At 53.7% G+C, this 277,777-nt stretch overlaps 9 protein-coding genes, 2 long non-coding RNA genes and 2 other non-coding genes across 28 annotated transcripts; 9 read left to right on the top strand and 4 right to left on the bottom strand.

Moving 5' to 3' along the window:
- The first annotated feature begins 28,906 nt into the window (after positions 1 to 28,906).
- On the top strand, positions 28,907 to 33,307 carry RPL38 (ribosomal protein L38). 2 transcript variants are annotated; one of them, XM_004331017.3, is made up of 5 exons: positions 28,907 to 28,992; positions 29,204 to 29,237; positions 29,399 to 29,459; positions 32,367 to 32,489; positions 33,233 to 33,307. In XM_004331017.3, exons 2-5 carry the CDS (start codon positions 29,235 to 29,237, stop codon positions 33,256 to 33,258), a joined length of 213 nt encoding a protein of 70 aa, XP_004331065.1. In that variant the 5' UTR covers positions 28,907 to 28,992; positions 29,204 to 29,234; the 3' UTR covers positions 33,259 to 33,307. The 2 variants fall into 2 exon arrangements, with proteins under 2 accessions (XP_004331065.1, XP_033703018.1); XM_033847127.2 differs by lacking the exon at positions 28,907 to 28,992 and adding an exon at positions 29,063 to 29,086.
- A 4,919-nt stretch (positions 33,308 to 38,226) lies between these two features.
- TTYH2 (tweety family member 2) lies at positions 38,227 to 78,101 on the top strand. 6 transcript variants are annotated; one of them, XM_033847349.2, is made up of 14 exons: positions 38,227 to 38,429; positions 45,718 to 45,890; positions 51,220 to 51,331; positions 56,581 to 56,801; positions 61,665 to 61,760; positions 62,250 to 62,322; positions 66,638 to 66,707; positions 66,977 to 67,032; positions 67,508 to 67,600; positions 67,818 to 67,910; positions 69,709 to 69,851; positions 70,496 to 70,678; positions 71,124 to 71,202; positions 76,295 to 78,101. In XM_033847349.2, the coding sequence occupies exons 1-14, from the start codon at positions 38,301 to 38,303 to the stop codon at positions 76,373 to 76,375; spliced, it is 1,602 nt and encodes a 533-aa protein (XP_033703240.1). In that variant the 5' UTR covers positions 38,227 to 38,300; the 3' UTR covers positions 76,376 to 78,101. The 6 variants fall into 6 exon arrangements, with proteins under 6 accessions (XP_033703240.1, XP_073654247.1, XP_073654250.1 ...); XM_073798146.1 differs by lacking the exon at positions 38,227 to 38,429 and adding an exon at positions 45,368 to 45,528; XM_073798147.1 differs by lacking the exons at positions 38,227 to 38,429; positions 76,295 to 78,101 and adding exons at positions 45,375 to 45,528; positions 74,029 to 76,287.
- On the bottom strand, positions 75,499 to 75,626 carry LOC117309872 (small nucleolar RNA SNORA35). Its single transcript, XR_004524162.1, has one exon. It is a non-coding gene; the product is annotated as a small nucleolar RNA SNORA35 (small nucleolar RNA).
- A 4,367-nt stretch (positions 78,102 to 82,468) lies between the features above and the next one.
- DNAI2 (dynein axonemal intermediate chain 2) lies at positions 82,469 to 108,826 on the top strand. Its single transcript, XM_073797130.1, has 13 exons — positions 82,469 to 82,542; positions 87,894 to 88,087; positions 89,585 to 89,746; positions 90,729 to 90,850; positions 93,030 to 93,172; positions 94,208 to 94,321; positions 98,158 to 98,297; positions 99,422 to 99,544; positions 102,683 to 102,906; positions 104,387 to 104,522; positions 105,195 to 105,341; positions 106,156 to 106,383; positions 108,243 to 108,826. Exons 2-13 carry the CDS (start codon positions 87,905 to 87,907, stop codon positions 108,345 to 108,347), a joined length of 1,827 nt encoding a protein of 608 aa, XP_073653231.1. The 5' UTR covers positions 82,469 to 82,542; positions 87,894 to 87,904; the 3' UTR covers positions 108,348 to 108,826.
- Positions 108,827 to 115,857: 7,031 nt separating this feature from the next.
- Positions 115,858 to 141,421, top strand: KIF19 (kinesin family member 19). Its single transcript, XM_033847746.2, has 20 exons — positions 115,858 to 116,105; positions 117,843 to 117,923; positions 128,200 to 128,310; positions 128,943 to 129,030; positions 129,331 to 129,467; positions 130,523 to 130,648; positions 130,972 to 131,166; positions 132,496 to 132,642; positions 133,995 to 134,117; positions 135,383 to 135,548; positions 136,208 to 136,382; positions 136,489 to 136,687; positions 137,260 to 137,530; positions 137,628 to 137,749; positions 138,220 to 138,353; positions 138,608 to 138,713; positions 138,878 to 138,974; positions 139,644 to 140,041; positions 140,254 to 140,413; positions 140,646 to 141,421. Exons 1-20 carry the CDS (start codon positions 116,067 to 116,069, stop codon positions 140,759 to 140,761), a joined length of 2,991 nt encoding a protein of 996 aa, XP_033703637.1. The 5' UTR covers positions 115,858 to 116,066; the 3' UTR covers positions 140,762 to 141,421.
- An 81-nt stretch (positions 141,422 to 141,502) lies between these two features.
- On the bottom strand, positions 141,503 to 148,290 carry BTBD17 (BTB domain containing 17). Of its 5 annotated transcripts, none has more exons than XM_073798427.1 (5): positions 147,567 to 148,290; positions 147,275 to 147,415; positions 146,653 to 146,858; positions 144,363 to 144,734; positions 141,503 to 143,089 (listed from the first exon to the last, which is right to left on the bottom strand). In XM_073798427.1, the coding sequence occupies exons 1-5, from the start codon at positions 147,603 to 147,605 to the stop codon at positions 142,015 to 142,017; spliced, it is 1,833 nt and encodes a 610-aa protein (XP_073654528.1). In that variant the 5' UTR covers positions 147,606 to 148,290; the 3' UTR covers positions 141,503 to 142,014. The 5 variants fall into 5 exon arrangements, with proteins under 5 accessions (XP_073654528.1, XP_073654529.1, XP_073654530.1 ...); XM_073798428.1 differs by having other exon boundaries at positions 147,329 to 147,415; positions 147,567 to 148,287; XM_073798429.1 differs by lacking the exon at positions 147,275 to 147,415 and having other exon boundaries at positions 147,567 to 148,252.
- A 2,846-nt stretch (positions 148,291 to 151,136) lies between these two features.
- On the top strand, positions 151,137 to 158,681 carry GPR142 (G protein-coupled receptor 142). The gene is given in 4 exon segments (XM_004323413.4): positions 151,137 to 151,178; positions 151,180 to 151,231; positions 152,061 to 152,219; positions 152,863 to 158,681. Coding segments are annotated over 4 exon segments (1,125 nt in total). The 3' UTR covers positions 153,735 to 158,681.
- Positions 158,682 to 195,230: 36,549 nt separating this feature from the next.
- Positions 195,231 to 206,247, bottom strand: LOC117309748 (uncharacterized). Its single transcript, XM_033848431.2, has 4 exons — positions 206,236 to 206,247; positions 204,938 to 205,382; positions 200,525 to 200,632; positions 195,231 to 198,344 (listed from the first exon to the last, which is right to left on the bottom strand). The coding sequence occupies exons 1-4, from the start codon at positions 206,245 to 206,247 to the stop codon at positions 197,989 to 197,991; spliced, it is 921 nt and encodes a 306-aa protein (XP_033704322.1). The 3' UTR covers positions 195,231 to 197,988.
- On the top strand, positions 204,280 to 220,364 carry GPRC5C (G protein-coupled receptor class C group 5 member C). Of its 5 annotated transcripts, none has more exons than XM_033847056.2 (5): positions 204,280 to 204,870; positions 211,276 to 212,361; positions 215,129 to 215,223; positions 217,173 to 217,322; positions 218,949 to 220,364. In XM_033847056.2, the coding sequence occupies exons 2-5, from the start codon at positions 211,308 to 211,310 to the stop codon at positions 218,979 to 218,981; spliced, it is 1,332 nt and encodes a 443-aa protein (XP_033702947.1). In that variant the 5' UTR covers positions 204,280 to 204,870; positions 211,276 to 211,307; the 3' UTR covers positions 218,982 to 220,364. The 5 variants fall into 5 exon arrangements, 4 of the variants coding, with proteins under 4 accessions (XP_033702947.1, XP_033702949.1, XP_033702946.1 ...); XR_004523705.2 differs by lacking the exons at positions 204,280 to 204,870; positions 218,949 to 220,364 and adding exons at positions 205,118 to 205,256; positions 216,003 to 216,259 and having other exon boundaries at positions 217,173 to 217,282; XM_033847058.2 differs by lacking the exon at positions 204,280 to 204,870 and adding an exon at positions 205,118 to 205,256 and having other exon boundaries at positions 217,173 to 217,308.
- LOC109550494 (uncharacterized) lies at positions 218,871 to 233,525 on the bottom strand. The gene is made up of 4 exons (XR_012328716.1): positions 233,167 to 233,525; positions 232,191 to 233,041; positions 224,178 to 224,709; positions 218,871 to 221,230 (listed from the first exon to the last, which is right to left on the bottom strand). It is a non-coding gene; the product is annotated as an uncharacterized lncRNA (long non-coding RNA).
- A 2,396-nt stretch (positions 233,526 to 235,921) lies between these two features.
- On the top strand, positions 235,922 to 254,311 carry LOC101317549 (CMRF35-like molecule 8). 2 transcript variants are annotated; one of them, XM_033847820.2, is made up of 7 exons: positions 235,922 to 236,044; positions 241,089 to 241,418; positions 242,143 to 242,284; positions 244,576 to 244,670; positions 248,528 to 248,565; positions 249,013 to 249,120; positions 249,947 to 254,311. In XM_033847820.2, the coding sequence occupies exons 1-7, from the start codon at positions 235,984 to 235,986 to the stop codon at positions 250,079 to 250,081; spliced, it is 909 nt and encodes a 302-aa protein (XP_033703711.1). In that variant the 5' UTR covers positions 235,922 to 235,983; the 3' UTR covers positions 250,082 to 254,311. The 2 variants fall into 2 exon arrangements, with proteins under 2 accessions (XP_033703711.1, XP_033703710.1); XM_033847819.2 differs by lacking the exon at positions 235,922 to 236,044 and having other exon boundaries at positions 240,962 to 241,418.
- A 10,199-nt stretch (positions 254,312 to 264,510) lies between these two features.
- On the top strand, positions 264,511 to 266,525 carry LOC141277270 (uncharacterized). The gene is made up of 3 exons (XR_012328349.1): positions 264,511 to 264,647; positions 264,769 to 264,812; positions 266,471 to 266,525. It is a non-coding gene; the product is annotated as an uncharacterized lncRNA (long non-coding RNA).
- Positions 266,526 to 274,100: 7,575 nt separating this feature from the next.
- Positions 274,101 to 274,219, top strand: LOC117309928 (U5 spliceosomal RNA). The gene has a single exon (XR_004524211.1). It is a non-coding gene; the product is annotated as a U5 spliceosomal RNA (small nuclear RNA).
- Positions 274,220 to 277,777: the final 3,558 nt, after the last annotated feature.

Raw genomic sequence — 277,777 nt, 5'->3', positions numbered from 1 at the left:
GTAACAGAAACACACACAAACGAGCTGAAAAACACAGAGGGGAATTTATTCTCACAGAACACAAGGAGGGAGATGCAGCCGTTTCCAGAAAGAATAGGACAAGGGCTCCTTTCCCTTTTGCTCCCTCCAGGCCAGCACCATCTTCTTCTTCCCAGCTGCGTTGCGGAAAAGCGAGAACACTGAGGCAGCCCATGGGTTTATAGGTTAAGATCTGGCTTCCTGGGAAAGACTGGTGATGGCTGTCTCCTGCCCCAGTTCCAAAATCGCAGACGGCATCTGGTCCAGAGCAGGTCAGGTGACATCACAGACCAATCATCGTTGGTGAAAGTATCATCCTCTCCAGAAGGGATCTGGGTGACTCAGTTCAACTCAGAGCAGCGAGAACCAAGAAACTCCAGCCGTGAGTGAGTTTCTGATGTGCTGACTTCTCTGTAAGATCCCTACTCTGGAACTGTTGTGTGCACGTGTGTGTGTGTGTGTGTGTGTGTGTGTGTGTGTGTGTGTGTGTGTGTGTTGGGGTGGGGCGGAAGAGGGAGAAGAAACATTCTTCCCAGAAAGGGGGGGTTGGCCACTTAACCAACAGGTGCCCACCATGTAAACCTAATCCCAGAAATGGGATCACTGCTCCAAGTGGGCTGAAACCACACCTCCCAGATGGTGGTCGGCAAAGCTCTTCTGGTTCTCCACATTGCCAAGCTCAGAGGGACTTCTTCTGTACTTGCCCACTTTGCCCTTCTTGAGATCCTGCCTCCATTGGTCTTTGTGATGCTACCCTCTCCTGGTTTTCCTTCCACTCTCCTGCTCTGTATTTCTCTGTCTCCTTTACTGGTTCTCCTTGACCTCTCAAGATTGCTTCAATGGCTTCCTTTAACACTCAGAATAATATGCAAACTCCTAACTTGAACCGGCAGGGCCCCAGATGATCTGGCCACTGCTGACCTCCTGTGCTACCTCACACCATGCTCCCCTCACCTGCTCGGCTCCTGGCCTTCTCTCTGTTTCTCTAAATCATCAAGCTTCTTCCTGCCTTTGCAGCCACTGTTTCCTGTGCGTGGGCTGCTCCCCTCCCACCCCACCCTGTACCACACCCTCCAACCCTGACCTCATGTGACTGGCTCCTCCTGTCTCCCAACTCATGGCTGAAAACCACATCCTCGGGGAGGACTTCCCCGACTGCTCTTTCTAAAGAAGCTGTTCAGTTGCTCCATACCCATCACCTCCTTATTTCTCTGCGGAGAACTTACCAGCATCGGTGCTTTTCACATTTTCAACTGTTTCCTTGTTTATAGTTTAACTCTCACCAAAACTTTACCAACTCCACGCCCAGCCAAACTATGCTTGAAGGAAAAATAACACCTTGGACATCAAAAAACTCAGAACATTTACCTCCCTTTCTACAGAAATTACTAGAGGAGGTACTCTAACGCAATGAACAAGATACTGAGAAAGAGAGAAACTTGGATTCAAGAAAAAACAAAACTCCCAGTGCAAAGGAAATCCCAAGGTTGTGGCTGCTTAGGACAGGAAATCAGTGGACTTCACGCACAAGATCTTTAAGAAAAGCTCAATGTAGTCTAAGCAATAAAGCGACTTAATAAGAAACTGGAAGATATTTGTGAAATCATGAGGAAGATAATTTTTCTTCTCCCCCAAAAGAATTTAAAATATGTACTTAAACACTCCAAGAAAAAAATTGTACCAAACAGTGGTGATCTAAATAGAAGCATAATTTTGAAGAACTGATGGAGAATACAAAAAGATAATCTATCTGATTTTTTTTAATATATAAATTTATTTATTTTTGGCTACGTTGGGTCTTCGTTGCTGTGCACGGGCTTTTCTCTAGTTGCGGCGAGCGAGGGCTACTCTTCATTGCAGTGGCTTCTCTTGTTGCGGAGCACGGGCTCTCGGCACACAGGCTTCAGTAGTTGTGGCACGTGGGCTCAGTAGTTGTGGCTCGCGGGCTCTAGAGCACAGGCTCAGTAGTTTTGGTGCACGGGCTTAGTTGCTCCGCGGCATGTGGAATCTTCCCGGACCAGGGCTCGAACCCGTGTCCCCTGCATTGGCAGGTGGATTCTTAACCACTGCGCCACCAGGGAAGTCCAATCTATTCGATTTTGATGTGAGTCTCCTTTAAATTTTTGTACAAGTGTTGTGTACAAGAGTGAGAGAAAAGAAATCTTAATCCCTCTATATTACCTAGTTCCCTGGGGAGAACAATATTTACATCATTGTCAACATGTAAAGGCTGTTGATTGGATTTCAACTTTTAGGATGAATCTATAGATAAAACAAGGGTGACAGATGTGGTTAAAGAACAGAATGTAAATGTCATCAATTTTGACAATGTAAAAGTAAAGAAAAAGACGGCAGAAGTTGGGAAGTTAAAAGGGGTGGGGAGAAGATGAGACGGGAAGGGTAGGAGATATACTAATATCCTCATCTTACAGAGTAAGCACTTGAGAATTTCTGTCTCATATTAAGGGAATAAGAACTGGATATTTTAAGTGTATTACAGGTTACTAGTTAAGGTAACTAGTATAAGAAATAAATATAGGGCTTCCCTGGTGGGGCAGTGGTTGGGACTCCACCTGCCGATGCAGGGGATGCGGGTTCGTGCCCCGGTCTGGGAAGATCCCACATGCTGCGGAGCGGCTGGGCCCGTGAGCCATGGCCGCTGAGCCTGCGCGATCGGAGCCTGTGCTCCGCAACGGGAGAGGCCACAACAGTGAGAGGCCCGCGTAGTGCAAAAAAATAAATAAATAAATAAATATAATTCCCCCAAATAGGAGGATATGGATGGGGGAAGGAAGCTACATCTTTCACAACAGGAAGTCGATACAGGTTTAAAATTAATAAATCGAAAATAGGAATATTACAATATTAGAGACCAGCAAAGACCACAAAAAGCAAAAGCATGGTGGCTGCCTTTGAAGGATAAAACTACATATGTGGATTCCTAGGAAGTTCTTTATCACCAGTTGACTGAACAGGAAAGAGTAAAGATCTACAGTAAAAAAAGTAGAGATCTACAGTATTCTGCGAGCTGCGGTCCATTGTTTCGCTAAGATGGTCCAGGATTTGGAAAACACAAGATTGGAAGACGGTGACAAGGAAGATGGTGGACGGGCCTCCGGGAGTGGGCACAGGGTGCAAATACCCTTCTGAATGCTCACCGAAGGGGAGTCGCTCTGGAGGAGGTTTTGAGTCATCCCATGGAAAAGAGGACACATTTTGTAGCAGTCCATCTGCTTTTTCCCAGTCGTGGCTCAATACAATTCCGCACCGAGTGGCCATGGTGGTGGAGATGGAGTCTGTGTGTGGCCTTAGCAAGGTGGACCACCTCTCACAAAATCCACCTGGCTACCTCTGCTGCATGCCTAAGCTGACAGCAGAGAACAATGGGGAGCCCTCAATGTAGCGCAATGGCCCGGGAGGATCATGCAGACACCTGATGGAAGGTTGCATCAAAGGAGCAGCAGTTTGCTCTCCCTAGATTTGCCTTCCCTGCCTACAAGTCTTCGCTAGCCCGACCATCCATGAACTCACAGAATGTCTTATCCACCAATCGTGAGATCCTCACAGCCACGCTCCTGATCGAGGAAGTCATGTTGCAGAAGAAAGACAATGGGCTCATGCCCGTGTTAATCAGGGGTCCTCCCAGACCACCCAGAAGCAGATGGTCTGATGGAAAAGGGAAACGGCCCACTGAAAACTCAGTTATGATGCCAGCCAGACAACAGCATCCCAAAATGTTGGTTCTACAGGATGCTGGACATGGTGTGACTCAGCGGCCAATATATGGTGCTGGTTTTTCCTAGGACCAGATTACACAGACCAGGGAAACAAGGATCGGAAGTGGGAGTTCCACCTTCACTATTATAGCTCACAGCTCTCACGGAACTTTTGCTTCTTGTCCCCACAAAGTCTGCTAGTTTCAAGGTCTTAGGAACCAAGAAAGAAATGCTTCCACCAGGACTCAATAATGATTCCTCTGAACTAGAAGTTGAGACTGACATACGGTCATTCTAGGTTCTTTATGCACTGAATAAACAGTCAAAGAAGAGAGTTACTCTCCTACTTACCAAGGAGAAACTAGACTTCTGCTACATGAGGGGGACAGGGACCCCAAGAAATTCTCCAGTTTACTACCTGGTACTTCCATGTCCAAGAGAAGCACCATGGATATGGAACAGGCAGTGGGAGACAGAAGTTACGAATATCAACTATGGCCTCACAGAAACAAGAACTATAGAAATGGGACTTCCCTGGTGGTCCAGTTGTTAAGATTCTGCACTTCCACTGCAGGGGGCATGGGTTCAATCCCTGGCGGGGGAACTAAGATCCCACATGTCACACGGCCAAAAAAAAAAAAAAAAAGAACTGTAGAAACCATGAATCTTTTCTTCCTTGATTGTTACATATGTACCATATATATATTTGTGGATATTAACTAATTTCTTTTCTCTCTCCTTCCTCTTTTTGATTTTCTATAAGGAAGACGGTGATTCACTTTTTATTTGGTCTTTAAGTTACGGAATATTCTGATGGGACTGTGACCAAATCTGAGGGGTAATCAACTTCACTTAGAAATGGATACCATGACTGTCACCCAAAGATGCATGTAATGGCTGTTGGGATTTTGTGTCTCCTTCTTTTGAGAACAAGATGAGAGTCTTTGTACAAAGGTTGCACCTGGTAAGGTAAAAGAGTAAGTCTGGCGTTGTTATAATTAGATGGGGTTCAGATATGTGTGGAAGGGATATACGGAAGCTAATTAGCCAAAGTGGTGTACTGTGTCAGTCCTTACGCTGTTATCGCTCAACTCCAAGTTCATCCTTCTAAACTCGGTTTTGTAATGAGGCTCGGGCTGGGACTTTGCAAATCCTTTGTCAGCTGACTCCCCGTTAGGCTTGCCAACAACAGGACTAGACAGAAGCTGGAAGGCTGGAGGGATGAGAATGGACACACTCTTCCTATTTGCTCGCTCCCTTCGTTCACGTCGCTCCAGCAACAGATCTGTACCCGAGCAGTAGCAGGTCACGCCAATATCCAGTTTTTTATGCCGCAACGTCATCATGGGCCTTCAAACGCATGAGCACTAGTCAGCCGGGGCCCCTCAGCGGAAGTCTGAGCCCAGCTCCGTCCATGCAGCCTCTTCTTCAAGCTTCTAGGGTAAGACAATCCCAACCTCTCCCCTTTGTTCTGCCAGCCCTAGAAGTGATGGCTTCTTACTGCAGTTACTATATCTTTGTTACTTCAGTGTTTTCTTTTTGCCTTTTCAGTCCTCCAATTCATGTTTAGCTAATTCTCTATATTAAATCCTCTCTGTTAAAATAACTGATGTAGTTTCTATTTCCATGACTGTTGCAGGCAGACAACTGTAACTTTTTATTATGAGCCTCTGGAATTGTTGTAACTCTGCACAGGTACTATTTCTTATTAATCTCTTAAAATTCTGTGATATATATCAGAGTGCAGCAGTAGAGAGCTGCAGGATCCTCTAGAGGAAAACCTCCTCTACATTGGGTGGATCGTGGAGGACTTTCCAGAGGAAGTGACATCCAAGCTGAATTTGCATAATTAATTGGGATTAACCAGGTAGAGTGTGAGATAGTGAATCAAGCATAGAGAACAAACAGCGAGTGCAAACGGAAGAGGCAATAAAGGCCTCATTTTACACTCAAGGAAGACTTTGGCTGAAGCTTCTAGAATGTCAGGACCAGAGAAAGACAAACATCGCTTGTATGTGGAATCAAAAAAATGAACTTATTTACAATGAACTTATTTACAAAATGAACGAACTTATTTCATTACGAATGAACTTATTTACAAAACAGAAACAGACTCACAGACACAGAAGACAAACTTATGGTTGGGAGAGGGGGTGGCGAGGGATGTTAGGAGGTTGGGATTAACATATACACACTACTATATATAAGATAGATAAACAACAAGGGTCTACTGTATAGCACAGGGAACTTTATTCAATATCTTGTAATAACCTATAATGGAAAAGAATCTGAAAAAGAATTAAGGAAAATTCCGAACGAAATTTTTGGCCAACACTATATATATATATATATATATATATATATATATATGAATCACTTTGCTGTACAACTGAAAATAATACAACATAGTAAATGAACTATACTTCAATTAAAAAATAAATAAAGGAAAAGAATAGAATACCGAGACCTGAGGCTGGAGAGGTGAGACGAGGCCCAATCAGGAGGCCTCTGTAACCCTGGTGAGAAGTTGGGACATTTTCTTGAGGACCACAGAGATTGTTAAAGATTTGTCAACAGAGGTGGGTCGCGATAACATTTATTGGCTGCAGACACCCGCAATGCCCTTGGTCTGACCTTGAGCCCTCTTGGCCAAGTCCCATCCTCCCCAGGGTGGGAGGCATCCTCCCCAGGCACGTGCCTGAATTCCAAACCTCCTTGTCTCCCCAGGCAGGTCCTCAAAACACATCTGTGCTGTGTCTCTTCCCCTCAGAAACCTTGTGAGGGCACTAGTTAGAGCGTTAAAACTAACACAGCAAAGTGTTAGGAAATGCAAATGGTTTATCCCTCCTCGGGGTATTTCCATTTTAATGGAAGCGCAGTTGACAAATATTTACTGAATGCTCTATTACATGCAAAAAACTATGGGACGCTCCTAGAGGGAGTCATGGCTTGACCTAAATAAATCAGTCTCTGATGATAAAATTTTAGTTCATCGGAAATATACTGTAGGCAGCAGATAACCTTTCTTACCTCTGATTGAACCACAGAAGCACCTAGCTCGGTCTGCCCCAAGATGCTCCAGTCACCCTAACCCCCAACCCTTCCCTCCAATGGAGGGGCACAGAGGCTGTTTAACTATAGCCGCCCTAAGTGGGGCTCAGAATCCAATCTCTGCTCTATATTCTGGGATCCCTAGGTCTCCCCACATACTAGGGAGCTCCAGCCCCCTCCTCTATCGCTCAGTCTCCGAGAACTCCTTCAAGGCACACAGATCGAGGGTCTCCTGGGCTCCCGGCACCGTGCCAGGGCTGCAGGACATAGGAGGAGGGGGCGAGGAAGGGCGAACTCCACACAGGAATGACACACAGCCTGCACTTCAATTCGGTGTCAGACGGGTCCCCTTTGAGGAGCGGAGCCTCTCAGCCTGGCTGATTCTCTTGTCCTGTCTCTCCTGCTGCCTTCTGGGACAGCAGAACCAAAACAGAGGCGGATGAGAGGCGGCGGGAAAGGAAGGAGAGAAACCCCAGGAAGGATGAACAGGGTTTTTCCAGCTGTGGCCCCTCCAAGTCTTCTGTCTCACCCCCCTCATTGTCAGGCCGCCCTCACCCCTCCCAGGGTGGATTCTCCAGTATCCCCCCACCCCCGCCCCACACCTTCGCTCTCACCTGTCTGCAGCTCCCCTCCTGGGCACCCCAGGAGAGGCAGATCCTGAAGAGGCTGAACCAGGGAGTAGGACGTCGGAAACTGGGAGGTCTTTCGACTGATTCACTACGTATTACCCCGTGGAATCCTTACCTAAGCCTTAGCTATGTCCCCTGGACTCACTGTTCCCATCTCTAAAACGGGCACGATCCAGGCACTTTTATCCCCTCTCCATCACCGCGGCTCCAGGCTCCACTTTCCATCCATTAAGAAACACCGACATCTAGTGGTGCCAATAAGGAACGTGCAGCACAGACTCACCCTCTAAGGAGAGGAACCATAGAAGTATCTAGAAACAGAAATCTCCCCCCATTCCATGCTTCCCTCTGCAATTTCCCTCCCTCTCCCCCGAAGTGCCCCCCAAGACTCCCCAGACAGCCTGAGAATCAAGAACCAGTGTTGCAATGGCCATGGGGTGCCTGGTTCTCGCTAAAGATGGCCCGGAAGCATCCTCAGTGGCAAGGGGAGAGAGACCTTGGGTAGAGCACACCATAGGTAACCCACAGAGTGAGCCAGAGGAGCTGGGCACAAGCCCAGATTCCAGGAGTTAGGCAGGGCCACCCCCGCCCAGCACTGCCACATCTGGGAGGGCCCCAGACAGCAAGACTGACGGAGGTAGCCGACTGCCAATCATTCATCCACCAGCCACTCCATCGTGTGGACCACAGGTGCTGACTCAGCTCTCCCAGATGCCCAGCGTCATACCCGGCAGCTGACTGTGTGTGTGTGTGTGGGGGGGGGGGGTGTGCACGCTCACCCACTCACTAGCTGGAGGGCAGGTGTGCAAAGGAAGGAGAGGATGTGCACAGCATGCATCACTGACAGACACAAGCAGGGGAACCATCAAATAATCTAAACTCATTTATTCAACAAATACTTCCTAAACACCTGTGGTGCGCCAAGCATAGGGAGCCCCTCCAGGGCTGCAGGGGGGCCCCATCGACCATCTGGCAGCTGCCTGAGCCTCGCCTCACCCTCACCCCCTCCTCTGATTGACCTACTCTGCACTGATGCAAGACAACTTCGCCATGGTCTTTCATCTCTATACCCCCAGTGGCTAGCGTACAGGAGGTGCCTAACATGTGCTTATCAAAACACTTAATCCAGTCCAGCCCCCTGCCCAAAGCACGACTCCCTCCTAATGGTGTCACTGATGGTTGCTCACCCAGCCCTCCTCGACACCGTCGCCGACAGCTGTTCATCATTTTATATGCTGCTGTGTTAGAGCTCCGTGGCAAGTGGCAGAAACAGAACTCGGACTTACTTGAGCAGAGAAGGGGAGTCGGTGGTCCCCATGACTGTGTAGGGGAAGGGAGCTGGTGTGGGCAGCCTGCATTCCGGGATGTTGGCATCTGGTTTTTCCCGCTTTCATTCAGTCTGTTTTTCTTTATCCTGACCATCACATCCCCATCTCCAGGTTCTGCTTCTTTTTGTCACTGGCCTTGTTCTGTCCTTCAGCAGCCAAGCTTCCTCCATGCAGCAAGAGGGAAAGAGACGGCCAAGGCCCCTCCAGACATGCGTGATCCTAGCTCAGGGGCCCAGAGGGCTCTCTCCCTCTCCCACTGAAGGGATGCTGAGGAATATCTGAATCTCAGGATGACTGACAGCTCAGACCCCTTGCCCCCAGATCCCTTCCCACAGCCTGGGAGAAAGGTATAATTTCCCAGGGGTCTCAGGTCTGCCTCTGTGGCCAGGCAGATGGAAAAGGATATTGTCATTGTCTGCCCACCCGAATTATGGGCAAAGATGGTGGTGGGGGGGAACAGAAGAGTTTTCCAAATAAAGGAGGGTACATTACAAGGGAAAGGAAGGGAGAGAGGCTGGAGGGGTGCAGTTTATTATTTTTTTTAATAAATTTATTTATTTATTTTTGGCTGTGTTGGGTCTTCGTTTCTGCACGAGGGCTTTCTCTAGTTGAGGCGAGCGGGGGGCCACTCTTCATCGCGGTGCGCAGGCCTCACTATCGCGGCCTCTCTTGTTGCAGAGCACAGGCTCCAGACGCGCAGGCTCAGTAGTTGTGGCTCACAGGCCCAGTTGCTCTGCGGCATGTGGGATCTTCCCAGACCAGGGCTCGAACCCGTGTCCCCTGCATTGGCAGGCGGACTCTCAACCACTGCGCCACCAGGGAAGCCCGGGGTGCAGTTTATTGAATGGTGTCTCCCAAAACATTTGGTTCCACCCAGAACCTCAGATGTAACCTTATTTGGAAATAGAGTCTTTGCAGATGTAGTTAAGGCAAGGATTTGAGATGACATCATACTGGATTAGGGTAGGCCCTAAATCCAGTGAGACTGTCCCGTAAGAGACAGAAAAGGACACACACAGACACAGAGGGAGCGAGTCCATGTGAAGACAGAGGCAGAGATTGGAATGATGGGGCCACAAGCCAAGGCATGCCAGAGCCCCCAGGAGCTGGAAGAGGTAAGGAAGGATTCTCCCCTAGAGCTTTCAGAGGGAACAGGGTCTCTGGCCTCCAGATCTGCAAGAGAATCCATTTCTGCTGTTTTAAGCTGCCCAGTTTTTGGTCATTTGTCAGGGCAGCTCTAGGGAACAAATACAGGAAGCAAGGCCAAGAGGTGCCCACCGCCATCTGCTGGGAGGTACATGGGGCTGCAGGTTGGAAAGTGCTCCATGAAGAGCCCAGATCACTTCCCAAAACTACAGCCACTGATTACAGTTCTGCTGCCTGCCGGAGCCACGGGTCAAGGGACCCCTTCCTCAGCCGTGTGTACAGGACGAGGACACAAGTGTGCCATGCAGAAGCTCCTAGAGGTTTTCAAGTTTAATGCCCGCATCACCACCCCCCAACCCCACTACACATAAACAGACCCAGGAGGCTGAGTAAGGGGAGGATCCTTCAGTAAGACTGATAAATGATCTATTTCTTTTTTTTTTCTAATCTGATTAATTAGGAAAAACTGGAGCATTTAGTAGTCATTGCTGAAAACATTGGAACTGTCAGGAAGCTAGATGATTCTGGATACATGTGAAGCGCTGGAGACAGAGCTGCCGGGTTTCTGGTCTAAAATTCTGACAGAGTCAGGAGGATGCAAAACGCCTACAAGGCCTTCATGCTACTCCTCATTTAATGTGATTGTTTGGAAGTTAGAAAATGCAGTTACCCTCTGGTTTTTTCTTCTCCAGCCTGAAATTTCCATTCCTTGAAACAGCGTTCTTTCCTCGCTAAGGTGTCCGGAACCTCCAAACGCTAGTTGGCAATCTGTACACCCTCACCGTGGTGGGCAGGGCAGGACAGCACCCCTAGGCGTGGGGGAGGGGGTGTGCTGAGGTCAGACCCCTCCTCTATCCCCTCCATCAGCCCCCAGCCCCAGGAGCAGATGTCACCATTGCTCATGCAAGCCCAGCCTCGGCCCTCACCCCTGCCAGCGGCATTCAGCATCTCAGCCCTCCTGGCATCCTGCTAGATAGAAATTCGAAACCCCTGGCCCTGCAGGAGTAGTTTGATTCAGGACCTCTGATCCTCACCCAGTCCCCGGTTCCCGGGACTTTGATGTGCTGACTCCTGCCTCCCACCTGGGAAGCTAGGAGGAGGGCAGCCCTGTGGAGCCGGCCTCCCTCCTTGTTCTCAGACACGGCAGAGGCCAGTCTGCTTTTCAGACGACTGGGGAGCCTTCCTGGGAAACACCGTGAAGTCTCTACAAAGCCGGCAGCATTGTGCACAGTCACCCAGCGGCGGAAAGGCTTTGCACCCCTGGGCCACCTCCAATTACCAAGCCCCACGAAGCAACAGCCGCCGCTCACCCCACGCTAACCCAAGCGCGGGGCCCAAGTGCGGGATCAGTCCATCGGGGACAGAGCCGGGGCTGGGAGGCCCCAGTTTCAGAAAAGCACATCCACGGCCGCCTCTGCAGCCAACATCCGCATCATCCCCCACCCCCAGCCGCCATCCCTCCAGAGCAGGAAGAGCGGAGGGGCCCCGTGCAGGGAACCGCTTCCAAATCGCGAGGAGCTGCTCCCAAGGAGCTCCCGTCTGGAGCCACGCTGGAGCGTGGGGCCACGAAAACCCAGGCGGGATCTGATCTTTATTAAGCACCGGCAGTGACCACGCGCTGCTGGAGCCCTGCTTGGCAAGCGATGCAAACGTGCTAGGCACAACCTCCGCTCTCCCAGCTTCTCTTCTGTGCTTCACGCTCCCGGCCGCTGAGCCCCCTCCCGAGGTGGCCTCTGGTTCCGGAAGCCCGGGGGAGGGGCTCACTCAGTGATTCCCCGCCGCAGACCCGCTCAGCTCTCTCCCCGCCCCGCCTCCTGTCTCTGCCTCATTCCCCCAGATCCTTAGTTAAGAAGATGCTAATGCTTCTTCTCCACTAGCAGAATAATTTCAACAGACGCCTGCAGGGCAAGGGCCCCCAGGCCTCCTCTCCTCCCCCGCCTGCAGGTTTTCCTTTGCCCCTCACCCCAGCTGTGATAGCAAAGACTGGTGTGAGGCACTGGGCCAGCGAGGGGACATCCAAGGCAGCCAGGAGCCCTGGAGCGATAGCCCCGCTTAGGAACCCAAGCCCCCTCCCCACCTTCCGGGCTGGTGACTTCAGAGCAGGGGTTGAATCTCATCAACAAGAAACTTGAAGCCATTAAAACACAATAAAAGAGAAATTAAATATAATCGCTCTGTAAATTATAACTAATTGAAACATCAATTGTAATTTTTACGATCTGCATTCAGAGTGAGTGATGCCTGCAGTTACAAAATGAAAGTTAAACGATGGTGGAGGTGTCCTGGAATGCCCCCTGCCCCAGCCTCTACCCCCTCCACCAGCTGGCTTCCTTCCCTTCTCTTCCAGACCCCACCCCAAGGTGCTGTCTTCTAGAAGCTTCGCCCATGGAGCCTCGGCTCAGGCCCTCGGAGGTCTCAGCTTGCTCTCGTCGTCAGTGCTTTCTTTATAAGGCCGCCACGTGCCCTCACGTTTCCCTGAAAACCCCAAGAAGATCTGGGTCTCCTACATCTTTCCTGGTTCACCACGGTTGGACCAAGACACCAGGTCCACCCAACACGTGTCTGGTAGCCAGAACACAAGCATGGAAACGTCAGGAGAGAGCACCTGAGAGCCCAGATTCTGGGATGCTCCCAGAACTTCCCTTGTGTCAGCCACACAACGTTAGACTCAAGGACTGTAGGTCATCCTGTCCATTTCCCTGTCTCCCTCCCAGCCAGGCCCTGCGGTTGTCCAGCACCAGGGCCAGCTTTCCACCCATCCATCTACCCAGGGCTGTGACAGGGAAAATGTGGGCGATCCTCCACCAGCGAGGGAACCCCACCACGTTCAGGTGGCCCCTCCCACCTCCCTCGTCACCTCTGCAGGCTTCACTCCTCTCCGTCAGCTGCTCCATCTACCCGGCATGCGGGCACCGGGAGGGCACGGTGGGTGCAGGGGTGAGGGCAAGCAGATCTACATTCAAGGCTCCTCCACAAAGTAGCTGTGGGGCCCTGGACAAGCCACTTAGCTTCTCTCGAAGATTCCTTTTTTTCGGTAGTAACTTAGAGACAACAACACCCACAGGAGGCTTGGGGACATCTGGTGACAGCATTTGTAAAGCTCTTAGCATCGAGCCAAGCGTTGAGGGGGCGTCCGTTAGACTCTGGCAATGATCACTGCTCTGGTTGTCAGGATCCACCCTGGCTCCAGACGGCTTCTGCTTTGCTCACGGCCCAGCGGGCCAGGTACTGATCGGGCAGGTGGCCCTGGCTGTCAGCTCTGCCCACAATTCATGGCTGCAGGCCCCTCGGATTTAGCAGGAATCAGGGCAAGGAAACAAGGCCCTGGTCTCCGCTTCTGCCGGCAGAGGCAGGCTGGCCCCAGATCCCAGCACACCTGCCTGATGGTGGGGACCGTGTCTCTGCGGTGTGCGGCTCCCAGCTGAAGTGGGAGTAGAGACAAGGTCAGGAAAGCCAGTCCACCCACACTGCCCCAGAAAAAGTCTCTTCTTGTAGAAGTTTTATTTCGAGGTGTTGGGGGACTAACTCTCAGGGCCGTCGGGACGCTCCCAGTGCCCCGTTTCTCATGAGCTGACCGACGCCCGGAGCTGCCCATCACAGAGCGTAAGGGACGCCTGCTTGGTTATCCTAACGCTGAGCTGCTGGCTGGGAGGGGGGGCCCTGGGGTCCCTGCTGTTACACCCACGGGAATGAATCTGGGTCCCTCCTGCCCTTGACTGGAACTCGGCTCCCTCCTCTGAAGTGCTTCTCAGCTCCCTGCGGTGCAGGACCAGTGCTTTATTAGTTTCCAATCAGTAATAGATCAATACTTAAAAAAAAATTTTAGGATGTAATTCACATGCCATAAAGTTCACTCTTCACAAATGTGTGATTCAGTGAGTTTTAGTGTATTTGCAGGGCTGTGCAACCATCATCGCGATCTAATTCCAGAACATTTTCATCACCCCAAAAGGAACCCCTGCATTCATTAGCTGTCACTCCTCCGCCCAGTCCTGGCAACCTGGCAACCACTAATCTACTTTCTGCCTCTGTGGATTTGCTAATCCTGGACACTTTATCAACTTGGAATCATACACCTTCTGAGTCTGACCTCTTTCCCTTGGCATGACATCTTCTAGGTTCACCCATGCTGTAGCATGTGTCCGTACTGTATTCCTCTTCATGGCTGAAGAATATTCCATTGTAGGAATAGATCCCAGTCCTCAGTTGATGGACACTTAGGTTGTTTCCCTTTTTTTTTTTTTTTTTTTGGTTACTGTGAATAATACTGCAATGAACTTTCATGTACGATGTATATTTTCAATTTTCTTGGGGATATATATATATATATACCTAGAATTGCTGGGGCATATGGTAACTTTAAACATAGGGATCATATGTTCTACTTTTTTAGAAACTGCCACACTCTTTTCCCAAATGGCTATACCATTAATATTCTGTAAAAGTAATATAAAAAGGAATTATTAGGGCTTCCCTGGTGGCGCAGTGGTTGAGAGTCCGCCTGCCGATGCAGGGGACATGGGTTCGTGCCCCGGTCTGGGAAGATCCCACATGCCCCATGGCTGGGCCCGTGAGCCAGGGCCGCTGAGTCTGCGCGTCCGGAGCCTGTGCTCCGCAACGGGAGAGGCCACAACAGTGAGAGGCCCGCCTACCGCAAAAAAAAAAAAAAAAGGAATTATTAGAAAAACGAAATTTAAATAACTCACCAAAAGCAGCCTAATTTTTCTTACAATTAAACCATCAGCCGTAACATGTCTTCGTCAGTTGCTATGAAAGTTTCTAAATGCATCCTCTTGAGGCCTGCAGTCACTTGCTTGTGGACAAGTAAGTTACCATTCTCAAACTGGCACCAGCCACAGACCACACCCTCCACCATGGCCTCTCCAGCCTTGTCTCGTGGCCACGCTGTCCCCAGGTGTCCTCATGGCCCCCCTCCCATGTAATTGAAGGTCTGAGCCAGAACATCTTTTCACACGAAAGGGGGAGGCTTTAATTATCATGCCAGGACACTAGGCATAAGCCTGGCCAATGAGGATCTGTGGTCCCTCAATCAAGGGACCTCGGTCACAGGGAGGGTCTACAGAAAGGACGCGGGAAAAGGGAGAGACAGGCACCAGAGAGGGCGAGAGCAATGGGTCCCCTCCCTTGGGGCCCAGCTGTTCCTCTACAGGCCCTTGTTCCAGTCACCCTCCTGGGAAACTGCACTGGTGCCACTTTCTTTAAGGGTGGAAGGTGTTACCCTGCTGAACAGAGTCACCTCCTGGGCAGGTGACCTTCCTCAAGTCTCATCTGCACGGTTCTTTGGCTGGGATGTTGGCCCGGGGTACCAACAGTCTTGGCCAGTTTTCAGGACCGTGGAGAGCACAAGGCGAGCGAAGAGGGGACCCCAGAGACCCCCCATTTCAGATGGGGACAGGATTGGACCACGTACTTAAGAGTCTTGCAGACTGTCTACTAGACCTGAGTTATTCTTTGTACTCCCGGCACCCAACCTGACAAACACTCCATGAGCCAAAGATTCATGGCTTCTCACGGGCTGGGGGGAGTCAGGCAGGCAGCCAGGGAGTCATCTTTCCCTGCTAAAAGCTGGAGAAAGGAGCCGTGAGAAGCAGAAACTGTAAAGCCAGTGGCTCCCCGTGTTCCTGGGTTACAGAGCCGCAGGGTCTCTCTGGGACTGAGATTTGTGATTCCTAGTTAAATGCCAGGTTTAATGGACTTGCTAGGGAAAGATGTTTTTAGTGAGCAGTGTATGTCTCCCTGGTGCCTGCAGTGATAATTACTTCAGTGGGACAATCTCTCCTTTACATACTCCTGGCCAACAGTAGGAGGGGCTCTGGACAGGGGTCGGATAAGTGGATAGACTGTCGCAAGTTATTTTAGCGTAAGGGTCCAATAAGCATCTTGAGTTTCTGGCAGATGGTCTGGGTGGTTTCATCATGGCAAAAGGTCAGACTCTAGCCAGGCTGAGACGTGCCTAAGTCACATCTCCTGGATGGCCTCCCTGCTCCATTTCAGAGAGCTCTCTTAGCAATACTGACTTCATTTTTTTTTTTTTTTTTTTTTTTTGCGGTACGCGGACCTCTCACTGCTGTGGCCTCTCACATTGCGGAGCACAGGCTCCGGATGTGCAGGCTCAGTGGCCATGGCTCACGGGCTCAGCCGCTCTGCGGCATGTGGGATCTTCCCGGACTGGGGCACGAACCCGTGTCCCCTGCATCGGCAGGCGGACTCTCAACCACTGCACCACCAGGGAAGCCCCTGACTTCATTTTGATTTTCCTTTCCCAACCTCCACACTATTTATTCACATTCGGGGTCAGATCATCCTGTGTGCTGGGGCCCATCCTGTGCCCTGGAGGGTGTCGAGCAAAGCCCCTGGCCTCCACTCACTAGATGCCAGTGGAAATTCTCCTCCCGGGTTATAACACCCAAAATGTCTCCTGTCACCACCCAATATTCTTGGGGGAGGGGGACAGATCTGCCCACCCCCTCCTCGAGAACCAGTGGGTTAGCTGATAAAGAGAACCACTCGGTGGCCAACAAGAGCAGAGAATAAAGGATTCAGTGTGTTTGCTCAGGGATCCTGGCAGAGACTGGCCTAAATGATACCTGGAGGCAGGGGGATACATTTAGCTCAGCAGATCCCAGCACCTGTCAGCATCTCCCAGGACTAAAAGGGAACCCAGGAACTCGCAGGGGGTCAGCCCCAGAAAGCAAATGTCCCTGAGCGGCCCCAAGCCAAGGACAGGATTCACCTCCTGCTCTGCCACTCAGAGAAACCTTCCGGCCGCTGCGATTGGATTTCAATTAAAGTGATTAGCGCCGTTTATTTAGACTCCACAGCTGCCTACAATCTACCGTGCATTACTGTGAGTTTAAAGAAATCAAGGAGGGGCGTGGGGGAAAGGGGAGGCAATTCAGCCCAAATTGAAAAAGTCCTCCTGTAATTACGAGATTGGAGAATATCCACTGAGGGGATCAATAATGGGAAATCTAAGTGCCACTGTGTGCTGAGATTACGGTCTTTGAATCGCTCCATCTTGGATTTTAATTTTCTCTCTCATTATCACATCGCCATGAGCAGTGATTGCAGCCACACATCCCAGCTTGAGAGAGGCGGGCGGTGAGGCTGGACCGAAGCAGGGTCAATCCAGACACGCTGGACCCTCTGTATGAAATTTTTATTGCCACATAACAAATTACCCCAAATGTCGTGGCTCAGAGCAAGACACGTTTATGATAGTAAAGCTTCCGTGGGTCCGGTGTCTGATCACGGTCTAGCTGGGGCCTCTGCTGGGGTCTCACCAGGCTGCCCTCAAGGTGTGGCTGGGATTGGGGTCTCCTCGGAGGCTCAGGGTCCCCTTGCAAGCACATGTGGTTCATGGCAGAATTCATTCTTCCTGACAGCAGTAGAACTCCTGGCAGCTTGCTTGTTCAAGGTCAGCAGGAAAGGGAGTCTCTGATTTCCAGTCCCCCACTTAAAGGGCTCACCTGATTAGGTCAGGCCCACCAGGATAATCTCAGTTTTGATGAACTTAAGGTTAACTGTTTTGGGGTTTTTTTTTAAGGTTTTTTTAAAATTTTTTTAAGGTTTTTTTTAAGGTTTTTTTAAAATTTTTTTTAAAATTTTTTTAAGGTTTTTTTAAATTTTTTTAAGGTTTTTTAAAAATTTTTTTAAATTTTTTTTTAAATTAAGGACCTTAATTACATCTGCAAAATCCCCTCACCTTTGCCATATTCTTTGGGCGAGAAGCAAGATACAGGTCCTACCCACACACAAGGGGAGGGAATTTTGAAGGGTGTGGGTCATTGGAGGTCATGTGAGAATCCTGCCCACCACACCCTCCATCGGAGCTCCTCCCCAAATGCACAGAACCAGGCCGTGGGACGGTGTCACAGCCACAGGCCTCCCCTGCCCCAGCCTGATGGACTGTCCCAAAAAACAACCCAGCGGCCAGCCATGAACGAGAGCCTTCCCATTTGGGAGAGGAAATAGCGAAAACAGAGATCTGACACAATCTGGTTCCCTGTCCAGTGGTCTTCCTCTGATCTCTGGTCTTCTCTGTGTCCCGAGCCCCAGCCAGGATTCCTGGCTGCCCTGACCTGGGAGCCTTGACCTTCCTTCTTCCCAGGATGCTGAGCACAGGGACAAATGCAAGCAGCCGCTCCAGGCTGGATGAGGACAGGGGCCCGGGATCTGGGAGCCCAGTCATCATTCTAACAATCCCCCACCCTACTCCTCCTCATGTGCCTCCTCCCTCCTTCCACACCCCGCCCAGATGTCACCCTGGGGGAACCTTGGGCAACCCTGCTCAGTGCCAGCTTCCATGATTTACATACATTGCACTGATTTGCACCTTTATTCTTATGTTTGAGTCTCTCTTTCATGATAGCGCATATATTACTTAGGATTAGTTTCAGTGAGCATTGAAACCTAAAATAGCAGAAGAAAAGGTTAGAGATTCATTTCTCCCTCCAACGGTAATCTAGATGTTAGCAGCCCAGGGCTAGTCTAGAAGCTCTGTTCTGCAGAGTCCTCAAAAGACTCACTCTTCTTCCATCATGTTGCCTCAAACTGGCTGGATTCTGAGTCTAAAATGGCTGCCCCTGCTCCAGCCATCACCCCCACATTTCAGCCAATAGGAAGGAGGAAGGGAAGGAGAAGGCGATGCCCCCTCCCTTTACACCATTTCTCCTTACACCCCATTGGCTATAAATTAGTCACATGGCCACAGATATCTGCATGGAATGCTGAAATGTGTAGTTTTTATTCTAAATAGCCCTATATTATGGAAGAATGGGAGGTGGGGGATAAGGGAATTTCTGGAAGTCTCTGTTCTAACTTCCCCATCCACCTTGTGCAGTCTAAAGGATGGGATATTTCTTTTATATCCAAATCTTTACCCACTCCTTCAATAGCCTGGCTGTGATTCTATATCCATTGATTGTTTCATTGAACACATTGTTCATGCATTCTTTCCCTCACTCCCCTATCTACTCATTTATTCACTGGTTCATTCACTCGCTCATTCATTTCTCAACAAATTCTCTCCCTATGCCTTGCACAGTGCTGGGCATGTGGTCAGGATTCAGGATATGGAGAGGATAATACAGACACTGCATTCAAGCTGCTTACAAATTAGTAGGGAGCACAGCCAAGGAAATGAAGCATTTCAGCACCCTGACGTAGGTGCTAAGAGACTGTGCAAAGGTTGCCATGCTGACACCATCTGGGGCTGCACTCAAGATTTCCAAAGGGAGGTGACGTCCCGTCCGAGGTTTGGAAAAGCAAACGTTATTAGGGAGCAGACGGGGCCTGCATTCCTGACTACTGGGAACACAGAGCAAAACCATCCCCTGTCCGTGGTGCTGACCCCCAGGCCCAGCCAGGGGCGCACGAGGTGTGGGCAAGCCAGTCCCTGCTCCCCACGTCTCACGCATTCTGGGTGGGCAGGTGGGGCAGCAGTGGCGTGCCACATAGCTACATACTTCATTTTCGTAACGACCTTCCCGTCTCCCCTCTCAGTCTCGCTTGTCAGCCTGTGACCATTAAAATCCTCATTAGCAAATGAGATTTGGATGGACTTATTAGGATGAGGGATGGCCCCGCGGCACAGCTGGCTGCGGGTCAGTCCTCTTCTCCCTCTCTCTTTGGAAACAGTGCACCTCGCATTCTGGGCACCCCTCTCCAGGTCCAATACCAGGCTCCAACAGACTCCCTGGGGATGTTCAGGGGACCAGCTGAAGGGGAGGCCAGGCCACAGCAGACCACAAAGAGCCTAGAGCTGCTGATTCACACGCCCACCCAAAGCACCCAATCAAGGCCAGTTCAGACTGAAGCTCAAACTCCCAAACGTGACATTCGAAACCCCTCCCAATCCCATCTCCACCCTCCTCTCCCGCCTCCTGTCCTCCCCACGTGGCCCCTGCATCTAGGCGCTGACCTGCTGGCCTGATGGGTGGTCTCCTGGAATCGGCTCTACCAGCTCATGGGAGCCACTTGTTCCGCATTCAAAAGCTGACATCACATTGGCAACCTGAAATTGACCGTGGTGGGAGGATTTACACCATGGGAATCAGCACATGCTACAGAGGACCTATTTATTTATTTATTTAGGTCAGAAAGCCAGATTTTACGCATTTGCCAGCACACCCCCGTTGAAAGGTCCCCGAGCATGTCACCCACTTGCGTATCTGCCCATCTTTGTGTGGGCGGTTCCTTCTGCCAGGCTCTCCCCCCACTCCCTGGGATGCCCCTTCTGTCTCCCTTCTCTGCCCCGGTCATTTGCTGAGGCCCCGGAAGGAGCCCAGCCCCCTCCTCTGTGCACCCAACCTGGACTTTCACCTTGTCTTCTATGCCAGGGATCATTTGTTTCCCAAATGAAAATCAATTCAAAGCAGCTTCAGGAAAAGGTAGAAATATGCAGGAAGGGAAGGGGGAGGTGAGCTTCACAGGACCGGGGGCAGAAAGCTTAGCTGCCGTCACGGCCACTAGGAAGATGTCCAACAGCTGCTCTTTCTCTGAAGCCCTAGTCCCTGAATCCTGCTTACATGTACCCATCGTGGCTTCCCCCAAAGAGGTGCCCCTGGGCCCCTGGTTTGCATGAAACCCCAGACCGATCAGCCACATAACAAGCCAGAGTCTCTAAGCTCTGGTCCCAGGCCAGTCCAATCATCTGAGGTCATGGGGCAGGGTCACATCATCACGGCACATGGGGGTCACATGGTCATGGGGCAGGGGGTCACACGGCTGCTGTGTCTTCAGCGGGAGCTGTGAGAGGGGTGGACAGAGCTGAGAAACTGGCCCACCTCACAGCTGGAGGACAAGCTCCATGAGGACAGAAAATGTGTTTATTCATGTCGAGACGCCCAGTCCCAGCATAGAGCAGGGGCTCAATACGTATTTGTAAATTCAAGGAATCACCTCAGCTTGGGTCTTCTCTCAGCAACCTGTGACCCAGTTGGTCACTGGAGAGGGAGGCAAAAGGCTTTGAGTATTCCACCAGGGAAACACTCCATGCCCAAGTCACAAGGCATCCTTGGACTTCCCTGGTGGCACAGTGGTTAACAATCCGCCTGCCAAGGCAGGGGACACAGGTTCGAGCCCTGGTCCGGGAAGATCCCACGTGCCAGGGAGCAGCTAAGCCCGTGCGCCACAACTACTGAGCCTGCGCTCTAGAGCCCACGAGCCACAACTACTGAGCCCGCGTGCCACAACTACTGAAGCCCACGCGCCTAGAACCCGTGCTCCGCAACAAGAGAAGCCACCGCAATGAGAAGCCTGCACACCGCAACGAAGAGTAGCCCCCGCTCGCCGCAACTAGAGAAAGCCTGCGGGCAGCAATGAAAACCCAACGCAGCCAAAAATAAATTAATTAAAAAAAAAAGCCAACTACATCTGTCTTGCTCATTAATAGGAGATCAGCCTGCCCCACAAGGGCTGAGGGGGAAATTCTGAACAGGTAAGAAGGAAGCAGAGTAGGGGAGGGGGGACGTTGACCCAACTGCCCCCTCCCTCCCTGCCACTTTCTATCACTCCCCGACCTGCAGCCCCGGAAGCTAACTCTTTCCAGACGCCACAGGCGAACTCTAGGGGAGGGACGACGGCAGAGCACAGGTAAGAGCCCTTGTCACCTCACCAGGTGATCCAGAGAGCAAGTGGAGGGGAGGGTGTGAGGCGGGGAGCAGAGCCAGGCGTTGGAGCTGCAGGCTGTGGGAAGCAGCCCCACCCCACCCCCGTGCACACCCGCCTTTCCCGAGACTCAGCCAAGCAGGAGGCTGCTCGGGGCCACTTCTGTCTCCATCCTTCCGTCTCCAAAGATGCTGCGATTTCCGCCACGTGGGAGGAATCCGACTGCTCGCGAGCCTTTGGGAGGAGGCGGTGGCAAAGGTTTCTCACCACGGAGACCCCGGCCAGTTCGCGCCTCCCCCTTCACAAGCAGGAAACGCGTCTCCCTGTCCCCCTGGGATGGAGTCTAGATTCGCACAAATTGTTTTTCCCTGCTCGTACACACCAGAGAAGGAAACAGGAAGGACAGGGGAACAGAGTCCCAGTTCCCACCCTGAACCCGTGGGGCCGCCGGCCTCCTTCCCCCGAGCTCCGGCTTCCTCCGCGGGACTCTCTCCCTCTCCAAGGGCGCACGTGCTCAGAGGCAGGTAGACGCGCTTCCAGCCGCCGCAGCCTTGAGCGCTCTCCTTAATCTCCTCACCTTGCGAGGCAGTGCAGCACTCCATAATTGCTTCTGGAAATGCGGTCACCAGTTTAATCGGTAGAACTTGTCCTGGTTGACATAACCTAGTGAAGCAACCCCGGGCCTCCCTGTTTCTCGGGAAGCGCGACCAGTGTGTCGCTGTGCGGGGCGCGCGGCTCCCCTGCGCGTAGGATGTGGGCCGGCCGGAGCGCAGAGCTCGTCTGTGCCTGTTGCCAGCACGTGAGCCTGTAGACGTGGCCGGGGTTCCGGGGATCAGGGAGTGTGGGGTACGCTTGGATGATGGACAGGACGGAAGGGAGCCCTCTGAGCCCTGGGGACTCCTCTGCCTCGGGACCGCGAAGGAGCCAGGCGGTGACACGGCCACATTAGGTCATGAGGCCACCCCGAGGGCTGTTGTCGATGGGCTCCCTGCTCTGTGAATATACGCTGGCTGGCCCCTCCAGGTCGGAGCCTCCAGCCTGCTCCGCGTCCCGCGAAGAAGGAGAGCTGGAGAGAAGGAGGGATGGAGGGAGGAAAGACAATGAGCTGGGGACACTCATCCCAGGTCTCTCCCTGACAGGCTGCAGGAGGGCTGAGCGTGTTCTTGGGGGGAAGGTCTCAGCCCTGGTCAGTGAGGCGGCCCCTCCCCCATACAGCTTTGCTGTCCCGGGTCCAGGTGACGCCCCCGGCCACCCGCAGGCCCAAGGGTAGGTCTCCCTCTTGCTTCCGTGTACCTGCTGCTCGCTCCTGCAAGCCCAGTCCCGTGGTTAAAATTATCCTCCAATCAAAGTGGCGGTGATGGGATGAATGGGGAGATTGGGATTGACATGTATACACCAATATGTGTGAATAGATAACTAATAAGAACCTGCTGTATAAAAAATAAATAAAATAAAATTCAAAAAAAAATTATCCTGCAGTCACTCAGTCTTGCTGTGCTGTTTCCGGTCAGGATCTGGGTGGCTTCAGACGGCGGTGGGCGACGGTGTTGGTGGGCAGTGGCTCTCTCCCGGAGCCAGCACCGTCCTGCCCTTGACACCTTGATGGGGGTGGGGGGGACTGGTTTTCTTCTCTGTTGGCCCACCCTGGGCAGGTGGCCCCTTGGGGGAGGGGGAGGGGCACATGGCTTCCTGCGGGGGAGGGGGGGGAGGGCGAGTGGCGGGGGGGGGGGGACTGGTGGGGGGCAGGCTCTTCACCCTATGCACGGGTCTTTCCCAGCGTTCCTAGGTCTTAAGCCAGGGCCGGCCAGCTCCGGGAAGGACACGTGGGCCATCCAGGCTCCCCCACTCCCTCCAAGGGAGGGGGGATGCAGCCCTGGGGGCCACCGTGAGGGAAGCAGGAGGGCAAAGGCTCTGAGGCTGAGGGAGATGCTGCACCCACTGGCCTGCGCCCTGACCAAAGGACCCACACGGCCCAGGTTATGAGGTTGTTCCACCGCTCACACCCCAGTCTAGCCCGACCCCCAAGGCCCCGGCATTAACACCTTTAATAGGGGCTTCCCTGGCGGTCCAGTGGTTAGTACCCTGCACTTCCATTGCCATGGGCCCGGGTTCGCTCCCTGGTCGGGGAAGGAAGCTCCTGCAGACCCCGCAGCGCGGCAAAAATAAATAAATAAATAATTTAAAACACCATTAATACTAGCGGCCTCTCCACGCTCTCCCCTCCCTCCCTGGGACCCCCACCTGGCAGAGGGGGGTCCAAGACCCGGCACCACTGCTGATGAAGGTCTCCTGTCACTCACACCCAGGATGCTCTCCAAGGCTCATGATTTATGGACTTTAATTTTCCCAGATCCTCAGTCGTGTCCCCTCTTTCCGTCTGGTCTGTCAGGGCGTTTATCTGCCACCCTTGCAGCCCTTCTCCCCCTTCCCTGTTTTTTAATTTGAAGCATCTATCTGGAGCATCCTGAGATGGGACCGTCTGCAATACTGAATGCATTACACTGCTGACAGCTCTATTGATTTTCTCTCTCCTGCTGCATAATGCAAGATATATACAAGCCGATAGGTTGACCCCTGTCCCTTGCTTTGAAGGGACCGTGCCCTTTTTCTTTCTCTCTCTCATGTCCCCCTCACCCTGGAATACGTTGATATATAGGAGGGGTGTTTGTCCCTTACGCTCAAGATGGATTCTCCTCTGCCCCGATATTATTTTCCTCTCTGCTGGTGGATGCTGTCTAATTCATCCTTTTTACGGTAGCAGGTTGGACACCGTGGTAGCCGTTCCTGGTGCAAAGGGGTTGGTGGAAGCAGGGGAGTTGAGGAGGTGGCATCTGTCAAAACTGGCTGTGTCCCCTCTGGGCAAGACCAGGCAGACTTTCCCAGGGGTGCCCTCTGCCTGCCTCACCAAGTCTAGGGCCACCCCAGCCCACCTCCTCTTCTCTGGGTTGTAGTTCTCCAAATCCACTGGCAACTCTTGACTTACATTCAGTTCACAGTCCCAGAGCCAGCTGCTGGGCTAAGCGTTTTCTGTTGTGGTTTCTGCTAAGCAAGGCAGGGAAGTGGCAGACAGTCATGTGGGCTACACCCAATTGGCATAGGGGTCTGAAAGGCTTGGAAGGAGGGATTAATATCCCTCCTCAACAGAGACTGAGGCTCAGAGATGCCAGGAGACTGGTTCAAGTTCTCCCAGCCAGACACAGTACTTGAATCCAAGACTATCTGTCTCCAGGGTCAGTTTTCCATAAATCCTATCACAACGCCTCCTCCAGGAAGACCTCCTGGACTGGGGCCACCTAATCCAATTGCTTCTTTATTCTTGTCCCCCTGGAACATATTTGCTTTGAAGGTTTGCTCTTGCCGGCTGGCTGCTGAGTGTGTTGGGTGGGTTCTCTCTGTTGTGAATCAGCATCATTGTTACTTCCTCCTGGCGGGTTTCCCTGGGCCCAGCCTGTCCCCAGCCCGGATCAATCTCCCACGGTCCCCATCTGGTCCCACAGTGAGAAGCACTTACTGCCTTATCAGTGCCGCTCCTGCTAGTCTGTGATTCTCTGGAGATGGGGACAGAGATGCAGACCGGATTTTATTTCTGCATCTTCACCGCCTGGCCGACAGAAGGAACTCTCTAAAAATGGGTTGAATCCGTTTAATCAGTCAATGGGCCGTCTGGGCGGGTGGGTGTTTGCTCTCTTAGAGGTCCCTTAAAGGCAGGCTCTGCAGGAGCTTTTTCTGCCTTCTCCCCTCCACCCCCCATCACCCAACCCCCAGCCCCACACAAGGCCTCCCACTGGAAACGGTCCTCCAGCTGCCAAGGAGGAGAACACCATTCCTAAGGTTCAGGGCTTCTGGCCGATGGGGCCGCACGTGCTCCTGGTGACTGACTACCTGGCCACATCCATCTTGCCAGCCAGCCAGAGACCCACAGAGAAGCAGCAGAAAAGGATGCTGAACCTTCGAGCATCCCAGAGCAAGGGCTGGGTACCAATATGAGCAATGGCCATGGGGTGCAAAGACAGAGGCCTGGGCTCATGAGTACCTGGCCACAGGTGCAGGACAGACGTCATTATAATAAAGAACATCCTCTTGGTTTTGTCTTTCCGGTCCAGTGGCTCTCAACGTGGAGTGATTTTGTCCCCCAGGGACGCGTGGCAATGTCTGGAGATGTGTTTGTCTGTCACAGTTGTGAGGGTCCAGCATCCGGTGGGTAAAGGCCAGGGAGAGCTGAACATCCTACAAGTTTCAGAACACCCCTCCCCCCCAAAAACAGAACGATCCCAAAAGCCAGCAGTGCCGAGTTTGAGAAACCCTGTTCCAGCCCGACCAGCCATGCCTTGTGGCTTTAAGCACAGCAGCTGGGAGAATATCGAACCTGCATCCCTCAGGAGCACCTGAGATTCTCCTGGACTCCTTGGGGGCTGGAGGAGGGAAGAAACCTGCGTTCCTTTAGTCCTCTTGGGTCCCCCCAAAAAGCACCAGCCTCCGTGCCCGCACCCTGCCTCCTTCCCTCCCTCATCAACCTTTTCCCAAGTCAGCAGATTCAAAATAACCCCCTTCCAAGATGGTTTAAAGGACAGCCCTGCCGCCAGACAAAGGCGTGGGCCTCTTGGGGGCCTCTTGGAAATTTTATAAGGTGGTAGATATGAGAGCACCCCGTCAGGTATGAAATACCATACAAATATTACCTCTAATTATGTAAGTGCTCTCAGCCGGGGGTTTTAGGATGCAAGGCAGAAAGGGGCCAGAATCTTCGCTTTCCATTTCCAGTCACGGCCTCAGCGCCCTCGTGTGGCCACTGATGGAAACTACACCCAGGGCCGGCGGGGATTTTCAGACCCGGGGCGGGGCAGGCAGGATGGCTCTGACTCTGGCTTTTCTCGTTGTCCCATTTGGGCTTCACAGCAGCACCCGAGGGAGGAGAGAGAGAGGTAGTATGACCTCCCCCGGAAAACCCCTGGAGCCAGCCATGGGTTTTTGCAGGATGACGCCTGCCGTGGACAAGCCCAGCCCTGCAGCGCAGCATAAAGTGGGAAAGGCAATTCGGGGAGCCGCTCCTCTCCCGCTGCCTCCTGGCTCTTATAGAAACCTTGAGCTCCCCCACTGGCACCCCCAGGAGGTTGGTCTCTGTGTTTTGTTACTAGACATCTATGTTCTCTTCTTATGCAGTTCAAGAGGCAAACATCTGTCTCTGGGATCACTGCCAAAAGGAAGGGGCAGCCCCCCTCCCTGTCCCTGTCCTGTAGGTCCCAGTGGGGAGAAGCAGCAGGCATTCACTCAACAAATATTTTTGTGGACCTATTATGTGCCAGGCACTGCTTTGTCCGAATTAATCACTTCCTCCCTCCCTCCCTCCCTCTCTTCATCCCTTCGTTCATTCATCCAACCATCCCTCCATCAATCTATCCACCCTTCATATGGTGAGTGATCTCGGATGCTGCGAACATCTCGAGGATCCTGCATGTCAGCACTGAGCACCTCTGTATATGCATGAGCAGTGCATTTTGGGAGTTATCAACAGAATGCAGAACCTCGACCTCACCTCTATAAAAAAGTCGGTGCAAACGTATGGGAAGTTTAACATTGCCGCACAGCCTATGGAAAGGCAGGTGGGAGTAACTGCTGCATGAGTGACGGGTGACAGGAGGCAGAGGTGCAGGGTCCTGCCCAGAGGAGAGGGCGGAGCTGAGCGCTGAGGATAAACAGGACTTAGGGTCAGAGGGGAGGGCACAGGCCGATGCCTGGGGTCAGGAAGTGCCCTTAAGACACCGGTTGGCTGGGCTGAAAATGTCGTTGCTTTTGGCGGTGCAGTGGGGGAGAAAAGACCAGAAAGGCATCAGCCTGAGATGGAGGGGGGCTGTCAGGTCAGGCTGGGGGATTTGAGAGTGTCTTTCTCAGGTCAGAGCTGAGGCATCCTGACCTTCAGATAATCTCACATTAAGGCCCTACCAATTAACTTTTCTCTTTGTTAACACCCAGAAGCATCTGTAGTCACAGAAACATAGTTTGCCTTCTTTTAAAAGGCTGTCTAGCACCATTAGAGGATTTCGTGATCTCCCAGGGGCAAGGACTGTGGGTTTATCCTTCCCTGTATCTCCAGCATCTCTAGGAAAATGCTCAGCCTGGGCTTGTCTAATGGGAGGGAAGTGGGGAGGGGAGTGGGTTCAAAGCGAAGTTCATGGTAAAGGACTCTTTTCTCTTCAGATGAGCTGCTCTGTAATAATGCGCACAGGGCAATTACATTCTGTTGTGCAGTTATTAAATTGGGGAGGAAACAAATATAATAAAATGTAGACATTTGTAAGGAGGTTAAAAATAAAGTGGAGGATGAAAATTAAATCGATAACCTCAGGTTTCCTGGAGCCTGCCTGAAAAGACGTTCTAGAAGAGCTGAGGGTAAATTTGTGCTGAGAAAATAATACCAGGGATGGGGTGAAGGCTGCGAGGAACCAAAGGGGCAAAGGGAACGCTGCCTTCCCAGAGCTGCCAGCCCGTTTCAGGTGGGCAGCCTAGTGAGAAGGTGGTCAAGAGTCTGGGAGCGTGGTTCCGAGTCCTGACTTCACCTCTCCCAGCAACTGACACGCCTTCATTCTCTGCGGTAAGACTGGAGTAAACGACCCGAGGATCACAGAGGCCCTATGGGTAAAGTGCTTAGTACAGGAGATGCCCGGTGTGAGTGTTCCATAAAACGTTAGCTATTCCATGTTTGGGTTTTTTTGGGGTTTTTTTTTTTTGCGGTACGCGGGCCTCATTGTTGCGGCCTCTCCCGTTGCGGAGCACAGGCTCCGGACGCGCAGGCCCAGCGGGCCTGGCTCACGCGCCCAGCCGCTTTGCGGCATGTGGGATCTTCCCGGACCGGGGCACGAACCCGTGTGTCCTGCATCGGCAGGCGGACTCTCTACCACTGCGCCACCAGGGAAGCCCCTATTCCAAGTTTTAACTTGCTTTTATGGTACCAGTTCTTAAAGGAATTGGAAGCAGCCAGTGGAAAAGCTCCGTTCAATAAGAAGAGGCGAGCAAGAGGGCCCTGCCCATGACACATTAGATGTCCGTGGCAAAGGAGACCAGAAGGAAAAGGGAGGAACCCCTAGAAAGAGGTTATAAAATGTACGTAGGAGGGTCCCTCCATTTAAAAGAAAAAAAAATCTCTACGTAGATGCCCAATACACAGGTCTAATGAAAGTAGTAGATAGTAAGTCCTAACACAGGTCTTCAAACCGAATCTGAAATAAAACCTAGCAAAGCCAAGGTGGGGTTTGGACCGGAGGATAGAGGAGGTAGGGAGTGGTGGAGGGAAGCGGCCCATTGCTTTCGGGGAGCCGCGCTGTTAATCCAGGAAGAGACGCAGCGATGGGAAAGGCGAACGCCTGTGTTATTCTTGACCCGTTGCGGACACCGTACCCAGCTTCCTCTGGGGGAGGGCTTAACTGCCCGGAAACGGAAGTCTTTCTTTTCCGTTCTCCTCGCTTCTGGCTGTTCACGGTGAGTGTTTCTCGGGCCCTACGTTGGGAGTGGGGGGTTATCCGTGGTAATCCACGGCTGGGTGATGTCTGGGGACCCAGGGCCTGGATCACAGGTGCGGGGGGAGGAGGATGGAGTGCGATGGGGCCGGTATTTCGGGGGTGTGGGGAGGGGAAGCGGGGTAGCTGTTGGTCCCCGCATCCCATGGTCACTGACGCTTGTTTTCCCGTAGGTTCTGCCCGTGCTTTCCGCGCCTCGTCGCCATGGTGAGTACGACCCCTGCCTGGGGCCTTTCCGGGGTTGGGGGGCGAGGGGCGAGGGAGGGGCGCCTGTGCGAGGGTCTTCCGAGCCCCGAGAGGGGCTGGTGGGCCCGACCATCCTAGAAAAGCGTGTCTCTACAGTTGCTTCTTTTTGCTTTGTGTTGCAGCCTCGCAAAATTGAGGAAATTAAGGACTTTCTGCTCACAGCCAGGCGAAAGGACGCCAAATGTAAGTGAGGGTCTAGACGAGCGAGTGGAAAGGGTCGCGTTGGCGCGGAGCCGCTCCTGCACGGGCGCTGGGCCGGGCGGCTGCTTAAGCCTGTGCGTGCTGTCGGGAAGCAGTGGTTTTAGCAGGTCTCGCGTAAGAAAAGGTGGTTGGCCAGTGTGTTCTCTTCCTTAGCTAAATGTGAACGTTTAAGAAAAGTCCTAAGGTGTTTTGTTCGTGTGTGTCCTCCTGTGTATGGTAGGTGCTCAGAACGGAACCCTTACTGGGTGAAAATCTGGAAACGCGCGTTTCATAAACCCCGACTTAGTGCTGCATGTTAGGCTCTGGGCTGAGCACAGGTCCTGCTCACAAGGAACTAAGTCATTTCCCTTCTACGTGTGTTAGCGTCCTAGCCTGTAAACGAAGGGAAAAGTAATTGATGCATCAGAAACATAAAACAGCGAGTTTTTGGTGGACGTGTGCCAGCCGCAGCTGCCAGTGTGTTCTCTCTACACGGGGAGGGAATTCTGCTGGTGTGCCTGTGTTGTAGTTGAAGGAGGTGTGGGGAGCTTGTGCTCTATACTAGATCTTGAACTGCTTTAACCCGGAGTCATCTTTCTTGTGCTGCTCCTTATAGCGTTCTTTCCCTCCCAGATTTGTGCTAAAGAGAAAATCGGATAACGCGTGAAGGTGGAGTACTCTCGGGCTGACTTACTTTAAGGTGGGCTAAGGCGCCAGCCGTCTCTGACGCCCTGTGTCAGTGGTAGGGTGAAGCAGTGGCGTGCAGGAGAGCCTTTCAGGGAGTTCACGGGGCTTCAGGGAGAGTCATGTCTGTGTCCCCTTTACCTGAAACAGGTTGTTGCCTTTGATGCCCTGGTGCTGTGTGAACTGGTGACCACCTGTGAGAACAAGTAGCATCTGGTGGGAATGTCTGTCCTGACGGGTGGTGGGGACCCCGGGTGACAGTGCGCTTGTGTTTTTGTATGTACTGTGGTGCACAAAGGAAATGTATCAGGTCAGCCTTAGTCCGGGCCACGGAATTTGCTGTCACTGCCTGGGCAGATCCCAGCTCTACCAGCAGGTAGCTGTCCTTAGCGAGGTAAACACAACCCCACTGTTTTCTTTCTGTTGAAGAGGGGGTGATGACATCTGTCTCCTAGGATTGGTGCAAGGATCAGATCAGATGATCTCTTAGAGACTTCAGCACGTTGAGCAAGTGACACCAAATCCATCAGATGGCTTTGCATTTTAATTCTGTTGGGGAGCTTGAGTTTAGACAGTGACCTGTGAGAGTAGGGGTCACGTTCCCCTGGATGTGATAGGGTGCTCAGTGAGTGTTTTGTGAATACACTTTTGAATATTTCTTTATAGTTTTAATTGTAAAATATAAAATTTTTTGGTGTGCAGTTTACTGGCTTTGAGTATGTTCACACTGTGGTGCAACCATCCTTTTCCAGAAATTTTCATCTTGCAAAACTGAAACTCTGTAACCCATTAAACAGTAGGTCTCCATTCTCCCTCCAAGCCCTGGCCACCACCATTCTACTTCGTCCCTATCAGTTTGGCTCTTCTCGGTGTATGTCGTGTAAGTGGATCCTCTGGTATTGGTCCTTTCATGACTGGCTTGCTTCATTTGGCATGAGATCTTCAGAATTCATCCATGTTGGAGAATTTGTCAGGATTTCCTCCTTAAGACTAAATGGTCCATTGTGTGCACACGCCACATTTTGTTTCTCCGTATCCGTCCATGGACATTTGGGTGGTTTCTGCCTTTGGCTGTTGTGAATAATGTTGCTGTGAACGTTGTACAAACATCTCTTGTTGCTGCTGTCTGTGCTTTTGAGTATATTCCTATAAGTAGAATTGCTGCATCACATGACGTTGAATAAACACTTTTAAGAGATGCGTCTGCCTTATCTTGTGAGTGTTCAGTTAGTTTATAGATGTACAGCAGCTACTAGGGACGACGCAGTATGCTTAGCTTTGGGAGGAATGTTAAGGTAGCAAAATAGGTTGGTTTGAGTAAATATCCACGTGCCTGATGTATTAAAACATGAGCCAAGGCAGCCCGTGCCTTCGGCAGGGCCACGGAGCTTCTGCTTCCTGTGACGTGTCCCACCCCTTTAGCGGTTTATTGGCAGAGATGGAGCTGTGGGTTGTGAGTCCAAGTTAACTGTGCTGTAGAAGTCGGAATGGGGAACTTGACAGGTGCCTGACATGAGTAACCTGGGAAGTGGATGTCTTCCTGCCGCCAGAATAGGTGGCGGCCTCATGAAGGTTCATCGACGCTTGTACATAACCACGCTGTTTGCTACATTTCAAACCTTGCGCTGTTGGACTTTGAGCACGCTTGGGGCTCTTTGTTGTCTGAGCTGTGTTCCCGAGATGGAATTTTAAAGCAATAAAGAGCCCAGAACATGTGTTCTGCTCACATTTGAGGAAAAGCTTCAGCACATGCTCATTATGTCGGGGGGCGGACCTGAAGGAAGAGCCTTAGCATCGCCCCCGATGGCATCTCATATGCAGTTATTTCTAGAAGGGTGGTGGAAAGTTCTTGATCTCAGCAGATAATCCATCTCCTTACTTTATGAACTACTTTCATCCCTTAAAAAATAATAATAATGAGATGGACACAGGATGGTCTAGGATGTGTTCAGTGTACCAAGATACTACCTGTGTTTTAAATATAAACATTAAGCTCCAGGTTCTTGAGTAGTAACGTAAGGGAAATGAAGATTTCTGACATTATTTTTAAATACTGAGCTCAGAGGAGGGCGGGGGTATCTTGTTTTCTGTTTCAACAGAGGGACAGTGGAGGGAGGCAAGCACAGCTGTCACACGTGCCACGTCCTGCAGACCTACAAAGCCGTTGGACTGTGCGCCCTCTCTTTTCTGTGATACAGTTTAATTGTTAATTCTGGTCTCTGATAGCGGTCAAGATCAAGAAAAATAAGGATAATGTGAAGTTTAAGGTTCGATGTAGCAGGTACCTTTACACCTTGGTCATCACAGACAAAGAGAAGGCGGAGAAGCTGAAGCAGTCCCTGCCCCCAGGTGAGTGAGGCGGGAACCCCGGCGGGGGGGAGCAGCCCGGAGTGTGGGGGTCCCTGTGTCACCACCTTGTTTCTTCACTTGTCCCCAGAATGAGGAAAGTCCATTCTGTACTTTGTCTAAGTATCTGCTCTTGCTGTGGCTGTAGTGCAGGGAATATGTGTGGTTCTCAGAGGTTAGATCCCATAGCAGAAATCGCTTCCGTGGCCACAGGAAAGTTTGTTTCAGCCCCTTCAGTGCTTTCCTAATGCAGCAGCATAACGGCCGATGCTCATTCTGTCACTCATCTCATCCTCACCACGGCCCTACAAGGTAGGTAGGTGCTGGTATATTGATGACCCCCATGTTTATAGGTTGAGGGACTTATTAAATACAACAGGCCATGAGCGTAGGTTAGTTAAGCATAGGGGCCTGTCCTGGTGGTGGAAGGCTCAAAAGGGCACCTGGGAGGAAACTGCCCCAGGAGCCCAGAGGGGGTTCCAAAGGCTGCTGCTTCACAGTGAGAAGTCAGCCAGCACCACTTGCCCTTGTAAGACTAACTGGAACGTCTTTAGAAAGGCTGAGAGAGGGAACGTTTTTATCATCAAACGCTAACTGTTATGTTTTAAGCGAAACCGTCCTGGTGGGCTTAACTTCTGAGCTTTGCGAACCCTCTGTAGCTTAAGTGCAAAATCCAGACAAGCAGTAGCTCAGATAAAATGAATAATCTTCTGAGTGGCTTATTTCTGGTGTCTCTTTTCCTCTAGGTTTGGCAGTGAAGGAGCTGAAATGAATCACGCACACTGATTTGAACTGTATTAAAAAATTTGTAATTCTCAAAATGGCCTTTTTCTTTGAGGATGGGGGGTGTGGGTGTTACTTGGAATGGCTTCTGGTGGGAACAGGATGGGGGTCCTGGTTGCTACCTTGTTGCATCCCTAATCTTGGGCTGTGATCCCAGTGGACAAATAAAGCCATCTTTTTTTTTTTTCTTAAGCCTAAGTTTGAAAATAAGTAGATGGAAATAGGCAGTTAAAAGAGCCAATTATTGGTGGAAGTGAAGCCAGTCTGCACTCGTGGGATGTAAAAGTCATTTAGGTAAAATGAGCTCCCTTGTCATGAAAATGATAGTTAAAAGGAGGAGTTGATCAGCCTTCTTGGAAACGGCAGTAAATGCAGCCGTCTCTTCCTCAGGAGGTGGTGGCGCTTTTGTGTCTGCCATGTTGAAATGTTTCTTGATGCGGAGGTGGATGTGTGATTCCCTCCCCTCCCTCGACTAAGACACTTGTGTTCTCAGGCACAGGAGTGAAAATTCACTCTTGTGTGTTTCCTAAGTGCTACTCAAGATCAAGTGGAGCTCGGGAGTGGTACTTGGTGCCGTGAGATCATCTCACGCAGATGAGAGGACCGTTTAGATGAGGGGCTCTGAGAAGGAGCCTGTGAGTTAAGCATGGAGATGAGTGGATGTTAGCCCAGCGAAAGGAGCCCCTGGAACCCAAAGACCGGTCTGAACATTTAAATGGAGGAGCCAGAGATCTGACCCCGGACCTTGAGGCAGTGCAGTGGTGGGTGTGGGGATAGGACACGCTGCTCAGACAGGTGCGTGAAGGCCCGAATCCCACCTCCCAGCCAGGCCTGGCTCCTTGGGGATTCAGTCCTGCTTCCACTACGTGCTGACATGAATGATCTTGAGAAACTACCGCAGCTCCCCCTGCGCCAGTTACCAATCCCGGGGAGGACTCCAGACGCAGATAGGGCAATACTTGGAAGGCAAAATCGCCTTCAGTAGTGGGCGTTGGTCCCCTGTGGCCAGCGAGTGTCTGCACGGTGGCAGGGCAGTTCGCTTACATGCACCCCTCCTCCCTCATGGAAGGACCCCCATCCCTTCCCCACAGAGCAGTATGGAGGGCCAAGTGTTTTAGGAGGCACGCATTTTTAAGCAGGGAAAGTGATTCATTGAGCTTGAAATAAGGAAATTTCCCACCCTGGTGACAACGACGAGCCCGGCACAGGTCCTGTGGGCTCATTACCTTTTGGCCAGGAAGTCTTCCCCAGCCCGAGGACCAGTCTCAGGCAGCTGAGTGGGGGTCGCCAGGGCGCTTTTCCCAGCACTAAGTTCCCAGGTTATGGCAAGTACCCATTGCAGTGGTTTCAGAGTCCAGTGAGCTACACCATCGAGGTTAGGGTCTTGGCACGGATGTGTGGGTGCACCACGAGGTGGCGCCAAACTACGGCAAATGAGCGCCGGCGGCCCGGGAAGGTCTGGCCGTGGTTTACACTGAGATCTACGCCCAAGTAGCCAAGTGGCTGAGATCGTTTGTAGGCTTTTTTCTATAAGAATTCGAGGCATGTGAGGTCCTTTTTAATCTAGTCCTGAGGAGTTCGGGTTTTGTTTCCTCCGGCACGAGGGTCCTCGGCGCTCAGTGGTTGTCGACAGACCCAGATGGGGCGCCTTCAGCGGCTTCCAGTCCTGCCCGCCCTTTCATTGGTCCAGCTTCCCAGGAAGAGGGCGGGCTTACCACTTGGGCTCCCTTTGTCCCAGCACATTTTGCAGAGACCAGCCCCAGTTCCTAGGATACAAACCCCGCAGGCATTTGTCTAGAGAAGGCATCCTTTCGTGCTGTGGTTCTCAGCCCCGGCCTGTGCCTGCCGGTCATTTAGGGCACTTTTTGAAAGTTCGCTGAGGCCAGGTCTGGTTCCAGAGACTCTGCGTAAGTTGGCTTGATGCATCGGTATGTGTTCAAGCCCTCTGGTGCGCAGGGCCGACACTGCCTCTCTGAGGTCAGCCGGTCAGCTTGGGTGAAGTGGTTCCCGCCACGCCAGATGAATGGGGAGCTGCGTAGGCAAGAGGGCTGTTCGGCCCCCTTAACGAGGCCCTGGGAGGTCTCACGTTTCTCTTCTGCTTCACTGGCGTCCTGTCTAGGTCAGCAGGCCTCCGGGGAAGCAGCTAGAAAGGTCACTGTCCAGCTGGGTGCAGACCGGCCCAGCAGGTTTGTGTGTTCAGGCTGCACCCCGTGGCTGTGGCTGCGGTGATGGCCCTGAGGGTGGGCTTGTGCAGTCAGCGTCTTCAGGTGTGGGCTGCGGGCCCACCCTTCCCCAACCCGTTCTGTCTCTGGGCCCAGCCCCAGCTCCAGCAGAGTCGATGCTCAGGGTGCACTCCATGCCCTCGCCCTCCCTTCTCCCCTAAGACACTTGCAGTTTGCTGTAGTGATGCTAATCTTCCTAGAGGAATGCCAAATCCTCCTAACTTCCGGGTCATTGTGGCAGGGATCAGCAGCTGCAGCCAGAGCTGTTGACAACGGGCAGGGGGAGGGGAACGTGTATGTGGCACCAGGCGGTGCCTATCCCGGAGGTCCCGGGGCTGCCTGGGGGCTGCGTGACGATGCAGGTTTTCAGCGCCGCCGAGGGCCCTACGAAACCGCTTCAGGTCCGTCTTCCTGAGCTACCAGCACGGCCGGTTCAAGACCAAGACCCTGACCAGGGCCTCTGGGGCCATGTGTGGTCTGGCCCGGGCCTACCTTGACAACTTGTTTCTCTCTCTTTTTAAAAATACCTTTATTTTGGGAAATTCCCTGGCAGTCCAGTGGTTAGGACTCAGAGCTTTCACTGCCAGGGGCCGGGTTCGATCCCTGGTTGGAGAACTAAATATATATATATATATATTTTTTTTATATATATATATATTTTTTTAAGTAAGGCTGAGGTATAATTTACAGTGAAATTCACCCTTCTTGGTATGCAGTTCTCTGTACTTTGACAAACGTGTACAGTTGTGTAACCAACCCTGCAATCCAGAGAGAATATTCCCACCACCCCAAAGTTCCCTCTTGCACCCCAGCCCCTGGCAGCCTGCCACCGGTCTGTTTCTGTCGGTGCAGCGTGCCAGCCTCTCCTTCTTGTCGCTCCCCTCACTGCGGGCTTTGCATGTACTGATTCCACTCCGTCCCCTGCGGACCTTGGTCCCTGATCTCACAGTGTACTGTCCCCCTGCTCCGAATCCACCCTCCCCCAGGACTTGGGGGTTAACTTCAGCTCTCACCTCACGTGTCATTTTTCAGGAAATGTCCCCCCCCCCCAAGACTGTGCCGATTCACACACCGACACCGGGCTCTTGAAAGCACTTTGCCGGCGGGGGTGGGGGGGGGGTTGCTGGGCGGGGCTGGGGTTGTAGTTAATCGCTGAGTGGGATAGAGGCTGCCTCCCCTCACCTATTAAACTTCCCATGCCGGCAGGAACGTGTGTCTTTCTCATCACTGTATTCCCTAGAACAGAGAACGTGCTCAATCAAAATTTGTTGAATTAATGAAAGGAAACCCCAGTGACAGGAACAGTGCTCTCCAGCTTCTGTGCCTCAGCTTTGGGCCTGCGCAGATGGACGGCTGCAGTCAGGCTCAGGGAACCTTGACCCGGACCGCGACCTCCCGGAGGAGAGAGAGGTCTCGACCACAGCACAGGACTCCATCTCTCAGCCCTGGATCTCTGATAGGGGAAGGGGCGTGTGTGGTCTCTCCCCCTCTAGCAGCCACGCGTGTTTGGTGGAGTTTCACCCGCATCCACCCCGTTCCCCAAGCCAGAAACCTAGAAGCCTCTCCCGGGTCTCTGATCTCACCCGTGTCTCTACCCCCCTCGCTACCACCTCTCAGACTGTCTGTAACACAAGCCTGATCCCTTCAGGACCCCTTAACCGCCCCACACCCACCTCACCGACCTCAGGCGGCCCTTTACCCTGCCCTGGACCTTGTCCCAAGCCTTCCCCCTCCTTCCCACCCCGCGAGGCTCTGTCGGATCCGGGGCTGCCCCCACTGCATCCCCCGCATCCTGACGCGCCGACCCTGCTCTGCTTTTCTCCAGAACATCGCTAACCTAGCACGCTGTCCGTCTTCACGTGGGTACTGCTACCACCTCCCGCTAAACTGCGATCCCCTCCCAGCCAGAGCTTCCATCCGCTTTTGTTCACGGACAGAACAGTGCCTGGCACGTAGTAGGCGCTCAGTAAACTTGTGTTCTCGACGGTTCTGGCGTCTCCCTGGGATGTCCGGCCCTTCCCGGCGCTCCCGGTTTTCCCTCCCCTCCCCTCTCCTCCCTCCCCTCCCCTCCGGACAATTCCAGGGTCTCTCCCCAGGGGGCCCGCCCCGTCGGCTGGTAAGAATCGGCTGCTTCTCTTAATCCCCGCCCGGGGCTTTCCAGGCGGCACCCGTTAGTTGTTTGGGCAGATGCGCTGGGCGCTTCCGGGGCAGGACCGTGTCTTTGAACCCACGTGGCTTACAGAGTGAATGCTCAATCACGGTTGAGAGTGAGTACGGAATTAGTGACCCAGGACTGGGTCCCTTCCTTCCCCAGTCTGTCAGTTCGCTACCCTCTAAGAGCGCTAGGAACGGCCGGCCTCGCCTCTCACGCCATGACTGCCCGCGGCACTCATAGACCCTCTACATGCTGGCTTTGATGATAAGTGACCAGAAGCCCGGGGACCTAGAGAGTGCTGTTCAGAGACAGGTTCAGAAGCCTTCTGGGGGCTGTTTCCACTTCTCCTTCCACCTCTTTCGCCCGTGGGGCCAGGACAGATTCCAGGCCAAAAACACGCTTCAGGCTTTTCGGTGTGACCCCGTGCAGCCGGAGGGTGAGCACAGGGCGAGGAGCGCCCCCCCCGGAGGGGGCGGGGAGGGCGCGCGCGCTCAGCGGGCGGGGCCTAGTCCAGGGCAAGGCGGGGTCGGGGTGGGCCCGAGGCGGGGCCCGGGGCGGGGCCGGGCCTGGGGCGGGGCGGGCGGGCGCGCGTCCCGGGCCGGGCGGTGGGCTGCGGTCGGCGGTCGCAGCGGGCGGGCGCACTCCGGCAGAGCCATGCTGGCGGCGCGCGTGGAGTATATCGCGCCCTGGTGGGTGGTGTGGCTGCACAGCGTCCCGCACGTCGGCTTGCGCCTGCAGCCGGTGGACAGCACCTTCAGGCCCCGCGATGAGAGTTACCAGGAGGTGAGTCCGCGCCGCCCCCCGACCCGGCGCCCCAAGTCCCCGCGCCACCCCTTCCGCCCTCCCAGCCCGCCGCTCTCCACAGGCGTCCAGACCCCGTCCCCCACTCTCCCCGCAGCCTCTTCGCCCCTTCTCCCCTTTCCCCGCGAGTCCTTGGCCTACGGCCCTCCGGTCTGGGAACCTCATGGGCCGGGACAACTGGAAAGATGGGAGTTAAGCCGGCCGAGGGACACGGGGGGGAAGGGCGCAGAGGCTGCCTGTGGCGGGGCGGGGAGGCTGAGCGCCGAGGGGGAGGGCAGCGCCGCGCGGCGTAGGGGCATTTGTGCCCGTACCCGGTGATTCCGCCGCACCAGCTGCGGAGATGCTGAGGAGGGCCCCGCCGTTTTCCTCCTTCTGCGGTTACAAGACGCGCTCTCTCTGGGAGAAGTTTGGGCAGAAACTCCCGGTCTCCCGGTTCGTCTCCGCAGCAACTCTCCTCCCCAGCCCCTGCTTGCAGCGTGGAAGCCGCTGCCAGCACCTCTACTTGGGCCCCTCCTGGAAGGCGACAGAGCTGGGGGAGAGGGGTGTGGACCCTCAGCTACGTGTGGATATTTGGGGGAGGGAAGGTGGCCCCCATCAGCCCCATCTCACACCAGCGCACCCTCCTTCTCTGTACAGACACACCTTCTAGGCCCTGGATTTCTGGGATCTTAGCGGCTTGGCCAGCCACTCGCCTCATCCCTGCAATTCTCTCCTTGCCCTGCTCTGCTGGCCTCCGCGGTTTCTGCACCCCTGGGGAGAAGGGGTGCTCCCCAGGCTTCCCCGCCCAGACAATTGCAGAATCTCCCAGCCTTCTCAGGTGTGGCCCAGCCCTCTCTAGCCCCTGTAGCCAGGCTGAGTAGTTTTCTGTTGGGTCAAAGATTCCGGGACTGGGAAGTCCAAGATGGGGCCCATTTGTTCAGGACTTTGACCCCCGGCAGCCTCTGCCTGCGTGTCAGGCTCTCTGCAGTCTCCTGGTGTGAGGCCAGTCAGGGCAGAGTGGGGCCTCCAGGGAGGCTGAGCAGGGGTCGGCTGTTCACCTCTCCCCTGCCAGGACTCTCTCCTGCAGGGCGCCGGGGATCCTGGTCCAGTAGGGTGTGCAGGGTGCCAGTGACAGGGAGTCTAATAATAACCCCTAGTGTCCCCGTCACCCTCGGGCCCCAGGCAGATGGTGCCTGCCCTTCCAGAAGGAGGAGAGAATCAGGACCCCTTCCTGCTCTTAGGCAGGGATCCGTCGCCGGGTTTGGCTTGCCGAGTTCGCTTCCTTCCCTGTCTGTCTGGCCTCCCTCTCCCCAGCCCTGCCTGGGGAAGGCAGTTCCCTGAGAATGTAGCCACCTGGGGAGAGCTCCAGGGAATCTTCCTCTCCCAATGAATGCATGAAAAGAGGCGGATATGATTTCAGAGACAGCTGTGTTGCTTGCGTACTGTGTGTGTGTGTGTGTGTGTGTGTGTGTGTGTGTGTGTGTGTGTCTGACCCCACGTCCTTGTGTCCCAAACCCTGCGCCCCAGATCCTGCCCCTGGGGCCTCCAACCACAGCTTTCTCCTCTCCCCTGGAGGAAAAGTAAACTCTTGGCCTGGGTGGAGAAGACCTTGGTGTGTGGGGAGGGGCGGTAGGGCACTCCCCCCGCCAGAGACAGCTCCCGTCTGGCCAGCAGCTGTGGTTGGCAGGGCCTGAGCCTGGGCCACCCCCCTCGGTCCCCTGGAGAGGTGGCAGATGAGCCAGAGGGACCCACTCACAGCCCCTGCCCCTCTCCTCCCCGGGGTTTCAGACCCTGACACACTGTGCTGGCATCCCCAGGGCCGCCGCTCCCTGCTGCCAAACACCCGGCCCCACCCCTACCCTCCATGTACTGCTTAGGCCGCCTGAGGGCTCTGAGTGGGAGATGAGTCTGGTGAGCCTGGATGGGAAGTCTGGCTCTGGGTGTTTATTTAAGGCGGCTCCTGTTTTGGTAAGTTCCCCTGTTGTCTGACCGTGGGTCTCTCCTGGACGTCCCCACCTTCGTCCCCTTCCTCCTGAGCGGCGGTCACCGCCCAAGTCAGGGCACCACGTCAGTTAACACCCTGGATTGGGCACCTTCTGCTGTCAGTCATCTCAGTACTCAAACTGTGACCATGGCAGGTGTCTGTACCTCCCTGAGCCTCACTTTCCTCCTCTGCAAGTATTAAATGAGATGTCCCTTGAAACATGTTTAGTACGTAGAGGGTCCCATAGCACGTGCTAGGACCCAGTGATGCAAATCATTACGCAGACTGGCCTTGAGGTTCAGAAACGTGTCCAAGTACCATAACCCATGGAGAACAGACGGAAGATCTGTGTCTACAGTCACTGATCAGGAAGGACTGAAAGACTCATGCAGAGGGGGCTTCAGCTCATGCCCCAAACGTCCAAGTGAACAGTACCGTCCTGTGGTAGTGTGTGTGTGTGTGTGTGTGTGTGTGTGTGTGTGTGTGTGTGTGTGTACACAAAGATTAAATGGAACTGGAAACAGGCAGTGCGTCCTGGAAAGCTCCGTGGCGGGGACGAGCCGTGCGGGGGATCTGGAAGGCAAGGAGATCTAGGAGTGAAAAGCAGGTCGCCTGGTGACTGGGACATCCTGAGCAAAGTCAGTTCCCAGAACTTCCTTGAGGAAGCAGAGCTCCCAGTCACTTTCAGGGGTCTTGGGGAGCCATGGAAGCCCCCTGATGGCTGTCCTTCCATCCCTCCCTGCCAGTGGACTTGACCCTGAGTCCTCGCTCAGGCTACCTGGGCTCCATCCACCAGGCTCTTGGGGAGGTCGTGCCCAGTCTGTCTGCAGGGGCAGGTGAGGCGAGCCCCAGGTGGAGGAGGACGCCCCGGCCCCGCTGGGCCCCCAGCCCCATCCGAGGAAGCAGCCCAGACCTCTCAGCCTGAGTCTGCTGACCTCTGCCCGGAGAGAAGGAGTGGAGATGGAGCAGATCCCTGCTTCGAAGGGCTACTGAAGGGACCCGATCAGTTAGTGGGTGTAAAGCATGTGGCCAGCGCCCGGCGCTCCCTAAGTTGCCACAAGCCCTGCTTGGCAAGGAGGAAGCCCCAGCTGGCCAGGTGCCCATTGGACAGAGTTGGGGACAACAGAAAGGGCCCCTGGCACTGCCCCCGGCAGTGACTCCCAGAACAAGCCACTTCAGTTTCCTCCTTCAGTTGCCACCGTCAGCATGCGGCCGCCTCCCCGGAGAGGTGGGAGACCAGACACCGAGGAGGTGCTGTCCCCGAGAGGCCCGGCGGCTCCCGAGTGCCGCGCCAAGCTTCACTGCTGCTCCTGCCTGCGCATGTGCAGGAGCCCCCTGTGTGCGCCCTGCGCCGTCGGTCCTTGCCCCGCGTCCAGGGCCCAGCCGCGTCCAGAGCCCAGCCGCGTCCGTAGCCCAGCCGTTCTCTTGGGACGCGCGTGAGGAAGTAGAGGAGACACTCTTAATATTTTACACGGAGGCACGGATTTCCGTGTGTTGACGTTAGGTGGTTCCGCTCCTAGACTCCCCAGAGAGTCCCAAGTGTGTGTCCTTAGGCCGGGGGAGGGGCTAGACCCAGAACTACAGGGCTCCCCCAACTCGGGGGGCAGTCCTCAGGAGGAAAGGCCAGGCGGGGAGGCCCGCCGGCAGGATTTGAGGGGAGCCGAGCTTGGGAAGAGGAAGCCCCCTTCACTCAGTCTGAGCCCTGAGTCACGGTCAGCTGGACAGTCACGCTGCGCCCTGCCCCCTGCCCCCGGGGGGGAGGGGCTGCACCCAATCGAGTCACTGCCTCTCCCTCCGGCTCCTCTCGCCCTGGTCTCGCCCCTCGGCTGGCTCACTCTCTGTCTCCTGGGGTCTCGGGGCGAGGGGCGCTCGGGCTGTTGCCCACTCCCCCGCCCCAGTGCAGGAGCCCCTCGCGGTGCAGCCGCAGCCTCGGCGTTCCCAGAATGCCAGTCGGTCAGTGCTGCCCCCAGCTTGGGTCCTGGGTTCGTGCTCTGGTTTCTCATCGCAAAGTGACAAACCAGAACTAATGGAAGTCACTGCCACGAGGGAGAGGCCCGAGCCCTGACGCGGGGGCGGGGAGGCGTGGCCGCAGGAGCTGCCCTGGAGCGCTCCCTTCTCGGCGCTGTCAGAGCAGGAGGCCGTGTGAGCAGAGCTCCTGGCTTCCTCTGGACGGGAGGTCCTCCCTGTAACGCCCTCCCCGCACCCAGACACACGGGGACCCGCAGTGTTAATTAGCAGCCGGAAAATAATAGCCCGTTGGCCGCTGGCCGGTGACACCAAGGTGGCCGGTGACACCCAGGTGGCCGTGGGAGGTGGCTCTTCAGGCTCCTCTTCCCTCCCCCCTCCAACTCCTCCTTCCCTAACCCTAACCTCTGCCCCTGCCCTCGTGCTCCCAGCGCCCGAGGAAAGTTCCGGAGGGGAACTGCTAACAAAAGGGCCTCCACATTTGGGTTTCCCAGACGGGGCCTCCCCGGGGATGGGCTGCACCAAGGGTAATCGAATGAGACCAGATGCCCAGCTTGGGGAGCCCCACCCCTGCCCCCCGGCCTTGGAATCCCAGGGCCCTGCGCACGAGACGAGGCTTGCAGGAGGTCAGGAGGCCGGAGTGGGCTGTGAGGCGTGAAACAGGGGAGCCAGGGCAGGGGCTCGGGGGTGGGGACGGGCTGTGGTTTGGAGAGATTGAAACGGCACCAACCCAAGTCGAGATTACTCCTTGGAGGTCCTTCCTTGGTGGATGGGGACCCATGATAGAGTCAGTGGGTTTTCCTGTTTGGGGGGAGATTGAGGATGAGGCTCTCCAGGGTAGCTGGGAAGAAATATGGCTGTTAACCAGTCTCTAATCTATACAAAAGGTTTATCCAGGTTTTTGTTACTTTCTTTTTAATTAGGATTAACTTACAGGGAAGTGCACATCCCTAAGTGTACACCTCAATACGTGTGTGTGTGTGTGTGTGTGACACCATCCCAGTCAAAGTGTATTCCTGACCCCCCAGGAGGCTCCGTCCCACTTGATTCCCTCCCAAAGGTAGTTCCTATTCGGACCTCTGTCACTACAGATGAGTTTCTCTGACTTTGCATCTTACGTCAGTTAAACCACACAGTCTCTGCTGTGTCATCTGGCTTGTTTCCTCCACCGTGACATCTGTGAGATTCTCCCACATCACTGGCTGTCGCCGCAGTTGACTTTTCATAACTGCGTCATATTCCATCGTGTGGCTCCAATCCCTGTTATCTATCCGATCTCTTGTTGGTGGACATTTCGCTTGTTTCTGGTGTTTGGCTATTACCGCAGTGTTAGGCTGCTGTGAACATTCTTGCATGTATCTTGTGGGGGACATGAGCCCTCCTTTCTGCCAGGTGAACATGCAGGAGTGGGGTTGCTGGCTCTTGGGGTATATGCACAGTGGTTTGCAACTTGTGACGGGGGTCCTGGGCTTTAGCAGAGGGGCCTCAGGCCTGCGAGGGGGTGGCCAGGACAAAGCTTGGCATTTACATCCACCCCTCAGTCAGAGGCTCTCTGTACGTCAGCGCTCTGCTAAGCGAGTCTGAAGAAAAGGTTAAGCTGCTATAAACAGTTTGAGAAAGTCTGTTGACACTAATCAGGGTTTCCCCAACTTCAATGAGATACAGATCTCTTGGGATAGCTCTTGGTGCAGTTCTGATTCACTGGGTCCAGGGTGGGGCTTGAGAAGGTGAACTTCGCTTTGAATAGCGAGGCTCTAAACCCCCATCCTTGGCTTCTTCCCCTTGGCCTGGGGCTACAGGGCCTCCAGTGAGGGGCATGGGCTGGGGGCCGGCTAGTGGCAGCTTCTTCCACTGTCTCACCAGGCCAGCCTCCTGGCACAGTCCATGGGACAGGCCCAGTGGCCCTGGCCCGGGAGCCCCAGCGCCTGCCACCCAGGAGGACTTCCGGAGGGGGGTGTGGTCAGGTCCACTGGGCCTTCCCAGCTACCTGGAGGAGGAGGGCTTACCACCCATGCTGCTGAGTCGGGGGTCGGGGAGCAAGTTCCTGGCAGTACCTAAGACATATTTATCCCAGGTGGAGGCGAAAGCCACACTTCGTCACATCCACCCTGAGCCATCTCTCCTGTCCTCTTCTGGGCTGTCCCCACTGCTTTGGCCATTTGTCCGTGAGGCTCAGAAACCCGTCGGTCCAGGTGGCCAGCTGAGCAGGTCAGGCCAGGGGTCTGCAGGCCGGCCCAAGCCCTCACGGGCCCGAGCGGCTGCATGGGCTCAGCAGACACCCTCTCCCCTGTGAGGCTCTGCCCACCCCCGTCCAAGACGACCCCGGGCCTCGGGACTGCAGACCCCAGCCTCTGTGTTCAGGGTTGTCTCCTGGTGTGCGCATGCTCCTGCCTGAGTCTTGTCTCCCTCTTAGCCCAGAAGGGCCCCAGTGTCCCCCCGACTCTGCTCATCACCCTGCCCCGACAGCCCAGACTGGAGCGCTGGGGGTTCTGGGCTGGGAACGACCCGGGGCACGTGGGCAGCAAGGCGAGGCTGTCAGCTCGGGAGCCTGACTTAGAGCCAGGTCCAGCCCTGGCTGGCGGCCACCAGTCCTGCTGCCATCTGGCGTCCATCTGGCTGAATCAAGAGATTGGAAGGCAAGGAGTGGGGGGGCTCTGGGCCTCCTGACGGGTAGCGGCTCCTTCTGTAGGACCCTGATTGCTCGGCGGGCCTGAGACGGCATTTCCTCCCCCCTTCAGAATTCTGGGCTTTGCTGCCGCAATTGGCATCTAGGGGTCGCCGTCCCTTTCAAGATGTGATGAGAGGGACGCCCCAGGTGCATCTCCTGACGTCTCCCCCCTCCCCCAGCGCAGAGTGGGCCTCTGGTTGAGGATGTACCCCAATACCTGGAACAAGGCTCCGTGGGGCACATCCGCCAGGGCATCCCTTCCCCGCCCTGCGACAGGCCCCACGCAGCTTCTGAGACACCCCGCCCAGCCCCGTGTCCTCCAGGAGGCCTTGGATGCTCTGATCCCACAGACATCCATCTCCTTGTCTCCCTCAGTCACACGGAGCACTGCCCACAGACCTCACTGTCTGGGGATGATTCCTGCCTTGTGTCTTGAGCAGCTCAGAGCACCCATCAGACAATGCCTGGTCCGCACCTGCATCCAGGTGTGTAAGCCCCGGACCTGGGGGCCAGGCTCGAGCCGTCCCTCCTTCCACCACTTGTCTCGTGTCCTCCCCCACCCACACCTGAGCTCCTCTGCCCCCCACTCCCCACCCAGCCCGAGGGCAGGGCGCTTCCCGACACCCCTGCCACCCACGGGACCGAGTGCTGACCCCAGGCCTCTCCCTCCTCAGTCGCTGCTGTTCCTGGGGCTGGTGGCCGCCATCGGGCTGGGCCTGAACCTCGTCTTCCTCGCGGCTTACCTGGTGTGTGTGTGCTGCTCCCTGCAGAGCAGTGCGGTGCAGACCAAGCATCGCCACCCCTGCTGCATCACCTGGACGGCCGTGGCGGCTGGGCTCGTCTGCTGGTGAGTGTCCCTCTGCGCCGGGCCCGGCGTGCGCGCTCGGGCGGGGGGTGGCGGGGGTCTCCGTGTGAGGCTGCAAGGCGGACACAGCGGAAGAAAAGTGGGCCTGACCATCTGGGTCTTGCCTCACCCTCCACTTCCCGCACCACCCCACCCCGCCGCCAGCAAACCCCAAGTGGCTCCTCAGCTGTCTGGCCACGTTCTCCTGTCTGAGCTCCGGGTACCTGGGTGGGAGGGCCTGTCTCCAGGGTGAAAGCTGTGCCTTTTCTCGCCCAACAGTGGGAATCAGATGCCTGGGTGGCGAGGGGAGGCTCCCGTGCATCCCTAGCCCCTGCCCCGGGGGGACCTCTCCAGCCTGGCAGCGAGCTCCCTGAACAGTTGACCGGCGACATCGCTGCTCTCTCTCTGCGTCCTGTCCCCTCCCAGCGGCCGCCCGGGGTCTGCGATCAAAGTCTGACTCCAGTCCAGATCAGTGCCATCTTCTCACAAGATCAATAGCTCTTAGCGCCATCAGCTGGGTCTTCTTTGCTTCGGATGGTGAAGTGAGGCTTTCTGACTGTGTGTCAGAGCCACGCTGCCCAGGCGGTGTACACACACACGCGGGTCTTGTGTTCACCAGTTGTATTTTTCTTGTCTTTTTATCTGCAGAGGTTTTTCCAAAAGCCTCAGTTCCTCCTGAAATGCTCCGGGGGGTGGTTCGGCCCAAGGGGTGGAATGCCTCATGGCTAATTGTCCATTGTATCCAAGAACCCACGGCACTGTCTCGGCAGCGGGACAAGAGGCAGATGGGGCTCATCCCTAGCGGCTCACCTCATCCCCAGGGCTTTCCTCTCCATTAGATCACGTTCAAGGTCCCGTCCTGCCTGCAGTGTCAGGGCATCTAAGCCAAAAGATAGGCAAGGACTCAAAGCAGCTTTGCAGGGGTGACAAAGCAGCAAACACGTGGAAGGGAACCAGGGCTGGGTGAGACACGTGGCCGGGGCTTAAATCATAAACTTAAAGGAGAGAGGTTGAGCCATGGTCGCAAGTTCAAAGACAAACACGACTCCCAGCAGAAAGGAGCCTCCTGCAAAGTACCTAGTATTAAACAGCCTCCTCCTGAGAGAAGGTGTGCAGGGCGGGCAGGGAGAGACAGGGTGGAGACGGCCAAAGAGACCAGCAGTGCTTGCTACGCAGGCAGCCCTCTCTCCTATGAACTCAGATTTTTCTGCAAAAAATACTGCAAGTGACAGAAGAATACTTTGGAACAGTAAGAATGACTTGGGAGGGTCAATTCCAATAAGTAATCATTACCTGCCGCTTAAGGAAAACTCAAAACGGGAGTGTATGTGGCACGGCTCCTCCTTCAGAATTCTCCGGGTCGCCTGGGCCGGGCACGAGGGAGCCGGCGATCAGAAAAACAGCCACCAGTTCTGCCTTCTTGTAGCTCTCGGTCTGTTGGGAGAGACAGAGGATCATGTGCTTGTTTGATCTGAGTACTTACGAATTAAAGGGTAATTCTGGAGACAAGGCATAGGCGTGAAGTTGGATGGCCCACTCAGGTCGGGTGTGAACTGGGTGACAAGGGCACCAAGACCAACAGGATGAGAAGGTGTGAACTAGGCAAAGGTGGGGGCAAGCTGGAAGGAGATACTTCCATGCAGAGGGAATTAGAGTGTGTGCAAAGGCCCTGTGGTGGGCGGGGGGAGAGGGGGAGCAAAGCTTTTTTTTTTAATTTATGTTATCGAAGTATAGTTGATTTTCAATGTTGTATTAATTTCTGCCGTACAACAAAGTGATTCAGTTATTCTTTTTCCTATTCTTTTCCATTATGGTTTATCCCAGGACATTGAATAGAGTTCCCTGTGCTACACAGTTGGACCTTGTTGTTTACCCATTCTGTATATAATACTTTGCATCTGCTAACCCCAAGCCCCCAGTCCATCCCTCCCCCACCCCGCCTCCCCCTTGGCAACCACAAGTCTGTTCTTTGTGAGTCTATTTCTGTTTCGTAGATAAGTTCATTTGTGTCATATTTTAGATTATTCCACATATTAGCGATATCGTATGGCATTTGTCTTTCTCTGTCTGACTTACCTTCACTTAGTATGATCATCTCTAGGTCCATCCATGTTGCTGCAGGTGGCATTATTTCGTTCTTTTTTATGGCTGAGTAGTATTCCATTGTGTACATGGACCACATCTTCTTTATCCATTCGTCTGTCGATGGACATTTAGGTTGTTTCCGTGTCTTGGCTATTGTGACTAGTGCAGCTGTGAGCATAGGGGTGCGTGTATCTTTTTGAATTATAGTTTCGTCCGGGTATATGCCCAGGAGTGGGATGCACAAAACTTTTAAGGCACTGAGAGAAGCCAGTGTGGCTGGAGCAGAGGGGCGGGCGAGGGGGCTGGGGTAGGGGTGCAGCAGGGTGGGGGATAGGCAGTAAGTGCGGTGGAGGCCCACAGTTACCTTCACTGGAGTCGTGCTCAGATTGGAGCCCAGCTGGAGTGAGTTGAGGGAGAGAAGCGGGGAGGGGGGGCCAACAAAAGCAGAAGGAGAAGGGATACGAGGTGAGGCCGGGGGGATTAGGAGGCGGGGGTCTTGCTGAGCTCTGACAGCAAGGATCCCGGAGAAGAGGGGAGATTGAATCCGTAGAAGAAAGAATGAACAAGGCAAAAGGGACATGAGGAGAATTCGCAGTGCACCTGTCTTTGGGAGTGATTTAACATTTGATTAAGGGAGCGGTGCTGTTACACCAGAGAGGGACAGCACCACAGACTTGTCTCCGAAGACTGGGTGCAATTACACAGCCCCTCCTGAACCATCATCTCCGATAAATCCATAGACCATGAGAAGACGCAAAAGTAGAATCCTCCGTTGTTGAAAAGAGGGAAAGGGAGAGTTAAAAGGATGGGAGAGCATTGGCTTGAGGCCGAGTCCCCAGAAAACACTGGCTCATGACACAGAGAACTAGCAGAGAAAGTTAGAAACACAAGGAGCAACCGAAAGGTATTTTTCAGAGCAGACTGAAATTTAAAAGATGAAGTGACTAAAGAGAAGCTCATAGAAATACAATACATTTAATGTATGAATATTTCTGCATTTGACCAAGGTCCTCCCAGTATCCCTGCGGATGCTGTATTTACGGATTGTGTGGTGGTGCGGTTAAGTGGATTCGAAGCTGGTTGAACAATTCTGGTTGAATGCAAAGAATACTGATTTACTCATGGGTTCACCAAACTGTAGCTGGTGCGTGCATGCGTGCGTGCGTCAGACACGTGAAGCAGATAGGAACCTTGTTTTAAAATGCACATTCTCAGACCATACTGGTAACAAATGGGTGCGGTGTGCCCCCCGCCCCCGCCCCCCCCCCCACCTACGCTTTTAACAGGTGATTCTGTCCTGTGGTCCATGGACCGCTTTCTGAGAAACACTGAATTGGGGGTCAAGGGCACCCTGGAAGGAGGTTTCTAGAACAGTCTCCCAGGGGATTCCATCCCAGGTTCTGCCCTGTTTAAAGAAAAAGGGTACAAAGCGTTTGCACATGTGTCTTCATCTTTCCCCCGCAAAATCAGCGTTTTGGATGAAAACTCAAGGAGGCTGTTTAATGAATCTTGAGAGGACCCCCCGGGGTTATGAGTCAGAGAAAGTATGATCAGTGACAGAGGCAAGACTTCGCATGATTTGTTCAGGCTGGAATGTTGGACTAAAACCAACTAGATGAAATTTCACAGGCATGGATTTAAAGTTCCTCTTTTAGTTAAAACAAAACAAAAAGCAATACGGCACTAGAGGAAGAAGGAACGCCTGCGCTTAGCGGCAGTTCCTGGGGAGAAATCCAGGGATATTCATGGACCACAAGGTCAGTGACAGGGAGGGAGGACCCCAGGGCATTAGCCCCCTGTGCTCGGAGCTGGAGGGACCAGCTGGGCTTGGGTGCTTCACTCAGAGGCCACGTTTAAGGGTGACATGACATGAGTAGAGAGAGTTGAACCAGAGGGTGACGTAGACCGGGGCCTGGAGGACACATCTGACTCGTAGAGCAGAGAAAGGGTGACGCGGAGCCCCATTCAGATGTCTGACAGGGTGCCTTGCAGAATCGGAAGCTTATTCCAGTCTGGCCCCGAGGACAGCCAGGAGCCAGCAGGTACGTGATTTAAGGTGGTAGGCTTCAGCTCAACCTAACTCAAACTAAGAAGGGACTTTCTAGAAGCCCAAACATTTCAGCAGGACAGATGCCTCGTGTGTGGTGTGGGGAAGTGGAGGTGAAAGGATAGAGAATGGAGGGGGCATCCGCAACCCTTGGAGGGTTTGGGAGAGGTGAGTGTGATTTCATGAGACCTCAGTGGTCCCCAAGCCCACGTGTGTCAGAGTCACCTGGGGAGCTGGCAAAGGTACGAGTTCCTGAGCCCCTCCCGGACCTACTGTAGCATCAAAACCCCTAGGGCCCGGCCAGCAATCTTCCACCCTTCAGAGCCCCGGGACTGGAGAACAGGAGTATTTTCTTGTTGGCTGAATGAAATGTGCTGCAGAGCTAGTTGGCCAGGCCAGAGACCGCTGCCCCAGAACCTTCCTCCCTCCCCCGGCCAGCCCATCTGCCAGAACTCTAGACCACCCCCTCTCCCCTACCCAGGAAAGAGTTCCTCAGCTAAAGTCAAAAACGCGCTCTCATGGATGCTTAAAGGCGCTTTCATCGTAATTGCCAAAACCTAGAAGCAACTGAGAAGCCCTTCAGTAGGTGAATGGCTAAATTGTGTTCATCCAAACAATGGAATATTATTCAGCGCTTAAAAAAAGAAAAACGAGCTGTCAAGCCATGAAAAAACATGGAGGAATCTTAAATACATATTACTAAGTGAAAGAAGCCCGTCTGAAAAGGCTACGTACTGTAGGATTCCAACCATATGACGCTCTGGAAAAGGCAAAACCATGGAGACAGTAAAAAGATCAGTGGTTGGCAGGGGTTAGGAGTGAGGGAGGGATGGACGGGCAGAGCACAGAGGACTTTAAGGGCAGTGATATTACCCTGTATGAAACTATAATGGCGGATACATTTGTCCAAACCCAGAAGATTGTTCTACGACACCAAGAGTGACCCTAATGTAAACTGTGGACTTTGGGCGATAACGACGTGTCCACGTAGGTTCATCAGTTGTAACGATTGTCCCATTCTGGCGGGGACTGTTGACGGCTGGGGAGGCTGTCTGGGCGTCTGAGGCGCCACAGGGTATATGGGAAATTGCTGTACTTTCCATTCAGTTTCGTTGTGAAGTCTAAACGGCGCTAAAAAATAGTATACTAACAAAATTTCTCCTCTGGGTGTCACCTCTAACTTTGGGGTCTTGCCTCTAGTGCTGCGGTGGGCGTTGGTTTCTATGGAAACAGCGAGGCCAACGACGGGGTGTACCAGCTGATCTACTCCCTGGACAATGCCAACCACACCTTCTCTGGGATCGACGTGCTGGTAAGGTCGCGGGCAGCCGGTGAGGTCAGCGTGGTGGGAACGAGAGCCCCAGTCAGAGCCCAGCCAGCTCGGCTCCAAGGGGGCCGGACTCCCTTGGGGCTGCCAGTTGGTCCCGCCAGGAGCCAACCGGCGATTTCTGCTCCCCAGGCTGGGGGGCGGGGGGCACAGGGGGCAGGGGTAGGAGTGAGGACCGAAGGAGAAAGGCTGCGGGGTCCTGGGGGCCAGGAAGGCTGTGGGATCAGAGCCCGTCCATCTTCAGCAGAGCTGAGCACTGTGCCATTTGTTCGAGAGGCCCCTGAATGTGGACAGTCGGCCCCACGGTGTTTTCTGTGTTCACTTTCAGTGCTGGGTGTAGAGTATGGTGGGTGGCGTCCAGGAGATGTCAACACTCTTCAAAAACAAGTGAAGAGCCCCAAACCCCGCAAGGTGTCCTCCGGGCTCTGGTTTCCAGGCGCCGTGACTCCAGCTGGGGGCTAAGGGTGAAGGATGTGCTGGGCTGGCCAGAGGAGAGGAAGGAGTTTTCGCCCAAGGAAGAGGTCCACTTGCTGAGCCTCGAGGGCGGGGAGAGTCAGGGTCTCAAAAAAAGGTAGCCCATGGCCCCCAGCGCTTGTCACTTTCTCTCTGGAAGCACTGGCTCTTTCCAGCTGATTTCCCAGCAGCCCCTGGTGCCCTGGGAGCCAAGCTCCGGGGCAGTTTTCAGAAATGCCAGTCCTGTCCGCCATCACCTCTGGGCCAGTTCCCCAGTAGAGGGGTGACCTCAGCAAATGAGCAGTTGTGTCAGGCGGCCTCAGCCGTGCAAGCCAGCCCCAACCGGAGCCTGTGGACCTCACTTCCTCCTGCTGCGGCTTCAGGAGGATTCGACCTCAGTGCCCCTCCTCTCCCTTAAGCTCCTCTCAGGCCTTAATCCCCCAGCCCGGCTCCTCCCAGGAGGGACTCCCTTAAAGAGACAGCTGTGCTGCTCCTCGGGGGTACGGCTGGGTGCTGGGTGCCGTGGCTCTGGCCGCAGAGAGGGTCCTTGTGGGGAGCCGAGGGTCACACACCAGAGCAGGGGCCCAGCTCTCCTGCTGAGCTCATCCAACCACCCCCTGTGTCCACTGGGACCCATCCCTGGGGACTGAGAGCTGCCTGGACACTGGGCTGGAGCAGCTCTAATGGGGTGAGGATGGGGCGGCTGGAATGGGGGAGCTGAGGGGCCGAACGCCGCCTGACCAGCACCGGGTGGGGCCTGGGGGGAGCTCACTCCCTGGGGACCCCCGCCTTCCCCTCTGCCCTGGTGGGGAAGGGGCTCCACCCACCAGCACAGAACCACTGGAGGAAGAACCAGCCCCTGAAGGAGAATCCCTTCCCCGGGAAGCCCCAGAGCCATGACCTTCACTGGCTGACTTGTGACCATTGTAAGGAATGACCCGTGGCTCCGCAGGGCTGAGGAAGAAAGTCCCAGAGCCGCCCTGATGGGAAGATTCAAGCTTTTCATGTCCTTATCCGCCGTAGATGAGCTGGACCCGAGGCCCCCAGGTTGGGTCCATCCACCCCAGCTGAGCGCTCCCCAGGGTCAGGGGTGGACATTGTGCATCAGACCCCAGGTCTCTAAATGCCCCCGTGTTCCTGAAGGGAAGGGTTCCGTGTGTCTCTGGCGGTCAGCCCCTCATCCTCTCTCCACCATTTCTGAAAAGTGAAGGCAGGCGTCCCAGGCTCTGGTGATGGTCCAGCCGGCCAGGAGCTGCTTGGGTCCTGATGGCCACCTCCTGTGTTGACCTGCGTCCTTGGCTGGGCCTATGGGGCTGGTTTGGGCCTCGGGTGGGCACCCAACACTCCCAGTCCCAAGGGCTCCAGGGGAGGCAGCAGATCTTAGAGGGCTCCCCAGATTGGAGGGGGGTGAAGGCCGAATATCACATAAATGACGTTAGATGAGATAATGTCCATGAAAGTGCCTGGTAATCTACAAAAAGCGCTCCACATTGGGAGGGGGGACCCTATGCTAATGGTGCCGTTATTATAATTACTGTAATTGTGTGTGTTACCGTAATCACCACGAAAGAGAGAGGAGGCTTGGACTGGGGGGCGGCGGCACTCAGGAGACAAGTCAGGCGACTAAGACCTGGGCCAGAGCGAGGTGGGCCCTCCCAGGCTCCGCTTCCCAGACCAGAAGCCCCAGGCCTGCGCCCTTCCTCCCTGAGGGAGCCCTGGGCCTCGGTGGGCGGCGGGAGGGTCCTGGATCAGCTGCACACTCTGATTTGGGGGGTCACAAAGGGTCCTTTGGGAGGGCCAGGTGGGTCCTTTCTCTGGATCCAGCGCCCCCGATCTGGGCCCAGTGACTCACTCAGGGCACCTTGCACACCTCTCACCCCCTGGGGTCTCGGCTTAAAACCAGGGCCTTGGGCTCTACGGCCCCTGGGAGCTCAGCTGGCTCGAGTTTGAGCCCCATGTTCTGGTGGTCACTGAGGCTCCTCTGGGTTCCCCTTTGCATTGGCATCAGGCCTGTGGGCAGCGCTGGGGAAGGAACTGGGCACAGAGAGGTCGTGTTGCTGCTGCAGGGTAGGGAGCTAGTTTGTGTTAGAGCGAGTACTGGAACCCAGGGGTCTGGTCTTAGCCTTTCCCTTCAAGGCTCTGAGATGGGGGTCCCGCCCCCGGCCTGCCAAGCCTCCACCCTTCATCTCCGGGCACTTCATCCCCTGCCTGTCTAGAAAACCTCATCAACTCCCTCTCCAGGAGGGAGCTTCCTCCGTCTCAGAGATTTTCAAACTTGAGCTTGCAACAGAATCCCCTGGAGGGCTTGATAAACACAGATGGCGGGGGCCCACCCCAGACTTTCCAATTCTGTAGGTCTGGGACCAGACTGAGAATCTGCATTTATAACGAGTTCCCAGCTGATAACAGGTCCAGGGGCCACAGCTGGAGAACCACAGCTCCATCCTCTGGGGCAGCAGCTTCCTCTACCACCTGCTAGCTCGCCCCTAACCCCACCCCAGCCTGGGGAGCTGAGCCGGCCCTCCCGATTCCCCGTGGGAGTGCCTGGTCCACCTCTGAGTGTGCCCATCGCCATCTCCCTGTGGGGAGCTCTGTGCTGAACCTCCAAGGACTGGAGGTGCAGTGGGGAAGCCGGGGGTGTAAGTAGGTCAACACTGTGATTTTAATTTTTTCTATTTTGTTTCGTTTCCTATGGGAAGACATCAGGAGGAAAAAGAGGGCCTGGCTTTCGGGGGTTTTTTCCAAGGAGGAATTTAAGAAATAGAGAAGTTAAACATATAGAGCTATGGAAGGGGGAAAAAAGTCGTCTTACAGGAAAAGTTTACAGAGCACTTTTTTTTTGGCTGTGTTGGGTCTTCGTTTCTGTGCGGGCTTCCTCTAGTTATGGCGAGCGGGGGCCACTCTTCATAGCGGTGCGCTGGCCTCTCACTATCGCAGCCTGTCTCGTTGCGGAGCACAGGCTCCAGACGCGCAGGCTCAGTAGTTGTGGCTTACGGGCCCAGTTGCTCCGCGGCATGTGGGATCTTCCCGGACCGGGGCACGAACCCGCGTCCCCTGCATGGGCAGACGGACTCCCAACCACTGCGCCACCAGGGAAGCCCCCTACAGAGCATTTTTAATGGCCCTGTGATCTACAGTGTGCTGGGTATCATATAGGAATATGAAAATATCACACAGTACAGGTCTTGCTCCCAATGTTAACATTTATTGAGTGCCTTTGGATCAATGGCTGCAAAGCACTTGTCCGTTGATCTTATTGAATTGAAAAGGAACGTTTATTAGGGTGAGGTTTAGTTATTGAATTCATTTGTACATGCCCAGCATCTCTGCACTTTGGTATCTCTCAGTCCTTAGCCAGCTTGTAAGAACCAGCAACAAGCCGGGAAAAGGAACAAGCCGCTGACACTGAAAAACATAAAATGCAACAAAGGGGGCCATTCTCTTTTCTGGAACCAGGAACTCCTAGCCTAGCGCAGATGTGAAAGGCCACAAAGTTGCTGTCAAGTCCCCCCTGATGCGGAGAAACAGCGTTTGCTGCCAGGAGTGGGGTCTGATCACCTCTCTGCAGAGCTCTCCCCATTGGACACTCCTAAACCTTCTTCTGGGTCTTTTTTTTTTTTTTTTGGCAGTACCACAAGGCTTGTGGAATCTTAGTTCCCCGACCAGGGATTGAACCCACGGCCCTCGGCAGTGAAAGCGCAGAGTCCTAACCACTGGACCGCCAGGGAACTCCCATTCTAGGTCATTTTTCTCTTCCTTCCAGACCAGGGGGAGCTGACCTCTGCCTGGAGGAATAGCGCACACCCCCCGCTTCCAACCAGTTGTGCTTGTTGGTATAGCATTACAGTTTCAGAGCAACGAAGCCCTTCTTCCCCTCGTGCTGACACCTAGGCTCAGAACGGGCTTGGCAGGGAGGTGCTTGGGGTTCCCAGGCTGGGTCTCCAGCCCCTGCCGGGACCCTGCATCTGGGCTATCGAGAGGCACCTTTCTAATTCTTGTGGTCCTTGTTTGCAGGCCCAGGAGAGTCACTTCCACTGACCTTCCCTCTCTACCTCTGAGCAGAAAGATGCTTCCTTCAGGCTCTGCTCAGCTCCAGGCAGGACAAACGTTGCGGGGGGGGGGGGGGGGGGGGGGGGGGGGGCGGGTGGACAAGCACAGAGAAGGCGCCGATTTCCTCCTCCTGTCACGTGTCCCGGCTGCTCGGAGGCAGGATCCCGTCTGCCTGTATTATTTCAAAGTTCCATTGTTCTGCCCTCACTCGGGGGGGGTTCAGGACGCTGTGGGCTGTCCTTTGCTCTACAACAAAGCCTTTCTCTTGTGAGACGCTGAGAAAGCCTATTGTGGGAACAAAAGGTCAGGTAGCAACAGAGGGACTCTTCAGTTTAAACGTTTTATTCCTCACCCCCCAAAAGAATTCATCACCCAAGGTGTTTAAACTTTGAAGAGAATCTTCAAGGAAGAAAGATGGCTTCTCTTGTTTGTTTCCCCATCTGGGTCTGTCTTTCTAGGAAAGCACTGTGTCTTGGAGCCCAGGTCCTGGTTAGGGCCAGATCGAGCCTGTCCCCTGGGTGGAGGGACCCATGGGCTGGGCGGGTAGTGGGAGCCTCTGTTGTCCATCCTCCGTCTGGACCACAGCCTCATGACTCTTCAGGGCTGGGGGTGGCGCCCGTGGGGCACTCATTCAAGGCCAAGCTCTTCTCCTCCAGAGTTTGAGGCAGAGTGTTTACCTCTCTGGCTTCCTCCCACCCGAGGCCAGACTCAGAAGCCCCGCCCCTCCCCAGGTGTCTGGAACCACCCAGAAGATGAAGGTCGACCTCGAGCAGCACCTGGCCCGGCTCAGTGAGATCTTTGCCACCCGGGGCGATTACCTCCAGACGCTGAAGTTCATGCAGCAGATGGCAGGCAACATCATCGTGCAGTTGGCAGGGGTGCCCGTGTGGACAGAGGTCACCGAGGAACTGACCGAACTGGTCAACCAGACTGGCTACGTGGAGTACTACCGGTGAGGGGCCCCGGGGAGGGGTGATGGGGCTGCCCCAGCTTCCTTCATCCAAGCCAGCGTCTTGGGGCTTGGGCTGGGAAGTGGCACCAGAAGGTCTTAAGCCTTAATGACTGAAATCCCTAGGACATGAGAGCTGGTGGGGGCCGAGCGGTGGGCGTGTGGTACAGCCTGCTTGTACAGGCAGGCGCTGAGCCCCAGGGAGAGGCAGTGATGTGCCGAGATCTCAGCACAGGAGGCTGGACCTGGCCTCCCACCCCGCACACAGCAAGGGGCTCCTCCGGGACCAGCATCCTCTGTGGCTGGCGCTGGGTGAAGTGCTGGTGGCTTATGGGTTCCTCACCTGCCCGGGTTTCTGGGACAGGGTTCCCTGCACCTGCATTCTCAGCCCCAGAGGTGCAGGGCGTAGGGGAGACGGCAGCCTCTTTGCCTCTCCCCAGGGGCAGCTGCTTAGCAAGCTCAGAGATGCCTCCAGCCTGAGTGATGTGGGCTGCGGGGCGCCACCCCACCTTTGCCATGTCAGGTATGCAGGTTCATACCTGTGTCATCGAGCCTTTGGGGTTTCATTTACGTCTCCCCTGCCTCCCCATCACCCAAACCCCATCCCAGGTGAAGGCACTGGACACAGGCCAGCTGACCAGGGACCGGCTGCCCTCCCTCCACGCACAGGGTCTGGTGAAGGTCACTCTGGGGACAACCAAGAAAGGAGGAGGCAGTCCCGGCTTTGGGGGGCTCCCAGCCGAAGGGTGACACCCACTCATGGCGTACACGTCCTTGCGCACCCAGGGCAGGGCGCCTGGCACGGAGGCAGTGCTGGGGAGCAATGGACACAGGAGCCCTGAAGAGCAGGTGTCCGCTCTTTGGATGCCCCTCCCGCCACCCCCCCCTCCGCCCCCCTTTGTTGCCTCCCCTTCAAGCCATTAGCAAAGGTCAGAGTCTTTACCACAACGCTGCACAGTTTACTCTGGGCTCATTTCCCCTTTATGAGAAAGCCTCATCCCAGGCTGAACTGACCCAGAGAAAATGCTTCTGGTGGCCTCTGGCCAGAGACCTCCCCATCCAGGGCTCTCCCTTCCCCGGGGTAGGAGATGGCCGGGCCCCGACCAGGGGGAGCTCATGAGGCCCCCCAGCCCTGGACAGCGCTCCTTGTTCCTCCCCTTCCACCCATCCAGCCCCTGCCTTTCCAGATGTCACCAATGCAGCTTCCCACCAGATTTTTTTTCGCTCACGTGCAAAAGCACCTTTCTCCCAAGTGACCACAAAGAAACTGCCAACTCTAAGGACTGGTTGTGACTTGTGACCCAGTACAGGGGCATCTGATTATCCTGTGACGTGAGGGACAGTCATTGCCTGAGCCTCCTAGATCTTTCTGTCGTGGAAAGTTAGGTATCCGTTTTGACCCTGCCATTCTCTCTGAGTGGAACTGACCTGGGGCCATGTACGCCGAAGGGCCTAATGGGGCACTTTGAGAATGACTGTGGTGAAATAAGTCAGAATGTATGTATCAACCGGGACTTACGTTTAAGATGATTTTATGGAAAACTGGGGTAAGCGTGGTGACCGCTGCACAGTATCTATTTCAATGTGGGCGACTGAGAGCGTCCTCTGGAGCCCCCATCCCCAGCTTCCACCCCTGTTCAGGTCTAGTTCAAGGTTAGCACCTGTGGCTTCTGAACATTAGTGATGCTCTGTCCCTTCCCCTCATCTGCTGTTTGCTCCCGCCTCTTGCCTGAGCTGCCCTAAAACAAAAGCCTTATTTTATTCTTCATGACCTAACCAGCCTTAGGGGCTGGGTCTCCTTTGGACAGCCTCCACATCTTTGCTTTCCAAATGGTTCTAGAGCACAGCCATCCAGCTAAGCAAATTCTTTTTAGTACTTTTACACAAGGCCTGGCTAAGTATTGGAGGCAATTAAAAAGCTAAGAGATTCCTCTCCGGAGATTTACAAAGGGTGTAACAGCAATCGCATCAACACCGGATATGGGAGGAGCTGAGAGAGCAGGGGCCTGAGCTGCTCCTGCGAGAGCCAAGTTCTTGGTTAGAAACACATCCCCAGGTCATCACCAGGCTCCTCTGGGAAAATGCATCCGCCTCGCAGAGCTGTTTCCAGGAACCCTTTACTACACAAGGAGGCGTGGATGCCTTGAAACACAGTCCTCGTGGAGAGTCGGTTAGAAGCAGTCCTAACTGATTTCCTGCTAATGTGCAGAGTAGAGGAGAGAGAGGTAACAAGAAACCTTTATGTTGGAAACATGAAACCAGGACTTTGAGAGGCGCCTGGTGGCTGGCTGTGTCTCTTGTAGGAAGGCTCCGAGACATGGAGAGTCTGGAATTCCTGGTCCAGGCTCTTCTCCCACGGGCCTCAGTTTAACAATCGTAGAACGAGGTTCTTTTTTTAAAAATTTATTTTTTGCTGCATTGGGTCTTCGTTGCTGCGTGCGGGCTTTCTCTAATTGCGGCAAGAGGGGGCTACTCTTCCTTGCAGCGTGCGGGCTTCTCATTGCAGTGGCTTCTCTTGTTGCGGAGCACGGGCTCTAGGCAGGTGGACTTCAGTAGCTGTGGCGCACAGACTCAGGAGTTGTGACGCACGGGCTTAGTTGCTCCGCGGCATGTGGGATCTTCCCGGACCAGGGCTCGAACACGTGTCCCCTGCATTGGCAGGCGGATTCTTAACCACTGCGTCACCAGGGAAGCCCTGTAGAATGAGATTCTAATGCTAGATGTTCCTGAGGTTCTTTCAAGCTCCGACTCTGATTCTAGGAAGACTGGCTCTTGGTGGCCTCGTCCTAGTGGTGGGCGGGGCGGGCTCTGCACTTCCCCAGAGCCGCTAGATCCATTCCTGGGAGCTCCAGAGACTACAGTGGCTGCCCGGCTCCGCTCCAGGCAGGGAATCGAGGATTTTGATTTGCCCCCTTTTTGAGGCGTTTAGCCTCCATTCGTAAAGGGGGAAGGAACCTGGTTTGGCTGCCAGGCGGCCTCCAGCGTGCTCTCCCCGACTTGGAGCTTCTTTGTCACTTTCTTCCAGCTCCACCCCACTCCCTCCCCACACTCCAAGCTCTTTCTTACCCTCCTTGTGGTATTAGTGAAGCCGAAAACATTTGCTGGAGAGAAGTCAATGAATTTGCTTGGCTTTTGCATCAAGAGACATAATGATCAGAAGACTTCCCTCTTCTGGGACTAGGAGAAGCCCCTTCTCTCTGCTCCCTGCCGTCTCCGTCCACCAGTCCCCAGCGCTCAGACTGGTCCCCCCGCGCAGGGCCGATGGAAGTGGCTGCTCAGCGAGGCTGGAGCTGAGGTGTGAGGGCACCTTGGGATCCTGTTTGGAAGGGAACGAACCAGGGTGCTTTGCTTGGGGTCTTGTCAGCACCCTTGGACTTGGGCACCCTGGGCTCTGCAGCCCGTGCTTTGGAGAAGCAGAAAAGCAGGGACCCCGGAATCCCTCTGCCTTTCTTTGTTTCCCTTTTCATTTAGCGAGCACTTAATCCTCACAGAGTTCCGGCCTCCTTCACAGGTTTGCAAACTGAGGCTCAAGGGGGAAGGGGGATGCAACTTGCCAAGTTCTCCAGCTTGTGTGACTGCCTTTCCCCATCACCTCAGCCCTGGGTGGGCAGCAAAAGGCCAGAGGAGTGAGGGGCTGGGAGGCCTGGAGGTTCTTGGTGCCCTGGGATGACCTGGCCTGGGCTCCCTTGCCCCACCCCGAGCTCCTGATGGTCTGGGGATGAACCCACGCATCCGAGAATCCCCTGGCCCTAAGCTCGGTGCCTGGCACAAAAGGTGGTTGAAATCAAAACCTAATCAAGGGCTTCCCTGGTGGCACAGTGGTTGAGAGTCCACTTGCCAATGCAGGGGACACGGGTTCGTGCCCCGGTCCGGGAAGATCCCACGTGCCGCGGAGCGGCTGGGCCCGTGAGCCATGGCCGCTGAGCCTGCGCGTACAGAGCCTGTGCTCCGCAGCGGGAGAGGCCGCAACAGTGAGAGGCCCGCGTACCGCAGAAAAAAAAAAAAAAAACACTAATCAAAAGGATATATGTATATGTATAACTGAATCATTTTGCTGTACACCTGAAACCAACACAACATTGTAAGTCAACTACGTACACTCCAGGACTTCCCTGGCAGTCCAGTGGTTAAGACTCCGCGCTTCCACTGCAGGGGGCGTGGGTTCGATCCCTGGTCGGGGAGCTAAGAGCCCACATGCCGCCGGGTGTGGCCAAAAAAGAAAGAAAAAAACTATACTCCAATATAAAATAAAAATTAAATTTTAAAAAATAAAATAAGCTACAAGGATATATTGTACAATGTAGCCAATATTTTATAATAACTATAAATGGAGTATCACCTTCAAAACTTGTGAGACACTATATTGTACACCTGAAACTTATGTAATATTGTACAGCAACTATACTTCAATTTTTTTAAAAAAGTTAAAAAAAAAAGGAAAAAAAAAGTAAATGAAAGGAGAAATTTATTTCCTCCGTTGCACCAGCCATGTTTCCCACTCCTGGCCACACGTGGGTAGTGGCAGAGAGAGTGGACAGCGCAGAGGTGGTCCACTTGCATCACTGCAGAAAGTTCAGGGGACCGCGCTGGTTCAGACATTCAGCTGGGGCAGGGGAAGGTGACTCCTTTGTCCGGGCAGAAGCGGGGTGCAGCTCCCAGAGCCCAGAGGAGCTGTCCACCATGCACGCTGGGTTCTTCCTGTCCGGGGCAGGGGCGCCCCCTGGTCTAGTTTGCTTAGCCACTGGCTGTGGGCTGTTTGATCACGAAGGGTCCAGCGGGCCTGGGGCAGTGGTCCAGGCCTCCCTGGTGGACCCCAGGTGGGCAGTTCTGCCCTGCTCCCCTGACCATCCCTTCCGGTCTGCTCAGGTGGCTCTCCTACCTCCTGCTCTTCGTCCTGGACCTGGTCCTTTGCCTCCTCGCCTGCCTGGGACTGGCCAAGAGCTCCAGGTGCCTCCTGGCCTCGTGAGTAGCCCCGCCTCTGGGCCTGGGACAGGAGCTGGCCAAGGGTGTGGGGTGACAGTGCCACCAGCAGAGAGATGAGGGCCTGGCAGGGCTGGGAGGATGTGGGGGCAGCAGCCACTGGCTCACCATCTGGACACCAAGCCACACCAGACTTTGTTCACGTGTCCCCTCCCTCCTGGGCCTGACTGTTGAGCAGCTGAGGCGCTAGAGACACTCACTTCCTCAGCTTGCGCCCTCACTGCCGTGTCTCTTCGGCTCAGGGACCTGTACCCCAGGCATCGGTCCATATCCCTCCGCCAGCGATCAGCGGGGCGATGTCAGGGCAGGGGCTGAGGCTGCCCTCAGGGCCACTGCAAGAGTCTGGGGGTCGGGGGGACAAGATCGTAGCCGAGAGGGAGGGCGTTGAAGGTTGGCGGGGTGACAGCCATCACGGGGTCCCCCGCCTGCCGGCCTCGGCCTGGATCCCACCAGCAGCTGCCTCTCTCCTAGGGTGCTGTGCTGTGGGGTGGTGGCCCTGCTTCTCAGCTGGACGTCCCTGGCTGCTGACACTGCTGCGGCGGTGGTGAGTTGGGTGGCCTGGGGGTGCTGGGTGGTCTGACCAGGTGGACCGTCTGTCCAGCGTTCCCAGGGTAGGGCCAGCTGCCAGTCTCAGTCCCCAATAGAATCGCAGAGTCTCAGGACTAAAGGGGCCGGGCTCATCTGTGCCAGCCCCTCCCCCTTCAGATGGGGACACGGGCCCAGGGAAAGGAAGGGGCTTGCCCAGGGTCACGAGGCATTTCGGGGCAGAGCCAAGATAAGACCCGTGGAGCCTGATCCCTTTCCCACCCCGCTGGCCCATTCCCAGCCACGGCTTGTGAGGACGGGCACAGATGACCAGGTGCCTTCTCTCTGGGTATAAAGAACTAACCAGGTCTGGTGGGTGTGGGCGGGGTTTGAACCTCAGGCTGGAGGAGCCCTCCAGCTTCAGAAGCACACTCCTGGGCCGGCTTCCCCGGTGTCAGGAGCGTGGAAGGTGGCGTTTCACCTGCTTCCCGTCCCCTTGCCCTTGGACTCGCACACACCGCCTAAAACGCAGTGGTGTATGTTTCCTGGTGTGGTGCCTTGAGATGTGAAAAAAACAAAACCAAGCGTGCACACACACACACACACACACACACACAAGGTGGGTCAGGAGTGTAAGGGGGGAAGCTTCCTGTGCAGGTATGTTTGGTCTTTAATAGACCTAATGCTCGAGAGAAGCTGTGTGCGTGTCAGTCATTCGTTCGTTCGTTCGTTCAGCTGATGCTTGGCTGTGTGGCACTCGATGGTGCAGGTGCCTGGAGATGCAGAAACAGGAGGACGTGATGTTTGCTCTTGACCAAGTCACAGCCCGCAGAAGAAAGACCTGTAGGCAGATCATTGCAATCCCATGTGAATCGATACATGGTGGTGCACAGTGTGTGGGGGGGGGGCACAGGGGGCAGGATGTACCAAGGGATTTCAGGGAACCCCTAGCTGACTTAAGGGCCACAAAGTAGCCCCATGACCTGCATCCGTTCTGCCCTTTCAACCTGGGGAGAAAAGAAAAGGGCTCACTGGAACCCCTCTACCCAAATACGTGCCTGGCCCAGTGACTTGGGGGCTGGCTGGTGGCTCTGGCCTTGACCACTTTGCATCCATGATGCCCCCAAAATGAGTAGACCCTGGTGCAGCTTGGCTCAGAGTAGCTTTGGGCAAAGCTTGTCCAGCAGGGGGAGGAGGTGGGCATCTCCTGTTTTGTCTCCCCTCTGCCCATGGCTTTGGGCAGGAGGGAACACTGGACAGGCGGAACCTACATCCCCGGGGCTGAGGCCCCTCCAGATACAGGGAAGAGCAGAGGAGGAGAGCGCAGGCCATACTCAAGCGCATCCTGCCTTCATCTGGAGCTGGGTGGGCTGTACATGGTCTGGGGGGAGCGGCTGCTGGCCAGAGCCCCACGCACGACTGCCTGGTGACAGCCTCTCCTCCAGGGACAAGAGTGGGCGCAGGGAAGCTTGCATATGGTGGGCCCTTCCCCCATCTGCCTTCTCAAAGCAGCGATGGCCTCCAGCTGGCCACCACGGGCTGCCTTTTGGGAGACAGCTCCTTCCCAGCGGGGACTTCAGCTCCCAGCTGAGGGCCCCGGGATGCCAGGGAGCTGGAGAGAAAGGCCATTTCCCTAATTCGATTAGTCAGGCCCTTGTGTGTGAGAGAGAGAGAGGGTGAGGGAGTGAATGGGCCTTTGATGGGGCTATGGATCCTGCTGCATTTTAATAGGAAGTTGGGGGTGAAGGAGCCAGGCCCTCAAAGGCTATTGTGGGGAGCTTTTGTGTGGCCACTGCCCCTGCTCTCTGAGCCTGTTTTTCGGGGGTGGGGGGTGTTTTTGTTTTTGAGATCTGTGGGACCAGAGCTCCAACACTGCCTTCCTGCTGCAGGGGTGGCCTCACCCCCTGCCTTCCCCGTCCCCCCCCCCCCCCACCAAAGGGCCTCCGTGAGGCAGGAGTGGAGCTGTTGCCCGTAAGAATGTGATGGGGAGGGAGCTGGGAGCCGGGTAGCTGAGCCTTATCTGCCCGACCACCCCCTGTGCAGTCAGGAGTGTAAGGCAGAGGTGAAGGATGAGGGGCAGAGAGGAGAGAGAGCGCCCAAGGAGAAGGAAGGGGGAGAAGTGGATTCCCGGGAGAGGAAGGAGGAAAGGGTCACCCAGGTGCTTCGGCCGCAGAGCACCACTGACTGAGCGGAGGTCTCCCTGAGAATCGGCCACGGAGGGACGGCGGGCCCACCTCACTGGACCCTGACCCAGTGAGGGTTTTTTTTTTTAATATTTCATATAATAAGCTTATTTTAATAGTGCAAAAAATAATCTGCTTCCAATCAATAAAGGAAAAACTTCCAAAGAATTTTATAAAAATAGCCCATACTTTGAACAAATACAAAAGCAAATAATAGGTAAATATTACAATTATATACTCCAAGCCCAAGGAGCCTGGCCGCTGGAACCCCCCTGGCTGGGTCCTCATCCCCTCCCCCCTCCCCAGCAGGGGGCCCCGGGGACATAACTGAAGTTCCCCAGACCTCCCTCTCCTTGTCTCCTCTTGTGTAAAATGGGGAGAACAGCAGTCGCCTGGAAGGGTTGTTGTCGGGAAGAGATGGGTTGGTTGACCCCTGGGAGGCACATAGTAAGGGTCCATTGGTTTCCTGCACATTTACTACCTGTCTAGGAGGGTCACAGGGTGACTCCAGCTGTGCTCAGCGCACCCTCCCCCGCCCCCCATCCCCATCCCCGTTGCATGAAGAAAGCACACGTGTGCACACGCACATACGGCCCTTGTCTTCACCGATAGGAAGGTTGAATCCTCACTGAGGGTCTGAAGAGCAGACCTGGCCTGAGGAGGGGGGGTGAGGGGCACATCCCTGGTGGAGCCTCTGCCAGTGGCCTCCTGTCCTTCTTTGGATCCCAAATTTGTTGGGGGTGACCCAGACGAAGATGGCGGCCTCGCTCATCATGTTTCCCAAGGCCTCTCCATGGCCCTGCCTGGCTCTGGCTCCCCTCTCTCTGCCACTCCTTAACGAGGGTGAGGGTGCACCCTGGGCCCGCTGGTGCGGCAGCTCTGACTTATATTAATAAACCAGTCTGATGATGGACCCTAGTGATTTGAGTATAAAACGGTTCTCCCAGGGTCCTGAGGCACGTGGTTGTGTGAGCGTGTATATGTGCGTGTGTACAGATGTGGCTCTGTGGAAGCTCTGTATCTGGAGGGGCGTTTTATTCCCCATTCCCACCCAGACACACACTTTCTAGACCATAAGTGCCGTGGTACAGCTTGCCACTGTCTCATGCCTAGAACATCGTGTGGCACCTGGTAGGTGCTCAATAAATATTTGTCAATTCGGTGAATGAATGAGTGATGCTCCAGCATTGCCCCCTGAGGCAGCCCTTCCTGAAGGAGGACAGGGCACTGGCAGGAAAGGGCCATGGAGAGGAGTCCCCGGCTTGGAGAGCATGCACTGGAGCAGGGGTGCCCCTTGGAACAGGCCAGAGGACCAGAGCTTCCCCTGGCTGCTCTGAAATGTGGAAGTCCCCCTCTACCCAGTGTCCCACTGCACCCCCCAGGCCAGATCTGGGGAGGGCCTGGCTCAGAGGATGGCATCCTCGCTGCTGCCTCTTCCAGGGCCCAGACGTGCTTGCACTCAGCCCTGTGGGCCCTTGGTGGTCACCTAGCCAGGCTGCGCTGCGGTGTCCCAGTCCCCCAACGCAGCAGTGGCAGAGCCCGGAACCCGTGTCCTCTCAGCCCGTGCGCTTCCTGGTCCCCCATCTCATCATGACAGGACCCGCACCCAAAAGCTCAAAGATGGATTCAGCACCAATGTAGTTCTTTAGAAAGAGATTCTGAGGGAGGCTTCATAGATGGACAGCCCCAGAGCGGGGATGGACTTGGTAACTGCAAGACAAAAAATAAAACAGAGATGAGCGAACGAGGTCATGGTGCAAATAACTCTCCAAGACACGTCCCGCAGCTTACCCTTGACCCAGGTCCATCCCAGAAGAGGCATTTGGAAATAAGAGTTAACGGATCGTAGTGCCTGCTGTTGGCCACTTTTCTGAGTACTTTATGTAGATTAATTCATTAGGTGAATAGCGTTTTTCTCTCCATGTGACTGAGGAGGCCGCTGAGACACGGGGTAAGGCATTTGTCTGTAAAGTTACAGAGCTGGGCAGGGGCAGAGCCAGGATTCGAGCGCAGGGAGGATGGCTGTTGACTGTTTTTGCCCACCTGGGTCTGAGCTGCGGGGTCCCCGTGCCTGGGGCCAAGGGCACCCGGTTCCTCCCAGGGCCCCGGTGTGTGACTTTCCTCCACCCCTCCCGTCTCTCCCCGGCTCAGGGCACCGGCGACTTCTGCGCGGCTCCCGACGCCTTCATCCTCAACATCACGGAGGGCCAGCTCCGCACAGGTAACAAGCTCTCGGGCCTCTGTGGTCAGAGCCACTCAGGATGCTCAGTCCAGGCCCGTGGTCAGCCAGGCTGTGCCTCTACTTACCCCTTTCAGTACGGTAGTCACCCATCGCCTCCCCACCCCTGTACTTCAGGTCCAGCTGGACCACTGGGTCATTTCTTCGAAGTTACCTCCTTTGGGAGCTTGGGTACTGGCTTGGCCGCTGAGGGTGAATGAGCACCTGGTCACGTGTGAGCTCCTGCCTGACCCAGTGTCTTTGCCTTGCAGAGGTGACCCGTTACTACCTGTATTGCAGTCAGAGTGCAAGCAGCCCCTTCCAGCAGGTACGGCCCGCCCAGCCCAGCCCTCACGCTGCCCCCAGCCCCCTTGGTGGTCACCTCGCTCCGCCTTGTCCCCAAGCCCCAGCACTGACCAATAGGGTGGCAGTGGCTGGGTGTTCTTTGGGGTCCTCTGCAGGGGACAGTGCTCTCGGTCAGCGTGCACGCCCATCCACCACCCTGGATGCTGGTTACCATGCAGAGGCTGTGCAGTAGGTCTGGGTTGGGGCCCAAGATTCTGCATTTCTCACAAGCCCCACCCCCGGCAAGGCTGTCCCAGCAGGACATTTAGAGTAGCAGGAAGCAAGAGAATGGGGCAGCTCTCAAGAAGCCTGAGGGCTGAGGGGAAGACCTCCTGTAAGCAGGAAGGGCCATGATCAGGGAAGCCACTGCAGCTGCACACGGGGGAGGGGACTCAGGCAGCTGCGGGGGTCTCCTGGGAATCGAAGCTCATGCGGGACCTCGGTCTCTCCTGGCCCAGGCACTGACCATCTTCCAGCGCTCGCTGACCACCATGCACATCCAGGTGACGGGACTGCTGCAGTTTGCTGTCCCGCTCTTCCCCACAGCAGAGGTAAGGTGGCCGACCACCTCCCACAGGGCCGGGCTTCGGAGACCGGGCTGTGGAAAGAAAGTGTTCCCTCCCGGCAGCCTAGCCGCTTCCTTTGGCTTTAAAGGCTTCTCTGCACAAGCTGCGGTTTGCGGTTTTATCCACAAGCCCTCCTCCCAGCGCTCATTCTCTGCCTCTCTGTCTGTCTGCATGTTTGTCTCTTTCTTTCTTCCTGCTTCAGAAAGATCTGCTCAGAATCCAGCTCCTGTTGAATTCATCTGAGTCCAGCCTCCACCAGCTGATGGCCATGTTGGATTGCCGGGGGCTGCACAAGGTGCCGGGGTGGCCCTGGGGGCGCGGGTGGAAGGCGGGGGGGGGGGCACCCCAGCAGGCCACATCTTCCCAGAGACAAGGCTGCAGAGGCTGGGAGAGTGATTACCTGGGCTCCCTTCAGGCCAGGGAATGGGGTGGAAGAGGTGCCTGGTTTCTGGATTCTCTCCAGTAGCTGAGCCGGGGAGCCTCAGTGAAAGGTACCCGGGGGTGCAGGTAGGAGAGTTGGATCCGTTTACCTCTAGAACGCTGGGGGGCCCTGAGCTATATGAGGGTGGCTGTTCCCCATTGCCCAGACTCCCAGCCATCTGGTCTACCTGACCAATTCCTGAATTGCAAGTGGACATCCCATTCTCATTGCCAGGGTCATCTCTAGGAGTTTGGAATATCGGACAATCGTGCAGGGAACACACTGGGAGTATGTGAGGCCCTCTCTCCCCCAGAGCAGAAAGCCAGTGCGTGTCGATGTTTCACATCCCATGTGGAATTCGAGCAAATATTCGTAATAATGTTCACAGCTGCGGTTTACTGAGTCCTTGGTTCTGTGTTCAGCCTTGTTCTGTGCAGTTTATATCCAACATGTCATTGAGTCCTCACAGTTTTACTGTGAGATACATGTTATTTTATGGGAAATTTTATAGATAAGCAATGTGTGTGTGTGTCTATGTATGTGGATGGATAGACATAGATAGGTAGATAGACAGATGTATCTATCTACCTACCTAACTATCTATATGTATATCTAAAAAGTAGCTTACTGAAGATCCCAGAGCTATCAATGCAAGTGCTTGGGTTTCCGACCCCAGCAGTCTGACTTCAGAGCTGAGAACATGGGAGTCGCCCCAGTACCCTTCCTCCCCTTCCACATCCAATCCCTCAGCAAGTCCTCACAGCTATACTCTCAAATATATCCTGCTCCGTCCACTTCTCTCTCCCTCCACAGCTCCCGCCTTGGTCCGAGCACCATCCCGCTCCCCTGGGTGACAACCATGACCTCCTAGCCGGTCCCCACTTTCTCCTGTCTCCTTACCTTTCATATATGGCAGCCAGGCAGCCAGAGCGGTCTTTTAAAAATGAATAGGATTGGGCTTCCCTGGTGGCGCAGTGGTTGAGAGTCCGCCTGCCGATGCAGGGGACACAGGTTCGTGCCCCGGTCCGGGAAGATCCCACATGCCGCGGAGCGGCTGGGCCCGTGAGCCATGGCCGCTGAGCCTGCGCGTCCGGAGCCTGTGCTCCACAACGGGAGAGGCCACAACAGTGAGAGGCCTGCGTACCGCAAAAAAAAAAAAAAAAAAAAAAAAAAAATGAATCGGATCACATCCCTTCCATCCCCAAACCTGCCCGTGTCTTCCCATCACCTTGTGTAAAATTCAAACTCCTCGCCTGTCCGGCGAGGCCCAGCATGACCTGGTGCCCTCTCACCTGTCCCCTGCTGGCCTTCTTCCTCTTTCCTGAACACACCGAGCTTGTCTGCTCTGCCTCAGCTGCTCAAGGCACACTCCACTCCTTGCCGTCCTGGCCTCAGATTGAATGCCCCCTGTCCCCTGGCTCCCCCACCCTGCAAGCTCATCTGCCCTGTTCAGAGCCCAGCACACAGTAGGTATTCAGCAAAGGCTTGTAGAGAGAACCCGAGACGCCCCATCGTGTCGTGGTCCCGAGCGTGGACTGTTCAAGGTGCTTGGGATGGGGGAGGGGCAGAGATCCCGAGTCCAGGCTGGGGGAGAGGGGCTTTCAGAGACCAGCTCAAACCCCAGGCTGTGTCCCACTCCCCCTCCAACTGTGTGTCCCTCTTCCTCTGCCAGGACTACCTGGACGCCCTCACTGGCATCTGCTACGACGGCCTCGAGGGCCTGCTGTACCTCGGCCTCTTCTCCCTCCTGGCTGCCCTCACCTTCTCTACCATGATCTGCATGGGGCCAGGGGCCTGGAAGCACTGTGCCACCAGGTGGGCTGCCTGGGCGGCTTCCTGGGGGAGGAGGCAGGAGGCTCAGCTCTGTGACTGAACCGAGAGCTGATAACCTGAGATGGAGAAGGGCAGCAGGGGGACCAGGCATTCAGCCCCAACAGGCTGGCTGGATTTCTGCCCAAGCGTCCCTGAAAGTCCAGACAGAACCCCAAAAGGAGGTTGGAGGGGGCCAGGGCAGGAGCAGGGCCAAGAATGGTGACAACGTCATGCCACAGCCTGGCATCCTTTGCTTATCCCCTCTTCCTCTGCAGGACTTTGTGGTGTGATGCTGCTGCTGGGAGGGGTGCCTCAGAATACCAGAAGGACATATTGTAGCACCAGGGCACCTATAGTCTCATTGAGGAGATAGACAGAGACAAGATGGTATTTCAGTGTCTTCAGAGTAGATCAGAAAAGGAAGCAGGGTAGGGAGGGTCCGTGTGCCTGTGGTCAGCATGGTGGACTGCCTGGAGGAGGTGGATGTGCAGTTGGGAATGGAGCAGAGTGATATCAAAGAACCTCAAGGAAGCACCTGTGGCCAGAGGGAGAGTCCTGGGAGGAAAGATAGGGAAGCGGGCCGGGGCCGCACTGCCTGGAGCCTCCCTCGCCCCTCACAGCTGGCCATATCCTACGTGTCATTCTAGGGACAGAGACTACGACGACATCGACGATGACCCCTTCAACCCCCAGGCCCGGCGCATCGCTGCCCACAACCCCCCTCGCGGGCAGCTTCGCAGCTTCTGCAGCTACAGCAGCGGCCTGGGCAGCCAGACCAGCCTGCAGCCCCCGGCCCAGACTATCTCCAATGCCCCCGTCTCGGAGTACATGTACGGCAGGGCTCCCAGGGCCTCCCCGGTACCTCCCCCGACACATCGGGCTGGATCTGCGGGCAGCACGTTTGGGTCCAGAGAGCCGGGTGGGGAGGAGGCATCCGAGGCCAGCGCCAGGATGCCAGGTGGGAAGGCCCCCGGGGAGCATCTAGTGCTGGAGGAAGAGCCCCTGCAGGCGTCAGGTCTTTTGCCTCAAGCTTGCAGGGCAGGTTGAAGGCCCAAGAAGCTGCATTTCTCCAGGCCACACTGCTCCCGGCGCCATCACCCCATCTGCTCCTCCCCAGGCCTCCCTGTCTTCCTGCCCTCACTCCCTCCCGTCTATCCGTGGTCCTTTTCCATCTCCCATCTGCACGCCTCCGGGACCCTCCTGTAGAAATCTGAGCAGACACCCCCCACCCGGCCTCCCCAGCCTGAGCACTCCCCGCTCCTTTCGGCCCTGCAGGAACCAAGCTCTGCTCTTCGGTGGGAACCCACGCTACGAGAATGTGCCGCTCATTGGAAGAGGCTCCCCTCCGCCCACGGTAACCTGGTCTCCCGGGGCAAGGGCACTGCCCTTGTGGGGAGGGGGGAATAATTGAAGAGAAAACCTCCTGCGGACCCAGTGACTCCCCGCCACAGAGGTAGAAAAGAATGAAACAGTTTTGTTACCAGATAAGCATTAAACCAGACTGCCATGCACATCGCAGGCTGTCTGCTAAGGGGATTGTAGAGACAGAGCTCATCCTACACAGCCAGGCAGATAGAGGCACCGCATTCCGTACCCGTCCTCAAGATGAGCGATTCCTGTCCGCCAGCAAGAGGACTCGGCAGCACCATTTGTCACACTGGTTCATCCTAAATCCACCTGCTAATTGTGTGGCCATCAGGGCTCCCTAAGTGCCAGGGAGATGGGGGACAGTCTCCCTGATGCTACCATTTCAGAGATGGCTCCCAGCCCCGGAAGAAAACGTTCCTGGATTGTAAAACTGCTGAGAGCCTTCGCTGGCCTTTAAAAAGCTTTACACACCTCTCAGAGGGACAGAGGAGTAATTTATGATGATCAGCTTTCTAAAGGAAATGCTGCTCAAAGAAGCATTTCTTTCCCTTTTTGCACCAGGGAAATTTTTTCTTTTTGGATTTACGTTTACCTTGACACCCTAGGCTAGAGGGTCAGGGGCCCCTGTGGTGGCAGGTCTGGGAGGGCTAATACCAGACCTGCCTGCTCCAAAACCCCCCACCGCCGCAGCTCCTGACGTCCTCAGGCTGTGCCCAAGTGGGGTCTGTGCTTCCCACCCACCCTCCACCCCGGCCAGGGGACCTAGACGCAACATCAGGGTGTGAGGGGTGTGCCAGCTGTCTGCCCCTGGAGAAGTATGAGGGTCACCTCATACTACTGGCTGGGACAGAGCTGCGAATAGAGACAGCTGAGGTTCAGAAACACAGGCTCAACTCTTTCACTGCCGCGGCCCAGGCTGCATCCCTGGTCGGGGAGCTAAGATCCTGCAAGCATCGTGGCATGGCCAAAAGAGAAAAAAAAAAACAGACTCCAGTACCAAATGCCTGGGCTCCAATGCCAGCTCATTGCCTATGACCTCTGTGGCCTTGGGCGAGTACCTTTCTGTGCCTCAGTGTCCCCATCTGTAGAATGGGGATGTAATCGCACAGCACATAGGTGGTTGGAGCATTGGAGAAACTGATCCTTACAGAAGCGTGTTTGTGGGACGCAGTAAGTGCTGTGAGACTGAGCCACCTGTTTATTTCACCCTCTCCTGCTGTCACTCAAGCTTCCTCCCACCCCACCTCCTCCACGGAGGCGTGGCCTATGTAAGAAAGCGGGGGGGGGGGGGCTCTAAGACCAGGTTGAAGTCTGCATTCTTGAGCCAGGGGTCTGTCTGGGAAGGAGCCCCTGCCTTCACTGGGCTGGGCGAGGTGTTTCACCTGCCCCATCCAGGTAGTTTGGAAGGAGCCGTCTAGTTGGTGAAATAGCAGCCCTGGAGCCCCAAGGACGGGGGACTAATGAAATAGACCTTGGCCCCGAGAACCGCAACGTTCACGTGCGCTCAGGGAATCCAGCAAGTGTGCCTGGGGAAAACCACAGTGCCGGACCCCAGAAAGAGAGATGGGGACCCAGGCCCATCTTCAGGACATGGATAGCCTGCAGGGGCGGGGGGGGGGAGTGGGGGGGAGACTCAGAAAGCTGTTGTAATAAGTGCCGTGTGGTGCTTTAGGACTAGAGGGAGGAGCTGCTTCGGGGTCTAAGGAGGTGACATTTGAGCCTTACCTTGGAGCACTGGGTCTCACCCAGGAGGGAGCTTGCTCCCCCGGGGGACATTTGGCCACGTCTGGAGGCATCTTTGGTTGTCACACCTGGGGGGTCGCTGGTACTGGCATCTAGTGGGTGGAGGCCAGGGGTGCTGCTGCGCACAGGGCACCGCCCACCACGCAGGATGACCGGCCCCAAATGTGTGCAGTGTCGTGCCCAGACCGACCCTCTGGCTCTCCCCACCTTGCTGCTTTTTGCCCAGAGCGCCTCCCTGCTGTCCTTTTACAAACAGCACTAGACCCAGGCCTTACTCGCTCCCTGGGGGCCTGAGGCAGGGAGAGCGGCTGGTCCAAGCCTGCTTCCAGAGTTGGCACCTTTGAAATCCCAAGTTGGCTTCTCTCTAAACCAGAAGCCTCTGGGGTTCCTTTTTTCCTCCCGCCAGCTGCTGTGGCCCCAGGAATGCAGACTGATTGTAATATTAATCTCAGTACAACATAATTAGGGGAGATCCGCTGCTGTGAAAAATAAATTACTCGAGGCACTGGGATGCCAAATAAAAATGAATTTCGGATTACCTTCTGTTCTGAAAGATCCAGGCCACTCTCCCTGACATTAGCAGAGATAATAAAGAACTGACCTTATTTGCAAGGACAAGGACGGACTAAACCTTCCCCCGCTATAACTGAGACCAGCCCAGAAACTCCAGTTGCTTTGGCAGAGTTGACTGCCCTGCCCTACGCAGCTCAACCTGCTCCAGAGATGACCCCCCTCCCCTCCTAACATGCAAGAGGCATGAAGAGACGGCTGAGCCTGCTGACCAAGGAAGCCACAGCGTGGAGGATACGACGTGAGCCCCAGTAAAGGGGACACAGCTGACCGCTCCCCACTCTCCCCCTGCACCTGCTCTAAATATTATCCATCGGTACCCAGTGCATTTGGTGTACGGAAAATCCCTCCCCCTGCCAGCCCCGTCTCTGGGACACTGGGGATTTCACTAAGGTGGGTGATATCAAGCCAGGCCATCGGAACCTACAGCCTCTTCCCTCGGCTAGAAATGTGTTTTCCCTTAGCTCTGCTTTCTAGGAATCACCTCCTGTCTTTCCAGGCACCGTATCCTGGGCCCGATGGACAAAAATGACCCAGGCACTTGTTTAAAAATACCAGTCCAGGGACTTCACTGAAGACGTAGCCCGGGTGAACCTCATCGTCAAGCAAGTTTGGAAAATACTGCTTCAAGGAGGGGGGTCTCACTCTTGAACATCCATCACCTGGGGGACTCATTGCAGCACAGGCCGCTGGGCCCACGCTGCTTCTGATTCAGAGTATCTGGGGTGGGGCTCGGGGATTTGCATTTCTAACCTGTTCCCAGGTGAAGCCTGCAGCCTGCTCAGGGGCAGGCTTCCTCACTCGGCGTACCAGCACTTTGAGCCAGAGCGTTGTGGGGAGCCGTCCTGTGCACTGTCAGAGGTTTAGCTGCATCCCTGGCCTCCACCCACGCGATGCCAGTAGCATCCCCACTCCATAGCCCCCAGCCATGACAACTGAAAACGCCTCCAGACATTACCAGATGTCCCTGGGCAGGGGCAAAATTGCCCCTGGTTGAGACCCACTGGGTTAAGGGGGTCTCAGGCCCCTACTCCCTGCCCCCCAGCAGGAAGCCTTCGTCCATCTCTGGTGTGAACGGCCTAGACCTGGACCCCGGAAACATCCCTGGCGCTAGGAGACAGTCAGGGTCCTGTGGACCATTGCTACTTGGAGTTAGCTGCCCAGCAGCACCTGGAGCTTGTTAGAAATGCAGAATCTCAGGTCCTACGTGTGATGTGAGATGTGCTAACCTAAGAAGCCGCATCTCTACTTCCGAGCAGAGGCCGGCTGACATCTGTGAATGAATGCTTAAACTTTGTGTTTCTCCGACTTGGCTGCACTTGGAAGAACTTACAGAAAAATATTCGTGGCATTTTTTTTTTTTCTGTAAGATAATTATAGTCTTATTTTTCTCACATCAAAAGGAGAAAACAACTTATCCCTCCTGTCGTAACCCTTAATGAGCAATTTGCCAGCGAATTTAAATGAATTTATCTTGTGATATAATCACCATGACGATCTTAGATCATTCCAGTAGTTGTCAAGCTTGTTTTACGAACTAGGACACTGAGTCTAAGAGGATTAATGTGAATTGCTAAGAGCTACACAGCCAGTAATAATGATGATAATAAGCAATAATAGTGAGAACATTTATTGAGCACCTGCTATTAAGCTGATTCAGACATAGTCACTTTTGTGGGTTTTTTTGCGGTACGCGGGCCTCTCACTGCCGTGGCCTCTCCCGTTGCGGAGCACAGGCTCCGGACGCGCAGGCTCAGCGGCCATGGCTCACGGGCCCAGCCGCTCCGCGGCCTGTGGGATCTTCCCGGACCGGGGCACGAACCCGCGTCCCCTGCATCGGCAGGCGGGCTCTCAACCACTGCGCCACCAGGGAAGCCCCAAGTCACTTTTATCTAGTAGCAGATACTGAGCTGCTTGACTTGCTCTCCACCTCCTCGCTTTCCTTAGGCAGCGTCCCAGGACCCAGGAGATGTGTACCCAGCTGCATGCAGGTGTAGCCCACAGCGTGACTCTCCCAGCTTTATGGAGGGATTTGCTTTTGCACTACTCGATGCCAGTTGGTCAGGGGGGAGCCTCGTGGGTCACCGGCCAGTGCTGCTGGTGGCACTTCAAGAGGCTTAACTTTACGTTATGTGTGTGTTATCACATAAAAAACAATACTGGTGGGTGTGGCCTAGGTTTCAGGCTGCTTTTAGACCCACCCCTGTGCCCCCGCAGTGTCTCAGATACACAGCCACGTTTGAGAACCCCCGTGTCAGGGGTCTTGCCTGCTTTATGTCACTCCATCCTTTCAGCGGAAGAGCTGAGTGTTCGTAGGGCCATCGTGCAGGTGGGGAAACGGAGGCTTGGAGCGACTGGAGAGCCTCCGCCGAGGTCAGGGATGAGTAAGGTGCACAGCTGGGATTTGAGCCTGGCTGTCTGAGTCAGTGGGCTTGTGCCCCCGGCCCGCTCACTAGGCGGGCTTCTAGGCACACTGCCGCATTAGGGTGGCTGGTCGGTGTGTGCATCTTGAGTTCGAGGCTGGGACCCAGACGTCCTGATGGCCCCCGGGTTGGAAGCATCAGCAAACATGAAGCCTGCCCAGGCCACTCGACGATCCTCTGATAATCGCCACGAGGCCTTGACATTGAAACTTGGTGCCCAGCCACTGTGGCTGGCCCAGCTCGCGCTTCCTCAGAAGTTCCAGCATTTTTGCTAGTACGGTGTCTGGTTTAACGGGTGATGTGTGACCCTGTTCTGACTGTCCCCTCCCCTCTCTCCCACAGTACTCTCCCAGCATGAGGGCCACCTACCTGTCCGTGGCAGATGAACACCTGAGGCACTATGGGAATGAGTTTCCAGCCTAACACGCTTTCGGGAGTTCCTGCCTCCTTGGTCCATTTTGGTTTTTAACTAAGGCAAATGCAAGCGTGTTTCTTTCATAGAAACCAAAGGCATCTAGAGACTGTGCGTGGACCTGCAGGATTGGAAGGCTCCTGCTGGCGCAAGGGAGTGGCTGAGATTCAGGGAGAATTGGCCTGGGGTTGGCTGAGATTCCCAGGCAGACAGAAGACCCATGACTCGGACCAGCCTCTCCCTCCTTTGACCTCCTCTCCACACCGGAAATGCCCTCCAGGGGCTTGGCCGTCCCTAAGCTGGGAGAGCCTGGTTCAGTTTGCGCCTGCGCCCCACCCTCACCAGGTGGGGAATGACAGTGAGGAGGACCGGGTCAGGCTTGAGGGTCCCCTTGCCTGGACTGTGCCTCCTCCTGGCTGCTCGGATGGGTGCCATTTCCCCACAGGTAAAGGTGGAAGGGCGGATCAGGAGATGACATCCCTGATGAGACCAGACACTGTCCAAATCCGTCTCCCGGGGCCAGGTGGACTCTTTCTGTGCCACCAGGGGAAGGCACTGGCAGGCTCTGCATAGGAGGCTGGGGGACCAGAGCCTCGTGCCTGGTGGGCTTCCAGGTGGCAGGGGTGGGCCTGTCTTTCTGCAACCCTCTGTCGCCTCACCTCCATTCCAGAATCGCTGCTGTGAGTTTGCTCACCGCGGATAGGGACAGTCTCAGGTATTCACAGACACTTGGAAAGCAGTTCTCTTTTTTGCCAGTGTTTTAAAGAGTTTTGATTATCCAAAGAATTGAAACTCACAGCACAGCCGGTTTTTACTATAGATGTGGGGTTCATCCCTCCCACCTGATTTGTCTACCAAAATAAAGATCAGTGAGACATCCTGTCCCAAGATGCTGATTGATGGGGTTGTGGGTTCATCCCACCCCAAGGGAGGCATTTTGAGAGAACAAAGTCTCTAAGAGGCAAGTCTGAACAGGAACAGAGTCTGGTCCAGGAGACTGGCTCAATGCCCAGGTCAGCTCTCCCCACCCCCACCCCCCCACCCCCCCGCTTTTGTCTTCAGGAAAGTTTGTCATAAAAGGTTTTAGCAGAATGGGCTGACTGTGTCCTGATGTGAAGATAGGTGTTTTCCCTACCTCTCCCACCATCCCGTCCCCACCCCATTGTCCCCCAGCCCCTGACCTACACCTGCTGGGTGAGAAGGAGCTTGTGGACCAGGAGAAAATAATGACCCACCATCCTTCCCGCTGAGGATCCAGGGTTAGGGTCTTTGGTGCTTCCAACCTCCTGCCGCCGAAGAGTGCGCGGCCCGGGAGCCTCCGCAGCCCGGCACACCGCAGCAGGGCCGCAGGGTAGTGTGGCTGTGGACAGGGGCTCCATTTCCATTTTGGAAGCACCACCTCCTGGTCAGAACACTGTCAGCAGAGTGGTTCTCAGCCCCCAGCCAAGCCCCCACGACAGCGGGGCCACGGGGCCTCTGGGACTCCGTCTCCCCCATTCACCTGTACATACGTGCACCGTGAAGCCACCTTCGTGAGGCCCGTCACGTGCAGACAGGACTTGGCGACATCAAGGTGGTGCTTCTTAACACTCGTTGGCGACTAGAGTTGTTTTTAATGCATGTAAACTAAACTAGAATCCCTTGGGTGGTTCCTGAAGGGGCCGTGTGGGCACACCTCTGCTTGATACACGTGTGCCCTCACCTGGGGGAGAAATAAACCACTGGTACTAAAATGCACACCGTGTCCAGCTTCCTCAACTTTGGGAATGACGAGGGCACCTAACAGCGCCTTCTGGCTGGGTTATGCGCGGGGAGTGCTCCAGAGCGGGCCTCAGTATCAAGGATTGAAAGACAGGGCTATTGAATGAATGTCCCAGGGCCTCTCCAGCGGCGGTGACCTTGCTGCTCTTCAGGACCAAGGACAGGCCTTCCTGTTCGAGTCTCCAAAGTTCCCTTTAAAGGTCATTGCTTCTAAGGTTGCTGATAACGAGTGGCGTTTATTGAGTATCTCCAGTGTACCAAGGACTGTCCCAAGTATTCACATTAATTGTTAAACCTCATAATAACCTTATGAGGTCGTTTTGTAAATAAAAGAACAGAGGTGCAGAGAGAGAGTAAGGACTTAGTTGGAGCTGAGACAGGCTGGGACCTGGGGCCCTTTGCTGCAGTGCTTACACCTGGACACACATCTCCTCAAGCAACAAAATACAAAGAAACCAGAAGGGACTAAAAATAACTGCATGCCTGTGCAGTTGGGGCAAACTCTGGACAAAAAGACCCCCAAAACCCAACCGCCACTTCTGTAGAGCTGGGAGCAAAAGCAGGGCACTGCGCATGCCCCCTGCGCACAGCACCACCAGTGGGGTGGGCGGAGACCACCTAAGCCACCCTTCCAGCTGGACCCCCGGACACACCCCCACCCTCACCCCATATAAGGAAACAGCTCAGCTCCCCCCTTTTCGGGGAGCAAGCAAGGGAACCTGTTACTTGTTTTCGCTCTCTCCTGCTGCAGCAGGGGCCCCAGTAAAACCTGGCCTGAATTTCTTGTCTGACCTCTAATCAATTTCTATTGGTCGGGTAAGTCCAAGAACCCTGGCTGAGAACAGAGTGTCAGGGCCGGGAGTGTGTAACCCAAAGCCCCGGCTGGGCACCTCTGTGCCATTCCATGGGCTTGGGGCGGGTGTCGTGCGGCGGGCCACCTCTCCCAGCTTTGCAGCGGGTCCTTGCTGTCTTCTCCTCCTAAACTCTTCACCTCCACGGGGTGCTGCTATGGGCCTGGGCGCCGGGGATGCACAGCGTCTTTCCAGCTTTCTTTGCAGCATCTCATTTGTCCGCTGAACACCTGGGCCAGCCTGGGAGGGCTGGGCAGGCCGACCCCAGCTTCCCGCCCATGGTCCTCAGCTACTGTTGACTTCCATGCAGCAGCTGTGCTCCCAGAATCGACCGTGTTTCAAGCCTTTGCCGGGAACAGGCGTGTGTTTGAGGCTGTCGTTCACACTTATCCCTATGGAGCGGCAGACGGAGTGGTCCCTGTGCACTGTTGGCAGGAATGTGGAATGGTACAGCTGCTGTGGATAACAGTATGAAGGTTCTCCAGAAATATTAAAGCTTGGGACTTCCCTGGTGGCGCAGTTGTTAAGAATCCGCCTGCCAAGGCAGGGGACACGGGTTCGAGCCCTGGTCCGGGAAGATCCCACATGCTGCGGAGTAGCAGCTAAGCCCGTGCGCCACCACTACTGAGCCTGCGCTCTAGAGCCTGCGAGCCACAACTACTGAGCCCACGTACCACAACTACTGAAGCCCACGCACCTAGAGCCCGTGCTCCGCAACAAGAGAAGCCACCGCAATGAGAAGCCCGCGCACCACAACGAAGAGTAGCCCCCGCTCGCCGCAACTAGAGAAAGCCCGCACGCAGCAGCAATGAGGACCCAACGCAGCCAAAAATATAAATAAATAAATAATATATTTTTTTAAATTAAAAATAGATAAATTCTATTAAGTAAATAGAATTACCATATGATCCAGCAATTCCATTTCCCAAAAGAATTGAAAGCATGGTCTCAATATTTATACCCCCACGTTCATAGCACCATTAGTCATAATAGTAAAAAGTGGAAGCAACCTTAGGGTCAATAGACGAATGGGCAAGCAAAATGTGCTCTATCCGTACAACGGAATATCACTCAGTCTCAAAAAGGAAGGAAATCCTGACACTTGCTACAACGTGAATGAACCTTGAAGACATTAAGCCCAAGTGAAATAAGCCAATTACAAAAAAGGAACAAATACTGTGTGATTCCACTTAGACCAGTCGAAATCATAGAGACAGAAAGTAGGATTGTGCTTGCCTGGGGCTGGAGGGGGGCCGTGGGGTCTTATTGTTTAACGGGAGTAGAGTCTCAGATTTGCATGATAAAAACAGCTCTGGAGATGGACGGTGGTGACAGCTGCATAACAATATGAATGTACTTAATAACACTGAACTGTGCACTTAAAAATGGTTAAGGTGGTAGATTTTATGAGTACTTGACCACAATAAAAACTTGGAAAAAGAGGTTGAGGGGACAGCAGTGCAGTGGATTGCAGACTGGCCTTGGGGATGTCCAGGGCCAGGGGCCGCTCTCAGCAAAGAATTTCAGTTGCCAGTTCTGCTGTGATTGAGCAGAGATCTGAGAGACCATGCATTTTTTAAACTGGATCCTTGTGCCTACTTCTAATTATATGCTCTATTGCTGGCTTCCCAGGGTGGCTGAGACGGGCTTGCACGTGGGTGCCACCTGTCTTCCCAGTGAACACAGCCGCGTGTTGGTGGTTGGCAGCATGCAGGCTTTCTGCCTGGTGGCGGGGGCGGGGGGGGGGGGCGCGGATCGGGAGCCTGTAATAAATCATTGCAATAATAGGAGAAAGGAGGGGGCAGTTTTCCTTTCAACTTTTCCCATTTCCCCCTTTTCCACCTCTGCCTCACTTCCCTGCCCAGGGCATAACGTGTGTGTAGGGAGCCTCAGCTTCCCAAGGCTGGGGGTGGGGTGAGGAGGGCACCTGGGACCACAGTCCCAACCAGCCAGGGCTCCAAGGTGGAGCCAATCTTCTTGACGTTTTGTCCGGGTCTGATTCACATCTGACCACACAAAGCCGGTTCAGTGGGGCTTTCAGATGCTCCTTTACCCAGCCCCCATCACCCCCCTCGGCATCCACCCTGAGGGACTCCTTGACTCAGAGAAACTGGTGGCGGGAGTCGAGGGGTGGGGCGGTTGATGTCAGCAGTCACTTCTGGGCTCGCCTTTGGTTAGTGCGGTTGGGCAAAGTGCCGTCTCAGTGGCCATTTTGTTGCACCTGCCCGGTAGTGGTGAGAGCACATTTATGGAGGAGCTGGGGAGCCTGAGGGAGGGAATGTTTGCTTTTCTTCCTGTACTTTCACAAAACCCCCGGGAAGCTGGCCAGGCGCCTTAGACTGCCTCTTGGATCTCCCACAAACTGGCCCCAGCTGACCTTTGCAAATTCATCTCTCATTGTCCCCCTGCAGGGACTCCAGCCCCCCAGATGCCTTTCTTTCATGACAACAGCCCCTCCTTTGCTCACACCAGCCCCGCCCTCCCCCCAATCTGGAATCCTCTCCCCACTCTTTCCCCCCTGCAGCTCATAACCGTTTTTTCAAGGCTTGGCTCCAACCTCAAATGCTACTTCTTGGATGACACATGGTCCACCCCACTCCAAATCTCCAGCGCCCATCCCTGAACTCCGATTAGATTCCTTGCCGTCGGAGGTACAGAGCTGGCCTCCCTTCAGATGCCGGCTCTGCGGTCAGCTCCAGCCTGGGCACCCTGCCGTGTCAGCTCAGCTGGCCCTCCCAATTATCCTAAGTACTGCCACTGTCCCCTCCCTTTGCCAACGAGGATGGCTGAGTCAGAAAAGGAAAGCAACTAGCCCAAGGTCATGTGATTAGTAAATGGCCAAACTGGGATTTAAACCCATGTTTTCTAGCCCCAAATCCCCTTCTTTTAGTTTACATTATTTCCCCTCATTGCCTTAACCCATGAGAAATTCATTTTATTCATTCATTCATCCATTCAATAAACAGTACATGTTTACAACGTGGCAACCGAGAGCTAAGCTGTGGAAACACCCAGTCCCTACTTTCCAGGAGTTTCCATTCTGGTGCTGTAGTCAGACTTAAGATTATTATACAATGTGCAGGGAATATGGTAGCAGAAAGGAGGCTGGGGATTATAATTCCCATTTAGCAGACGAGGAACTGAAGGAAGGGGTAGTAAAACGACCCGCCGGATTACGAGCAAATAAATAGCAGAGCCCCAACCAGGGCGCAGGACCCGGAGGCGCGCTGAGAACAATTTGCATTTTCTCAGGATCTTGCCAAATGCATATTTGTAGACTCGGATAAGCGCCTTGGCAAAGACTCTACACACGTTTATCATTACCGGTGCTTGACTAACTTGGGAGGGACCGCTTGGCGCTTCCAACATAGCGGGATGGCGGGGGTCACGTGCTCCGGCTCGCCTTCCGCGCAGCGCTGCGCAGCACCGCCCCGCGCCCGGGGCCAGCCAGGGTTGCTAGGCAACGGGTAAACTCCAAGGCTCCGAGCCGTTTGAGAAGCCGGGAAGCCGGCACCGCCGCTCGGGTGCTTCCCCAGCGGCCCAGAGGCAACAGGAACGGACCGAGGGTAAGGGCGGGTGCGAGGAGGACGTCCGCGGCTGAACAGGACAGTGGAGAGTGAATGGGAGGGGGAGTCCCCAAGTGTGAGAACCACCGCTAGTGCAAGAAACTCCTCGTGGGGCGTCCTTCGGGACTAGCTCTGCCGGATGGTGGATTCCTGGACTAGCTCTCCTAGGGTCTCCCGCCCCATCAGTCCTCGCTGCCCTCGATGCTTCCCGAGTCACGGGACCCAGCAAGTTCTAAGCACCCTGCCTCCTGCGCCCCTAGCTGCCAGTCGGGTCCTGATGTGATCTGTCTCCTGGAGGGGACGGGAGACCTCTGAAGGGTTTACAGCTGAATGGATAGAAAATACAGCCTGGGGCTGGGGTGCCGGGAGGCTAAGCCCGTGAAGAGGAGAGCTTTCTGATAAGAACAGAAGACAGGGAATTATAGTGACTGAGCCCCTACTAGGGGACAGGCCCTCTGCATCAGTTTATTCCTCAACCCGGGAGTGGGCATACTTATGCCCCTTAGGGTATCACGCTCAAGGTCACACCGTTAGTTCCTTCTTCCTGCAACAAGTTCAAACTTCATCGTGGTCCCTTGAACCGCAGAAGCGCACTCTTCTCGCAGCTTTCAGAACCAGTGCTTTCGTCTCTTAAACTGTTACCTTTGCTGTGCTTTGCTTTTCAGGCCACAAGAGGAGTGGAGGGAGAAGAGCTCTAGGGGAGAGGCCTGGGGGATCGGGGTCACATCACACATTCAGCATGTGACAAACGGAGTAGGGAGCCCCTCTCTGCACCAGGCACTGGGGATGAATAAAAGACCTCCGTCTTCATTCAAGGGGCCAACACTGTGGTGGGCAGAGGATGTAGACAGGGTCCCGCATCACCCTCCGGTTCTGGGGACCTCCTCCCACCTCTGGCTATCCTCATCCTCCACCTCTTTTTTTTTTTTTTTTGTAATAAATGTATTTATTTATTTGTTTTTATTTTTGGCTGTGTTCAGTCTTCGTTGCCGTGCGCGAGCTTTCTCTAGTTGCAGCGAGCGGGGGCTACTCTACATTGCGGTGGGCGGGCTTCTCATTGTCGTGGCTTCTCTTGTTGCAGAGCACGGGCTCTAGGCACGTGGGCTTCAATAGTTGTGGCACGTGGGCTCAGTAGTTGTGGCTCGCAGGCTCTAAAGCGCAGGCTCAGTAGTTGTGGTGCACGGGCTTAGTTGCTCCGCAGCATGTATGTGAGATCTTCCCGGACCCGGGCTCGAACCCGTGTCCCTGCATTGGCAGACAGATTCTTAACCACTGCGCCACCAGGGAAGCCCTATCCTCCACTTCTTGGAGCTCACTGCTGGTCGACCCAGTGTGAAACAGAGGAAGGGATTCAGGGAGATCAGCCTCTTTTGAAGGCGAGTGAGTCCCTTAGGACCGCAAATTCCAGAAGGAGAACAGACAGAAGAAAGAGGGCAGGAAGCCCCTCCCCCTGCAGTCCTTTGTCCAGCCAGACACAGCACAAAGACTGGGGGCTGCCCCAGGGACACGAGGAAGAGGAGACCTTGTTTCCTTTGTACCACCAGTGAGTCCCGTGGTGAGGGAAGTTGCCGCCCCCCCACCCGCCTGCCTGTGAAAACCCTGCACTGAACTTCTGAGCCACCCTCCACTCCCTCGTCTCCTTGCTTGGGAAACACACGTTCTCTTAAGCCAAAGGAAGTTCTTTTCCAGGAATTACTTTGCTCGCTATCACTGCACAAGACTAGTTTTGTTTCTGTGTTTGGTTAAGGTTCTGATCTGACTGCCCCAGGATGCATATTTGACATTCAGATCCGCACGTCTCCGATTCTGCGCGTTCTTGTGTTTGAGATGCCTGTGGGTCTGAGGTTCCCACGGGTGGGCGATCTCCTCCCCTGAACTCTCAGAGGGCAGCGCTGCTGCTCCCGCCTTCCTTGGAAGCCCCCTCTGCAGACACCCCCGTTCAGGCGCTGCTTGGGGCCGCCCAGCCCCTGAGACTTGTCTCACCAGGGCGGGAAGAGACCTCCTGAGACCCCCAGCTCTGACCTCACCATTCATGTTCGCGCTCCACCAGCTTGCAAGAAAAAGCCCGCTCTGGGTCCTTGAATGAGCTGTCTTCCCATCACCCAGCCAGCCTTTAAATGTCCCCTCTGTCTGCCTCCAGATAGAAAACAATGCCTCTGTTCTCGCTCCTAGCTTGGCCTTAGGAAGCACCAAGAAGGAAATAAAGCTGTTAAGATATGACCTGGGCTGAAAGGATATTTTTGTCTTCCCGGGATTTCCTCATGCTCTTAAGACCCCTCGTGTCCCCTAGGAGCTAGCTGCCTCGTAGCAATTATCTTTTAACAGAGGGAGAGACAGGCAGCCTGTAATTGCCCAAGTCTGGCAGTCCTTGGGGGAGGGGGCGGGGGGGAGGGAGGGGGCGCAGGTGCAGCCCTGTCGTACTGCAGCAGTGTGCTGGCGGACAGGAAGAAGCTAATTGGATGTGCATCCTTTTCCACGAGGCTCTATCTTGTCCATGTCAAATAACCCACGAGGGCAGTGATTTGTGCTTCCGTCCCCACCCTCTGTTCTCCAAGCCATTGTTTTTACCCTTCCCTGGGCAGAAGAGTTTCCAAACCACAAGAAAGAGCGAGAAATACCGCTCTCTGTGAGTCTGGTGCAGTTTGAGTTGTTCTGGGGCTGGGACTGGGCGGTTCGGAGGGTGGTATTGTCTTCAAGGAACAACATAGGTGGATGCAAAGGGACCTAGGGGTTAACCTCCCACCCTCGTCGCCCTGAGGCCTGGTCCCAGGCACGTGCTTCTAGGCTGTCACACAGCTCTTGGCCCTGCATCTCAGGGGGCAGCCGGGACCCACCTGTCTGGTCCTTTGAGGCCCTGGAGGTGGAGTCAGACACATACCTGGCCCTAACAGTCCTCTGGGGTGACTGTGTAAAACACGCGTCGCTAGGCCTCCTCCCACACATGTAAATCAGTGTTTGCAGGAGGGGGTCTGGGAATCTCTTATGTTTTGAATGGACATCCCAGAGGCGAAAAACGTTGGTTGAGAGATTAAGAGCCCTCACTTTATTTATTTATTTTTTTAATTTTTTTTTTAATTTTTTTTTGGATGTTGGGAGTAGGAGTTTATTAATTAATTAATTTATTTTTGCTGTGTTGGGTCTTCGTTTCCGTGCGAGGGCCTTCTCTAGTTGCGGCGAGCGGGGGCCACTCTTCATCGCGGTGCGCGGGCCTCTCACTGTCACGGCCTCTCCTGTTGCGGAGCACAGGCTCCAGATGCACAGGCTCAGTAGTTGTGGCTCACGGGCCCAGTTGCTCCACGGCATGTGGGATCCTCCCAGACCAGGGCTCGAACCGGTGTCCCCTGCATTAGCAGGCAGACTCTCAATCACCGCGCCACCAGGGAAGGCCCTATTTTTTTTTTATTTTTTAAATTAATTTATTTGCTTATTTTTGGCTGCGTTGGGTCTTTGCTGCTGCACGCGGGCTTTCTCTACTTGCGGCGAGCGGGGGCTACTCTTGCGTGGTGCGCGGGCTTCTCACTGCGGTAAGAGCCCTCACTTTACATCGGTGGTTCTCACCCTTGGCTGCAGGCTGGAGTGACGTGGGGCGTTTGTAAAAATACTGCTGAGAGATGATGATTTAGTTAATCTGCAGTTCAACCGAAGCACTGTGATGTTTACAGAGCCCTCCCGGTGTTTCTAAGTGGGTAGCCAGGGTTGAGAATCATTGCTTCGGAGCCAGATGTGTGTGGGTCCTGGCTCTGTTTAGACTTAAGAACTTTGACCTTTGACCAGGTACTTTCTGAACATCATTTTCCTTACCTGTAGAATGAGAATTGTGATACCTATTCGGGGTGTTGTAGTGGGCATGCAATGAGAGTGCCTGTAAGTGCTGTTCACAGCACCTGGGAACTGGTAGGTCTTTAGATATTCTGGACACAGTCCTTCCTCAGATATATGATTTGCAAATATTTTCTCCAAGTCTATAGCTTATCTCTTTATTTTCTTTTTTTAAAAAAATTAATTTATTTATTTTATTTTATTATTACTTTTTTATTTTTGGCTGCACTGGGTCTTCATTGCCGCACGCGGGCTTTCTCTAGTTGCGGCGAGCGGGGGCTACTGTTCGTTGCAGTGCGTGGGTTTCTCATTGCAGTGGCTTCTCTTTGTTGTGGAGCACGGGCTCTAGGCGCACGGGCTTCAGTAGTTGTGGCACGCGGGCTCAGTAGTTGTGGCACACGGGCTTAATTGCTCCACGGCATGTGGGATCTTCCCGGACCAGGGCTCGAACCCGTGTCCCCTGCATGGGCAGGCGGATTTCTAACCACTGTACCACCAGGGAAGCCCTCTCTTTATTTTCTTAATCTTGTCTTTTGGGGCAAGTCGAGAGCAATTCGTGGGAAGGGCCCACGGCCTGTCTGAGACTTCCAGTTAGCAGAGTGAGAAAGCATTTCCTAGCGTTGCATGTGAACCCTGGCTCTGCTGCTGCCCGAGATCTTGCATTTCACCTTCTCAGCATCCTAAGTGTGTCAAGTCTTGGAATGACTGGGTGGCCCAGCCAAGGTCAAGCAGCTGGTGAGTGGCAGGGCCAGAACTTGAAGTCAGGGTCCAACCCAGCCTGCTTTTCAATTTCCCACTGTGCTTTTCACGACCAGTAGCACAAGTCAGAAGGTTTCCCAAAGGTCTAACTCTTCTGCCTGCTTGGGAAGGGGTCTGACCCTCCGTCCTTCTCAGCTGGACTCCCAGCCCTGTCCCCGTTGGAGTGACGTGGAGGGGGAAGAGGTTTCAGTGGGGCTCCCACAGGGTGATGGAGGGTAGAATCCAGTAACCTAGTGGGTGAGCCTTTCTGGCAATCACGTGGTTGGATGGGAGGGTTTCCAGAGAGGCCTGGGGCTCAAATCTATATGCTGTATGATCAGGTCCAGTGTGTGGCAGGGAATTAAGTTCAACATAATCGCCATTAGTATTTCTTCCTGCCTCGCCATAAGCATACTAGCTCAGCAGAAACTGTATCATTTGGTGAGTAAGAGCTCTGGAGTCAGGTAGACCAGCTGTACCACATGTGAGCTATGTGATCCTGGGCAAGGCATTCTGGGTATCTCCAAATATCGGATTCCTCCAAAGTAAAACGGTGATTTTATTGTCCACTTCAGAGGGCAACAGTAAGAACTGAACAAGATGATGCTTAGCCTGTAGTCATCACTCCATAAATTATTTTTTCAAATGCAGATGCAGCATCTGGATAAATCCGTTAGGAACCCTCCCCGCAACCAGATTGGGAACCTGGAGCTGCCCCCGGTGGTAGGGTCCGTGGGGACCGGGAAGCAGCCAGCTGGGACCCCTCACCACACGCCCTCCCTCTGTTCCTGCAGCAGCTGGTACCATGGAGATTGTGTACGTATATGTCAAGAAGCGCAGCGAGTTCGGGAAGCATTGCAACTTCTCCGACCGCCAGGCAGAGCTGAACATCGACATACCGCCCAACCCTGAGCTGGCCAAGCAATTCATGGAGCGGAACCCCGTGGACACAGGCATCCAGTGCTCTATTAGCATGTCGGAACACGAGGTGGGTCCCTGCCCCAGGGGCCGGGCCAGTGGAGGTGTGGTCCGGCAGGGTGGCTGGCCAAGGTAGGCAAGTGGGACTGGGTGGCTCCATCCCCCTGGAAGCCAGTTAGAGTGGACCAGTGAAGATGCTGGAAGTACGAGGGCAGAATCGCTCCCAGACCCACCTGGGTGCCCAGGGTCAGGACAAGGCCCGGTACCAACCACTCCCTGGGCCGGGTGGATGTAAATCAAGATGTTCTCTCTCCCAGGGAATCTGGCCTCACCTCTAAGACTCTTACTAGAGTTGTTTTAGGCATTGGGTGCATCTGGGAGAGATATCTGAGGGAGCCAGGGATTCACACCTATAGGACCTGCTTAGCTTGGGAAAAGGAAAGGGTCCCATAGAAAGTGCCGGTCAGAGTGCCTCCAGGATAAAGGAACTGAGGGTCATGTCACTGTCCAAGCTCCCAGATTTCTCCTGGTCTGTCTGAACCAAGTGATCCGCTCCTGATTATGTCAAGAACTGCTGGGAGAAGATTAGACCGAAGGGGTTAACACAACTGTCATGTCCCCGAGTCAACGGAGTGAAAGTCACACCGCTTTGGCCATCCACTTTGTGGACGGCTCCACTAGCTCACAGTTCAAACAGACTGAGTTTCTTGCTTTCCCAGGGCAAGCTACTGTCATGGGGACCAGGGTGGTTTTGTTCATGGTGTAGCCACCTAAACAAGATGGCGGCCATGAAGACCACACCACGTCGGGGTCTCCTCTGTCAGCAGCTCCACCCTGTTGAAACTTTTAGCTTTTGTGAGAACTGGCTTAAAAAGGAAAAGGAGAAGGGGAGTGACCGCTCAGTGGGTATGCAGTCTCCATCTGGGGTGATGAGAAAGTCCTGGAATTAGATAGTGATCATGATTGTGCAACATTGTGACCCTTCTTAATGCTACTAACTTGTACATTTCAGTCAAAATGGTAGATTTTATGTCATGTGTATTTTACCACAATTTAAAAGATGGGGGAAAACTGGGAAGGAGGAAAAGAGGCACGTTTAAGGGGTCAAACTACACCTATGCCAACCTCCCTACAACAGAGAATGGGCAAAGCAAGTCCACACTCTTAATCGTTTTTGTGTTTCGATCCCTGTGACATTGTGAATGGTAGGGTGGAGAAAGCTTAGTCACGGTTTCCTTTGGGATCTCACAGAACCGATGGGTGGGCTCCTCCGGACCTTTAGGGGTGAGATCAGGTCAGAACTGGATTTTCCATAGCCACTGGCAGCATCTGCAAAGCTGCTAACTCCACAGGGGTGACGCTTTTGTGGCTGCCTGTGACCGCCTGAGGACCAGAAAGTTCCTTGCTGGACCTGAAAATATAGTGGCTTTGGCCAGTGGCACCTCACGGGTCTATCCCTGAGCACTCAGAGCCCAGGGACCCGGGAGCCCTGGGACACTGGTTTGCAGAAGTGGTCAGATGCTTCCACCAGGGCCAGGCGTCTTCTCACCTGTGGCTCTCTGTTTAGGCCAACACAGAGCGGTTTGAAATGGAGACCCGGGGGGTTAATCACATCGAGGGGGGCTGGCCCAAGGATGTGAACCCCCTGGAACTGGAGCAGACGATCCGCTTCCGGAAGAAGGTGGAGAAAGATGAGAACTACGTCAACACCATCATGCAGCTGGGCTCGGTAAGGCTTCCTTTAGCGCCAGTGGTCAGGGCCTCGGCCATCACTCTGCTTCCCCAGCTGCGTGTCAAGCTCAGCAACTGTGGCTCCTCGGGGAAGGACACCAGCTACGTTATGGAACCTTCTGTCTGGGAGCAGGCAGGCAGGTCCACACAGCAGACCAGAAGGTCCAAGGACTGAACGGGCTTTAAGAGGAATCTGAAAAGTGGGAAATCCTCTGGGCAAAGAGACCCCCAAGGAAGCCCACCCAGCAGCTACCTGCCAGTAGGGATCATTCATTCATTCGACACATTTGCATGGAGCTTCTAGTCTCTGCCAGGTGCAGTAGAGATTGCAAAAATGAAATTCACATATATTCTGCCCCAAAGAGTTTATAATCCATTGGAGGCCAAAAACAAATACAGAGGTATCACTGTATAATGTAGAAAGAAAGGCTGTAAGAGAAAAGATGCTCTGCCATTTGCCCCATAAGGAGGGAGAGTTGATTTCCTGCTGAAGGAATCAGGGGAGTCTTCCTGGAAGAGGTGGCACTTGATCTTGAGCTTTTCCTTGTTGGAAATCTGGAATAATGGGGAATGGCCTTCTGGGTGGAGGAAACAGGAGATGGATGCCATATATGGGGTAGTTACTAATTCTGTTTGCCTGGAGCAGTGGTGTTTCTTCACCTTTTTTTCATTGTTGTCCCCCAAGAAGCCTTTTTAGACATCGCCCCACCCCAATGAAAATGTAATACCGTAGGTGTACTATATATTTATGTACTGGATGTATATCTGTACTTTGTATAAAAAAGTAATAATATTTTACCCCCAAGAACCAATTTCCACCCTTTTGGGGGGTAGATGTTGCCCCCATTGAAAATGCATGGGCTGGAAGGATGGGAAAAGACTACTAGATATTTCTCGCCCCTCCCAGACTCCATCTCAGCCCTGGTCAGGCTGAAAGGACCTCCCTTTACTGCTAAGAACTCCCGCTGTATCCTCCTCAGGTCGTGGAGCACTGCATCAAGCAGAATAATGCCATTGACATCTACCAGGAGTATTTTGATGACGAGGATGCGGTGGAGGTGATGGAAGAGGCCCCTTCAGCTAAAACCGTCAGTGTTTTCAGGTACCTCTATAGCCAGGCAGGTGTCTGGCCAATTTCTCTCAGCCCTACGCGTGGGTGCTTCCAAAGGTGACCCCTTGCCAGTCACTCCATGCCATGGGTACAATGCCATCTGTGATCCGAGCTTAATAAGGGACAGAGCAAAATAAAACGCCCAGCAGACAAGTGGTACCTACCCTGAGGGCAGGCCTTGTTGGTAGAAAAGGAGGACAGAGTCTGGGGAAAGACTAAAGCAAATTTGCAAAGCTGTGTACAAGTGTGGTTGATTCATACGCTGTAGAGAATGTATCAAGTACCAAACGTCAGTGATCCGGCTGCACTGTGAGTAAACAAGACCCTTGTCCCAAACTCTCAGGAGTGTGCCTGGAATAACCTCCAAGGACAGCAGAAATTTGACAAAAGAAATCTATCCCACAGACACATGTGTGAAGTCACTGCGTATTCACTGCAGCAGGGTGTGTGCCAGCCAAAGACTGGGAGGAAGCTAAACCCATCGGTAGGGGGCTGGTTCCAGCAGTTCTGGTATGCCCACACTGTTGAATACCACGCAGCCATCAGAATGAATGAGGCAGCTCCTTATGTGCCTGTAGAGAGTTTCCAAGATTTACTATGTGAAACCAAAGCAAAACAAGGGGCAGAACAGTGTGCAGAGAGCACCACTTTTTGTTTAAAATACACCTATATGAAAAAAATAAATAAATAAATAAAATAAAATAAAATAAAATACACCTATATGCATGTGTGCATGTGTGTATGCATACGTGTATACGTGTGTATGTATATATGTGCATGTGTGTGCACGTATACATGTATATGTGTGTATATATGTGCGCGTGTGTGTGTGTGTGTGTACGCTCATAGATGCAGAGAATGCCTGTGATTTCAGACGTGACTAGCCTCAAATGCCAACTCTGGAGGATTCATTTTGCTACCGTGACCCACTGAGGGTCCTGGGAAGTGTTTCACCCAGCCCCAGCATGACCAGTAAGGACTCGTTTCAAGTCGCATAGCTTATAAACAACAGAAATTTATCCCTTAGCCATCTGGAGGCTGAAAGTCTGAGATCAGCGTGCCAGCAATGTCAAGTTCTGTGTCTGGTGAGGACTCACCAGACCCCCTGCAGTGAAAGTGCTGAGTCCTAACCCCTGGACCTCCAGGGAATTCCCAGGACTCACTTTCTAACTCAGAGACAGCCGTCTGCTTGCTGTGAGCTCACAAGGCAGAAGGGGTGAGGGATCTCTGTTGGACCCTCTTTTATAAGGGCACTAATCCCATTCATTAGGGCTCTGCCCTCATGACCTAATCACCTCCCAAAGGCCCCACCTCCTAATACCAGCCCATTGGAGATGAGGCTTCCACATATGAAGTTTGGGGGGATGCCTACAGCACACCCAAAGTTTATAGTTTACATTAGGTTTCACTCTTGGTGTCATACGTTCCAAATGTATTATACAGAATACTTTCACTGTCCAAAAATCCCCTATACTTTACCTATGTATCCCTCCCTGCCCCCAAACCCTTGCCAACGACTGATCTTTGTACTGTCTCCATGGTTTTGCCTTTCCCAGAACGTCATATAGTTGGAATCGTACAACATGTAGCCTTTTTAGATTGGTTTCTTTCACTTAGCAAAATGTGCATTAAGTTTCCACCATGTCTCTTCATGGCCTGATAGCTCATTTCTTTTTCATGCTGAATAATAATGATGTCTGGATGTACCACAGTTTATCCATTTATCTACCGAAGGGCGTCTTGGTTGGTTCCAAGTTTTGGGAATTATGAATAAGACTGCCGTAAACCTCTGTGTTCAGGTTTTTGTGTGGACATGCGTTTTCAACTCAATTGGGCAAATACCAAGGAGCATAATGGCTGAATTCTCCACCCTCCCTCATGGTTTAATATTAATGAGAAATCAAGCCTCAGGCTCGGAACTTTCAGCAAACGAAGACATCAGGCTGAAATTTAATATTTTATTTCCATTGTCTTAATTTTTATTAGCTTTTATTTATGGCTGGTGAGATCAGTTTTCCAATTAAGGGAGTCCTGTCAGCTTTGTTTTTAAAATAAATTTATCTGAGCGAATGTTTAAATATGTATGAATTCTTTTAAGAAAAACTTTAGCAAATACGAAATTTAGGGAGCCCGGGATTTCAGTCTTCTGCCCTCTCTCCCTCCCCTAAAGGGATCCCCAGGAAATTAAGCGGACAGCCACACACATCTCCTTGCACCCCGATGGCAACAGGAAGTTGGCAGTGGCGTACTCTTGCTTGAATTTTCAACGGGCACCTGAGGGCATGAGCAACGAATCGTACATCTGGGACCTGGGTGAGAAGCAGAGGGGTCTGGTAGCCACAGGGAAGGATGAGGGAGTGCGGCAGAGACCTGTGAAAACCCGGGGGGAGGAAGGTAGAAGCAGCGGGACTCTCGTGGGGCTGGTCCCTCACTGGGATGTCCAGGGACCCAGGAGGAAGCCACTGTCTCATCCCTTTGCTGTCTGGGTTCAGGTGCGGCCACGCGGAGCCAGACCAGAAGCAGGAACTCCCTTCACTTCCAGATCCCAGGGCATTCGAGACTAGACCACATGGAGACCCAACTCTGGGTCCCTGAAGAGCATATCAGAAAGAGTCCCCAGCAGACTGAGAAGTGACCCAAGGGGTCCTCACAGGGACGCAGGGACTCACCTCTGTCCCACCCGTCCTAGCACTTTCCCCTGATTCATGGCCAGTAGGGGCAGTGTGTCCACTCGGGAGCACGGTCCGCTGTTGACAGAAGGGCTCACTCCAAGGGCAGAGTCCGGCAGGTAGCAGGTGATTGTGGTCCCCATCCATGCTCTCAGACGTCCCTCGTTGCTGTCGTTGTGAAAATAAACGTTAGCCTTTATTAGCAGGTGTAGGTGCCACGCACAGGACTGAGCACTTAACACTCCTGAGGAGCTCAGTGAGCTCTTAGCGCCGCCCCGTGGGCTGGACTCCATCATTACCCCTGCTGTACAGACAGGGCAGCTGGTTCACACAAGTCAGGGGAGAGTTGACTTTTTGTAAAAGCCTTAAACCTCATTTAATACCGAACCTGGAAAATGGACTAGAATGACAATCACACACACACAATCCTGATTCCCAAAAATAAAACCAGTAGAAGAGCCTCCAGGGCTAGATGCTGGCCACTGAGGACCAGAGCTTGCAGCCTGGAGAGGGGCTTCCAGGCTTCCCCCTGCCACCCCCCACCTGTAAAAGGGGTTAAAGTGTTTGACCCTGTCCTTTTTTTTCCAGGTCTGGTAGAATATATATATATATATATATATATATATATATATATATATATATATATATATATAGTTGTTGTTGTTGTTTTGCTTTGTAGAAAACCCCAACAGGCCAGAAATTGTCCTAAAGCCGTCTTCTCCTCTTGTCACCTTGGAATACAACCCCAAAGATTCCCACGTGCTCCTGGCAGGCTGCTACAATGGGCAGATCGGTAAGGAGGGACCCCCCCCGCCGCAGCCCGGCACTTAACCAGGAGTCAGCCCGAGTCCCCTGCAGGCTCTCAGGCAGCTTGGCCCCTGCTGCTGTCTGGCCAGGGCCCACCTGCCGGGCCAGGCTTGCCATGGAGGACAAAGTGGGGTGGGGACTCCCTGCAGCTTCCAGACGTCAAGGTGAGACAGGTTTTGCTGGTACCTCAGCCGTGTCTTCAGTTGTAGAAGTTCAAGTGAGGCTAAAATGAGTTCACAATAAAAAGTTAAGAAAATTATGGGCCACGTAAAGTCAAGAAACATTTACTGTATGCCTACCCTGAGCTAGGCTAGGTTAGCTAGAGGCAAAGGGGTTATGAGACGACTGGGGAGCTCCATCTCAGGAGATGCAGTCAGGACAACCTACACGGTAATGGGTGTAAGTAATACCAGCTATATAGAGTGAGTCGGGGGGGGAAAGAAAAAAAGAAAAGAATTATAGAACTGGCTAAAACAAGAGGTATGAAGACCATTTACAGGGGCATTCATTCAGTTTAGAAACTGATTCTATCAAAACTTGTTTAAAACCAGTTTACCATCTTGCTTGTTCTTTCATTAATAAGTTAAATAAACCTTCATACATTAAAAAAAAAAAAAAGAATGAATGGGGAAGTGTTACTCCTCTTCTGGTTTTTTTTGGAAGAGTTTGTGGACAGTTGATAGCCATTCTTCTTTAAATATTTGGTAGAATTCACCAATGAAGCCATCTGGTCTGGGGATTTTTCTTATTGGTAGTTTTAAAGTTGAAAATTCAACCTCTTTAATTGTTACAGGTCTTCTCATGTTTTCTATTTCTTCTTGAATCAGTTTTGATAGTTTGTGTTTTTCTAGAATTTTTCCTTTTCGTCTAGGTAATCTAATTTGTTGACACAGTTGTTCATTCTCTTACAATCATTTCATTTCTGTAAGGTTGGTAGTAACATCTCCCATGTCTTTCCTGGTTTTAGTAATTTGAGTGTTCTCTCATTTTCACTTGGTCAGTCTAGCTAGAGGTTGGTAAACTTTGTTTTATTTTCAAAGAACCGACTTTTTATTTTATTGATTTTTCTCTGTTTTTAAACTCTCCATTTCATTTATTTCCATTCCAATCCTTATTATGTCCTTTCTTCTGCTTGCTTTGGGTTTATTTTGCTCTTCTTTTTCTAAATTTCTTAAAGTGGAAGGTTTGATTATTGGTTTGAGGTTTTTAAAAATACAGATATTTACAGTTATACATTTACCTCTAAACACGGCTTTAGCCACACCTAAGTTTTAGTATGTTGTCTTCTCATGTTCATTCATTTCAAGGTATTTTCTAATTTCCCTTTGACTTCTTCTTTGACCCATGGATTATTTAGATGTATGTTGTTTAATTTCTCTATGTTTGTGAATTTTCCGGTTTTCCTTCAGTTATTGGTTTCTAGTTTTATTCTGTTATGGTAAGAAAAGATACCTTGCATGATTTCAATCTTTAAAATCTATTGAGACCTGTTTTATGGCCTAACGTGTGGTCTATCTTGGAGAATGTTCCCTGTGCGCTTGAGGTGAATGTTTTCTGCCTGTTGTCATCTGGAACCAGTAAATCTCACAGACTTTGCTGGGAGGCTCTGTGTGCACACCTTCGACACTCAGCCAGGCATAGTTGTCAACTCTGCCTTATCCACCACACCAAGCCTTAAGGTCAGCCAGAGGTGAAAGCTTAGGGCCTTCTCAGTTCTTTCCTAAGTATGTGTGCAGCCCTGGGAATGCACACAGCCATACCCATGCATGTGACCTTCTAGGTTCCAGGAGCTTTTCAAAACTCCTATGGACTTTCTCCAGCTTCTCCTTTCAAGCTTTTTGCTTAGCTTATTGTTTGCTCCACTTGTTATCCACCACTGTGGGACACTGCAGAGTTAATCAGTTGTCTGCAATCATAATTATTTTCAAAATTGCCTTCTTAAACAGACCTTTTTCACTGGCCAAGCTCCAAGTCAAGGTGAATATAGACAACCTTGCAAGTAGCGGGGGGGTCTTCCAGGGAACCATCAGACAGACAGGTCAAATAATGACAATTCTTGCAATAGGAGACTTTGAAAGAGCTCCAGCTCCATTCTGCTCCATCCCTTGGCTGTCAGGCTAGTGGTTTCTTACCAGGAAGGCAGAATGTTATTTTTCAAGGCTACCATAGAACCGGAGAGTATAGGATCCTAACTAGGGCCCGTCAAAATGCAACAGAACTTACTGTTCTTACCAGGATTCAGCCGTTTTTCTCAGATAAACACTCTGATTTGCTGCCAGCCTTTGGCTAATTTCCAGAGTTCTGAAAAAGTTGATTCTGACCATTTTTGCCAAGGTTCTCTTGGCCTTTATGGAGGAGAGAATTCTCAGAGGTCTTTACTCTGCCATTTTTGCTGGTGGGACACCCAGAAAACTGATGTCGGTATCCCTGGTGAGCTCAGAAGAAACCTGCCCACGTGGGCCCTGAAGGTTTCTGCCTGCCCTTCACCTCTGGCCTTGAAGTAACCAAACAATTATTCCTCCTGTCTGCATCCCGGGCCAGACTCAGCTAGACATGACAAGGGCTCCCCTTCCCTCCTGTCTTCACGAGCTCTCCTAATGTTCCCCTCTCGCTCCAGGAGTAGGGGCCGGAATGGCTGGGACTCCTCTCAGCACCTCTCTGTGGCCAGGCTGCCTCCTGGCCTCCTAGCCTCCTGAGGCCTCTCATCTCCCTCTTAGACCTGCCGCCTCCTCTCCAGGGGAGCTCCTGGGTTATGAAATAGACGTGGGCTCCCATAAACCTCCTGCAAATTTATCTGGGTGCCCAGGCTCTAAAAGACTGAAGCAAAGCCACTTGGCCATGATTTATTCAGGAGCCCTGCCTCGCTCATCATTCATAACCCCTTTCAGTGGTTCTTCATGCCAGCTCAGACCAGCCCAGGCTCTGGGGCTCTGCTGTCTGTAAGAAAGACATGGTGGGACCCACCCTGGAGTACTGCTTTGCCCAAGCAGAGCGAGCTTAGCTAAGAAAACCTGGTTCTGGGCCAGACGGGTCCAGGGTCAAATGCCTTGGACTTGGATTCCATAAATCAAGACTTATGGATCGTGGACTTTTGTTGTTGCTTTACAAAACCAGCTTTCCTAGAAACAGCTCTGAGTAATAGGGTGGGTCCTCGCCATACACTCGTGGGAAAATGAAAACAGAATCCACTGGGACAAAATAATAGGTAAGCTTCAAGTCTTTCTTGGTAAAACAGAAGAAGCGACGTACTAATTATGAATCAGCAGAAAGGATAAATCTCCCTCTGTTTCTTTCCGATCAGATGCAGCAAAGGTACAGAGGCGAAAAGGGAATGAGTGGATGCAGCAGGAGCGATTTGCATAGATGTTTTTACTTCCCAGAGCCTTTCCCTGGGGTGGAAGTGCTCTTCTTTCTTTGCCTGGCTCACTCCAACCCGAGGCTCTTCCTCAGTCTTAGTTCCTTCTCACTTCCTCCAGGAAGCCTTCCCTGACTGCCTCCATGTGTCTCCTCCTGGAGCAATCACAGCACGGGCTGTACTTGCAGATTTCCCTTCCTGTCTCCCAGGGACTGTGGCTGTCTGAATCCCAGTGGCTTCCCCAGTGCCCAGTGTGATGCTCAACACGTGTTAGGGGCTGTGTGGAACGGATGAAGCACGCTTTGGGGGCTGGTAGGAAATTCAGGCGGGTTTGAACTTAGCCCCGCTTCTAAAAAACCACATACCTGCCAGACCAAGGCAAGCAGCATCCCTCTATCCCGTGCTCCCTGCACTAAGAAAGGAAGCCTGTGCCCCCATCACAGCCCCTTCATGTTCTTCCCCGCCAGCCTGTTGGGACACCCGGAAGGGCAGCCTGGTGGCAGAGCTGTCCACCATCGAGTTCAGCCACCGAGACCCTGTTTACGGCACCATCTGGCTGCAGTCGAAGACGGGCACCGAGTGCTTCTCAGCGTCCACGGACGGGCAGGTACCCACCAGCCAGGCGCTGTGGGGGGCGAGGGGGTGGGGATCAGAGCAGTTGCCCGGCCTCCCGCTGAATTACCTAAGCATGTTTCCTTTTCGTTCCATTTTTAAATTGAATAATAGGTAATACATGCACGTGGAGCAAGATCCCAAAGGTACAAAAGGGCAGACAGTGAACGCCTTCCTCCCACCTCTACCTTCAAGCCTCCCAGTCCCCCTCCCTGTAGGCGCCCACCGACATCAGCCTCCAGGCTCCGCGTCTGCACACGGAAGCAAGCGTGTCTGTCTTCGCTCTCTTTCTGTGCACCTTGCACGTTCATCTGCACTTGACGTTTTTTTTGTTTGTTTGTTTTTGTTTTTGTTTGCGGTACGCGGGCCTCTCACTGTTGCGGCCTCTCCCGTTGCGGAGCACAGGCTCCGGACGCGCAGGCTCAGCGGCCATGGCTCACGGGCCCAGCCGCTCCGCGGCATGTGGGATCTTCCCGGACCGGGGCACGAACCCGTGTCCCCTGCATCGGCAGGCGGACTCCCAACCACTGCGCCACCAGGGAAGCCCTGACGTTTTTCATTTAGCATGTCTTGAAGATGATTTCATATATCGTAAAGCGCTGCCCCATGCCTGCTAAGGACTTAATAAATTATGGGTATGCTGTAATTTGTTTAAATGGATTTTAATATTTTGTAGTTACCAGAAAAGGTGGCAGAGAGTGTGTTTGTATATAGATTACCGCACACATGTGAAGTATACGTTCCTGGCGGTGGGATTTCTGGGTCAAAGCATGTGTGCATTTTGAATGTGGCTATATATTGCCCTGCTGTGAGGAGACTTTAAGAATACAGACTCCAGGGCCCACATCTGGCAATTCTCCTTCAGGAGGTCTGGGGTGAGGCCCTGGCATCTGGATTTTAGGAAGCTTGCTCATGACGCTGATAATTAACCAGGCTTGGGACTGTGGCCAAAAGGAGTGATTCTCAAAGCATGTTTGTCCCCTCGGGTTGCTGGTAGTCTCTGTCAGAGACCCCTTTGGCCCCAGTGACTGGCCCCAAAAAGGGGGAGGGGGTAGAGAAGGCAAAAGTCAGGAGAATTGCGGGACCTCAGGCCTCAGAGTTGGCCCCTCCTCCCATCAGGTCATGTGGTGGGACGTCCGGAAGATGAGCGAGCCCACCGAGGTCGTCATCATGGACATCACCAAAAAGGAACTGTTGGAGCGTGCCTTGGGGGCCACCTCCCTGGAGTTCGAGGCTACTCTGGTGGGTGTCCCTTCCTCTCCCTTTCCTGACTTCCACTGCCAGGGCAGCCAAAGCCAAGGGCAGACCCGTGGCTACTGTGTCAGATGGACCCTGAGGCTGCTTCTCACCTTGGGCACTGGACCATCCTCCTGTGGTCCTCCTAGACCTGTGTGGTCTTTACAACCACTTTCCAGCAGGGGGCAGCAGAGCAGAGGAAGGAGGCCATTCTAATTCACTCAAGAGTCGCCATTTGGCTAGTGTCCAGGCTGATCTGAAGGCAAGCTTTCTGAAAGGACAGGATTCCAGAGAGGCCCCATTCTATGAGAAGAGCCCTGTCCACAACCAGCATTCACAGGCCAGGCTCCAGCTCTGTCCCTGCCTCACGTGGGACCCTGGGCCGGTGGCTTCACTTCCGTGGGGAAAGAAGAGGTGTTGGAGAGGAAAATGAGATCAGAGGAGGCTCCTTGGCAAACCAGAGCACGGGCCTATGATGGCATTTAGTAACTGAGAAGGAACAGTAAAGAAATATCAAAGTGGTAATGTGTTTGTGTCTGAGGAGGGAAGCTTCTAGAAGCTGCAAATGAAGACTCCCTCCAAAGCAAGAAAACGACCTTTCCAGATGGCTCTTGGCCTGGCTCCCCCTTGGGATTGTCACTGGTTTGCTTCCAGGCCGTGTGACATCATTCCCAGGCCCTTAGGAGGTGGAGGTGTGCTGGCCTCACCCCTGCCCTGGGAGTCCCCCCACCCACCCCCCAGGCTGGGGGATCAATGTGGTGGATGAGGTGGAAGACAGTTTTACTGACCCCCTCAGCCCTGGGCATGGAGTCACAGTGGGGAGGACTCAGAAAAGCATTCTGTCCTCGAATCAGAGATTTAGTCCAAGTGCTAGGTGCAATGACCTCAGTGCCACTAGCCCTCACCTCTCCCACACTGTGTGCTGGACCCTTGTCACTGCCTTACGTGATGAGCTTGTGTGATCACCCATGACCGTCTTGTGAGGTGATGTGATTATCCCTACTTTGCAGATAAACAACTTCATCTTAGGGAGGTAAGTCCCATGCTCTAGAACACGGGGATGCTGGGGCTCAAACCGAGGGCTCTGACCCCAAGGCCCAGGCTCTCCACCCCGTGCCCCGCCAAGGAGTCTGAGGCATGATGGGCCACCGGGACCTGGGCAGTTTATCTCCCTTACTAGCTTGCAGAAGCCCTGGAGTTGACTTTATTCCTTACTTTTCTGGGACTCTCGAGCTGTGTCTCTTTCTTTTCCTTTTTTGTTTTTTTGTTTGTTTGTTTGTTTAATTTTTATTGGAGTATAGTTGATTTGCAATGTTGTGTTAGTTTCTGCTCTACAGCAAAGTGAATCAGTTATACATAATACATATGTCTACTCTTTTTTAGATTCTTTTCCCATGTATGTCATTCCAGAGCATTGAGTGAGCTCCCCGTGCTACACAGAAGGTCCTTGTTATCTATTTTGTATATAGTAGTATGTATACATTAATCCCAAACTCCTAATTTATCACTTCCCCACACCTTTCCTCCTTGGTAACCATAAGTTTCATTTCGATATCTGTGAGTCTGTTTCTGTTTATAAATAGATTCATTTGGGTTTTCTTTGTTTTGTTTTGTCTTTAAATATTTATTTATTTAGGCTACGCCGGGTCTTAGTTGCGGCAGGTGGGATCTTTAGTTGCGGCATGCGAGCTTCTTAGTTGCAGCATGAGGACTTTTAGTTGCGGCATGCACGTGGGATCTAGTTCCTGACCAGGGATCGAACCTGGGCCCCCTGCACTGTGAGCACGCAGTCTCCCTAAATAGGTTCATTCGTATCATTTTTTAATTAGATTCCACATATAAGTGATATCATAGAATATTTGTCCTTGTCTGACTTACTTCACTTAGTATGATCATCTCTGGGTCCATCCATGTTCCTGCAAATGGTATTATTACGTTCTTTTTAACGGCTGAGTAATATTCCATCGTATATATGTATCACATCTTCTTTATCCATTCCTCTGTTGATGGGCATTTAGGTTACTTCCATGTCTTGGCTATTGTAAATAATGCTGTAGTAAACATTGGGGTGCATGTATCTTTTCGAATATATGCCCAGAAGTGGGATTGCTGGATCATATGGTAGTTCTATATTTAGTTTTTTAAGGAACCTCCATACTGTTCCCCACAATGATTGTACCAATTTACATTCCCACCAACAGTGTAGAAGGGTCTTCACTTTCCTTTGACCCTCCAATTTGTAGCCCAGTTGTTCTTTTTAATTGTAGTAAAAACAAAAATAAAATACACGTAATGTAAAATGTACCATCTTAACCATTGTTAAATACACTTACATTGTGGGCTCTCCCGAGCTTTTTCATCTTACAAAACTGACACTCTGTACCTTTTAATCAACACACTCCCCATTTTCCCCTCCCTTCAGCCCCTTCAACTTTCTGTGTCTATGAATTTACCTCCTCCGGGTACCTCATTTCAGTGAACACTTCCTGCGTTTGTCTTTTTGTGATGAGCTTTTTTCACTTAGTACAATGTCCTCGAGGTTTACCAGCATTGTAGCACGTGGCAGAACTTCCTTCCTTTCTGAGGCCAAATAATATTGCATTGTACGGGCAGAGACCACATGCCGCTCACATGTCGATGACACTTGGGTGTTGTGAATAAAGATGCTATGGACACGGGTGTACAATGTAGACCAGCTTTGCCGGGAGTAGTAGTTGGAGGCTGGAGGGAGCTCTTCTCGATCCATGTTTTACGTTATTGATTCAATCATTTACTTTATGTGTAAACATTCAGGATCTTTATGGCAAAATGCTTAGTGGACACAGTGAGGCTCCACGAAGAGGGCTGGTGATGAGATTCTCCAGGGACCAGAAGAGTCGGGGGGGGCTTCATTATTTGTGGGGCCCTTGGGCAGGTTTAAAGAAGTGTGGGATCTGATCCAGCGCAAGAGTGCGCGCAGCTACCTAGAAGGGGGCGGGGCACAGCGCGAGCAGAGGCTTAAACCGAAGGCACGTTCAGCACCTTTGGACCCCCAGCCGTCCTGCCGCTCCACCACCCTGACTCCGGAAAACCGCTCGCCTTGCCAGCTAAACCCTGAGCTGATGTTCCATGGAGCCTTTCGCTCACGTGTCACCCCCTCCACAGCCGACCAAGTTCATGGTGGGCACGGAGCAAGGCATCGTCATCTCCTGCAACCGCAAGGCCAAGACACCGGCTGAGAAGATCGTGTGCACCTTCTCGGGCCACCATGGCCCCATCTATGCCCTGCAGCGAAACCCGTTTTACCCGAAGAACTTTCTGACCGTCGGCGACTGGACCGCCCGCATCTGGTCAGAAGACAGCCGGGAGTCGTCCATCATGTGGACCAAGTAAGGGGGGACGCTGGGGCGGGAGAGGGATGTGGGGGTTGGAGGGGACAGAGGGGGCCCAGCCCAACCCAGGAGTGCTCTGAGCCTCTCTGTGTCCACCCATAAAATGGAGAAAACACTTCTCCACGAACAGCCAAGCTTACGCTGGGAAGTGGCTTGATTCAGCCCCTTCCCAAAGGAAGGTGCTTCAAACTGCACGTTCATCTGTCGATGGACATTTAGGTTGTTTCCATGTTTGGCTATTGTGAATAGTGCTGCAGTGGACATGGGCGGGCAGGTATCTCTTCGAGATCCTGATTTCAATTCCTTCGGCTAAAGACCCAGAAATGGGATTGAGGACCCTCCACACTGTTCTCCATAGCGGCTGCACCAATGTACACTCCCACTAACAGTGCACGAGGGTTCCCTTTTCTCCACACCCTCTCCAGCTCTCATCTTTTGTTTTTCTAATAATTTAACCATCCTCACAGTTGTGAGGTGATATCTCATTGTGGTTTTGATTGCATTCCTCTGGTGATTAGTGATGTTGAGCACCTTTTCGCATACCTGTTGGCCATCTGTATGTCTTCTTTGAAGACCCATATGTCTGGGTCCTTTGCCCATTTTTTTAATCGGGTTATTTGGTTTTCTGCTATTGAATTGTATGAGTTCCTTATATATTTGGGATATTAACCCCTCATCGGATATATGGCTTGCAAATATTTTCCTTAGGTTGCCTCTGCATTTTTTAAATTTATTTTTTAATTAATTAATTTATTTATTTTAAAATGTTTAATGGCGTAGAGTTGATTTACAATGTTGTGTTAGTTGCCTTTTCATTTCGTTGACTGTTTCCTTTGCTGGGCAGAAGCTTTTTAGGTTGATGTAATCCCACGTGTTTGTTTTTGCTTTTGTTGCTCCTGCTTTTGGTGCCATACCCAAAAGGTCATTGCCAAGGTCATTGCCAAGGCCAATGTCAAGGAACTTTTCCACTACATCTTCTTCTAGAAGTTTTATGGTTTCAGGTCATACGTTTTAGCCTTTAATTCATTTCGAGTTGATTTTTGTCCACAGTATAAGATAAGGGTCCAATTTCATTCTTCACTGCAGAAATCGTTGAAAATCTAGGTTAGACCAAGTAGGAAGTATAACACTCTCTTCATCTCAGTAGCATGAACTTTTCTGGGCAACTTTTCTTTCCTCCGACTCCTCTCAAGTGAGTCTCACGGCTGGGGGACTGGGCCCAAGCCTGTGCCCCGGAGTTGGCTGTGGAAAACGCCAGTGACCAGCCCCTGGGAAGGACCCCACCCAAAACCCTTTATAGGGCAAACTGTGAGCTGTGGGTGGCGAGGCTGGCGTGGCTAGAAGTCAGACACAAGAAAGAACTTCCTGCCCAGCAATGAAACCCTGGAGCCGGGGTGGGGCTGGATGAGTAGGGCTGCGGCTCTCCATCCCTCCCAACCACAGAGGTCCCTGACCAGCGGCACCCGGCTCCCAACAGGTACCACATGGCTTATCTCACTGATGGTGCCTGGAGCCCGGTGAGGCCAGCGGTTTTCTTCACCACCAAGATGGACGGGACCTTGGACATCTGGGACTTTGTGTTCAAGCAATGTGACCCCGCCCTCAGCCTGAAGGTCACGTGCACCTGCCTCCCCATGCACCCAGGCCCTCAGACTCTGGTGGCACAGCAGAATCACCTGAGGGGAATTAAAAAAGGAGAAAAGCAGATGCCCGGCCTTTCCTCCCGCCAGGCCTGTTCCTTCAGAAGCCAGGGCGCAGGCTTCTGGCAGCTGACCCCTTCCAGCCTGAGCTAACGTTATCCTATCAGCAAAGCCAGAGCAGAGACCTGCAGGCTAGGGCCGTGGAAAAGCGCGGGGCTGGGGAAACTGCAGAATGAAAGTGGGACTGAAGGGACTTCCCTGGAGGTCCAGTGGTTAAGACTCCATTCTCCCAATGCAGGGGCCACGGGTTCGATCCCTGGTCGGGGAACTAAGATCCCACGTGCCCAACAGTGCAGCAAAGAAAAAAAAAAAGAAAGAAAGTGGGGCTGGACTGAAGGGGTGGGTGAGGGGGGGCAGGCTGAGACAGAAGATGAGGCTGGGGGTGAAGGGTTTTACAGCCAGTCGTAGAGTGTGAACTTCATCCTGTGGGTTGAGGCTGGGGTCCCCCTCAATGGGGGGAGTCACCAAGGGTGTCTGAATGGGGCTGCTTGGCTAAGTCTCCCCAGGAGCCAGATAATCAGACCAACAAAGGGTGACATTGCTCCACTCTCCTCCCTCACCCGGGTCTGCCTGACCCTCCAACAGGTGTGTGACGAGGCCCTCTTCTGCCTCCGGGTACAGGACAATGGATGTTTCATTGCCTGTGGCTCCCAGCTGGGGACAACCACGCTGCTGGAGGTCTCGAATGGGCTGTGCACCCTGCAGAGGAACGAGAAGAACATGGTTTCCTCGGTAGGTGCGGGCCCTGGGTGAGGTGCGCACCAGCTCCTGTTCTGACCTGGCCCCCTGGCCGAGCGGGCCAGTCAGGGAAGAACAGATGCCCTTTTCTGTCACCTCCTGGGAAATGGATGGATATTTGGGGGTGGATCAGGAAATGAGCCCGAGAAATGGATGTTGGGAATGTCTGAATCCACCCTGGCTTCACTACTCAGTAGCCAAGTGGCCCTGGGCAAGTCACTTTACCTCTCCAAGCTTCAGTTTTTTTCAGCTGCGAATCCAAGTGGTTTGACTCGGTCCGTTTGTCTAGTTTCAAACAACATACCTTTGGGGCAGCAGAACCTGTCCAAGGAAGGCTTAGCAGAATGCCTGTAGAGAAGACAGCTGGAAGGGGACCGTCCTGGGGAAGGGGCCCTGGGGGCTGAGATCCATCCACCCTGGAGGTGCCTCCCCAGAACCGTGGGGCACACAGAGAAATTGAAAACCCCTGGTGCCGAGACCCTGGGAGACCCTCCTGGCCCTGCCTGAGATTGTGGTCCCACCCATGAACTCGTCCTCTGTGGGCCCAGGCCGCCATGTTGCGCAGCCCCAGAGGGTGTTCTTCACGCCTGCATCCGTGTTCTTGGAATTCCTTGGAACTGAGTAACTTGGCACCCCTGCTCCTGCCTCCCAAGCCCCATATTTAGCCCCCCTTTCTTGCCATTAGCCCGGAGTACAGGCCTCTGTGTGGGCTGCTTGGAGTCGAGCAAGGAGAACCCACCTGGCGCCCGTGCTGGGAGCCAGCGCCGCCTGCCCGCCCCTCCCACGGCCTCTTTGTCCCTGTGCACAGATATTTGAGCGTGAGACCCGGCGGGAGAAGATCATGGAGACCAGGCACCGTGAGATGCGACTGAAGAAGAAGAGCAAGGCGGAGGGCAGGGAAAGCTACCCGAGCGAAGAGAAGCCTGCCTTGAACCCGGAGCAGCTGGTCACCGAGGCCGAGGAGGAGTTCTTCAATGTTATCTTCACGGAGCTGAAGAGGAGGGAGGCGGAAGCCATGAAGGAGAAGCCCAAGCCTGTAGGGGCCTTGCGCGGGCTCGGGGTGGCGTGGCCGGGAGGGAGCCGCGGCCCCCGGGCTGCCTGCTTGCTGACCTCGGGCGACCGCGAGCAAGTGGCCTCACTGGGTGGACCTTCATTTGTGCATCTGGCGAGTGGGAGGAATTACCCCCTTCCTCCAGAGGAATCCTGAGTCTCCAAACACCCTTCCTCCAGAGGAATCCTGAGTCTCCAAACACCAAACACCCCAAAATCCTGAGTCTCCAAACACCCTCCCTGAGTGCAGGAGCCGTACCCTGGGCTGCTTGAAATCCTCTCCCCACCACGATGGGGACCTTGAACGTGCATGTGACCCGGGCTATGTGAGCCATCAGAGAAGAGGGAGCCTGGAGGCCCCGGGAGGAGGGGGCAGTGAGATCCGTGATGACCCCTCCTGGCATCGGGGGGGGAATTTGTCCTGAGCTCAGCCATCCATGGCCCCGGCTCCAAAGCACCTTCTAGCTGTATCGCCCGGGCCCATCACTTCACTTCCTGGTTCCTTAATTTTCATCTGGAAACTGAGGAGATGGAGTGATAAAGGTAGTGTCACCTTCCAGGCCCTCTTAGGTACCAGGGGACGAAGAAAAAGGCATGGTCTGTCTGGGCCATTGTCTTTAGGGGCCCACAGATAAGACGCTAAGATGTGAACGAGTGAAAGCACAACACAGAAGGGAAAAGAACAAGCGAGCGTGGGCCAGCGTCTGCCCTTGTAAGCAAGATTGGCTGCCTAGTTAGGGAAGGAAGGAAAACATGGGGCCCCCAGTTCAAAAGTATTGAGAAGTTCAAGGGACTTCCCTGGCGGTCCAGTGGTTAAGACTCCGCGCTTCCACTGCAGGGGGGTGCGGGTTCGATCCCTGGTCACGGAACTAAGATCCCTCAGGCCTCCTGGCCAAAAAAAAAAAAAGTGTTGAGAAGTTCAAGACAGTGGCAGCAGACACTAAAGCAAGCGTGGAGCCCTGGTCAGCAAAGGCCGCGTGGCCGCTCAGGGCGCCGGCCCATGAAGCCGGCCCGTGTGTCCAGTTCTCGGGCACCGATGGAGAGACAGGGGGACGGAAGGTGGGTGAGCACAGAGCAGCCCACTGGCTCCATCCCGTGACTACTCACCATTTCTGGCTCTCTCCCGCTGGGTCTAGAGACAGGCTGTGGTTTCTTTGGGCGCATTTTGCATTTGGGAGTACTCGGATCTGAGCGGCTCTATTCTCACACCATCTGGTGGTACAGTGGGGCTGAGGCGAGGCTGGAGTCCTGCCTTTCTGACCCACAGCGCGGGCTCCTCCCACCCATCCCCCCGGGCCCTCCAGCCCTCCAGCAGGTGATGCTGACACCCTGCAATGTGGCCACTGACTCCGTGTCTGCTGCTGGACAGCCCCAGATGTGCTCCGCACAGCAGCGTGCACACTGGATGGAGAAGCTGATCCTCAGGGGTTAAGCTACAGAACCTGGCCCCCTCCTTCTGCCCACCACACGCTTCCTGCCTGTCTCTGCGTCTCCGCAGTTGGCCAGACATTCTGGGGTCAGAGCTAAGAAGGCACTGCTGGGTCCTCACATCCATTATCTCTAATCCCAGCCACAGCCCTGCAGGGAGTCATGTCCCCTTTACAGGGGAGGGGACCAAGGAGACTCAGGAGGAACTAGCTCGAGGTGGCCCAGGCAGCAAGCGGCAGGTGCCCGAGGCCGTGCCCACCATCCGTACCCGCAGGTGTCGAGCGCCCGCTAGGCTCTCACGGCCGTGGTGCTGGCAGCGTGGTCTCCTGGGTGCCCAGCAACCCAGGCTCAGGGGTTAACCTCCCGGGTGCAGGGAGGCCTGCCCTCCACCAACAAGTCTATGCTGTCTTTCCATAGCTGAAACTACCAAGTCTGCAGACAGAAGATGAGGTGGAGGGAGAGGAACAAGGGGAGGAAGAAAGAGACGGTGAAGAGAGTCCAACCTTGGAAGGCCAGCCTTGATCGGAGCCCCGCTCACACACGTACCTGCTTCCCACCTCTCGGCACTGCCCTGGTTTTACAAGTCGGGGTGCTGACGCCCTCCCTTAAAGGGTCTCCGGGGTAAGGGAGGGCTGGAGGAGCAAAGGGGCCCCAACCCAGCCCCCATGCCCCACAGATCCCCGGTCCCCGGTGACTCCCTGAGCCCAGCCCCAAGAGACCCCTCGGAGGGAGGGAAGGGGCAGGGTTCAATCCCGAGCTGGTCCCCTGGTCTCAGCCACACCGCAGCCAACCTCACCCAGGTCCCCCGGCCCTCCCTGTTCCCTTGGATTGAGCTTTGCAAGGGCTTTCCCGACAAGCATCTTCCTTCACAAGCTCGCAAAACCTCCGCTGGGCTTGCCGTGGCCGTGGCCGGGCCTCGGGAAGGCCTGTGGGTGCGGGAAGCGGTCTCTCCTTCTTCCTTACTGACCTTCCGCACCCATACATGACTGGGGAACAGAAAGTCTGTCCACTTCTAAGACGTCTTCCTTCATTCTTGTAAAATTAAATTAATAATAATAGTGCTAATGGTTACTGCTTGTTATGCCTCCCGCACTAAGAGCTTTTCATGTTATCTCGTGTCACTCTTTTGATAAAGTCCCTGGAAGGTTTCCCCTCTGATTATCCTTCCTCGGTAGAGGAAGAAACAGGTTCTGGGAGACATGTGGGGACTTACCCGGGTCACCGGGCTCATGAGGGGCAGCACGGGGACAGGAGCCCAGGCAGCTTACTCCTGACACTGCGCAGGGCCCGAGGGGGCTCCAGCATGGGCAGTGGGACGCCCTGAAACCACAGCAAAGCAGAGCGTTTGGTGACCAGAAACGTTGGTAGGGCAAGAGGGCAATTCAGAGGCAGCTTTGCACCAGGAGAAATCCCTGACCGCTGTTCATTCTGTGGGTGTCAGGTGACCCCCACAGTGACCGAAAGTACTCTTCATTTTTAAATATTTATTTGTGTATTTATTTAGGCTGCTCAGGGTCTTAGTTGCGGCTTGCAGACTTCCTAGCTGTGGCATGTGTACCCTTAGTTGCGGCACACATGCAGGATCTAGTCCCCTGACCAGGGATCAAACCCGGGCCCCCTGCATTGGGAGTGTGGAGTCTTACCCACTGGACCACCAGGGAAGTCCTGAAAGCGCTCTTTAAAAAATAAAAAATGACTGTGTTAAGAATCTTACCGGGGAAGGACACAGGGTCAGCCACCCCTTGTTCCCAAAGGGAAAAAGAATCCAGTGGCCACTGTGGCTAGACCTTGATAAAACAGTCATCGCAGGGCACACTGACTGAGCACTTGATCTTTGCATTAACCCCAGAAGGAGTGATATCACCACCTACAATCCCTGAGTCACAGTGTGCCAAGCAAGACACAGAGAGAGGGAGGGAATTGGCGAAGTCTCATGGGAGCAAGCGGCACAGCTGGGACTTCAGCCCACCGTCTGGCCTTGGAGCTTACGCCCATCTGCACCCCACTCTCAGGTGCCCCAGGAAGGGAAGTGGGCCGGCCCGGCTCCACTCCCCGCCCGGGGTTGCATCCAGGCAGAGGGTGCCGGCACATCCCGCCTCCTGCTTTGTAGGATCTCCTGTGATAAGGCCCCTCACTGTGGGAGGACACAGGGAGCCCCGGTCCTGCCTGAAGAACAGTGGTTTCTACTGGGGGTGGTTGTTGTCTCCAGCGGGACGCTTGGCAATGTCTGGGGACGTTTTGGATTGACGAAACTGGTTGGAGGGTGCAACTGGCATCCCGTGGGTAGAAGCCAAGGATGCTGCTAAAAATCCTATGGTGCACAAGACGGTCCCCCCCATAGTGAATTATCCGGCCCATGACGTCAGCAGTGCAGAGGTGAAGACACCATGACTTAGAGGAAAAACGTCTATTCAATGAAACGTCCTGGAGAAAGTCAGAGCTCCCTGCACTAGCCCCGGGCACACCCATGGACCCCTGGGTGAGATGCCGGGCTGATGAGCCCCAAGGGAGAACATTCTCTTGCTTTACTAGAATTTGGGCCTTTGGCTCCTGCTGGCAGGGGTTGGGCCACCTCTGGGGCCTCAAACCCTTCGCTGTAGTACAGAGGGTGCCACTGTGCCAGATGGCATTTGAGGAATGGGCGTGGGAGAGGCGGGGAGGGCCCCTCGGACATCGCGGGGCAAAGGGCGGCGTGAGCTCTGCGAGTGCGATGCCCATCGCTGCCCATCCTCACCGACGACCGTCCCCTCCTCGTTCACCAGCCTCCTCTGGAGCCTGTTGCCTAGGCTTTCCCAGCAAGGAACAAAACAAAACCATAATGCATCACTGGAGACGCAGACGCTGCTGGAAAGACCCAGCACGTGGGCGTGGAATGTGGAATGTGGATGACAGGGCCTGGATGTGGGGACACATCCAAGCAGGGTCGGAAAGTGGCTGAAGCAGTGGCCGGACCCAAGCCTCCACAGCACAGTTAAGCCCCGCCCCCCCGTCCACGCACACCCAGGGGAGAGTGTGCTGCTCCCCTCGGACCTGTTCCACTCGGCTGCCTTCACTGGCTACGATGCCGCTTACCGATGACGCTTCCGTTGCAGCTGCGACAGCCCCGTGCGCTGCAGGGGAATCACTGTCCCACGTTCCCCCTTCTGTGTGGCAACCAGATACCGTGGGCCCCAGGGCAGGACTCTGAAGAAGGAACCCCCTTTGCCCTTCATTAGAAACAAAAGAAAGTGCTCCCTGGGGTCCAGAGGCCCCTGGGATGCCACTGCCCCCCGGGGGAGGCGAAGGCGGCTCCAGCAGGGTTAGATCAGCACCCCCTTTTGGCTCTTCTCTGTCTCCCAGAACCAGAGGCCCAGCACCAGGGTGCTGAGGGCCTGGTGGTTATACCCTCAGGATAGGAATGAGAATGGCGGACAGGAGCAGGGCTGTATGGGGCTCAGAGGCAGGCGAGACGTCTGGGCTTTGGAGCCTGCCTCCAGCTGAGGTGCTTGCTGTCTGGGTGACGCCGACTTTGCTCCGCATCGTGCCCGGCCCCGGCCACAGGGCAGCAAAAGCAAAGAAGCCAGGTGCAGACCCTGCTCTCCCGGAGCTGGTACAGCAGTGGGAGAAATGGAGCCCTGACAAATACACAGATAAATGTAGGATGACAGCTGTGCAAAGTGACAGGGCCCTATGAGAGGGATAATAGGAGGAACTAACCTAGATTCTGGGGGGTGGGGGGGAAAGGCACTGTCAGCAAGGCCTCCGTGAGAAAGTGACAGTGAAGCCGAGACCCAGGACGCGCGTGAGGCGGCCAGGCAGTGGGTGCGCAGGTGTGGGTGCATCCGTGTGCCCGTAGACACACACGCGTGATGGTGGAGGTGTACGATGGAGGGGGCAGTCGGGCCGAGGAGAGAAGTTGCTGGAGCTGCTGTCTGGCCAGCAGGCAGAAGTCGCTGTTGCGGAAGTGCGGTGAGTAAGGGCTGAAGAGACGGGGAGAGAGCCTGGAGGACGCGCGGGCGGCCAGGACCCTGACGGTCCCGGGAAGGATTCTGACCTTTCTCCTAGTATCTGAGAAGCGGGGGAGTGGTGTGATCGGATTTGGTTTTTTTTGTTTTTGTTTTTGTTTTTTTTGCGGTATGCGGGCCTCTCACTGCTGTGGCCTCTCCCGTTGCGGAGCACAGGCTCCGGACGCGCAGGCTCAGCGGCCATGGCTCACGGGCCCAGCCGCTCCGCGGCATGTGGGATCCTCCCGGACCGGGGCACGAACCCGTATCCCCTGCATCGGCAGGCGGACTCTCAACCACTGCGCCACCAGGGAAGCCCCAGATTTGTATTTTTACAAAATCACTGGGCTGCTCACGGATGATGCCGGGAGGGAGGTGGCCTGGACCCTGGTTGGAGGATATCAAGGTGTCCGGTGAGAGAAGGTCGCACCTTGGAGCGAGGCGACGGCTATAGACTTGCTTACCTCTCTGTATCTCTGTTGCCTACCTGGTTATCTGGGGGAGTCAATGAAATAACACGTCCCCATAACACCACAGCTGGGTTCAACGTGAACGCTCCATTAATGTCTATTACCCCTCCCGTTTAGAAGACTCTGGTGGCAGCCTTCACCTTGGGCAGCAAGTTCTAGGTTAATAAGAGAACCTACTAGGATGACGTGTGGAAATGGTTTGTCGGAATCCCTTCAGCAGCTGAACCCCAAACCTGGAAGGGGATGCTGGGGCTTCTTCCTAAGAGACAAATCCTCAGTGGGTGCTTCCTTTCCCAATGACTCTCCTTCATGTCCCCTCCCAAGCTATAAGTACCCTCGTCCAGCTCACAGGCAGGGGGGACTTTGATCCCTTGGGCCCTCGAGGGTGACAGGGCTTTAGAAAGTGCTCAGGGCTCATTGAAACCAGCGGGTTCCAACGGGGGTGGGTTTGGAGGACAGTGGAGAACGTCACATACCTCTGATTGAAAATACCGTCGTGCGAATTCCCTGGCGGCCCAGTGGTTAGGACTCCGCTCTTTCACTGCCAAGGGCACGGGTTTGATCCCCGGTCGGGGAACTGAGATCTGCAAGCTAAAAAATGAAAAAAGAAAGAAAGAAAGAAAATACCGTTGCTCCGTGCAAATAATAGTCATTGCCAGCGTCAGTACTCAGGAGGGCGGCGACGGCCTTTTATGCGGTGAGGGAGCTTCTGCCCACTGGAAACTTCAGGTGAAGGACTCAAGACCTCAATGAGCTCAGAAAAGCCAGAAAAGGGGGAGGGGCCACGTGAGATGAGTTTTGAAGGCGGAGTTAGCCAGAAAAATATATGGAAGAGGGACAGCCAGGACAGAAAGGCAGGAACAAAGCCCAGGGGTGATTGAAGAGCGCGGCACATCCAGGATACTCCCCGTGATCGAGCACGGCCAGAGCAGGGGCAGGAGGAGGGGACAGGCCAGAGACGGTGCGGGCAAGGCCGGGACTCCAGGCTAACGGGCCGAGTCCGTGTGGAAGGCAATAGGGAACCACGGCGGGATCTCAAGTGAGCTGATGACACTGATCTGTCTCTTAGAACAATGACGGTGGGAGTGGATGGGAAGAGAGCAAAGCTGGAGGTAGAACAGGCAGGTTGCTGCGGCCACCCAGATGGGACACTCTGAGGTCCCAGCCTGCGGGCAGTGGCAGTGGGGATGCAGAGGAGGGGCAGAAGCAGCAGGACTGGATGAGCGATCAGACCCCAGGGTGTATGGATTCCAGTACAGGGAGGGCATGTACTACGCGCTCACCCAGTGCCCGGGCCCCTGCCCTGAGGGAGCCTCCTTTGATGACTCTTTGAGGGCATGGAAAGGAGATTTGTGGAGAAGGAGAGGAGGGCTCGAATATGGAGGACAAACAAATTCAACAGAAGTTGGAAAGGGCGTAGCAGGCAGAGAGACCAGCATGAGCAAGGTAGGACCCAGCACCAGCATGTGTTTGATAGCAAACGAGCAGTCAGGACGGGGGGATGCAGACCAGTGTGTGGGTTGGCGGGGGTTGCGGGGGCTGGGGGCCTGAAAAGGAGGTAGTGGTGAGCGAGGTACCCGCTTCTACGTCCAGGTCAGAGCTGCAGCTTTCAGAAGTGGAGGAGACCGCAGGCAGGGGGCACAAGGGGCCATGATGCTGCCCAGGTGAGAAGAGGTAAAAGCTGGAGCCCGGGGCCAGGTCGGGGCAGGGATGGCCAGGAGACATGGAAGAGGAGATGCACTTGCAGAAGTAGAACCGCCAGGACTGGAACACGGAGGGGGGAAGTCAAAGATGACTTAGAGGTGTGGGGCTCTAAGGACGGGGGTGTCATTGACAGAAACACTGGAGTCAAGTGGGGGACGTTTGAGAATAGAGATGACTTTGTGATGAGTCAGAATCTAAGTAATATGGGCTGGGACCACCCGCTTAGAAGGTCCTCTTATTTTTACCACCATGGGCCATCCTGAGTGGGATTTATGCATGAGGAGGAACAGAAAAGAGAGAGAAAATTAGCTATAGTGTAATTGATTGGAGGCCTCGTGTGTTGATCCAAATGGATCAGCCTCGGGGGTCTGAAATGCAAGCCTGGAGGGTGTTTTCTTTCCTTCTTTTCTTAACAAATTTTGGATTTTCTTTCTCTTTTTTTTTGTCTCACCGCAAGGCTTGTGGGATCTTAGTTCCCCGACCAGGGATCCAACCAGGCGCTCGGCAATGAAAGCACAGGGTCCTAACCACTGGACCTCCAGGGAATTCCCTGGAGGGTGTTTTCAACCCAAATGACACATCTTCAAACTTACCTGCTTCTCCATGCAGCTCGCCCATTTGCAAACTGGCCAGCCTCCGTGCGCAGAGCAGCCTGGGCCACAGAACGGGACAAAACGTTGGGAGCCCATGCTGGAGTGTTGGGTTTCCACCGAGCTTTACTGGGTTTACCTATTTATCAAATCCAAAGCCACCGGCGGCTTTCTGCCACTCTTTATTAATAACTATACCTAACACGAGCTCCTTGGGGTCAGCCGGGGAAGCCAGTCCTAGGACACAGGCTGGCATCATGTTCTGGACGTGCACCAGGCCGTCTGAGATGGCCGCAGGGGATAAGCGGCTCTTCCTGTACCCAGCTCCTTAAAAGGGAAGTGAACCCCACTGGACTCCCCTTGCCCAGTCTTTGCAGGGGGGCTGCCTGGCTCAGCTTCAGGGGGTGCAGGAGGAGACAAGAAAGATGACGGCTTCTTCCATCAGAAGCAGGTGGAGCTCCACCATCACCCAGGAAACTAAGGCCCAGAGAGTACAGGAAACACTGACTCCACGTGGTTCTGCAAGTTGGATTCAGAGCCGGGACCAGAATCCTGTTTTCCTGGGGCCCCTGAGGCCAGGAATCTTTCCACTGTGCTCCCTGAGTGTGTAATTGCTGTTGTTCTCACCAAGAATGGAGGCCGCAGCGTCTGACCTGTACTTTCTTGAACGCTGTCGTGGCTGTTACAGCAGGCAGGGAGCCGGAAGGCACACTGACCCAACCATCTTGACCTAGATTCCGGGTTTACGGATCAGGTCTGGTTTGCTAGCGAGGTACACTGAGAGGCGGGCTCTTCTGTGACACAACCCAAGTGACATAGATGCTCCCCTGCACACTCGGGTGGGCAGCCGGGGCAAAGGGCCAACTCTTTGCCCGCTCTGTCATTGGACACGCGGTGGAGACACCACGCCAGCGACACGAGCCCACAGCCACGATGCACGCAGCGCCCATGGAAACACAAGGCTGCCAGCCGCCGCCCTGGAGACGCTGAGTCAGACAGACAGACAGACAGACAGGCCGGCAGAGGATGCTCGCGGCCCCGGCGGGAGGCAGCGTGTCTGTCTCTCGAGCCACGCGGCCGGACGGGCGCCCCCTGGAGGGCCGTGGAAGAGGAGCCCAGGCCACGAGCCCCGGGGCGCGGGGAAGGGGCGCCGAGAGCTACCAAACGGACGGACGCAGGGCCGCGCCGAAGGCCGGAGGGTCGCACAGGCGGACACCCGCCGGGAAAGCGGAGCAGCCTAGGGCGCCTCCCCGGCGGAGGCGGCCACCCCTCGGCAGCAGCGCGGAGGGGCGGGGGCGCGGGAGGCGGGAGGCGCCGTCGGGGCCCTCCCCCGGCCCCGCCTCCCTGTCGGCGGCCTCGGCCGCGGGCGCGTCGTTGGTTTCGGGTTGTCAGGCAGCAGCAGCGCAGGCGAGGCTGCGAGGGAGCCGGCGGCGGTGGGGCTGCGGCTCGGCCACGACCGCTGTCGCGGCCTGAGCCCTTCCACCCGCCGCCAGCATGAAGGACAGCGGGGACTCCAAGGACCAGCAACTCATGGTGAGAACCCGTCAACCTCCCCCTCCTCGACCCCATCCCTGGTCCCCCGAACCCACACCCTCGGGCGGCCTCCGGACCGTACTGGGTGCCCCCGCTAAGAGGACACTCAGGGTCAGGGGCTGGGAGCGTCCCGAGCAACTTGCCCCGAGTGGTGCATGTCAGGAAGGAGGGCATCATGGCCACCCTGCTAAGGCCTGGAAAGTTAGCCTGGCTTCAGTCCCACTCCCCCTTTACACCTTTCCAGCAGGGCCCCCCCACCCCCAACCTGTGCACATGGGGCTCTGGAACAACACTGCTCTCTGATCCCGAAAAGCCAGGGGCAGGGAGGGCTTGACCTACCTGCCCGGGGAAGGAAGGTGGGAGTTTCCTGGTGAACCAGAGCATGCCAGCCCGGTGGCGTCAGGAGTTTAAAGGGTTTGAGGATCACAGGTAGGTAGACAAGAGCCCCCAGGTACCAGAGGAGCTGGTACAGGGTTGAAGGTAGCTGGTTATTGGGTTGCAACACAGATGCCGCCCAAGTAAGGACTCTATAAACATTTCAGAGAAGTGCTGGAAGCAACCAAGATGGCCCCTCATAGCCCCGGGGACTGGGGCAGAGGAAGAGGTGTGAGTGGGGGGCACGGGAGACAGGTGGAGACAAAGACAGGTTTCTGATTATCAGTGGGGCCAGACTGAGTGATGGGGGGAAGACTCAGTGACCCCAAGGCCACTGCTTTCTCCCAGCCCCCTCCCCACTCCCTAACTTCTGAGATCCGGGAAAGGGCGCCATCGCCAGCAGGTGGGTGGTAACGTAACTGGAGGATAATGAAGCCCCCAGAGACCCCCCGCCTCTGTAGGGTGAGCTCGCGGCTCCAAAGACGAACCTCAGCCCCAGGCCCCCAGGCAAGCCCGGGGGGGCTCTGGAACATCCTCTCTGGCAGTTTAGAATTGTCTCTTGGGAAATGGCTTGTGTGGTGCGCGCCGTGCGCGCCCCTGGGGCAGGGGTGGAGGGGCCTTCCCTGCCACCCGTGGAGTTTGGCCGAGGAGGCCGGTGTGGGCAGCCTGACAGGCAGTGAAGTGCGTCTGAGAGTGAAGCGTTCTTACCTGGCACGAGGGCCCGTTAGTTATACCCACACACCCCCCTTGGTGCCCCACAAGAGCAGCTATTTCCCCTTGATCAGTAGAAGCAGCAGCGCCCCGTCTGGGGGGAGACCCAGGCCCAGGATGAAGACCCACCGTCTCTCTCTGGCGGGAGGATAGAGGGAGGTGGGAGCCTCCGATGGCACTGTCCTCGGGTGGGAATGCAGTCACTGGTTGTCAGCACGAGGAGGGGATGTCCCCTGGGCCCCCGTCCCACCTCCCGCCCACGTCGTCCACAGACTCACAGACAGGCCGCTCCGCTGCCAGGGGCTCCAAGTTCAAAGCCCAGGGGAGATGCAGGTGCTTAGTTTGGGGCGTGACTGATGCAGCCTGGTGGAGCAGACAGCTCTCTCCGCTGGGGCTCTCCCTGGGGCACAGGCTCCTGGGAAGTTCGTAGACTCAGACAGAGCCCACAGTCTGTGGACCTGGTACCCTCGACCTAGAGGCTAGCCTTGAACCACTGAGTTTTCCTTAAGATGAACCAGGCTCGGATGGCTGAACAGAGAGGAACCCATGGGGCTGGTCCAGGGGAGGATTCCTGGGGTCCTCTCATCCTTCTCTCTGCGGCCCGGCACAGCCCTCTGCATCTAATCCCAGGGGTCTGGCCTTCCCTCCCAGGTGGCGCTCCGGGTCCGGCCCATCAGCGTGGCGGAGCTGGAAGAAGGAGCCACCCTCATCGCCCATAAAGTAGACGAGCAGGTACATGGGGCTGTGTGGCTGGGAGCTGTAGGGCAGGGCAGAGGTCTGCTCACACCTAGTCGGGGCAGGAAGGGCCCTTTCTCTACCCTCTGAACTCTTGGCTGTACTATTGACTACATCATCAAGGAAACCATAGTCCTTCTTCCAGGAAGCCTCCCTAGATTGATCCAAGGAGAGCTAAAAGCTTCCCTGGTCTGAGGGGGAGGGGGAGCTTGAGCCCCTCCCTCCAGCCCTGAAAAAATTCACACATCTTCCGTGTACCCATGACTTGACTCCCCCACCTTAGTGGGTCTGCTACCCGTAGAGCACGTGTTCATAGGGTCTAGAGCTAATGCTCACCTCCAGACTGTTCATGTTTTGCAAAGTCTTTGGATGTCTATTTGCGCTCTTGGTTCTCCTGTCAACATGATGAGGTGGGCAGGGCAAGCCCCACCTCCGTCTACACAGGAGACAAGAAATATTTATCAAGTGCCCACAACACACGCTGGGGACAGTGCTAGGAGCCGGGAAACCACGGTGAACAGAAGAGACCCTGTCCTCCCTCCGTTGCCAGTGCAGGGAGATGAGACTTAAATGAAAGAACTGAATCATGAACGTATGAGTTTGTAGCCAACAAGGGCTACAAAGAAATGTGTGGAGATATGAGAATAAGAGGGAACTTGACCTAGACCCAGAGGTCAGGAAGGGCTTCCTTGAGAAAGGGTGCTTGAGCTGAAACAGGAGGGATGAAGAAGAGGTCATTAGGAGTGTGCTGAAGGGAGAAATTTCAACCAGAGGGACTTGCATGTGCAAAGGCCCTGTGGTGAGAGGGATTGTGATACACTTGGGTAACGGAGAAAAGGCCAGTGTGGCTCAAGCCAGAGAGAGAAGGGGCGAGAGGAGTGAGATGAGGTTGGCGGTGTGGGCAGGAGCCAGGCCGCACACTCTGTAGACCACGGCCAGAATGGTTTTTGGGGTAGGCAGTTGACTCAGGTTTGGGGTGGGGATGGGCACAGTGGTGGGGGCAGGCTTGCTGCCTGGGTAGAAGCATCATGGTGATATGGCCTCTGGGGACTCCGAGAGCAACCCCTTGCCTCTGCTCTGTGGCCGCTGCTAGCTTCTCCTGGGTGCCCAGGCTCATCCAGGTGGCTGGATGTGCTAGGAGGTCAGAGGAGTCAGGGCGGCGCAGTGCATTGCAGAGAGAGGCGTAAAGTGGGCACCTGCTGGCCTTGAGCCTGGCGGGCTGGACTCAGGAAGCCCAAGGGCCATGGTAAGAAGACCGTAGGTAGACGAAACCTGCGATGCCTGCCTGCCTCGGGGTCCCTGGGGGCAAGTGCTCACCCCACCCAGCCTCTTCCTTCAGCCCCAGTGAGCTGTGGCCACAGCAGAGCTGGGTAGCACCCGCCTCCTGATTTCTCTTCCTCCGCGCCCTGTTGGAAAAGGGTAGCCTTCCTCAAAGGCCTGAAGGAAGGCAGCGGGGGGCTGGGAAGAACCCATCTAAAGGCCCGGTGGGGGCAGCATGGATGCCCACAACAGCCGTGGAGTGTAGGTTCCATCAGTTACTGGCTGTGTGGCCTGGGCCAGGTTGCTTCCAGAAGCCTCAGCTGCCTCCTCTGTAAGTGGCGACAGTCACCATAATGCCTGCTCTGGAGGGTCCTCAGCCGTAAATACATGCACGGTGCTTCCCCAGGGCGTGGTACCCAGTAGGCATTTAATAGCTGTGAGTTACCATCTATAAGTGACTGAGAGTGCCCAGGGCTGCTGGATTGGCTGATGAGAGGGGCCAGCCATGAACGGCCAGAGAACTCGAGAGGAGAAACCTCCTTCCAGGCAAGGCCACTCCCTGTTTGTCCAACTTGTCCCCAAGGATATCAGGTCCTCAGAGGTGGAACAATGATGCCCTCTCTCTGGGCCGCTCCTGGCTCCCAGCCGGCATGGGGGCTGACAGATATTAACTGATGCTGAGAGAAATGCTCTGGTCCCGGGCACAGCCCATTGTGTGCCCACGCACAGCAAACACTGGCTCCTTTCTGTCCCTGCCAGTGGAGAGGGAGGCCGAGCTGCGCCTCTGAGAAGGTCCCAAGGGCTGGGCAGTCCCAACGGAGCTGCTCCTTTGTCAGCTTAGACATGGAAAGAGTGGTCTGAGCAGTGTGGGCTCCAGGCCCTGCAGGGAGAATGCTAAGCTTCTGGCCCCCAGCATCTTCTCTCCCTGCTGGATTCAAAGATGCACTTGCCTGGGACTTCCTTGGTCCAGTGGTTAAGACTCTGCACTTCCACGGCAGGGGGCCCAGGTTCGATCCCTGGTCGTGGAACTAAGATCCCGCGTGGGATTCTGCATGGTGGGGCCAAAGAAAACAAACAAACAAAAACCCCAAAGATACATTTGCCTGGGCTGCAGTTTGGGAGAAGCCACAGCAAATGGCAGGCTGGGAACCTCCGAAAAACCAGCCGCCGCTCAGGTGCTCCGTCCCTCTGACCAGTAAGGTGACGTCCACAGAGTAAAATGGATAGCCTCGCCCTCTGGCTAGGCCCTGCCCCCTGACCTCCATCCTTCTCCGGTGACCCCCATGGCTTCTCTGTGGCCCATGCCATCCAGGCTTGCGCAGCTGGCCCTGAGGGAGGCTGGGGGCTGCAGGCTTGGCCAGCCTCACTGATGGGCCAGCTGCTCTGGTCCTTCTCCCTGAGGTCTGGAGCCCGGTGGGCTGGCAGGGTGAGCTTGGGAGCATCCCCAGGACAGCAGGGCCTTCGAGTCTTTTCCCAGCAAAGGTGCAGCTGGGCCCAAGCATCCGACACAGCACCCGGCCCCCGCTAAAGAGCCGTGTGCTTGGGAGGCGGATCTGCCCGTGACCCGCTGCTTCCCTTGCTCCCTTGGCTGTGGCCCTCCGTCACGGCCCAGCCCCGCAGAAGGGCTCCCCAACCCCGCCTCTGCTGGCCTGGGGTTCTGGGCTCTGCCTCCTCTGTGATGCAGGGCTTACTTCAGCCCTGCTCCTGCTGTCCCGGGCTAGCGGGTCGGGAGCCGCCGAGCACAGCAGCCCAGAGGTCACTACTGAAGCCCGGCCCCTGGTGGTCAGCAGGGAGGCGATGCTACCAAAGCCCACCAGTCGGTGGGTTCTGAGCGGGCAGAGGTGGACCGAGGCCTCAGCCAGCCACTGGCTTGGGCCACTGTGCGGGGTCCTAGGACTGCCTTGCCTAGAGCTAGGCGTCATCCTCCTGCAGATGAGGGAGACACTGTTCCCCTAGCTTTGCAGAGGTGGACACTCACGTGGCAGAGTGTCCTCTGGGGACAAGAGGCCGGTGTGCCCGGATTCTGGGGAAGCCGGAGTTAGGGTTTGGATTTGTCACGAGGTGGTCCGGGTGCCTGTGGTCTTACCCACCCCCATCGCCCCATCTGATTCGGGATCATTGTCACGGCGCCGTCTTAGAAGTCTTCACGGGCTAACGCATGCCCACTGCTTACCCAGCAGCTGGCGCACAGTCAGCGTTTAATAGAGGTTAGTTTATCTCCAGGGCTGACACACGGGATGGTTTCAGGCCCCAGAGGTAAGTGAAACCCTGGTCCACCTCCTGCCCGCCCCCTTCTGGCTTCAGGGCTCCCTGTCTGGTGGTCTCCAATCTGTCACGGCCACACCTTTGTGTTCACGGAAGGGTCAGGCAGGAGCTTGGTCTCCTAGCATCTGGGCCAGGAATAGACCCTGACGCTAGACCCCTCAGGGATGCCACTGATGGCCACAGGGACAGCCTGAGAGGTCGCTGGGACCCAGAAGTTCCGGAACAGACGGCTCCCTTCCCTCCCCCCCACAGAGCCCGCAGCCTGCGGATCCTCCCCCGAGCCCTGCAGACCATGCTTGTCGACAGGATTTAAGTCACCTGACCATATACATGATCCCGCAGTTAGCCTTTATCTGTTCAAAGCCCAACTGTCACCCCCGCCCCGTGCCCCTGGGGTCCTATCGGAGGAGCCACCAAGGGGCTTCCGGATCCTGGTCTCCGTTTCCTCATCAGAAGACAGTATGTTAAGAACCTGCTCTGCTATTGGACTCCCCTGGTGACACAGTGGTTAAGAATCCGCCTGCCAATGCAGGGGACACGGGTTCAAGCCCTGGTCCAGGAAGATCCCACATGCCGCGGAGCAACTAAGCCTGTGGGCAACAACTACTGAGCCCGCAAGCCACAACTACTGAAGCCCGCGCACCTAGAGCCCGTGCTCCGCAACAAGAGAAGCCACTGCAATAAGAAGCCCGCGCACCGCAACAAAGAGTAGCCCCCGCTCACCGCAACTAGAGAAAGCCCGCGCACAGCAACGAGGACCCAACGCAGCCAAAAATAAATAATTAATTAATTAAAAACGAAAGAAAGAACTTGCTCGACCCAGCCCAAGAGCTGTTGAGAGAGGATTAGAGGCAATCCTGTAAGGGAGAGCTGTGCCACGCAAGTGCAGGCTATTGTGAAAGGTGAATGAAGTATAAGGTGACAGATGCCGAGAGTCAGAGACTGTGAGTGTTGTGGGAGCAGCCCGGGCGCTTTCAGCCCCACTCACCTGCCCGGGGGCGGAGCCCCCCGTGCACACCCACCATCTGGATGCTTCTTGGTTCTGCAGCCCCAAAGGAGGGTGACTGGGAGAGGATTCAAGAAGTCTTTCCCTCCACCCTTAGCCACCACCCCGCCCATCTCCCCAGCCCCCTCCTGGCCCCAGGAAACCACTTTCCGTCTCTATAGATTCGCCCGTTCTGGACAGTTTGTAGAAATGGAATCATACAATACATGGTCCTTCATGTCTGGCTTGTGTCACTGAGCATCATGCTTTCGAGGTTCATCCATGTTGTAAGACCTTCCCTGGCGGTCCAGTGGTTAGGACTCCACGCTTCCAGTGCAGGGGGCGGGGCTTTGATCCCTGGCTGGGGCACTGAGATCCCCCAAGCCACGGGGTGTAGCCAAAAAGTAAAAAAAAGAAAAGGCTGCATCCGCCTTGTAGCCTGGGTTCGAACTTTACTCCTTTCTGTGGCTGGATACTATCCCAGGCTATGGTCACTCTGCATTTAGGTGACCCATTCATCAGTTGATGGGCATTTGGGTTGCTTCCTACCTCTTGGCTATTATGAATAATGCTGCCAGGATGCAAGGATTCTTCTGAGTGCCTGAATGGGTACAAGGCAAGAGTGCAGGTTAAAAAGGCAGATCTGTGGGCCCAGTTCCCCAGAGATTTTCATTCAGTGAATCTGGGTAGTGCCTGGGAATCTGTATTTTACAAGCTCCCAGGGCGACACTGTAGGCCCGTGAGAGATGCAGCCCTAGACGATCTTGGTCACATGTCCTCTCACCCGAGGCCTCAGGGTCCTCAGAGTCCTGTAGGCAGGTGGGGACCTGGCCAGGACATCAGCCAGGTGTGGCTCTGTCCTGAGCAGCCAGCTGGGCCTTGGTGGCTTTATGAGCTCAGCATTCGGGTCTTTTCCATCTAGCCTGAAGGCTGTCAGGGCCCAGGGACGCCCTTCCTGAGATCAAAATCTCCTTTCTTGAGTACCCACAAGGTGGTACTTTTACAACTAGAACTATGACCAGCCATGAATTTTCCTTCTTAAAGAAAAAACAAAAAATCTAGAAACAGCCTTACAGGGGTGATAGCCACCTCGAATCAGGCTTTTGTTTCGCTGTGTCCTGTTTACGCCCTGAGAATACAGGAGCTATGGGCTCAGCTCCCGGGACTGGAAGTGATGTCTCCTAGGCTGGGGCCTCCCCAGAGGCCCGTTCTCTGCTGGGGCTTCCTGAGTAGGCGAGGAGTGCTGGCATGATTTCTTCTCTCAAGGCTACGGCCTTGTTGGTCCTCCCAGACTTCCAACTGGGAAGCACTTGAGGCCCAGAGAGGTGGTGCAGTTTTCCCGAGGTCACACAGCAGTATGGAGCCTGAACCCAATTTGCACATCCCCTTCCCCGGAGATCTTCGCTGCCAGTTTGGAGGCTTGAGGAGGAATAGCCTAGGTCAGAGGTTTTCAGCTGGGGGCGATTTTGCTCCCCAGGGGACATTCGGGAGGAGGCTGCGCCCTGGCCTCTAGCGGGTAGAGGCCCGGGCTGCTGCTAAACATCCTACAACACACCGGACAAGTCCTGATAACAACGATCCAGCCCAAAGTGTCAACAGTGCCAAGACTGTGAAACCCTGGTCTCAGTTTAGCCGTTTGGAGGCCGTTGTGCAGCGGAAGAACTCCCGACACGCTTTGTTCACGGTATTTCTCACCTAGGAGATGCGGGCGAGGAGCCTGGTCCCTAATGGGGACACAGACTATGGATGACACCCTCCCCCGAGCCTGAGGCCCCCTACTTCCCTTGCGGGTCTTGGGTTTCCAGGCCCAAAGCTAGAACCGTGGAAAGGTCACAGTCGGCATTGAATGAAAAACACGTCTGGAGGTGGAGGCAGTGGGGGCAGGGAGAGGTCAAGCCCGGGGGCCTCTGCTGAGCTAGCAGGCCTGGACCAGCGGGGACAGAGCCCTGCCGTGCGCCACCCACCTTCCCCACTCCCGGCCCTGCCTTCCACCATCCCGCCAGCATCGGGAGGGCCCTGTGCATCCTGTGTGGTCAGCGTGGCCCTTGAAACCTCCCAGAGTCAGGTGCCCAGCATGCCACAGGCATGAACATTTAAGATGCAGAGGGGCTTCCCTAGTGGCACAGTGGTTAGGAATCTGCCTGCCAAGGCAGGGACACGGCTTTGAGCCCTGGTCCGGGAAGATCCCACATGCCACGGAGCAACTAAGCCTGCGTGCCACAACTACTGAGCCCACGAGCCACAACTGCTGAAGCCCGTGCGCCTAGAGCCCGTGCTCCGCAACAAGAGAAGCCACCGCAACGAGAGTAGCCCCCCGTCGCCGCAACTAGAGAAGCCCACGCGCAGCAACAAAGACCCAACGCAGCCAAAAAAAATTAATTAATTAATTAAAAAATATATAAGATGCAGGGAATTGTGAAAGAGAGCTCCCAGACTAGCCCACCCCCTCAGAGCTGAGGCAGGAGCCTGCCTCCAGTAGTGTATCAATTTGTAAGGCTGCTGGAACCAAGTACCACACATTGGGCAGCTTAAACAACAGAAATACGTTCATTCGCAGTTCTGTGGCCAGGAGTCTGAAGGGCTGGCTCCTTCTGAGGCTGCAAAGGAGAATTTGTTCCAGGTCTCTGTCCTCGGCGTGCAGATGGCCATCTTCTCCCTGTGTCTCTTCCCGTCATCTTCCCGCCACGTGTGTCTGTGTCCAAATTTCCCTTTTATAAGGACACCACCAGTCCTTATAAAGGGGCCGCACCCTAACTTAACCGATTATAGCTACAACCCTCTTTTTAAATAAGGTCACATTCTGAGGGACTGCGGGATTGGACTTTAATATTTGAATTTGGGGAGGACACAGTTCAACCAGGACAGGCCCCAGGAAGGCAGCTGTTGGTCCAGAGGCAGGGGCGGGAGGTCTGGTGGTTAGGGGCCTGGGTTCTGGAACCCAACAGCTCTGAATCCAACCAGCTCTGTACTTGGCAGTGCAGCTTTTGGGTACCAGTCTGATTCCTCATGATGATGCTGAGATGATACGAGCGCCTATTCTAAGCTGTGGGGGAAAATGAGAAAGTGTGTGCAAAGCACGTAGCACTGCATATGGTGCATTCAGAGCTCCCTCTGTGCAGCCTTATTGAGAAAATGTTCCTCGGGCACATGCTGGGTGCCAGCCTGGGTGACATTTAGGACGGACAGGAGCCTCCCAGAGCGGGGGCAGCATGTGCTCACAGAGGGGCCCCAACGTCTCCTTCTGTGGCCATCTTGGGTCTGTGCTGTCGAGATTCCTGGCAGACGGGACGGGAGGAAAAAATCCCTGCCTTTCTCATAAGAATCGCCAGTGATTCGGAGCTGAGGCCGTCTGCCCACAGCCTGCCTCTCACCTCGTGGCCTTGCTAATGCTTTTCCCTCATCTGCTTTCCTCACCTCACATTCCTCAGCCAACTCTTACTCATCCTTTAAGACTCAGTGCTGGGGACTTCCCTGGTGGCGCAGTGGTTAAGAATCCGCCTGCCAGTGCAGGGGATACGGGTTCGAGCCCTGGTCCTGGAAGATCCCCCATGCTGCGGAGCAACTAAGCCTGTGCGCCACAACTACTGAGCCTGTGCTGTGGAGCCCGTGAGCCACAACTACTGAAGCCTGTGTGCCACAACTACTGAAGCCCGCGCACCTAGAGCCCATGCTCTGCAACAGGAGAAGCCACCGCAATGAGAAGCCCACGCACCACAACGAAGAGTAGCCCCCGATCGCCACAAATAGAGAAAGCCCGCGTGCAGCAACGAAGACCCAACGCAGCCAAAAATAAAAGAAGTTAATAAACTTAAAAAAAAAAAAAGACTCAGTGCTGGTGCCACCTCTTCCAGCAAGCCCTCCTGCAGGGGAAAACCTGCATCACGGATCACATGCCCCTCCTCTGTGCTCTGATTGCCTCCTGGAGCCCGGCGCTTGTTATTACAATGATCTGCTCCCCACTCCACTGTGATGTCAGAGGCAGGAAACCACATTTCATTTGCTCTCTCTCCTCGGGGGCCCCGCTTAATGCCTGGTCCATAGAAGGTGCCCAGCAGTCGTGGTCACCCGGCCTGAACTCCCTGTGCAGCCCACAGCGCCCCACCCCACCCCAGCCCTCCGCGGCTCAGCTCCAATTCACCTGGCTGAGGGGCACAAGGGCTCCATTGTATGCCAGAGTGGACCAGGATGGGGGTGATGCTCTGAAGGGTGGGGCGCAGGCTGGGGCCCAGACAGATGGAGACCCAGACAAAGCCCTCTTTTTTTTTTTTTTTTTTTTTTTTTTTGCATGGGCCTCTCACTGCTGTGGCCTCTCCCGTTGCAGAGCACAGGCTCCGGACGCGCAGGCTCAGCGGCCATGGCTCACGGGCCCAGCCGCTCCGCGGCATGTGGGACCCTCCCGGACCGGGGCACGAACCCGCGTCCCCCGCATCGGCAGGCGGACTCTCAACCACTTCGCCACCAGGGAAGCCCCAATGCCCTCTTTAAGAGGGGATCATAGCAGCTGTGCTGACAATGTCCTGATTCAGGAGCCTGGATGTCAAAAGAACCAAATGCCGACGGTGCCATGAACTTGGCAGTGCCCAGAGGTCACTTGAAGGTGATCAGTGGGCGATGGGCTTCAGTGCACACAGCTCACCCACTCCTGCATCAAAGGTCCCTAGAGGGTGGCCCTCAGGCCGCTGGCGCCGCCGGTATGCACAGGCGTTCTGGCACCGGGGGTGAGAGCTGTACATCTGGTCAAGTTCCATTGCGGTCCACTGGGACCCACACCTGGGGACTTGTGGGCGGGTGTATCTTCATTTGGGTCTGAAACTTGATCAGGGCTCCTGCTGCTGGCGTTAGGACCTGAGCCTGGAACTGGATCCTGGGACAAGCTTACGGGGCACTGGGGCTGAAGCCCTGAGGTGGTGGCTGGGGACAGGTGGGCACGGCAGGTACAGCCGCAGGCCCCGACACCCTGCACTCAGCTCACCATGGCCACCCAGCCTCTGGCAGGCTGTGAGGGGACCTCAGTCAGTGGCCTCATTCTTTCCCTGCACAAAGCCCCAGCCCAGCCTGTCTGGAGCATCCCCTCTAACTGGCTTACCTGGAATCCCATCTGATTGGATAAGACCTCTGGGTGAGGGTCCTGGGTCGGGCCTCCTAGGGAGCTGTCTTACCTCTTCCTTCTTCCCTCCTCCATTGAGAATCCCAGAAGGGGGCCCTGCTGGGACCCCAGGGGTCTTAGGCCAGTTTAGACGCAGTGAGCACAGCTGTGTACCTATTGGGAGGAGTCTGGTGGGAGTTCCAAGGCTGTGGTCCTCCCGGCACTGGGCCTCCTGAATCCTGGTGCTGGACGGGGGTGCACCGACAGGGACCCATGTGGATCTCCCAGGTCCATGGAGCCGGGCCGGGCTCCCAAGTCAGCCTCCTCTGTCAGTCAGCTCCCTCTGCCCCTCCAAGGGGCTGCCCCTCCTGCCTTGTCTGCTCTCAAGTCCTCTTCGGGCTGTCACTGGCCCTGGCTCCCCTGCCGACCCAGGAAAGGGGCTGCATCACTGTCTCTGCGACCTTGGGTGGCTCTAAGACAGCCCATCCCCCTCAGTGCCTTGTCCTTTGTCAGGACTCAGTTTACCTCTTGGCCCCGGCGTTCCCGGACACAGAGCATCGTCCCCACTCCTTCCCATGTCTTGAGTGAGGAGGGGTGAGGTCAGTGGTCAGTGCTGACATTGGTATGGGCCTGGGGCTCCCGGGTGACCACCAGCCTCCCCTCGGGTACCTTTGCAGATGGTGGTTCTCATGGACCCAATGGAAGACCCCGACGACATCCTGCGGGCGCATCGCTCCCGGGAGAAGTCCTACCTATTCGACGTGGCCTTTGACTTCACTGCCACCCAGGTGAGGGGGGCCTGGGCTCAGGGACACACAAGATCCTCTCTCTGCCCTTTGACCCCCTCAGGAGGGAGTCCTTGGGGGACCCTGCCACCGACCTTCAGCCTTCCTTCCATCACTTGCCGTCTCCCCACACGTGCAAGTGTGCGTGTGCCTGCGTGGTGCATTCAGATCCTCCTGCGTGGACACGCCCCGGTCAGCACGCAGAGGCCGCCCTACACGGGGACCCACACAGCACACCCCACAGGTGGCCCCTAGGGGAGCTGGAGGAGAGTGCTTGAAGCCCATCTGGTGCTGGGAGGGGAGCTACGGGAAGCTGACACCCTCCCAGGGACCCCCGTCTTGCCCATCTGCGGGATGCTCCCAGCGGCAGCTGTAATGCGTGCGTCCTCAGGGCTGGGGGCTGGGAGCCGGCTGTGGGGGGAGGCGTCTCAGGTGTCCTGAGCTCTCTTTCAGGCTGGCATCCCCCCATGGGGTGAAAGCAGAGACATCCATTCCCCACTTCCCACCCCCACTTCTCTGGGGCCGAGGGCTCCAGGGACAGAGCTGCTTCTGTTGGGAGCCAGGATGTGCCCGTGGGCCTGTGTGCTCTGCCCTGCCTGTGCCCAGGCCCCTGACGGGTCTCCTCTTTCCTGCAGGAGATGGTGTATCAGGCCACCACCAAGAGCCTCATTGAAGGCGTCATCTCAGGCTACAATGCCACTGTCTTTGCCTATGGCCCCACAGGTGAGGGGGAGCCCAGCCCACGGAGAGGACTGTGTGCCCTGGTTGTCCCCTCTGAGAATCAAGCCCCCTTGCCCTCCACCGCCGAGCTAGTCTGGCCCCAACCGGAGCAGGGTCCGAGGACGTGGCTGATTAAAACCACCCTCCCCCAGGGCGCTTTGGACCCAGAGCCCCATCGCCAGCCAGGGATGCCATCTTCTCCCCTTCCCCCCACCTCCCCGGCCACCTGGGAGGGTCCCGCCTTGAGGACAGACCCAGGTTTGCCAGGAGCCCCTGCTCACCCGCCGCCCTGCTCTGCCCCAGGCTGCGGGAAAACCTACACCATGCTGGGCACAGACCACGAGCCCGGCATCTACGTTCGGACCCTCAATGACCTCTTCTGTGCCATTGAGGAGACCAGCAACGACATGGAATATGAGGTGTCCATGTCCTACCTGGAGGTGGGTCCTCCCTCCACCCCGTCCTGTGGGCTTGGACAAGAGGCCCATAGGACCGGGCTGGCTCACCTCCCTGTCACGGGGCAGTTTCCTGGGGTGCTCATCGCTGCTGCTCTCCCATGTGCACATGGTTGGCCTCACTTTATAAAAACTGAGGCTCAGAGAGGTTAGGCAACTAGATCGAGGTCACACAGTAAGTGAGGGAGCAGGGATTCAAACTCAGGACCCCAGGGCTTCAAAGCCGAGCCGTGCCCGTTGTGCCACACCCCAATGTAGCCTTGTCGCAGAGCACAGACCTCAGCCGTCCTCCCAGACGCCATCCTCCTGGGCACACTCCTGAAAGCCAAGCCTGTCTGCCCTGCCAGGCTACGTGCAGGCACTCAGTGTCTATAGGTGGGAACTGCACGTACACGGACAGGCTGGGACCTGCCAGCCTTCGCTCTCTTGCCACAGCCTCTGATGCCCACCTGTATGAGGGCTACCACCAGGCAGTGAGGGGTCAGCGGGGGTGGCCAGGCGGTGGGGGGGGACACGCAGAGGCCAGAAGAGGCAGGAGAGCCAGCAGGCTAGACGCCATCTGGCTCCTGGCCTCTCCGGCTCCCTCCGGGAGCTGATAATCTCCCGGGTGACAGCTCAGGAAGGGCAGCGAGACAGTGCTGCCAGCAGCTGCTCCAGCCAGCGTGGCGTTGACTCAGCAAGATGCACTCTGGGGGCCTGCGAGGTGGGAGCAGGTGAAGGTCGAGGATGGGTTGCCTAGCAACAAACAAGGCTCGGCCGTGGGTCAGGCCCCATCCCCCGTCCCGGGCCTGGCCAGCCTGTTCCGTGTGGTTCTGATGCCTCTGCACCCTTGCCTCTGGCAGCCCCATGTTTCCCTCCGGGTGCTGAAGCCCCCTACGCCCACCCCATAGGAAGGAAGGGGTCGTCCTCCTTAACCAGGGTTTCCCTGAGAGGAGCCTGGAGCTCTCGGGAGGGACAGAGAACCTGGCCATTGCCTGAACCTCCTGCCCTTGGTCTCCCGTTAACATCTGTCCCCTGCCCCTCCCAACCTGGCCCATCAGATCTACAATGAGATGATCCGGGACCTGCTGAACCCTGCCCTGGGGTACCTGGAGCTGAGGGAGGACTCCAAAGGGGTGATCCAGGTGGCCGGGATCACCGAGGTCTCCACCGTCAATGCCAAAGAGGCGAGTCGCAGTAGGGAGGGACACTAACCTCCGGGGGAGGGTGGGGATGGGTGGGAGGGAGCAGCTTCCCGCGCAGCTGGGCTGGGGCTGGGGCAGACACAGACAATCCTGGATGACACGCCCCCAGCCACGCAGACCCTGGGGGCTGACCAGGCAACCCGCCTCCCAGTTTACAGACAGACCCTGACCTCCCAGGCCCCGCAGCACCCAGGGGGCCGACCCACCCCTGCCTGGGCCCCTTCCCAACCTCTCAGCTGCAGGACGTGGGAGCATCCTCACGGGTCCCCAGGAGTGGCCTCCCTCCCCCGTCCCCACCCACCCAGATCATGCAGCTGCTGTTGAAGGGGAACCGGCAGAGGACCCAAGAGCCCACGGCCGCCAACCAGACGTCCTCCCGCTCCCACGCCGTGCTCCAGGTGGCCGTGCGCCAGCGCAGCCGGGTCAAGAACGTCCTGCAGGAGGTGCGGCAGGGCCGCCTGTTCATGATCGACCTGGCTGGCTCGGAGCGGGCCTCCCAGGTGAGGCTAGCTCCCCGTGGGGCTGGGGAGAAAGCCCGGGGGGCAGGGCAGGGATGCTGGCCACCCAGCTCCCCAAGGGGTGAGGGTGGGGACTTCCCAGGGAGGGTGGAGATGAGGGGGAAGGGACTAAGGAATGTCTCCGATGAGCAAGAAGGATGGGGGGGACCCTGGGGAAGCACACAAGGGCTGTTTGTGGGAAGGGGCCTGGGAGCATGGGGATTTCTCCAGGGAAGGAGACAGTGGCTGCCCCGGAGGAGCGGGGAACAGGCAAGAGAATGAATGGGCCCAATGAGGAGCTGGGGCAGGGGGGAAACAACGTCCCCCGACTGGGGGCACCCTGGGCAGAGCCCGGGAGGGGGCCCTTGCCAACCACATCAGGGAGAGAAAAAGGTCCATCACCCATTTCTCAGCATTTGTCCCCCATCACTAAGCCCTGTCCGCCTGGCCCTGCGCCTGGGCCCGGGCCCCCTCCTGCGGGCAAACTTGGAGGTTTCAGGGTCACGTGAGTGCTGGGGCTGCGTGATGTCACTGTTAGCACTGAAGCAAATGCAAGGGACAGGACAGCGCCAGGGAGATGTAACAGGGCTTGTGTTTGAACGTGTGGGGTTGGTTTGAACGTGTGGGGTTGGTTTAAACAGGGTGGGGTTGGAGAAACACACCCCTCTCTTCCAGTAACGGCCTGAGGGCTTCCTGGAGGAGGAGTACAGGGGAGCAGCCAGCTCCCGGCGGGGGGAGAGGGTGTGCCCCGCGGCCACTGGAGTGAGTGGGTCCCAGCTTCACCAGGCTGGGCAAAGACGTCTCCCGAGGGCGGCTGTAGGCAGAGCCTCCTGGGACTTGACACTGTCCTGCTCTCACACCCACTTACATACACCTCAACCCATTTCCTCACTCACAGACTTTCTTATACACACATACATGCTGTCACATATACACATGCAATTCACACACACTCACTCCCCCCCTCCACACACACACACAAACTTCCCTCTTCCCCCCCTGAAGCCTGGCGCACCCTCTAGAGCCGTGTGCCCATGGCCACACCTGCTGCCATGCCCGTGGCCGGGCCGGCTCTCAGCTGAGCTGCCTGGGAAGCCACGACCCACCTCCATCGCATTCTCGGCGCTGCCTTAGCTGTGCCGCAGGGCAGACGACGTGCCAGGGTCTCAGCCCTCAGAAGCCTCTTGTCCCCCCTCTTGTTCAGAGGACAGAGGGCGGGACCAGGCCCTCAGCATCTCTCCCTTGCAGGGCCCCGGGGGAGAGGGAGGGGTTTACAACTCAGGATGGCCCAGGGCAGGGAGTCACACCCACTGCTCGCCCCCCACCCCCCAGACACAGAACCGTGGGCAGCGCATGAAAGAGGGGGCCCACATCAATCGCTCGCTGCTGGCCCTGGGCAACTGCATCAACGCGCTGAGTGACAAAAGCAGCAACAAGTACATCAACTATCGTGACAGCAAGCTCACCCGGCTCCTGAAGGTACGACCTGCCGCCGGGCCCAGGGCCTGGGCACCCGGGGTGGGGCCGCCAGCGTCACAAGGAAAGATACAGGACACCCGGCTGCATGTGAATTTCAAATAAACAAAATCTGTTTGGGTATAAGTATGTCCCATGCCATCTTTGGGACGTACTTATACTAAAAAACAAAAAACAAAAACCCACTTGTTATTTATCCAAAATTCAGATTTCACTGGGTGTCTTGTATGTTATCTGGTGACTCTCACCAAAGACTGGGCAGCAGGGAGGGAAAACGGCTGCACCTGACCCCCCACCCCAGGGCTGTGGGTCTAGGGGAACTGGGGGGTCGTCTGGATTTGGGGGTTCAGGTGGTCAGTCAGCATCAGGTCTCCCAGAGGCTGCTGTCGGGGAGGCCCCGCTCCTGGCTGGGCTCTGTGTTCGTTGTCTCAGCACCCCCTTCTCGGTCCCTTTCATCTTGTCAGCGAGTCTGAGTTAGGGGATGACTATTTCCATTTGCAGATGAGGAAACCGAGGTACTGGGAGGCTAAGTAACCTTCCCAAGGCTTCACACTAGTAAGTGCTGGACGTAGGGTCCCAGCAGAGGTCTGTCTGGGCCGATAGCAGAGCTGCAGGTGACTTAATCGGCCTGCCAGCATCACTGCACTTACAGCCTGGGAGGTAGGACAGTTAGTTCCTGCCACCCTCGAAACCCAAGGAAGCTGAGGATTAGACAGGTGACGGAGCTTGCGGAGTCGCCCAGCTGGTAACTGCTGCGGCCAAGGGCTTTGTCTCCCCCCAAGCCCGCAGCCCCGCTGTGCACTGTCTGTCCGGGAGGGCACAGCAAGCCCAGGGCAAGGGAGGCGGTGGCCACAGGCCAAATTCAACCTTCATGCAGAGGTCCCCATCACCCCCCTCACTCCAGCCAAGACAACAGCGCCAACAGCAGTCGGATAAAGGGGGACCTGGGAAGCCAGAGGGGATGTGGGAGGGGCCCAGGGCCCCACGGGGCTCTTCCCCCTCTGGTTCCCAGCCAGTCAGGGCCGCTGCCTTTCCTCGTTCTCACGTATGAGGGGAGGAGAAGGGAAGCCGGGTAGACCCTGACCTGGATATGAACTTTGGCGAAGAAGCTGGAAGAGGGAAGAAGGGGGGACAGCAGAGGAGGAGGGGAGAGTCCTGTGATGCTTGGCACCAGCGGCTGTGAGAGTGTGCGCGCGTGTGTGTGTGAGTGTGAGATAGAGGGAAACACACACACACACACACACACACACACACACACACACACACCCCACAAGGGCATCACGAACAGCCTGGCAGGAGCAGCGTGAAGAAAGGCAGGACCCGGCTGACCACAGCCCGCCCTCGGCCCCATCCAGGATTCCCTGGGGGGAAACAGCCGCACGGTGATGATCGCCCACATCAGCCCAGCGAGCAGTGCCTTTGAGGAATCCCGGAACACCCTGACCTACGCTGGCCGGGCCAAGAACATCAAGACCAGGGTGAGGGACCCCTGGTCTGTCCCCCAGGGCCCGCCTTCCTGGGCCAAGATTCGAGCCCCTGGACTGATTCCAGGCCCTGCCACGGCACCGCACATTCTCTGGAACCAGCCACCATTGCACTGGCCCCACTCCCCAGTCCAGTGTCACCCCTGTGCCCTTCCCTGTTGCCTGCCGAGAAGCCCACAGCCCTTGAGAGTCCCCTTCTTCTCGTGCAAGGTCTGTGCGCCCCGAGCCCCGTCATCCCCTTCCATCTTCCCCTTTTCATCTTCAGGTACCCAGTCAGATGTTTACCTTTCCAAAGCCCCTAATCCTAACAGACAGAGGTGACCGTTACTACGCACTTATGTTGGGCCCTTTATCAAATCATCTGTTCCTCAAATGAGGCAGGCTCAGTTGAGGTTATTTCTGTCCCCGTTTCACAGCTGAGGAAAATGAGGCTGAAGGGAGTTCAGTGACCTCCCTGTCCCAGGGCAGTGATGACGCTGAGACTAGAGCTGTGTCTGCCTGGTTTCCAAGCCCACGTTCTCACCCTCTCCGGTGAACGTGTCAGAATCCCCACTACCTGTTAGGACGTTTGTTTCCACCGTGTGGGTAGAGGGGTGGGAATTCTAAGATAGAATTTCGTGAACACTCTCCCGACACTACGATTCGCCAGCCATTGCTCCAGGCACTTTATGCTTTATCCCAGCCCTCAAGGAACTGAATGATGGGAGGAGACAGGTAATAATAATACTCTGAATTGATAGTTCAGAATATTATTAACAGCAGGAAATGATGCCAACGATCGGGGATGGGGGTGCTGGTGGGATCCCCTGTAGCTCTTTGGAGACTGTGAGAGGGAAACAGGATGCGGAGGAAATTTAGGAAGAGAGGCAGCAGTAAGGGTAGAGGTTCCAGAGGCAGGAAGGAGATGGTGTCGGTGGTGGGAGTGGGGCAAGTGGGATGGCTCCTCAGCTGGAGCAGAATGTTCCTGATGGAGCAGTGAGTCAAAAGAAAATCTAGAGAGAGTGGTGGGGGGATTAGCATTCCCCCAAGCATTCCCCCAAGCAGCATTCCCCCAAGCAGAGCCACTGAAGGTTGACCAGGGAAGGCAGCATTTTAGGAGTATGCCTCTGGCGGAGGCACGCAGTGTCGAGAGGTTGTAGGGTCAGAGGCAAGGAGGCCATTACTGTCAGAAAGATTAGGGGTAAGAAAGAGAAAAGAGGAACCCGCAGGCAGGCCCCGGCGTCCAGGTGACCGTACCTGCTCCCCTCCCATCCCCACAGGTGAAGCAGAACCTGCTCAACGTCTCCTACCACATCGCGCAATACACCAGCATCATCGCCGACCTGCGGGGCGAGATCGAGAGGCTCAAGCGCAAGATGGACAAGCAGGGTGGGCGGGGCCAGGCCCACGGCCGGCTGGAGCGGGGCGACATCTGCCACATCCAAGGTGTGCGTGTGGGTCTGTGTTAGTGGGAGCCCGTCTCCCGAAGCCCGTCCAGGCCGTCTCAAATTGCTCAGGGGTCAGGCAGGGCCGGGTTCAAAGCTAGACTCAGATTCTTTCTGGCTGGGTAGCCTTGGGCTAGTCATCAACCACTCTGGGCCTTCAGTCCTTCAATTGTCAAATGGAATCGCGATCTCTGCTTCAGAGACTCGACCTGAGGGTTAGGTGGTATCACACGAGTGAGTGGCACGTGGGCATTTAGCTGCGTGGGGCGTCACTCTCGGGGCTGCAGCGCAGGGCTCCGAGACTGTGCCTGGCATCGCCAGAAGGGATACAGAGCTCATACACTTTCTGTATTTGCTATGATGATTTTCCAAAGTGTCTAAAGGGCACCTTTTATTAGTTGACAGAAAGGTGCTCTAAAGGCTGGCGGAAGCCCAGTTCATACAGAGAAGCTGGGAATCACCTTTGGGTCATAGCCTGAAGACTCAATGCGGAAGTGGGATGTGGGAGGGCTGTGGTAATCTAGGAGGTCTTTCTGGGGAGGTGCTTGCACAGGAAGTCTTTTGGGAAGAAAGAGAGGGGGGGGCCCCAGGTAGCCCAGACTTTCCTGGCCTGACCCTTCCTCCTCCACTGGCCTCCCCCACCTGCCGTTCAATGGCCAGCCAAGGTCCAGCTGCACAGCGAGAAGGGTGAGCAGGCTGAGATGGGACAGCTGCGGGAGCAGCTCATCAGCGCCTTCCAGGAGCAGATGGACGTGCGGAGACACCTGCTGGAGCTGGAGAACCACGCCATGGAGGTGCAGATCGACACCTCCCGCCACCTGCTCACCATTGCAGGGTGAGCACCCCCGGCCTGGGGCAGGGGCTGGGAGCTTGGAGATGCATGCCGTGCCTCCCACCGTGGCCTGAATCCCGGGTCTCCCTCGGGGGTGGGGCTGCGGCAGCTGGGAGCACGAGAAGTCACGCAGGGCACTCAAGTGGAGGGAGGAGCAACGCAAGGAGTCCTACACCAAGGACGACAGTGAGAAGGACTCGGACACAGGCGATGACCAGCCAGACATCCTGGAACCCCCTGAGGTGGCCTGCGCCCGGGAGAGCATCGCTGCCCTGACGGGGGAGCAGAAGAAGCTGCGAAAGCAGAAGGTGCCTGGGGTTTGGGAGAGTGGGTTTGAGAGGCCCCAGCAGGAAGGGGCTGGGGGAGGCCTGGGAGCTGGGAGCTCAGGCCACAAATCCCCTGTGACCTCACTGAACTCCTTCACCTCCTTGTGCCTCTCTTACTCATCTGTAAGATGGGAGTAGTCAGCCCTAGTAGGGTTGTTGGGAAGATTAAACAAATGCCTTTCACATACCAAGGACTCAAAAAATGGTAGCCAATATCATAATTAGGATTTTCCAGATCTCTGCCCTCTGTTCTGGAGCATATCCTGGCCAGGGGGTTTCAGGGTACCGTGAGCCCTGAGGGCATCAGCTGGGCTAGGGCTCAGCAGATCCACGGAGCTGGTTCCAGGGATGGGTTGTGGTCAGGACGGCAAGAAGGTAGGCAGAGACGGGCCCTTCAGGGGCAGCCCCTGGTTGCAAGGCCCGAGAGGCAGCTTCGAGGGTGGGCCTCGGAACGGGGCTTCAGCCGGGAGCCCAGAGTCCGGGGACTGGAGGCGCGGGGACAGGCTCAGCGGTGGGCGAGAGCCCGCCTGGCGCTCACCCCGCTTGGTCCCCAGCTGACGCTGGAGCAGCGCTGCCGAGAGCTGCGCGCGCGCGGCCGGCGCCTAGAGGAGACGCTGCCGCGGCGCATCGGCTCCGAGGAGCAGCGCGAGGTGCTCAGCCTGCTGTGCCGCGTGCACGAGCTCGAGGTGGAGAACACGGAGATGCAGTCGCACGCGCTGCTCCGCGACGGCGCGCTCCGCCACCGCCGCGAGGCCCTGCGCCGCCTGGAGCAGCACCGCAGCCTCTGCGACGAGATCATCCAGGGCCAGCGGCAGATCATCGACGGTAGGGCCCGCGCCCCGCGCGTCCGAGCCGCCCACGGGCCCCATCGACCCGCGGAGGGCCCGAGGGCACGCGCTGAGCCCTGCCCCTCCCCTGGCAGACTACAGCTTGGCCGTCCCGCAGCGCCTGCAGGAGCTGTACGACGTGTACGTGCGAGCGCAGGACGAGGGCAGCCTGGAGCGGGCCGCCATCATGGACCGCGTGGCCTCTGGGGCCCTGCAGGTGGGCGCCTCGGGCCTGAGCACGCGCACACGCGCTAAGGGAGGGGCCGATGGCCAGGGCAGTGCGTGCAGGTCGTTGGCATATGTTGGTGGGACCAGGCTGGCTGGTCCCCAGGGAGCTGACTCCTTCCTTCTTATCCCACCCAAAGGCTCGCCAAGCCTGAGTAAGCTTCCTTTCTCGGCGTATTCTTCTCTGGCACTTGTCCCCACCCAGGGTCTGAAGGTCAGGTTTGGCTATCTGAGATATGACAAATGGCCCCAGACGCCCTCCCAGGAGACCAGGCCACCAGGCAGTGCCACGGGGGATGCCTGGCCTACCACAGCTTGTCCCTGGGGACCGAGAACAAGCCCACTGCCCTCTGGGGCTCCCAGCCCCTATTACAGCCCCAGACACCCTGTGTGCTTTTGTCACCCTGTGCTGTTACCGGCCCAGGACCAAGTCTTCTGACTGCCCCTTCCCCACCTCCCCAGGACAGCTCCTTGCCCAAAATTAGCAGAGCAGGAACCTTGCCGACCCCAGAGTCTGACCCAGAGAGCGTGAAGACGCTGAGCTCCGAAGCCCAGCTCCTGCAGGGCAGCTTCCTGCCTCCGATCAGCACAGAGAGGTGAGGCCAGGGGCCACTTTCTGCCAGTCCTTCCTGCCTGAGCCACCACGGGCTGTGTCCCAGAGATGCCAGCCCAGATTAGGGCTTCCTGGGGGGGATGGAGCAGGAACGAAAGGGGGCAGGTGGCACAGGTCTGGAGCCAGGACTTTTGGGTCCTCTCTCCCTTTACACAACAGCTCCCCCCTAGGGTGGGGGTGGGACCGCAGTGGGACCAGCCTGGTCAACAGATGCCCATCCTCCTCTGCCAACCTCAGTGAAGCCAACCACGTGTCCAAGGCCAGTTCCGGGGCCTGGCAGGTGAAGAGCTCCTCTGTGCCCACCCCACCCCCCATCCAGATTGGCAGCCTGGTGACGCAGGAGGTGAGCACTGAGTGCCGCTGGCCCGATGGGCTCCTCTGCTGCAGGTGGGAGCACCAGGGTGGACACCCAGGGGTTGGGATGGAGCCTTTCCAAAACAGCCCCCTGGGGACATAGGGTCCCTGCTGTGTCCAGTGGCTTCTCTTCCCAACCAATTCGTCTCACAGGCCCCCACTCAGGACAGCCTGGGCAGCCTGAGCGGCCGGATCAACTCCTCCCCTGACAGCAGTGAGAACCTGTCAGAGATCCCTTTGTCCTGCAAAGGTGTGCCCCCTGCCCACCCTGTCAGCCTGAGCCTGGCATCGTCCAAACTGCTCAGATCACCCAGCCCAGAGCCCCTTCCTTCCCTCTGCACTGCTAAGTACACCCATGCGTCGGGTGCTGACCGCTCTAGAAAGAGAGGCACCAGTGCCCAGAGAGGATTAACGACCTGCTCTGTCCACACAAAGCTGGGGGCACAATCAGAAACCGGAATGGGGAACACATGGCGCTTAGGATCACGCCCCACCTTCCCACTCAGAAATAATTGTAAGAGCAAATATAGACGGAACCCCTACGCCCTGGCCATAGGCTATGCCCGTTATCTCAGTTACTCCTCATAACCTGGGACTTCCCTGGCGGTCTAGTGGTTAAGACTCTGTGCTTCCACTGCAGGGGGCATGGGTTCGATCCCTGGTCGGGGAACTAAGGCTCGGCCAAAAAAAAAAAAAAAATCCTCACAAGCCAGTGGGGTTAGTTTACAGATCCCCAGTTTACAGATGAAAGTAAGGCTCCCCAGTTTACAGATGAAAGTAAGGCTCAGAAACTTGCCCAAAGTTTCTTAAACAGCAAGCAAGGGGGGATGCTTTGGCAGAGAAGGGGTGTTGGAGGTGCAGGAGGGGGAGGAATATGTGGCCTTGATCCCCGGTTGGGTGCTCCTTTGTCCCGCCGCAGAGAGGAAGGAGATCCTGACGGACACCAAGTGCATCTCGGTGAAGGCTGCCCGGCGACGCTCTCGGGCCCTGGGCGCCGAGGGGCGCCACCTGCTGGCACCCAGCATGGAGCGCAGCAGCCTGTCCCTGCACTCGCTGAGCGAGGCTGACGATGCGCGGCCCCCCGGCCTGCTGGCCTGCAAGCGGCCACCCAGCCCCATGCTGCAGCACGCTGCCAGTGAGGACAACCTGTCCAGCAGCACGGGTGAGGCCCCATCCCGGGCCGTCGAGCATCATGGCGATGGCCCCGGGCCCTGGCTGCGTGGCCAGAAGAAAAGCCTGGGCAAGAAACGGGAGGAGTTGCTGGAGGCAAAGAGGAGGAAGCGGAGGTCACAGTCCTTTGAGGTCACAGGGCAAGGGGTGAGTCCAGGGACAAGGACTGGGGGGTCTGGGCCCCTGCCTTGCTGGTGGGGCTCTGAGGGCTGGATTGCTCCCGTGGCCCCAGGGTAGCCCTAGCTGTGCACCACCCTCCATGCCGTATCCCCCCAAGCTGGCATAGCTGCCGGGGCAGACCCCTGCATCAGATCCGCATGCGGCTCCCACCTCACGTCACTGCTCTTCAACCAACACAGCTCTCCCGCCCCAAGACACACCTCCTGGGGCCCCATCCCGCGCAGAGCATCTCGGACCACAGGGTGCAAGTGTGTGGGCACCCAGCCTCTGGTACCCGGCATCTGGGAAAGGTCTCCCTGCCTATGGCCAAGGTCAAACTCCCTCCAAGCCAGAACCCAGGTCAGTACCAGCAAAGGAGGGAATGGGAGGGGAGCGCTTGGTCAGCCCAGGGAGGAAGCATGTGGAGCTCCCTGCCCTATGGCTGCCCCTTGCTGGAAACAGGGTTCTTGAAGAATATTTGTGGGGCTGGCACCTTGGGGGTGTGCCCCTAGGGAGTTCAGAGCCACTGGGTGATCAGAGGGGACGGAGGGGCATTCCTCAAGCACTGCTCGTGGCCCTTCCCCTGTTGCAGGCCCTGGGGACTCCTCACCCCTCGCTGTCCCCTCCAACCCAGCTGGTGTTTCCCAGCGGGCTACCCGGGGGCCCCGCCTGCCCCATGGCAAAGATGGACGCTTCCAACATAACTGAGGGGCCCTGCCTGGAACCGGCCCTCCTGCCCCCAAGACTGAATGGGGGGTAGCAGGAAATGGGAGATGGAGGCTGGGCAGACGGGGGTGCCCTGCGAGCAGGAGCTCAGGATCTCAGAAGGCGGGGGCTCCTGAGACCCCGGAACGGTGAGGGTGCCTGCCCAACACTTCCGTGCTTGCGGTGCCACTGGGAAAGGGAGGTGAGCCCAGGAAGCACGGCGGGATGGCAGGGCTCCCTGGCCTCCCAGCCCTGGACAGAAAACCCTGCTGCCAAAACCCCGTTCTGAGACCTGTGGCCCGACTTGGCCTCAGAAATGGGGGGGGAGGGAACTGTTAATGGGACAGGGCTCCTGGGCCCACATCTGGGGCAGGAACATTCCCATGCTGTGCTTGGGGTCGGGGAGGGAATCTGGTTTTGTTACTTAGCAGTGGCTTCCGCCCCCACCAAGCCCCCTTTTTAACAATAAAATCCCGTTTGAGTCTTGATGGTTGTGTTGGAAAGCAGACCTTGTCTGAAATGTGGGGTGACCATGACTGATTAAGATTCAACCCAACTCCCCTCCCACCACCACCACCACCCCCTAGTGCCCTCTGGCTGGTTGTACAGCACCAACCTACAAACACCTGGGGGAAAGCAGTTTTCCTCTAGACCCTGAGGTCTTTCCCCAGGAAGGGCGGGGCTGTAAGGCCCATTCACATCCCCTCCGCCCAGCCTTCCCCCCTCCCCAGACCCCCTCCCAGGAGAGGCCAGAGACTTGGGGTGGTCCACAAGCCAAATGAAGTGGTTACCCCCTGCAAGTCGGGACTCAGAAGTTGCTCAGCTAAGCCCCCCAGCTTCAGGGTGAGGAGCTCCCACAGTGGTACCCAGTGCCGTGACCAGTTGGATGCTTTTAGCTGCCCTGTTCCCTGTGGAGGTGGGGCCCTCAGGGAAAAGCTAAAGAAAGATGGGGAGCCCCTGACCTGTGCAGCCCTCCTTGGACGGCTTTTACCCATGAACTGGGTGGTTTAATCATCCCCTCGCCTCTCTGAGCATTGGTTTATTCTACCGTGTTACCTTCAAGTCAGCATGAAATCAGCTCCTGAAACCAGGCATCTGGTCTACCACCCCTCAGCTGGATTCCACCCAAGGGGCCAGGGTGGGCACCTCCACTGGCCATGCCACTCCTGGTCCCTCTGGCCCATCTCTGCCGGGCCTGTATTTCCCGATCCAGAGGCCTCAGGGACGCCGAGCTTCCCGCCCCGGGCCCCGCTTGGCTACTTGGGGGTCCGGATGAGGGGGTGGTAGACGGGCTTCACGATGAGGTGCAGGTGCAGGGCGTTCTCCACCAGGTACTCGGAGTTGCGCCGCTGCAGGTCGGCGTGCGCCAGGAAGTCGCCGGCCTCCTCGCTGCTCTGGTGAAAGCTGTAGGCGTGGCGGACCAGCAGGCGGCCGTGCTGGCGCGTCCCCACCAGCACGGTCTTCTGGAAGCTCACGCCCGCCGCGTCGCCGCCGCTGCTGGCCGGCGTGACCACGAGCCGCGGCCGGCCGTCCTCGGGGCGCGCGAGGGGCAGCGCGGTGCCCGCGGCATCCGCGTAGACGGGCCGCAGGCTGACGGGCAGCCAGCGCGGCGAGAAGAGCACGTTCCACGTGACCCGGCGGCCCGAGTCGTGGCCGCTGGGGCCCAGCTGCGTCTGGAAGCTGGTGCTGCGATCGTCGCGGGCCGGGTTGTTGATGACCCACGGGGCGCCCCACGCGGGCGCGAGGTAGTTGCGGGGCAGGAAGGAGCTGCCGTTGACGTCGAAGAACTTGGCATAGTGCAGCGGCGAGGCGGCGTGGAACTGGTAGGCCTGCAGCAGGAGGTCGGCCACCGCCGGGCCGTGGCGCGCCAGGGCTGCCGAGCGCGCCTGCAGCTGGAACAGCTGCGCCGGCGGGATCATGGGGTAGCGGATGGAGCGCAGCGCCCGCTCGGCCACGGCGGGGGGCGGCCGCGCGCGGCCCAGCCACGCCTCCAGCGCGTGGAACAGCTCCAGCTCGTCCTGCAGCACCAGGTCCGAGCGCGGCAGCAGCTGCGCCAGCAGCTCGGGGCTCACGGCTCCCCACTCGGCGCTCCCCGCCACGGCCGACAGGTTCCAGGCCAGGAACTGCAGGCAGCTCTGGCGCAGGGCCTCGTCCCCGGTGCTCACCGCGTAGTGGTACCAGCCCACCGCCGGGCCCGCGCCGCCCGCCAGGTGCGCGCGCATGTAGTCGGCCACGCCCCGCTGCAGGGAGGACACGCCGTACTTGGTGGCCAGCCTGTGCAGGGGGATGGCCTGCGCCAGCAGCACGATCAGTTCGCCGCAGTAGAGGTACCTGCCGGAGAGGCGCAGAGATGGGGCGCGGTCAGGGCGGGCGGGCCCACCCCGACCCCACCCAGAGCCGCTTTCTGGGTCCAGAGGGCCCCGGCCTTGGTCAGAGACCATCATGGTCAAGGGCGCCAACAGAAGGGCCCTCCCAGGCCCATCCGACCTCACGGCCTCTTCTTTCCGTTTCTCGTGGGGACATGGAAATAGCATGCATGTATCGAGCACCTACTAGGTGGCGAGCTCTGTGCTAGAAGAAGACAGATGTAGCGCCTGCCATTGCGAGGTTTACTATCTGGACTCCCATGCCGCCAGCTGCTCGCTATGAGGGTGGGCACCATTTCACTGCGCTGTTTGCCTCTGGGACTAAAAGATGTTTCCCAGGCTCCCTTAGAGCGAGTGCGGGCACGTGACTGAATTCTAGCCAATGAGATGTCCGCAGAGGCACAGAGTGGGATTGGGGGAAGGCTGGTTAAATAGAACTGACTGGGGTGGCGGGGAGACCCTTTGGCCCTTCTGTGTTATCCCTGTTCCCGTTGCCCGGAAGTTGGAAGCAATGACCCGAATTCTGCAGCCATCTTATCTAAGCCGTCAAATCAGGGTCACTTTCTCAGGCTAGAGTGTGAATGGTGCCCCACTAGCAGGAGGCAGGAGATGGGGCAGAGAGATGGCTAACGTTTTTAGCTCCCTAGCCCTCTGGTTCAAGACGGGGCCAGACACCAAAGCCACCCGGAGACATTAAAATAAGAAACGACTGCTTGGGGGACTTCTCTGGTGGTCCAGTGGCTAAGACTCTTTGCTCCCAACGCGGGGGGTGGGTTCGATCCCTGGTCAGGGAGCTGGATCCCACATGCCGCAGCTAAAGATCCCACGTGCCACAACTAAGACCCGGCGCAGCCAAATAAATAAATAAATATTTTTTTTTAAGAAAGGAAAGAAACGACTGCTTGGCCCAACCCTAGACGGGAAGCCCAGGATCCAGGGTGGGGCCCGGGAATCTACAGTTTTTAAAAGCTCTCAGGGCCAGATTTGGAAACAGCTCTGAGGGTGACTGGTAAGTGACATCAAAGCACACAGAGCCTCCAGGCAAGGGCAGGGGAGTCACGCTGCATTTTGCAGGAGTGCAGTGGAAGGAGGGAAGAAGGAGTCGGTTGCACGGTCATCCTAATGACATCCAGGGAATGGGCATGATGTCTGCGAGGATCCAGGGCTTCCATCACCCTGTGAGTGGAGAAGCCAGGGGCTTGGAAAGTCCTGGAGTCTTCCCCCTGATCCTTCCCCACCTGATGAACTTGTCAAAGACAGCAGCACCGTCCCGGGGCTCCTGCAGCACCACCTCGCTCTGGTTACTCAACAGCTCCCGGAACAGCTCACTGTGCAGTCCCAGCAGCAGGCGGTGGGCGTGGAAGACTCGGACCTCGTCGGTGCCCGCAGCCTGGACCCGCAGCACCACGTCGCTGGCATTGCCCTGCCGCAGCAGCTCCTGCAGGCGTTGGAGCAGCGTCTGGGAGTGGTTGATGGAGGTGCCCGTTGACTCCCCGCCGACATCGGTTTTCTGGGCTGCAGCAGGAAGGAACACGGCACAGCCTGAGAAGGCACCCGGGCCCCGGGCAGCATGCTGGGGTTGCAGAGGGACCAGCTGAAGATGCATGTGGCTGGATGTGGGCAGAGAGTGGATGAGCCTGGGGAGGCTGTGTGCTCACCTGTTTGTGCCCATGAAGTGCGTGGATGCACGTGTGTGCACCCAGGCACATCCTGGCTGGGGAAGCTTGTAAACCTGACCCTGAGCAGACCCTGAGAGGATGCTCTTGGAAGGTGGGCAGATTCCTGGCGGAGAGAGCTCGTGACCCAGCGTGGGACAAAGTGTCCAGAGCTGGTCTCCATGATGCCAGACCCCTAGGCGGGAGTCGAGAAACCTCTTGGTTCCCCCCCGTCTCACCTCCTGAAGAACTGTGCACCCCACCCCTCGGAAGAGTTGTCCAAAAGAGTGCAGTCACTAACAAACGGAGCACTTACTACGAGCCAGGCACGCTCCTGGGAGCTCAGAATAGCACAGTGAACAAAACAAGCCAGCTTCTTACACTCATCAAAGCACAAGCCCCTTAGACAGGCAATAAATACACAAGTAAGCACTCTAGCTTTCGATTGTGGTAAATAAGGGAGGTGATAGCAGTGGGGTGGCAGCTCCTTTAGGTGCAGGAATCAGAGACAGGCTCCCTGAGGAAGCGCTGAGAAGGAGCCTGCCAGAGGCCCTGGAGGAGGATGGGCTTGGCAAGCTGGGGGGTGGGGGGGGCCGAGGATCCGCCCCAGCGCTGAGTGGGAGGGGAGGGCCTGGCTGTGAGAGGAGGCTGCAGCCTGGAGGGGAAGCTGCTTCCAGGCCCAGCAGCCCTCCTGGGTCCCGTCTCCACTGGCCTGCGGGAGACCAGAGAAAGCACAGAGGGCCAGCTTGTCCTGGACAGGACTCTCGGGGTACCTGTGCCTTGAGGCTGGTGTTCCCGCCTTGCAGGCTGGGCGCGCTGGGCCCTTCTCGCATGTTTCCAGGGATACCGTGAGGGTCAGCTGGGGACATGCCCTCGGTGACAGAAAACTCAATGACAGAAAACACTGCCAGCAGCTTCTCCAAGCGGAGCACAGTGTGAGGAGCTGACAGCAGCAGATGGGCACACCTACCCCCCAGCGCGCGCGCGCACACACACACACACATGCACTCACACACATGCACACACACGCACTCACACTCACACACACACACGAGTCCCGAGGCCCATGTGCGCTCTTGGAGAGGACACTCACAGGAGAGCAGAGCATCTTTGTGTAAAGCAAGAGGGAGACAGAGGGAGGAAGAAAGGGTGAGAGGAGCCCGAGGTTATCGCCCAGCCCCGCCTCTCCAAGCTGTCACACTGAAGGCCCCGAATGCGGATGGCATCCCCACTCGCCTCTAGCTGCGCCCAGCTGCCTGGGACAATGGACAGTGGAAGGGTCTTCTTGTCGTTGAGACTCCTGCCTGCCTGCCCGCCCAGCCCTCGTCCCCTCGGAGGCAGGCTGCCCTCCTCCACGGAGCTGTGTGATCAAATCCACTCTGCGCCCGTCCTGGCTGGCTGGACACCGCGCCCGTCCTGGCTGGCTGGACACCGCCCCCTCCTGGCCGTGTGTGGCTAAAGCCGGAAGGTCCTGCCCCTTCTCCCTGCCCCCTGCCCACTCACCTGCACGAGTGACCAGGCCCACTAGGGTCAGGATGGCCCAGAAGCTGGCCCAGGACCCAGGTTTGGTGTAGCCCAGCCTAAGCATCTTTGTGCCCTGCCCCCAAGCCCACTGGAGGGAGAGCGAAGCCCAGACCTCTCCACTCACATTCCTCCTCCTTATATAGGGTCCCGCCCAAGGGGCTGGTGCCCTCCCTTCCCCGGCTGGCTTCCCGCCCACCACCCAGCCTCTGCCGTGGATTGGTGGAAACGGGCCCCAGCTGTTGCCCAGGCAACGAGTTAAGCCAGAGAGCAGCAGCCCCAGGGGCTATTGTGCTGCCGGTGGGCCCCTGAGGGGGACGGATCCGGCACCCTCCCCCATAGCTCCTACCACCTGGCACAGCGAGTCGTTCCTCTTCTGGGAAGTTTAAGGCTCTCCAAAGGGCAGGCAGAGGGCTCCAGAACCAGTGGCCGCCACCAGCGCAGAGGGTCGCCGGCCCCCTCCCCGGATCCCAGGCTCAGCCTCCACCCTGGCACAGAGCACGAGCTTGCCAGCGTCACGGCTGGGGAGCCGTGGGGAGCCGGCTGCAAAGGAAGGGCCTGGAAGAGAAACACGGCGGCAGCTCAGGCTCCCACCCCTCCCCCTCTCCCATTTTGGGGTGGGCTGGCTCTCCAGAAAGGAGGGCAAGGGTCTCAAATAGGGGCCCACGGGGTAACTGATAGCATTTTCGTGTTCTTTGAAGAATGTTCCTGGGAGGGTGATGAGCCTTTAGGGAGGTGGGGGCTGTGACCAGCACACCCCTCACCCCGGGTCAAGGTGAGCTAAGATGGCAGGGCTGGGCATAGAGGAGCTGCACCCGAGCCTGTGCACCCCTGCACGGAGCACCCCTGCCCAGAGCAGAGCTGGCCGCCTCGCTGGAGGCTGGTCCTCGGCAGGCATCCCACCCCCCGCCCAAGCAGCCCAGATGCAGGCATGGGGACTGGAGGTGCCTGGTCACTTCCTTCCTGTAATTCACCTTCCCAAGAGGTCTCCGGTCTCTTGGTTCACCTTGTTGGAAGGCTTCTTTTACCAGCTTCTGTCCAACCTCCTGGTGTAATTTTTCCCATCTCAGAGTTCCAAGGAGACACACAGCAGACCCAGTACCCCACCCTGACAGCTGGAGAAACAGGCAGAGAGCTAGGTGGCCGTTTCAGCTGGGTTAGTACAGAGGAGAGCTCTTCTGAGGACAAAGGAACAGAGAGAGGAGGGTGGCGTCTAGAGCCCAAGGGGTGTGTGTTATGGGTCGGCAGGTGCTGGGGAGGCCTCACCTTTTCCAGAAGCAAGTAGGGCCTGGCCCCGATCTCCATGGGAGGGAGTCCTTCCAAGTTGATGAATTGAAATGGTGGAGGTGGGGTGCGCTCCTGAGAGATCCAGCTCCGAGTTTCTCCTGAGGCTGGGTCTTTAACTGGGGATGGGTGGGAGCCCACCCTCCTTTGCTCTCTGGATGCCAGGGACCAGCTCCACGTATTGATTTCTGCCCCGGGCTGGCACAGAGAGACCCAACAGCTCCACCCCCCTCTCTGGAGCCACAGAGAGAGCGGGAAGTGGGTCTGGCACCTGCCTCGTCCGGGTTGGCAAACATGTAGCTGTCCAGCCCAGCGGAAACCCCTCCCGGCTGTCCTGACCTTCACGCCTGGTTCCCTTCGTCCAGATCCACCATCCCTTGCCCACTGGCTGCCTGCCTGCCCTTCCCGTGGGCTGCACCGCCTCCCTGGCCCAGCTCAGAAAAACAGAGCCTCAGTGTGACGGGGGTCGTGGCCTCTGAGGGCATCCCGGCTTCCATGTGCAATGCTTTCCGACAGGAATGTTGATGATAAAAAGATGACGCTAAGAGAACCAGCTACTCAGAAAATGGTCTTAACTTCTTAACTCCAGCCTCCTTGCGGCGCTGCATCAGCCCCTAGAGGTGCGGCTGCCTGCGCTGGAATCTCCCACACTCCACCTAGGAGCCAGGGCACCTGTGTCTTCTCAGCATCTCGGCGATTGTCCTGTACACCCCCAAGCTAAGGTCTACCTGCTAGAATTACATGGATGGCATTTCAAGTGTGCAGGGATCGGGGAGGTCCCAGGTTACCAAGAAGACTCAGGAGGGTCACCTCTGACTCCCCATCTCTGAGACGCTCCACCTCTTACTAGCTCTAACTTCTGTTATCCCTGAAACCCCTCTTCTGATTTAGAAACTGGCTTTCCAGGAATACGCCTCCTCCGTTCTCATTTTCTGAGAACGGAGGAGGTTTCTCAGAAAATCTGAGAAAATCTGAGAAAGTCTGAGGTTTTCTGGAGTGTGTGTGTGTGTGTGTGTGTGTGTGTGCGCGCGCTATGTATGTGTGCACACGTGTATGTGTGTGTGGTGTGTAGGTGTGCATGCGTGTGTTTTGTTTTGGCCACACCGCACAGCATGCATGATCTTATTTCCCTGACCAGGGATCGAACCCGTGCCCCCTACAGTGGAAGCGCGGCATCCTAACCACTGAACTGCCAGGGAATTCCCTGCGTGCGTGTGTTTGTGTGTGTGGTGTGCGTGAGAGTCTTGGAGCTGGAGAGAAGAAGGAGGGCGTTCGCCCTGCCCAATCTTGGAGATGGAAGATCTGAGACAATCTGTTTCATTTTGCCCTGTCGATCTGGAAGCTCCATAATTCCTTGAGAGCAACTCTGAGCTAGAACAGAGAGCAGTGTCGCTTCCCGCCCGAGGCAAGGGTATCTATAACTCAAGGGACTTGTCTGAGGTTTCACGGCTCAGAATGGGCAGAGCCAGGATTCAAGTGCTGCGTTGCTGCTTGACTTTTCTTTCCACAGCCCCATACTGTCTTTTCTGGGAAGCTACTGTGTTGGCGAAAAAGTTCATTCGGCCCTTTGGGTAACAGCTTACGGAAGAACCTGAACGAATGTTCAGTAGCCAATGTTTCAGTAGCCATAGATGATCCCCGTGGGGCAAGGGATCTCTAGTGCTGGAGAAGCAAGCTTGGGGCAGATATAGAGTTTCTGGATCTGTGGCGTGAGTAATCAGACACAGGACGGCGGAGGGGTGGGCTCCCAGCCCCAGCCCCACCCCAGCTGCACCTGTGACGTCTCCCTTCCTGAGCTAGGGAGCCCCCAAACGCTTCGATTGGGGAGGAGCGAATCCTGAGCTTAGGTTCCAGGCCACGTGGATTCAGGGGGGCACAGCGATGCTACACAGGAAGGAATTGCGCCCTGAAGTAACTGACATGATACTGAAAGCTTCCCCTGAAGCCGGGCTGTCCCGCGGTGGCACACCTGCCCTCCTGCCTCCATCCTGCTGTCCCCCGACTGGAGGGCCTTCCGCATCCGAGTGCTGTCCGCCTGGCCCACTTCCTCTGCCCGTAAAGCCCGAGCTCACAGTGGCCTCGTGCTGCCTCAGCCCCTGCTCTTCCGGAGAGCAGATGGTGGGAGCGAGTGACCAGCGAACAGCTCTGGGGGAGGGACAAACCCACGTTCAATGTCCAACCTCCGCTTGCTAGCTCTGTGGGCTTAGCGGAGTTGCTGGCCTTCTCTGAGCCTCGGTCCCCTCTTGTGTGAAACGGAGGTAACCTGAGTTAGCTTGAGGGGCTGCTGGGAGGGTGACACGTGTAGGACAGGGTAGGTCCTCAGGAAATGTCAGCAGAGCCCCTCACACCCGGCTGTAGACGGCCCCCTGCTCATCCGCAGCGTCCTGGCGCAGGGAGGTGGTGGCCTGAGGAATTATCTGTGCTCCTCGCATCCTCTGGGGCTGGAGTCCTGGACACTCTGCCTGGGGACCTGAGTGGGTAGTGCCTACTCTGGTCCCACTGTGCCACCCAGGGGACCTGGCCAAAGCCAGAGGGCTCTCGGAGGACTTCAGGGTCAGGCCCCAGCCAGCAGGGGTCAGCAAGGCCTCTGGGAGTTCCAGGGCTGCGCGTGGAGATGAGGCTGGGGGTGGGCGTCCAGGTAGCTCCAGCCCAGGAATTGGGATCTAACGTAGGGAAACCAGCTCTGGGACGTTCCCAGAGGGTGAGCGTGGGAAGCGAGTGCTGGCTGGGCCTCAGCTCTCCTCGAGCCACTCCACACGTTGTCCCGGGTGCCCTCCGTGGGCTGCACCGGTCGCTCTTCCCCACATGGGCCTGGGGAGCCGGCCGGGCACAGGTTCCAGCCTCTCCAGGGCGCAAGCCACGCCGGATGGTGTTGATCTGCCGGTGACTAATTTTCCTTAAAGGATGGTCCATTTCACCAGGGCCAGGAAAACAACGGCTTGCAAGGAGCCGCTGGGTCTGGGTTTCCCAGCGCTGTTGGCAGCCTGGTCAGGCTTCCGCTGGCCTGGTCGTCACAGCCAGCACTGGGCATGGCTTCCTGCCATCCTTCCAGGCCAACAGCCCGCCAGGGTAGTCTCCTTCTCGTCCCACCACCCGCAGCCACCGCGGCACTGACTGCTTCAAACCTGGCCCGTGGGGCTTCGCTCCAGATCTGGGTCCTGCCCAGGGCAGCCTCAGCTCTCCCTCCCCAGCACGGGTTCCCTCCCCCCAGCCCCCTCTGAGTCAGCTCCTGGAATCTGTCTGCCTTTCCCCAAACGCCTCACGCCCGGGGTTTGACTGCCAGACCGAGGCCAGGCCGGTTCCCAGAGTGCCCTGGAGCACGAGGCAGCCCAACCAGAGCCCTGATGCTACCCCCCGCCCCAAGGTCTGCCTCCCAGCCTCGCCCCTCCCCTGCCTGTGCACCCTCCCCATCCTGGTTTGCTCCGGGCCTCTGCCCCGCCCTCCCCTTCCCCCTCCTCCCTCCCCCCCCTCCACCCCACCTCCGTGCACCAACCGTCAGGCTCCGCACCGCTGGAATAATCCTGGGGCAAACAACGGCTCGGAGAGCTGGCGATGATGAGAGCGAGCTGCTGGGACCACCGGAAAAAGCCACGGGGTGACCCAGGACTCAGCACCCAGGAGCATGCGGCTTGCAGGACAAGAGACAGGTAAAGTATCTAGGGCCAGGGTGGGCAGGGACAGTAAGGCGGCAGGGCCAGTGAGGAATCTAGAGTCCGGGAGAGGGGAGCTGGAAGCGGATATGGAAACGTCAAAAGCTGGAAGGTGGAACCTAAACTCCTAAAGTGTGGACTAAGAGGCAGGGACCAGAGCATGAGGAAGGGCCTTATCCCAGACTGGCCACCTGCCAGCTGCGTGTGACGGCAGGCAGGTCACCTTCCCCCCTCTGGACTCAGTTTCCCAGTCTGAAAACCGGGGCCATTCCAGCTCCGATAGCACTAGGAGAGGGTGCTCTCGAGCGTAGAAAGGAGCGGAACTCAGTAACGTCTCTCCTTAAAGAGGGGGGTGGCTGTTGGCAGAGTAGTGCAGCTGCCGTGAGTTACTGTGGGTCAGGATCACCCGGGATGCTTTAAAAACACAGCTGCCCAAGCGCCGGTGCAGACCCTCTGGCTCAGGCCGCCTGGAGCAAGGCCCAGGGCCCCACCCCCAAACCCCCTCCTGACCGTGACTAGCAGCCCGTTTAGGGCCCTGCTTTGCAGGCTGAAGACCCACCAGGAGCAAATATGATCGAGAAATAGTCTCCGTGTCAGCAAGAAACGCCAAGTGCTTCTTCCCGCCAGAGGGGCAGCCGGGCCACTGCGGGGTGGGCTGGGGTGGAGGGTGCTTGGCACGAAGCGTTACCGTTTGGCTGGGCCTGACCACAGGGTCTGCACAGAGTGGGGGTGAGTAAAGCCCTCAGGGGCAGGGGCAGGGTAGGGCTGCTGCCAGGCCAGGCTGGAAAGGAACCAAATGCTCTAACCCACCCTCTGCGCTTCCCAGCGGGCCAGCTACAGGTGACGCCAATGCTCACACCCAATGGCAGTGGGCTGAGCCAGGAGTTTGAAGGCCATTGGCCGGAGATCCCAGAGAGGTCCCCGTGTGTGGCCGGGGTCATCCCTGTCATCTACTACAGCGTCCTGCTGGGCCTGGGGCTGCCTGGTGAGTGGGGAGCTGGGTCTGGGGTCCTGGGGTTGCCCAGAAGTTGGAGTCCTCCTTCAATGGGTGCCAGTCCTCTGGGCTGACCCCTGAAACCCAGGATCATAGACCCCAGGGCTCTCCTTGCCTTTGTGGGGTGATCTGGGTCACTGGAAAGCCAAGCATAGTGGGGAGTAAAAGTGAGGGGCCAGGAGTTGGGGTGCTCTATAGCTAAACCCAAGTTTTCACCACAGCAGACAGCCCTCTTCTACCCCCAGGAATGGGCACTTCCTAGGATGACTAAGTTTGTGCATGACTGCCCCCAGCTCCATCAAAAGCTTCCTGTACCATCCACTGCATTCAGAGAGCAGAGCTGGGGGTCGGGTGGGGTGTGGATGCAGGAAAGTACGGGTGGAATTAGGGAACTGCCCATCCCTGTGCCCGTTGCCAGGGAAGCTAGCGTATAAGGCAGTGGCCTACGGCGCATGACTGGACAAGGCAGGGCTGATCTGATTAACCTTCCGGACAAAGTGAGGTTTAAGAAGGGTCTGGAAAGAGGAAAAGAGAAGCTAGAACCAGCAGGTGGGGAGGGACGATGAGAAAGCAAATCCGAGGAGCCCTTCTAACGCCTCTGACCTCTCCCCTCCCTGACCTCGGTTGCCATCAGTCAACCTCCTGACCACAGTGGCCCTGGCCCGCCTCGCCGCCAGGACCAGGAAGCCCTCCTACTACTACCTTCTGGCGCTCACGGCCTCGGATGTCATCACCCAGGTAGTCATCGTGTTCGTGGGCTTCCTCCTACAGGGAGCAGTGCTGGCCCGAAAGGTGCCCCAGGCTGTGGTGCGCGCGGCTAACATCCTGGAGTTTGCTGCCAACCACGCCTCAGTCTGGATCGCCGTCCTGCTCACGGTCGACCGGTACAGCGCCCTGTGCCACCCCCTGCACCATCGGGCCACCTCATCCCCAGGCCGGACCCGGCGGGCCATCGCTGCTGTCCTTGGTGCTGCCCTGCTGACTGGCATCCCCTTCTACTGGTGGATGGACGTGTGGAGGGACGAGGACCCCCCCAGCACACTGGACAAGGTCCTCAAGTGGGCTCACTGCCTCATCGTCTATTTCATCCCTTGCGGCGTTTTCCTGGTCGCCAACTCGGCCATTGTCTGCCAGCTACAGAGAAGGGGCCAGAGCGGGCCTCGGCCCCGGGTGGGCAAGAGCACCGCCATCCTCCTGGGTGTCACCACGCTCTTCGCCCTCCTTTGGGCACCCCGCATCTTTGTCATGCTCTACCACCTGTACGTGGCCCCCGTCTACCGGGACTGGAGGGTCCACCTGGCCTTGGATGTGGCCAACATGGCGGCCATGCTCAACACAGCAGTCAACTTTGGGCTCTACTCCTTTGTGAGCAAGACCTTCCGGGCCACTGTCCAGGAGGTCATCCATGACGCCCACCTGCCCTGCACCCTGGGGTCACAGCCAGCGGGCGTGGTGGCGGAACCTGTGCTGAAGCCTGCAGGACTCCCCAAAGGGGCAGAACTGTAGAGGAGGAGCCCATGCTGAGAGCTTGGGGCGGCTCACAGGCAGATTACTGGGGTCTTTGTGGTTGCTTCCACAAAACTTTATCAGTACCCTACTTTGCAATCTGGGGATGAAAGGAGAGGCTCCTTCCTTCAGGGATGGCTTCCCAGGAAGCTAAATTAGTGTTGGTTGAATGAATGAATGAATGAGTGAGTGACTGAATAGATGGATGGATGGATGGATGGATGAATATGAGTTGTTTCCAGCCCACCCCTTCCTGGAGCCCACCTCTCATTCCCTGAGTTGATTACTTCTCCGGCTTCTAGTGGCAATGCCAGGGAGAAAGGGAGATGTCCGCCGGATTCCAGGCCTTTCCTGGGCTGCGGGAACCAAATGCAGGGGGCTGAACAATGGGAGACGGGCTGCCTGAGAAAGGGAGTGGTCTTTCTGTTTTTTTTTTTGAAAGGGAGTGGTCTGAAGCAGATTCAATGCCCCAGCCCTGGGGCGACATAACCTCTGGGGTCTCTAGCATCCTGGACTGATTAAATCCCTGCCCTGGAGCCAGAACAGGTTCAGGGCCCCAGAACAGCCCTGGGGAGGCACTTTCCATAGTTGCTGAGGACCAGGACTAAGAAAGAAAATGTCCTCTTAGCTCAGGGGCCAGGAGAGCGGAAGGGGGCTCCCGGCCACACCCCTAAGCTCACTCCTCTTGGAGAAGAAGCCTCTTTCTCCACCAAGGGGAGGAAGGGAGATGGCTCCGCCGATCTGAGACTCTGAGGGGCTCTGCTCGGCCCCTCCCAGCCTCCCTCCTTTCAGCCATGCCAGCCGGGAGAGGCAGCTGGGAGAGATTAGCAGACAAACCTCCCACCTGCTCCAGGCACTGGGTAAACACATTAGCAGTCTGCTCTCTGCTTTTAGACCAGACTGAGCTGACCTTTCCCCTGAAGGTGAGGTCCGGGCGGGCCCCCACAGGCACCCAACCCCTTAATGGGATCACGGAAGGGAAAGAGCCAGTTCTGTGCTGGGCAAACAGTCGGTGCAAAATAAATGCACTTGGCTTTCCCCCTTTCCTCTCTACTTCTCCCCACAGCAGAAATGTCCAGGAAGGGACTTTCAGCCACACCCAGAAGAAGGAAAAGGCAGGTCCCCAATCCTTTATTCACAATTCTAAACTCCAAAAACTCTGAAAACCAAGACCGTTTTCCTGAGTTTGCCACAAACACACCAGAATAGATACAAGACCACATATGTCTCGGTGCTGTCCCACTGCATAGGTTCCGCTGCAGACTCTCAGTGGGCGTGATTTTGCGACCACGCCCTACACCCTGCCGGAATAGAGATCTGTTACTTTATCTAAACCATACATTACCTTCCTCTATTCTGAAAAATTCTGAATCCTGAGACACCTCTGGTCCCAGGAGTTGAGAGAGAGGATTGAGGACCTGGAAGTCCCATCACTTTTGCCACAGCAAGGTCTCAGCTGGCCCTGAGTGGGTCTGGGGCATGGCAGATTCCCCCATGGTCACTGAAGCAAACTTGGGTCCGCTTGCCTGCTCACAGTCAAGCCAATCTACTGACGCCCGGTTGTGGTGAAGGAAAGGGCAGCATTGATCGCAGGGCGCCAAGCAGGGAGTCCAGGCGGCTAATGCTCAGAAGGCTGCAACTCCCCAATGGCTTTTAGGGAACGGTTTTTAGACAGGGTGAGGGAGAAGGTTGCAGGGTGAGTGATCAGCTCGTGGACACTCTTCTGATTGGTGGGTAGTGAGGTAATCAACATCATCAACCTTCTGTTTCCAATTGGTCTGGAGTCTACATGCTTGTGGGCAGCATACAGTTAATTTCTTCCACCTGGTAGGGGTTTCAGTCTCTGCAAAACAGCTCAGAGGACTTGGCACAGAGTATTATCTATAGCCCTTGAGGAGGAACTAAAGGTCCTTGACTTTGCTTAACGATGAAACTATTATTATTTTGTCTTGTTTGACTGTTTTCTTTTTTCCAATAAATGTATTTCCTTGTAATTTAACATACCAGACAAGGAGTTCGGGCCTTTTAAGCCCTAGCTGCCTGGACTCCTTGCTTGGTGCCCTGCAATAAACGTTGCACTTTCCTTCACCACAACCAGTGTCAGTAGATTGGCTTTACTGTGAGCAGGCAAGTGGAATCAAGTTTGGTTTGGTAGCACTATGTGTGCACAGACGTGTCCGTGGGTAGAGCTGATGCACCAGAGCTTCATTCCTTGCTTAAGGGGGGGGGTGCAAGTCCAGGTACCCCAAGAAGGGGCACAAGAAGGTGAGAGGAGGCCTTCCCCAGCCCAGCCCCAGGGGCCAAGTCCACCCTACAGAGGATAGGTGCTTTTGATGCAGAATCAAATGGAATGTCTTGAGGGAGAGACCCCCATCCCCCTCTATACGAAACCTGTGGGGCCCTGCAGGAGAGCTGCCCAGTACCAGGGGGTACCCTTGGCATGGAAGGCAACTGTGGTGGGGCAAGACTGGAAGCCTGGGACTTTCCTGGTGGTCCAGTGGTTGGGACTTTGTGCTGCCACTGCAGGGGGCATGGGTTCAATCCCTGGTCAGGGAACTAGGATCCCGTGTGCTATGTAGCACAGCCAAGAAAAATAAATGAAGATGGGAAGCCTCTTTCAACTGGCAGGTGGGCTGTCTTCAAGGAGACAGAAAGATTCACTCACCTGTCCCCAAACACCAGGGAAACCAGGTAGTTCCAGAAACAGGTAAGGAGGCTCTATTGAGGCAGGTAGCATTCTGCACTGGTGGGGGATTCAAGCCATGGGAATGTGGGTGTCCCTATTGATGTGACCTCACTTGTACCCACAGGCTGAAGCGACATCAGTGTTTTCAAATAACCCAGGATACTGAGTATTGCGACCATTTTACAGACAGAGGAAACGGAGGCACAGAGAGGTTCAGTGATATGCACGTGGCCCTAAGCTGGTCAAGAACACCACTGAGACTCAAATTCATGTCTACTGGTCCCTGTTTCCTTCTCAGTCCACCCGTCACCTTGCAGGTGGTCTCAGGTGCAGAAGATTAGAGGAAGGGCAGCTTCAGGGCTGCTTGCATCACTTGTAACTTTTTGGTTCTGGACTTAACAGATTCAGGAACCAATATCATATTTCTCTAATAAGATGCATTAGGTAGCAGTTCCTTTTTAATATTTTTGTAACTTTTTTTTTTCTTTTGTGGTACGCGGGCCTCTCACTGTTGTGGCCTCTCCCGTTGCGGGGCACAGGCTCCGGACGCGCACGCTCAGCAGCCGTGGCCCACGGGCCCAGCCGCTCCCCGGCACGTGGGATCTTCCCGGACCGGGGCACGAACCTGTGTCCGCTGCATCGGCAGGTGGACTCTCAACCACTGCACCACCAGGGAAGCCCTATTTTCGTAACTTTTAATAAAAGGACGAGATCGTCACTGTGACAAGCATGTCACTGAAATGGGAATGAAAAGTATTCTTAAAACTGCTCTTGATGACTAATAAGAACCTGCAGTATAAACAAACAAACAAACAAAACAACTAATACTAAACTTTCTTTGGCTTATTTGTATAGAAATATGTTAATATAAATGTTTCAGACATGACATGAAATTTCTAAAATTCTTTAAAAAAAAACAAAACTGCTCACGTTTCCTTTATGCATTTCTATTGTCAAACTCTCAATGGCTTCTGGAGAACAAGACAGCAGGGGTGTGGGTTACCCTTCTCGCCTCCATCCCATCTGCTGAAATAGCTTGGCTAACGGAAATCCTTTTTGGAATTCTAAGTTTTTTCCTTACAGGTCGCCCCCCCCAACCCCCACCCCACACACAATTTGTCAGTTGATCTTATGTTCTATTTTTTAACCCTTTGTTAATATTTAAAGACAATGATTTTTCTAGTGTCTTTCACATCTTTCCAAGTCTATATATGATTTTTGCTGTCTTCTGGTCTCTACATCCATGTGTATTTGTCTTCTAGGGCTGCCTTAACAAAAAAAAAAAGCCATAGACTGAGTGGCTTAAACAACAGAAATTCATTTTCTTAAGGTTCTGGACGCTGGAAGTCCAAGAGCAAGGTGTTGGCAGGTTTGGTGTCTTCTGAAACCTTTTCCGTTGGCTGGCAGGTAGCTGTCTCCTATCTATGTCTTAAAAAGCTCTTTCCTCTTTGCGGGCACATGCCTGGTGTCTCTCCTTTTAAGGACACCAGTCATATTGGATGAGTGGCCACCCTATTGGCCTCATTTTAACTTAATCATCTCTTGAAATTCACATTCTGTGGTACAGGGGGTTTAGGACTTCAATCTGTGAATTTAGGGAGACACAATCCGGCCCATACACTAAGGTTATTTTTCTTCTCTTTTCTTTTCTTTCTTTCTTTTTTTTTTTTTTGGTCTGTGTCACACAGCGTGCAGGATCTCAGTTCCCAGACCAGGGGTTGAACCTGGGCCTCCACAGTGAAGGCGCTGAATCCTACCCGCTAGGCCACCAGGGAAGTCCCCACTGTGGTTAATTTAAAGAAAAATGTTAGTTTGGTGCATATCCAGCTCTTGATGAAAGGAATTTTTCTCTTAGCTTTATAGGAAATGTCCCTCCACTTTTCCTTCTGGTTGGCATAGCAGGATTCAGCCTCAGTCTTGTATCTTTCAACACGACCTCTCCTTTCTCCCTGGATTCTTGGAAGATCTTGATTAAACCGTAATGAAGATGTATCTGGGGACAAGTGTCTTCCTTCAAGAAGTTTGCCCGGAGTCTGCTACAGAGCTTTTAAATTCCACACTGAGAGTATCTTTTCGTTCAGAAGAATTTTCTTCACTTTCTTAATCGTGACTGGGTTGCTGGCCCCCTTTTCCCTCTTCCCTCTTATTTGTCCTCAGGCAGGAGAATAAATGCCTTGTTTGCCACATTTCCTGGGTTCCCTTTAGTGCTCTCGCCTCCAATAGCGTTTTTTTTCCATTCTGCGTCCGGCTTCGAGTTTGCACGACCTGCGGGCATCGCCAAAGATTCCGTGTTATCTGCGCTTACTTCCTCTGCTTCCCCACACGCTACCAGTGCTCCCAGGGGCTTCTGAGGTGCAATCTCACTCCCCCAGCGCCACCCCCACCCCGCCCCACTTACATTCCCGTCCAGCCCGCTTCGGGCTAGTTGGGTAAAGCGCGTCACAGCTGTCCACGTCCTCCTGGGATGGGGAAGGGTGGGAGGGGACAAACCGCCAGGCTTCTGGAGGATCTGCTGTTTTCAGCAACCTGGCCCAGGGGAGGCCCCCCCACCCCCACCCCGGCCCAGAGAACAAAACCCTACTTTTCCACCGAATTAAACGTTGAGCGCCTTGGTCGGCCAGGTTATAGATGTGCCGGCAGGGACAATGGGACAGTCTTTGACATGGGGGTGTCTTGGGGATCCTGGCTCCTTTGTCAGTGGGGAAGCTTGGGCTCCTTAGAGGGCCTTACGGCCCGACTTCCCCCTTTGGCCTGTCGCTATGGGCTCAGACAGCAGAGGGCGCTGCAGGACTGGAGGGATGGACAGACTGGCCTGGGAGCCTGGGGGCGGGGCTTTAAGCCAGATTTCTAGGCAGATCCGAGTTACTGCAAAAAAACTGTGTCAGCCCCGCGAGCCACAGCCAACGGGGAGCAGTTGGGTGGGAAGACTCCGCTGTTCCCCTGGTCAGACCCCTCCACCCTGAAGCCACGAAGCCACGTGCTTCCTCCAGCTGGGGTTGGGAGTGGAGGCGGGCGGCAGGTCACTGCAGTTTTCTCAGATCCTTCTGGTGGTTGGAAAGGCTTCCTGCGCGAGGCACTCTATGAAGGGCCCTTTCATCACCCTCGTCCCTCCCCTCTCCAGGGGCAGGGTCCGGCCAGCCCCTCCCCCGGTCTCAGGTTCAGCTGCCTGCCTTCCCCTTTGTGCGGAGCCCAGCCCTCCTGGGTTCAGAGCCCCAGGGCTCCAGTCAGTCCTCTGGGGTCCCAAGTTCCACCAGCGGTTCCTGTCCACGGCAACCACTTGGGCATCCTGCCCCCTGAGGGAGTTTGAGTCTTGCCACCAGCGGCACACGACAAGGATGGAGGGAAAGGGGCTGGGAAGGTGAGGAGGGAGGGACCCTGCCAAAGCCCACAGTGAGTCAGGAGCAGAGCTGGGACCCAGGGCGGAGGGAACCAGGGTGGGGCTCCAACGAGGCTCCCTGCCCTCTAGCCAGGAGGACCTGGGGAGGCTCTGGGAGCATCTTTGGGGGCAGGAAGCCAGGCCTGGGCTGAGGGGCGCCACGCTGAGGGGAAGGACGAAGGGAGGGGGGGCGAATCCAGAGCAACGTCCCCTCTGAGGCCAACTCCCAGGCCTTCACACCTCTACTCCAGGAGCCGGGAAAAGGGACCCACCCTGGGGAGAAGGGGGCCTGCCCGCCTGGCACTCCCTCACCTTCTCCTTGAAAGGAGAGCTCAGGCCATCCTTCAGGTCCTCCTGGAGAAAGTGGCTGAGGGCCTGACTCAGCCTCAGGGCTGCCCTCCTTGAACTCGTTTCCTCCTCTGGGCAGGAGTGGGGAGGGGGCGGTGAGGACACAGCTGGTCTCCTTCCCACAGGTCACCCCTGACCTCTGAGCCCAGGTCCCCATCCCCATGACTGGGTGTGAGGGGCTGGGTCCTCCCCCCGCCCCAGTCTGGCCTTGGGTGCCCCTCCCACCGGATTGCCAGTCCTCCGCCCCCTCCACAGCTGCTGGAGGTGAAAGAGTTAACGAGGTCTGTGGCCGTTTCCTTCCCGGGCTCCTCCTGGATGTATATTTAGCAGACAGGGCAAGGCCCAGGGAGAGGAATGCCCAGATGCCCTGGCACTGTAGCCCCTGATCTGCCACACCACTCCTGGGGGGAGGGGAGGGACGATGGAGGGGGGCAGGGATGTGTGAGTTGGCCTTAAATGGAAGGCTGTGGTCTCAGAGAGGACTTCAAGGCCCCAGTAGGAGAGGGCAGGACCTTGCTCTTTTTCCAGGGAGAAGGACTGAGTGACCAGGTCTCCCAGGGACACGGGAGGATTGTGGAAAGCGGGCTGGGATCAGAGGGCTTACTGTGGCGGGCACTGGGGCAGGGCTCACTGGGAGAGTTCCTTCCACCTACTGACCCCCGTGCTGGCCCCGGCCAGGGGGCCCGTGGGAACTGAGGGTCTCTGGCAGGGTGCCCCTTCTGGTCCAGGCACCCACCCGGCTAGAGCAGAAGAGTTTTTCTAAGTTCTCCACGGAGAGCACTTCCAAGGACCCTGCCCTCGAGAGCATGATGTTGAGAAATAACTGGAGGTGGGCTGATGGCAGAGTATTTTGACTTTGAGAGGGTGGAAACAGTGAAGCAAGTAATCCAATTCCTCCAAGAACCTCTGGGACGTTCTGTTCTTAGGAACTATATTTTGTTTGCATGTTTGTTGTTTTTTAATTGGAGTGTCTGCACCCTTCCCAGAGACCCAGGGAGAATTCTGAAGATCTTTACCTCTCATCCCCAGGGCTTGTCACCAGGGGCCCTCCTTTCTTCCCCGGGTCAATGGAGCCGTCCAGCCAGATCCCAGAGAACCTCCCACTTGTCCTAGAACTCAGTTCCCTGACCCACTGACACCCACTGAGGCCTGGGGTACGCGCATCTCTGGGTGGGGCCCCCTCAGCCAGCAGAGAAATGGGCCCTTCCAGAAAAGATCCAGGGGTCGCCTGCCATCAAGACATGCCAGTGGTTACAGGTCTTAGTCTGTTTGGATTCCCCTGACCAGGGATCACCACCCTTCTAGAACTTTCTGTGTCACGAACCCTCGTGGAGGTAACTAACCCAAACCCCTCCCCCAGAGTGCCCTCTCTACAAACTATGAGGACGCAGTTTGACCTGATAATTCTTTCTGGGGGGGAGACCGTAAAAGTATGGAGATGGATGCAAATGAGCTGGTCTGCTGTTTGATGCAAAGACCACACAAGTGTTGCGGTGGGACATGGTGGGGAAGCCACAGGGCTGGCACCGGAGGACCTGGGTTCCAGGCCCTTCTCTGACACCAATGCACTGTGTGACTTTGGGAAAGTCATTTCCAACCCCGGGGGTCTCAGTTACTTTGTCTGTAAAATGTGGAGGTTGGACCAGATGGGACCAACGGTCAAGTCCATTGGCAAACTCCTGAGTCCTCCATGAACCTTAGTTCAGCGTAGAAGAGCCTGCTGGATGGGCGGCATCTCACAGAATAGGTAGCATCTTCTGAGCACTTTCCATGGACCAGGCACTAGACTTAACTTTTTCTTTTTTTTTTTTTTTGCGGTACGCGGGCCTCTCACTGTTGTGGCCTCTCCCGTTGCGGGGCACAGGCTCCGGACGCGCAGGCTCAGCGGCCATGGCTCACGGGCCCAGCCGCTCCGCGGCATGTGAGATCTTCCCGGACCGGGGCACGAACCCATATCCCCTGCATCGGCAGGCGGACTCTCAACCACTGCGCCACCAGGGAAGCCCTAGACTGAGGGCAACATTTTATTTGCACCATCTCATAGACTACTCACAATAACCTGCAGGAGGTGAAACCGTGTAACTCAGATTAGGACTTGAGCCCACGTTCTTTTCACTGAGATCACCCACCTGGTCTCAGGATTTAATGAAGCTCTCATTCTTGATGTCTCACTACAGAAAGAATTCAGTGAGAGGCAAAGTGATAGGGAAGAAGTTGATTTATTTAGAAAGAAACACACTCCACAGACAGAGTATGGGCCATCTCAGAAGGTGAGAGCGGCCCCAGGGTATGGGGTTGTCAGTTTTTCTAGGGCTGGGTAATTTCATAGGCTAATGAGTGGGCGAAGTATTCCAGCTATTTTGGGGAAGGGGTGGGATTTCCAGGAATTGGGCCACCACTCACTTTTTGACCTTGATGGTAGGCCTTAGAACTGTCATGGTACCTACGGGCGTGTCATTTAGCTGATGTGTTATAATGAGCGTGTACTGAGGCTCAGGGTCTAGTGGAAGCCGGCTCCTCTGCCATCTTGGACCTATTTGGTTCTAATCAGTTTATGTCGTGTCCTCAGACTATGTCATTCTTTCAAAGATTATACCCTGCCCCCTTCCCTCCTGTTTCAGAGGCAGGAATTATTGCATCCATTTTCTAGATGGACATACTGAGGGTCAAAGAGTTAAAGCAATTGGCCTAAAGAACGTACCTGGTTAGTGGGGGAGGCAGGATTCGGATCAAGGCCCCTGTACCTCTGCATTCTGTATATCTAACCACTGTGCAAGGCTCAGGGAGACGCTTGAGTTAGCATGGAGCCCAGGTCCAGAAGGGAGGTACAGCACAGTCTGCACGTCCAGACACACACGAGCACACCTCTCTTTACTCTCACTCTTGGAGTCAGGTAAGAACAGGGGGTATTAATAGTTTGGTGCAGCCGGAGACTGGTGGGTCGGGGAGGGGGCTGCCGGCAGTGAGAGGCGAAGCTGGAAAGGTGGGTTGGTGCCGGCATGGAGGCTGCTCTCTCTATGCAGGCTGAGCTCCTGAAGGTTCTTAGAATCAACTTCTAGAAAGATCCCACCGACGGCATTCTAGACAAGGGATCGATGAGTTAGGAGGCTGGATGCCCCTTAGGAGACCACTGCGATGGTCCAGGCTAGTGTGAGTCCAGGACAGAGGCCCAGATGCTCCTGCAGGATATGCTGAGTTTGGAGGAGACCCGGGGACAGAGGGAGGGAAAGCTCACCCGCTCTGTGGCCCCTGCAACACTTCTGGGGAGAAGGAAGGTTGTGGCAGAGGCTGGATGTGGAGGCAAGGAGGATACTTTGCCTGTGTTGTGACGTAATCCCCCATAAGATGGTCCCTATATTACACCCTGGGTGTCCACCGCTACGTAAGTTGGGGGTTTCAGCTCTCTCCCCTCCCCACTGATCAGCCTGTGACTGTCAGGGCTTAGCCCTGAGTCCAGGCATTCAGAGGTGTCCCTCCAGACTCTGGACAGGTACCTAGAGGTGGTCTGAAGGGAAGGGATGCTTGGGGGTGAGCAGAGATCCACTCCCCCGGCAGCCCTGGCGGCCTGGCCTCCCCCCACTCACCTCCCCTTGCTCACTTTGCCACAGCTGGCATTTCTAGTGCCGGGGGCGCTGGGGTCTGTCCTTACAGGGCTCATGTGATGGCTACACGTAAGGAGCCACAGGCCCGGGGGAGGCTGACCCAAACACCGCCCCCTTCGGAGCTCAGAACAGTGGCCTGGAGCAGGGCCGGCCGCTGCGATCAAGAGGCTGGAGCCTCTTCCCTTCTCTGAGCACCTCTCCTAGCCATGACCCTCTCCACCTTGAATCTTCCTACCTTACGTGCCTAGAATTCTGGGCTCTTCAGAAGCCCAGAATTCCCCAACTCAGCCACATTCCCTAGCTCCTTTGACCTCAATATGGGAAAAAACGAAGGCCACTCAAATGAGAGCAAGCAGAGGCTATTCATCCAGCGTGCTACACAAGAAGTCGGCCACCATCGCGGGACAGGGAGGGGAAAGGCGTCCTAGTGGGGCAAAGAGAAGGTGTCAGGGGTGCCCTGATTGGAGGCCATGGGCACAGGGAAGCTTAGGGGGGCTCACTAGAAGTGGGGTGTCCTTGGGACCTCCCTGGAGGTCCAGTGGTTAGGACTCGGTGCTTTCACTGCTGGGGCTCAGGTTCAATCCCTGATCGGGGAGCTAAGATCCTGCAAGCTGCAGGGCCGGGTGAAAAGAAGAAGAAGAAGAATAGAAATGGGGTGTCCTATGGGACTGGTTAGAGGTGCATACCTGGTTTTCTCTGGTTGGTCCTAAGTTGGAAGCAGGGATGAGAGTCAGGGAAGCTGTCAATCATTAATCAGTTCTGGCCATTTGGGGCGATTGCTACAGGGGTTATCGTTCGGCTTCCTGGACCGGTTGTTCGAGATGGTGGTCTGATTTCCTGCAAGTCTGACTGCAGCTAGCAGGTCGGCTTCCTGGCTTGGTTGCTGTAAATTGTGGGTCAGAGTTCTATTTTTATAGATGCTCTGGCCATTATCCATCTGTACAGTCAGTCTCTCGACAACAACCCGCGAATATTACTCCGGTTTTTCAGGCAAACAAACTAGGAATCGAAAAGGCTAACTGACCCGCCCAAGTCCCAGAGCCGGTAAGTTTCAGAGCTTGGACTGGAGCCCACTGGTTTTGTGCTAATGTTTTCTCCCCTTCAGTCTTCTGAAGGCGAGGGTCCTGCCCCCTTAGCCTCCAGCTCCTATGCCAGTACTTTGAGCACGCTCTCAATAAATATTTATTAAAGGAACTCATACTAACGTTTGAGGCAACCAAGTAGAAATGCAAACAGAGAGTCGGGGGGCGGGGAGTTCCCTGGCGGTCCAGTGGTTAGGATTCCAGGCTTTAACTCTCACGGCCCGGGTTCAGTCCCTGGTTGGGGAACTGAGATTCCCCAGAAAAAGCGTGGCCAGAAAAATAAATAAAATAATAGAATTAAATAGTAAAGAGTAGGGGATCCTGGCTGAAGAGGCACCTGCAGTTAGAACTGCCGAGCTCTGGGTCATCTTCCCCTCTGGCATCCCGCAAGCATCTCTGCACTCCCTGCTTGGAAGCTGAACCCACAGCTGGGCCAGTCGGACTGGGAGGGAACCGGCCTCTGGGAGACAAGAGCTGTCTGCCCACGGGCCTGTCCACCCCCCTGTTATAATCAGCGTACTGGGGGATCTGGTCCAACCTCGCTGAGTGAAAGGGACAGCCAAGAGCTGAGAAGGACACTTCCTCCCAGGAGCTGGCCTGGGGGCATGGCCAGGTGCTGGGGATGGGAGCCTGGGGCCCCGCTGGAGGCAGAATTCTAAGGTGGCCTCGTGATCTCCGTCTCTGTCCTCAAGAGTTATTCCATAATTATATCATGTTACACAGTCAGAGAGATTCCCGGTGTGGAGAGAACCATACTGCGGGGCAAGGGCAGCGGCCTGAGGGCGGGTGGCCTGATGGGTCAGGTGATGGGGGTGGGGGGGTGGGTCAGGTGACCTGGCTGCCAGCAGGTTCTGTACTTGCCCTGAGACTCCACCAGCCCTAGTTTCTGTATCTGTGAAGGGAGGCGCGTTGGCCTGAGTAATCTAACCTTACCAATTATGATCCAGATTCCTTTGAGGCCAGGATTAAGGCCAGCTCCCCTGGGTTACGCGGGTCAGGTGGGTGTAGGGGGCTCCTTGGTCTGGGGAAAGGGACAAGCAGATGAAATCATTTCCGGATGTGGGTGTGGTATCCGCAGGCCCGTGTGATTCCCTCAGGGCCCCTCATCCCCTCACCCCAGCCCCCCACCCCGCCCTCCGCAGCCTCAGTTACTCTACAACCTCAGGGTAGAACGGCAACACCTAGGAAGCAAAAAACTGTGTGGCCATCGATCTTTCCCAGGGCTTAGTTCTGCTTCCTTCCCGGGCCCTGCAGGAGGAGGGGCGTGGTCACAACCGATAAAGACTTTCTTTTTTTGGCCACGCCTTTCGGCATGGGGGATCTTAGTTCCCTGACCAGGGATAGAACCGTTTACCCTGCGTGGAGCCTTAACCACGGGACTGTCAGGGAAGTCCCCTGATAAAGACTTCAGCATCCCACAGCCTGGGGAGCCTCCAGGCACCTGGCTCACTGCACACAGGGTTGTGCATTGGGAGTCTGAGCCCAGGATGGGGAGGTGACTGACCCCTCGCGACCCTCACTCGCGGCCCTTCTGACTTCCAGGTGGACACAACTCACTGCAGGAGAAAGGGAGTGGGCGGGGCCCTCCAAGCAGCTGCCTTTAGACATCTCAGTGGCTCTGCCACCTTCAGCTTTCTCTCTTCTTTCTTGTCTCCAGAAAGGCATCCCACAGAGGGCTTGGTCCCTGAAAAGCTAAGGAAAGAAAAAAGCATGCAACTAGAGATTATCATACTAGGTGAAGTAAGTCAGAAAGAGAAAAACCAATACCATATGATATCACTTATATGTGGAATCTAAGACATGACACAAATGAAAGTATCTATGAAACAGACATAGAGAACAGACTTGTGGTTGCCAAGGGGGGGAAGGGGGAGGGAGGGAAGGATTGGGAGGTTGGGGTTAGTAGATGCAAACGATTACATATAGAATGGATAAACAATAAGGTCCTACTGTGTAGCGCAGGGAAGTATACTCAACATCCTGGGATAAACCATAACGGAAAAGAATATAAAAACGAATGTACGTATACGTATAACTGAGTCACTTTGCCGTATAGCAGAAATTAACATTGTAAATCAACTATACTTCAATAAGAAATTTTTCTTTTTGAAAAAGAAAGAGAAAAAGTGTCATGTAGGCTGGGCAGACGGAGGAGAGACACAGAAAACAAGCTGAGGATGCAGAGGGTGGAGTTCTGGGAGAAAAGGAAGTTGTAACCCGTTTAGCAGCCAGAGAGGCTAAGAGGAGACAGGATGAGAAGATGCACAAAGAAACTGGACTTGGGAGACAAACCTCTCCTTAGGCAGAGGAGCTGCTGCTTGCTGCCAATCAGATTCGGCAAAGGGCACGCAGTCTTCATTACAGACCCAGTTGTGGATTATTGGTGCTGATGGAGAGAAGGGAGCTGTGGTCCACAGGCCTCTGTCACCTCTCCAGGCTTCCAGCAGTGGGTCCCCTGGCCTCTCTCCTCCAGGTGTGTCCCCTCCGCTCTCTGCAGCCAGAGTCACCTATTTAATTTTTTTAAAAAAATTTTTGGCCACGCTGCACAGCTTGTGGGATCTCAGTTCCCCGACCAGGGATCGAACCCGTGCCTCCTGCAGTGGACGCGTGGAGTCCTAACCACTGGACCGCCAGGGAAGTCCCACCAGCGTCATCTTTCTCGATGCAGTCCTGACCCTGCATAGAGTCATGCACAAAGCCCTCTGCTGGCTTCCTGTTGCCTCGGTTGAAGTCCTGCCCTTTCCGGGGCCTGGCACCCAGCCTCTCAGCCCATCTCTCCCCGCATACTCCCTCCCAACCACACCTCCTCAGTGCCTGACAAATGGATGTTACTATCCATTAAATTCGTACCAAGTGCACAAATGATAACAGGAAGTCTGGCCCATTGGAGAGTTTCCTTTTCGTTCTGGAATTCCGGGCAGCGCAGGCGGCACCTGCGAGCGCACCAGCCTGAGCGCCTTTGCCGTGTTCCTCTGTCCGGTGACGCTGCAGAGAGTGTCTGGGCCCCAGGGAACTGGGCGGCCACCTGGGCCTCAACCACCCCCATCCCTTGCTGCCTGTCTGTCGCTGGCTGCCCTCCATGGGATCCCAGAGGAAAGGAAGGGCTGCAGGCCCAACAGATGGCTTTTGATGGGAGCTCTGGATTACATTGTTTGACTACCTGGACAGGGGCCCCTTTGAGTCCTCCAGGCCCTGAAACTCACCAACAGGAGTAGAGAGCAAGGTCGAATCTGAGGTGGGTCTGAGATGCCAGCTCCTGGGCGAAGGAGGAGAAGTCTGCACAAGGCATCCTTCTGCAACGAGGGGCCCCAGCGGGGAGGCCTGCAGCTAAGAAAACATTTCTAGTGGTTTTTGCTGAAGGCACCTACATTCCTGAATAGCTAAAGGGGAGCAGGCCCCAGACGTTGGGGGCAGGGAGAGGCAGCTCACCTGGCCTTGCTACAAGGAACAGGCATTGAAAGGAGCAGAACTTCAGGGAAGCCTGGAGCCTACAGACAGGGCCCAGCTTTCTCTTGGGGGGCAGAGAGCTATGTGCAATGTTGAGCTTCTGCTTGTGGGGGGGTGGGGGGGGGTCCCATCTCCATGAGGCTTTCAGAGAAAGGAATTTGCAGCAGAGGGAGAGGAGTGCCTTTCCTCTCTATTCCTAGATTCCAGAGTGTATCTGGAAAGAGCTGGGGCCAGGCACGTTGGTCGCCCGACCATGGCTGGGTGGAACCAAGTGGGGCAGCTCTTTGGCCAGAAGTCGAGAGTCTCTTTAGCTCCAAAGGACACCACTCTGGATCCCAGACCCAAAGCAACAGGCATTGTGGAAGGGAGAATTCTAAGATTTCCCCTGGGTGTTGCCCTTGAGATTGTTTTTCATTAAATGGCAAAAGAGATTTTCAGTGGAATTAAGATTACTAATCAGTTGACCTTCAAATAGAGTGGTTACCCGGGTAGGTCTGACCTAAATTGGAAGAGCCCTTTATACATACACATATATATATATATATATATATATATATATATATATATATATTTTTTTTTTTGACTGTGTTGCGCCTTCGTTGCTGCGCACGGGCTTTCTCTAGTTGCGGGGAGTGGGGGCCACTCTTCGGTGCGCGGGCTTCTCACTGCGGTGGCTTCTCTTGTTGTGCAGCACGGGCTCTAGGCGAGTGGGCTTCAGTAGTTGTGGCTCGGGGGCTCTAGAGCGCAGGCTCAGTAGTTGTGGCGCATGGGCTTAGTTGTTCTGTGGCATGTGGGATCTTTCCGGACCAGGGATCGAACCTGTGTCCCTTGCATTGGCAGGCGGATTCTTAACCACTGTGCCACCAGGGAAAGAGCCCTTTAAAAGCAGAGAGTTTTGGGACTTCCCTGGTGGTCCAGTGGTTAAGACTCTACTCTTCCACTGCAGGGGGCGCAGGTTCAATCCCTAGTTAGGGAAGTTCCTCATGCCGCGAAGTGCGGCCAAAAAAAAAAAAAAAAGTAGAGTTTGTCTGATGGCAAAGGGAGAGTCAGAGATTCTAAGCAAAAGAAGGATTTGATGCACAGTCAGTGGCTCTGAAGATGGAGGGCTGCAAGGAAAGGACTTGAGAGCCGACGCTAGGAACTGAGGCTCTGTCTCAGCCAGCAAAAGCACAGGGACCTCAGTCCTACAACCACAGGGAACTGGTCCTGCCAATGACCTAAATAAACTTGGGAGCGAATTCTTTCCCAGAACCTCCAGTAAGAGCTCAGCCTGGACAACTCCTTGATTTTGGCCTTAAGTCTTAAGCAGAGACCCAGTCAAGCCCACCCCAGACCTCTGACCTACAAAACTGGGAGCTAATAAATGGGGTTTGTTAAGCCTCTAAGCTTGTGGTGACTTGTTACTTGGCAATATAAGTGCCTACACAGTGAAGGTTCCAGGTCATGCATGTTGACCCAAGTGAGAAGGAAAAGGCAGGATTCTGATTTCACCCACATCCTTGGGGTTGCAGCCTCCTCCTGCACTCTGGCTGTGCCCCTCCTCCGCACAGAGGCATCGACATCTCTGTCCATGTAGCCTCTGCCGGAGGACCAAGCTCCAAGCACTGGGCTAGGAAGTTTGGGAACAAACTATTTATCAATAGACCAATTACAGGTGAAGGGCACAGCTTCTTAGGCCTAATTATCCATGTTTCTTATACGTTTGCTTCTCTGCTAACTTTTCCTATATTTCTGCCCATTTCTGAAACTGTTGGGTCTCTCAGTCTTTAACAAAAGCAAAATCCCTTCCAGCAAGTTATCTAGGACTCCCTGTCAGGACCCAGACTATTCTTCCAGAGAGTCCCTTAAAACTCAGAATGAATTGTTGTCTCTCTCTTGGTCCCATGACCTAAATGACTTGATTCATCCTGTGGCAAAGATGGTTAGCTGTCCATCCAAATCTCTGCTCCCCTTCCATAGTATAGAGTTTTCGCTGAGGAGCTGAGACTACATTTCCCAGCTGCCCTTGCAACTAGGTGTGGTCATGTGACTGGTTCCCACCAATAGAATGTGCGCAGAAGAAATGTACGCCAACCCCATAAGAAGCAGGGTAAGAAGCAGGTGTGCCTCCTCCGTACACCCCTTCCTCTTCTGCCAGCTGGATTGTAGATGACAATGAGACCCTGGAGAACGGCAGAGCCCCGAGATGGAGAGAGCCTGAGTCCCTGGATCACCATATGGAGGAAAGCCACTGGCCAATAAATAATGCCTGCCTCGGACTTGCCTCGTGGCGCAGTGGTTGAGAATCCGCCTGCCAATGCAGGGGACATGGGCTCCAGCCCTGGTCCGGGAAGATCCCACATGCCACGGAGCAACTAAGCCCATGCGCCAGAACTACTGAAGCCTGCGTGCCGCAACAAAGAGTAGCCCCCACTCCCCACAACTAGAGAAAGCCCGCGTGCAGCAACAAAGACCCAACACAGCCAAAATAAATAAAAAAAAAAAAAAAAAAAAGAATGCCTGCCTCAGTGTGTTATATGAGATATATGAGTAAGAAATAAATTTCTAAGATATTTAGACCATTATACATTTCGGGGTCTATTTATTACCGCTTTTTAGCCTACCTTTTACGATACACACCCCTCTACTAGGCCCACGACCTGAAACAAAGTGCACAAGGTGCTGACTAAACTCCTGGGATGAAAACCTCCAAATATCCCTGTATTTCACTGCCTTTGGCTGGCTCCCATGCCTGTCCTGGTTCACACTGTCTGCTCCAAAGTCTGGCTGACTCACCTGGCCTGGGCCACCATCCATCTGCTGTCAGCGAATGCCTGGCTCACAGAAAAATGCACATTTATTCCCCCAAAACATAGGGTTCCTTTTTCAGCAAAGCTGGTGTAGCAATATATTTGGAGAAGCAAGCTACTCTTCAGCACCCGGGCCCCTGGTACTTTGGTACGCAGCCAGGGAGCAGACATCTTCAGACCCAGTTCTCTAAGGAAAAGGTGCCAGAGCTTGGAGGAGAGGTGATGGAGGGAGGGAGGAAACCAGAATGAGGTGACTACTCTCTCAGAAAGCAATTGAGCATTTCTCGGTAGCCTCAGGGACAACCGCAACTTTTTGTACTTTTCCCCCGGGGAGGCAGAGGCGTGGGGGAGGAGAGCCTCTGTAGCCGCAGCTCTTGAAAACTCTGCTTCGTGATGTGGCATTGAGAAGACTCCGAGAAGCTCCCCGCAGAAAGGCAGCCCCACCCTGCCCTCTGCCTGGGGATGCCCGCTCCCGCACCAGCCGCGGTCTCGGGTATAAAGAGCCCATCCTCTGCCTGAAGCAGCAGCAGCGCGGGGAGCCCTGGGAGGGACTGCAGTGGGGACCGAGATGCAAGAGGGCGCCACCCACTGTCCATACCTTGAGTACAGTTCTGGATCCCCAGCCCCAGTAGACAGGACAGGCTTGACTGTGAACAGCCACGCAGCCTAGAACAGGTCCAATAGGACTGGGGCTCTATGGTAGCTCATGGATGCCACAGCCCAGCTCCCGTATGGGATCTAGATGTCCTGGAGGTCATAAACTTACACAGCAGCCCATGCTTCAAAGGGCTTCCGGATGACTCTGCCTCAGCGATATCCAGGGCAAATTTGCTTTTGATGTGAGTCTGGAAATAACAGTGGCAGACTCCCCAGGGCCCAGGAGTCTAGCCACTGGCTCCTCCTGGCTTTTGTGCAACCGGATGCGAAGCCTAGCACAGAGGTTAAATGACAACAACCCGACCTGGGCTGCCCCACAGATGCCCAGAACCCACTCAGAGACGGTCAGCGAGGGTCCCTTGGCCTCCCATACCTCTAGGTGGTCACACAAGAGCCCTGAATCCTCCATGTTCAGCCTAAGGGCAGCTCTTGGCACTAACCCTGAAGTGGTGATGAGCTGAGGAACCAGGGCTGGGCGCACCTCATGCAAGATACATTTAGAGATTTTTTTTTTTTTTTTTTTTTTTTTTTTTTTTTTTTTTGCTGCACTGTGCGGCATGCGGGGTCTTAGTTCCCTGACCAGGGATCAAACCCGCGCCCCCTGCCATGGAAGCGTATGCAATCTTAACCCCTGGACTACCAGGGAAGTCCCCATTTAGAGACTTCAGGTGAGAATCTTTTCCCAACTTCCCCTGATTCCTTCATCGTGGCTCATCACCCTTTCTGCCCAAAGTCCTTTCCAACAATTTAAATCCTGCCTTCTCTGCACCCAGCTTGGTTCCCCTCATTCCGTCACTTATAACTTTGGACTCTGCTCTCATTAGTTTCTTCCAAATGTCCCCTCTCCGAATCTAGCTGGGTCCTTTCCATGCCTAGTTTGCAAACATGTCTGACCTGATCCTAACCTGCAAGCCCCATCTCTCCCAAAGGTACCAGGGGGCCGGGGTTTGACAGGTGCAATGACCCAGTGCACGGGTGCTGGGTGCCCACAGGGAATGCCAGAGACCAAGGTCTTCCCAGGACTGGCAGCTCAGATGGCTCCCGGGGCAGAATAACCTAAGCCGGCTGCCCTTTCCTTCCTGTGAGTGACTCAGCAAGAAGCTGGCAGGTGAAAACAAAGCTAGTCCTGGATCTTGCAGAAGGGGCAGCATGGCCTTAGGCTATGTAGGGAGAGGCACTGAGGCTAGCGGCAGAGCTGGATGCTGAAAAGACGCTCAATCTCACTTAGATTACGAGCAGTCAAATGAAAACTATACCCAGGGCTTCCCCGGTGGCGCAGTGGTTGAGAGTCCGCCTGCCGATGCAAGGGACGCGGGTTCGTGCCCCGGTCCGGGAAGATCCCACATGCTGCGGAGCGGCTGGGCCCGTTAGCCACGGCCGCTGGCCGCTGAGCCTGCGCGTCCGGAGCCTGCGCTCCGCAGTGAGAGAGGCCACAACAGTAAGAGGCCTGCGTATCGCAAAACAAGCAAAAAACTATACCCAGGTCCAACGTTCCACAAAGCAGATTGGCAAATATCAAAGGTTTGATCACGCCCTGAGTTGGCAAGGGCGGGGAAAGGATTTCTCATGCTTTGCTAGCGGGACTGGAAAACCATACAGCCTCCATGGAGGGTAATTTGGCAAACTTTATGTAATGCAAATTCTTTGACCCAGCAATTCCACTTCTAGAAATGTGGCGTCTAGCTGTGCCTGTGCATTGGTGAAATGACAAGTGGCATTGTTTGTAAGAACGACAAGAGGTTGGAGGTATCCTCCATAGGTCCGCACTCACGGTATGCCCAGGTGATGGAAGACAGCAGCCAGAACAAAGAATTAGAACCATGGATGTATGGATTTGGAAACACACCCAGATGCACTGTAATGTGGGAAAACACAAGAAAAGAAAAGCAGGAGAGCAGGTTCTGAGGCTACCTGGCTTCAATTCTCGATGAATGAATGAAATGGCATGCTACAATCTGGGTAAAAAAGGGTAAGAAAAACAGTATATATGCTTGTCTGTTGTATGTACCGAAGAATCTCTCTGGATGGATACCCAAGAAACTGGTTCCATCGGTTTTCTAGAAGCAAACATTTTCATTATATACCTTTTTGTAACTTTAAACTTTTGAACTGTGTGAGTATATGACCTATTGAAAAAGAAAATACAGTTGAAAGTATGTGCTCCCCACCTCCGTAATGGAAAGGAATAACTCCAGTACTTGAGAGGCAGCTACTAGTTCCAGGACAGCATGAGGTGGTGGAGGTCATTCTGTCTTATATTCACATGGTGTGTTATATTCTAATTTTTTTTTTTTTTTTTTTTTTTTTTTTTTTTGCGGTACGCGGGCCTCTCACTGTTGTGGCCTCTCCCGTTGCGGAGCACAGGCTCCGGACGCGCAGGCTCAGTGGCCATGGCTCACGGGCCCAGCCGCTCCGCGGCATGTGGGATCTTCCCGGACCGGGGCACGAACCCGCGTCCCCTGCATCGGCAGGCAGACTCTCAACCACTGCGCCACCAGGGAAGCCCCACATTCTAATTTTGATGAAGTCTAATTTGTGACGTTTTTCTTTCTCTGTATTGTGCAGTTGGCGCCATGTGTGAGAACTCTTTTGCCTATAACTCCAGGTCATGAAGATTTTCTCCTGTTTTCTTCTAAAATTTTATAGTTTTAAGTTTAGATCTATGATCCATTTTGAGTTAATTTGTGCGCAAGGTGTGAATTTTAGGTCTCCCCTTTTTTTGCATACGAATGTCCAATTATTCCAGCACCAAGTGTTGAAAAGACCATCCTCTTCCAAGATATTACTTTTGCCCCCTTGGGTTTTTGTCTGTTTCTGGGTTCTCTGTTCTGTCTCATTGACTGATGATGTCTGCCTGTTTGCTTACACCACATTTTCTTTATAACTGTGGTTTTATAATGTCTTAAATTTGGGTAGGGACTTCCCTGGTGGCGCAGTGGTTAAGAATCGCCTGCCATTGCAGGGGACACGGGTTCTAGCCGTGGGCGGGGAAGATCCCACATGCCGCGGAGCAACTAAGCCCGTGCACCACAACCACTGAGCCTGCGCTCTAGAGCCCGCGAGCCACAACTACTGAGCCCGTGTGCCACAACTACTGAAGCCCACGCACTTAGAGCCCGTGCTCTGCAACAAGAAGGCACCACAATGAGAAGCCCTCACACCGCAATGAAGAGCAGCCCCCGCTCGCCGCAACTACAGAAAGCCCACGCGCTGCAACGAAGACCCAACGCAGCCAAATAAATAAATAAATTTTTAAAAAACTGAATAATCTATTTAAAAAAAAATAAAGTTGGGTAGAATGATTTTAAGTCCTACCACTTTATTCTTCTTTTTCAAAATTGTTTTGGCTATTCCGATTCCTTTGCCGGTCCATGTAAATTTTACAAACATCTTGTCTCTATACAATCTTTCCTTGTTTTTATAGATCTGGAGTGTTTCCAACACACCAAGCAATTCTCCAGTCCCCAGAGGACACCAACAGAGTGTCCTACAACTTTAGCTCAGTTCTGACATTATTCACCGGAAGATACCATCAGATCCCACAGCGTAAGGGTTCAGTCCCACCCCGCCATCCCCACCACCCCCCCTTTAGACACCAATTGCAAGTCCATGTTATCACATGTACTTCTGACCATCCAGCTATGAATCCGAGGTTCCCATGACTCCCTTTTTGGGTTTGATTAATTGGCTAAAGCACTTCACAGAACTCAGGAAAAGTTTACTTAGTAGAATACTGGTTTATTACAAAAGACATTAGGAAGGATACAAATGAACCACTAGGTGAAGAAGTACATAGGGTGAAGCCCCGAAGGGTGCCAAGCTCCGGAGCTTCTGTCCCTGTGGATCTGGGGTGCACCATCCTCCTGGCACGCGAAGGCACCACTCCAGAAGCTCATCAAGTCTGTCGTTCAAGAGTTTTTCTGCAGCTGATCTCCAGCTCTGCTCCCCAGTGGTAGATGGAGCTGAAAGCTGCAACCTTCTATCCGCTTGGTCTTCCTGGTGACCAGCCCCACCCACAGGCTATGTAGGGATCCCACCCTAGGTCACCTCATCAGCACAAACTCAGTTGTGTTCCAAAGGACTTGTTATGAATCACAAAAGATACTCCTATCACTTAGGAAATTAAAAGTGTTTCAGGAGCTCTGTGTCTAGAACAGAAGAAAAAGACCAAATATAGTTCTTATTATACCACTAGGTATAGACTTGTGATACCCCAACTCTCTTTGTTCTAGGTAGGACTTTGGCACCAGACTTTGAGGAGGTTCTAAGGGTGGGAGAAATGCTAAATTTATAGAAAAACTCAAAACCAGACATTCGCCTGCTTCCCGGGAGAACAGATTGTATTCTACCTGAGGGACACAAAGAATGCAAATTTGCTTTCTTTTCTCACTGAGTTGGTAAGTGGTTACAAAAAGATTCACTGAATGCTCCCCTCTAGGCTGCAAGCCCAAGTCTATTCACTCTTTGGCAGCAGAATGATCACAGCACTTCTGACTTCACCTGCTCGATATTACTTATCCATTGGAAACATGTTTTTCATCAAGGTCAAATAACTAAGGTGGAGTGGGAATCTGTGTGGTCTTCTGTGATTGTCAGGTCTGAATATACTGCCCTCCAATTCTCTGGTTTCTAGAATAGACAAGGCTGCAGCTCAACACGGAAGCTAAGAGCAGAGTTGAAGTGGGAGTAGGTCCCACCTGCTCCACTGGTCCCTCTGGAGTCCAGAGTCGGGACCACGCTCTCCCCATGGCCTCCTTCCTGGGACTGGAGGCCTCGCTGTCCTTCAGCCCCTCCACTCCCAGGTCCTCTGCTTTTGCTGCTAGACCTGGGGCCCATGTTGCTCCCCTGTAAACTGTCCACTTTGCTATCGGACCTGCCCGTCTCGTGGAATTGTGGTGAGGTTCAAATGATCAAGCACAGAAAACATCTGGAAAGCTACAGCCCACGCTGGCTTCTGCAGGGAATGGAAGGGGGAAGAGGGATCAGGGACACGCCTCATCTTCAAGCGACTCTGATCTTCTTTCAAATTTTTTTAAACAATTATGAATTCCTTTGTGATTAAAAAAGAGTTTAGAAATGTTTACAGTGACTAACTATGTTACTGTAATAATGTATTTTGTGGTCTTCAAAAAGTTTCCAGCCTTGTTAAGCTGCCAGCTACTCTTCTGTGCCTGTGTGTGGGTCGGTCGGCCCGGCCGCGGATGCCTGTGAGATCAGCTGGGGTGGAACCTGGGTTCCAGAGGAGGCGGGGGATAGAGGTGCGGCTCCATGTGGCTGTGAGGATCCCTCCCTCCCTCTGAGCTCCCAGGTCTGGGACATGTGCTTCTCCCTGGCTGTCTGGCCACACCAGCTTGCAGGCAGGAGCCATGGTGCCAGAGAGAAGGATGATACAGAGCAGAATGGAGTCAGTACAGAACACATTTTAAAAAAATCAATCACCGGGGCACCAGCCCACCGGAGTAAGGGAGCTGCGCGCCAAGGCCATCGTCCCAAGAAGCCAGCTTGCAACTGCGGTTCCGGGCATACTGATGGCTCAGCAGACACTGGGGCCAGCCTTGGCCAACTGTATTCCGTGCCCAAGGGCACAGGCGGGGGCTGGCACACCTTCACCAGGCAGTGAGGAAGAATGGAGCCGTGTGCATTTGTACTTGTTTATTTGCTGTTTGAAGCTCCTCGCACGTGGGTGTGGGTGTGAATTTCCCCATGTGGCTGGAGTCCGCCCAGGACAAAGTACTACCTTGCTCACAGCCCCTCCCAGGTCTGGGAAAGTGGCTGGGGGCACGGTCCATGGAGAACCCCGGAGCCCACAGGAGCAAGAAAGGGACCTGATAGGAGACTACTGCTGTTCCTAACAGGGGCAGTCCCTACCCACCGTCACTCTGCCCATGAAAGGAGGGCAGGTCCCCAGGATGACTCCGAAGAAGTGGGAGAGAGGCAGGGTTGGCAGGGAGCCCAGGCGCCTCCAGCGAGCTGAGTACACCAGGTCACACTGAGCTCAAGTAACAGTGGCTCTCACCCCTCCGGAATTTACCTCCTGCCCCTCAGGCTCCGCAGTCATTTGGGGGCACGGAGGCCGGAAATTCTTCACGTGCTGGGAACAAGTTCTATCCATTCCTCCTGGGCTGCCCAGGACCTGGTGGACAGAGGGAACCAGTGGTTCTCTGCTGGGGACTGCGGCTGCCCAGTGACCAATGGCTCAGGGCAGGAGTAAAAAACAACCCAGGTCCTGAGTCAGCACCACTTAAGACCTCAACCTGCTCTCATTCTGAACAAGTCCAGCCCATCAGGTTGGGAGAAACACCCAAACATCCCCTCCAACAGACTGTCACTTACTCGAAACACAAATCTCCCCTATCAGCTCAAACAGAAATCATCATGCAGCGGGCAGCTTGAGGGCTTCCCTAATTCAGGAGCCAACAGTTTGTTTTTTATGGTTTTTTATAAATTTATTTATTTAATTTTATTTTTTTGGCTGCATTGTTCTTCGTTGCTGCACGTGGGCTTTTCTCTGGTTGCGGAGAGCAGGGGGCCACTCTTCGTTGTGGTGCACAGGCTTCTCACTGCAGTGGCTTCTCTTGTTGCGGAGCACAGGCCCTAGGCACACAGGGTTCAGCAGTTGTGGCACATGGGCTCAGTAGTTGTGGCACACAGACTCAGTAGTTGTGGCTCGCGGGCTCTAGAGTGCAGGCTCAATAGTTGTGGCACTTGGGCTTAGTTGTTCCGTGGCATGTGGGATCTTCCCCGACCAGGGCTCAAACCCGTGTCCTGCATTGGCAGGCGGATTCCTAACCACTGTGCCACCAGGGAAGCCCGCCAACAGTTTTTGTAAAGGGCCAGAGAACAAAGATTTTTGACTTTGTGGCCACGTGGTCTCTGTCACAACTACTCAACTCTGCCATTGCGGCATGAACACAGACAGACAATACATCAGCAAATGGCTGTGGCCGTGTTCCAATAAAACTTTAATTATAAAAACGGGCCAAGGGCAGGATTTGGCCTGTGGAGTATAGTTTGCTGACCCCTGCTGTAATTCACCAGACCCCTGCTCGGGCAGGTCTGAGCAGCCTTTAAGACTGGCATCCTCCCTAAACTCTGGACCTGCAGTATTCCCCGAGAGCCCGGATGTCCATCACTGCAGAGAGGAGAGTTTGTACGGGGAGAGAGGAAGCAGATGTTTGCTGAACTGAGCCCTCCACCGCGACCCCAGAAATCACTTCACCTTTGCCCAATTTAATTAAACCTGATCAGATACCTCCCCAGTGAACAAGTGTTTGTTGCTTGTCACAAAAATCACCAAGGTAGGCCCCTTACTTACAGGGATGAACAAGGAGTGACCCTTCTGCAGGAGGTATGTGAGTACAGAGAAAAAGCTGGAAGCCTGAGGAGGGACCATGGGGCTTCAGATCAGGCTGCTGTGGGAAAAAATGGGTTCAAGTCTCAGAGCTGCTGTCACTTACTAACCAAATGACCTTGGGCAAGTTACTTAATCTCTCTAAGCTTTATACTTTCCTTGATTTATAAAATGGAGATAAAAACAGTCCTTGGTTCCTGGAGCCCTGAGGTTTAGATCAGATAATACATGCAAAGCATTTAACACCTAACATTTGGGGGGCAGGGCCGTACCTGCAGCTATGGCTGTTAACTTACTCAGTGGGCATCTTCCATGTGTCAGACTTGTACTAGGAACTGCTAAGTTAAATCTTATTTAATGCTTATGGCAACCCTATGAGGTAGCTCTTATTATCTCTATGTTACAGGTAAGGAAACTGAGTCTCAGAGAAGTAATAATTTGCCCCAGGGCATACAGCGTTAGTTATAGTCAAAAGGGAAGTGTGAAAAAAGAATCTGAAAAAAAAATAGCTATATATGTATATATAACTGAATCACTTTGCTGTATACCTGAAACGAACACAACACTGTAAATCAACTATAGTTGAAGAAAAAAAAATAAAGGTTTTTTTTTAAAAGGGAAGCATGATATACAAGAAGACATGTACTAGAAGAAAAGGATGGGAGTGGGCAAGGGAGCTGCAGGACGTGTGCAGGCAGTGGGCAGGGAAGCAGCTCCACTGGAATAACTGCGTTTTCACTTTCTGGGGAGGAAGAGGGAGTTGCCTCTGAGCCCGTCTCTTGTACACCTGCCAGTCTTTCCCAGGAAAGGACAGATTCTTTGGGGGTTGTTGGGTGTATATCCCAGTGCCCCCGTGTACTGGGTTGGATGGTGTCTCTCAAAAATTCACATCCACTCACCTGGAAACCCAGGTCATGACCTTATTTGGAAATAGGGTTTTTACAGACAAAATCAAAGTCAGGATTGACGTGGGATCAGACTGGATTAAGATGGGCCCTAAATCAAATGAGAGTGTCCTTGTAAGAACCAGAAAAGGAAACATGGCAGGCGACTTAGGGACCATGGTGATGTGGAGATGGAGGCAGAGACTGGAGTGATGTGCCTACAAGCCAAGGATTGCCGGCAGCCTCCAGAAGCTGGGAGAGGCTGGAAGGATCCTTCTCTAGAGGCTTCAGAAAGAGTGTGGCTCTGACGACACCTGGATTTCAGACTTCTGGCCTCCAGAGCTGTGAGAGATTAAATTTCCGTTCTTTGAAGGCTCCCAGTTTGTGAGAATTTGTTACAGCAGTGCAGGAAATTAACACACCATGTGTGAACTTTTGAGGGTAGTTCCTGGTGTCCAGGTGCCCGGCACACTCTGAGGTCCACAATGATGTTAGTAGGATAAGAGAAGGGACAGGGAAAGGACGCAGGAAGGGGGAAATCCACCGGCGGGCCAGGGTGGGTTTGGAAAGCCAGGGAGTATAATGCAAGTTTAAGGTAAACCACGGCTAGGAGCCAGGAATAGGGGTGAAGTCAGGAAATAAATGGGAGGTGAGGCTGGCTGAGCAAGGATCCATCTCCTCTCTGCCTGAGAACTGCAAATAAATGGGGCTGGTGACAAGTTCTTTATTAAAGAAAGATGGCGCATTCAATGAATGCGTTGTTTGGTCGGCTTCCCTCTTCCACTTCAAGCTGCCCTCACCACCCCCACATCAGGGCCTGTGCCTGTACAGCTGTCCAGCAGACAATCTGAAACCACTCCCACGAAGCCATTCAACTTCTAGGTCAGAGCTGTGGTCAGGATGTGGGAGTAAAACCAGGCTAGATGGTGGCCACGTATTGGCCTCTATGTTGTGACTCTGATCTTGGTGCCCCAGGCCCTGTGCTCTACCAGGATTCCCGTTGTCCAGGGCAAGCCAGCAGCACCTAGGTGACAAGGGAGGGGACTAAGGTTTCCCAGTAGCTTTTCGATTGAGAGGTTTCTTCCTGTCCCCACACTCCACCAAAGGCTGTTGTCATACCAAGAGCCCTTCTAAGCTGGACAGCTCAGGAGCCTGAGTAGTGGGACTGTCCCTTAATCTGAGTGGTAGCTTGTCTCAAAGATGGTGACCAGGGACTTCCCTGGTGGCAGAGTGGTTAAGAATCCGCCTGCCAACGCAGGGGACACATGTTCAAGCCCTGGTCCGGGAAGATCCCACATGCCACAGAGCAACTGAGCCCATGCACCACAACTACTGAGCCTGCGCTCTAGAGCCCTCAAGCCACAGCTACTGAGCCTGCGTGTCACAACAATTGAAGCCCACGAGCCTAGAGCGCATGCTCCACAGCAAGAGAAGCTACCGCATTGAGAAGCCTGTGCACCACAACAAAGAGTAGCCCCCGCTAGATGCAACTAGAGAAATCCCGCGTGCAGCAACAAAGACCCAATGTAGCCAAAAATAAATTAATTAATTAACTAAAAAAAAAGATGGTGGCCGTGAATTCCTGCCCTCCTATGTTCATACCACTGCCCCATTGGGAGGTAGAGTCCATTTCTCCACTCCCTTGTAGCCGCACTGCCTTGTGACTGCTTTGACCAAGAGAATATGGCAGAAGGGATGCTGAGCCATATCCACACCCAGCTCTTGAGAGGACTGGCCATTTCTACCTGCTCCTGGAGTTGTGAGCTGCCACTTAAGAAGCCAGGGACAGGAGATCGGTTCAAGACGGCGGAGTAGAAAGACGTGCGCTCACTCCCTCTTGCAAGAGCACCGGAATCACAACTAACTGCTGAACAATCATCAAAAGGAAGACACTGGAACTCACCAAAAAAGATACCCCACATCCAAAGACAAAGGAGAAGTCACAGTGAGACGGTAGGAGGGGCACAATCACAATAAAATCAAATCCCATAACGGCTGGATGGGTGACTCACAAACTGGAGGACACTTATACCACAGAAGTCCACCCACTGGAGTGAAGGTTCTGAGCCCCACGTAAGGCTTCCCAATCTGGGGGTCTGGCAACGGGAGGAGGAATTCCTAGAAAATCAGACTTTGAAGGCCAGTGGGATTTGATTGCAGGACTTCAAAAGGACTGGGGGAAACAGAGACTCCACTCTTGGAGGGCACACACAAAGTAGTGTGCACATCGGGACCCAGGGGAAGCAGCAGTGACCCCATAGAGGACTGAACCAGACCTACCTGCTAGTGTTGGAGGGTCTCCTGTAGAGGCGGGGGGTGGCTGTGTCTCAGCATGAGGACAAGGACACTGGTAGCAGAAGTTCTGGGAAGTACTCCTTGGCATGAGCCCTCCCAGAGTGTGCCCTTAGCCTCACCAAAGAGCCGGGTAGGCTCCATGGCTGTGTCACCTCAGGCCAAACAACCAACAGAGAGGGAACCCAGCCCCACCCATCAGCAGACAAGTGGATTAAAGTTTTACTGAGCTCTGCCCACCAGAGCAACACCCAGCTCTACCCACCATCGGGAAGCTTGCACAGCCCTCTTAGATAGCCTCATCCACCAAAGGGCAGACAGCAGAAGCAAGAAGAACTACAATTCTGCAACCTGTGGAGGGAAAACCATATTCACTGAAAGACAGACAAAATGAAAAGGCAGAGGACTTTGTACTGGATGAAGGAACAAGATAAAACCCCAGAAAAACAACTAAATGAAGTGGAGATAGGCAACCTTCCAGAAAAAGAATTCAGAATAATGAGAGTGAAGATGATCCAGGACCTCGGAAAAAGAATGGAGGCAAAGATCGAGAAGATGCAAGAAATGTTTAACAAAGACCTAGAAGAATTAAAGAATAAACAAACAGAAATGAACAATACAATAACTGAAATGAAAACTACACTAGAAGGAATCAATAGCAGAATAACTGAGGCAGAAGAACGGATAAGTGACCTGGAAGACAGAATGGTGGAATTCATTGCTGCAGAACAGAATAAAGAAAAAAGAATGAAAAGAAATGAAGACAGCCTAAGAGACCTCTGGGACAACATTAAACTCAACAACATTCGCATTATAGGAGTCCCAGAAGGAGGAGAGAGAGAGAAAGGACCCGAGAAAATATGTGAAGAGATTATAGTTGAAAATTTCCCTAACATGGGAAAGGAAATAGCCACCCAAGTCCAGGAAGTGCAGAGAGTCCCAGGCAGGAGAAACCCAAGGAGAAACACGCCGAGACACATAGTAATCAAACTGGCAAAAATTAAAGACAAAGAAAAATTATTGAAAGCAGCAAGGGAAAAATGACAAATAACATACAAAGGAACTCCCATAAAGTTAACAGCTGATTTCTCAGCAGAAACTCTACAAGCCAGAAGGGAGTGGCATGATATACTTAAAGTGATGACAGGGAAGAACCTACAACCAAGATTACTCTACCTGGCAAGGATCTCATTCAGATACCACAGAGAAATCAAAACCTTTACAGACAGGCAAAAGCTAAGAGGATTCAGCACCACCAAAAAAGCTCTACAACAAATGCTAAAGGAACTTCTCTAAGTGGGAAACACAAGAGAAGAAAAGGACCTACAAAAACAAACCCATAACAATTAAGAAAATGGTAATAAGAACATACATATCGATAATTACCTTAAACGTGATTAAATGCTCCAACCAAAAGATGCAGGCTTGCTGAATAGATACAAAAATAAGACCCATCTATATGCTGTCTACAAGAGACCCACTTCAGACCTAGGGACACATTCATACTGAAAGTGAGGGGATGGAAAAAGATAGTCCATGCAAATGGAAATCAAAAGAAACCTGGAGTAGCAATACTCATATCAGATAAAATAGACTTTAAAATAAAGAATGTTACAAGAGACAAGGAAGGACAGTACATAATGATCAGGGACCAATCCAAGAAGAAGATATAACAATTATAAATATATATGCACCCAACATAGGAGCACCTCAATAATAAGGCAACTGCTAACAGCTATAAAAGAGGAAATCGACAGTAACACAATAAAAGTGGGGAACTTAAAATAAAATAAAATAAGATTTAAAAAAAGACCCAATGCAGCCCAAAATAAATAAATAAAATTTTTTAAAAAAATAGTGGGGAAGTTTACCACCTCACTTACACCAATGGACAGATCATCCAAACAGAAAATTAATAAGGAAACACAAGCTTTAAATGACACAAGAGACCAGATAGATTTAATTGATATTTATAGGACATTCCATCCAAAAACAGCAGATTACACTTTCTTCTCAAGTGTGCACGGAACATTCTCCAGGATACAACACATCTTGGGTCACAAATCAAACCTCAGTAAATTTAAGAAAATTGAAATCATATCAAGCATCTTTTCTGACCACAACGCTATGAGATTAGAAATCAATTACAGGGAAAAAAACGTAAAAAACACAAACACATGGACGCTAAACAATACTTTACTAAATAACCAAGAGGTCACTGAAGAAATCAAAGAGGAAATAAAAAAATACCTAGAGACAAATGATAATGAAAACATGACGATCCAAAACCTATGGGATGCAGCAAAAGCAGTTCTAAGAGGGAAGTTTATAGCTATACAAGCCTACCTCAAGAAACAAGAAAAATCTCACATAAACAATCTAACCTTACACCTAAAGGAACTAGAGAAAGAAGAACAAACAAAACCCAAAGTTAGCAGAAGGAAAGAAATCATAAAGATCAGAGCAGAAATCAATGAAACAGAAACAAAGAAAACAATAGGAAAGATCAATAAAACTAAAAGCTGGTTCTTTGAGAAGATAAACAAAATTGATAAACCATTAACCAGACTCATCAAGAAAAAGAGGGAGGACTTCCCTGGTGGTGCAGTAGTTAAGAATCCGCCTGCCAATTCAGGGGACACAGGTTCGAGCCCTGGACTGGGAAGATCCCACATGCCGCAGAGCAACTAAGTCCATGTGCCACAACTACTGAGCCCACGTGCCGCAACTACTGAAGCCCGCGTGCCTAGAGCTGGTGCTCCACAACAAGAGAAGCCACTGCAATGAGAGCCTGCACACCGCAACGAAGAGTAGCTCCCACTCGCCGCAACTAGAGAAAGCCCTCACGCAGCAATGAAGACCCAACACAGCCAAAAATAAATAAATGAAAGAAAGAAAGAAAGGAAGGAAGGAAGGAAGGAAAGAAGGAAAGAAGAAAGAAAAAGAGGGTGAGGACTGAGATCAATAAAAATAGAAATGAAAAAGGGGAAGTTACAACAGACACCACAGAAATGCAAAGCATCCTAAGAGACTACTACAAGCAACTCTATGCCAATAAAATGAACAACCTGGAAGAAATGGACAAATTCTTAGAAAGGTATAACCTCCAAGACTGAACCAGGAAGAAATAGAAAATATGAACAGACCAATCACAAGTAATGAAATTGAAACTGTGATTAAAAATCTTCCAACAAACAAAACTCCAGGACCAGATGGCTTCACAGGTGAATTCTATAAAATATTTAGGGAAGAGCTAACACCCATCCTTCTCAAACTCTTCCCAAAAATTGCAGCGGGAGGAACACTCCCAAACTCATTCTATGAGGCCACCATCACCCTGATACCAAAACCAGACAAAGATACTACAAAAAAAGAAAATTACAGACCAATGTCACTGATGAATACAGATGCAAAAATCCTCAACAAAATACTAGGAAACAGAATCAACAACACATTAAAAAGATCATACACCATGATCAAGTGGGATTTATCCCAGGGATGAAAGGATTCTTCAATATACACAAATCAATCAATGTGATACACCATATTAACAAACTGAAGAATAAAAACTATATGATCACCTCAATAGATGCAGAAAAAGCTTTTGACGAAATTCAACACCCATTTATGATAAAAACTGTCCAGAAAGTAGGCATAGAGGGAACCTGCCTCAACATAATACAGGCCATATACAACAAGCCCACAGGAAACATTATTCTCAATGGTGAAAAACTGAAAGCATTTCTTCTAAGATCAGGAACAAGACAAGGATGTCCACTCTCATCACTATTATTCAACATAGTTTTGGAAGTCCTAGCCACGGCAATCAGAGAAGAAAAAGAAATAAAAGGAATACAAACTGGAAAAGGAGAAGTAAAACCGTCACTGTTTGCAGATGACATGATACTATACGTAGAGAATCCTAAAGATGCCACCAGAAAACTACTAGGGCTAATCAATGAATTTGGTTAAGTTGCAGGATACAAAATTAATGCACAGAAATCTCTTGCATTCCTCTACACTAATGATGAAAAATCTGAAAGAGAAATTAAGGAAACACTCTCACTTACCATTGCAACAAAAAGAATAAAATACCTAGGAATAAACCTACCTAGGGAGACAAAAGACCTGCATGTCATAAACTATAAGACACTGTTGAATGAAATTAAAGATGATACAAACAGATGGAGAGATATACCATGTTCTTGGATTGGAAGAATCAATATTGTGAAAATGACTATACTACCCAAAGCAATCTACAGATTCAATGCAATCCCTATCAAATTACCAATGGCATTTTTTACAGAACTAGAACAAAAAATCTTAAAATTTGTATGGAGACACAAAAGGCCCCGAAGAGCCAAAGCAGTATTGAGGGGAAAAAACGGAGCTGGAGGAATCAGACTCCCTGACTTCAGACTATACTACAAAGCTACAGTAATCAAGAAAATATGGTAATGACACAAAAACAGAAACATAGATCAATGGAACAGGATAGAAAGCCCAGAGATAAACCCACACACCTATGGTCAACTAATCCATGACAAAGGAGGCAAGGATATACAATGGAGAAAAGACAGTCTCTTCAATAAGTGGTGCTGGGAAAACTGGACAGGTACATGTAAAAGAATGAAATTAGAACACTCCCTAACACCATACACAAAAATAAACTCAAAATGGATTAGAGACATAAATGTAAGACTGGACACTATAAAACTCTTAGAGGAAAACATGGGAAGAACACTCTTTGACATAAACCGCAGAAAGATCTTTTTTGATCCACCTCCTAGAGTAATGGAAATAAAAACAAAAATAAACAAATGGGACCTAATGAAACTTAAAAGATTTTGCAAAGCTTTTAGGCAGAAGACCTAAATAGACATTTCTTCAAAGAGGACATACAGATGGCCAAGAAGCACATGAAAAGCTGCTCAACATCACTAACTATTAAAGAAATGCAAATCAAAACTACAATGAGGTATCACCTCACACCAGTTAGAATGGGCATCATCAGAAAATCTACAAACAACAAATGCTGGAGAGGGTGTGGAGAAAAAGGAACCCTCTTGCACTGTTGGTGAGAATGTAAACTGATACAACCACTATGGAGAACAGTATGGAGGTTCATTAAAAAACTAAAAATAGAATGACCCAACAATCCCACTACTGGACATATACCCAGAGGAAGCCATAATTCAAAAAGACATATGCACCCCAATGTTCATTGCAGCACTATTTACAACAGCCACGTCATGGAAGCAACACAAATGCCCATCAACAGATGAATGGATAAAGAAGATGTGGTACATATATACAATGCAATATTACTCAGCCATAAAAAGGAACAAAACTGGGTCATTTGTAGAGATGTGGATGGATCTAGAGACTGTCATACAGAGTGAAGTAAGTCAGAAAGAGAAAAACAAATATCGTATATTAATGCATATGTGTGGAACCTAGAAAAATGGTTCAGATGAACCGGTTTGCAAGGCAGAAATAGAGACACAGATGTAGAGAACAAATGCATGGACACCAAGGGGGGAAAGTGGCGGGGGGTGGTGGTGGTGGTGGGATGAATTGGGAGATTGGGATTGACATATATACACTAATATGTATAAAATGGATAACTAATGAGAACCTGCTATATAAAAAATAAATTAAATAAAATTCAAAAATTCAAAAAGGAAAAGAAGCCAGGGACATTAAGAATCTGCCTGCCAATGCAGGGGACATGGGTTCGATTCCTGGTCCAGGAAGATCCCACATGCCACGGAGCAACTAAGCCCGTGTGCCACAACTACTGAAGCCTGCACACCTAGAGCCCACATGCCACAACAAGAGAAGCCATCGCAATGAGAAGCCCATACACTGCAGCGAAGTGTAGCCCCTGCTCGCCTCAACTAGAGAAAGCCCGCTCGCAGCAACGAAGACCCAACACAGTCAAAAATTAATTAATTAATTAATTAAAAAAAAAAAAAAGGAAGCCAGGGACATACCACTGGACAGAGAGGCCACGTGGTGGAACCCTGAGCTTCCACTTCGGACATCCAGCCCAGTTGGGCCTTCAGATGACCACAGCCCCAGGTGCTCCCTGATACAGCTGCACAGAGGCCCCACTCCCATGACCGAGGAAGAATGGGCCAACTGAACCCCATCAACCCACACAACCATGAGAGATAAAAATATTGTTTTAAGCCTCTACATTTGGGGGTAGTTTTTTTTGTTTGTTTGTTTTTTGCAGTACGTGGGCCTCTCACCGTTGCCCGTCGCGGAGCACAGGCTCCGGACGCGCAGGCTCAGCGGCCATGGTTCACGGGCCCAGCCGCTCCGCAGCATGTGGGATCTTCCCAGACCAGGGCACGAACTGGCGTCCCCTGCATCGACAGGCGGACTCTCAACCACTGCGCCACCAGGGAAGCCTGGGGGGTAGTTTGTTTACGCAGCTCTCAGAGGTAGGAATACTCTGAAAGAGTTACCCCAGTCTTATTCACTGGCTACTTTGGGGCAACTGAACCCCCCACCCCCACCCCATACTCCAAGTCCATGATCCCTCACTGATGACTTGGCCCAGTGGTCTCCCTGGTAACCGGCCCTGGTTACGAGGCTGAGTTGTTGGCTGGTGTTGCTCCTCCTAGGATTGGTAGAGGAAACCTTTACATTAAAATCAACGAGTAGGGCTTCCCTGGTGGCGCAGTGGTTGAGAGTCCGTCTGCCGATGCATGGGACGCGGGTTCGTGCCCCGGTCCGAGAAGATCCCACATGCCGCGGAACGGCTGGGCCCGTGAGCCATGGCCGCTGAGCCTGCGCGTCCAGAGCCTGTGCTCCGCAGCGGGAGAGGCCACAACAGTGAGAGGCCCGCGTACCGCAAAAAAAAAAAAAAAAATCAACAAATATTTGTAAAGCAACTGGGAGGTCTGTGGCGCTCTGAGGATCTCAAAGAGACATACAACACTTTTTGTTTGAAGAGCATTAAATAGCTTAGCAAGCATGCTAACTTACTGAACATCATCTTTCCCGTGACAACCATGAAAGCGCAAGGCAGACATCATTCCTTTTGTTCCTGAACAGGAAAGTACACAAGACCACACAAATAGAAGCAGCGGAGCCAGGGCTGAGAGCCAAGTCACCTGGCTACCTGTCCACAGCCCTCCTTTGCGCTGTACCATGATTGTCCCCAAACCATCCAGATAGCAGTCTGGGGCTCGGTCAGGCCCTTTTCCCAGGTCAGAGGAACAGAAAACTGGGGGAGAGAAAGTGACCACAGGTGCAACATAGGTGTTATAATTATGGGCCCTAAACTTACTTTCCTGGGTTCTGCCCTTAGTTGTAATAACTTGGCAGTTACTTACCTTGCTGAGCCTGTCTCTGCCCCTATAAAGGGAGATGCACTTCTGCAGAGAGCTGCTGTGAACCCAGCGGGAGGGCGGGCTTTTGCGACTGTCTTCAAGGACAGAGCACGTGGAAGTGGCCCTTGGCGATTCTGGAAGCTAGGTCAGCAAATGCAAGCTCTCCGCCTTGCTCTGCATGAGGAGTGTGACCTCCCCTGGCAGCCATGCTGTAAGGAAGCCCAAATCAGCCCACATGGGGAGAACCGCCCAGCCAAGCCTTTCCCGAATTCCTAACCCAAAGAAACCATGAAAGATAAGAAGATGGCGGCTGTTGCTTGAAGTCACTACGTTTGGGGGTTATTTGCTGCACAGCAATAGATAACTGGAAGAGACTGGGTTGGTGGGGGGGGCAGTTAGTGGGTTGAATGGTGTCTCTACGTCCCCTTCTCCCCAGTCAAAAAAACAACAACAAACAAACAAGAAAAGATACATTCCCCTGGAACCTCAGAATGTGACCCTATTTGGAATAAGGGTCTTTGCAGATATAATTAAGATAAAGATCTTGAGGGAGTTCCCTGGTGGTCTACTGGTTAGGATTCAACGCTTTCACTGCCGTGGCCTGGGTTCAGTCGCTGGTTGGGGAACTGAGATCCCGCAAGCCCCACGGCACAGCCAAGAAAAAGACGAAGATCTTGAAATGAGATCATCCTGGATTGGGATGGGCCCTACATCCAGTGACAAGTGTCCTTATAAGAGACAGAAAAGAAGACACAGAGACACAGGTGCTGTGAAGCCAGAGCAGAGATTGGAATGAGGCTGCCACCAGCCAAGGCATGCCTGGAGTCACCAGAGCTATAAAAAGCAAGGAAAGAAAGAAAAATAAACTTTAAAAAAGGCAAGGAAGGGGGCTTCCCTGGTGGCGCAGTGGTTGCGAGTCCGCCTGCTGATGCAGGGGACACGGGTTCGTGCCCCGATCCGGGAAGATCCCACATGCCACGGAGCGGCTGGGCCCGTGAGCCATGGCCGCTGAGCCTGCGCGTCCGGAGCCTGTGCTCCACAACAGGAGAGGCCACAACAGTGAGAGGCCCGCGTACCGCAAAAAAAAAAAAAAAAAAGGCAAGGAAGGATCCTCTCCCTAGAGCCTTCAAAGGGAGCATGGCCTTGCTGACACCTTGATTTTGGACTTCGAACCTCCAGAACTGTGAGATGATACATTTCTGTTGTTTGAAGCCGCCCACTTTGTGGTACGGCTTCCCTGGCAAACTCATACAGCATGTTTACATCTATTCTTTGATTTGCTCCTCCCAACTGCATGTTACTATCTGTGATGGTCAGCCTGCATGATGGCCCCAGCGGTCCCACCTCCTGGCATTCACTTCTCTGTGTGGTTCTTTTCCACACTGAATAGGGCTGACCTGTGTCACTAAGCAGATAGGGTAGGGGGTCCCTGGAGAAAGAGAACCAGGCATGGCTTTCTTGACAGAAGAGAAGCCATTTAGAAAAAAATTGCTTTTAATTAATTAATTTTTATTTTTGGCTGCGTTGGGTCTTTGTTGCTGTGCACAGGCTTTCTCTAAGTTGCGGTGAGCAGGGGCTGCTCTTCGTTGCTGTGTGTGGGCTTCTCATCGCGGTGGCTTCTCTTGTTGCGGAGCACGGGCTCTAGGCACGCGGGCTTCAGTAGTTGTGGCACACGGGCTCAGTAGTTGTGGTACACGGGCTTAGCTGCTCCACAGCGTGTGGGATATTCCCAGACCAGGGCTCGAACCCGTGAGTCCTGCATTGGTAGGCGGATTCCTAACCACTGCACCACCAAGGAAGTCCGAGAAGCCATTTTTGGTCAAAGCCATTTCGTAATCTAAGCCTGGCCACAGTGCTTGCCCTTGAACAGGTCACAGTAATTAATGGTCTTAAGGGAACAAAAGAATGCAGAGACAAAGAACTGTTATCAGGCAAGAGAATTAACAATAGTAAAGATAATATATCAGTTGTAAAGACTGGCAGTTCTGTTTCAATGGTAAAGATTAGCCTGAGGTGCTCAACCACCAAATCAATGGCACCTAAGGGGTGACGATGACCTTTCGTGACTTCTATCCACTAAAGCTTGGACTCTGTCCGCTGCCCAAGCCCTTCATGAAAATGCATGTACCCTTAGCTTAAACCTTCCATAAATTTGCTGCTCAGAGAGACACTGCTTTGGGAAAGATCCTTGGTGTTCTCTTTACTTGCTGCAGGTAATAAGTCCTTTCTTCTCCTGATCTTTGGCTTGGCCGTGTCTTTCGGCTTGAACCTCCACCAAGAGGCGAACCCGGTTTTTGGGTAACATAACCAATAAGATCTCGTGCCAATAGCAGTGCGTGCCTTCCATGATCCAGTCACTATGTTCAGTTTCTGCCTTGCCCTCTCTCGGAACACTTGCACTGGGATCTTTTGTTGAGGCGCGTGGGCTTCTCTAGCTGTGGTGCGTGGGCTTAGTACCCCAACCAGGGATCAAACCTGGGTTCCCTGCATCAGAAGGCGGATTCTTAACCACTGGACCGCCAGGGAAGTCTCCCAGCAGACATGTTGGCTGCAGCCTCATGAGACACTTCAAACCGGACCTCCCAGATAATCCACTCCCTGATTCCTGACTCCCAGAAACTGTGTCATAATAAATGTTTATTGCTTTTGTGCCAATAAATTTCACGGTAATTTGTTACGGAGCACTAGGTAGCAAATATGTGTTTTCCTATCTCAACCGAGGCAGTGTGCATGGTAAGTTAAGAGTATAAGTTCCGAAAAAACAAAAAAGAGAACAAGTTCTGGAGTCAGCTATCACTTACTAGTTATTGACTCTGAACAAGTTACTTTGGCTTCTTTGAGTTTCCTCATTTTATAAGCATGTAGAACAATTGTATCCACTTTAGAGACTGTTGGGAGGATCAAAGGAGTTAATGCATAACTTATAACAGTCCCTGGCACATAGTAAACATTAGCTATTGTTATTATATGGGTGAGAAAAGAGCTGCTCGGCGGCTGGGCTGAGTCCTGGACCCAGGTCTCCTGACTTCCTGCCCAGTGCTCATAGCTTAACTGAATGCCTGGGGATAGATGCCCCGTGAGTCTATAATTTCTATCATTCTCTCCCCCTGCAGCTGGCCGTTTTAGCTGCAAAGCCCTGTCAACAGCTGGCTGCACACATTGTGCTGGTCGTGGGGAGACAGCCAGTAGGAGTCAGACTGTGATCCAGCCCCCGGAGAGAACGCCTCAGCCTTTGCAGGAGGCGTGTTAAAAAAGCATGCAAGAAGGATCCCTGGTGGTCCGGTGGTTAAGGCTCCACGCTTCCAATGCAGGGGGCACGGGTTCAATCCCTGGTCGGGAAACTAAGATCCCATGTGCCGCGCGGCAAAAAAAATTAATTAATTAATTTTAAAAAAAGAAAGGCATGCAAGAGCAGGCAGCAGCAGGCTGGGCACCATCTCAGGGGGCTGTTCTGGATCACATTTCGTTGCCAGGGTGGGTCCAAGAACAGGAATGAGCCTTGGTTAGGAATGCCCAAGAGAATGGACAACCGGTTTGAAATGCAGTATTAGGACGAAAGTGTTGTCAGGGGTAAATCTCTCTGCACGGCTGCTTTCGTTTAAGCAGATCAAAATGACCTTGGAGGGGCTTCCCTGGTGGCACAGTGGTTGAGAGTCCGCCTGCCAGTGCAGGGGATACGGGTTCGTGCCCCGGTCCGGGAGGATCCCACGTGCCGCGGAGCGGCTGGGCCCGTGAGCCATGGCCGCTGAGCCTGCGCGTCCGGAGCCTGTGCTCCGCAGCGGGAGAGGCCACAACAGTGAGAGGCCCGCGTACCGAAGGAAAAAAGAAAAAAAAATGACCTTGGACAAGCAGAGGCCAAGGAGCCTTAAGTCTGTGGCTCCTGCCCCACATCTGATAATAGGAAACAGTGAATGCCTGCAGTAAATGAGGCAATGGGGAAAAAAATCAGAAATAAGAAAAAGCAGGGGCAGGTGAAGTTTACCTTTGAATGAGCAGTGTCACCTATGAAAATTGGACGCAAAGAATTTCCAGGTGTGCTTGTAGCTTTCCAAAGACTCCTCGTGGCAAGTGTAGCCGTGTGGAAAATATCAAGTGAGGTTACTGGGTGTGGTTTTTCCAAAACTGTCACTGAAGCGTGGTAGAATACGCCGCCCCAAAATATGCCTCTTAGGTGCAAGGATTATCTTGAGAAACAACACACAGAGGAGAAACTCTAGAAGCAGAGCCGCAATTACCCTTTGGTAAGAGAAATTGACATTGATAGGGGGAATCTCCATTTGTAGTGGTGCCGCCCACTCTGTGCCAGGAAAAGAAGGGTGGCTTTAAATCCTGACAGTCTTATCAGTGGGGAAGGTGTTGACAGAAATCTTCATAACCTTACTCACTCTTGTTTATCACAATGCTTTTCCTTTCTCCCTTTTTTTTTTTTTTTTCTTTATCTTTTGGCCATGGCACGTGGCAAGTGGGATCTTAGTTCTCCGATCAGGGACCGAACCCATGACCCCTGCCTTGGCAGCGTGGAGTCTTAACCACTGGACCACCAGGGAAGTCCCCAACACCTCTCTTTTGTCTTAAGCTGAAGATGGTATCTAAGTCTGAATTCTAAGCCACCTCTTTGAGTTACTCGCTTTTCCCCTGGTTATTCCCCATGTATACATGAGGTAAACATGTGAATAAACATGTTTGTTTTTCTCTTGTTAATGTATCTTTTGCTACAGAGTTCCCAGCAGAGAACTTAGAAGAGTAGAGGGAAAATTACTTGCCCATAACAGCACCCAAGGCCCTCACTTCATCTGACCTGCATTTTCTCTGGAGCTCTACCACGTCCACAAAGAGGAGTCTGGGTGAGAAGGGGCAAGAGCAGACATCAACGGAAAATAATTCAAGATAACTGCCTCTGACGTCCAGGGAGAGGAAACCTACAAGGGGTCAGCTCCTGAAAAATGTTTCTGAGGGCTGGTCTTTGAGGGCTGGCACACAACTTTCTTCTTGCGCTCTGGTCCCCCTTCCACCTCCGGGACCCTCATCTTCCAACAGACAAGAGTCTGGGGGCTTCAGATTATGGGTCTGCCCAATGCCTCTCACTGCAGCATTGCGCCCCTGAGGACTCCACATTCTAACGCACTCTCATTACTTCTCTCTCCATGAAAACCCCGCTGCCGGGAGTGTGTTCATTTAATCACGCTGCTCTCCAACCACTCACCCTCCGGTCGGCTACTGTTCCTCGGCCCCAGTTCTTTTCATCACTTTGCGTTCCTGGGAAGCGTCTGCTTGTCTTCAAGATAGATTTGTATTTCGGTGACTCTCAAATTCTATGAGACACAAGCATCGCTTGGAGAACTTGTTAAAATACAGAATCTGGGGCAGATTCAGAAAATCTATAGTCTTTTCTAAATTTTTATTTATTTGGCTGCCTTGGGTCTCAGTTGCGGCACACGGGCTCCAGAACGTGCGGGCTCAGTAGTTGCAGCGCAGGTTTAGTTGCCCCGCGGCATGTGGGATCTTCGTTCCCCGACCAGGGATTGAACCTGTGTCCCCTTCATTGGAAAGCAGATTCTTAACCACTGGACCGCCAGGGAAGTCCATTCATTTTTATTTTATATTGGAATATAGTTGATTAACAATCTTGTGTTAGTTTCAGGTGTACAGCAAAGTGATTCAGTTATACATATACATGTATCTATTCTTTTCCAAATTCTTTTCCCATTTAGGTTATTACAGAATATTGAGCAGAGTTCCCTGTGCTATAGAAAATCTATAGTCTTGATAATAAGCTCTAGGTTATGATGAGACTTGAACTCCGAGGAACCATGCCCTAACTGGGATGATTTCAGACCAGACTGGAAAATATTTGGCAGCCAAATTAATAAAGACAAAGGAAGAGAAGCCTAATAGTGACTTCCTGATCCTTAGTCATGCCTTCAACACAGGAGGGCCAAAGAGTGGATGTGCGAAGGAACAGAAAACTGCAAGGCTCTCATTTCCTGGAACGCATCCCTTGTGGGTCTGTTCTGTGCTTCCCACCCTGGCTCCACCCTTATGTTGCAGGAAGGGGGACCCCTTCCAGGGCCCGAGAGTGGGCTCTTGTCTAACACTTGGAAATGAATTGTCCGAGGAGACACACATGCTGACAAAGCAAGAGACTTTTTTTTTAATCTATTTTTTAAAATAAATTTTTATTTATTTTATTTATTTATTTTTGGCTGTGTTGGGTCTGCATTGCTGCGAGCGGGCTTTCTTTAGTTGCGGCGAGCGGGGGCTACTCTTTGTTGCAGTGTGCGGGCTTCTCATTGCGGTGGCTTCTCTTACTGCGGAGCCTGGGCTCTAGGCGTGCGGGCTTCAGTAGTTGTGGCGTGCGGGCTTCAGTAGTTGTGGCATGCAGGCTCAGTAGTTGTGGCATGCGGGCTCAGTAGTTGTGGCTCACGGGCTCTACAGCACAGGCTCCGTAGTTGCGGTGCACGCGCTTAATTGCTCCGTGGCATGTGGGATCTTCCCGGACCAGGGATCAAACCCATGTCCCCTACACTGGCAGGCAGATTCTTAACCACTGCACCACCAGGGAAGCCCAAAGCAAGAGACTTTAATGGGAAAGGGCGCCCGGGTGGAGAGCCAGCGGGGTAAGGGAACCCGGGAGAACTGCTCTGCCACGTGGCTCGCAGTCTCAGGTTTTATGGTGATGGGGTTAGTCTCCCGGTTGGCTCTGGCCAATCACTCTGACGCAGGGTCCTTCCTGGTGGCTCGCGCATGGCTCGGCCAAGATGAATTACAGCGAGAAGGATTCTGGGAGGTTGGTAGGACATATGCACTGGCGTCTGCTCTCTCCTTTTGACCTTTCCCAAATCCTTCCAGTTGGTGGTAGCTTGTTAGTTCCATGTTCCTTACCAGGACCTCCTGTTATAAGATAACTCATGCAAGTGATTACTATCTTGCCTGGTCAGGGCAGGTGGCTTCGGCCAGTGGTTCCCCCAACACGCTCATCCTCCAATGGCCCTCATTCCCCAAAAAGCAGGGAAGCTGCCCACCTGGCTGTGACGACACAGAATCCTTCACGGGCCATCCGCGCCAGTTGTGTTTTTCCACCTTCCTCTCCTCATAGGTGACTTGAACGATTCTTGGTTTGACCTTGGTTCTCAAGGGCAGTGTGCATCATTAATCATATTTGGCAGTGGGGAGAGGGGATTTTTACAGACAGCCACTTAGGCTTCTTCTTGGCTAGAGACTCAAATTCCATAGCCCAGAATGGAACCGAGAAATCTGCTTTTTAAACAAACACAACAACGGACCCTGAAGCTGTGCGCTGACGTTTGGGAAAGCCTAAGGACAAGCTTGTTTCCATTTTTGTGAGTTGCTTTCTCCCTACACAGACTGGCAGCGGAGGAAGACGAGCCTGGCACCGGAAGGTCCCAAATCACTGGTCCCTCCAGCCAAGGGTTCTCAGATCCGTGGTTTCATGTATGTAATCTCTGCAGCAATCAACAGGGGAAGAGGGGCAGGGATTATCACCTCATTTTACAGATGAGCAAGTTCTGTGCTCTTTGGACAACTCTGTTGCCCTTTCCAGCTCTAAAAGTCTATGATTTCATGGCAGGAGATCAAAACACCGGGCCTAAGCTTTACGTCCATCACTTGTGACCTTAGGTAGGCTCTCTTCCCAAATTGGCCTCCAGTTCCCACATGAGGATAATAAAACCAGGCATCATCTCAGGGGGCTTCTCTGAGGGCTCTCCCAAAACAGGTTAATCACGGGGGCTTAACTTTGTTGTAAATTGGGTTTGATTATGACCCTAGTCTTTTGTCACCCAAACTCAGTCTTCATACTTGATTGTTTGTACTGCAGAATCAGATCTTCCCATCTCAATTTAAGAAGGAAGGAAGGAAGGGAGGGAGGAAGGGAGGGAGGGAGGGAGGGAGGGAGGGAGGGAGGGAGGGAGAAGGCTCTCAGAGGAAATCCATCATTGGATTTAAATTTGAGGGACTGCACCAGAATGCCAGTGGATGGGTTAATGTGGCAGAGTGGGTATGAGGACAAACTATAAAACTAAAGGAAAATGACTACAGGTTGTGTGGTGTGAGTGACAGCAAGAATGAAGGCTGTTGTAGCCGAGGGCTGAAGTATAGATTGTTTATGGCCAGTCCCCACTTTAGCAAAACCACAACTGCTATTAAGACACTCAGATGCACCATCAGTGGTTCTGAACTTTGTATGATGATTTGAACTCTGCCTTATCATCGGAGGGAAAGCAAACAGCACGTCTACCAAAGGGGCTGAAATTTCAGCTGCTGCCAGGCGTCCCGGAGCTCCATCACAGTCCCAGAATAGCGCAGCTCAGTTCCCAGCAGCCTCGGGCTGCACCGCAGCAGCTGGGCTTCCGGCAATGGAGCTGGAGTCGAGCCTCAAGCAGCGGCCGGAACAGCTGGGACCGAACTCCACCCAGATGCCAGCTGGCTGGCACTGCCCTGCTGGAGGCGCCATGTCTGGTGAGTGCAGGCAGTTCTGGCTCTCCTGTGGCACCCTGACTCTCCCCCTGTCCCCTTGGGGTCCTGGCTGAGTTTGAGAGGACCCTCAGGGTGCCCCCAAATCCCAGGCGAAGGGGTGGGGGCAGAGACCGTGTCTTTTGAAGGCTTTGGGTCATCTAGGCTGGTGGCTGGCGAGGCTGATGAAGGGCAGAGCCGTCCTGAAGGTGGGCAGGCTGCGGTGTGCAGAGAGAGGACGTGACCACAGCGGGCTGGCGGCCACCAGGAGAACAGGGCTGAAGAAGGGAGAAAGGGCAGAGAGGGAGACATAGAGCCCAGCCACAGGCCAGGCAGCTGCCCAGTGCAGCGCTGTCGTGAGGCTGGCTTCTGAAGGCGATGGGATTGTTGGGAGAAGGGAGAGGGGCTGAGAAGGAAGGCTGCAGACTAGACAGCTGGTCAGCTCTGTTTCCAAGGTCCTTCTCCTGTACTGGCCCATGCAGAGCCTTCATCTATTTATTCCCTTGCAAATTTTTTTTTTTTTTTTTTTTTTTTTTGGCTGCGCTGCACGCCATGCGAGATCTTCCCCGACCGGGGATAGAAAGTGTGACCCCTGCATGGAAGTGCGGACCGCCAGGGAAGTCCCCCTGGCAAATACTGATCGAGGCCCTGTCACGGGCAAGGATAGACCAGGTACACATCTTTCCCTCAAAGAGCTTACACCCTGGTTGAAGACATGAGACATGTACATAAACAAACATTCGTAGAGCAGAAAATGAGCTACATAAGAGATACGAAAGCGCTTTGGGACATAGAACAGTGAAGTTAAAACCAGTCCAGCAGAGTTAAAACCAGTGGGTTCTAATCCAGGGCTAGTCCCTTAGCCTTTATGAACCTCAGTTTTTTGGGTTTTTTGGGTTTTTTTTTGTGGTGCGCGGGCCTCTCGCTGCTGTGGCCTCTCCCACTGCGGAGCACAGGCTCCGGACGCGCAGGCTCAGCGGCCATGGCTCACGGGCCCAGCCGCTCCGCGGCATGTGGGATCTTCCCGGACCGGGGCACGAACCCACGTCCCCTGCATCAGCAGGCGGACTCTCAACCACTGTGCCACCAGGGAAGCCCAAACCTCAGTTTGAAATTGAACTCCTAGGGTTGTCAAGATCAAATATATATAAAAGACACGGAAAGTTGGACAGTGCTACACAGAGGTATAAACTATCATGGGTGTTGTTGCATTATTTGATCAGCCAGTGTTTGTGTGTCTCTGAGCTTCTTGGCCTGGGATTCTGGGAGGCGGGGATCTGAGTGTGGAGCTCAGGACAGCAGCCAGGCCAAGCCTAGACCCGGAACCCACCCCTTCCCCCTAGAAAAGGCTGACGGCATCCCTCAGGTCTTAGCCCATCATTCCACCCATTTTATTATAGGTACAGAGCAGTATCCTGGGGGCTGCAGGGAAGGCTAGGCATGAAATCTGCTCCTCACTGAGCCTATCATGGAATTACAGAGGCCAGATATCTATGTATAAAATATAATTAACTGTGCAAAGCAGCACAAGATTGGCAAATTCATGCTAGAGGGGAAGCTTTGGGAGGGCAGAGGGAGGAGTTGTATGGGGCGGGGTCACCAGCAAAGGCTTCTGGGAGAAGCAGAGGCTTTAAAAGGGGAACGGTTTAGAGAGGCCGGGAAGGGGCACCCTGGATTGAGAGTGGGGGACATTGTGAGTGAAGCCACAGGAAGGTCAGTCCGGTGGCCAGACCCAGAGCTGACCTCTCAGGCTGCAGTGGCCATTTCCTGTGGGGAAGAGGAGGGAGAGGAGGTGGCCAGTCCAGGTTGAATGCAGGCTGCAGGGGGCTTAAATGCTGGGCAAGGGAGTTAGATCTTTTACTCAGAGGGAGTGGGAACCAGTGACGATCTTAGGAGCAGAGAATGCCAGGGGGAAGTCAGTGAATGTCCCGCAGCAGAGGGGGTTTGCAGGTGACTGGAGGTGTCAGGGAACGGAAGGAAGACTGCAGGCAGGGTGATTAGGTTGTGTGTGTGTAACCCCAGTGGGAGGGTGCGCCTGCCCTGAAATGTTCTCACAAGGGGGGCGTGGGGGGGTGTGAGGGGAGACTCTTCCTCAAGGAAGGGAAGGGGGACTAAACACTGCTGTGTACACATTTCTTTTCTGTTTTTGGAAGGGGCGGGTTGAGGGGCCTGAATCCCTGGACCCTGGTTCCTAGATTCACTCAGTCTATTGACGGAGGTTCTCCAGACCTGGGCAGCTCAGAAAATGCAGCTCTCTCCTTCTAACAGGGAGCTGGTTAGTGGCCACTGAGCCATGGGCAGGGAAGGGGGGGAGGGAGAGGCAGGTTTTGTGGTCACCATGGACGGGCTCAGCGTCAGGTGACATTCCGGCAGGTTCTGCCCTAGGCCCGCTTCCGGGTACCCTCCCAGAGGGGTCATCCATGGGCAGCGGGTTGTGGCGAATGGGTGTTTATCTCACCTGCTCCCTGGCCCCTGGCTTCCTGCTTCTTAAGGGGCCACCTTGGTACCTGGGTCCTCTCAAAATGCCAGGTGGTATCAGGCTGCTCTAAGCCGGCAGTTCTAGGAGCTGAAGAGAAGAGGAAACTTAGCCAGACACCGCAGCCTGGGCAGGAACCAGTTAATGCGGAGCCTGGGAGCAAGGAGAGGTCAAACGCAAAATCTGTTTACCAGCTGGTTTGGGGACACCCAGCTGCCGAGTGCAAGATTCCAGGCACCTACCTGTCAGGGGGCCAAGAGCCTCGCCCTCAGCTCAGCGAGGGACTACGTCTGCTCCACGGGGGCCAGGGGGCCAGGCGGCAAGACCAGGGGCACTCAACCCTCTAGGGAGGGAGAGCCGGCCTCCCAGTCCCCGGAGGAGGAAATGGCTCCTGAAAGAGATTCTGCACACTGAACCGGCAATCCAGGACCCCTGCTACCCAGGCAATAGGGAAGCCCCTCTAGGGAGCAGAACTGACCTCGAGCACCCCCGGGGCCAGCTCAGCTGCTCCTCCAGTGCCCCAAGTTGGGTTGCCAAGGCCCCTACCCTGCATTCTAATGCAGGGCGTTGCCGGCCCAGGGGAGGTGGTGTCTCCAGCAGGTACTGGGCTTGCCTGCTTCCCAGGAAGGCCTGTGGCCAGTGGGCAAGGCAGGTACGGCCCTGTTTGCATGGTGTTTGCAGTGGTCCACCCCAGGGTGATGGGGAAGGTCAGCAGGGGGCTGCCCTCCAGGGGCCATGTCTCAACTCTTGCTGCTAGGGTTCAAACCATAGAATAAATGGATCTTCCGAGTGTCAGGTTCGGTGCCAGATACCGGGAACAACAAAACGAGTGAGACGTGTCCCTGCTATTGAGAGGACAAGAACTGAGAAGGCTAAGATACACCGAGATAAATGATAAATAAACAAATGCATACTAGGCTGTGGGTAAACAGGGCAGCTCGCCACGGTTCATTCTGGGGAAGGCGAGGAAAGCATGGCAGAGAAAGGGACATTGGAGCTGAGCTTTGAGGCTGGGCAGGTTTTAAAAACCTTTGGTCAGACAGGGAAAGGGGGTTGGGGGAGGAAAGGAATAGCACAGGAGAAGCCCAGAGCATGGCACGGCGAGGCTGCTACAAGAGTTTGGATTAAACACTGCTAGAATTTTTTTTTTTTTTTGGCCGCAATGCATGGCTTGCGGGACCTTAGTTCCCTGACCAGGGATTGAACCCGCGCCCCTGACGGTGGCAGTGTGGAGTCCTAACCTCTGGACCACCAGGGAATTCCCACTGATAGGCCTTTTTAACTGTCAGGGGACTAAGGCTCAGAGGGGATGGACCAGGAAAGGAGAGGTTGATCACTGAGCATCTGAGTGTCAAGCTTGTGCGAGGCCCATTGTAGACATGGCTTCGTTGCAAGGATTGGGGGTGGTGCTATCCTGACCTCTTTATAGTAGAGGAAAGTGGGGCTCAGAGCAGTGAAGTGACTTGTCCAGGCCATACGACCGGCAAGTGGCAAAGTTGCACCCCACCCTGGGCCTTGTCACTAGCTTAGACTCATGCGGCTCAAGAAGGAATTGTTCCAATGCATAAAGGTAGTTTCGATCAGCCGGCGGCCAACAGGAACTCACACACCGTGCTGGGAAGGAGGGGTACAGACGCCGTCCACACAATCCATTGATCCAAGATCTATCTGAACAGTGGGAAGGCAGTGTACCTATGGGACCGCTTCTCAAAGTGTTACCTTTCGGGGAAGATGGGAGTTCATAAAGGCTTACGTGCCGATGTATTATTACATTGGGCGAAGGGTACCTGGGGGCGCAGATGAGTCTGCGGTTGGAGTCTTTGACGCAATGGCGCCTCCCACCAAACTTCTCTCCCGGCCACTGGCCGTGTCCATCGAGACCCACAGCTGTCCAGCTCCCAGGGCTGGGGGTGAGTCTCTCAGGATCTCCACCCTCCAGTGTTCCTGCTATTGACAGGCCCTGGGGGATTAAAGCCAAGGGCACCAGGGATCCTGGAGCCTCAGAAGCCCCAGGTCGTCTGCCCCGAGGGCCTTCCTTTGTCTTGAAGGCGTATCCTGTTCCAGAGTGAGATGTTCCAGAGTGAGATGGGGCGGAAAGGGGGAGAGCAAACCGTTCTCAGAAAACGGCCCTACATTTCCACTGCCCTCAGGGCACAGGGCTGGCTGGGGGCAGAGCTCATTCACTGAGGTGTCCAGGCCTGTTTCCAGACCACCGCCAGTGGGTGGCCAGGCACCGGATACCCCAACCTGGCCCCTGCCTGGGCCCGGAGGGAGGGGTGAGACTTGCCTCATGGGAGAAGTCTCTGGAAGGTGAAGGAGTTCTCCACGATCGAGACAGATCCCGAATTCCCCTGTGTCTCCCTGAGGTCACTTGTATCCTGGTCTCCCCACCACTTTCCCCACCCCTTTCCCAGGCTCCTAGATCTGGCTTTAAACATATGCTAATGAGGGACCCCTCCCAGCAAACTTGTTTCAGCGTTGGTTGCCCAGCTGATGAAAACTAGTCAGAGGTTAGAGTGACTGATCTGTTTCGGGAAGGTCTGACCTGCTGCTCCCCCTTTCAGGGTGGGCCCCCCACTGCCTGGCCCTTACACAGGTCTGCACGTGCTCACGTCCGGTGTGTGTGTGCGCGGGGTCGTCCCTGAGATGCAGGAGGTGGAGTTATTAGGGGAAGGAGACCAAAGGCACAGCAATGCGCTCTTCCTCTCAACATTGAAAAGAATTGAAACAATTCAGTCCTCACGTTTTCCAGGCCAGCCAGAGAGGGCCAGGCGCAGGAAGAGATATAGGGTTCTAGAAAAGCAGGGCCTCACCGCCAGCCCAGGCTGCTAAGCAAACATTCCCTCCAGGAGTCCGAAAACTGGTGTGCGAGGGGAGGAGCCAGCGTGGGGTTTATCGCTCCGGCAGCTCCGGGTGATTCAGGGAGTTTGACTTCTGGTTGTCATAGATGGAAGCACGCAAACAAACAGCCCGGGAGGTCCCCTCCCCTCTGCCTGCGTCCTCCCCCACCTTGCTACCCCCAGCCCGAGACCAGCCGCCTCCCCCCACGATTCCCGCCCTCCTCCCGGGCGCTCCGGGCAGAACCAACACGCCCAGCCGCCCGCCCGGCCACCGACTGACTCCGACCGCGCGCCTCTGGCGATCCCCCAGGCAACTCGGCGTCACGAGAACCAGCACCCCGGAGACCCGGCGCCCGGCCCTGCCTCCGCGTCCCCTGGGCCCCGGCCAGGCGCAACAAGCACTCCCTTCTCCGTGCGCCGCGGCCACTCCGGGCCTCCGGCGCTTGCCAACTAGGCCCCGCTGCGTAGCCCACCTCCCGCGGAGCCCGCAGCCCTGGGGGAAGGCAGCGGGAAAATCTCTTGTTTACTGGGCCGGGGTGATCCTAGGTTGGATTCGCTTCCCCATTTCTGCAGTTCCCCTTCTGCTGATTCCTGGGACCGGGGAGGAAAGGGGGGCAACCCGCCGACGCACCCCGGGATAGGGAATGAGGTTGGGGTACGGGGAGGGGGGAACTCGAACTCGTGCAAAAGTCCCCGGGCGGCGGCAGGGGCGGGACTCGGTGGCCAGGCCGATGTGTCACGGAGCGCAGAGACCGCGGGGGCCGGGTTAAACACTGTACTTCGGGGAACTGAACCGTGAAGGCTAATTAGGACAGGTCCGAACAGGGAACGGGGACACGGGGAGGGGAGCGCGCGCTAAGGTGGACCGTGTCCCGGCGATCGCAGGAAACCCAGGCGCCGGGTAGTCGGACCCAGGGCGACTTCTGCCCACGGTCCCGAGTGGTTCTGGGCCCGGCCCACGGCGTTAGGGGCGCGCGCGGTGTTGTTCCCACGCACACTTGGTGAGCCGGGTGCCGGGGAAGGATCGCGCGTGCAAGAGGTGGACGCTCGGTGTGTGGTGTGTCCACGTGTGCAAGCTCGGGGAGGGCAGAAGGCGCGACAAAGACAGACTTTGTATCTGAGTGTGCGCCTCGCTCTAGTCCGGAGCGGCGAACTGTGCCCCGCGTGTGTCTCACGGGAGAGCCGGGACGAAGGTGACAAAGACTAGGTGTCCGCCCCGGAGAGACGCACCAAGGTGGCCCCCGCGCGTGTTTGTGTGCGCGCGCGCTGGGACTCGCGGAGAGGGAGAGCCCGCCCGCGAATTGTGTTGGGCTGCACCCCAAACCGCTTTCCGGAGAGAAAACCGAGTCCCGAAAGTAAGTGCGCGTGAGTGTGCGCGCGCCCGCGTGCGGGGGCGTGGCAGTAAACAGCAGCAGCCCACAAGCCGGCCTGGCCAGAAACTCCGATCTCCCTCCCCTGCCGGAAAGTGCGTCTAGTCGCAGCCTGGAGGTGAGTCGGGGATGGGTGGGGGGAGGGCCGGCCGGGCTTTGTCACTGTGTAAGCTGATTGCACGTACCTGGAGCGCCGCGGGCGCCCGATAAGCTCCTCAATGGAGGTGATGTCACGGTGATGCAGGCGCCGGCCCACCCTCGCTGCGAGAAAGGAGCCGAGCGCGGGCAGAGGCCAGCGCGAGGGCGAGAGACGGAGCGCAGCCAGCTCCGAGTCCCGGGGAGAGGCAGGCCCTGCGCCCCGATCCCCCGCCTGAGCCCCGCCACCTCAGACCAGGGTTGGGCCTGGCCCCGCTGTCTGCGCCGAGTCCCTCCCACCCCAGCTCGCGCCCCGCCTGGACTTGGCCCCAGACGCCGCGCCGGAGCTGGGCCGGCGACGCGTCCCAGGTAAGGGCTGCAGCCTGCTCGCTCCGCCCTCCCCTCGGCCGCCGGGAAGAGTGGGGTCGGGCTGGTGGGGAGTGGGCGAGGGTTGAGGCCCAGGGGTGGCGAACCGGGGGGCGGAGGACACCGCTCCTACTTCGCTCGCTCGCAGAAACTTTCCAAAGCGGAGCAGGCTGGGGACTGGGGGTGTGGGAAGCCCGGCGCTGCGGCTCGGAGTTGGCGGCGAGGGAGAACTCCACGATCGGGGTCTCCAAGGACTACCCCCTCCTCCCTCGCAGCCTCTCTGCGTGACTCCGCGGCCAGTAGTGACTGGGGGGCCGGCGTCCTCTCCGCGGCCCGCTACCGTGGATGGGGAGGGCAGGTTTCTGGGACCTGAGGAAATGGGAGAGAGGTTGGCCCCCTGCTCTTTCTGTTCCGCCATCCAGGGGAGCGTGGGTGTGGACCCCGGTCCCGGCGAGAGGTATAGGGAGGGGAGGGCTCAATCTTCCTGCGGGAAGTTCGGAACTTCGGTCAGTCGTAGGCCCTCTACCTTTGGCGGCGTGGCTTCTAGATCCCTTCTCTTTCCCCGCTCCTCCCTCACGCCCCACGGGGTTTCCTGCGCCCTTCCCAGCCGCGGAGGTGCAGTTGCGCCTCTCCAGCCCCAGCCCCACAGTTTCAAATCCAGCAAAACGCAGTCATTGAAAAAAACCCACGCTCTTGATCCTAGAGCTCAGGGACCCGAATATGTTGAAATAGGGTTTTGTGCTCTTGGAGGTTCCCTGCCTGGGCCTTTATCTGTGGCTGGGGAAGGGCGTGCCGCTGGGGGGTGGGGCGCATTCCGGAGTGGCTTTCCAGAGCGGACCCTTGGGTTGAGGACTCACGTGTTTCAGAATGTTCAGGGAACTGGGAGCCGAATATCCACCCTCGGTGTGAAGGTCTAAGCCTGGGGTTCCTGGAAGCCCTCAACCCCCCCCCCCCCAACTTGGGCTCTGAAGCAGCCCCGTACAGGTACAGGCATCTCCGACCCCTCTTCTTATTGGTTGGTTTAAACACCAGAGCCCCCTGAACAGAGGAGTAAGACGGCAGGACCTAACCGGGGGCGGAGAGGAAGGAGGAGATGGATGGGAGAAGGGGAGGATGTGGGAAGGCTGCCAGTGGGTCCATCCGTCTCTCTTCATGGGCTGCTGAGTGGCGGCAGACCCGGCAGGAAGGAGGCTCCTCTGTGGCTCTGCTTAGGCGCCTCGGAGAGGGGTCTCTACATGGTCATGGCACCCTTGAAGGTCCCTGGCTGAGGGTCTATATCTTACTCTGTCCCTTGGAGCCCAGGAGACAGACCAAGACCGCAGTGTGAAGCTCGTGTTGCCCTTTTCAGGATGGTTCTCAGGCTTTCGTGTAGATGGTCGGGGAGTGAGGAAAGGTGAGAAGGCCTGGCTGCCTCATCCTTGCTGGGTGAAGCCCATTCAGGGCTGGCTGGGCCTCTGAGCCACCACTCTGCTGAGGTCTCTCTGCCTCCCCTGGGAGAGGGAAAGAGGGAGGAAGGGGACTCTGGAACTGGATTGGGCTGACTCAGACCTGAGCTGGGGACTGAGTGGCTGAGCCTAGGGAAAGGCCGATTTCAGAGGTGATTAAAAATACTTGTATAACTGATTCCAGGGAGGTGAAGCAAAAGGGCCCCTTTGTCCAGAAAATAATCTGCAGCTCGGCTGGGCTGCAGCCATGGTGTGGGGGGAACTCATGGGACTGAAGGAGGTCCCCCTCCTTGGTCCTACTGAGAACCTTTTTTAAAAAAAAATATTTATTTGGCTGTGCCAGGTCTTAGTTGAGGCACGCGGGATCTTTAGTTAGTTGTGGCATGTGGGATCTAGTTCCCTGACCCGGGATCGAACCTGGGCCCCCTGCATTGGGAGCTCGGAGTCTTAACCACTAGACCACCAGGGAAGTCTCCCCTACTGAGAACCTTAAAGCAGGAGACGCGACTCTAAAATGAAGAGGCCGGACTGGGATGGGGAGAAATGGGCACCAAATCCGTTCAGTGAATGCTTTTCAAATGCCTACTGTGTTCAGTGCAAGACTAGATGTTGCAGGGGATGCTAAGAAAAACAAGTCTTGTTCACTCCCCTCAGACCTTACAGCCAGGTAGGGGAGACGCCTACGCACACAATTCTAACGATCGAGGCTCAGAAGACAGCCTGGAAGTGCAGGCTCTAGGGACCCGCAGGAGGGAGAGTCTCAAGGCAGAGCTGGTCTGTTTCATCCAAGTCCTTTCCCCCTTGGCCACCATCTTCAAACACAGCATCCCTTGGCAGGCTGAATCTGCATTCCTGGATGTTGAGGGACACTGGGCTGAGCTTTCTTTAAGTCTCCTGCTGGCCTCCAAGGGTCGCTGTCCCAGGCATTGGACAAGAACCAGGCCCAATGGGTCCGATTTCCCCACTCGAGTTGGTGTCTGCCTGTCTCTCCACTCCTCCACTTTGAAGTTCCCATGTTGGTGGGACCGACAGGCTTAAAGGGTAAGGTCCAGGGCCAACAGCAAAGTGAGAAGGAAATTGGGGTGCGGGCTGTGAAGCTTCTCTGGCCCTGGCCCAAGCTCTTATGAGGTGTTGGATTCTCGCAAGGTACAGGCAGGTATGGCTCTAAGAGCAAGATAGACCAAGAAGAGGGATTGACATAGTGGTCGCAGGCTAAGTGGGAGCGGCCTTGGTGCTTTGTAATGACGTGGATGTTATAAGATTCGAACTTGTAGCGTGGACTTAGCATCCTTTCCCCCACATCCAGCCAGGCCTTAGACTTTATCTGGGAAAAGATCTCCATTAGGTCTTACCTTTGGCCTTGGTCTTTAGCGGGGGATGAATGTGTCCTCAACAAATCGATTGCCTATGCTTTTTTCCCCAGACTTAAATCTTAAAGCACAGCGCTGGTTATGCCCTCATCATTTAAAAAACAGCCTTCAGTGGCTCCCCACTGCCTTTATTTATTTATTTTTTTAACATCTTTATTGGAGTATAATTGCTTTACAATGATGTGTTAGTTTCTGCTTTATAACAAAGTGAATCAGTTATACATATACATACATATGTTCCCATATCTCCTCTCTCTTGCGTCTCCTTCCCTCCCACCCTCCCTACCCACTGCCTTTAGAATCAAGCCCTAAACTCCTTCCCTGTAGTGTCTCTAATCTGTAGCCAGCCAGCTGCAACCTCCCTTTACAGACTCAGTTCATATTTGGTGAATTTGATTCGAAACTGAATAAAATGCTGTTGGGAGGTGTTCTTCACTCTGTCTTTTCTGACCCCCTCAGCTGGGAAGAACTTCCTCCTCTGTGTTCCTGTAGCACTTTTCTCCCCAGAGGTAAATTCTTTTGTGTGACACTTACCTTCTTCTTCTTTGGGTAGTTTTCTTGTAGACCTACCTTTTGGACTGTGTTTGTTCATCTTTGTATTTTCCACTGTGCGTCTAGGGGAACTACTGGGCCCGGTCCCCCTAGACGCACAGTAAATATTTGCTGATTTGGAATATTTGTCTGTTCTGACCTGGGGACCCGGCGGAGGGAGATGGGATGAGCAGCTCTTGAAGATGTGCAGATTGCCGGAGGCTAAGTCTGAGTGACCATTCTCAGGGTTCATACCACATCTCCAGCTTCACCCCACGGTCTAGCTGTTTTGCTGTGAGCCAGAAATACTCATGAGGGAGTTGAGTGCCTAGGACCCCATAGCACGTTATCCATTAATTATCTCCCGGAGTGGTTCAATATTCCTTATCCATTAGCCCTCTCCGATTCCTCTTTTCTCTTCCCAGCCCTTGTAAATACAGTACAGTTTGTGCTTTATTGATTTACTGTTACACAAAGTCCCCTGCAAGAGCTTATTTAAATCATGATGTAGGGGAAACATGCTTTTGCATTGGAAGTCGAGAGGAACTAGCTGCGTTACAGCACCATTTATGTAGGAAAACAGTAATAAGTTCACACAGGAGTGTGAATTTATTAAAAGTTAATGGTAAGGCTTCCCTGGTGGCGCAGTGGTTGAGAGTCCGCCTGCCGATGCAGGGGACACGGGTTCGTGCCCCGGACCGGGAAGATCCCACATGCCATGGAGCCTGCACATCTGGAGCCTGTGCTCCGCAGCGGGAGAGGCCACAGCAGTGAGAGGCCCGCGTACCGCAAAAAAAAAAAAAAAAAAAAAATTAATGGTAGGTGTTGTTTGGGGAAAAGCAAGCTTAATTGGCAGACGAGGTTGTAGTTGGGAAGGCTGAGAGACCTAAAATGCTTTCAAGGAGCATATGTAGAGGATATCTTACAGGACTTTGAAAGTTGTTGATCTTTATTCTGTCAGTTTCACTTAATTTTGAGTTTTATTTCCTCTGACTTAGTAGCAGCGTCCTTCCCTTTCTCAATCATGGAGAGACAGTTCTGTTTGCCTGTTATATATTAACTAACCAGGAATGGTGAAAACATTAAGGGCTTAGCGGTGTGCAAATCTACGCTCCACCTCCTAAAGGGAAGAAAGAGAGGTGGTGGGGAAGTTGGATCGTGCCATTCCCCTCCCAGCCACTAGTGGTCACTATCAGCCCAGGAAAGCTTGGTTGCTGTCTTTCTGGAAAGTTCCTGGGTCCAAGAGTTGAGAGAGGAAGAGGCGAGGTTACACCTAGTTACTTGAACATAATAAGGGGTGATTTAAATGTGGAGTCCCTGCATTTCAGAGAATTTTGGAATTTGTGACTTGCTTTTTAGAGCATTTAAATTTTCTGTCCTCCAGGTAAATTTAAAGTCTTTGAGTAGAAAACTCACTGATTTGGTCTTTAATTTCTCTTAACCTGCCACACTCTTTACCTCCACTGCACACAGGGAAAATCCAGCTGGTACTGAAAGCAGGGGTTTGGTTTTCTTTGGTGCCAGTCTACAGCATTTAGTAAGGCTGCTGTCCGGGACCGGTCCAGTGAGTCGTTGCAGTAGTAAGTTACCTTCCTGGTGTGAATAAAAGACATCTTTCTTGCCTTCTAGCTACAGTGCCTCAACTGTAGATGTGCCTCTACACATTATAGATTAATTTCTTCCATTATAGATTAATTTCTTTGGGTTTTGCTTTGCCCTTGCCTGGTTCTCGCTTTTAAAATGTTAATGCCTCATAGGAGGATTTTTGCATTAAGTCATTAACTCCCTAGCTGGGAAATTCGTTGATTTCTTTTTTTAATATTTATTTATTTACTTGGTTGCTCTGAGTCTTAGTTGTGGCAGGCGGGCTCCTGAGTTGAGGCACGCGAACTCTCAGTTGCGGGATGCGTGTGGGATCTAGTTTCCTGACCAGGGATTGAACCCAGGCCCCCTGCATTGGGAGCACGGAGTCTTACCCACTGTGCCACCAGGAAAGGCCCAGAAATTCGTTGATTTTATTCTTGCGACTCTAGCAACTGAGCTTCCAAAGAACTTTGGATTCTGAGGAGAAGCGTTGGCACTAAAAGCCGTAAAATGAAGGGCAGTGGTAGGGAGGCATCAGGGGAAAAGTGTTGATACATACAACTTTTCCATCATCTCTTCACTTTCTCTGGTTGCAGTTTGCACCTGTTACAGGTGCTTGTGAAATACTCGCTGAATGAATGAATGAGTGGCTGATTTGCCGTAGACTCAGGCGTCACGGGGACAGAGTGGAGGGGCATGGTGTCTGGCCATTTGAACTCTGGAAGTCCCGGGACAGAGAGGAACTGAGTGCTGAGTGAACTTGCTCGCAAACCTCAGCCCCCAGCCCACCTGCAAGAGCTCAGGGAATATCTGGGCCCAGGTTATGATTTGGGGGAGGGGGAGGGGCCTGAAAATTCAGCACAGTTTCCTCCTTTTCCATGACCGGGAACAGGGATCACACTTGGGTTTCATTTCATTTGCCTCTCTGGTCACTTGGTACAAGGCCCAGGAGTTCTGTGTTAAGAACGATTCTGAAGCCCAGAGGCACAGACAAGATCAGTGTGCCGTGGTTCAGAATGGGGGCGACGGCACCTCGTGTGTCAGAGTTTGCCCTGGAGGACTGATTGTGCCTTTTCTCCGCTCCGTCTCTAGGGACCCAGCTGGGGCCTGGCCTGGGAGCCAGGATGGCCATCCAGGAAGCGGTGCTGATATGCCTGGGACTGCCTCTCCTCCTACTCCCAGGGGCCCGGGCCCAGAACCACGCCCCAGCTGGCTGCAGCCCGGACCTCAACCCCCTCTATTACAACCTGTGTGACCGCTCTGGGGCTTGGGGCATCGTCTTGGAGGCAGTGGCGGGGGCGGGCATCGTCACCACTTTTGTCCTCACCATCTTCCTCGTGGCCAGCCTCCCCTTCGTGCAGGACACCAAGAAGCGGAGCCTGCTGGGGACCCAGGTGTTCTTCCTGCTGGGGACCCTGGGCCTCTTCTGCCTCGTCTTCGCCTGCGTGGTGAAGCCTGACTTCTCCACCTGCGCCTCTCGGCGCTTCCTCTTTGGGGTCCTGTTCGCCATCTGCTTCTCCTGCCTGGTGGCCCACATGTTGGCCCTCAACTTCCTGGTCCGGAAGAACCACGGGCCCCGGGGCTGGGTGGTCTTCGTCGTGGCCCTGCTGCTGAGCCTCGTGGAGGTGATCATCAACACGGAGTGGCTGGTCATCACGCTGGTGCGGGCAGGCGGCGGCGAGGGTGGCCCTCCGGCCAACGGCAGTGCCAGCTGGGCCACCGCCTCCCCCTGTGCCGTCGCCAACGTGGACTTCGTCATGGCGCTGATCTACGTCATGCTGCTGCTGCTCTGCGCCTTCGCGGGGGCCTGGCCCGCCCTGTGCGGCCGCTTCAAGCGCTGGCGGAAGCACGGGGTCTTCGTGCTGCTCACCACGGCCACCTCCATCGCCATCTGGGTGGTTTGGATTGTCATGTACACCTACGGCAACCGGCAGCACAACAGCCCCACGTGGGATGACCCCACGTTGGCCATCACCCTCGCCGCCAATGCCTGGGCCTTCGTGCTCTTCTACGTCATCCCTGAGGTCTCCCAGGTGACCAAGCCCAGCCCAGAGCAGAGCTACCAGGGGGACCTGTACCCCACCCGGGGCGTGGGCTACGAGACCATCCTGAAAGAGCAGAAGGGCCAGAGCATGTTTGTGGAAAACAAGGCGTTTTCCATGGACGAGCCAGCCTCAGGTGGGTCATGGGACATCCTCCCCAGGTGCCCTTTTATTTTATTTTTTTAGTTTTTAAAAATTGTTGGCCACACCCTGCAGCCTGTGGGACCTTAGTTCCCCAGCCAGGGATTGAACCTGGGCCGCCGCAGTGAAGGTGCCGAGTCCTAACCACTGGACCACCAGGGAACTCCCCCCAGGTCCCCTTTTATTCCAGGTGGTTTACTGCAGGACAGGGGGCTGGTCTCCGGAGCAAAATGGGAGGTTCCTGAGATTATCCAGAGTTTTCTGCCTTAAAGTCACTAAATTCCATATTTTAAAAAAAATTCTTTATTTCTTTTTGGCTGCGTTGGGTCTCTGCTGCGGCACGCGGGCTTCCTCTGGTTCCAGCGAGCGGGGGCTACTCTTCATTGCGGTGCGCGGACTTCTCACTGCGGTGGCTTCTCTTGTTGCGGAGCACGGGCTCTAGGCACACAGGCTTCAGTAGTTGCAGCACGTGGGCTCGGTAGTTGCAGCACGCAGGCTCTAGGGCACGCAGGCTTTAGTAGTTGTGGCGCGTAGGCTCAGTAGTTGTGGCTCTAGAGTGCGGGCTCAGTAGTTGTGGTGCACAGGCTTAGTTGCTCCGAGGCATGTGGGATCTTCCCGGACCAGGGACTGAACCCATGTCCCCTGCGTTGGCAGGTGGATTCTTAACCACTGCGCCACCAGGGAAGTCCCCTAGATTCTTTTTTTAAGGATTTTTTTCCTATACTCGCGCAATTCATGAATATATTTTCATTGTAAAATTTTACACATTACAGGTAAAATTTCCCTCCACTGTCAGTTCTACCCCATTCCCTCCTGTTCTGTCCCCAGAACTGATCACTGTTGGCTGATAGTTTCCTGCCTCAGTTTCCTCATCTGTAAAATGGGGATAATAATGGTTCCTGTTTCATAGGATTCTTTTGAGGATTCAATTAATGCATCTTCTGGCGCTTGGAAGATACTCTAGAAGTATTAGCTATTAGCTCTGTCAATATTATTATCCTTCCAGAGCTTGTTTTTCCATTATGTACATATCCATAGTCTTAGTTTCCTCTTACAGTCTTTTCAGTTCAAACTTTTTTCTTTTTCATAAAATCGCGTGTGCCACATGCTGATCTAAGCAGCACCCGGTATCCAACAGCCAGCTCGTCCCCGAGCTCCTGCCCCAGCTCTTTGTTAATGGCATGGGGCTCTCCTGAGGTGCTAGGCAGCCCCAGAGCCTTGGTGGTTGGAGCCGAGGGCGCCTCGGAGGTGGAAGCAGCAAGAAGGCAAGAGAAGCCCCTGCATCCTGGGCCGAGCCCCCGGCGGAAAAAGCTTGGGAGGCAGGAGGGGGTGGGGGTGGCCATTCTCCAGGAGACTTGGCCAGACGTGCTCCCAGCTCCCTAAGGAAGGAGCCTCTTTCTGGCATTTGTTCATCGTAAGGACCACTAGCGTTTATTGAGCACACACTGAGTGCCAGACATTGAGCCTTTCCGGATGTGCCCTGTGGCATGCGTCTCACGTGCTTTCTTAGCCGGCTGGATACAGCCCCTTCGTCTGCTGTGACCCGGAAAGCCTGGACGCTGACCCCCTACTCTGCTGATCGAGGAGTTGGGGGCTTAAGACTTGACCTGCCTGATTGTTGAGCACTACCTCTGGGACCTCTGCCAGGGGTCAGAGGCAGAGGCAGAGGCAGGGGAGGTTTCAGAATCGAAACTCTCTGCCTTTTTTTTTCTCTACAAGCTGCGATCCCTGTAATCTCCGCCTTGGGGAAAGGAGTGATCCTCACCCTGCCAGGCACTGACCTTTGACCTGCCCAGTGGCGTGGCCCCTGGCATCCGCACAGCCTGGTGCCAAGTGAGGGGGGAAGGTGCAGTTGGTGAGGCTTGGGGACGAATGTTGGGAGGAGCCTCGGCGGCCCCCACCTTTGCTGTCACCTGCTGGCCAGAGAGCCTTTGTCCTCAAGGCAAACACTTCTGGGGCTGTAAGGGGTTTTTTTCCTTTTATTTTATTTTTTCTAAATGGAAAAATCAATTGAGTGAGCCCAGCACTTAGGAAGCCCTATAGAGTTGTGGTCCCTTTAGAGCCGCAGGGCCATCAGCCGGCAGGAGATGGGCATCCGCTGCCCCGGCCCTAGCGGCTCAGCCCTCTCCCCGGCCCCCAGAATTGGTCAGCAGCTTTCCTCCGACCCAGCGCCCAGCAGCGTAGGACAGATCGGGAAATCGACACCCCGGAAGGCACAGGGAAGTGTTCCCAGAGCTGAAAATAGTTCTGGAAACTTGCCAGGGGGCCACAGGACCGGATGTGCCTGCAGTCCCCCCGGTGGAGCTCTGGGTCCTGGGCAAACAGCACCCAGCCCTGCCCCATGCAGACTCTCGGGCAGTGGGGTCTCTGCTTATTTACCCTGGCGCCTGGCAGCTGGCCCACAGCAGGAGAGGCCAGAGCTGGAGGCTGGCCATCTTGGAAGGCGGCCGAAGGTCCATGTGCCCCTCTTGGCCTCTGGCCCCAGAGGGCGGAAGGGGATGTGAAGGTTGCTGACGGGACGTTTTTTCGGTGGGAGGGGGTGTCATGCTGCAGGGAAAGCCCCAGGGGAAGGCGAGCATTGTGCTCTCTGTGCATCTAAACAAAGTGATGCTGGGCTCCACGGGGTGGGGTACACCTGCAGCCTCACCCCCAGGGCTGGCCTAGCCCCCTTTTCCCTCTCCCTGCCTCCTGGGGAGCCTTGCCTGAGAGCAGGAAAGGGAGCTTAAAGCCCAGCCCGGAACAGCTGCTATGTCTCCTTGCAGCTAAGAGACCAGTGTCACCGTACAGCGGGTACAACGGGCAGCTGCTGACCAGTGTGTACCAGCCCACTGAGATGACCCTGATACACAAAGCCCCGGTGAGTGGGGTGCCCGGGTGTGCAGGGTGGGTGGCAGCGGGAGGGAGGAGGCAGGCTCTGCATCCGATGCGTCAGCCTTCGGGAGCCCAGGACCCCAGCTCCCGAAGCCTTCCTCCTGGGGTTGATGCTCCCGCTACCTTTCGCGACACTGTGGCGGGACCTGTCTGCCCCGTGTCATCGGGGTGTCAAACACTCACTGAGGACAGCTGCTCAGAACAGTCTCTCTCTGAGCTGGTGGGAGCTGCCAGCTTTCCCCTAGGCAGCTTAGGGAGGGACAAGGGGGGGCCTCAGCCAGGTAGGTACCATTCGTGGTGGACCGAGGACCACAGGGCAGGTCTGGGTGGGTATTAGCTGCTCCACCACAGCTGTCCCAAGAGGCTCTCCTGCTCCCTTCCCCCCACCAGCAGGCAGCAGCTCTCGACCTTACACCTCCCCTGGGCTCTGGAAACCAGATGCTCCATTAGCCAAGGGAGGGCGGGTGGGAACAGGAAGCCAGTGGGTTAGAGTCTCACTCCTATACGTGCCTCCCCGCTGGCTGACAGTTGCTCTTGGGGAGACCCCTCGCTCTCCTGAACCTGCAGCTAGGTCCCAGGAGAGGGAGGCTGCGGCCAGGAGCCAGGATAGGCCGAGGAATGAGTCTCTGAAGGGCACAAGCACAGTTTGCCGGCCCCCAGACACCCAGGGTGCCCCACCTGGCCACCCCTCACCTGCGTGCATGGAGTCGTGCTTCTTCAGGAAGGAGCTGAACTAATCGATATTTTCTCTCACGGTGGCTTCAGAAACATGGTCCCTCGACCCCCAGCGTTACCATCCCCCGGGAGCTTGCTAAAAAGGCACAAGGGCCAGCGGTGTGATGGAGCGAACAGTTAGCATCTCTTCAGTGATGTCACCTCGATAACTTGGAGTTATCCAAGCCATGATGGGAATAACCGCCCACAGAGATCTGCCAACATTACAGATCAGGGTCGTGAAACATTCACCAGCTCACCGCGGGGTGGGGCTCCCTAGGCATGGCTGTGGCTTCATAAACAGTCAGGTGATTCTGACACACAGCCAGGTTGGAGAACCCGCCCTTGATCTAGATGTTCCAGGAGCTACAGGGGGAGGGGGAGTTGGAGATGGTAAATGGGTTGGGAGGACCACCCGGGTCTGAATGGATTCAGAAGGCAGCTTGGGGCCCTGGAGCTGCGGGGGTTTGGTGGCAGCTGTGTGCCTAGGGATGAGGCAGGTGAGGCCTGGAGCTCACCTTCCCTCCAGGGTGGGACCTGGGACCCATGCCCCAGCCTCACCCACACAGGAACAGAACCAACGCAGCTCTGACCAGGATCCAGGCAGAGACCTTGGATTTTAAGTCTCCAAAACTTAAAACTCTCAAACCCCAAACCATTCGGGGTTTAAGTCTCTAAATCAGACTGCTGGATGAGAAACGGGTGACACGCCTGGGGCCTGACAGAAGGGTGTTCTGGGCCCGGCACACCAGCCGGTGATGCCGTTGGGGGGGTGTAATGCCACCGGGGGTACTCAGCTAAGAGTCTTGGAGGAAGGGGGCCTGGGAGCGTAGCCGGGCGGGTCACAGAAGCCCTGTGTGTTTCACTCTCTGTTGGGCCCCAAGGTTTAGGGAGTGGGACAGGGCTTGAGAGGAAGATCCTTTTGGAAAGAGCCGTCCACTGTGTGAAGCCCCAGGACCATCGGAGGTGACTGGGAGCCTCATTTCCATGCCCAGAGGGTGGCCCTCTGCAGGGTGAGATAAGGGGCTGGAGGTCAGAGGTCAGCTCCTCCATTTCCAGACTCGGAGTCATCCATCTCAGGCCCGGCTGGAAGGGGCGGAGGGGGAGGGCAGGGAGGGAAGGGGGAGCTGGCAGGCGCAGCCCTGCAGGAAGCGGAGTGGGAGTGTGTGTGCATCCGCCCGGGCAGAACCCAGCTGTGACACCGCCTGTTCTTCCTTCCAGTCGGAAGGAGCTTACGACGTCATCCTCCCGCGGGCCACTGCTAACAGCCAGGTGATGGGCAGTGCCAACTCCACCCTGCGGGCCGAAGACATCTACGCAGCCCAGAGCCACCAGGAGGCCACCCTGCCGAAGGAAGGCAAGAACTCCCAGGTCTTTAGAAACCCCTACGTGTGGGACTGAGGCGGCACCAGGAGGAGGCGGGAAGATCTGGGGACCTGACCCGGGCGAGGGTCTTCCTGGGAGCCCGTGCTCTCCCCTCCCCCTCCCCCTCGCTGGCTCAGGACAGGTCAGGGCCTCAGCCGGGAGGCCCTCCCCATCTGCCAGTGTTCGGCTGGGCGTCCCCGGGCCCCTCACCCACTCCTCAGTGTCTGTGGCGTCCAGGAGCCAACTCCGGCTTCGTGTCAGGGTCACCTGGCTTCGTGTCAAGGTCACCTGCGGCGGCCACGCTCCAGCCAAATCGTGTTCTTCCTGGGGTGGCGGCCAGTCAGCACCTACGTTCTCTGGAGTCTTCAGAGAGATTCCTGCAACCTTGAGAGATGTCTCAGGCGCTTCTGTCCCGGGTCTTGCTCCTCTGTGAGGGGCAAGGGTGCCTAATAAACACGTTTCTGCTTTATTAACCCTTCTTCTGGGAATGTCGTGTCTGATCTGGGCTCTCGGTGTCTGATCCGCCCCTCCACCCTGGCCTGTGGGTGTTTCCTCTTTCTCCTCCCCCGCTCTGAATCCAGCTCCCAGGAAGGCCGCTGCTGGGTTTTCCTTCTGTGCAACGAAGCAGCTGACACCTCTCCCCAGGGAAGGGTTCTTCAGCTAAGCCTGGGTCCATGTCCTGTGCCATCAGCATGGACCTCTGGGCCCGGCTCCTGTCTCGGGTCTCGTGCAGCATCTGGGCTTATGTGAAACGAGGCAGCTTTCCTCTGGGATCCCCTCCACTGGGGTCGGGGCCGGGGGAGTTCTGTGGAGAGTATTTGAAGGGAAGATGGGCTGGCTTCAGCCCCTTTAGTGGGAAGGGTGGTGCAGATCCGGCAGTGGATGGGGTGCAGGGCCACTGCTCCATCTCTCAGATCACACTGTGTGTGTGTGTGTGTGTGTGTGTGTGTGTGTGTGTGGCTGGGAGTGATTCGCAGAGGACCAGGACCTGTTTTCAAAGGTGGGAAGGGGCGGGCCAGGTTCTGGTAGGTTTCACTCCTGGGCAGGAACTTAAATGCCCATTTGCTCAGTCCTTTATGGTAAAACCTTTCCACAGTGGCTCATTTGAATCCTCGGGGCTGCCCCTGAAAGATGGGTAGGACAGTAAGTACTTTCTCTCCCTTTTCCAGAGTCAAAATCCCAGAACCAGACCATTTTAGGGTTAGACAGGGCCCTGGGGGTAAGTGATCAAAGTAGCTCTCTCACCGCCTCTGACAGGTAAGCAGACTGACCCAGAGAGGCCACAGAGCCTCTGGAAGTGGCCGTGCTGAGACTGGCCAGGCTTTCCCAAGACTCTGGCTTGTAGCGGGTCCCGGTGGCCTGGGTTCAGACGCGCAGTGGTGCTCTGACCCTTTGCAAGGGGCTGGCCAAGTCGGCTCCTCCCAGGTTTGGGAATGTTTCTCCCCAACTCGCCAGAAGCTATTTTCTGACACCGGTTGTAGGGAAAAGACGTTTCTGTTGGAAGAGGGGAGAAAGGTTGCTGGAAGAAAAAAAAATCAAACTTCTCCTTCGATGTCAGATTGCACCAACTCCCCTGGAGACTCAAACCCTTTTATTAGTTGTTGAAACACTTGTTCTTTCTGGTTACTTTAGGCTCAGTCCCCGAAAAATAACACAAGATGGTAGACGCCCTCTTCCCTGGACCGCACGTCGTTCTGCTGTCCTCATTCCTGTGTCCAGGCTGGGCAGGGCCCTTGTCACTGGAGCGGGAAGGGCCCGGAGGCCACCGATCTGGAACAGTGGAGTCAGGGGCCGTGTGAAACCCTGGGGCATGTGGCTGGGGCTGTGGTCCACCCCCCCTCCCCGCCCCCGCAATTCCTGCCCAGCCCAGCCTCTCCTGGTCCCCAAGTGACCTGAGACCACAGGAGCCGTCTGCAGACACCCAGCCTCCCTCTGGATGCCCTCCCCCGACATCACAGCCCCTGTGCCCCCTGCTGTGGGTGTCCAGATGGTCATCCTTCCTGGCCATCTTTCGGTTCCAGCCTCAGCCAGTCCCGCCCTGCTCCAAGGCGAAGCCAAACCGCGGCGAAGGTGGCCCTTGCCCTTCTCACCTGCACCTCCTGCCACCACCTGGACCGTGGAAGGCCGCTGAGCTGGGCAAAGCTCACTCGAGACCCGGACAGATCGTGCCTCTCTTCCTGGCCTGCGGGTCCTGGATCTGAGCCCCTCTGCATCACAACCTGATACCTTCATTGAACTAGGTCCCATAAAGACACAAGGTAGGGGCTAGGGCGGCATTCTCAGGGGTCGACTGAGAGTCCTGGGCCAGATGAACCGGGGTCTAGGCCTCTCCCAGGACTGAGACTTGTGGGACTGGGCGCAGCCCCTTAGGTACGAGGTGTCCAGGACTGAAGACTGTGCCATTTCCTGGCGGGCAGATGGCTAGGCTTCTGCCTCACCTTGGGCACCTCGACAGCGCTGGTGCTGTCATCACCCATGACAGGCTCCACCAGGTCCTGATGGCCACCAAGGGAAGTGGGGGCGTCCTGACGACCTGCATGATGCTGGCACTGGCAAAGATGTGCTCACAGCTCCAGACCCGTGGGAACGAGATCTCTGCAGTGTCTCCTTGGCCTCCTGCCCTCGGGTACCAGAGCTGGCTCCTCCAAGGGGCTCAAGCCAGGTGTGTCCCCAGAGCTCACCTCTGCCTGCTGAGACGAGGCAGGATGAGCACAACACAGGTGCTGACCCCATAGGCGGTCCCACAGCCCTCACCCCCACCCCAGCGCCACCCTCTTGCCCCCAGCACCTGCGCCTTTGTCACCAGCGTGTTTCTCCAGGGCTAAGTTGGGTGAACAGGCCCTGCAGAGAGCAGGGCTGTACCCCCGAGTGTGACGACCCCCTCCCCATCCACTGACCCTTGTCCTGGACTGTCCAGTTCCATGAATGGAGTATTAGTTACTCTGATGGAAGGGGAGGGGGGAGCTCTGAGCACCCCCAACTCCTTGTGATCTAGGTTAGTAGCCCCAAATCCCTCACGGTGAATAAAGGCTCTATCTCGCTTTTCGAGCTGATAGTCTCGAGTGAGTCCTGGCAGTGCCAAGGGGCCACGGGGAGCAGCCTGCAGTGAATGTGGGTTTGTTCAGAGTCTGAGTCCCCTGGAGGCCTGCGGGCGAGGCTGGGGAGGGATGGGCTCCTGAAAGATGCAAACCTGCCCAGATTCAAGAACACCCCGTGGCCCTGCTTCCTCCAGTCTATGGCCAAGTGAAGAAGACAGAAGTGTTCCAGCTGCATCACAAGCCTTGAATGGAAAAAACCAGAATAGGCCAGAACATGTTGCAGGTGACGTCAGGCCAACACCTTGGTAAACGGCACCCCCATTTCTGTCAAACCTTGTAGCTCGGGGCGGAGTAGTTTGGACTTAATCACTGCTCAGGATTACATGACCTTATTCTCTGTGAGGAATTACTACCACAGAATCCCTGTGTGTTCATTAAGAATTTGTCTGGGATTTATTAATATATATTTTTAAATCCAGCTCCTTGCCTTCTAGACCAACAAAGGCTGTCTGATTCCAACTAAATTTTTTTCTTGGTTGGGGATTTGTTCTAAGGGGAAACCAGGCCTCCCAAACAGGCCAAGCCCAAGGTCACTGTCTCCCCACACACCCCCTCTCCCCCCAAACACAAGGCCTGGTGATGCAGGCATGGGGCAAGAGAGGGGACCCACCTTTATCATAATCTTGCTGCTGCCTGGTGGGCTGGTGGGGAGGGAGGTGGGAGCACCGTTGGGTAAACTTCTGGGCTCATGGGAAGGTGGGTGGGAGCCAGGTATAACTAATACCTCCCTTGAGTCAGGAGGACCTGCCAAATGCCACGCCCAGCATTCAGTTTACACATGTGGTTCCTGAACTCTTTCAGGGTACCTCACAGTTCCTGTAAGAGCGAGAAACAGGTTAAGTGACTTGCCCACAGTCACGCAGCTAGTTAGAGTCCGTCAGCCCTCCAATCCGTTCTCACCAGGTCCAGCACTTCTAGCTCCAGGGGGACCCGCGGTGCTCAGGCACAAGTGCGAGTGACCTGACTTTGTTTCCTGTCTGCCGTCTGCACTCTGGGCCCTCTTAGATGCTGCAGCCCCCGCTCGCAGCAGCCGCATGAATTATTTAGCATGTGCGCCAGCCCGGTAATGCTCTGACCTCATCCCCCTAGGGCTCAGGGCGGGGCTCTGACCTCGGTCTCCTTGAGGAAAGGCTGCTGAAGGGCGGAGGCTGGGACGTGGGTCGCTGTGGGATGTGGGTGACCGAGGGGACATCAGTACCCTCAGGGAAGTGGGTGGGGGCCAGAGCCCAACTGCCCTTGTAGCCGGAGGCAACTCTGCAGAGGGGAGAACGCACCCCAGGAATCAGATGGCCACGGGTGCGGATCCAGGCTCTGGCTTACTAACTTTGTGACTCTGGGCAGCCCTCTTGACTCTCCCTCAGTTTCCTCATCTGTAAAATGGAAGAGCTGACACTCTGAGTTCGTATTTAGTGCTGAGCTTCTCAAGGTCACTCCGTGGAAGTGAGTGCCAAGGATACGCATCCAGGAGCTAGCTGCCGCCTGTCTCCTGCCCAGGCAGGCTGCCCTCCAGGCCACATTTCACCACCTTCTGCCCTCTGGAGGTGCCACGTCTTCTCTTTCCTCTGCTGTCCCTCACGGGTGCCCAATGGGTGGGACAGCAGGTTGCTGGGATTGGAGGGAGACCCCAAGGAGAAGGACAGACCCTTGGCAGAACCCTGACCGGCAGGGGTCGTCAACCGAGGTGTTAAGAGGGTCACCTGGGCACAAGAATTCAAGAAGAGCTAAGGCTGAACTGCTTTCAGTCCGTAAGCAAATGCTTACTAAGCCCCTACTCCGGGGACCTAGCAAGAGCGGATCCCTGCCCGCTGGGGGCTCACAGCCTAACTCCTCTTTCCCCAGGTCAGACCCAGGGGCTGAAGTGGACGCGGTGATGGTGGGTTCCGTCCCGGATCCATGCTGGCATTAAACAGGCGGATCACACTTCCGCCGGGCCCCTCCCGCCCGCGTCCCTCCGAGTGGCCCTTCTGCTGTCAACAGGGCTCCTCGGGTGCGACCCGGTTCTTACTAACTCCCGGACTTTGGGCAGCTTCCCTCACCCTGCCCGGGTTTCCTCATTTGTAAAATAGACCCCAGCCTCCAGCTCTGCCTAAGCCCTGGAGCTGGGGCCCCCAGCAGTTGATTGAGAGGGGCCCCGAAACCATAGGGCTGTGCTGAGGGTGACCCTAGGGGCCTCGACTCCGGGTCTGGAGGAGAGCAGGGCGGACGCGGGGCCACCGCCCGCTGGCGGTGCCTGGAGCAGAGGCACTGGGGGCGGGGGGCCGAGGGGCGGGGACGGGGAGTGGCGAATCCCAGGCAGCTCTCTGCTCCTTGCCCCGCCTCTCCGGCCCTGCCCTGAGGAGGGGGGCGGGGGGGAGCGGGCCCCCGAACGCCGCAGACGCCCCACTGTCTCCCACGCACCTGGGGTGGCAGGAGGTGGGGCTGAGGACCGAGCCCCGGGCGCCCGGACGTCACTCTCCAACGAGGACCCGCCCCCCAGCCCCCAGCCAACCTGGGTCCGCCTGCTGCTCCCCACCCCCGGCCCCGCCCCCGACACCCCTGCAACCTGATCCCCGCCGCCGGGGCAGCCGGCCCGGACCGGTTGTCTCCACTTGTATAGCCGTCTGGGCTGCGGCCTGCCCGGGGCCGCCGAGTCCTGGCCCTTCTCCGCCTTCAGGGCCCGGCCCGGCCAAGACCCGGTCCTTCCACTCAGCTTCCCCTCTGGGGACCTTTTTTCCGCCCCCTCCCAGGCTGCGAGCCCCGGACCCGGGCCGATTCCTGCAGCGTTCATCCTTGTATCTCTGGGCCCAGCACAGAGCGGGGGGCCAGGGAAGCGGGTCCCTGTTCCCTTGAGAAGAAATCCCCTCTGGGAGGCTCGCTGAGCTCATGAAGCTTGGATGGGTGGGTGTGATGGGGCCCGGGGAGCCCCACTGCCTCCTGCCTGCCTTGCCTCTAGGGCGGGATTCCTCAGACTGGCGCTCCTGACGTTTGGACCCAGACCATTCTCCGTGGTGTGGGCCGTCCTATGCAGTGTAGGGCAGTGCGCAGCGTCTCTGGCCTCCACCTTCTAGATGCCAGTAGCGCCGCCACCATCCCCCTAGCTGCGACAGCCAAAAATGTCTCCGAACATTGCCCGGTGGCCCCTGGGGGCAAACTCCTGGATTGAGAACCACTCCTGGGGGTATTGCCGTGGGCGTCCAGCCGAGGCACACAGGGCCCTGGGTCTGGGTCTGGAGCTGGAGGCACAACCCCCCCTCCCCACTCTGCTCCAAGTCCAGGACTCTGACGGGCTTCCCCTCCTCGACTGGTTTGCAGGAGCCTCAGGCCAGCCTGGAGACTATGACCCCTCAGCCTGACGACATTCAGGCAGCATGTGACCAGCCAGCTCCCCTCACTGCGCAAACCCCTTCTCAGCTCCTCCCCCAGGTGGGTACTAAGCAGGGCCCTGGGGCCGGGGATGCGGGAGACTCAGATGTTTCTGTCACCAAGAGTCAGTGTAGTTGGGGCACCAGAAGGGCAGCCTCCGGTTCACAGAGAGGAGCTGGGGGAGGGGCCTTGGTGGGCTGAGGCCGCCCACTGAGCCCGGGGGCTGTCAGGATGGAGGGTCAAGGGAGCTTCTCCATCAGCGGGGGCTTAGCTGTGGACCCCAATCCTTGGGGCCAACCAGACGTGACAGGGCTCAGCCTCTGTTCTCTTTCCATAGGGGAGGCAAAAAATAGGGCAGCCTCTTACACACGAGCGTGCACACACACATGCATACACATCACACATACACAGACGTACACACCTGGAGGTAGAGGGCAGGGGAATGGGGTTTTTGGAGCACAAAAAACTATAGGTCCCGGCTGGGGAAGATTCAGTTCGGCCCCTGAACCAGGCCCGCTTGGGGCTGGCCCTCACAGCCAGGTCGGGCGGGCGTAGAGAGAGGGTGGGGTACCCGCCCCTCCAGATGCAAAGCAGAATTTTCAAAAGGATCCAATCCCAGCGGGAAGTGGGGAGGTTTTACTAGTCCCTTCTTTCCCCATATTCATATTTTCCAGTATCTGCATAAAGAGACAAAAGACATCATAACAGGTTAAAGAGGAGGAGACGGGTCCCCAGGACCAGGCAGATGAGGGACAAGATTTTTCACTGTCTCCCACCCCCACCTTTCCCTCCTTGCTTCCTTCCTCTCATTCCTTCCTTCTCCACAAAAACAAATGACATATCTTTGGGACCTCCCTGGCGGTCCAGTGGTTAAGGCTCCACCCTTCCAGTGTAGGGGACTCGGGTCCGATCCCTGGTCAGGAAATTAAGATCCCACGTGCCTTGCAGTTCAGCTTAAAAAACAAAAAAAAAATACGTATTTAAAAACAACTGATCTGAAAGAAAGAAAAGGTGCCCGTAAAGTGAACTCACCCTGTAGCAGCCCCCTTCCCACGGGCCTGTGTGGTCACTGCCCTGCCCTTTGCAGAGGCCGGACGCAGCGATCCTCGGCCACACCTCTCACTCCTCGTCCCCTAAGAAAGATAGGCAGCTCTCACCCCGCCAAGTCTGTCCAGTGCCTTCTCCCCTGGGGAGGTTTTTGAGGCAGCTGAGGATGGGGGCCTGGAGAAAGCAGAGTGTGTTCATTGCATGCAGGGGCATGGGAATCCCACACCCACCCCACCCCTACCTTGCTAAATAATTGCAATTCTGAGGGCTCTGAATGAGATATTCAGGCCGCAGGTTGGCGTGCTCCTGCAGTTTTCAGTTTTTCTGCATGTAGCTCATCCTTATAAAGCATGCCATGTCCCGCAGGGCAGACAGTTCAGACCCGGGAATAACATTTGGCTCGTTCATTTCATTCATTCTTTACTTCTTCATCAATATTTATTAAAGGCTGTTCCCTACCATGATGCTCACTGACATCAGTTTCCACACGGAACTCTGTCAGGCACACAATTTTCCTCGCGCCGCAAATCTGTGACCTCCATCTCTGCGTGTCACTTCAGTCACATGTCAGCTGTCTCTGGGAGTTGCCACCCACCGTCTGTGTGATTTCTACAGCTACCTTACCGTATCGAGGAGGTGCTGCTATGCCCTTGGGCTGCAAGGACAGAGTCACCCATAAGTGTACCTGTGTTGGGGGTGAGGGCTGACCTGGGAGAGCTTGTCAGATTAGAAAGTGGAGCCCATGACCCCTGGGCAGGGGTAAGTGAGTCTCTCCCTCGGTCAGAATCACAAAGGCCACCAGGGGAGTTTGTGAGTCATCAGAAGGTCCATTCTCCATGGGGACCAATGAGTAGAGAATCTGGTATATTCGTTTGCTACTTTGCCATCTGCCAAGACTGGGAAACTTAAACGACAGAAGTGCATCATCTCACGTTTCTGGAGGCTGGAAGTCCAAACTCAAGGTGTCGGCAGGGTTGGTTCCTTCTGAATCTGTGAGGGAAGGGTCTGTTCCAGGCTCTCTCCTTGGCGGGCGGATGGCCATCTTCTCCCTGTGTCTCTTCACATCATTTCCTCTGTGCATGTCTATGAGTCCAAATGTCCCCTTTTCATAAGAACTCCTGTCATACTGGATTGGGGATCACCCTCATGATCTCATTTTAACTTGATTATTCCTATAAAGACCCTCTCTCCAAATCATTCTCATTCTGAGGTACTAGGACTTCACCGTATGAATCTGGGTAGGGGGGATGAAACTCTCCCATAACCCCTGGGCTAGTCTTGGGCAAGGTTGAGGTGAGTGGGCAGTCCCCTGGGGTGGCCCCAGGAAAGGACCGCCTTGAGAAGTGCAGTCTTGCAGGCATGGCATGGTCGTGTCTCAAGCAGCCCCGTGCAGGCTTCGTTTGATTCTCTCTGGGATGCGATACCCCTGCACGGGGGCTGAGACTCCCTGGCACCACGAGGCTGAGATTTTTTTTTCTCCTCCAGGAAAGCAGGTGGCATTAATAAATAAACGGAGACAATTATCTCCCTTGTCCATAAGCCAAGAATGTTGACCTCCTTGTGCCCCTTCCCAGATAAGGGCTGCAGATCTGGGTCAAGGGAGGACCGGCACTGAGCAACCCCACCTGTAAAGTCCCTCTGTTTAGAAAGCATGCCTCCTTGTCTTTCGTGTGTCAATAAAAGGATAGGGAAGGAGCTGCCCCCGCCCCACAGCATCCCAAGTGAGGTGAGAGAGCTGTGATTGGCTCTCACAGTGAGCCCACAGTTGCCCCGGAGGAAGGCCAGAAAAGCCATGGGCATCTCCCCATCTTGGGTCCAGAGCACCACCCTAAGTGTCGGCCACCCCAGGAGTGAGCTCCGCCCACCAGCTCTGATCCCCAAGGCCACCTGGGCAGGTGGTTAAAGAATCCATCTTCCAAGGAACAGAAGCTGCAGGTAACACCCGAACACAGTGGTGTATTCCAACTGGAGGGCACAAAGGACCACAGTCCTCTTGGCCAGTTTCGGACTCACTGAGATTACAAAGGAAGTTCGGCCTTGCCCAGTAGGAGGGAAAGCCCCTACCCTGGCATTCCCGGGGTGCAAGGCGCTGAGGAAGGGTCTTTTCAGATGGCCATCCTGCCCCTGCTGTCCTAGTGGTGACCAGGGGAAAGTTTTCTGGCCACCCTTGGACGGGGCAGCAGGGAAGGGGGACTCCAGGGACAGAGTCAGGACCTCCTGGAGGAATCTTGTTTAGTTTGATGCTGACCTTGGAAGTTCCAGGTTTTATCTTTCTAAAGATCGTTCTTTACAAACTCTTTCCTCTTCCAAGTTTCAAATCCTGAAATCCTTTCCGCTGCCATAACCTCTTTACCCTCCACCTTCCCTCCCACCCTTTCCTTGGGCTTACTTCCCCTCACTGGGGTTCCCCATCTCCCAGCCCCCTCCTTCCTCCAAATCCACCAGGACCCAGTCTTCCAAGCGCCCCTGGGCGAGCTCATCCTGGCAGTACAGTCTGTAAATGAGGGTGCTGCTGGTCACAACCACACCAGTGACCAAAAGGTGGTCCGAGCCACCTTACCCTGCCCCTGTTAGTCTAATCTTTTTTTTTTTTTTAATTTATTTTTGGCTGTGTTGGGTCTTCGTTGCTGCACGCGGGCTTTCTCTTGTTGCGCTGAGCGGGGGCTACTCTTCGTTGCGGTGCGCGGGCTTCTTATTGCGGTGGCTTCTCTTGTCACGGAACACAGGCTTTAGCTGCGCGGGCTTCAGTAGTTGTGGCCCTCAGGCTCAGTAGTTGTGGCTCTCGGGGTCTAGAGCTCAGACTCAGTAGTTACGGCACACGGGCTTAGTTGCTCCGCGGCATGTGGGATCTTCCCGGACCAGGGCTCGAACCCGTGTCCCCTGCACTGGCAGGCGGATTCTTAACCCCTGCGCCACCAGGGAAGTCCTGTTAGTCTAATCTTAACACAGCTTTGGGAGAATCTGGGTCACCACAGGCACAGTTATCTTTCTGTTGCTTGTACAACGCTTTAACAAATATTTCTGATGCTCAGGGATGCAGAGGCATGTGAGTGCGGTGGCATTGAACTCTTTACTAGGACTCTAGGGCCCTCCGTCACTCACCCTAATGCCCCAGACCTCTGGGAACCCAATGGGAATCCTGACACTGTCTGGGGAATGCTGGGGAGCTGCTGATCTCCATTCCCCTGTGCAGGTACCAGAGAGCTCTTTAAGCCACTCCCACTGATTTCATTTCATTCAATAAGTATCTATTGAGTTGGTCACCATGTGTAAGGCACAGTCCTATCCTGTCCTATCCTCTCTGCCACCTCTGACCACAAGTAGAGTCCCAGGTATCCCACGAATCCTGCACAGTAATTTCCTAAACTTATCTGATTGTAGGCATCTTCTGGGGGGTCTTGTGAAAAATGAAAGATTCAGGAATCCCCTGGCGGTGCAGTGGTCAGGACTTGGTGTTTTCACTGCCGTGGCCCGGGTTCAATCCCTGATTGGGGAACTAAGATACCACAAGCCGTGGTGAGGCCAAAAAAACACCCCAAAATAAAAAAGACAGATTCCCAGTCCCCAGCCCTGGAGAACCCTGACGCGGGAGGTCTGAGGCGGGCCCGGGATCTGTGTTCACAGCCAGCTGGGAACAGGACAAACATCCTTCTGGAATTTTCAAGGGCTCTGTCCATCCACGTCCCAGAATATCTCCAGGAGGGCAGAGATCCAGTGGGACTGAGAAGGAGGGTGCGGGGCCCTGGGCCGCCTGTCTGTGCTGATCGCTGTGTCTGATCTGTGACCCCTCCTCCACGCAGGCCACTTGGATTTCTGCCTTGACCTCAGAATCACTTCTACCTTTTAAGGGTAATCTTTTGTGTTTTCCTGTCTTTGTTTCCGTGTTTCCCCCTGAACCACAAACTCCTGGAAAGGAGAATTGTTGTATTTTTATCTTCATGTTCCCGTCTTTGGGCCCAGTTCTTGGTACAGCCCAGATCTCCATTAAATATTTGTCAAATAAATGAATAAATGGTGCCTGGGCATAGAGTGCCCCCTGGTGGAGCCAGAGAGTATGGCAGGATCTTGGATCTTGGCTGGAACAGTCGACCTGGAGGGACATGTCCTGGCCCTCGGGTTCAGGGCAGCCCGTCCAAGTGTGACGTCACGTGGGGCTGGGGTAGAGGTAGGGGTCCATGGACAAAGTCTGAGGGGAAGGGGTGGGCTGCGCCTTTGAAAGATGTGGCTTTCCTAGGATAGGCAGGGCTGGCCAGACAGTGAGACCCAGAGTCTACACTCTTAATCACTCTCAGCGTCCATCTATCCATCTATCCATCCATCCATCCATCCATCCATTCATTTTCAGAGCCACCTTTATGGATCTGACCCTGTGGAAGGACTGGGGATGGGGCACGAAATCCCCCAGTCACGTCAAGTCCCCCGTTTGAGCCCTCTCCTTCTCGGGAGAGTTTTGGTGGTCTAGGGGTTAGAGAGTGGCTCCCTGAATTGAGTTCCCCAGCAGACTTCTGTGCTTCCTCCACCTGCTCCTGGATGTGTCCAGGGTTTGTCTGAAACCTCTTTTCTCCCCCTGCAGCATTCTCTCTCCTCCCTCTCCCTCAGAGCATGACGCCATGCCAGGGCTCCACCCAGACCCGCTGAGTGTGAATCTCCAGGTGCAGTTGGGTAGGGAAAAGGGGGAGGGAGATGGAGGAAGGGCTTAGGCAAGGATGTTTTAAGAAAGCTCCCCAAGGGACTTCCCTGGTGGCGCAGTGGTTCACAATCCGCCTGCCAATGCAGGGGACATGGGTTCGAGCCCTGGTCCGAGAAGATCCCACATGCTTTGGAGTAAGTAAGCCCATGCGCCACAACTACTGAGCTCTCATGACACAACTACCGAAGTCCGCGCACCTAGAGCCCGCGCCACAACTACTGAGCTCTCATGACACAACTACCGAAGTCCGCGCACCTAGAGCCTGTGCTCTGCAACAAGAGAAGCCACTGCGATGAGAAACCCACACACCGCAAAGAAGAGTAGCCCCCGCTCGCCACAACTAGAGAAAGCCCGTGCCGCGCACAGCAACGAAGACCCAACGCAGCCAAAAATAAATAAACTGGTTAATTTTTTTTAAAAAAGATTGAGGTATAATTGACATAGAACATTATAAAAAAAATTTAAAAAGCTCCCCGAGAGATTCTAATATGCATCCAGGGTTAAGACCCCTGCCAGCTTCTGTGTAAACAAATGTGGTGAGCGGAATTGGGAAGCCGTACCAGGATTATGCCTCTTCTGCTTCACCCCACCAGGCCCCCGCAGTGCTGTGCTATGTCTCCTACCCTCTCCCCCACGTACATACAAACATGCACTCTGTCCATGACAAGAGCTGAGCCTCCTGTTATCTAGACCTGGAAACCTCAGCGGCGTTTAAGCTTTCATCCTTGAGTCCCTGTGGCCAGAATACATCCTCAGAAAGGGCTTCCTGTCAGCAGGGAGCCTTGGGGTGGTGCAGCCCTGAACCCACATCCTTGCAGTGGAGGACATTACCGGCAGGGGAGGGCAGGGGTGTGTGAGACCCACTTCCCTGTCTCTGCTTCCCAACCGGAGGTGAGGCCGCTCCTCCCCCACACCTGCAGCCTCAGCCCCACCCCTCCTCTAGAACATTCCAAAGGAGGCAGGAATTGGATCAACAGCGTGCCCACATTAATGGGGCAGCTGGACCGTCCCAGGCTGGCCTGAGAGCTGGTGGTCTAGTTGGGCATCTGAGCCCCTCCTGGTCTCACTGGCTGCGAACCAGGAGCCCGAGAGACCCCGGAGCCTGAGCTCTGGCATCTGCCATCCCTCCTGGCCTGCGAGCTGGGCACCGCCCCGTTTCCTTCTCCATCCCTTCCACCCCTTCTGCTTTCATCCCCTCCTCCACCACGGAGGGCCAGCCTGCCTCTCTGAAGGCCCTACATCTTCTTTCTAAGGGACTGGAGCCTTCCTCTTGTTCCTGGTCTACTGGCTGGGGGATCTGGAAGGATCAGTGCCACACACCTGGATACCCGGACAGAAGCCTCTCTACTTCCTGACTTCCAGAGACGGGAACAAAGTTACCTGCCTCAGAAAGCCGGCAGTTCTGGCAATCACCGACAGATGGCGACAGGGGCTGCCCATGGCTGGCCAGTTGCGTCTTTGCCGAGGTTCTAAGGAAAGCAACTTCTCTAGTCCCTGCTGCACTGCTTCTTGGCTGACTGACTGGTATTCCCTGGTTCCGGCCACCTTGGGAATTAGGACCAGGCCTGTTGGGCCTCCCAGCACTGCCCCATAACCTGCCTGTTCCAAGGCTAGGTTTGGTCATCTGGTCCACCCCAGTTCCACTGCCCCTACTCACTCCCCTCCCCGTCACCCTGAGTCTCCGGGGGCCCTCGTGTGTCCCCTTGGGGCCAACCAGAGATGAGACAGACAAGCAGAGATGGAGCCAGGTGGGCAGACAGGAGTTGAAGCAGAGAAGGCACTGGAATTCAGAGTGTGATGGAGCGGGTAGGCATGGTTTGGGCGCACGGAGGGTGGAGGCCCGGCCAAGGCAGTAAGTAGATCTTGCCTGCAGCTCTACCGACGAACAGCAACCACACCCCCGCACTTAATTCCTGGCTCCCCAGGGAGAGCGAGGTACGGACACTCATCCCCTCTGTTGAAAGTTTTTTGATGACTTCATCTCTGTTTCAAGCCCCCCTACTCTTCCTCAGCACAGGGGCAAGGGCCGCCAGGGACAGTTTTGTCTTTGCCTGGGGCGGCCCTTGGGAAGAAGGAGGAAGCAGAAGGTGGTGGTGGCGATGGGGAGGCAGGAGGGGGATGGGTACTCCCTGGCAAGGTCATCAGTTTGGTTCCCGTGGCCTCATCATCCTGTTCACCATTGTGCTCCTGGGTCAGCGGTTTGGGCAGCTTCCACGGCCTTCTCGAAGCCATTCTTTCCCTGTCCTGCCCTGCCCTGTGCAGTCACCACCCTTTGAGTCATGGGTCATGGTCTGGTGGACAGAAGTTTGGGGATTACTATGGACAGACGTGGGTTCTTACAAGTAAGTTATCTCATCTTTCTGGGTTGTGAGGAGTAGAAGTGAACACATGTGCATGACGTGTGTTGAGGAAACAGGAGAGTAAGTGATGGACCAGCCCGTTCACGTCTCTGATCTCATTTTATGCCTCCCGTGAAGGGGGCAGGGCGAGGAGTAGTGTTCCCATTTCACAGAAGGGGAAACTGACTGAACAGGGATACCCAAAAAGCCAGAATGCAGCTCAGGGCCAGGACACAAAGGCTGGACCCTCCCCACTGTCCTGTCCCCATTGTAACAGTCAGGGGTCCCCCGGAGGCCGGCTCCCCTCACCCACCCCACACTTTCAGTCCTGCTCCCTGGAGAGATCTCAGATTATTACCTGTGATTCAGCAGAGACGCTGGAAGCCAGCGCTGAGAGAAGGCTGTCCCCTTAGACCCCTGTCCCTCTGTGCATCCCTGGGCAGCTGGGAGGGGGCTGTTTGTCCATGGTGCTGCCGGTGCTTTCCCTTCCAGGTGTGCAGACCACTGGCCTCTGCTTGAACCTAGTTTGAGAGGTGACTTAGGTGAAGTGCACGTCTTACATGCTCGGTTGGATGGATTTAACACGCTCGCACCATTTTAAGTTCTATCCCTTTCTTCTCCCTGGGGGTGGAGTTAGGCAAGAGGATGAGAGAGAGACCTCGGTGCCCTGGCCTTCTCTGGATTGATCTCCAGTCCAGTTTCCCTTCCCCAGGACGTGCGGTGGGCACGTGAGCATGGGGCGATGGGGGCCCCGTGTGGTCCCTGCTTACGTGAGGTCTCACAGTCTTTCCATGAAAAGGAGGGCACGCGGTGACACCTGGGCATAGGTGATCAAATACAGAAGGAGGCATTGCGGGGCACGGAGGTGAAGGAGGGGGCTCAGAGAGGCCAGAGGAAGGAGGGGGTCTTCTGAGAAGATGGCTGAGTATGGCTGTGAAAGGGTGAGTGGCAGGCATGGCGGAGGCTGAGGATGAAGGAATGGCCTTGGGGAGCCGTCCACGCCCCTGCCGCTGTGGGTGCCCCATCCCTGTGATGACCCTGAGGACCTCATGACCATCTCTTCTGCAGCGGAGCCAGGGGCAGCCCCAGGGGGACGCCACCCCACCCCCCGACCACGGCTGCCCGGTGAGCTCCGCAGGCCCCCGGTGCACCGGCTCTCGACCCCGGCTCCTCCTCGAGGGTGGAGACATTCTCTCCAGGTCCAGGTACCTGCGAGGAAGGACAGGGTCTGCGTAGAGCAGGGGCTCTGTGGACAGGAAACCTGGAGGATCCCTCCAAGGGGGATCAGTGAGGGGTCTCAGGCCCCTGGCTGGCACTGCCAGCCCTCTGCTCACCCACAGCTTCCTCTTCCTCTCTGTCTCAACCACTGCACGTCCAGACCCAAGCAGAACAGCATGGTACGGCCGTCATGCTGGCTGTGGATGGTAGCCCTGGGACTGTGGGATGCCCCGGAACATGGGCTGCTCAAGCCACTTTGGCCCCCAGAGGGTCAGGCCACGCTGGGGTAGTTTCCCTAGAGAAAGGCAGGAGGGCGAGGCGCGGGCGGTCCCGGGGAGCCCCCCAGAGAGGCAGGCCAGGCCAGACGGGAGCTTCGGGGTCAGGCCGCGGACACCGGTCTCACCCAGGCTGTGGCGGAAGGGAAATTAGATGCCCCCAATCCTCCATCCGTCCCTCCCCGCTGCCCCGCCCCTGACTGCTTCTCATCTGGAGTCCATACCTTTGCCCTATGGATCTTGCAGTGATGAAACTCCGAGCGGGTGTGTTCCGCCACCACGCAAGCACATGGAGAGCAGCAGGTGCTCAGCGGACACGGCGGCCCCCTCCCGCCATCGCCAACTAACCCAGCTGTCAGGCTCCCCTTCTCACCACCAGCCACAGGCACCCGCTTCATCCTGCTTCTCAGCCCAGCCTCTTGGCCACAGTCGACCCACTGCAGCGGGTAAGACACTGTGGGTGAGACACTCCCTCCCTGAAGCCCCCCTGGCTTTCCTTCAAGCTCAAGAGGAAGAAGAGGCAGAGCTGACGGGGAGCTGCTGACCTTCCTGGGGCGGCGGCTCTTAGATTGTGCTGCTGCGCGAGGGAGGTTCCGCCGAGCAGCCCCACCCCTCAATCTTTTCTGGCCCCTCCTTACCGTTCTCGGGGCTCAATGCTGCTGCCGCCAGTCTGCCCGGGGAGCCCCCATCCATCACCACGTCACCCTTGCCCGCTGGTCTCTGAGCATGTTCATCCTTGGGGGAACAGGACCCCAAGCTTGGTGAGAGGCTCTATGGTGGCAGGGCCTCCCTCCCCCCACCCCGAGAAAGAGGGTTCAGGCCCGCAGCTGGCAGGTTTCATCTTCCCCCACCTTGTGTGCACTAATGGTCACCAGGGAGCAGGGCGGCAAGTGCCACTTTCTTAATTTTCTGACGTCATGAGGTAAATTTACATCGTTCTATTTCTTGCTGAGGGCTCGTGGACAGGTTAGGGCCACCAGGAGGCTGTGGCGGGGATCAATTCCTCTGGCCCTTTCCTCTTTGCCGTAGTTCAAGTGTTTCTCTATCTTTTCTTTCTAAAGACAAGTGCATCCCGTGGACTCTTTGTAAAGCATATGTCTCCCTAACAAATCCTGTTTTCCTATCGCCTTTCATTGGAGGACAGACTTATTCCGTCGGGGAAAAAAACTAGCTTGAGGATACCATTACCCCATATTCAGGTATTTTTATAATTATGATACTATTTACTCCCTCAAATTAGCTATTATTATTATTATTTTTAAAAATAAATTTATTTATTTCATTTATTTATTTTTGTCTGCACTGGGTCTTCGTTGCTGCACGCGGGCTTTCTCTAGTTGCGGAGAGCGGGGGCTACTCTTCGTTGCGGTGCGCGGGCTTCTCATTGCGGTGGCTTCTCTTGTTGCGGAGCACGGGCTCTAGGCGCATGGGCTTCAGTAGTTGTGGCGCACGGGCTCAGTAGTTGTGGCTCACAGGCTCTAGAGCGCAGGCTCAGTAGTTGTGGCGAACGGGCTTAGTTGCTCCGCGGCATGTGGGATCTTCCCGGACCAGGGCTCGAACCCGTGTCCCTGCATTGGCAGGCGGATTCTTAACCACTGCGCCACTAGGGAAGCCCCTAGCTATTATTATTAACATTTTACAGGGTCAAGGTCACGCCAGCGGTACGTGGACAAGCCACAGCCTAGCTTCCTGCTTCTTCTCAGTCCGGTGCATCTGCCCCTTAACCTTGACATTCAAGACCTTGGCAATGACGTTTGGTGGTTGAACTGAAAGATATACATTTCTGGAAACTTTAGAGCCAGAGCAGGAAGGAAGGGCATTCTAGGGACTCCGGACGGCGGCATTCGGAGTTGCTATCCGCAAGCCCTCAGGTGACATATTAGCCCTCCTCACGCGTCAGGACTAGTTTCCTACGCTCGTGTGGCCATTCTGTGCGAGCTGGAGGCACTTGTCACGAGGAATATGTGTGTGTATATTTAGAGTCTGAGATCCCCGAAGGAGGGGTCCCTGCAGGCTTGCTGAGACCTGCTCTGTACTCAGCCCTGAGCTGGGTCCAGTGGGAACTGCATGGGAAGGAAGGCCACAGCCCGAGGACCTTCAGGCCAAGTGGAGCACATGTGTCCAAGACGAGCAATCATTCAGGGACTCTGGGGTCATCGTGCCAACTTGGAGGTCCAGGCCTTGAGCCGGGGGTGTTCCTGGAAGTGCTGGTCCCCAGGGCAGTCGCTCTGTGGGTGCTGTCCAGGGCCCTTGCTCCTCCCCCAGGGCGCTCACCCTGACCACCCCGACTACGGGGAAACTGAGGGAGTTACTGGCTGGATTAGGAGGAACCTTGACACTGTGGTTTGGGGGGCGGGAGGGAAGAGGAGGTGAGCTGTGGGACTGGGGAGGGTCTCCTTACTGGAAATACGTACAGAACCTGTAACACGGCCGGGGTGTCTCGGGCCCCGGCGGCCGCCTTGCTCCCGCAGCGAAGACCTCCGTCTTTTCAGCAGCTCCGGGAACAGAACTGAAAAGAAGCTGAACAAGGAAGCAGCGAAGCATGAAGAAAAGCAGAAGTGGGAGCCTGGAGGCCTGACACTCCTCCTCGAGGGGGGACTGAAGCCTTGGGGCCAGCTGTGGCCTGGCGCTGTTGCACACGACATCTGTGCTGGAGAGATGGCCTGGTGGTCCCAGGCCACGTGGCTGCCCCCGGCTCTGCTGCTTCTCTGGGTCCCAGGTGAGGGGCTGCAGTGGGGTGGGAGGCGGGCAGCGGGAGGAGGGAGGGTGCAAGGGCGAGAGCTGCGGGAGAGGGGTCAGGAGACTCAGGATGGGACGCCCTCTGTCCACCGCATAAGACACGGAGGGGTAGGGCCGAGGGTCTGTCTCCCCTTCTGCAACCATCTGGCCTTAGATGAGCCACAGTGGGGCAAAGATGTGGGCCCGGAGGAGGGGCTTTGCAGGAGGTTTGGGGATGAATTATTACACACCAGAGTGAGTGGCAGAGTGACCACCAAGCGCACCCAGGGACGTGTTTATTGTCAGGAGGCGCCCTGTGGTTCACGGGTCCCAGGGGGTGGAGGAAGTTTGGGGACCGGGCAGGGGCAGGCCTTGGTCTCAGGGTCATGGAGGTGAATGACTGTCCAGGGCGGCTCGAGGGGCAGGGGCCTGAGGACCAGGGGGCCGTGGTCTCCAAGGAAGGGAGATGGGACTCCCATCCCATGGGGAGAGTGGGGCAGAGCAGCTGTGGGACAGAAGGGAGAGGTTTGCTCCGGGCAGAAGAGGGTGTCCTTGCACTTATTCCTCTCCTAAGCCTCCAGGAGCTCTCAGGGCTCTCCTCAGGTTGCTCCTGCAGTCTTGCTAGGTTTATTCCCGGCATTTTTAATTTGGGGGTCGTTTTGCTTATAAATTGATGTTTTCTTCAATTCTATTTGCCAACTAGTTGTCGATAGGAAAGCTGTGAGTTTTTGTGTATTAATTTTGAAACTGGTCATCCTCTCACCACTCATTTTTTAAAAATATTTATTTATTTGGTTGTGCTGTGTCTTAGTTGCGGCTGGTGGGCTCCTTAGTTGCGGTGACCGGCTCCTTAGTTGCGGCACGCAAACTCTTAGTTGCGACACGCAAACTCTTAGCTGCGACATACATGTGGGATCTAGTTCCCTGATCAGGGATCAAACCTGGTCCCTCTGCATTGGGAGTGGGGAGTCTTAACTTCCCCACCAGGGAAGTCCCACCGCTCATTCTTCTACTGACCCTCTAGGGTGTTCACGGGATCTGCCTGCATGGAGGGTTCGCTGTTTCTCTGGTTTCCTCTCTCATTGATCACGGGCTGGTTTGGCCAGAATGATGCCCAGGAGGGAGGCGGCAGCAGTCATGCCTGCCTTGTCCCTGACTGGGCGGGTGTCCAGAGTTTCCGTTAAGTGTAAAGAAGGCATCCCCTGTGTTCTTAAAAACAGCAGCATCAGGTGTCGCTCGCCTTTCCATTATCTATAGAGGTGACGACAGGCCACGCCTTATCGTGCTCCATCGATACCGCGGGGGTCTTCTGGTTTGTTTTGGTGTGTTTATTTGTATTATTTTTACAAATTGAATGTTTGTGGCAAAACCTGCCTCAAGCAAGTCTATTGGCTCCATTTTTCCAACACCTTTTGCCCACTACGTGTCTCTGTCCCATTTTGGTAATTCTTGCAATATTTCAAACCCTCCACCAGCAAAAAAGATGACAAGTCACTGAAGGCTCAGATAATGGGGAGCATTTTTTAGCGAAGTATTTCTTAATTAAGGTATGTACATTGTTTTTTTTTTTTTTTTTTTTTGCGATACGCGGGCCTCTCACTGCTGTGGCCTCTCACGTTGCGGAGCACAGGCTCCGGACGCGCAGGCTCAGCGGCCATGGCTCACGGGCCCAGCCGCTCCACGGCATGTGGGATCTTCCCGGACCGGGGCACGAACCCGCGTCCCCTGCATCGGCAGGCGGACTCCCAACCACTGCGCCACCAGGGAAGCCCTGTACATGGTTTTTTTTAAGACATAATATTATTGCACACTTACTAGACCATAGTATAGTGTAAACATAACTTTTATAAACCAAAAACTTCACGTGACTTGCTTTCTCGTGATTTTCGCTTTACTACGGTGGTCTGGAACCAAACCTGCAATATTGTCTAAGTATGCCTGTAATTTTTTCTCCTTTGAACTATTCAAGCGGCGAATTATATTAAGATATTTGGCTGGATTTTAGTCTTGATGTATTATACGGACTTCATGATAAGAATTAGGGAGGTTTCCCTGTTTCTTTATCCTCTGCAAATGTTTAAATAAAATTGGGATTGTTTGGTCCTTGAAGGTTTTGAGAGAACTAACTTGTGAAACTGTCTGGGTTTCGCTCCTCTTTTTTTGGAAAGGAAAGAAAAAGGAACTTCTTTTTTTTTTCTTTCCCCCCAGCTTTACTGAGGTATAATTAACAAATAAAGCTCGTGTATATTTATGGTGTATAATCACGGTGATGTTTTGATACCCATATACACTGTGAAATAATTACATCACCTCACATAGTTATCATTGGGAAAGGACCCCTTGATAACACTTACCAGTATTGGTCTACATTAAAAAAAATCTTTTCTGAGCTAATACTGGTGATTTATACTTTCCTAGAAAATCACCAGTTTTGCCCAAGTTTACAAGTGTTTTTGCAGAGACTTGAAAATTACCCCGGGCTATTTTCTTTTTAATTGTGTATGCGTGTCTTCTCCTTTTTTTTTGATCTAGCTACTCACAATAATGTCTATTTTGTTGTTTGTTTCTCCCAAAAGAAAAATCAGCTTTTCAGTGTGTGTACTAGTTCCATGGTTTTCCTTTTCCTAATTCACTAACTTCTGCTCTGGCTTTACTCTTTTCTCCTGGGTTAGGTGCGTAGGCATGTGTTCCTCTCTCGACTTCTTGCGCTGGATGATTCACTCGTTTATCTGGGATTTAGTAGGATGAGACTTTGCACTTCTAAAGTAAAACATTAGGACAAAAAGGAGCATCCTGTTAGAAGAGATAGAGACAGATAGACAGACAGACAGAGAGGGACAGACCGACAGGGAGAGAGAGGTAATGAGAGACAGAGACAGAGACCCACAGAGAGACAGAGAAACAGACAGAGACAGAAAAAAAGAGACAGTGAGAGAGACAGATGGAGAGAGAGAAGGACAGACAGAGAGACAGAGACACAGGGAGAGAAACAAAGAGAGACGGAGAGGTAGAGCAAAGGGAAGGTAGACCCTGGAGACAGAGGGTTGGGTACTGTGGGTGGGGGGGATGGGGTGACCCACACCAGGGAGGGGAGCTGAGAGCCAGGCAGAGAAAGGTGACAATTTACAGTCAAGGAGAGGCAGGGAATCGAGTCTGGATGTGGGGGCCAGAGGCAGCATCTTACGTGAAGGAAGGGCTGGGAGAGACATTTATCTTTTAAGCACGTGGTATGTGTCAGTTTTACTGATTTTTGTTTCTCTAGAAAATCACACATTCATCCAGATTTACACATTTATCTGTAGAGAATTTCTGCAAAGGACCGTCTCTGATTCTTTTAATTTTCTCTGTCTCTGTGATTATTTTATCTTTTCGTGTCTTCCTTCAGCTGGACAGAGGATTATCTATTTTTATTAGATTGAATTTTCTGAAATTCCTTTTTTCTTCATCAAAAATAGTAGAATGTCAGCAATTTCGTATGGTTCAACCTAATATTATTTGCCAGGCATTTTACACCCATCATCTCATTCAACACCCCCAAATGTCACGTGAGGCTTACCGATCATCCCTACGTAGCACATTAGGCATCTGAAGCTCAGAGAGGTTAAGTTACTTGCCACCAGAACACACAGCAGATATGTCATAGTACCGACCAAACCCAGGTTCTTCTGCTGCCCTTTCCACTTCACCGTGGCCATGGCTGCAGAGAATCTCAGGAAACGTCACACCTGTGACGGGGCTAGGAAAGGTTTCTCTGAAGGGCGTCTGCCACCCAGGCCAGGAGAGGACGTCCTGATGGGCACCCGGGAGTGGGAGGATGGGAGTTTGCAGTCAGCTTTGGACACCTGTGGACTGAGAGCTGCATGGGGTGGGAGAGGTGCTCACACCCAAGTGTTTGTTGAGGGCCTACTATGTGTCGGGCACTCGTAGACATTGAAGATATAAGAAGGAGGCCCCTGGAGTTTACATTCCAGCGTCTTCATGTGATTTAAGAACCTGAAAAAGCAAGTGAAATTAAAGAGTTCTAACTCTAGCGAAAGAGAGCAAGCCACCGCTCCCCCACCACTCTGGGGGCCTGATCACAGAATTGCAGGGGTGTGAGGAGTGGTACCCAAAAGCACAGGGAGGGGGGCGTGTCCTCGGCTTGCTGGCTAGCATTAACGTCACGTGCATCGTCTTCGTCCCCTAACTCCCCTTAGCTGAGGACTCTCTGGGAAAATGGCAGACATAAAATCTTAGAAACAAAACACGAGGTTCCAAAAAAAAGAACAAACACACACTAGCTTCCCTTGAAAATTAAGTCTACAGGAGCTGCGCAAACGGAAGTAAGACCCAGGATGAAATGAAGGCTTTCATCAGTAAACTTTCTGTGTGTGTGAAGGATTTTTTTTTTTTTTTTTTTTGCGGTACGCGGGCCTCTCACTGTTGTGGCCTCTCCCGCTGCGGGCCACAGGCTCCGGACGCGCAGGCTCAGCGGCCATGGCTCACGAGCGCAGCCGCTCCGCGGCATGTGGGATCCTCCCGGACCGGGGCACGAACCCACATCCCCCCCATCGGCTGGCGGACTCTCAACCACTGCGCCACCAGGGAAGCCCGGTGTTTTTTTTAATCCACAAAGTTTACCAAGTGTATCCAGTCTTCTTTTGTGAAATATTTAGCAGCCCTTTCTTGGCCTTGGTATATATTCCCTCGGTGGGAACAGATTGCTGTGAGCGCTTCCTCAGGTTACCGAGCTGCTCAGGCCTCAGGGCGAGATGCTGTCCCTCAGGAAGAGCCGGGTGCTTGCAGGCGAGCTCTTATTGTCCAGATAAGTTCGGAAGTGGGAGGTGTCTGGTTGGTGAGGGGTGGGAAGGGCAGAGGAAAGGAGATTGGGATCTGGAGGAAGGAGCTGCTGTGATCAAATCTTAGCGGTGACAGCGTGGACGGGGGAGGACTCTCTGGCTGATGGGAGGTGGCTGGCATGAGATGGGGGAACACTGGGGGTGACCCCAGCGCGCCCCTGACCCAAGCCCACCTAGTGAACAGCCAGACTCGGTTGTGTTTTCCAGGCTGTTTGTCCCTGTGGGGCCCCAGCAGAGTGACAGGCGTCGTGGGGGGATCCCTGAGCGTGGAGTGTCGGTACACGGAGCAATACAAAGACAATAGCAAATACTGGTGCAAAGCCCCATGTCTGTTACCGTGGAAGATTGTGGAGACCAAAGAGCCAGAGAGAGAAGTGATGCAGGGCCACGTGTCCATCAGGGACCATCCTGCAAACCTCACCTTCACAGTGACCTTGGAGAGCCTCAGAGAGGACCAAGCAGGAAAGTACGTGTGTGGGATCACGGTCCCATTTTCGCTTGATCCCACCGTCCAGGTTGTGGTGTCTGTGTTCCCAGGTGAGCCGTGCACACCCCTTCCCCCTGTACCAGCAACAGGGTTACCTAAAGAGTGTCAGGTCAGATTAGCCAAGGCAGAAATCCGATCAGAGACAAAACTGTGTGTGTGTGTGTGTGTGTGTGTGTGTGTGTGTGTGTGTGTGTGAGAGAGAGAGAGAGAGAGAGAGAGAGAGAGAGAGAGAGAGAGAGAGAGAGAGAGAGAGAGACAGGGCGCTGGCCCCTCTCCTCAGTCTTGAGCGATGGGAAGGTGCCTGTCAGGGAAAGGGGAGGCTGAGAGAGTGAGTGTGCAAAGGAGAGAGGAGGGCGTGCTGGGGGCAGCCACACAGAAGGTGGGGAGCTGAGTGGAGAGGGGGTGGTGGCCGGGTGCCCAGTGCAGTGGGCGTGCTAACAAGATCTGCAGTCCACACAGCCGTCTCTGGCAGGCAGCGTGTGGCTGTGACTTGGGGTGGGGGGAGAACGAGCCTGGGAGTGGGAGTGACTGTGGGCCCTCCAGAGGACCCTGACCTCATCAGCAGGATGGAATCGGGGCTGTTGGGGACCTGTGTCCTGTTAGGAAATGCTCACTCAGCCCCGGGAGGGTCCTGGCGAGACTTTGGCTGCAGGGTCCTCCATCCTGCCCTCTTCCTGAGTGAGCATTTCGTGTGAAATCAAACAAAGAAGGTATTGGCGAGTGGTGGGAGAGTCAGAGAGCATTCCCTGGGTCTAATTTGTGTTTCTGCACCAGCATCAGTGCCAACCCACCCTACTGCTGTGGCCAAGACCTCGACAATCACAATCAGTATTTCAACAATGTCATTCACCGCCCTGGCCATGGCGAGTCCCAGCTACAGTGCCAACAACGAGGAGGAAGCCATGCAGGGGTGGGGGTAAGGCACCTGAGTCCCCATGTCTTGGAGGTGGGCTTCCTCTTGTCCATTTGGGGCCGGGAGCCCCATCCCTTTGGCTGGGGACCTCTGGCTCTCTTTGCGTCCAGGCTGGAAGCCGGTCTGCATCTCCTGGCTTGGGTTGTAGGGGTCAGGGTGAACCTGCCTTGGGCTCTGAGAGAGGGCTCAGGCCGGGCAGAAGCTGGGGGGTGGCTGGAGGGAAAGTAAATTTTTTTTTTTTTTTTTGCGGTACGCGGGCCTCTCACTGTTGTGGCCTCTCCCGTTGCGGAGCACAGGCTCCAGACGCGCAGGCTCAGCGGCCATGGCTCACGGGCCCAGCCGCTCCGTGGCATGTGGGATCCTCCCGGACCGGGGCACGAACCCGTGTCCCCTGCATCGGCAGGCGGACTCTCAACCACTGTGCCACCAGGGAAGCCCGGAAAGTAAATTTAATGAGAGCTGATGATATCCTACCAGGCACGTACTGAATGCCTCACATGAATGTTCTCATTTGTTACTCACAATCTTTACCATAATTACCTCATTGTACAGACCAGCAAACCAAGGCTCTGAGAGGTTAAGTGATTGGCTGGGTCCTGCAGCCACAGAGGCAGGCTAGGCTCCCAAGCCAAGTTTGTGAGATTCCAAAGTCTGAGATGCTTTCTTCTAAATTCGTGATTCTCGATCCTTTTTTTGGGGAGGGGGGAGGCCAAAAACCCCAGGAGAATCTGACAACATGTATAGATTCTCTCACCGGAAAATACATACAGTCAGAAACCATCTCTGGGGTTCACAGACTCTCTAGTCTGACACCACCTGGTGCCCTGCAAGGTGATTCCGGCACTGACCACCTGGAATTAGCACAGACCCCAGCGTCCCGTGAAACTCCTTAGGCTCAGTGCCAGAAGATGGCCTGACCTCACAAATGCCGGAGCACTTTGGGGATTCCCCAGGTCATCACATTTCTGATCAATTGGATACAAATTTGGGGGTTCCCATGGGAAGTGCTGTACTTACAGTTTTATCATAAAGGATAAATGTCAGGACCAGCCAATGGAGAGACACCCAGGGCGAGGTCTGGGAGGATCCGGAATGCCGAGTTTCCGTGCCCTTTCCCAGTGGAGTCAGGGGGCATCACCCTCCCAGGACACTGATGTGTTCACCAGCCAGGAAGTTCCCCCATGCCTTCGTGTTCATCGTTTTTATTTGGGTTTCATGACACAGGCCTGACTGATGGAATCATTTTCCACATGACTGACCTCAATCCCCAGCCCCCCTTCACTTCCCTGAAGGTCAGGCTGGCTCCGAGCCCCAAATCTCTGATTAGGTGGTGACCAGCTTCCATCCTGGGTCATGCCATCTCTCAGCAAGAACTCAGGCAGATCTAAGGGGCTCGTGAATAACAAACGTACTCCTATTACTAGGAAAATCCCAAGGATTTAGAGTCTTCCTTCCAGGAGCCAGGGGCAAAGGCCAGTCAGGTTCTTTATTACATGACACCCCCAAGGCCCCTCCACTGGCTTCCTGACAACCCAAGTGACAATCCTAATAACAGGCAAGGTGAAATTCAGCCCCCAAACATGCCACTTCCAGAAGCTGGCTCTGCAGATGCACACCTGGGGGACAGAGCTGGGTTTTGTATGGCTGAAGCCTATGCAATTTACAGGGGGCGGGGAAGTGCATCTTTAAGAAAAAGACTAGAACATTACGGATGCAAACTAGGCATTAAAGAAGGGGCCCGAGCAAGTGAGGGACCAGAAACCCCAAGTTATGTCAGCGTCCCAGGAACTCAGCTGCTGCTTGGCCGAGTGTGAAATGGTATAGTTACAAGGTGAGTTTTTGCAGCCATGTTTGTAATTGCAATAGACTGGGAGAAATGCCCATAGAGAGGGAAGAGTTAAATAATTTATGGTCCGTCCATGCAATGGAATACTATGCAGCTGTAAAAAAGACAAAACAAAACAAACACCCTGAAGGACTTCTTCATGTACTGACATGGAAAGCTCTCCAAGATGCATTGTTAAGTAAAAAAAACTAGTGTTTATACCCTGCCTCTTTTGTGTGAAAAAAGGACATATATAAAAATAATGTACATTCGTATTTTCTTGTATCTGAATAAAGGGCCTCTGGAAGGTTCTTAGGTATACCGTGTGTGTGTGTGGGGGGGATTTAGGTAGATGGGGGATGTGTAGAAAGGAGACCTTATACCATCTACATTTTTTCAATGGGACCTTATCTATCTGTTGAACAAGAGCGGGAAGGCGTGATGCCCACCTCACCCTCTCTCCCATCAGGCTGCAAGTGCTGCTGGCCTTGTCGGCACTTCTGCTGCTTCTGTTGGGGGGCATCTCACTGCTGGCCTGGAGAATGGTTCAGAGACGGATCAAATGTGAGTGAGTTCCTTACACCTGCCGCCCCGGGGTAGGCAGGCCCCGCCCACAGCCTCTGGTCTCTGAGGCTCTGTGTCCTGGTTCCCAGAATGGTCCTCAGATGCATCCCCTGAGACCACATATCCCGGGTGACCCTAGAGGGCAGACCCCAGAGGCAGTGTCCTGGCAGATCCAGGCTGTGGGAGACGGCTCCCCGAAAAGAGGCGTTTCCCACAGCGGGGCCTGGGGTGGGTGCTTGTGAAGCAGGGTCCCTCTTCTGTCTAAACCTTCTGTGACCTCCCACACTCTCCAAAGTCCAGGTCCCCACAGGACACTGAAGGCCCTCTGCAACCTGCCCATCCTTACACTCTGGAAGGCAGCTGTTTCCCAACTTCTTCTGCGTTTGCTCTGGGAGCCTGGGGTGCCCCCCTGCCTCTCTGTGGCTCACTTCTGCTGGGCCCTAAGCACTGCTCTCAGATTTCCTTTCCTCTGGGACTTTTCTTGGCCCCCCAAGAGCAGCTTAGGGGCCCTTTCCGGGTGGACCTCGGTTCTTCCACCATGATAGCCCTTTTCACACCAGATTGTCACACCTGCTTCCATGCCTGCCTGCCCACCAGCCCGTGCGACTCCTTAAGATCAGGGACCCTGACTCGAGAAAGTACAGTATTTGTTGAATGAATGTATTATTTAATATCGTCACGTTGGGCACCCCAGGAAGCTCCAGGCATCTTGTGGTCCAGTCACTCTTCTCTGAACTCAGATTAAAAGGGAGAACGTAGGGGGCACCCAGCATCCTGTCCAGCGCTCAGTAAGTAGGTGCTCAATAAACAGCTGAGCAAATTTAAATAAACAGAAGAACAGAGGAACCAGTGAAGCTGTGGTCTTGTTGCTGGCTGGAGCCCCAACTGCCACCTGGAGGACAGCCAGTTTCTGCCTGAGACGGAATGTGAGCCCTAAGTTTGCTTACTGTGTTGAGAGTTCTTGATTCCATGCGCACAGGGTTCTGGGGGGATGTTCGTGCGTAGTTACCAATGCTGAGCCTTTCAAGCTTGCTCTGCTCCATAGCTGCAGTGCTAACTGGGAGTTGGTACTTTCTGGGGGCCGGGTGGAGGGGACCCTGCATTACTCTCTCACCTCCAGCATCCCCATGGGGTTCAGCCTCTCCCCCCAGCACAGCTCAGGCCTTTAGGAGAGAAATCAGCGGATGGAAAGAAAACCACTTCCTCTTCCCCATCTGCTGCTTGCATATCATTTTTGGGAACCCTCCCCCTAAACTTCAACCCATACTACTTACCACATGGGGATTTTCCCAGCCTGGATTGCCTCAGATCTGTGGGTCCCAGCCATCTCCACGGTGCCCTTTCACCTAAAAAGCACCGCCCCGCCCCCCCGCTTAAAAAAGGGATGTGTGATCACTGTAGAAAACTGGAAAAGTAAGTAAAGCACAAGGAAGGAAATAAATTCACCCTAATAAATAAAAACGGGAGCTCGCACCACCTAGAGAAAACCAACCACGGGCATTTGAGTCACGTCCTTGCAGTCCCTTTTGCACATCTGACTTCTTAAAATGTTTGCATCATACTGTAATTCCACTTTTAAACCTTAACATATTGTATGATTTTCCCTGCTAACAATGTTCTTCCGAAAATCCCTGACTCAGAGTTGACTTGTGCGGGTGGATCACGCCTTGTTACGTGATCTTTGTTTAACAGGAGAAAGGTTTTCTGTTCAAGTAGCCTGACTGTCCCTCCCCTGCTTTGCGTCTCAGCTCCTGTCTCCTGGCTGCATCTGGGGTTGTCTACCCAGTGTCCTTGCCCCTCCCGCCTCAGCCTGATGCCTGCCCTACCGCCCACTCATGGTTTTTCCCCTCAGCCCACTCTTGTTCATTCATTCATTCACTCACACAGCAAAGCTGTTTTGAGGACCTATTGTGCACGAGGGCCTGTACCGGGCTCTTGGGGACACTGTCATTACCAGGGTAGACTGGCTCCACCTTCAGGGTGCTTCCCGTCCAGCTGGCTGCCAGCCAACTCTTTCAATGCCAACTTCCCTCCCCCGGAATGGACTCCCATCCCTTCCTCACCAGCCCCCTTCCTCCTTATCATCAAATCACCCACCTCAGCTGAAGGGACGGAGGGTAGTGGGGCACCCGCCTGCAGCATTTGGAACAAAATGTGTTCATATCTCAGAGCCCCTGGTTGCATGTTCTGCTGAGTCAATTGATGGGGCTTAGCAAACACTTCTGTCATACGTGCCCTTGTGTCTCCTGAAGGTGGGTATCTCACCTTTGACTTTGGGGCTCCCTCCCTGAGGCTGGACAGTGTCTCCCCGCAGCGTTCAGTGGACTGGGCTCTGGAGTTGCCTGGCGGTGCACCTAGACCTATAGGGCATTCTGGCTGTGTGTGCATCACCTGTCCCCATCGGCTCCTGCGGCTCCAGGTTGAAAGGGCCAGGGGTGCACAGGGTTTTGCTCGGAGGCAGGACACCTGCAGAGCCACGCTGCAGGAGCCAGAAACAAAAGGTTGTGTGACCTGAGCTGCGATCCCTCAAAGCTGACAGGGCCTCGTGTCTGGGAGGGACGGACGCCCAGGCCAGGGGTCAGAGCAGATGACCCTTGTGACTTTGTGTAGTTTGATGTGGCTCTAGGTCTCCACAAGAACACTGCCTTTTTCCGTTGCGGAGCACAGGCTCCGGACTCGCAGGCTCAGTGGCCATGGCTCACGGGCCCAGCCGCTCCGCGGCATGTGGGATCTTCCAGGACTGGGGCACGAACCCGCATCCCCTACATCGGCAGACGGACTCTCAACCTCTGCGCCACCAGGGAAGCCCAAGGACACTGCCTTTTCCTTTATTATTTTATTTAAACAAATTTAGGGCTTTGTTAAAACACAGATAGCTGGACTTCATCCTCAACGTTGATAATTTAGTACATCAGCAGTGGGGCCTGCAGATCTGCATTTTTTTTAATTGCGGTAAAAAAATACGTACCATAATTTTTTTTTTTTTTTTTTGGCTGAGTTGGGTATTCGTTGCTGTGTGCGGGCTTTCTCTCGTTGCGGTGAACCGGGGCTACTCTTCTTTGCGGTGCGCCGGCTTCTCACTGCGGTGGCTTCTCTTGCTGCGGAGCACGGGCTCTACGTGTGCAGGCTTCATTAGTTGTGGCTCACGGGCTCTAGTGTGCAGGCTCAGTAGTTGTGGTGCACGGGCTTAGTTACTCCGTGGCATGTGGGATCTTCCCCGACCAGGGCTCGAACCCAGTCCCCTGCATTGGCAGGTGGATTCTTAACCACTGCACCACCAGGGAAGCCCCCTACCATAAAATTTGCCATCTTAACCGTTTCTAAGTTTACAGTTCAGCAGTGTTATGTATATTTACATTGTTGCAAAAGAGACTTCTAGAACTTTTTCATCATACAGACACTTCCTTTTAAATGAGTGTCCTTCCTTTCTTGCCTCTCCTACCTGGGAACTTTTTTTGTTTGTTTTTGGCCATGCTACGCAGCGTGTGGGATCTTAGTTCCCTAACCGGGGATCGAACCCATGCCACCTGCATTGGAAGCGTGGAGTCCTAACCAGGGGACTGCAGGGGAAGTCCCTGGGGAACATTTTTATGCGTGACTGTTTGGAGAACTACCTTTGTTTGGCCCCTTTCCCCAAGCTGGATCCTTCCTGCTCATTTGTTTATTCATTCATGTCCTCATTGACTAATTCACCCATTCAACAAACCCTTGAGTTCCTACCATGCTACCAGCCTGAAGCAGTAGGTCCCCAGGGTTGAAGTCTCTAGGGAAAGACCTTCCTCCGGTTGGACCGTAGGGATCCCCATCACTGCCTTGCGCTGGGATTCGACCTCCTTTCTCTTCTCTTGTCTCTTTAGCTGGCGAGAATCCAGAACCTCCCCAGAACCCCAGTCAGGTAAGAAAGGCTACTGCAGGAGGAGTGTCTGGGTAGCTGCGGGGAGCGCAGAGGATGTTGGAGGCCTGAACTGTCCCATCAGCCAGTGGAGGTCTGTGTGGATCACACATGGGTGGAGTGAGGTGCTCACCCCAAACGGGAAGAACAACGCCTGGGAGATCTGGTCATTGGGTCATCATGAACTCTAGCCAGTCTCTTCCCACTGCAGGGGAAAGTGGAGTGAGGGAGGGTCCTCCCAGCCCAGCTGTTGACCTGACCATTCACATTCTCCCCTGAGAGGACCAGCGTGTGGGAAGGGGGAGGCCGAGTGGGAAGACTGGGACGCTCAGAGCAGAGAGGGAAAGGGGAGATGATTGCAGAGAAGGAGGGACAGAAGGCCCTCTGGGCTGGACCATGCAGGGGCTCTGTGGACACCCACCAAGCCCTCACACCTCCTGCCCACCCTAGGCTGCTGAGCTGAGTGAACCCTGCTATGAGAATCTAGAGCTGCCGATGTGGCCCCTTCTGGAACAGCCCGTGCGACCCACACAGGAGGAGGTGGAGTACAGCAACTTAGTGAGTGCAAGGGCCCAGCTCCCGTCACAGGGACCCCGGGCGACGATAGAGGCATCACCTAGGGGGGTGGCAGCAAGCAGAGAGGGGAGTGAGGGGATCCACGCTGTTTCTCTAGGACAAGGACACGTAGAACACGGGGCAAGTGTAGATTTTGCCAAAGGTGGTTGTCCTTGTAGCTGGGGGTTAGGGGGTGGGGTGGAGATGAAGGAGCTATTGAAATGGCCGGGGATAATCAATATTCAATAAAGTACAGCATTTATCAGGCACTGACCATGTACCATACACCCAATGTCAAAGACTGCGATTTCGCACTGCTTTGGTCCTATGATCTCTTTGGGATGAACTCTGCTTTTCAGATTTTTATCGATGACCCCCTGTGGGTCAGCCCACAGCCATTGTAAAGTAGAATAATGGAAGAGGTTGCCTCCCAACCCCACCCGGCCCAGGGTCGTAAGCCACCCATTAGTGGAACAGTTTAGGCAGAGCCTGAGGGATCGGTTGTTAGAGAAGTTGAGGGGGAGATTTAAGCATCAGACACGTGGCCCCAACAACATCCTTGTTTTTCTAACTTGGTGTATAATGACCTCAAAGTAGACCCCAGGGAATCCCCCGGCTCTGAGGCCTGGGACTTTGTGCTGTGTCTTGACCAGGTCGGGTGGAGCAGGTGGGTGGACAGGATCTTGGAGACCAGCCCTTGCAAGAGAAAGAGGCCAGGACAGTGGGGGAGGGTGGAGCCACCGTCCCGCAATGGAACCTCTCTAAGGCCCTAAGCTGGGGGTTCCTGCTTCCCCTGCCTCTCCTGAGCCTCTGGTCTCTGTTTCTGCAGGGGCTCCCCAGGGAAAACCTTCACTACACCTCAGTGGTATTTGATTCCCGAAGCCAGGATTCTAAGACGGACGGAATTCCCTCCCAGAAGCCCCAGACGCAGCAGCCAGTGTACAGCGTGGTTAAGAAGACATAAGCTTGTGTCTCCAGCCTTGCCAACTGGAGGGCTGTGTGGGCCATAGGAGGCCCAGGGCTCAGCCCCCACCCACGTCTGCCTCCACCTGCTCCCCTTGATGGTGACTGACAAGGCAGCTGGGCTCCCCAGGACTGTCCCTCTTGTGCCATCAGCCAGGCTGGCTTCATTGAGGATGACCAGGAATGGGGCTCTGGATGGACCTGTGGGAAACCTTCCATCCTACTGGCTCTCAATGCATCCTTCCTGTCTTAGCTCTGTGTGTGGACGGCAGGAGGTCAGCCCCATGTGACTCCAGGAAAAGATGTGGCTCATGTAGGGTGGTACCTTCGAATAGCTTTGTAAATCGCAGCCCCATGGAAATGTCTGGGATTGCTGGCGAGTGGGGAGAACTGATGCAGAGCCAGAAGCATACAAAGGCGCTGCAGGCTGGGTCCCCCTCATCTTACAGACAAGGAGACTAAGACCCAGAGAGAAGAGAGTCTTGCCCGTGGCTCCCGAACTAGCGGCACGTTTCTCTGGACTCTTAGGTTTACTGTTAATATAAGAGATTTTAATAAAGTTTAAAGTATCTTAAGAGAGAAGAAAAATTTAAAAGAAAAATCCTTTCTTTTGAAGGCTGAATAGTATTCCATTTATGTATATATCACGTTATGCTTGTCCATTCATCTGTCAGTAGATACTTGGGGTGCTTCTATGTTTTAGCTCCCGTGAAAAATGCTGTTATGAACATGGTGCACGAGTATCTCTTCGAGACCCTGCTTTCAGTTCTTTTGGGTATATACCCAGAAGTGAAATTGCCAAATCATATGATAATCTATTTTTAATTTCTGAGGAACTGCAATACTGTTATCTGCCGCAGATGTACCGTCTTACATTCTCACCAACAGTGCACAAGGGTTTCCAATTTCTCCATATCCTTTTCAACACTTGGTTTTTATTCCTGTTTTTGGTTTGTTTGTTTTTTTAATAGTAGCTATCCTAATGGATGTGAGGTGATATCTCATTGCAATTTTGATTTGCATTTCCCGAGTGATTAATGATGTTGAGCACTTTTCATGTGCTTATTGGCCATTTGTATGTCTTCTTTGAAGACATGTCTATTCAAGCCTTTTGCCCATTTTCAAATTGATTTTTTTGTAGTTGTTGAGTTTTTGTTGTCTGTGTATCCTGGATGTTAATCCTTGTCAGATACATGATTTGCAAATATTTTCTCTCATTCTGTGGGTTGCCTTTTTACTCTGGTGATGGTGTCTTTAGAGCACAAAACTTTTAAATTTTCATGAAGTCCAATTTGTCCATTTTTTCTTTTGTTGCCTGTGCTTTTTGGGTCATATTCAAGAAATCATTGCCACAGCCATGGTTGTGAAGACTTTCTCACACATTTTCTCCTAAGAGTTTAATGGTTTTAGGTCTGACATTGAGGTCTTTGATCATTTTGAGTTAATTTTGTATATGCTGTTACGTAAGGGACCAACTTAATTCTTTTGATTTTTTTTTTGCGGTACGCGGGCCTCTCACTGTTGTGGCCTCTCCCGCTGCGGAGCACAGGCTCCAGATGCGCAGGCTCAGCGGCCGTGGCTCACAGGCCCAGCCGCTCTGCAGCATGTGGGATCTTCCCGGACCGGGGCACGAACCCGCGTCCCCTGCATCGGCAGGTGGACTCTCAACCACTGCGCCACCAGGGAGGCCCCAACTTAATTCTTTTGCATGTAGATATCCAGTTTTTTCAACACCATTTGTTGAAAAGACTGTCCTTTCTCCATTGAATGGTCTTGACCCCCAAGTCAAAAATCATTTGACTATATATGTGAGGGTTTATTTCTGGACTCTATTTTATTCCATTGGTCTATGTGTTTGACTTTATGCCAGGATCACTCTCTCTTTTTGAAAATCTATTTATTTATTTATTTATTTTTTGCTGCATTGTGTCTTCGTTGCTGTGCACAGGCTTTCTCTAGTTACAGCGAGTGGGGGCTACTCTTTGCTGTGGTGCGTGGGCTTCCCATTGCAGTGGCTTCTTTCGTTGTGGAGCACGGGCTCTAGGTGCATGGGCTTCAGTAGTTGTGGCACGTGGGCTCAGTAGTTGTGGCTCGCGGGCCCTAGAGCACAGGCTCAGTAGTTGTGGCACACGGGCTTAGCTGCTCTGCGGCATGTGGGATTTTCCCGGACCAGGGCTCGAACCCGTGTTGCCTGCATTGGCAGGCGGATTCTTAACCACTGCACCACCAGGGAGGTCCCCAGGATCACTCTCTTTTAGCTACTGTGGCTTTACAGTGAGTTTGAAACCAGGAAGTGTGAGTCTTTTAATGTTGTTCTTCGTTTTCAAGATTGTATTGGTTATTGGAGGTCCCATGAGATTCCATATTAATTTTAGGATGGGTTTTTCTATTTCTGCAAAAAATGTCATTTTTTTCCGATAGGAATTTCGATAGGAATTGCATTGACTCTATAGATCACCTTAGGTAGTATTTTTATCTTAACAACGTTAAGTCTTCCAATCCATGAACATAGGATGTGTTTTCATTTATTTACGTCTTCTTTAATTTCTTTCAGCAATGTTTTGTAGTTTTCATTGTACAAGTCTTTCACCTCCTTGCTTAAGTTAATCCCAAGTGTTTTGTTCTTTTTGATGCTATTGTCAATGGAATTGTTTTCATATTTTCCCTTTCAGATTGTTAACTGATAATGTACAGAAATGCAACTGATTTTTGTGTGTTGATTTTGTACCCTGCTACTTTGCCAAATTCATTCATTCATTCTAACAGGGTTTTTTTTTGTGGAATCTTTTTGGGTTTTCTACATATAAGATCATATCATCAGCAAACAGATAATTTTACTTCTTTCTTCCCAATTTGGATGCCTTCTATTTCTTTTTCTTGCATAATTGCTCTGGCTGGGATTTCCAGCACCATGTTGAATAGAAGAAGCCAAGTGGGCATCCTTAGCTTCTTCTTAATCTTAGAGGAAAAGCTGTCATTCTTTCACAGTTGAGTATGATGTCCACTGTGGGTTTTCTATATATGGCTTTTATAACGTTGAAGTAGTTTCCTTCTATTCCTAGTTTGTTGAGTGTCTTTATCATAAAAGGATGTTGAATTTTGCTAAATGCTTTTTCTGCATCAATTGAAATGATCACATGGGCTTTTCCCTTCACTGTGTTAATATAGTGTACTACATTGATCAATTTTTATGTTGAATCATCCTTGCATTCCAGGAATAAATCTCACTTGGTCATGGTGTATAATTCTTCCAGTATTTTGCTGAATTCTGTTTGTTAGTATTTTGCTGAGGATTTTTGCATCAGTGTTCATAAGGGAAATTGGTCTTTAGTTTTCTTTTCTTATAGTGTCTGGCTTTGATATCAGAGCGATACTGGCCTCATATAGTGATTCTGGAAGAGTTCCTTTTTTTTCTATTTTTTTGGAAGAGTTTAAGAAGGACTGGTATTAGTGCTTCTTTAAATGTTTGGTGGAATTCACCTGGGAATCCATCTGGTTCTGGGCTTTTCTTTGTGGGGAGGTTTTTGATTACTGATTCAGTCTCCTTATTTTGTTATTAGTCTGTTCAGGCTTTCTATTTCTTCTTGATTCAATCTTGGTAAGTTCTAGAAATTTGCCCATTTTATCTAGGCTATCCAGTTTGTTGGTGTACAGTTGTTCATAGTACTCTCATAAACGTTTTTGTTTCTGTGGAATTGGTAGAGATGTCCCCACTTTCCTTTCGAATTTTGGTAATTTCGGTCTTCTGTTTTTCTTAGTCCATCTAGGGAAAGTTTTGTTGATTTTGTTGATCTTTCAAAGAACAAACTTTTGGTTTCGTTGATTTTCTCTCTTTTCCTCTATTCTCTATTTTGTTTAGCTCTGCTCTAATATTTATTATTTCCATCCTTCTGCTAGTTTTGGGTTTATCCTTCTTTTTCCAGTTCCTAAAGTTGTAAAGTTAGATTTTTTATTTGAGATCTTTGCCCCCCCCCCCCCCCCCGTTAATGTAAGCATTTAAATTTCCCACTTAGCACTGCTTTTGTTGTGCCCCATAAGTTTTGGTAGGTTGTGTTTATGTTTTCATTTATCTTTAAGTGTTTTCTAGTTCCATTTATGATTTCTTCTTTGATCCATTGGTTGTGTAAGAGTGCGCTGTTTAGTTTCCACAAGTTTGTGAATTTTCCAGTTTTACTTTTTTTCCCTTTTCAAGTGTTTATTGAAAGATAAATAAACATAAATTGGTTGGTTATGTGTCAGTGTCAATTCGTTTTTTGAATTCTGTCTCATAATACTGTGTAATCTCTTATAAGAAAAAAATTTTTTTTGAGCATTAAGTAATGCCCTTGCAGTATGAATTGGGCCAACCATCAGATGTGGCTCCTCTCCTGTCTCAATATGAATAAAATGCAGTTAAAAAACAATGAAGAGGGACTTCCCTGGTGGCACAGTGGGTAAGACTCCATGCTCCCAATGTAGGGGGCCTGGGTTCGATCCCTGGCCAGGGAACTAGATCCCGCATGTGTACTGCAAATAAAAGTTTAAAAAAAAAAAAAATGAAGAGAATCCAGTTTCACATTTGTTATTTATTTCTAATTTCATCCTGTTGTGGTCAGAGAAGAAACTTTGTGTATCTGTCTTTTTAAACCTATTAAGAGTAAGTTTGTGGCCTCATATATGGTCTATCCTGGAAAATGTCCCATGTGCACTTGAGAAGAATAAGCATATTGTTTTTGGGTAGAGTGTTCTGTATGTATCTGTTAGATCTAGTTGATTTATTGTGTTAAGTTCTCTATTTTCTTACTGATCTTCTGTCTGGTCGTTCTATCCATTATTGAGAGTCGGGTAATGAAGTCTCCAACTACTATTGTAGAACTGTCTATGTCTTCCTTCAATTCTGTCTGCTTTTGCTTCACATATTTTGATGGTCTGTTGTTAGGTCCATAATTATGTATAATTGTTGTATCTTCTTGATCTTACTACCTGTCCACATTTATGTTGTATGAGACAAATAAACCTGAACGTCTTTAGGTAACTGTTGGTTGGAGTTTCTGTGATTTACAGGAAACTACATTCCAAATTGAGGCAGAGCTCTAACCCAGAATCTCTTCCTATTTTGTCAGAGATGTTTGTTAAAACTTCACCATCCACCCAGATGGAGGAGACATCTGTTTGGAGTTCCCCCAGTATGTTCTAATCAAGTCTGTATTCATTCGTTTGCTCATTCACTCATCCATCTACCTAGTCATTGGTTCAACAAAAATTATTTGAACACTCAAAGGTACTATTAAATGCAGCAGTGAAACTATAGCAGCAAATACAGTAGTGAAAAAGATACACCATACCTGTTTTCAGAGAGCTTGCTGTCTAGTGGGAGCAATATTAGATTACAAAATGAAAACAACCAGAGGAATAGCCAGGTGGCCTCATGCATCTGTGAAGCCTGACCATGACACAACGGTAGGTGGAACCCTTCACATACAACACGGTGTTGAGTGGTGTTCCCTGATGCCGTGCAACATGGACTCCTGGCAATGAGGATTTGAAAGGTGGATGTGAAGAGTGTTGAGCGACCCCATAATGTGGACAGGGGCTTAGTCATGTACCTGTGCAGAGTAAGCACTCAAAAACATTTGTTGACATGAACTGAATTCAGTCCAGTCACATTCCAAGCTTGACCTAAAACGGCCCTTAGAGGTATCCCATTTCTAATCAGAGAGTGACCGCTGCAGGGTGGTTTAAAACATAGAAGGACATGGTAGAAGATAGAATCTAAGACCTAAGAGGTTCTTTGCAGGACTCTGTCTCCTCAAATGGAGTGAATTTTAAGATATTTATTTAGTCTGAATTTTCACGAATTAGAAAGAAATCCTCTGTAAAATGCAAATATCTAGAGTATCAGTCAGGGGAATTGATGTTAGCTGCTGTAACAACCACAACCATGAAACTGGTTGGCATGGCACTGGGGGCCAGATCAAGATGGTATTTCTGTCATAGCTGCATACTGTCCCTACCCACCCGTCCCATGAATCTCTAAGGCATGGCGTAGGGATGTTTCCCAGTGTAAACTGCCCAGCATGGTTGCTACCCCTTGGGAGTCCTTAATATCACTTCCTGACAGTGGGTCTCAGTTGAGACCATCCCAGTTCTCCAGAGGAGGTCTACCAGAGAAAGTGGAGCTGGCTCTCCATCTTCTTTTTGCAGAAGTCTTGTTGCCTTAATCTATACAGATTTGCCCAACTTCCTTTCAGGAAGCTCTGCACACCAAAGGACATTGGGAAAGGCAATCTTTGCAAGCCAGATATTTTTTTAAGTTCTTCTATAGCTTTCCTCCAGGGCTCCCGGGGGAAGTGTATCGTAACTGCCTCAGGAAGAGCGGCAACCTGGTGACTCTTCCCTGAACAAATATCTGCTCTAGGGTGATTTGTTGAGATGCCTCAACTTACCTTCGACTGGATTTCATATTTTAAGTTGTATTTATTAAAAATTAGGCACCGTATTACCCAACTGAAAACTCAAAATTTATAGGAGAATGTACAGTGAAAATCAGTGCCCTTATTCTTGTCCCTAGTCATCCAGAGATAATGTTAATATTTCTTATGTTTCTTCCCTTTTAATCATATAGCATATATCTATACAGCATATATCTCTAGCTACCTACCTATCTATATATCTATCATCTATTTATCTATGATGTATATGATATATATAGATATATAGTATATATGGTTTGATACATGATATATGACATATATGTGTCTGACCTTCAGTTTTCTTACCTGTAAAATGGGGGAAATAACACTATAAATCTTTGTATGCTTGCAATGAGGATAAAATGATATAGCAGGGTACTTAAATCACATAACACAGTAATAATAAATGCAGCTGATATAAAATACTACCCCTGCCCACAGGGAGTTTACAGCCTGTCCCCCGGCACCTTTCCCTCCCTGGTCCTCCAAGCCAAACCATCATTCCCTAAACTGGCCTCTGCTAATCCTTCTCACATTCAAGCAAGAGATGCTGAAGATGCTGAAAGATCGGAGCCTTGACCTGAAAAGAGGAATCTGTTGACCCTGAATTATCGCCTCCTGGTGGAATTGGAAGAGTTTTGGGGGAAATCCTTTTTCTACTAGGGAGCTGCCCACTGCTCTCCCCACCCCCTGCACCCCACAACACAGAAAACAAAATTAAAGGAAAAAAATACTTTGCTGTATGAAAATAGTTTTGATTCAGTTTTGTAGTTCCTGGTAGTTCCTCCTAATCCATTCAGTCCACTGGGTTTACTGCCCTCACCGTTCAGGGAAGCCAGGGTACCGCAGAAAGCAGCGGATAAAGGTTGCTTGTCTTTGTAGTTCCAAAACTGTCAAGGCTTTGTTGGAAGAGGAAGAAATGTGCACTGACCATAGATTTGAGGGACAAGTGAGGAGCGAGAGAAAGCTTTCCAGCCTCAGACCAGAAAAGAGTAGCCTGGATGGGGGCTGGGGCTGGACCCCAGCTTGGAGCTGCCCAGAGAACCAGCGCTTCTGCTGTTCACACTAAGGCAGCCATGGGACACAGGTGGGTAGTAGCTCTTGAAATGAGCTAGTTCTCAAATAAGATGGGCTGAGTCCAAGAAGACAATGCAAATAAGAGGATTTAGAATATCTCATCAATAATTGAACACAATGATTACCTATTGAAATGATAATATTTTGGATATATTGTAAATAAAATATATTACTAAAATCAATTTCACTTGCTTCTTTCTTTCTTCCTTCCTTCCTTCCTTCCTTCTTTCCTTCCTTCCTTCCTTCCTTCTTTCTTTCTTTCTTTCTTTCTTTCTTTCTTTCTTTCTTTCTTCCTTCCTTCCTTCCTTCCTTCTTTCTCTTTCTTTCTTTCTTTCTTTCTTTCTTTCTTTATAGGGGAAGGGGTAAGCTGAGGTTTATTCATACAGTGGAACACTCTACAGCAGTGAAAACAAATTGGATTCTTTGTTTTACAGAAGAAGAGACACAGGCCAGAGAGGTTACCTGAAACAACAAAAGCCACTCAGATGGGTAACAGAAAATCTGAATCTTGTGTCCAGGATTCCTGGGATCTTAGTGTTTAAAAACCAAATCCATGGGCTTCCCTGGTGGCGCAGTGGTTGAGAGTCCGCCTGCCGATGCAGGGGACACGGGTTCGTGCCCCGGTCCAGGAAGATCCCACGTGCCGCGGAGCGGCTGGCCCCGTGAGCCATGGCTGCTGAGCCTGCGCGTCTGGAGCCTGTGCTCCGCAACGGAAGAGGCCACAACAGTGAGAGGCCTGCGTATTGGAAAAAAAAAAAAAAAAACCCAAAGCCTTTTATTATTTTAAAACAATTTCAAATTTACAGAAAAATTCTGAAAACAGTAAAAAGCACTCCCATATATCCTTTATCCAGATTCACCTTTTTTAAAAAAACATTTTGCCACATTTGTTTTGTTATTCTGTTTATATCTAAACATAATTTTTTTCTGAGTCATCTATGAATAGATTGCTTATACTGTCTCTATTGGACTAAGCCTGCTACACTTAGATGCCCTCCTGGTGTGTCTTCCAGTGGTGTCTGATAAAGTCCTCCCTGAGTTGTGTCTTTTTTTTTTTTTTTCGTCTGTGCCGGGTCTTAGTTGCAGTACACAGGCTCTTCGTTGCGGCATGTGGGATCTAGTTTCCCAACCAGGGATGGAACACAGGCCCCCTGCATTGGGAGTGCGACCACCCACCAGGGAAGTCCCTCCCCCAGGTGTGTCTTGCCTTTGTTTTACAGTCCAGATTCCCTCTCAAAATACAGCACTGTGTTTGCACAGGGCGCCAGCATGATAAATATTTACAGTATTAAATAATGTTAGGTTAATCATGTATTCACAACTGGTCTAAGGAATTGGAAGGTATTTCTAAATTAGCCTGAGTCCTTTAGAAAAATGACCCTGGGCTGCCTTACTCAGGGTTAAGAAAATGACTACAAAACTATGTTTGTTTTTAAACCTTACTACCCAGCAAATGCACTGTTGGGTAAACCGTCAATAAGGCTCAGCCTTGGAACAAGACATAGGGATTGACAACCATGTGTCTCCACCTTGTGGCCATGTCTGTAATCACACACCCTGGATCCCAAGACCATCTCAGTTGCTCCAGCTGGTCTGTCAATGCAGAAGGAATTCTGTATTTTCCGGGTCAATGCAGCTGAGAAGGGGAGGGGGCTGAAACAGGGGAAAGGACAGGAAAACTCTGCTCAGCTTTTCAATTCCCCCGTTGCAATTCCCACCCCTTGGATGTCATTGTGCTGAAAGAAAAACTTCCTCCTCAACCTTGACTTCACTTGTTTGGTGCCCAACTGCCTTTTTCCAATTCCTGGATTTTCCCAGCCCGACTTCAGCAGGTCAATGGGAAGGGCAGTCATACCACCTGTGGCTGATGTAATGGATTTGGGGTCAGACAGAGCAGGTCTTAAATCTCACCTCTGCCCTTACCAGCTCCAGGGTCTGGGGCTGTCATCTGAGGCCATTGAGTCTCTGTTTTCTCATCCAGCGACCACTAGTGGCCCCTCCGTGTTTTCTACCTTGCCAGACTCAGAACCAAGCCCTTCTTAAAAGGCCCTTTCCACACTGCGCCCCCTGCCGTCCACGCTGTTTGTTGCCTCTGAGATTCCTTCCAGGGGCCCTTGACCTGAATTCTCGGTGTCCGCAAGTTATCTGTTGCCAATTCTCTGATGTAACACTCTTCCCAGATCTTTTGAATCTGACCCTCAGGACTCTTCCCCTTTCCTTATGGGCTGCAAATCTGGGCCACCTGGGGCAAATGAACCCACAACACTTCCTAAAACCCAGGCCAAGGGCAAACCCTGGGTTCCCATGTGTCTGGGGGAAAAGCGTAAAAAGGGCATGACAGTGCTTTCAGGATTGTTGAGTGTCATGGAGATGCACCGAATAGAGGCCTTGAATCAAAACATATTCTCCGTATATGTGGGGCTTCCCTGCTGGCGCAGTGGTTGAGAGTCCGCCTGCCTGCAGGGGACGCGGGTCCGTGCCCCGGTCCGGGAGGATCCCACATGCCGCGGAGCGGCTGGGCCCGTGAGCCATGGCCGCTGGGCCTGCACGTCCGGAGCCTGTGCTCCGCAACGGGAGAGGCCACAACAGTGAGAGGCCCATGTACCGCAAAAAAAAAAAAAAAAAAAAATTCTCCATATATGTAAATTACCTCCCTCCCTCCCTTCCTCCCTTCTTCTCTCCTTCCTTCTTTCCTCCCTCCCTCCCTTTCTCTTTATCGTAATTGTTAAGACGTCTATAAGGCACCACGACCTTTATTTTAATAGTTATAAGAGGGAGCATAACTTGTTGCCTTCTACAAGTAAAACTGAACAGCACGTGTTGGTTGATTTCAGTGATGAAATGACCCAGTCGACCTCAGCTGCCTAATGCAAGCTGTAGTAACGTGTATTTAATAGCCACATAACGAAAACAAACTGTAAGGATGGTGACTGTACCAGCCAGACATGTAACAGTTCAATAAGTAAAGCACCATGTTGGCATCGATGAGTTAGTGTGCGCAGGTGGATGAATCTGGAAGGCAAGTGAAGAGGAGGGATGACAGGTTATAAAGAACGAGCAGGGAGCTTGGATTGACAAGGGTCTCTGATCACCTAACACTCAATGCACTGAATTCAAGGTGAAAGTCACCGGTGAGACTCACAGATACAGAGAACAAAGTAGCGGTTACCAGTGGGGAATGGGGAAGCGGGGAGGGGCAAGAAAGGGGCAGGGGATTAAGAAACCCAAACTGCTATGTGTAAGATAAATACGCTACAAGGATATATAGTGCAGTGCAGGGAATATAGCCACTATTTTATAATAACTGTAAATGGAGTATAACCTTTAAAACTGGTGAATCACTACATTGTACACTTGTAACTTATATAATATTGTACATCAACTATACTTCAATAAAAAAGTCACCTGCAGAATATCGATTGGCTAAGCTGCTCTTCACTTCTGTAGAGGCAGAGCTGTCCTCACAGTGTGGGATCGGTCAGTGAGAGGGTCAGACATGTCCTAAACTTGTCAGATTATCAAACTCATGGGCTGTCTGCTGATCACAAGGATATGGGGTCAGGAGAAAGGTCTGCATAAAATTCTCTACAAATGTCAGAGAAAGAGCTCTGGGGCTTTGGGGGCTCTTTCCATTCATGTCACAAATGAAGTTGACACGGCGTCATCTTCACTAAGACCAGAGCCGGCCACTCAGCATCTTAGGATCACCTTGGAAGGTGTGTGTGTGTGTGTGTTTGTGTGTGTGTGTGAGAGAGAGAGGATCAAAAATCCATACATCCATCCTTGGCCATCACGAACCACGTTTTTTGTACATGTGTCAGGGTGTATATCTGTGACTGTAGCTGTCAGAAAAAGTCCCCTCGGTGGAAGGGATTGATAGATATTGACAAGTTTCTCTTCAAAAAGGCCTTGCTCTCTTACTTTCTCATCAAGAATACCCGAGAGCCCATTTCCCTTCACTCTTGCCAATCTTGGATATTTTCAGAACTCTTATTTTATTTTCAGTGTGATTGGAGAACATAGTATCCATTTGCATCCCCTCGTGAGTGAGGTTGAACCCATTTTCACGTTTATTTACCATTTTAAGTTCTTTCCCTGTGGACTACCCATTGGACCACATGGCCATTGAGTTCTTCACCATTTTCTTATTGAGTTCCTACCTGAGCGCTTTGTAAATGAAGGCTCCTTGTCAAACGCCTGCAACGTTTCCTCCCCAGTTTGCCGTTTCGTCCTGAATTTGGGATATTTTCACCCAGGGCAGCTTTATGTTTTTATGAGGGCAGATGTCTCCATCTTTTGCTTTATGGCTAACGGGGTCCAGGTCCTTACATCGTTCCCATTTCAAGATGCTAATAGATTCACCCATTATTCTAAAATTTTTAGTTTCATTTTATTTTATTTTTTTGGTCACACCTCATGCCTAGTGGGATCTTAGTTCCCCCGACCAGGGATTGAACCCGGGCCCTCGGCAAGGAGAGCACAGAGTCCTAACCGCTGGACCTCCAGGGAATTCCCTAGTTTCATTTTGTATTTAAATCTGTCATCTATCTGTAAATTATCTTGGCTAAGAGAGTGACATATGGACAGAACTTCATTTTTTCTAAGATTCAGCCAGTTATGTCAATGTCATTTATTGAAAAATCCTTCCCTTCCCATGCGTTGTACAAGGCTCTGCTGTGCTCCGTTGGAATCTTTCCAATACTTACCCAGTGTTGGAAACCTCTTCTGTTTGGCTCAAAGGTCCACAGCCTTTCCTTCCTGCCTTGATTTTTTGACCACTGCTCTTTGTTTTACAAGTGATAGCAAGCCATGAAGGGTCCCACCGTCTGGGATGGGTCCCAGGTCTGAGCTATTTGCTGCTCTAATTGGATGTGATGGGTCTTTAAGGGTGAGGTCACACACAGGAGTGGGGCCCCGAGGCTATGTCCTCACAGGGAGGCAGCTGCCTCTGCTGGGTGCTGTCGGTGGGGGGGGCGCCCAGAGAAATCCCAGACCCCAGCAACTCTCCCACGCACCTGTCAAATCAACTACGTCCCACCTGTGCGGGTGGGAGTTTTATTTGGATCTGCGACTTTAGAAGACTTTGTTCCTCTGGGGAGACTCGGGAGCCTCTGGGGCAGGAGGGGTTTGGACAAAGTCCTAGACGAGGCTCAAGATCAGCTGGGGTAGCAGAGGGGATGCCCCTGGACTTTGTGACTTTCCTCTTGAAAAGGTGTAAGGTTTCTAATAGGAAGCCTCTCTCACCTACAGTGATGCAGCCAGCAGTGGGAGTGGAGGGAAAAGACTCTGGAGGGAGAGGCCAGGGATCCAGACCGCGGTCCAAAATCCTCGAGAAGGAGGGAGCGAGAGTCTTCTAACCCCAGAACCCGGGAAACCGCCACTTTCACCTGGACCCCAGGTCAGGTGTTTCCAAGCGCTAAGCCATGTTAGTAAGTGTGGGTAATCGTCATGGTCACTGTGAATGGGCATCCCCTGAGGGACACACAGCCTCTCATCACTTCCAGCCTGAGGCACATTTCAGCTGGAGTCCCAGGATGCCCTGACACCCCTGCTGCCCAGAAGCCTTCCACCTGGTTCGAGTGACCCTCACTGCTCAGCCCACGGGATCCCATCCATCCACTGTGTGGACTCTGCCCACACAAGCAGAGATGCTCGGTGCTCTGGAACAGCCTAGACAATGCCAGCCTCAGACCCACGCATGCGGGGAACACAACCCAAGTCCACGTGCCCGAGGGAACTGTCCAAAGTCTATATCAGGAGCTCCTGGTGGAAACTGGCCAGGAAGGTGTGCAAACAGCAGGACTTCCTGCCTTCCTGGGACTCTGGCTTAGGGACAAACACCTGTCCTCACCCTTGTCACTGAAGCATCTTTCTTCCTGGGGACACAGCTTTAGGGGGTTGACTTCAGAAGGAGCCACTCTCTACCCACAGATATCTGAGGTAGCAAGTCCTCCAATTTCAAATTCTCTGCCGACAGAGCAGTACAGCCTGCTCAGTGATCAGAGAGGCCTGGAATCAGGTACCAGGAAACGGGCATCCTGTCCTGGCTCAGAATCATGGGAAGTAGGGGCTGGCAGGGGTGAAACAGGTCACACATCATCCATTTCACAGATGTAAAAACTGAGGCCCAAGGAGGTGAAGGGATGCCCCCGAGTCTGCACTGTTTGCACAGAGCCTGGATTCTGGACCAGGCTCTAAATAGACCTCTAAGTAGACCTGAGTCTATCCCTTTTTTTTTTTTAATTGAAATATAGTTGATTTACAATGTTGTGTTAGTTTCTGGTGTACAGCAAAGTGATTCTGTTTTTTTATACACACATACATATTCTTTTTCAGATTTTTTTCCTTATAAGTTATTACAGGATACTGAATATACTTCCCTATGCTGTACAGTAGGATCTTGTTACTTAGCTATTTTATATATAGTAGTGTATACCTGTTAATCCCAAACGCCTCATTTATATCCCTCCCCCACCTTTCCCCTTTGGTAACCATGAGTTTGTTTTCTATGTCTGTGAGTCTGTTTCTGTTTTGTAAATAAGTTCATTTGTATTATTTTTAAAGATTCCACATGTAAGTGATATATCTGTCTTAACCTATCTGACTTACATCACTTAGTATGATAATGTCTAGGTCCATCCATGTTGCTGCAAATGGCATGATTTCATTCTTCATTTATGGCTAACATTCCCTGAGTCTATTCTTTGAGCTGAATTCCTTCACCTGTGAAGTGTTGGAAAGGACAGGTGGGATGGATGGGTGAAAGTGTGGTTTGAGCTGTCAGCGCGTGGTGCGTACGTGTTACAAAACGTTATCACCGACCTGTGCTGTGAGTTTCCTGCCCTCCCCTGACCATCTGCTCACAGCGTGGTTGGCTCTTTCTGACCTCCCTCAGTGGGCCCTTCTCCTTGCTGCTGAACATCAGGCTCAGGACAGCGATTTAGTGAGGACATGCAGGGGTGATGCTGAAATGAGATCAAGAGGGTATGCAGAATTGAATCCAGCAAGGAACCAGAACCTGCGCCGTCAACGTCAGGCGTGAGTGAAATGGCAGCTCGCCCTCCGTCTCCTCTTGCTGACGATCCTTCAGCTCTACCGTCTCCCACCTCCTCTCCCTCCTCCAGTCAGTAACTCTTCTTGCCTGTTCGCTCCGTGCCAGCCCCTGTATGCCAGCTGTTGTACTGCACTACTGGACTTTTCAAGGTACTGTACTGTAAGATGAAAAATGCTTTATTTTTTGTGTGTGCATTATTTGTGTGAAAAGTATTATAAACCTATTACAGTACAGTACTATATAGCCGATTGTGTTAGTTGGGTACCTAGGCTAACTTTGATGGACTTACGAACAAAGTGGACTTAAGAACGTGCTCTCGGAACGGAACTTGTTCGTATGTAGGGGACTTGCTGTACATTGTAGGATGTGTAGCAGAATCCCTGGCCGCTACCTGGTAGATGCCAGCAGCAGCCCCCAGCCCAAACACACACCTGTCGTGACAACCAAAATCGTCTCAGACACTGACAGATGACCCCTTGTTGTCTTTCCCTCGTTGAGAACCTCTGGTTTAGAGGGTTTCTTTGGCTTATTAAAGTGAAGTCGGGAATTCCCTGGTGGTCCAGTGGTTAGGATTCCATGCTTCCACTGCAGGAGGCCCAGTTTCGATCCCTGGTCAGGGAACTAATATCCCCACAAGCTGCTCAGCACAGCCAGAAAAAAATAAATAAATAAAATAAAGTGAAGTCAGGTCATGGCATTGGTCCTTTGGGCCTGGCAAACATTCCACGTGTCTTTCTAAATTTCCTCCCTCCCCAGCCCCCAACACTGAGTTTTATTTTAATGTATTTTTTTAAATTAATTAATTAATTAATTTATCTATTTTTGGCTGCTTTTGGTCTGCGTTGTTGCACGCAGGCTTTCTCTAGTTGTGGTGAACTGGGGCTACTCTTCATTGCGGTGCGCAGGCTTCTCATTGCGGTGGCTTCTCTTGTTGTGGAGCACGGGTTCTAGGTGCGCGGGCTTCAGTAGTTGTGGCACATGGGCTTCAGTAGTTATGGCTCGCAGGCTCAGTAGTTGTGGCTCGTGGGCTCTAGGGTGCAGGCTCAGTACCTGTGGCACACGGGCTTAGTTGCTCCACAGCATGTGGGATCTTCCCAGACCAGGGCTCGAGCCCGTGTCCCCTGCATTGGCAGGCAGACTCAACCACTGCGCCACCAGGGAAGCCCCCCCACTTCTTCATTTTAAATATCTTGAATTTTTTCACTTTATTTCCCAGCAAGTTCAAGTGGCCCACTGACCTGTATTCTCCATCAGAACGCTGTCTACCTCTCCCACCAATATTCCCTAAAGCAGTGGTCCCCAACCAGCAGTGATAGTCAATAGCTGAGATATGGCCGTGTTTGAAGACATTTTTGATTATCACAATTGCTGGGGGGGCAGGGAGGAGGAGGGAAGTTGCTACCCTTGAGCGCGTAGAGGTCAGGGACGCTGCTAAACACCCTACAGTGCACAGGACAGCTCCCACCGGACAGAGTGATGAAGCCCCAACGTCAGCAGTGCTGAGGTTCAGGAACCTTGCTGGGGGGGCGCGCAAAATGCCCAGCCGGAAGAGCTCCAGACTCAGGCTTGGGAGTTGGCAGGAGTGGGTGCAGCAGCACGGAGCCCGCTCTGTGCATCTGCTGGTGTTCTGGGCCCAGGCTCTGAGGGCGCTGGTTAGTGATCAGTGAAGGGAAGCCAGAGGGCGGGCATGCGTGCCAAGTGTTCACCGTTCCCGGTCTGAGCTGTTCCAGAGCCAGATCCTGTGATCACTCTGTCTCCGTGACTCTGCCCCCTGAGGATCGGAAACGATTTCACCCTTGCTGTTCAGCCAGGTGAAGAGTCGTCCTCACTGAACCTGTCAGGGTTCCAGGCCCCTTAGGGACACGGAGCCTGGATGGAATCTGGTTGCAGTTTTAACACCTCCTGGAGCCCTCAGCTCCCACCTGGCCCAGCAACACCAGGAAACCTCTCTTAACCGCACGCCACCTAAGGACCACCCACATGGCGGCCAGGCCACCAAGCAAGCAGGCCGGACCGAGAGGCGGCCCCCAAACCCTCTCCCCACACCCTCTCCATCACCTCCTTCTCACCTCCTTTCCCACCATCTGCCAAAATAAAAAGTCAGTCTTCAAGAACAAATCCTGAAAAATGAGTGAATCTGGAAAATCAGGTTAAGAGGAAGGTATCACTTAGGCTTAGAGCATTAAGAGGGGAAAAGTCTAGAAGGAAACTTGAATGAAGAGAGGCAGTGTCTGAGGGGAAAGCCAGCAAGAAGTTAGAAGGGTGGAGTCCAGTCCCGTTTCTGCCATTCCCCCGGGTCTGAGGGTTCCCACCTGCAGAAGGAGGAAACAAGACCCAGTGAGGGAGGCAGACCTCACAGCTCCCACCTGAGGTCCTGGACCCCTCAGAGGTCATCTCTCGGCCTTAGAGGGAAGGGCTGATAGAGCCAGCCTCCACGGAGCCCCCCTGCTTCAATTAAGGCAGCTTCCAGGTGAAATGTTCTGCAACCTATGAAAATAGAGTATTAAATATTTCATACAAAGAGTATATATAACCTAGAAGTACATGATAAAGATTAGTAATAAAACGCACACCTGTATGCCCCCCATCCAGCTTAAGAAAATTTCTTTAGTTTTTTTTAATTTTTGTTTCCTCGTTTAAATGTAATATATGTTCACTATAGAAATTCCGCAAGATCCAGAATACTGGGAAAATAAAAATCATCGCAATCCCATTCCCTCACTGCTAATGCTCTGGTAATAACACTTCCCCGTTTATTCTGGACATACGATTTTTCTGAAACTGAAATCCTATTATACAAAATGTCCCCTTTTGTCATCCTGACCACTTTCCTTGGACCAGCTAATCTCTCAGCATCCTTCCACCTCTGGGATGCCAAGAAAATGACCCCCATATGCTCTTACTTTTGAACTGAGAGTTGTTTTTCCAAAAAGAAGCAGATGCAGGAATTGGTGGATGGGGGAAATCTTTCTTGTCTGGCTTCCACCTGAAACATAAACTAAATTAAGAGGTTGATAAAATGCATCCTGTCATGTCTGGCACAGGGCAGTATCTGGTGAATAAATGTTGTTGGATGATTGCCTCCAACGAGGCCGAAAGCACCTCTGGAGATGAGAGGGAAAACAAAAGCCAGTGCTTTCATGATAAGCAAAAAGGCCTGAGAAGCCTTGTCTTCAGCCCAAGCCAAGTTCTGGGTCCAGGGTGGATTCTCAACACAGACCAAGAGTTCTCGTTGCCTGTGCCTTGTCATTGCATCTTTGTTTAATCATAATTGGTCCAGAGAATAAGACACAGTGTTGGGGGCTTTGAGGCAGGCAATGAAGAAGCTGGCATGGGTATTGCTTTGAAGGAGTTAACAATTTAATGGGGAAAGCAGGACACGCAGACAAAAGACTCTATACCCTTTGTAGCCCAGCTCTGACACCTGCATTGGCCTCCTGGAGGTGGGAAGAACATGAGACCAAAGTCCCATCCTCAGAGCTTGTCTTGGAAATAGGTTCCCCCTCTAGTTCGGCCACAGCCATTGCCTGGTGACCTCACTTCAAATATGGCTGGGAGGTGTCATGTTGCTAGTACTCACCTGACTGTCACAAGTCCCTGTCCTTTGTCACAAGCTCCCTGTTGAGTGCAGTATTTTTGTCCCTGTCTATGCCTGGTTTTTTTTTTTTTTTTTTTTTTTCTGGTACGCGGGCCTCTCACTGTTGTGGCGTCTCCCGTTGCGGAGCACAGGCTCCGGACGCGCAGGCCCAGCGGCCATGGCTCACGGGCCCAGCCACTCCGCGGCATGTGGGATCTTCCCGGACCGGGGCACGAACCCACGTCCCCTGCATCGGCAGGCGGACTCTCAACCACTGCACCACTAGGGAAGCCCCTATGCCTGGTTTTTAGAGCAGTTAGATGAAATAAGACCTCCTGTCTGTTCCCACTTCTAAAATATCGGGTGTAAAGAAATATTCTCTCTGAATCAAAAATACTCCACGTTGAACCGTTAACTTGAAGGTTACCCCTGACTCTCCTTTTCCCTTTCCTCTCTTCCTTTCTTCTCCTTTAATTCCTCTCCACCCAACCCCATCCAGTAGTTCCTAAACTTGTCTTCACATTAGAGTCATCATAGAACTTTATAATAATGCAAATTCCCAAGCCTTACCCCGCCCCCGCCCCGCCCCCGGCCAAGAGATCCTGATTCAGACAGTCTGGGGAAATCTGTATTTTTGATAATGGCATCCAACCGTCCCCCCGGTTCCAAGGGAACTCATCTGAAGTCTGTATTGAGAACTATTATTAGACTCCCTCCCTCCAAATCCAGGATTTGAATCTCTTCTGCAGAGTCCCCACCCAGTGGACACTCGGTCTATGCGAGGAGCTCACACTACACCCCAGGTTAACAGCAGCACCTACTGTGAGCCAGGCACCGGCCCAGGGATTTATAGATTATCTCATTTAATCACACGAAAGCCTCAGAGCTCAGGATAATTCCTAACCCCACAGGGAGGCAGAGACTCCAAAGGCGAAGTCAGGTTCCTGAGGTCATAAGCAGGTAAGCGGCGTGGGCTGGCACAGCGTGAACTCTGACGTGTTACCTCAAGGGGGCGCACTTACTCTCAGGCAGCTCTGCGTCTCCAGCTATGCTTTGATGGCTCACTCTTTCTTGCATGTTATTTTTAATCCTCAGATATATCATAACTTCCTCTAAACTGAGAATTGCATGCTTTATTTCTGTTATTCTGATACTAGGTATAACAGCATAGTATTATAGTCGATGTACAGTATATATGGTATTGTATAGGAATAATGATAGCACCTGGGGGTTGATATAAATGAAGAATGAAAGGATAAGCATACAGAGAGTACCTACTATGTGGTAGGCAGTGCTTATCCCATTCATTCCTCACAACCCTGTGAGGCAATATTATTGCTCCTCATTTTAAAAACGGGAACACTGAAAGCCAAAGAGGTCAAAAATGCTCCATGTCACATACCTAGTAAGTGACCCAGGTGGACCTTGGATCAAATCTGTCTGAACCAGAATCCCAGGTTTGTCTCAATATGTCACAGCCCTTTCCAGCAGAGCGCCCTGCAGCTCCGTCCCCGCAACAAGGTTTGATGTCAGGAATGCCACACTCTCCACGATGACCAGGGCAGTACATGCGGTGGGTTTGAATAAATACTTCTCAGATGGAGAAATAAAGAGAAACACTTGCACATGTACAACGAGACATTTATGAGACAGTTTACAGCAGCGTTGCACACAACAGATAAAAACCAGGAACAGCCCACGTGTCCTTCAGTACGAGAACAGATAAAAAAAAATGTGGTCTATTCATTCAACCAAACACACACAGCAGTCAAACGACAGCAAAAAGCAAAAATATAGAAAAACTTTAGCAATATAATCTTAAGTCAAAAAAAACTAAAATAAAAAATGTATTTTGAGAAATGCATATAGATGCAACAAAACTATCTTTATAAAGGAAAGAAGGAAGTGATGGACACAGGAGTCAGGATGATCATAACCTCAGATGCAGGAGACAAAGGCATGGGTGGGATGGGTAGAGGGAATATGACTAAACATAGGTGATTGTCAAGGTCCTAGCTTTTGGTTTGGGTTTACAGGTTCTTATTGCATTATAATGAAAGAAGGAAGGAAGGAAGGAAGGAAGGAAGGAAGGAGGGAAGGGAGGGAGGGAGGGAGGAAGGAAGGAAGGAAGGAAGGAAGGAAGGAAGGAGGGAAGGAAGGAAGGAAGGAAGGGAGGAAGGAGGGAAGGAAGGAAGGAAGGGAGGAAGGAAGGAAGGAGGGAAGGGAGGGAGGGAGGGAGGAAGGAAGGAAGGAAGGAAGGAAGGAGGGAAGGAAGGAAGGAAGGAAGGAAGGAAGGGAGGAAGGAGGGAAGGAAGGAAGGAAGGGAGGAAGGAAGGAGGGAAGGGAGGGAGGGAGGGAGGGAGGAAGAAAGGAAGAAAGGGAGGGAGGGAGGGAGGGAATCATTCATGGATGAATGATGAACGTGCTAGAATTCTATTATTTTGATTACCCCAATTCTGTACACCCTGAAGTTCAATTGAAAGAAAAAATAGCTTAATAGATGAATAAATAGCTTGAGATCCTTGCATTATCAGCTCTTGGAAGGAGGGATTGAATTCTCCTCTTCTCAGTTTTGACGTTCAGTTGTGTGCCTTGAGGAGAACATCACAAAGGAGAGGGAGCACGCAGGAGCCCAGAGTACCTTCTGCCTCTTCTGAAAAATACCTGAAACTGAATCTGCCGAACCCTGCAAGCAGGTGGCAAGCTGCACGAGAGGACCTGCTGGCATAGGATCACGGCCAGGTGGTGTGTGATTTCAGCAAAGAAAGACCCTCAAAAAAATACGATGCCTCCTACACGGAGATGTACAACACACACCTGCTGCGAACTGTGGATAAAATCTTCTGTTAATTCTCACAGCCAAGGCTGAAGCCTAAAGAACAAATCCCTTCCCAAAAGGTGATATGTGCACTGAAGAGCATATTAAGATGTAAATGACAGGTACCTTCACTTCCTAAAAGTATATTTCTTATGTGCAAAGGGGCCCAAGTGCCACAAGCAGGAAGGGACGGAGCAGAAAGGGTAGCCGAGTGAAGCGCAGGTAAACTTCGCCCACTTCGTCGTCTAGTCTGGGCTTGCCTGACTATTGGGCAAACGCAGCCCATCTCCCCCGATCTCCCCCGGGGCTTCTGACCTTACAGTCCTCCAACAGCACAGCTGCCAGCTTCTGTGCGCCCGCTGGGGACAAAGGTCCACAAGGAGGAGACAGTAAGTTACAAAGGACTTTGAGCTCAGTAGGGAGCCTGCCTGGTTGCTCCGTGGGTCCGGAGGTCTGTGCAGCTGGCCTGTGCATGAGACAGGACAGCACCCCAGTACTGATGACCCGTAGAAGGACCACCGGTTTGTGGGTCCCAGCCCATGGGGGTTATCACACTTGTGCAGATTCCAGGTAAGAAAGGCACTGGGACACTGCTCACAACTTTGTGGCAATCCCCTGTATGTGCCAGGTATGGGGGTGCCGGAGCAGATGCACTAGCACTTCTGTGCCTCTAGAGAGGCAGACCCCCTTAGCTTTTCCTCCCCCGACCCTGACTGAGTGGCAGAAAAGGTTGGAACTTAGAAAAAGTAGTGTATGTCACAGAGTGTTCCCAGTGATGGAGCTTAAAGCACTGAGTAAATCTCTACAGTCCCTTCTGTAGAAAAAGAAAACCACAATCCTTTTTTCTTCTTTTTATAAATTTTGTTTATTTATTTATGGCTGTGCTGGGTCTTCGTTGCTACGCGTGGGCTTTCTCTAGTTGTGGAGAACGGGGGCTACTCTTCATTGCGGTGCGCGGGCTTCTCATTGCAGTGGCTTCTCTTGTTGTGGAGCACGGGCTCCAGGTACACGGGCTTCAGTAGTTGTGGCACATGGGCTTCAGTAGTTATGGCTCGCGGGCTCAGTAGTTGTGGCTCGTGGGCCCTAGAGTGCAGGCTCAGTACTTGTGGTGCACGGGCTTAGTTGCTCCGCGGCATGTGGGATCTTCCCGGACCAGGGCTCGAACCCGTGTCCCCTGCATTGGCAGGCGGATTCTTAACCACTGTGCCACCAGGGAAGTCCCCACAATTCTTGACTGATGATTCTATGCAAATGAGGCAGTTGCAGGATGTGAAATGCATATCAGCCTGCGGCCACACTGCAGGGACCAAATCTCAGTTCTGTCTGCTATCTGCATGATCTCGGTGATTACTGTCCCTGAACTGAGCTCACTTCCACCATTCATAAAACCGGAAGAAGAGTAGCCGCCTCCAGAGGATTATTGGGTTAGATTAAACTAGATACCTGAAAAATACCTGAAAAAGAGTCGGGCAGATGGTGATCATAATACAGGTTCATTCATTATTCACCCTTGCCTCTCCCAGAAAGCAGCCAATAAAGAAGCCAAGGCAGCAGAAATCTGGTACCATGGTTAAGTTACCCCAGTGGCCTTAGAGTGAATTTCCCTCATGGGAGGCTCTTGTCAATGGTCAAATATGTGACTCCTGGGCTTCCCTGGTGGCGCAGTGGTTGAGAGTCTGCCTGCCGATGCAGGGGACACAGGTTTGTGCCCCGGTCCGGGAAGATCCCACGTGCCGCAGAGCGGCTGGGCCCGTGAGCCATGGCCGCTGAGCCTGCGCGTCCGGAGCCTGTGCTCCGCAACGGGAGAGGCCACAGCAGTGAGAGGCCCGCGTACCGCAAAAAAAAAAAAAAAAAAAAGTGACTCCTTGGAGTTCTGGGACAAGGGAAGATACTATCTGGGGGCCTTTTTTTTTTTTTAAGATTTTTTTTTGATATGGACCATTTTTAGTCTTTATTGAATTCGTTACAATATTGCTTCTGATTTATGTGTTTTGGTTTTTTGGCCGCGAGGCATGTGGGATCTAGTTCCCCGACCAGGGATCAAACCCGCACTCCCTGCATTGGAAGGCGAAGTCTTAACCACCGGACTGCCAGGGAAGCCCCTGGGGGTCTTTCTCAGGAAGGAAGTGTCAGTGCTTGGAGATCCCTTCCTGGATGAAACCCTCCCTGACTCCCACCCTCTTCCTCATCTCCAGGCAGAGAGCTGATCACCATCTTCTCCAGACTAGCAGCGCACGTTATTCTCAATATTATTATTCTCAATATTTACCAGGTACTGAGATGAGCATTTCCCGTGCCTTATTTCATTTAATCCTCACAACAACCCCATGAGAGAGGAAAGTGAAGATGAGCAAAGTGAAATAATAGAGTCGTCTAGACAACAAACGGCAGAGCTGGGATTCAGACTGCTGACTTCAGTGTTACACTGTCTCCCTGACATCCCATCGTGGCCTGTATCACATGCTATGCTCTTTCTGTATCCGTTAGTCACACCTAGTAGACTGTCAGCTCTTCAGAGGCAGAAACCAAGAGGCTCTTTTATGTATTTATCCCCAGCACTTAGCACAGTGCCTGGCTAAGAAGGAATGCATGATCTTCTCCAAAGCCCCAAGGAAGGAGACCGCACCATTTCTCCTCCTAGGTCAATATGACTCATAACCTCCATCCTCATCCAAGCTTGTTGGGGGAGGGGGTGGATTTGGGGGAAAGGACAGGTGGCTGCATATACAGGCTGCTCCTTCCTATAGTGCGTGTCTCACTCACGCCAAGAGCCCAGAGCTTCATCACGGGAACTGAGCCAAGCCCTTCACTAGGGGAGAGATGTTGCTGCATCTTTAATGCTACAAAGGCCATCCCGTCTCCTCCTCTCACAACTTTTTGCAGCATTAAATCATCATGGAGTTGATTCTGGATATCAATAGTTAAAGGGAGAAAAAGGTTCAATCAAGAGAAGTACCCAAAGAAAAAGGAGACACTCGTCTTCAAACCGAAAGGGTCTACAGAGTACCTAGCACGGTAGATATAAAAAGGTATACAACCTATACTCGTGCTTCTCTTCATAATTGAATGAATCGTTTGCTTTTTACTAAAGATTCATGTAGGGATGGAAAAGCATGACTGTTGCCTCAATTTTTTGAGGCCTTGTGGGAATAAACAAGGCTGATATTTCTGTGATAAAAATAGATCTAGGGGCTTCCCTGGTGGCGCAGTGGTTGAGAGTCCGCCTGCCGATGCAGGGGACGTGGGTTCGTGCCCCGGTCTGGGAAGATCCCACACGCCGAGGAGCGGCTGGGCCCGTGAGCCATGGCCGCTGAGCCTGTGCGTCCGGAGCCTGTGCTCCGCGGCTGGAGAGGCCACAGCAGTGAGAGGCCCGCGTACCACAAAAAAAAAAAAAAAAAATAGATCTAGCGATGGACCTTCCTGCTAGTCCAGTTTGTGAAACTCAATGCTCCTGATGCAGGGGTTCCGGGTTTGATCCCTTGCCTAGGAGTATGATCCCATGTGTATCCAGCAACTGGGAGTTCACATGTTACAACTAAGGAGCTCTCCTGCCGCAACTCAGGAGCCCACGTGCCGCCATCAAGACCCGGTGTAACCAAATAAATAAATTTTTTTTAAAAAGGTGTACAATTAGGTAAATTAATGTGAAATTTCAGAAAACCTTGGATCAAGACAAGATCCTAAAAGCTGCCAAAGAAAAACAAATAATAAAACAGCTCATTTCCAAAGCTGAGCAATTAGTCTGGCAACAGACTTTCTGTTGGCAACACTTCCAATTAGCAATGCTCACTTCGGTTAGTGCACCTGAGGACACTGCAGTAATGTCTTCAAACTTGGGGGAAATAGCCTTCAACTGGAATTCCAAATTCAGCTGAAATTGAGTAAGAGGAGAACAAACACATTTTCAGATGTGTCAAGACTCAGGAAGTTCACTTCCCATACTCCCTTTCTTAAGAAGTTATTTGAGTACATTCTCAAGTAACTTCCTCAAATACTTATTCACGAGAAGTAAATCAAGAAAAGTAAGCCAAGTTCATGAGGGGGTAAACAAAGAAAGAGGAGGAAGGTGTGAATCACGGGGAATACGGAATCCACATGGGAATAAAACTGAAAGAAAATACCCGAGTGACACCTATGCAGCAGGCCCAGAAAACAGCCAGCTCAGACCGGAGCAGGAGAATAAAGTCCTAGAGTGGAGAGGTTATGAGAGAGCATAGAAGTGAACTTGGAAAACGAGGCTTGAGCATGTGATGAAGGCCCAGAATTCAACTTTTTTTTTTTTTTTTTTTTTTTTTGCGGTACGCGGGCCTCTCACTGCTGTGGCCTCTCCCGTCGCGGAGCACAGGCTCCGGATGCGCAGGCCCAGCGGCCATGGCTCACGGGCCCAGCCGCTCCACGGCATGTGGGATCTTCCCGGACCGGGGCACGAACCCGTGTCCCCTGCATCGGCAGGTGGACTCTCAAGCACTGCGCCACCAGGGAAGCCCCAGAATTCAATTTTTAAAAGCAATTAAACACTCAAGGAAAAGGAAATAAATATAAGAAAGTCATTATCTAAATACAAAGAAACCAGTCCATACCAGACCCGGAAGTCACTGAGATTCAAAAAAGGAATGGAATGAATACCGCACAAAAAGAAAAGCAAAAAAGACGGAAAATCTGGGAGTTATAATAAGAAAAAGGAATGTATCTCCTCTTGCAACAAGCATAAAGAAGGGCAATCATAAATATCAGAGAAAAGACAACAAATATACCCAAAAAAAACAAGTACATATTAAAACAATGCATGATTTTGAGCAATGGGGGTATTATAAGAATAATCATTTTGAGCTTGATGATATAAGCCTTTGAAAATGAAATGAAAACATAATCGTAATGTACTATCTGCTTCTCCGAGTAAACTGTATTTGCCTACCTATAGCAGTTTAAATACCAGCGTTTGGAAAAGCATTCAAATTTTAGAATAAGTCTATGAAGAATCAAAGATTAGAGTATAGTTACATATTATATTACTATGATTACATAAAATACATTCTATCCGTTGAGAAACTTTAAAAGCAAAAGTACACCTGACAGGGACTTCCCTGGTGGCGCAGGGGTTAAGAACCCGCCTGCCAGTGCAGGGGACACAGGTTCGATCCCTGGTCCGGGAAGATCCCACATGCCGCGGAGTAACTAAGCCCATGCACCACAACTACTGAGCCCGCATGCCACAGCTACGGAAGCCCACGGGCCTAGAGCCCGTGCTCTGCAACAAGAGAAGCCACCGCAATGAGAAGCCCACGCACCGCAACAAAGAGCATTCTCTGCTGGCCACAGTAAGAGAAAGCTTGCACGCAGCAATGAAGACCCAATGCAGCCATAAATTAATTAATTATTTTTTTAAAAAGTACACCTGACAATATCTCAGTAGCAACGAACATATCAAGCACCCAGATCTTATTCCTAATATTTTCTCCAACAAAAGGAACCAGGGGTTCTTAGAGAAATGACTGATTCTAAGTCTGGGGTAGAAATGTATACGATAACCCTAATTAACAGATACACACCACTGTATATAAAATAGAGAAACAACAAGGTCCTACTGTAGAGCACGGGACTATATTTAATATCTTGCAATAACGTGTATGGAAAACTATATATAATCACTTTGCTGTACACCTGGAACTAATACAACATTGTAAACCAATAAAAAAAGAGGGAAAAAGAAATATACAAAATAACCCTAGAGCTAGCACCCTGGAATCCTAGGAATCTTAGTTCCATAAAGAATGAAGTATTCCAAAAAAAAGAAGTATTCCAAAAAAAAGAAGGATGTTAAAGAGGAGATAGGGCTTCCCTGGTGGCGCAGTGGTTGAGAGTCCACCTGCCGAAGCAGGGGACGTGGGTTCGTGCCCTGGTCTGGGAAGATCCCACATGCTGCGGAGTGGCTGGGCCCGTGAGCCATGGCCGCTGAGCCTGCGCGTCCGGAGCCTGTGCTCCGCAACGGGAGAGACCACAGCAGTGAGAGGCCCGCGTACCGCCAAAAACAAAAATAAGGACATACAAACAAAGTATGGACTTTAGTTAATGATAATACATCAATATTGGTTCATAACTGTGACAAATGTGCACAGGTTAATAGTAGGGGAAACTGGGTACGGAGTATACAAGAACTTTCTATACTATTTGTGTAACTCTTCTATAAGCATAAAATAATTCTAAAAGGCTATTTTTTAAAGTATATCTGAGAGAGGTTGGGAAATGTAAAGGGAAGAGAAGTGAAAGGAAGGATGGGGGTGCTAATTATTCATCTTACACCTTGGGGACTAAAAAGATACAATCTACGATTAACGAAGCAAGAAACGGAGGTTTCAGTCTGTTACACGAAATGGCAGAGTTAACTAGTGAAAGAACGGAAGACAGTGGCATAACTCTATCAAGAAGGATGAGTGGGGAGATATAGAGGTACAACAGCAAGTGTCTGTAGTTGATAAACATAAAATTGACATCGTAGGAACTAAAATCGAGAAAGAGCTAGAAAGGGTTTGCCTTAAAGGAGAGAGATTGGTAGTGGAGAGAAGAGCCTTTTCTCACCGTTTTATTTTCCTTTTTATTTTTTTTCTGTAATATAGCATTCTGGTTTTGACTATAGGCATTTATTGTTTGTTTTGTACTTTTTGGGTTTTTTGGCCATGCCACGTGGCATGTGGGACCTTAGTTCCCTGACCAGGGTTCGA

Source organism: Tursiops truncatus, chromosome 20 (genome assembly GCF_011762595.2).
Source record: "Tursiops truncatus isolate mTurTru1 chromosome 20, mTurTru1.mat.Y, whole genome shotgun sequence".
Classification (NCBI taxonomy): Eukaryota; Metazoa; Chordata; class Mammalia; order Artiodactyla; family Delphinidae; genus Tursiops; species Tursiops truncatus.
This window is presented reverse-complemented; position numbering and strand designations above follow the sequence as displayed.

What these genes read in the sequence shown, in the direction of transcription:
- GPRC5C (XM_033847056.2), top strand. Translation starts at nt 211,308, where the DNA reads ATGGCCATCCAGGAAGCGGTGCTGATATGCCTGGGACTGCCTCTCCTC. An exon ending in CCCTGATACACAAAGCCCCG is followed by an intron (nt 215,224 to 217,172) that starts GTGAGTGGGGTG and finishes TCTTCCTTCCAG; the next exon opens with TCGGAAGGAGCTTACGACGT. An exon ending in AGGAAGGCAAGAACTCCCAG is followed by an intron (nt 217,323 to 218,948) that starts GTCTTTAGAAAC and finishes TGGTTACTTTAG; the next exon opens with GCTCAGTCCCCGAAAAATAA.
- BTBD17 (XM_073798427.1), bottom strand. Translation starts at nt 147,605, where the DNA reads ATGGAGATCGGGGCCAGGCCCTACTTGCTTCTGGAAAAG. An exon ending in CCTACTTGCTTCTGGAAAAG is followed by an intron (nt 147,416 to 147,566) that starts GTGAGGCCTCCC and finishes CTGTTTCTCCAG; the next exon opens with CTGTCAGGGTGGGGTACTGG. An exon ending in GTCTTTGACAAGTTCATCAG is followed by an intron (nt 143,090 to 144,362) that starts GTGGGGAAGGAT and finishes CCTCTCCGGCAG; the next exon opens with GTACCTCTACTGCGGCGAAC.
- DNAI2 (XM_073797130.1), top strand. Translation starts at nt 87,905, where the DNA reads ATGGAGATTGTGTACGTATATGTCAAGAAGCGCAGCGAGTTCGGGAAG. An exon ending in AAAACCGTCAGTGTTTTCAG is followed by an intron (nt 90,851 to 93,029) that starts GTACCTCTATAG and finishes CCTCCCCTAAAG; the next exon opens with GGATCCCCAGGAAATTAAGC. An exon ending in TGAAGGAGAAGCCCAAGCCT is followed by an intron (nt 106,384 to 108,242) that starts GTAGGGGCCTTG and finishes GTCTTTCCATAG; the next exon opens with CTGAAACTACCAAGTCTGCA.
- TTYH2 (XM_033847349.2), top strand. Translation starts at nt 38,301, where the DNA reads ATGCTGGCGGCGCGCGTGGAGTATATCGCGCCCTGGTGGGTGGTGTGG. An exon ending in CTGACACTGCTGCGGCGGTG is followed by an intron (nt 62,323 to 66,637) that starts GTGAGTTGGGTG and finishes TCCCCGGCTCAG; the next exon opens with GGCACCGGCGACTTCTGCGC. An exon ending in CGCTCTTCCCCACAGCAGAG is followed by an intron (nt 67,601 to 67,817) that starts GTAAGGTGGCCG and finishes TTCCTGCTTCAG; the next exon opens with AAAGATCTGCTCAGAATCCA.
- LOC101317549 (XM_033847819.2), top strand. Translation starts at nt 241,001, where the DNA reads ATGAGATGGGGGAACACTGGGGGTGACCCCAGCGCGCCCCTGACCCAA. An exon ending in TGTGGTGTCTGTGTTCCCAG is followed by an intron (nt 241,419 to 242,142) that starts GTGAGCCGTGCA and finishes TTTCTGCACCAG; the next exon opens with CATCAGTGCCAACCCACCCT. An exon ending in AGGTGGAGTACAGCAACTTA is followed by an intron (nt 249,121 to 249,946) that starts GTGAGTGCAAGG and finishes CTGTTTCTGCAG; the next exon opens with GGGCTCCCCAGGGAAAACCT.
- KIF19 (XM_033847746.2), top strand. Translation starts at nt 116,067, where the DNA reads ATGAAGGACAGCGGGGACTCCAAGGACCAGCAACTCATG. An exon ending in TGTCCATGTCCTACCTGGAG is followed by an intron (nt 129,468 to 130,522) that starts GTGGGTCCTCCC and finishes CTGGCCCATCAG; the next exon opens with ATCTACAATGAGATGATCCG. An exon ending in AGAAGCTGCGAAAGCAGAAG is followed by an intron (nt 136,688 to 137,259) that starts GTGCCTGGGGTT and finishes CTTGGTCCCCAG; the next exon opens with CTGACGCTGGAGCAGCGCTG.
- RPL38 (XM_004331017.3), top strand. An exon ending in CAGGCGAAAGGACGCCAAAT is followed by an intron (nt 29,460 to 32,366) that starts GTAAGTGAGGGT and finishes GGTCTCTGATAG; the next exon opens with CGGTCAAGATCAAGAAAAAT. An exon ending in GAAGCAGTCCCTGCCCCCAG is followed by an intron (nt 32,490 to 33,232) that starts GTGAGTGAGGCG and finishes CTTTTCCTCTAG; the next exon opens with GTTTGGCAGTGAAGGAGCTG.
- LOC117309748 (XM_033848431.2), bottom strand. An exon ending in GGGCGCCCGCGGCGCTCCAG is followed by an intron (nt 200,633 to 204,937) that starts GTACGTGCAATC and finishes TCTTCTCTTCAG; the next exon opens with CTCCTAGAACTGCCGGCTTA. An exon ending in AGCCAGGGGCCAGGGAGCAG is followed by an intron (nt 198,345 to 200,524) that starts GTGAGATAAACA and finishes TCCCTTCTTCAG; the next exon opens with CCCTGTTCTCCTGGTGGCCG.